General features: G+C 37.4%; 1 protein-coding gene across 1 annotated transcript; it reads right to left on the reverse strand.

Moving 5' to 3' along the window:
* Window positions 1–15,229: 15,229 nt before the first annotated feature.
* HCN1 (hyperpolarization activated cyclic nucleotide gated potassium channel 1) lies at window positions 15,230–210,195 on the reverse strand. The gene is made up of 8 exons (XM_055699520.1): window positions 209,675–210,195; window positions 185,369–185,792; window positions 104,732–104,893; window positions 82,675–82,893; window positions 58,039–58,185; window positions 35,322–35,562; window positions 18,151–18,315; window positions 15,230–16,190 (listed from the first exon to the last, which is right to left on the reverse strand). The coding sequence occupies exons 1-8, from the start codon at window positions 210,058–210,060 to the stop codon at window positions 15,379–15,381; spliced, it is 2,556 nt and encodes an 851-aa protein (XP_055555495.1). The 5' UTR covers window positions 210,061–210,195; the 3' UTR covers window positions 15,230–15,378.
* Window positions 210,196–288,358: the final 78,163 nt, after the last annotated feature.

Genomic DNA, 288,358 nt, shown 5'->3' on the forward strand with positions numbered 1-288,358 from the left:
GTTACATGAACCTCAGTTTGATTAGGGGTGTGCAGCCACATCCATGAAGATAATTCTGGCTGTGTTTAAGCAGATGAGCTCCAACAGGCACTAGAAATTTATTTCTTCACTGGTGTTCATAATGCACGCACATTCAGTGAGTTATTCTTCCTTGTAGTGAGTTATATTGGAGCCTGATAACTTCAAATTCAAGTGGTTCACAAAGTCTTTTATTTGCTCCTTGAATTAATTCTTTGTGAGAGACTCCAAATTTATTCTTATTTTGCATCTCTGGGGCTTATTATATCACCCTCACAATAGGTAGAACAATATTCAGAATTTACACCACTTAGACTAGACTTTGTTTTGCATAACAGCCTGAGTCCTGGGAAGGTATGTGATAGGGTTTAGAAAGAATTACAGTAAAAGCTGCATGTACTGTCTGAGGCAGAGTGAACTTGAGGCTCTTCTGAAAGCAAAGATACGGTTCGACTCCTGACTGGCAGTAATTTCTAGACCTGTTATTCTGTTCCCCATCTATAAACTGAGGATAACGGCAATTACTTGTCTCACAGATTATCCTGAGAACTGGTTAGAAATTGTTAATAGCTTTCTTATGTTTACAAGTTAGGAAAATACTAAATGTTAACTGGAGGTCAAAGAGGACATTTACAAAATGCAAACGAGTGGGGTTTTGATCATCAGATATGTGATGCTGTACAATGTCCTTTCAACAGGATGAATTAAAGAAAAAATTCCCCTAATTTGTAAAGAGATCCAGCAAAAAATAGATCTGATGGGTAAGGAAGATCCCTTTCAACTCCTTCTTAGTATGTAAAAAATGCAAGTATCTCATCAGCGCTCTTCCCCTCAAATTTCTACGGCTGTGTAATGCATACCTTACACTTCACTGTGCTATGCATTTTTTTTAAATTGTATTTCAAGACAGCTGACTGTATATCCCTGAAAAGAGCCCTGATTAATTTTAGTCTAATTAGCTAACAAAATACTTTCTCAATGTAAAGAAATTTCTTATAGAAACCACAGTGCACGGTGCATGGCTTTGGCACTGTTATAATCTCCCTAAAGCAGCAGTTACATATGTTGTGAAAAAGAAGTGACTTTAATTTGAATAAAAGAAAATTTCTACCATTTCCTGGAGTTTTCTTGGGTGAGGCAAACTGGAAATTATATCAGAATATATGTGTTTTAGTCATACAGTGTTCTTAATCAACTTCATTCTATTGTTTATTTTACAAAGAAAAGTAATTACTAAGGACTGAAAATAATTCAAGAGTTTCATTTTATCTCAGTCCTTTTTAGTTTTAGAAACGCCAAATCTAAATTCTGTCTGCCATATCACTAAAGGCAGTGCCCATGCATGCTCCTGTAACAAGACTTCAACACTGAACTATTCTGTCACTGATATGCCATTAATTCATTACTTGACTTCTATTTTACCTAGAATGGAAACAACTATTATCAAAACCACTGTATTTTATTATATATCATTATTTTCCTTTCTTTACAAAGCTCTATACAAACATTACAACAAAGATTTCCAGGCCAAAGAAAAAATAAAGCTTGACTCTTTTTTAGAAACAGACTATGCAAACCTTCAGATCACAGATTAGCTCAGGAAATATTTTCTGCTGAAAAGTTAGTTAAGATAGTTGACTGTGAATTCAAATGAAGTCATTGAAGTTGCATATAACATTTATTTCTTGAGCTTGCACTACAGGACTCTGCTGACATAGCTGCATGGAGTCCCTAAGCTGCAGGATCCCTCCTGGACAAAAACTTCATCAGCAAAACTTTACTGTTAGGAGAGTTGCTCATTTCATTGATAGGATAAACACTTTGCAGACTCTATAGACTGAAACTGCATCTTTCCCACTTAAAGCACTTCTCTGGGGAACCACATTTATATTTCAGTCAACAGTCTTCGTCTCTACATCAGTATAATACACAGGACTTTCCTTCATCACATTGCATGTGATAGAAAATAGGGAAACAAATGTTGCAAGGCAGCTCTCACACTGCAGGACAAATTGTTTCCTGCACATCATCAGTTAATGCAATTGGCTTTTCTTGAACTTGGGTGCAGGCTTTGACTGTCTGCACATGGGCCAGCAGAGCTATTAAGATGTCTGTTTCAGCATCAGTGCCCTGGCAATGTATTTAAGGCTAAGCAGAATCAGTAAATCTGATGGCAATGAACAAAATTGTCAGATGGACTTTACAATTCAATTAATTACAAGGGCTTGCAAAATATCTTTACAGATGTAAAGTCTATCCTTAAATAAAGTAAATCATAATTAACTGTTATGAAAAAGAGAACTTAATAGCCAAAAGCACAGGTTTACAAAAAAATAAAGCAATTAAAAGCAATAAAAGAGGACATTATTACTAACTTATAAAATGGAGAAAGAAATTAATGTAAGAATGACTGGCCAAGGCAGCAAGGAAAAAGATATCTTAAATAAGACAGTGGCAAGTGGCAGACATATATCTGTTAGTGTTTTAATTTTCAGATTTTCTTAGATTTTTATTGCTCGGAATAAAGGAAGCTGACCACTGTAGATTATATGAAATGAAGAATTCCTACCTGGGGCCAGATAGTGTAGTGCAGCACTTTGCAATTTTTTATGTCCTGTGTTAAATATCGGTTCCACATGGTCCAAGATGTAACTAACCGGGGAAAATCATCATTCTGGGAAAAGTGGTTCCACTCTAAAAGTGTGACTATAAAAACTCAGCTGTTTAAGTCTTTACATTTTATGTGCCTCAATGGCTGTAAATCACATTTGTTCAAAGCACAAGTTGTATTTCTCTCTTCCAAAAACGTGGCCAGAAGGCTTCCCTTGGGATCAGAAACTTCTGCTGTGTTCCTTTTGGCTTATGCATCATCCTCAGAAAGACGATACATTTGAATCCATATTTCTGAGTAGGGTACGCGAGCCAAAAGGAAAGTATCAGAAGTTTCTTGTAATACTAGCTCCTTGTAGAAATCTTTAGATATGGTGAAATGACTCAGAGCTGCCTCTGAATAGTAATGGAGCACCTCAACTGCCTATCTAGGTTTGCTGGAGGCTAGCGTTAAAATGGTCATATAGTTACCATGGTTATATGCTCAGTAACAGAGTATACAGCCTTGAATTTTGTGGCATGTACCTAAAAGTGATTAAAGCCTCCTTTGATGTAGAAAGTCTACCACCAAACCCGAGATAGATAACAAACTTGCAGCAGTATGAAGTATACCACTGCTTCATGTTAATATTTAATCTCCTAATTAAATAAGATACTACCAAGAGCAATCTGCAACTGCAGTGGGCAGCAGTTGCTTTCTGGGATTCTTCTTAGCTAGCTCAGATACTCTTAACTATCACATGCTTCTGGCTGCAGGCTCTGAGGACTGTAAGGAAATGTTTCAAAATGCCTTAAGTCTGTCCTCTGAAATGAGAAAACAATCTTAATTACTAAGACTACTTTGGCCTGTAGAAACCTTTACAATTCCACCCAGCCAGTAAAGCCAGAGAGGCCTGTCTGCTGCTCAGATTTCAAACAGAAGGCACCTTTTATCCTCAGAAATGAAACAAATAGCCAGCTTTTTGAAACCTAATTGAAGTCACTGCCTAAATGAAGAGGCTGTAACCCAATCCAGGCATGTCCAGAAGAAGAAAAACACAACCAGCTGAAGACTTCTCTCCTCATATAACAGCATTTACAGGGATTGGGATTAGCTCTCCTTCTTAACTTTAATTTTTAAGTATTACTGGTCCATGAACAATCATTGCACACACATAAAATCCATTTGATTTGTAGTTGAACAAAATAGTTATTTCCCGTCAACAGAGTGAACATGTCACCAAAATCTCGGAATGAAGAACTTATCAACACCAATGTGATGTAGATAAAGCAGACACTTCTTTATTAACGGTCGGGTGCGTGAGTGAGTCCTCTCACAATCAACACACACCAAGTTTCAAAATCATGCACCTTATATAGGACTTGCTCACACATATTCATTAAATATTCATGCATAATCATAATATTTCTCAAAAATCATTAACATACCCTCCTCCCATATCCAATTCTGTGCAGTAAAGGTTGGAAAAGTCTAGAAATGGGTCTGGGGTATTATTCGGGTAGGTGGTACATGAGTCGGTGGCCGCGATACCCCTTGCCAGAATTACCTTTTACTAAAGTTCACAGTTTCTTGGCAGGTAACTACAAGTTGTTTCAGTCGACTCTCCCCAGTTCACATTAATTCTATATTCTCACACTTCAATACACTTTCTACATACAGAAGACTAGTCAAATACAAAGAAATCTGTAAAAACCCCACATCTTTTACCGAAGTTTTAAACAATGATTCTAGCCTATTCTTCTGGCCTTGGTACAGGACTGTACAAAGGATTTCATAGCAGCTTTTACTGTGCAACTACAAGTTTCATTAAAATATATTTCTTATCCCTCTATATTTCTATTAAAAATGATTTTATAAAATCAAATAAAGTCAATTAATTCTAACTAATTAGCAAATCTGTTACAAACATGCGCACCCTTGTTTCTGTATTACAGATGAGGAGGTTGGGTGATAATCCATGCAGAAGCATAAGAAAGATGCTTCTATCAGCTTTAATTTTGCCTGTTGCACTGTTGCCATAAATGAAGACTGAGTTTTGGCTGTATAACCACAAGTCTGCTGACAGTTTTTGTTCTGGTTTATAGCAGCAGACAGAAGGGAGTGTTTCAGCCTGCTGGCACCAAAGTGTTAAGTGTGAGAGATAGTAAAGATACTTGTCAACTGGGAGAACAGAAGAGGCTTGAGTGCATGCAGAAATAATAGTGCCTGAGGAAAGAACTGGCAATTTTACTTAAGCATTTTCCAGCAGGAAGGACACTGTATTACCTGAGGTATTTTATTGCCTTTTCCTTTTCTCCACTGCTTTGCATCCTTTTCTTTATCTTTTGTGCCAAGGGGGCAGGAGTGGTGGGCACAGATGGTGACATTGCAATAATACAATCATAGAATAATTTAGGTTGGAAGTGATCTCTGGGGTCTATTCAGTATAACACCCTGCTCATAAGAGGTCTAATTAGATCAGGTTGCTAAAGGCCATGCTCAACTGAGTCTTGAATACCTCCAAGGACGGAGATCCTAAAGCATCACTCAGCTCCTGTTCCAGTGTTTGTCTATGCTACCAGTAAAAAACATTTTTCCTTTCTATCTAACTGGAAATTCCTATGTTCCAACTTATGTTCATCACCTTTCAACCTATTGCTGTGCACCAGCAAGAAGAGTCTGACTTTACCTTATCTGTATCCTCCAAATGGACAGGTATTCACAGACAGCAATAAAACCTCCCCAAGCCCCTCCTCCCCTTCATCTTAAGGCTAAACAAGCCCAGGTTACTCAGCCTTTCCTTGTGCCTCACTTGCTCCAGTCCCCTGGGTATCTTGCTGATCCTTTGCTGGGCTTGCTCCAGCTGGTCAATGCTTTTCTTGCATTAGCAAGCCCAAGGCTGGATACAATACTCCTGACCCAGTCCTACAAGTGTTGAATTGAAGGGAAAGATCGTTTCCCTCAGCCTGCTGGATGATGCCTTGCTAATGCAGCCCAGCTTGCCAATTGCCGCCTTTGCTGCCACAGTGCAACCTTGGCTTAAATTCATCTTGTATTCCACAGGACCCCCAGGTGCCCCAGCTTTTCTGCAAAGTTGGTTCCTCTCATTACAGCCATTCCCCAGCTTCTAATACTGAATAGGGTTTTTCCACGCCCGATGCAAGACTTTGCACTTGCTTTTTTTGACCTACATGAGATCAATGTCAGCCCGTTTCTTCCAGCATATTAATTGCTCCCACCTGCCCCATCCTCCTCTGTCAATCGAGGGTGTTGGCAAGCTTGCTGAGAGTGCACTTTGTCCTACCATCGGTGTTAAGGAAGCCATTAAACAATATTGGCCTGAACAGTGATCCCAGAGGGATGTTGCTAGTTACTGCCAGCAGAACTGTGCACCAGCCTCACAACCCATGCAATGGGTATACACACCATTTAAACAGCCTTAAAAGGAACATAATCTCTGTAAATGTTTGTACTTCTCCTGGAGAAGAGAGTGAAAATTCAAGCTGGACTTTGGAAGACTAGAAAAAAGTCTGGTAGATGAACTACTAGATCAATAATCCTGTGCAGAACAGATGTACCAAAGCTGAAGGGTTGGTACTGCAGTGAGACTGTGGGAGAAGAACTGAAGAATTTTTGTTCATAGTACTTGGTAGAGTGTGAGATTTCTTAACTCTGGCCCTTAACGCTATTCACTAGCGCCCATGCCTAAACAGAATTTTAATCTTAGTTTATGATATAATCTAAATGGTTCTAGATCATATTTGCTGAAAAAATTATCTAAAATAAAATGTCTAAAGTATTATATTTAATATTTAATATTTTCTTAACTGGTTAACAGTTTAAGATGGCTAAAACATTTATCTGCACCTAGAGTTTGAAATCAGTAGTTTTGACTCCCAGCATTCTTCTGTTGGCTGAAAAACTGTCCCACCAACCACTGAGAATGGTACTGCACCCACATAGCAATGGCTGGAGATCACAGGTGATTGCTGTAAGGCCCTGTCTTCAAAGTCCTAGTACCAATAAACTTTTAACCAATTCACATGATGTGTATTGGGATAACATGTTCCATCATAAAATGCAATTTTTATGAGTGTTCTTAGGTGTTAATGGTTAAATGACTCACACCTCTTTCCCTCCCAATGCTCATTTATTGTAGGCTGGTAATTATAGTCACCAAGTAGTATATTTATTTATCCTAGACTTGCTGTTACCATCTACAACGAGCTTGCCTTCCCCCAGTTCTAGTGTTAAAATAAAACTTTATAATCAAACAGAATTGAGTCATATTCTGGATACTTTTTTCTAGGTGGATTTAAAAATAATGCATGCCTCTGTTTAGTATTTGCAGGACATGAAGCAAACAGGTAACCTTTTCTGATTATAGTCTCTGGCTGCCAAAGACAGTTTTATCATAGTTTTGTGGGGTACTGTCATGATGTGTTGCCTTTCACCACCAGTGCAGTGATGTTATGGCTTCTAGGAGTGAACAAATGACTTACAGGATATTAAAAAAAAAAAAAAAAAAAAAAAAAAAGAAATGGGAGATAAGCCACAACAAATAAGGACAATAGGGGAATGTGTGGGAGGGTAAGATCTGGTCTAAGTTAGAACGAATCTTTGGAAGAAACATCTTTGGAAATCTTATATGCTAGTTATGCTGTGTTGTAGCCTTCAACAAGTCCTAATCAGTAGTAATTTTTGTGGTTTTCATCTAAGTTATTTGGACTGCCTCATAGTAAGTTTGCTTCAGCCTATTATGAAGTTTAATTATCAATGTTGACGAATCTTGTGCATACTTCCCAGTGTTCATAAAAGTAACTGTTAGACAGTGCAATGCTATTACAACAAGACAAAAAAAAATGCTACAGCATTTTTCAATATACAAAAAGTGCTAAAAGGGTGCACGGTATCAGTGACAAAAACTGCCCAGAATACCTACCAGTTTCGTGATTTTCCAGATGCTTTCTCTTAAACTCTTCTATCAGTCCCAGTTCTGATATTAACAGAAGCAATCAATAAAGTGGATCTATTGGCTTCCAGTTTGCAAAATAAATGAAATAAATAATCTGTAAGAAGTCCTGTATTTGTGACAGAAACAAGATAGATAGATTTATCTCCCAACTTGATTGCTATCCTCATGACAGATCTGCTTGGCAGCCTTAAATAGGACATGACATGTTGTCATCTTTCCTCTCCTCTCCCTCTCATGTCCTTCAGGAAATCCTAATACAAATGCCTTATTTCAAGGAAATTATTTTTTCCTGTCTGCCTCTGGCACTTCTCTTAGCCTTGCCTCTACTCGTTGTTACTTTTGCTCTTTTCTCTGCTTTTAGGCAATGACACCACCGTATTCCATTACTACTGAGAAGTGCCTTCAAACATCTGAGAAAAAAAGAAAAACACCCAGAGAACACTCATAACTCAACACAATGTATTTTTATCACCTGTCACAGCTCAAATTACAAAAAAGCTGTTCTCAAAGAGAGAAAAATTTCTGCGTGTTCCAGATATTCAGTATCTCTCTCTTGCACGGGACTATTATAGACATGATAAGAGAGCAAAAAGTGACCCAGAAGAGTACAGCAATAAACAATACGTGACCTCATTGACAATCGTGGACTTGAAATAGCCAGAGTAACTGGGGCCATGACATATGGTGCTCTACGCTCAGTGCTATCTTCTGTAATAGCACTGCCTACACCATGGAAGTTTGTCCCAGATACGTCAGGTTTTGCCAGCTATTAGCAATGCCAGCTCACTTTTTCTCAGTAAGCTATAATATAAATGGCAAAAGGCCAGTTAAAACCATGTCTTCTCTTTCACAGAACACTTGATCATCACAGACTCAAGCAAGAAAATAAAGCCTACAAAGTGTTCATTTTTTTTAGATGCCAAATCCGAGAGATGTCTTATTTCATTCAAATTAATTCGGCTCTCATAGAAACCAGAAACTCAGCTTTAATACTTACCTATAGAGGATCAAAACCTGAGGGACTTGTAAAGTCACAAATAGTTGTTTGGTTGGTTGTTTTTTGGTTTTTTTTTCTATTTGGATTTGTTATTCTGGGAGATTTAAATGTGTACAAATAAAACAGGAGATTGAAAGCTCAAAGACACAGTTTCTCACTTTCTGGCTCAGAGGTTATCTTTGATCTAATGCACACAGCAGATTACACAGTGTTTAGGGACACATACCGTCTTCAGTCACGTACACAGTGGTGAAGAATTCCACCATTTAAAATCTTGTTTTCTGATGATGTCTGCCAGCTGACGTAAGATTATCATATGCTCTACAAAGGAAGTTTCTTTCTCTAAGTGCATTAGTTCAGGCAAGATTTTGACTAGGATTTCTGAATTGCGTCCATATCTTCTTTTCTTGGAAAGCAAACATGGACAAAAGCAAAAGCCTTGAGCTGTCCCATCTAGAATCTCATTTGTTTGGTGGGTCTAATGAACAACTTCTTGCTAGTAGAGAAACGAAAGGAGACCTCCAAACGATTCTCTTGAATTCACACAGCATTCAATATTTCTGCCCACTTTATCTGTGATATAAAATCAAAGAGTTGAACAGTATAAAATTACTTGAGCTCTTCTGAGGGAGGCATTAGCATAATACCAGTTGGTAAAATGCACACAATGCACTTCAGTTTATATTTTTTTTTTCACAAAAGGTATTTCTTAATATTTATTTTTATATCCACATGCAAGTATCAACTGAACAGAAATTAAGCTGAGATAGAGCACTGCCTCCAAATATTGGTACACACTTCTGTTGCCAAGATGACAGCACAGAATGAAGATAAATCATAGTGTATTGATTGGCAGATTAGAATAAAAGCAAAGTTTGCAATGACAATATAATCTACTTTATCACAGAACATTCAGATGTGAATTGATCTGTCCAGGTCATATTTAAGAATATTTACGGTTCTTTGTAAATCACTTCTAATATTGTTTTCAATCTTCTCTCCTTACCCAGATTTCCTGCTGCAGTGGACAATGACCTGGCATCAGTTATTGCTAACACTGCCTCTTGGCTGGACTAGAGGAACCAGTATAACTGGATGTAAATCCTCCAACACAGAAAAAACTAATTAATGTAAAACACTGCAGGCATCTCCTCAAAAATGTAGACTACACCTGTGGTGTAGCAAGCACAGTGAAGCAATTTTTTATGTTGACTTTGCAGAAAAATAAAAAATCTGATTCAAAAAGACCTGGTCTAGAACCCAAAGTGCCTAACTGTCCACAGTGAAGACTTACATCTGCAGTTATTGCTCTCTGGTACAAGAACTTTTCTTTCTTTTCAACCAGATCTCTCCATTTAAAACCTCTACACTGCAGTGACAAAACAGAACAGAGACTGCACACATCTTGCTCCCTGAAGGAAAGGTATAAATAAACCCATGAGCACTGGTCACTCAGTGTACCACCTTTCAGATTTTGTGATGTCAAGTGCAATAGAGAACCTATAAAGAGTAGAGTAGTCATTAAATAGAAGACAGATAAGATGCTTTGCTAATGCTGTAGGAACTGTTGCCTGTAAACCTTTCAGTAACTGGAGTCCAGGAGTAGCTGACATTGGAGATGCATTTTCAGGTTGGACCCTTCGTGTGTTAAGACCCATGGTTCAGTATCAGAATCCCTGCAGATGCCTGCTCATGTGCCAGAGAAATGATTCAACTACCTGCTTCCCTTTCATGCACAGGCTAGTTTGGACTGGTTGTAGACACAACATTTGGTATCTTCTTTTTTGTTCTGCGGTTCTACTCGATCTAAATTTGTAAATGACCTTTCTGCAAGAACTAACTCAGCACTGTGTGCTGTGTTTAAAGCAGAGCATGCACGGAATCATACTGCGAATCTGATATGTAAAACTGGAAAGTGGTGAAAAATATGGTCTATTCTGCAAGCAACTGGAACAGTTTCAAGGATGGGGCAAAGTTTAGTTTCAATTCAAATATGTGCTTGAGTCTGTCAGTTCATAGGCCAAGGATCACCTGAGCCATGATGTACATCTTAAATAATATAAAGGAGTTGGTAAATGTGGTTTTCATTCTCACAAATATATCTTTTTCAACTGTGTGCACATACATGTACCAGTATTTTAAAATATATGTGGAAGTTACACAAGTATATTTAAAATCAATTAATTTAGTGGGATATTCTGCTTGTCTGCTATCATTGACTTTCTCTTTCTGTTGTTTCCATATCTTGACCTGAAAAATTCAGTGCTACCAAAAGTTAAGATATTGCATGTTAAGATATTGCGTATCTTCACAGAGGTGAGGGGAAGGTAACTACGGAGCAGTAATTACACCATCTGCCTGTATGACCCACTACACCAATCTAGAAGGTGATTCATATTGCTAAATATGCAAAGAAGCACCGGGTACTGACTTGGTAAAAATGTGTAGATTCAAGATTCACAATGTATGTCTCAGAGGGTATGTTCTAGGACAACTTTAATGCTCTTATTCTTCCCTGAAAAAAAAACCCAACCAAACAACAAACCCCAACCCCCCCCCAAAAAAACAAAACAGAGGGCAAAAGGCCAAATCCACTAAACAAATACATTTACACACCCAATTCTTACACCATATAGTGTTTGTAGCTCAAAGCCATGATTTCTAAAGAACCACTTTTCTGTTCCTATCTTATGACTTCTTTTGTGTGAACAAAGCACTTGGGAACAGCAGAAATTACTAACATTGTTGCATATTCCCAGAGCAGTTGAATTGCAGGTTTGTTTAAGAATTGAATATCTTATTTTAAAAAACCAACCAAACAAACATTTTTCTTCACTAAACAATGTCACCTATAGAGTAGTAAAGTACTCATATGGTTAGAAATACTGAAGTCAGTGTAAGAACTCATGAGTAAATTTTGAATATACAAAATATTAACCTTAACTACTAAAGACACGCATCAAGACATTAAAGTTTGCTGTTTAAAATAAAATTTACTTTGGTTCCAGTTCTGCTGCCACTTTTTAAATTAAAATTAAGGTAAGATAGGAAGTAAGATGAGGTAGATATAGGTATTAGAAACTGGCAGATTTCAAAAAGATATACATTGGTGTGTAGGTACATATCAGTATCATATATAGTGATATATTGCTTAAAAATGACCCTGTTTTTCTTTTGGTTCTGTACACAAACATCTATGAAATAATAAGACTGGACCAAGCAGCAGAGTATAGTCTCTGCAGTGGTTGAATGTAGACAGAACTAAATTTTCCTGCTAAACAAAAATTTTCTAGTGCAATGCTGGTCGTTTTAAAAATCATTTCATTGACTAGAATTGGACTGGATCTATATCTTAGTAATGCAAAAAAAAAAAGTTAAAAAATATTTAATAACGCGGAAAAGAATTCACAATACACTTCAGGGTACAATTTGTAAATACAACTACTCATGCTTGCTTAAAATCAGTTTATCAATCTAGGATTATAGTGATGCTACTGAAGTTAATAAAAAAAAAAGTGCTATTGGTTATTAGTTTGAATGGACTATGCTTTTTCATTTACAACAAGCTAAAGTGCAATTAATGAAAACTACATCCAAATGAATGTTCCCTTGAAATCTCATCTATTATACACAAATTCAGAGGTACGTCATCTAGGATTGGCACATAAAGTAAAGAGAAAGTGAAAATACGATAGAATACAGTTTCCTTAAGTTACACTAACAACTGCTTGGGATTCTCTCCCAGGATACTTAAAATTTTATATATAAGTATACTTCAGTTTCAAATATTTGTACTCAAGAAATATTACAGGTTAGAGGTAATGGCTTAAATGAGAGTTTTGTGGGGAAAATGTTTTTAGGACAATTAATTCCTCTAATCTACAGAAGAAATACAGTTTAGCAATTGCTTGAGTAAATCAGTTAGTACCCTTGAATTTCTAAGCCCTCTTTTTCCTACAGTTCACTTAATTACTCAGGCAGTTTTTTCCCCACCTTCCCATACTTAGTGCATACCAATTCTGGGCTCAGAACAAAGAAAAGAGAAAATGAAACAGTTCTTTCATGTTAACGCAAAACTTGCTTAAAGATATTGAAACAAAAAAAAATCATGGTTTTATTTTTTATATATTTTCTTCAATTTATTAATAATCTTTTATATATATTTATTTATGGCTTTGAGCAAAGACAAAAGAAAAAATCTAACTCATCCCTGATCATACAGTTATTGTAAGAATCAGATCTATAGTCTTCCCAGCAGCAGTAAGATCCAACCTTTTTCATTAATACATTTCGTCCTGTACAGATGCGAGATTTCATATTTATGGGCTTACTTATGTACAGAGAAAATAGGTCAGTTCTGAAACTAGCAATGGACCTTTATATTACAGGAATGTGAGTCATTTGTTTCTTAATCTAAGTATATATACATTCATACATACATATATATATACGTATATAATTTTATACCCTGTACCATATTTTTTAATTAACATACAAATCCTAGATATTGTCCACTCTATTACAAAGTCATTAAAAATTATTTATGGTTTCACTGAAAGACCACGTGAATTAATATTTCTTCATAGTGTTTAAAATAAAATAAAAATATATATAAAAATATTTTGCTACTAACCCCATTTCTCCTATTAAATGTAAACCTTAAGCAGTTTGAAAGATCAGTATATGATCTTAATTAACTGACAGAATTTGTTAGTATTAAAATAATGTAAGGGCTATTGTACTGATAAATAAATGGTCTTGCAGCGTATCCATAATGCAAACACTTTTGAACAATTACATCCCCATATATTACTCTGGGCCACTTAAATTAATGGCAGCAGCATGTTAATGGTTTAATTACATTGATTTTTACCGGTGAGTGGGAGTCAGCAAAAACTGGAATATTTTTAAAAATTTTTATTTGATGTACCACTTTAGTAAATGGCATAACAGGCAGCATGGGTTCAAGCTCTGTTAGCTTTAGAATATTTACTTGGCTCTCAAGTACATCTGGATTCACTGCATTATGTAGTTTGTGATGTTATTTAAATTTTCTATGCATCATTTAAACTCAGCATTAATGGGAAAAGAACTTCTTTGCACTCACTTCCTTAACGTGAGTCAGCTAGGTTTTAAGGAACAGAATATATGCTTGTATCATATCCATAATGCTGATTTTTCAATGAGTTAAATTATGACACATTTAATTTCCATCTCTATTTAATGTGACAAATCAGGCACAAATGATTATGAAAGAACATTTTTTTTTTTTGGTGAATAAGATAATGTGAAGGTTTGAGCAAACAAAACAAAACATTCACAAAACAGTATGCTTTAACCCTGCTTTCTGTCACCATTTCCTTTCTGTTTTGAAGACATAAAAATAATAAACCTCGTACCTATGGGCTATGTTTGACACTACATGCCTTAGGATATACTAACCATTTAATTACAATATACACAGAGCAAATCGTGCATTTCCAGACAGACTTGATGCTATATTATATTTATTTTTGTAAATTAACACCACAGTCAACTACAAAACTACAGTGAAGACACAGAAAGCACCTGAAAGCCTAAATCAAGCTGTGGTTTACAAATAATCCTTTAAATGAAAAACCTCACTTCTAGACTTAAACCAGAGATTCAAAGTCAGCATTATAGGAATTTTAAGGTAGACACAATTAATGAATGGTTATTATTTTCTAAGATACCATAAAGCCTTTTCCTACTGACTGAAACTATTTTTATTGTCTTTTTGTCTTTTTTTTCTTTTTTTTTTTTTCCCCAAAGCATGCATGGAATACTCTCAGATGCTATTGAGGGCAAGGAGAAGAAAAGTGATGGTATTGGTGAAGTACAAGCGGTTTGCAGGATCAAGCGTACAATTTTGCATAAAACATTGCATGTAAAAGTAACATTGTAGGTTTTAAGCCATTGCATTACAATTTAACAGTTGTGTTGCACTTAGCTTTAACAAATTTTAAAACTGTAAATTTTGAAGTGAAGAGCGGAACCTAAATTCCTAAACAAAGATCTTGCAATGGTACACCACACAGCAGCTATTTTTGTTTGGGTCTAAAAAGTTATTTACAATGGCAATATTTATAGTCTTTGTAAAAGTCTTTAGCAATGTAAAGATCAAAGTCCACCCAGATTTCTGAAACGACAGAAGGGCTGACATACCATGAGGTTACAACCTTATCCAGAGGAGTACTAGTGCCAGCCATTTGGCTGCAGGTGTTTCAATTTATTTCTTTTCCAATCTAATTCCCAACGCAAAGTGCGAACATATGAAATGCAATGGGAAATAACAACTGATTTCTTCACGAGAATTTAACGTGTATGCAGTAAATGAAATAGAAAAAAGTTTCAGAATATCACTAGATCAGTGCTATGTGTTAGACTGTTTGGTTTTTTTTAATGTACTTGTTTGAAGTTTGTTATTGTGTTGACAATTTCCCCATCAAAATAGCAAACCTTATAAACAGATAAAACTGTTAGACTGATTTTTAAGTCAACACGTTAAAAATAAGTAATATTACAGCTGAATTTAGACTTTAATGGTTGTGAGAAAGGAAGACATGAATTCAAACAAGTTTTTTAATTCCTTTATATATATATATATATATATATATATATATATATATATATAAATTTTACATTCTTTATGTAGGGCAAAGCTGTCTAGAGTGTTTTCTAATAGTAGACTGCTGGGGTACATTAGGAAACAGGCTAAAACAGTTCTGGGGGCGGTGCTCGGTTCGTTACAAGTCTGTTGCTCACAGTTACCAGGGATCATAAGTTTGACGCGAACCGCGGTTTGTCTCCCTCAGGCTCTGTGCTTAAGACTGTGGAAGAATCCCTTTGCAGGGGGGCTGGGGGTGGCGCAGCACCCCGGTTTGGGGGGATGGCTCCCGAGGACATTTGTCGGAAGAGCGAGACCCTCTGGGGGACAGTGGCCCGGCTAGCCGGCGGCACGCCTGGGGCAGGGGTGGGCTGTGGGAGGGAGGCGAGGGACTCCCCCACAGTGGGGTGAGGCCTGGCGATCAGTGTGGAGATCTCGTGGGGCAGGGAAGGCTGTGAGGCAGAGAGGGGCCGCACCTCTCGGGTCAGGTTGGTGTTGTGGAGGGCCTGGGTGCTCTTGTGGACCTCGTTCTTCTGCGCAGCCCCAGGGGGCTGCTGGGGTGCCTGCGGCTGCTGCTGCATGAGGGAGAGCTGTGAGGCAGTCGGTGAGGCGTACTGGAAAGTTCGGCCAGCCAGAGGGCTCTGTACAGGCGGGCTGCAGATGGCGGTGGTGTAGGAGCAGGGCGAGAGGATGACAGCCTGCTGGGGCGTCTGCGTGCTGGGCGAGGGGGAGTGCAGGTTTCCGTGGGACAGGCTGCTGGTGGTGTACACAGGAGGGGACTGTGTCCTGATGCGTGATGACGATGAGGCAGAGGTGCTGGAGTTCAGGGCGGGCATCTGCTGCAAGCTTACTGGGGCGATGGTCTGCACCATCTCCCTGTCGTGCTTCACAATCTGCTTCAAAATCTCATTCTCCTGGTTGTTGAAAACCCCCGTGTTGAGGTCCTTCTGGAACTTCTGCAGGAGGATCGAGTTCTTCTTCCCTTCACAGAGAGGCAGAAGAGTTAGCGAGTCTGACATGCAGGGGCGGACACCCACTCTGACTTTGCATTTGAACACCCATCACCATGGACTATAGATCGTAAAAACCTCAGCAAACACCAGGCTGAGTGAGGGCTACGTCTTGGTGGCAAGCCCACTGCAGTAGGCTGTGCCAGGCCAGGCACCGCCACAGTGACTCATGCTGGCAGGCAGCTTCGATGGCTGACCTCCACGCACACCCAGGCTGCCCCTCCCACTGCACCAGCACAGTGGGCTTTCATAACACCAATGGCAAAAAAAAAAAAAAGAGAAAAAAAAAAAAAAAAAAAGACACCTGGATGTTCCGTGCCTCTTCACGTGTAATGTATTGCTATTACTACAATTATTTTGAAAATGTAACCATGGTAATACACGGAAGAACAGGGTAGAAAAAGCCATCAGTCTCTGCATGCATACTGTCTTTCTCCTTGCAAAACTATCCTATTTTCCACTAAACTGTGACATAAGTTATACATACACCTAGCATTTAGCATATCCCTGGGAACTAATTATTAGATACTAGTAACTAGTGACAACTAGCTTGCAAGAAATCATCATTTTAAACGTTTGTGAGCCAACATGAACTCATGGGTAATGTGACACCTGCTTGCATAATAAAGACTGCTGTACACAGCGTCCTGGTGTCTGCTTGATGGCTCTTAGTGTCTGCAAGATGTAGACACTAGTTTGTGTCATCAGATGCACAGGAACATACTGCACTCAGTTGCTGCTTTTTTTGATAAAACACAGCACTTCAGACAGGATAGCTACTCCAAGAGCAGACTGGACTTTAACACTAATATTATTTAAGCATATATTACTTAGAGTCAGACTACATTTCCAGGGAGTCTTGAGAAACAAATTGTAAGTTTGAAAAATGTTGATGTGATAAATCAATGCACTCAGTGCTTACAACCTGCAAAATACTAAAACAGGTCTGTAAAATATTAGAAACTTATATACCTGTATTTCAGTTCTTTATTTTTGCTGTATTAAAGAAAACATGCTTTCTTCAAATCATATCTTCAGCTTAGAATAGACAGCACAACGACACTGCCCTGCAATTTTTCCTGTATTCACTTTGAGGAAACTGCAGACATAACTGTATCGAGAAAGAGTGATGTGGGGAAATCCTCATACCAGAGTTTTCTTATGAAGTTGAGGAAACACCACCAAACAGGATAAATTATTTTTTATGCATAGCTGCATTTTAAAATTTGTGTCAATAATGATGATTACAGTGCAATTCTCCTCACCAAAGACCATATATTTTATTTAGTATGCCCTATCAGCAAAGTTCAGAATGTCTGGATGCACAACAGAAGACTTTGCACACCCTGTTTTGATAGTCTGCCATATCCTTCTGTTTTTCACTTTGATATCACTGGCCTGCTTTTCTGGCTGCAAGCAGATCTGAGTAATACCACTGTGCAGCCATCAATACTAGCAGTTCCCATGTTGTGAGGAAAATGAGAGCCCTGCTGCAAAGATTAATTCACTTCAACAAATACAGGTTTTGTGAGTGCTGAGAGGCTTCAGGTCTTCCCAGCATTATAGATGTCATCTGTAAACAATTTGTGTAAGAAAATGTCATCTACTGCTCATGTAAGAGCATAAACCCTATGAAGTGCTGATGGCAGCAAAAGAAATCCATAGTATTAATAAATAATACTAATGATAATGAAAGCATACAAAATAATCCTCAAAGGAGTATGAGAGCTTTCTAAAACTCAATGTTTTTTATTATTTAAAAGTGAGGTTGCAGAATTCCTTGTCTGGACACATCGTATTCACAGATCAACAGAACACTGTACTGTAACACGAACAATTTTAAGAAGGGTTTAATCTGGGCATTTTATCCTGAAACTCAAGGAAAAGGTAGAAAGGTTTTAAGAATTCCCAATATGGGAAAAAAAATAATACCTATCCTGTCAAGTCTATCAATTGCCACCGTTTCAAAGGCCCTTCTCATCATGGGGTACTCTTCCAGAACCTCATTGAAGTTGTCCACTGAGAGGGAATACAGGCGACAGTATGTATCTGCTCGTACACTGGCAGTTCGACGGCCCTTGGTCAAAAGACAAATCTCTGGAGAGAGAAAAATTCAGCACACACAGGAAAAAAAGGTTAGTGAACTATGTGAGACTTAAAAGCTAGGAAGTGACTCAGTGCTAACAAGGAATAATTTAGTACTCAGCAGCAATCTTTCTATGGCTGTTCACACAAGTTTGTAGGGACAATTCTGAGTGTGTTTAATTTTATTTCTGCTACTTTGAAAAAATAGCTAATGTCTTTTAAGAGCCTTGATTCTAGGTTTTCTCTGTTCGGTCTGAACTCTGATTTTATCAAGCCTTATAAAAAAAATTATATCTTCAAGTTATAAGAAATGATCAAGCTGTCAAACACAGCTTGCTGACTCAATTAACCCAACTGATTCTACTGATTTTTTAAAATTATCCAGGTGACATAGAGGACTGATTCCTTTAAGCATTCAACAGATTTACTAAACTAATTTAATACTTGATACTATGATATTTGAATATAAATCTGTTCTAAGAAAAAAATGCTTCCAGCATGAAAATGCCTTCAGTTTCCCTGGGTTTTATGTCCTAAGTATTTTGGGAGAGTAAACTTACGATACTAGTAGAAAAAATACTAGTTATTTTTTCCTCATTGCGTTAAAAACTAGAACCCTTTTAACCACTGCTTACTCAATTTGATTAGTCTAGTAGCCTTTGTCTGCAAGTGCCTCCAACAGGAATTCATCACTTTGTCAGAGGAGACCAAATCCATATGCAGAGTTCCAAGAAACAGCCCCAAACTTGCAACTGTTGATTCCCAGACCCACAAGAAGAGCATTACTGGATAAAAGCCAAAGTCAATGTCTAAAGCTTGTAGCAACAAAACATATGGGGTACAATATTTATCTATTTTCATTAAAATGCAAAAATTAAAAAGTCAGTCACAAAAAGATGTGTCTCAGCAGTTGATCCCATTTTCAGGCTGGGGGAATAAGCACACACTTAGAAATACCAACAATGCTTGTGCTCAGGCAGGGTGAGAGTTTCCCTGCCTAGTTCTAGTAGTCAAGATCAGTGAGTTCATATTTGTTCATATTTAAATATTAGCTAGGAAACTGTCCCCTACCCCACTTGTGTGTCTATCACAAATGGTCAGTCTCAATCCCAATCAAACTATCATTCTCAAGTGTGGAAAACCAAATAAGCTTCATTAACAATAATAAAGAATTCTGCAGGTTTTGCTTCATTCAGATCTATCAAATTCTAGCATAGGGGGTTTTGGGTTTTTTTTTTGTTTTTTGGAGGGTTTTTTTGTTTGTTTGTTTTTTTTTGTATGTCTTTAAGAAAAAATATTTTCTATTAATCTAGACTGTAAAGAAGCTTGATGGGTTTTTTTCCTCATACTTCTTGTTGAAGAATTTCTACAAGGCACCTAACCCTGAAGTCTTAGGAGCAAGATGCTTAAATAACAGTGGATAAATCAAAGTAAATTAATGTGGTACCAGTACTAGCACAAAATGTACTTAAACCTCAACAGCTTTGGGAAGAATTTATAGAAACTACTGGGTATTGTAAAAGTCTTGACTTAATGTACCTCACAAAACCTGATGCCCATGACATAATGACAGTTTACTGTAAAGAGCCAGCCAGGTCAAAAAGAAGTCAGTCCTTTCCTCTTCTACTCCTCAGCTCACCCTGACCCCTTCTGCTTTGATTGAACCCACTGCATTTTAGTTACAAGAGTGAGAAGGACATTTTGCCCAAAGGGAGCAGTTAAATGCAGTGAATGCCTGCTCCATTTCCTAAGATATTATTTAGGTCTCACATAGAGTAAAGTTTTACAACACACAGTTGAATTTAGAGATAACTTAACCAGCTGGGCAAACTGTGTGACTAATGGATACCTCTTGATTTTCATCTTTCTTCACTTAAAATTGCTGCAAACAATACTACAGATATAAGGAGGTGTCTTCAGCTACAGTCAACAAATAAAAGTACTTGAATTTAAAAAAAATATCACATGCTCAAAACAAAACAAACATTGATTATGGATCCCAAACATTCTGAAGAGTGTAAAAAAACCAGAGAAAGTACTGTTTTCATCATTATTAACCTAGACCAATGTATCTGAGATCACTTCAACAAGAATGATGGGAAGAAACCATAAGAGATGTTACATTTTATCACAGAAAATGGGAATACGGAATTCACAGACATTGCTGCCATAAATATAATGATTTTTACCCTTCTTTCATCTTCTACTATTCTTGTCAAGTAAAGGGAATTGAAAGATCACTGAACATTATACATTTGATTCTGAAAACTCTGTCAGTCCACAACTGGCTGAAGAACATCTGTTTGGATAGCTGTCAATAACCATAACAGTCCTCAAGTTATATAATACAGGATGGGCCAGAAAAGATATGACAAATGTCTTAATGCCTAGAAACTGATCCACCATGGAGCCTGTCATGTAATGCATTTACAGGAATGTTTCTTGAGTGGTTAGAGTTGTATTATAGTCACTGATAAATCATCTATATTGCTTTGTTATATGTATCAATAGCATCATTTGCACTCTGGCCACAAGGCTAATGCACTCGTTAATTGTATGTGTTCTGCATTTAAGTTCATTTCACCTAATAGCTATTTGTTTGGAACAAACTCCCAAGCACAGTTAAGACATAATATATGAAATCTCATGTACTTGGACCAGAGAGGAAAAACACAGTATGACAAAATATGTTCCCATAAAAAACTTATATTCTTTTAAACAAATCTCTTTTTTTGGTGGTGGTGGTTTTTGGGGTTTTTTTTGTTTGGTTTTTTTTTTTTTTTTTTCCAAATAAACAACAGATTTTATGAAGAGAGCAAAGTAACAAAATATCTAGGATATATTTAAAATTAGTCTTACTGGCATCAAGTATACCAGGTGCCCTCAACAATTGTGCTTTCCTTGACATTCAGTTGATTTAAACAGACTGAAATACAAACAATAGCACAGGACTCTGCAGTAAAACACAAAGGGCAGAGACTATTTTCAAACAGCTTAGGCAAACAAAGTTCTGTGTTAGCATCAAAAGAAAGCAGCAGCAGCATATTACTCACTAATATTCCCATCTGCAGTTGGCATGGTGCATTGCCTTCATGCTAACACTTTCAGAGTATAAAATGCTTCTATTTTTCCTTTCCAAACAAAAGAATGTCTTCAATTCCAATTAATAATTATGTGTTAGCCCACAACAAACCTGTAATTCAACTCTTAAGGCAAGTTTTATTTTAATTTTTTAAACTTTTTGGACAAATGTTCCTTAGAACATTCTGAAACAAATGTCAATCACTGCACTAATGACAAATGACTCTTTGAAAGCACTAAAAAATGCTAAAAATATTGATTTGTTCTTACAGTCCATATTTAAGAAAAATGTAGTTAATTTGTCTGTAAAAATCACAATATGTGTTCTGTTACCATCAGATCTTTCCCACAGAACCATGCAGCTCTCAAAAGAACACAGGAAAGGGCTCAAATACAACGCTTTTTGCTGTCAAGACATTGACTAAAAAAGCACAATAATAAACATTTAAAGCTACGCTTGTTCTGAAAGTTATGGTGATTTAAACTGATCAACAAAATGTCAGTTGCACACATACATGGGACATGGTTTAGCAGTAGACTTGGCAGTGTTAGGTTAACAGTTGGACTCAATGATCTCAAAGGTCTTTTCCAACCTAAAATATTCTGATTCTATGGCAGTATTCAGCAAGAGCATCAGGTTCAGTTTTTGGAACACCATGAATTTGTAATGAAACTTGCCTGTATCTGTGTCTTGTAAAACAAGGGACATGTAGATCATATTTTATTATTTCATTAGGAGATTCTACATACCTGAAAGACACCACTAAGGAAGGCTGATTTGAGGAAAACCTGAATGAGTTAAGGTGAATGACACAACCCACAGGATGACCTTTGAAGAACTAGGATTAGTAGGCCTTTTGTAAGGCCACAGTTTTGTTTCCAACTGAAAATTATTTTTTTGTAGTAATGAATAAGTGAGTTAACTAGTATTATAACCATATAGTGCTCTCCGTATTAAAATCAAGTAAAAAATAATTATCAAGGTTTATGCATTTCTGAACTACAGCAGTACTGCTCTGTCCCCTTCCAAAGCTGTAACATGCTTCTCATCATCTGTGAGATTTAACATTATAGGATCTAACGAAGTGTCCTTCCAGCTGAGGATAGCTGACTATTGCTTCAGTTCCTCAGCAGGAAACTTGTTTAATCTCATAGCAGGCATATACATTGCTGTGCAAATGGGCAAGCAGCTTAGTAGACCATCTGGTTACTTTCAGCAGCAGAAAACAAATTGAAAAATCAAAGCAATTTGAAGGCTTGGGTGAGTCAGTCTGATGTATTTGAGAATGTATTTGGGAATGTTTTATGAGAATGGGACAGTTGATTAGAAGATTGTTTATTTTACAGAGAAAAATGACTTACTAAACTGTTATAGACAGAACTTGGATGTACAAAAGCTCTTTCCATCAACCCGTCTCGTAAGTCCTCAAAACAAGTTTCCCAGAACGACCAGGTTGAAGTTATTCTTCTTTTCTAATGCAACTCTTCATAAACAGAAACTCTTTGGCATAGTGCAAAGATCAACAGCTCTTGATTTCCTTCAAGCTACTTCTCCACTGACCAGAAACTAGCTAATGGGCACTTCCTTGGTGTGTCAGTCACAGGAAGGGACCTTCAGTTTGGGGCACTCTGCTCCCAGTTTTACAGACACAGGTAATATAAGACATGTTTTTTTCTTAAGGAAAGGACTATATAAACTTCAAGCAATGAGAAAAAAAAAAAAAAAAGAAAAAAAAAAGAGCCAGGAAGCTTCTAGACATCCCATTCTTTCAGAAATGGAGCAATTTCCCAGCTCCATGTTAATTTAACCATCTCTGATAGGAAAACAGGGAGAAGCTGTTTCACATGATAAAAATGTGATTGCTTTAACACATACTTCTGCATTTCTGTATCCTTTTTCTTTATTAAAATCTGGAAAGCATCAAATACCTCTATCTATTTTTTGTAACTTTTTAATGTATTCTTATTATCTTCTATGTTATCACTAGTGCACAAAATGGAAAACTCAAGGATATGCTCCTTTTTTGTTATAGATATTAAAATGATTAGCACCAAGTCTTATGATTAGTCAGAATGTAGCTTACACAAATTAAATGAGTTTCAGTAATCTATTTTCTAAAAAAAGAATAAAAAAAAATTTAAATGCTTTGTCACATTGTCACATAGCCATGGAGATTTTATTTTGCAATTATTTTGCAAAACAGTACTTACATTCACTTTAGTCATGTCTGTGGAGGAAAAAATGAAAGGAAGTAATATGCCACGAATCCAGATCTACAGCGTGGATGGAAATGAAAAGGCTCAGGTAACATTTAGTTCTAAATTCAGTCCTATATTTAAGAAACCTTAAAATATAGTCACTGTTCAACAGGAACATTCCTGCAGCAAAGTAGAGAACTTCAAGAGGAAGGAAAATTAAGACCATTACTGCCTTTTACAGCCAGGTTCATAATCTGGAGTTTCCAAAAGAAAGCTGTGCAAAATCTACACCTTTTACCACTATCTACACTAAACATGGAATTGCAGACAGGATAGTTTTAGTTTGTCAGAGTGAGCAGTAGCAGACACTGTGTGATCTCTTCACTTTAAAAAATGCCAAAAATTGTCTGTAAAGTTGCTTTCAGATATCTGAGCTTAGCAATTGGAGAGAGGGTTCATCAAGGAGGCCTGGATACACTGTTGAGTAGTTACTATTTTGAAGAGGGACTGAAAATGACAAATAACAATTAAGTGTCCAAAACAATTTCCTTAATGCCTCAGTTTCAGTCTCCTGTCACTTTTTAAACTATTTACCTAAACCTAACTTAAATTTATCTATCTGTGATAGCTGTTGCCTTTACATAGTCATCTTGGTTAAAAAAAAAAACAAAACAAAACCAAAAACAAAACAAAACATCAAAAAAACAAGTTAGTTTTTTTCACATTTTTATTGCCTGTTTGTAGTCATTTGAAAGTGCTGGCTCTGAAGATCCTGACACAGGAGCGTTCAGCATATTCATGGTTTAATTTATTTTATTTTGTTTAATTTAACAGAACAAATAAAAGAAAAAGAAAATGTGCCCTAACCAACAAGGTTGAAATTGTCAATGTTTTAAACAGAAAAAAAGATTAGAAAAAGATGAATTACAGCTGTATTAATATAGAAATTAAAAATGCAAAAATGTTTGTCATTCAGTAAGCTAGAGACTTATGGACTTGTGGAATTATGTGGGAGAGGAGGGTAAAGAATGTCTGAAGGGAGATGTATGAGAGGAGGATGGAGAATGTCTGACCATTATTGATGGGAGATAGGAGAGAAGAGGATAGAGAATGTTTGAAGAGAGGTGTATGAGAGGAAGATGGAGAATGTCTGATCTGACAGGAGATAAGAGAACAACTGGGTATTGTAAAGGAAAGTAAGAAAGATAAACATGGTTATCTAGTAGTCAAAAGGTGTTTGCATGCTTGTAGTGATATATAGTTATGTAACTGCATGAATGGTTTCTGCCCTGAGCCTGGTCGTACGTACAGCTGGAATTTGTGTCCAGGCTCAGAGATATAGATATGAGCTTCTCTGTACAATAAGGTGTCTCTGGTTGAACCACAGCTGGAGTCCGTGCCTTCATAGCCACAAAATTATGCTTATGGACTTGTAGAATTGTTCCCGCATTGCAAGTTAGGAGCACCGTTATTGTTTGCAAACATCTGTCCCTGCTTGCCAGCACTATTAATGGCTGAGACAATTTCTCTCTCATGAAGATGTCACTTAAGTATCATGTCATATATCTGAAGAGATTAAGAGAATGTAAAGGGGACTGAAAACAATATTTGCTTCTATGTTTGAGGATAACATGATGCTATGGTGTAATAGCCAATAGAAATAACAGGGGTTTTAGTCTTCTTGAGGCACAAAATGCTTAGTAGGAAAAAGAAGTAGGTGATAAGGGATATTAGCACCCTCCACAAACAGTATTCTACTAGTCCTTTTCATCCAGAATGTTATCCCTGGGACACAGTCCTGACATTTGGAAAAAGGTTTGTCTCCAAAGCCACTCCAAGACAAGAAGGCACCTTCAAAATAGATGTTAGAAGCAGCTGGAGACAGGTATCCATGACAGGCATTTGATAAACATTTTCCTGATCTAAAACACAGGTGAAAGATGATTAGTTCTTTTGCTATATTCCTTTCCATTAATCTCTTCCCTAAAGCTCTCCCTCCCAAGCTTTCATTTGCTTAACCTTTGTATATAAACATCAGATGCTTGGTACAAGTGGTCTAATTAAAGATCTTCTATACTAATTTTTTTTCCTAGCAGTATTTCTAATTAGTAGAAAGGTACATTTATTTCATTGGAGATAACACAAATTTCCTGGGTGAAAAAATATTATTTTGAAAATAATTGCCTAACTTTCACTGACCCAAATTTTGACAGGATTTATAGAGGAATACTTATTTTAAAAAATGTTTCCTATTTATTTTGGGTTTGTCAAGAAGTGTGAAAGTATGCTCCTTCCTTTACTTTTGCCCCAAATTTGTTTTTTATGCCACCTACCCATGAGAAACCTGCTGCTTGAAACAACTCTTCTCAGTCCATTTCCTTGAATAAAGCTTGATATACTACTCCACAGCAGCTTGGAGAAAAGCAGTGTGATAGCATGCTACAGATTTGGATGTTTCGAGACACTCAGAACAGGCCTCATGATCTCCATGTGAAATTCATTAAAACAACTTGTCAGAGCCATTAAAAGATTATCTACTATGATACAAGTAAATGCTGATATAGAAAAAAATATTTTCAGGCATATATTGATTTTCAAGGCATATTTGGATGCAATGGCTACTCCATTTTAGCCATTCCTTAATGACTATTGTAAGTTTTGACAGATACATAAATGTATGTTTTTAAGTCCTCATTGTCACAGTTTAACTCATATTTTCTGTAAAGTTATTGCCGATACACTGTTATGCATATTTCGATGTTATGTGCTTAATATAAGTTGACAGCATTTTTTATTTTTTTTCAGAAAGGTTGTTAGTCATAATTACTTTTACAAAGACAGCCAAATATACATGGTTAGGATACAATGGCCTTTTTAAAAAGTGGCATGTTATCCGACCAAAGATATTTTATGTTCCAGCTTGACCTGTCTTTCCCCCCCCACCCCCCATCTGAAGATACTGAAAATAGCTGTGGCCAAGTTTTCATGACTACAGCAAACATAAGCCAGTAAAATTTCTTACGTTATGCCTATTTTCTATTGTTAACTCAAATTCTTCTGAGGAAGTTCTGTTTGCTACACAGATGCTTAGGATCATTAAAATAGAAAGGCAAGTGCTTATTTTATGTTCAAAGCTATTTATATCAGAGCATCCATACTTTTTTATTCTACTTTAATGAAGTGTTCTTTGTACCAGGGAGACTAAGATATCTATTTATTATCTTGTAAAATATCATAATTTGACTGATACAAATTTTATTTTCTTAAAATAAATAACAATTAAATTAAAATTTTAAGATAATATGCCTAAGTACAGATTTAGCTTTCATACTGGTTGTGTTAAAGGCTAAAAATGATTTTGTGTAATTCATTTATGCCTTCTTTTGTTCAGATGGATGCCCATTCCCTGTTGAAAAAAGCCACTTAGTTCCTTATGTATTCAGTGTTAAGGTCTTGTCATCTTGACTTTGGCAAACAATAACAGTTACAAATTAAACTATCCAACTTAAATTTAAGTGTACTGTAAAAATATTGCACTTCATTTCTTTTCCATTAAATTATTAAACAAATGATCAGAAACTGACAGTTCTGAATTAAATATTTAAATTAAATATTTAATCTAAACTCAAATATTTAGTTTAAATTCTACTGTGTAAAATTGAAGGTACTGGCAAAATCACCTTCTGGTTTATCTTTGTGGGCCACCTCAGATTTCCAGGCTCTGCTGACATGATGTTTTTCTTGTGTCTATGTCTAGTTATTTCATGTATAAAGCCTAAATTAAAAATTTATACTGTTCATGAATTCACAGAATTAGAATTCTAATTTAGTTTGAAGACTATTTTATTTGGTTATTGAGAATTATCATTAACATTATAATTGTTAATATTATTAAATGTATATTTACATTTGCTAATTAATAAAATTCCTGAAACTAAACCCACTTCTACCTTTTAGCATCACAGAGTAAGTTATTTTGCATTTTACCTTCTTAAAAATTCTCTTAGACTAATTTTAAAAATAATATTGTCTGAATAGCAAGAGCTCTTTATTGCATAGTGTTTATCAAATATTGTCAAACAAACAACACAATGCAGAACAAGAAATGATGCTGTATAATGGGAAATGTATCCTCAAAATGGCATACTAGTCTGTGTCAAAAGACATTTCATTTTTAGGACCTCTTGCAGACAATACTTTTACAAAAATGTTCTTTGAAAATACTGTTCACCTAAAAAGTATTTTACAAATGAGTTGGTATAGAGATCTGCTCCCTTAAAGCATTTAATTGTGTACTTGCCATTAAGAATGTGAATAATCACATTTCAGGGAGGCTACTTGTAATTAGTTTGTGAATTGGAGTATGAATCTGAGAGACTTAATTCACCACTACCTTGAATAAGGAGTAGCCATTTGCAGTATTTTTGCAAAATGCAAAACTGTGTGTCGTATCATATTGTCCAGCTGTAAAGCACTGAGCAGTCAGGCACTTTAACAGCATTTTCTCTATTTATAATTAGTGTTACACTGCAAATCTTTAAAAGTAGTTTATCAAAAGGAAGTACATAGAATGTACCCAGAAAAAAAAAAAAAGTGGCAAAATATAATCTAAAGTGACTCAACATTTCCCATGGTATTATTTTCCACTGCACTGGTCTAAAATATACTGACAGTCGGTGTTCTGAAAGGGGGAAAAGCTCCATAAATAATAGGTAGGTCAAAGAAGTTCTGTCTAATTGGCCTTCTACAGGCTGAAGCAAAAGACACAATTTATTAGAATTTCAAGTGTGGAAGCATAACTGTTAAAACAGTATTAAATAATTTAAGTGAAATAAATAATTTAAAAATCTAAAGTATTCCATGAACTATATGTTATAAAAAATAAACCAAAGAAAGAAAAGATGCCATAATATGTCTCTAAGATATATTCTAGGAAGATGGGGATGAGAATCTGATTTATATATGATTTTGCCAGATGAATTAAGGTATGCAGCACAGTGATATCTGCCTTTGAATAAGTAAAATAAACCAAGTAGTTGTCTCTTAGTACAAAGCGAGATGTAGACCATTACATTTTCATATTCATATTTACACACTACAACTCTCACATATGCATCATAAAAAGACTTAAAAAATCACATGCCCTTCTTTATGTTCAACATACCTGAAGCTCATAGAAAAATTATTTTTAAGCAATTTGAGTTTTAATTAGTCTACAAATTGGTATATTAAATGACTGAGGGGCATGATACTGTTGGGATTCTCAACAGGGGAAAAAAAGAGAAAAAAACTATAGATAGGGGGAACTGCAGTGGACACATCACAGATTAAGTACCATGAATTATTACACACTTACCTACTGGAACCAGGAAATTCTCTCCAACTGCAAACACAATGAAATGTCCACTGGGGCCCCAGACCTAATCCATAAAAATATACCTACACTTCCTAATCACTCAGTTTGGGTTTCCCTAGCAGTATCAGATTCCTTCAGCTTTAACACAGTATCTGTTCAAAACAGAAAAAAGGGGTTAAATTTCATGGAACATACGTCTAGGTTGCTGAGTGAAGGAAAGCCTGTGTAAACACAGGTGGGAAAACAGATGGAGAAAGGAAAAGATAGCACAGAGATAAGTCTTATCCTATGCCCTTTTAGATGGAGAGGAATTTTGCCAGAGACTATAGCACGAGTAGGATGAGACCACAGTGCACATGAAACTGCATATTCCTGAGGATATTCCCAGAAACCCTTATTTTAGTAAGTTTAGTAATATTGGTTGGGTAGTGCTGGATTTATTCCTTTCTTTTTCTCTTTGTAGGCACGTCAACCTCACTCTCTAACGCACCAGTTAAGCACAAACACAGTTCAGCACGTGCTTTGCCGGATCAGGACTAGATGCCCTCTGACTCCACAGGGCTGGCAGCTGGAGGGGAACAGGAGATCATGGAACCACTCCCACTCATTAACATGCTCTGCAGTAGCTTTGGGACAGCTTTAACTTTTATGTTTGTAGGGGTAACTATCTGAGGCAAGTTATAAAATGGCAAAAAGCTGCTTTTCTCCTTCATTCGCCAAGCAGGAGCTTGCAATCCGTCCTGAAGCGCATGTGAATGCCAGCAGACTGGGGCTGGGATTAGGGGTATGTGAGGAACTGGAGCATCACAAGGCATCAGGGAGGAAAAAGCCTTTCCAGAATGGAAGGAGAAATTGCAGAGCTTACTGTGATGAGGATAAAAAGGAGCCCTTAGAACCAGACCTGCAGCCAACTGAGTAAGAAGGAGGAACTTGTTGGAAAAGAAGTCTTTTACTAAATCAAACTTCTCTTTAATTTATTACAGTCCTGCATGTTTGTGTTGTAATTAATCATGAGACATATTGAATCAACATATATAATATTATTATGGAGTGATTCTGATGACATTTACCCCAGCAAAAATCAGAATTCTCTCATAGCAGTGGTGTTATACCAGTTTACCTGAATATATATTGGTATAATATAAATTGGATTAGTATTAGGCTCATTAGACATGTTATTTCTGCTCTCTAAAGCCTCAGTAAATGATGAACTATGCCTCTCTATAAGCAAAATACATGCTTGTGCTTCAGCTGTAAAGCCTTCAAAATCTTTGCATTTTACCAATTTTATGTGTCTAGTAAAGAATTAATACACAATCTGTTCAGTAACTCCTCCTATCACAAGAAGCCTTTGAGTAATTTCTAATACAATCACCTGGTACTCCAGATTTTGTACAATTGAAACGTGGCAATTTCCTCCCTACCATTTACTACTGGCAGTATAGCAACATATTAAAGAAAAGAAAGTGAAATATTCACTGAGACAGACAATAGAGCTGCAGAGCTTTCATTCTCCACTGCTGTGTACTTAACAAAGACTTTACATTTTCAGTATCGTAAACTGCAGATACTCAAAATCATGAACAAGATGACAAAAAATAAATAACTTAGCCTCCTTAACATCCTCAAAATACAATTGCTTACATTTTTCACCTGCCTCCTGATTCTTATTCTCCATCCCAAGAAGGCTGAATTGAAGTGTGTTCATCTCAAGCTTGCAGTTCACCTTAGCGGCAAACACACATGTAGTCAGGTTTTCCTTGGTGCTGTTCAAAAGGGATAGGTTTAAGTACCTTCTCACTCCTTTCCATCTTCTGAAGGCTTCTTCAGATGTTCTTTTGCCCCTTGCATTTACTTCCCTTTCCCATCAATCCCATGCCTGTGACATTCCCTTACACTTGCAGTTCCTCTGTCTTGTATTTCTTTGCACCACTCACAACCTGACTCCTACCCACACAGTCCTCTTTCTGTCAGCCTCCATCATGCTCCCCATATTCTTCTGCTCTCCCCTATGGTTTTGTCCTACGTGTTAACCTAGCCCTGACCATCCATTCTCTCCTGACTGTCTTCATTCACATTTTAGTCTCCCTACAGAAGCAGCTAGGGGGAGAAGGTTGTAATTTCCATCAAAAGCAACTTTGTTTCCTCTTATATGAAAACTGTGCAGTCTCAGTGGGAAAAGTCTCTCTTTTATTTGTAAACAGAAAAGACACATTTACTGCTTTGCTGAAAGTAGCAGCAATCCCATTCCTAATAATAGGGAACTGGGAGACATTTTAGAAAACAGAGGGAACAAGTGAAGGAAGACATAAAAAATTCCATAGGTGTTTAGGAAAAATGAGTATTTCTGTATTTCCTCAAAACCAGCAAGATACTGCTCTGGAGAATCCAATTAAAGCATGTATAGAGTATTAAAATCCTGAAATTCTCCACTAGTATCTGTGGCTTACATCATTTCACTGATGTAGAAATGACCATATAACTGCACAATATAGTGAAAATTAGCTTCATGTATTCTTCATTGCCCACTTCCTGTCCCTTTTATAAAAAGTCACAGAAGCACATCATGTGAGGACAGGTATTCTAAGGTAAGGCAACAAAAGGTTAACTGCTTTCTTTAAATACCAGTAATAAGCAAAGGAAAAGGGATTGTCCTGAATCTTTATGAAACCATGCTTCCCTAGTCCACATCTGTTCAAGACATAATTTATGGCACTATCATTAAAACATTTCCTCTGTGGTCATTACTGAAAGGTTTGAAAGAATTTAACCTCAAATCACACTTTTTTTCTGAACATATTTATCATCTGATAATTAGGGGATGCTGGGTTTTGGCATATTGACTGCAGATCTGAGGGAATGTTGACTAGACAGCATTTTTCACGCACTCCCTTACACATTTTTGTATTCCAAGTTGAAGGGGGTGTGTGGGCTAGGGTAGGGGGTACATGGCCTAGCAAAAAGGATAGTACCAGAAATTATTTTCAAGCTCCTACTAGCATTTGGAATAAATATGTAGGATGATAACATTCTTCAATCAGCAGTCTGAAAAAAAACTTATTGGGATGAAAATTAGCATTCTACACACTGCTGGGCTAAGTAATGCTCCTGCACAGTAAATTCAAGATTAGGTTTATGAGCATACATGAAGGTTAAGGGATAGGATGCTCTTCCCACAGCAGTACCAATGAACAAGCCACAAGACATCTGTGGTTACTGTTCTGTACTCATTCCTTCCCTTCAGAAAGGAGAAACCAGTGAGCACAGATGAGGAAAGAGGGAAACCGTAATCAAGCCCAGACCTATGGAGAGCTCTCTAAATTCACCACTATGCACCTCCTTCAAAAATCAACACAGAACATGAAGCAGAGGTGACGTGTGAGTCTGACTAATCTATTCTATTAACGGCTATCCATCCAGGCACATTCTTTTCGAAAAGTATTTGCAAGCAATTGCAAGGTTTATGTAGTTTAATGTGAGACTTACAACACCCAGATCCACAGGTAAGCCTGGTTTTTAATTAAGAACAAAATCAGATAAGAGAATTTAAATGCCCAACAGCATCTCAGTCTTCAAACCTTCAGATATTTCCTCTTTTTATTACTACAACTTTTGGTTTTCCAAGCTCTCACTCTCCCAACAGTCTTCATTCAAGACTCTCCCAACTGCTGGTGACTCTGGTTTTGTTCTTCTTAAATCTTGGGTTTCACATTAACCTCCAGTACCCCAACAGCTCCACAGTGTCCTAAGTTTTCTACTAATAAAATGTTGTCAATAACCAAATATTTTACATATTTTAAGTTTGATAAACATTTTCCAACTCTAAGGCAGGATGTTTGTGAAACCCTCCATGAATTCTGGAGGTGAGCCTGCCTTTCCAGGGACGACTCCCAAATCTCACCAGAGCCAGAGACCCTGGGAAACTCATCTCAGGGACATACCTGACATCCAACAGTTAGGCTCTCTGAGCTGGGACTCGGAACTTCCAACTCATAAAACATTAAACAATTAAAAAAGGATCTGATTAGGTGTGGCACACCCCTCCCACTTGTGTGTCCTTCCCCTGCTTGTGAAAGCATGGTGTTGATACTGATTTACTGTGTCAGACCTGGGAGCTACACACTTGAAGTTATAAATTACAGCTTCTGAAATAGTATCTCCATCTCAGATTTTCCATGTTTCCATTAGGAAAAACAGAGGGGGTTTTAACCATTGGTTTTAGGATTTGAACACAGCTTTATTATTCCAGCTTGTTAGTTTATCACTGTGCAACATTTCTTGTGTCTGCTTTGGTCAGGAAGCTTTACTCAGATCCTGATACACATTTCAGGGAAAAAGTGTCTCTCCAGACAGATGAGAATATTAAATATTTTTTTTTCTCCTTTGACAAACCAAACCTTTCAATTCACAGTTACCTGATGTGCAGCTTGTTTACTCTCTTCTCAGCTGCGCTAAAATAAGTCTTTCTTCTCCAGGGTCTGAAACCCACTTCTGGGAATTCACAATGTTAAATTGTATTTTGTTAAAACAGATCTCAATCACACCACTTTGTATCTTAGGGCACTTCGTTTCTCAGGTTCCCTCTCCCTGTGCACTTGTCCTTTCTCCCCTCTCCCTCTCCCTCTCCCTCTCCCTCTCCCTCTCCCTCTCCCTCTCTCCTCCCCTCCCCTCCCCTCCCCTCCCCTCCCCTCCCCTCCCCTCCTCTCCTCTCCTCTCCCAGGCCACATCCCCAGCAGCTGTCAGGCCTTGGATGCATTTGTCCCCACTTTTGCACACCTTGTCTCATCCCAGCTGCAGTTTGGATGAGCAAAACTGCTTTGGTATGCAGTGTAATAAGTTCTTGTGGTGTCTGGTTATTGCAAATAGCTTATTTTTTCTCTGCATTCCCACTAAGAAGGGTAGTGGAGACACAGGATGAGCTAAGTAGTCATTTGCACTGCAACAGGCTGACAGTTATGTAAAATACTTTCATGCACAATCTCCTCTGATCCTCTGCTGGTTCAGAGGAGTATTATGGTCAGATTCTGCACGCAGACTCTTGCAAACTCATTTTCATAAACTGGGGCATTGCTAAGCATAGAGAAGACCAAGACCAAGGTTGCTCTGTTTCTTCAGCCTCAGCATTTATCTTTTCTTTCTTCTTAATCTCCTGTCTTCAGCATCTATGGTTTTAAGCCCATGGGATAAGCACAAGACCTCTTTACTGAAGTGTTTCTACAAATACTGGTACAAATCACCTTGCAGAGGCTACTGCAGAGCGACAAGGTCTGCTGACCAGATTAGTAGGAGTTACTTTGGTGTAGTATTCCACAATGGGATTAGTTAAATTACTCTATAGCCCAGACCAAACAGTGAGACCGATTCACTTTTCTGAGTTTCCCACTTCTGTATACCAGCTAAACGGCACTGATTAGGCTTTCAATTGAACGTTTTCTGAAAGGCTTTTGACCCAGTTCTGGGATGATTCATGGGATTCAACAGAATATGAATACAATGACCAACTAACTGTAACTGTCACGGACAGCAGTGGTACACACAAATGTTCAGTCAGCTTCTGGAAACCAGCCTTGCTACTACTCACAGAAGCAGACACTGATTCTATTGCACAGAGACAATTTACAGTCACAAGGAACAACGTTTTCATACCGATCAATTATTATATGCAAAACAAAGAGACGGCTTTCACCCAAACATAAATATGCAGATGCCTGCATCTAAATGGAAACCTATATTTCATTAGGATTACTGGATGAATTTAAGTTGGATCAAAATTAATGTCTGGTTTTTATTAATGTACATCTCTTAGAGAGGTATCTAGTCAGATAGGGAGTCAGTTTCTCATAGTATATACTGGAAGGATAAACATGTTTTCTGCTAAAATTCAGTGAAAAAGCACTAACAAGAGATTGAAATATTCATGAATACCAAAATATCCTATATAAATAATGGTCTTTCATCCATTGCCTAATTTTGTAATTCTTACAGTGATTTTTACCTTTTGAGAACTACTTTACATTTATAACTCAAAAATTGTATCCCTTTTCAAAGAACATGAATCCTGTTTATTTCACCTTTAAAGAAGTATAAAATGACTATGTAAATTGTTATATTTTTATTTAAACATCCTCTGTTAAATAGCAGTGCCTTTAATTCAAAATAACTTCAAAATCCAGGAAGGTCATTCTGCATCTTTAATAGCTATCATCAGAATAGTAAGCAGACGCTGAATGTCTCACTCAGAAAGATTTTATGCATTCTTCACTGCAGTTGGAACTGTCTAGACTCTCAGTAGACTTAGTCTGATGCCTCTATGTGTCTGATACCTGAACATACTTTGTTCTAGTGCATTCACTCCATGTTATCATTCATTTTTCCTACTCACCTCCAAAGTAAGAGCCATCTGTCAGCTTCAGCTCCTTGTTGGATTTGGTGATGACACCAGCAACACCATGCTGAATGAAATACATCTTTTTACCCACAGCCCCTTCTCGGATAATATAATCTCCAGGCTGGAACACCTCAAATCGCAATTTGCTTAGCATGGCAGTCACAAAATTTGGGTCTGCATTAGCAAAAAGAGGCATTGTAGCAACCAGCTTCCGACAGTTGAAGTTGACAATCTCCTAAATGGGAAGGAAACATAATGGTAAGAATGGTCAGCAAATATACAATATGACAGGCATTGGAAAAAAGACTTTCTACTTTCTTCACGAAGATCTTTATGCTCATATTGGACTTTTTTTGTGTTTCTGTCTGTGATTAATCTTTTAATTACATTTTCCTCTGTTTCTAGTGAAGTGATTGAAACAACAGTGCCATCTGATTTGTATTTCTGACATGAAAGGATGTCCTATTCTGGCAATTTTTCACACATTATTTGTTATTTCCCTAGGATTTTAAGGGGGAAAATATGACAGAAAGAAAAAAAATTAAATAGGAATTACACTTCCTGACAACAAGATTAGCTGTTGCAGCAACTGTATTAAGTGATAAAGTAAACAAGCACTGTGTTACACCAGTAACAACTTTTTGACCAGAGCATCTCCAGTGGTAATATAAATGTACATCACAGTTAGCTGCAGGGCTAGCTGAAACCAACAAGAAAATTTCCTTCCCAGAATTTAATTCATTTTATAAAAACAGAGGCATAAATTCCTGCCCTTCAAATAAATGCATATATAGTAGACCCTTATATACAGAAATCACTGCTATTTTCCTAAGACTGCTACAGACTTAAGGGTGTGTCCCACCAAGAATATTTCTATTTACAAAGCCAATCATTAGCACATCTACATGAAAGTATTAGTACCAAAAAACTATAAATGTCCTACTTGCTTTAAATAAAAAAAAAAAAGAAGGAATTCTGAAAGAGTTTCAAGCTCAATCTTGCAAACCTTACCTTGTTTTAGGAAAATTAACATGGTCAGTTGTCATACAGTTTTAACAGTGTATTAAAGAGCTGAGACTAAATAGTATTACACATGGAGAGGGGCTCAGGCAGATAGTAAATATCTATTGAGTTACCAACCTGAACATGACACGAAGAGCATATATAATCATCTGTATATAAATGCACAAAGAGCAAATAAAAAGAAAAATACAATCAGCAGTCACCTAACTGCTTTGTAAAACTAAATATAATTTGTCAGTGGAGTATCCCTAGCATTTCTTACACTAATCCAAGGCTTTGTGATCGATGTAAAGGAGACATCCCACCTACCAGTGCTCTCACCCCCTTGACTAAGGCCCATTCAAGGGTCTTCCCGCTGGAAGATGCTTTTTCAACCTCCCATGCATCTGCTGTCTCATACATCTCATATATCCCATGCATCCAGTTCTCTGAGTAGCAAGCTCAGATATACTTGTCCACAGTTCAGACAAATTCCTTCCTTCTCCCACCCTCACCATGTATTCTGCTTGCAGACATGATGGGGAAGTTCAGCTAATTCCATGGTATAAAAAACAAAATCATAGTGAGTTCTTCAAATCAGTCTCCTTGCTTCTGTGAAGGAGGAGGGAATTTCCCTTTTAAGAGAAGCCATTGGCTATGGAGGCAATTAAGAAACATGGGCAAGGTCAAAGAGCAAAGAAACAACTGCCCTTCCCCAAGAAATTATACTCTTTCAAAACAAAGACAGTAGAACTTGGAAAAATAATGTGAAACAAAATGTCTCACCAGGCACCTGGGAAGATGAAACCTCTCCAGCAATATCTTATTTTCCAATAAAGAAAGAAAAAACAGGTCAAAATTACTTCTAGTGTTACTCCTAGGATGGACTTATGATACCTTCTGACAATATTGCAGGAAAGTGTCATTATAGAATGGCCAGGTGAAAATAGAATAATGTCCCTAAGCAATAATGAACACTGATTCTTAACAAAGGGCAGTACAGTGATTCTCTTTAATCCTGGTCTCAATAGCATCACATCTATATACTTATAAAAACACTATATAAGCCTTTTTACCCTTTGGAAAGGGCCAATGAGATACCAATATATATATATAATTTTATATAATTATAATTTAATGAAGATTTAATACCAGAATTATTGGGTTAAAGATAAGAATGAATGAATAGTAAGATGCTACATCTTTGAAGTCAATCACTGAACTCAGTTGAATTCAGTGGGGATATGATTCCACCAAGAACAACTTATCTGAGAACTGTTTTAAGTAATGGAAGCAGAACAACAATCCTCTTTCAGCACAGCACTTTTCACTGCACTGCCTCACCCTCTCTGATTGCCATAACTTCCTCTTCTTATGAGTGTTTTGGTATGCCTCAAACACTGCATTATGTATGGACTACATGGCTAAGCATGAATGGGCCAGATTAACACAGGAAGAGACAGATCTGAGATCAAGAGCAGACTTCTTAATGGTTGTATGAAACTGGAAAGGTACAGGAATGCATGGCAGGAATGGAACCAAAAAAGATGTGAGGAAAAGAGCACCAAGATTTGTAATGACTAGGAAATTCCTACTTACAGAAAGGACGAGCAGTCTGCTGACTGCTATGACTCCCACCCAGTGCAGGCAAAGACATGGATGCTACCAGTGTGACACTATGGGATGATACTATCTACACACATGACATCAGAATCAGAGCTTTAAAAAAACCCCACAAACTAGTCTTGCTTGTAAAAAGCACATTAAAAAAATGATGCAAGATGTGTGCTGTTTGCCTGAAGCCAAAAATTATCTCAAGCAATATCACTGCAAGGTGTGAACTACCTGGTAGGTGTCATTGGGACTCAAGATCAGTGAATGCTGCTGAGTCATTAAATCAAGAGGAGTAATCCCAGGGTACCCCTTCAAGTATATTTTGTATGAAGGAATAAATATCATAAAGAGATTCCAGTTGACTGTCTTTCTGAAGGATGAGGAAAAGTCTGTTTTCTTCTTGTCTAAACACTCCATTTCTCAGTAAAGTTTCAGCCTCCACCTGCCTCCCAAGGGAAAGTTACTCTCTGCTCACAGTGCTCATAGTACGGTGACACTATGTGAGCAGTTCCAGACTGCATCCTGTATGAAACCACTTTACTGTGGTCTCGGCTAATGTGGGAAAGATGGCAATAACTGTTACTTGTCTTGCCTTGCTCAGGGACTTTTCACTAGACTAGCTGCTTGTTTTCCATTTCTGAAAGTGAATAGCTTGTCTTGCATGCCTAGGAGGCAGAGAAGGAAAATTAGTAAAGAAAGCAAAAATTGACTGGAAATTATATAGAAGCTGGTGGGGAAGCACAAAAAAGGCTGTGAGAGTGGAAAGTTCAACTCCAGTCATGATGAGGAAGAAAGTAAAACAGACTTAGGTGGAATACTATTAAGAAAGAGAGAATGGGAGGAAAACAAAAAGAAGGAACACAAAGACCTAGAAGAGAGGGGGAAAAGGCAGGAAGATTGACTTTAAAAAACAGATTGAGAAACTGAAGTTCCTGAAAAAGTGAGAGCACAGGAGCACAAAACCTGGAGAAAAGGTGTCTCAAGTGAAAGCTGAGAAGTAGAGCTGATGAAGTAAACAAAAGGGAAGCTAGATAAAAAACAGAGAAGTGATCAGTAATGTATCTTAATAGCATCATAGGACAGCATGTTATAGACAGAAGGGAGAACTCGGACCTGCATGACCCCTCTGTGCAGAGCCAGTCCAGCCCAACAAGAAAGGAATTCACATTCTCTTGGGAATCCCAAGAAACCATACCCTTGTCACAGGATTTTCACCCTTGGAACCTCATGTCCTCTTACAGCTCCATCTTCTGCCCACCTTTCTACATCAATATGTAATCTATATCTGGATATACCTGTGTAAACGCACATTACCTGCTCAGCCTAAGTTGCCTACTGAAGGTACCAACATAGCTACAAAACCACACTGCTGTGGAAATTTCAGCCATTATATCCTAATAATGGATTAATTTTGCTGATTATTTTCTGTGAAAGTTTATGATAAAGTACAAACCTTTCTTATTTAAGACGTTAAAAGGTTGAAAATTAATGAGGGAGAAAGAAATGTGTCATTTTTAAGTGCTTTTTCTTTAAAGTGTTCTTTTATATAAACATGAGATCATTCAGAGCAAGTAAACCACATTTCCCTAAGTCTTTATCACAGGCAGTGCTGAAATTTCATTCTTGTATATTACTTCAAATATCATCTTGGAGAGAAAGAAACAGTAAACATTATGAACCTGTTTTATGTAACTCAGAAAGCTCTAGAGGAAATAGTTCCATTTTTAAAAAGAAAGGTAACAAACAAACTGCCAAATTAAAAGTTGACATTTTTTGCAGATAAAAAAGAGTTAATTCTTTAGAGCCAGACTGGAGCCAGATTATGCTGCCCAATATGATATCTTAATTAAATGAAATAATAATTATTTTGTCTCACCTCTAAATGAAGAGAATACCAGTGAAGCCTGAGGAAAGGATTCTATAGGAGTCTATTGTATAGCTGAAATGGTTAAAAGCAAGAGTGATTCAGACCTATACAGAGCAAGCACTGATCTAGTTCAAATATTGGTCTCTGTTACACAAGTACTAAGTCAGAGGTGCAATGGTCTGCTTTATATGAGATTGGTTAGGTAATTACACTGGCTTATGGTCATTTATAGTGTACTGGTTTTATTACTCATCTTGGCGTTCCTGGCTTTTTTTCAAACTGATGTTAAAGCATCAGATATCATTTTGCGGAGGTTCAATATTTCTGGATGACTGCTCCAATGCATCTCAAGATGTCACAATTACAGAGGCAGCTGCAAGGCTGTCCTAGCTGTGCCCAGGGCATGGTGGTGGCCAACTTCTCTGATGGCATCTGTAAGAGTTTTCAGGACCTTTTCTCAAGGAGATTTTTAGATAGAAGCAGTGCTATTAGACTGATAGGAAAAAAGCTGGTGCTACAAAAAAAAGCAGACAAAATTCTTGAAATATCTGTATGCCTGAAAGGTTCTTTTCTTTTTCTCACTAAACTGACTGAGCTAATAAAAGGTATTACTTCCACCTGCAGACTATGTCCTTCTTACATGTAGGCCACCCGAGTCTGTTTATGACTACATCAAAAAGCAGCTTAGTTTCATTAGATCACTTCTACTTTCTACTGTAAAAATCTAGTGCATTACTTTGACAATGCGCATTGTTTTTAAATGAGTGTCCCTCCTTTACACTCTGCTTTCAAGGATGAGAAACTTAATCAGCCTTAATTTCCTGGCCACTGAAAGGAATAAAGCTCTTTATTGAGAAAGCTATTTTTCCTCTTAGAAATAACTCATAGAAGAAGAAGTACGGAGCAAGTGATTAAGACAGAACTGTAGGGAAAAGCAGCATATTTAGGGACTTGGGGCTGTATGAGCAGTCTAAATATATTTAAACCAGGTTTTAAGGAGAATATTATGTATGTGTTCATGATTTCCTGTAATTTTTTAACCAACTGGTCAATTACAGTCAACTTTGGCAGGAAGGAGACATCTCACTGATATTAAGTTCTCACAGGTTTTATGACAGCAGGCAATCAGGAGGACTAGGATTAGTACCCTACTGAGAGAATGACTACATCATTAGCTCACAACTTGTTAAAAGCCAGAAAATCTACATGTGGCAACAGGATGCATTATTCTTCATTTCTGGTGCACCTGAAATTGTTCAAATTGCTTTGACACAATCTGTTTAATCATCTATACAGAGTGTATGCCTAAAAAAAAAAAAAAAAACCCAAACAACAAAACTGCTCAGAGGTTTTCATGTAAGTAATAACAATTATGCACATTTTTCTACTTGAATGGGATGTCTATGATTTCCCATATTTCAATTGCATTGATCAAATTTAGCATAGACACTCTGCTTAAGTTTTATTTACAAACAGGGTAATTCTTGGACACCATCATTTCTGTCTAGAGCTGCATTGAGAAACAATTCTTCTTTTCTTCAGGACTCTGATATTTTGCCATTCTCTTAACATAGCTAGATATTGCATATGTGTGTGTTTTACAAAACCTCACTGCCTAGCCCCTTCAGCTATGTATTTTAAAGCCCAAGAATGCTCTGTCTGAGGTAGCTTATGTGTTTGACTACAGACAAAGCACAGAACGTGAAAAAACCTCTGATCTCTAAGGCAAAGATAATCTACATGCTTTCAGTTGCCTTGAAAACCAGTGGCCAGCCTGTGTATTTACATTTTCAAAGCCCTCTGGTCCCCAAGACCTCCAGCATACCAGGTTGCCCAGATGCACAAATTTTTCCAACCAGCTACGAGATAAGCTTAAGCAAGCAAAAGGAAGGCAGGCATAAAAAAGTTTTCCAGCCAAATGATGGATGAAATCCCCTGGTTGGATTCTATCAGGACTGAGTTGAAGCAGGTTTGGGTTTTATTTTTATTTTCCTGCCTAGCTCTGTTCAACTCAGTTCAAGGCAAGTCAGCCTTAAAGAGAGCTTATGGTAGCTAATATTGCTGTGTCCTAAGAGAAAGAAATCTTTTATGCATTTGAAAGCTAAAGGGATATAGATTTGACCAATTATATTTTCTTGGCTTCATTGATTAAGTGTTGGCTGGCCTTCTGCATACTTTTCTATCATTCTCTACTTGATTAGAATTTTCTATTCAACTCCTTATATGCATTTTTTATGCTTCAGAATTATTATTGCATTAAATTCAAATGCAGACAGGATAATCCTTTTGAGGATAGATGGTTCAACCAAACTTCCAATAAAGTCAGTCTGATGAAGGAGATCCATCTTTTTCCCAGCTTGTTAATTGATTTAATGGAGCTTAAGGGAGAGCAGTTCTGTGCATCTCATGCTTCTCTTCTCTTCTCTTCTCTGGATATTCCATTATATTTAGAAGATTATAAAAGAGCAAAAGAATACAGTAAAGAAAGAAAAAAGACATTAACTATCCACCCTTTCATTCACTCAACTGTCCATTCATTCCTTAACTGGGCAATTTTAAAAAGGAATTTAGCTTTTATCTTCTTTAATGTTCTGAATATTCTGCGCCTCTTAAGTTTCGTTTCCAGCTGGGAAGAGGATGAGAGGCATCGAAATGAGAACAGTGATACAGGCAATGTTTTTAGGCAGTCTCTGATTGTGAGATACACACTATAATTTCAAAATCCTGAGAAGTCCTAATAATCCAGATAAGTACATAAAGTTTGGGCCAGTTGACGAATCTCCACTTCCTGCAGGTTTTACCTTCTGAACAGCGCTGCTGCACAATATTCCTGAATGCTTTTAGAAAACACACCAAGTTTATTATAGAAGGTGATATGGAATTAGTGCTGCACAAAACAGCAACTGCTGTAGCGACTGTTCACTTCCATGAACTGAATAAAAAAACTGCAATTTGAAAATGTATTTAAGAATCACTGTTTCAATTTTCTGTCCCTGAATAACCAAATATCTTCATTCCCATTTGTGTGTGTGCATCTGTTTGTGTGTTACATTCACTAATACTGTAGTATTTACTAAAATATCTTGGGTAGGAGACACTTAAGGCTGAAATCTTCATTTAGAAAGACATTTTAAATATTGAAGTTATCCCATTATGCCAATAAGACTACAGATTTAACACATGTATTGTCAAATTGTGGCAGAAAGGTGAATCCTGGGACATGTGAAGTTTATAAAATCCTACTGGTATCCATACCTTAACCTTTTGCTAATACATGGAAGCATGGCATGAATTTGTCATCAGGTTTGTTACACAAATAAATGAAGCACAATTCATGTTTTTCTAAAGTAGTGATTAAGAAACAGAAAAAAAGTTGGTTTTTGCTAATAATTACAAAACTGCCTAGTCTGCTTGCTCACAGGTTAGTATGTACTGTAGCATTGCTTTTCCACTGTCTTTGGAGCTTCCAGTCACCTCCTTTATCTGGTAATCTGATGATTCTGGAAACTGTATTCATTCTTGTGCATTTGTACTGAAACACTGGTGATACCACTTGCTAACACCAATCAGTCTGTGGTTGACCTTGTATGTGATCTGTGTGGCAGCTACTATTTTTTTCTACTATATTATTAAAAATAAAAAAAGCTCAAATGCTACTTACAGCTTTTCTGAATGAAGTGTGTTTCTTACATTCACCAAAGTCAGTGAGATTGCATCTCACTGCCAGAAAAAAAAATGTTTTTGTTTCAGGGCGGTGCTGAAATGAGCGCTCCTGTTCTCAGAACAGTGCTTAATTCACCTGATTGCAAGGAAGAGTACTTGTGCATGACAGAAAGAAAAAAAGGAAGAGACAGTGGAGTTTCACAAAGGCAGCCTGAGTTATACTTACATTTGTGTGACTTATTAGGTAAAATTTATTGATTTGGGTCCTTTTTTGAGTAAAATATGTCAGCCAGAATCCAGAACAGCATGTGATGCCTGAACAATAGTTTCTCTCACTGAAGAAAGGGAAGGCCATGAAAAGAATATCATGTGGATGAAAGCAGGGAGGAAAAAATCTGTGTTTGAAGCTAGTAGGGGGATGTCTGGGGGTTAAAAAATGTACTGAAGCAAAGAACTAGCTGGCAGGGGGGAAAAAAACCCAAACACACCTTAGGAGAAATAAGCTAAGGCTTGGATAAAAATTTTTGTGTTTACTTACTTCTGACTTGTAGTTTGATCAAGATCAGAAACTCAAGCTAGGAATGGTTCCATGGAGATTTTATTGTGAGCTCTGCAACAGGCAATAAATTTCTTCTGCCATCCCACCCCACCCTCTTTGTTGCCTCCTTCCCACTCCCGTTCCCTGTGGGCTTCAACCCAAATGGCCAAAACAACTGAGTCAGTGAGGAGGTAGTTCTCAAGAGAATGTGCTTTACCTACACCCTGTGTGTACGTTTAGCTGACACAGTCACAACAACCAGGAAAACAGCTATTTACAAATCAGTGGTGATTTGTTCAGAGTTATTTTAAAGCTCTCCAAGAGCTCTGTATCAGAAATACTTTTATCTTGTTAACTGCTAGGTCAACACTTACTTCCTATTATGAATTACAAGCCTGGTTCAAAGCCTCTCTCTATAAAATTATTAAGTAGCTTAAATTAAATCTTACTGATTATACTGGATAAATCCCAGTTAGCTAAGCTTGAAATATCCACACTGAAATTATATTTACAGTTTTTAAGTACATTTTAGTTTGCATCTAATTTGACTTGTAACTATTCAATGAAGGCCTACTCTATATTATGGTATGGGAGAAACAGTAAATTCCTAACTACCTAGCACACAAAATCTAAACAATGCTGCACTATGTATAATATGCATCTTAGAGTGGAGAAAAAGAGTTTTTGTAAACAATTACAAGTTTTATTTCTTATAACAATGACTAGATTTCTTAGAAGAATGTGCAACAGGACCCTAAATGCCTCTGTATGTATGTACTAAAATATTTACAATGTCAGCTATAGATCTACACATCTATATATAGCAGAAGTATATAAAAGGAAAGATAAGGAGGATGCACAATCCCTTTCTAATTCTGAATCAGCCTGTGTCACTGCTTTACTGTGTGAACTGGGACAAGCTAATTATGAGAGCATTTGAATTTGCCTTCTAAAGGAGGCTACTGAAAAGGGTGCTGCAGTGGGATCAGGTGCAAGGGCTCAATGATGTTATGTTGTGAGTAGCTACTTGCAACATGAGTGCAGGGAGCTTGTGACCCACATTCAGGCCGCTGTGCCAGAGTGCAAGCATGCAGAAGTAGAAAAATACTGAAAGTGCTGATTCTAGAGCCCAGTTTTACAGTGAAACATGAGGATAATGTTCAGTTTTAAGGATGAGAAATGGAGAGCTGGCTCCAGAACAGATATCATCTGGTGGTGAAAACAAAGATGAAGTCTCTGGAAATAACTTTGTAGAGCAACAGCCAGACAGCCCTGAAAATAGCATTTACTTGAGAATGCCATTTTGGCTAATATTGGTAGCTGCAGGGGAAAGACATGCATAAATGGCATGGAGGTGTAGACTGGAAGAAATTCTGATTAGTGCAAGTAGGCATGGTGACAGCAAGAACAGCCCCGACAGCAGATCATGTGGAGGATGAAGAGAAGGCAAACTGGCAAACTGGCAGGTATAGACTAGTGAACATGGATTAGCAATAACAGCTAGAGTAAATGTATCAGGCTCTTTAAATATCCAGTAGGCAGACACACTTAACAATGGCATGGTATCAGAGTAACAAAGAGTCACATAACAACTAGGAACTAGATCATGCTCAACGCTTGACAGATCAAGGATGCATAGGCCACCCACAGCATCTGTACTTTCTGAAAATCTTTTGTTCTAGGGAGCATGGAGTGGAAATGGCTGTGTAAATAATACATAAGAGGCCAGGGAAGATACCTGTAGCCTTCCATCATCTACATTTAGTAATTATGCTGTGCTTGCCCAATGCATTCAGTCACTAAGTAAGGCCTTAAATATTTGTGCTTATGCTTTCCCTCCAGGAACAGATATGCACTAAAAGCAAGGGGACCTGATGACACAAGGCACACAGGAACTGCCATTAGCATCTGTGCATGAGACCTGGCAGCCACAGGATGCAGGTGCATAGGCAGTGCCACGTTGCTTACATCAGTTAAATATTCCTTTTCACAACAATTTCAGTTCATCTGCTTGCCCAAAGTTTTAAATTTATTTAGCCATTAATAGGATTTAAGTATAATTATATTAATCCCTTCTGGAATTAAATACAGACTGAGATTCTTTTCCGTAAGAAATATGTTCCTATAATTTATTCAAAAATATTTTCAAATTATCTTAATCTCTACGTTTACGAATAAATATATCTATATTGATTTTATATCATAGGAGAGCCCTTAAAACCCTTCTCATTATAGTTAATTTTAAGGTAATATATTGTAAACATAGACTGGTGGCATAGGAAGTATGTGTTGAGATATACAGTGAGAAACATAAAGTCCATACTGGAGTACATAATGGAATGCATGTACTTAGTATTGTGCAAAGATATCAACAGAGTATTCTCACACGTATATCCTGGATACATGTCGTTGCATGTGTATGCCTGAAAGCATGTGTATATATGCATATATATGCTCTCCCACACATATATTGACATGTTTACATGGACATATCTATACATTCCCAAATGTACATATTTGTATACATAATGTAAAAAAATCAAAGTTTAACTAATTAATGTGTCCCATTAAGAGCATGTGCTTGTGAAGTTATAATCTACAAGCAAAAAGGTGAGAGGTAAGAAGATTCTGCTCCCAGTCCCAATTATATTCTTTGGAAATGAAATGTCCTCATGTTCTATATTTTGCAAGGACACATGATCTGTATCTATTTCCAGTGAACATCTCACATGGGGGCCTAAAAACAGGCCAGTCATGAACTTCAAATAATGTCTCAGGCAGGGTATTAACCTTTTTCTCACATTCTAAGTTTGTCCCATTGCTGTATCAACATTATGAAGAATATATATGGTGTTAAGAGAATGACAGAGCAAGCTACAGACACCTCCAGTTCTGCTTCTCTACATATGTCATTGCCTCTTATTTCCTTTCAAGGTACGTTATATATTACGCTGCCCACATATAACATTGACAGCATCTGTCTTCCTCTCAGTAGTAAATCTATTTTGTGCCAGATGCTAAAAAGCATGAACTGTTTAATTTTCAACCTCAACTGATGGGAGACTTTCTACACTTGGTGTAATGTGGATGATTACAAGATCTCTTATACTCATTAATACATAAGTGCTTATACAATGTGTGGCAATAAGTGGTACAATGATTGGCTAGATTTTTGTCTTGGGGACCGTGGATGTCTGTACTAGCCACTGTATTTCCCAGATAACCTGTTATGACTCCCATAGCATAATGTTTTCATGAGGTATATTTTTTCAAATTATTCTCAGTAGTTCTATTACTTTCTTACATTTTTAAAAGACACAGACCCATCTTCATTTCCTGATTTTCAATTTAGTAGAAGAAAAAATGCCTCAGTATGAAATAAACTTATTTTTAATACATGTAAGTGACTTTTATGAAATCACAGAGATAAAATATAGTTTTCAGTTGCACAGTTAACTAATGACTGTAATCCAGGCTAAAATGAAAACTGTTAATTACAAAGAATGTGGCTTTTCTTTAAAATATATATAAGCACACAGGTATTTATTTTATCCACAAAAATATTTAGCCTTCTAGTAAGGCACCATAAAACTTACAGCTGTATGTGCTTTAGGGCACATTGTTAGTATTCTCTTAACCAGCTACAGAGTTTTCACTTTTCACAAATGAAGGGAAAGAAAAATTCATTTATTCAGAAGGAAATTAACAAACAAAGACTCCACAGATCAAGCTGGGAGATTAAAATCCTCTTAGGGGAACTCCTTGCCAGTCAGTGCTCAATTCCTACCAAGGCTGGCTTAGTTAGGATCCAGTGCTACCACTGAGTGGGACTGTGTAAGGTATCATGAAAGAGATGGAAAGAACAGATAAAAACCATTGCCTTGAACTCATCCCAGGCACTACCAGGAAGTCTGCACCTGTACCCACAGTGTCAAACTCCACATTTTGCACCAGCTTTTAAATCCACTCATGTCTAACAATCTTGTATGGCAGTAATTTAGGCCCAAGGGGAGGAAGACTTTTTGTTAAGCACTAAAAATATCAGACACTAAGTTCCTTCAGTGTTAAACAGTTACCTTTAAATTAAACAAGTGTAATTCAACACCACCTGCATCTGCATCTATGCTAAATTTCATTATCTGTCCATTTATAAATAGTCTCAATTATTTTTTTTTTTCAGTTCTCCTTTCCATTTAATCTCTTACATACAGACTCTTCATCAAAAGAGATTACACTTTCAAAAGATTATTTTGCAACTAAGGAGCACAGCTCTTATTTTTCAGGTACTAAGACTTTAGAAAAACAGTATTTCACCTTTGGCTTACCTGCAAGACAATTTTTGGGGAAAAGATTGTAAGTATTTCCTTACTGTGTTTGCTAGGTAACAGCAGTCTAAAACTACAGATTAGACAGAATTTTGTGCAGTTTTCAAAATTATGTACAATTTTTTTGTAGAAGTGGCAGTAGGGAAAAAGCAAAACAATGATATAGCATTGCCATGATGTGCAGAGCTTAACTGTGATATCTCCAACAGCTTTAACAATATTTACCTTCTTAAATCACCAGTGTAACAACTGGAAATTGAGTTCATAAATGGGCATTCATAACAGATTTTGTGCTTTGTTGTTTTTGTTCTCATAGAGTCATAGAAAGGCTGGAAAAGACCTTTGAGATTAAGTCCAACCGTTAACACAGGATTGCCAAGTTCATCACTAAACCATGTCCCTAAGTGCCACATCTATGTGTTTTTTATACAACTCCAGGGATGCTGATTCCAACACCTCCCTGGGCAGCCTGTTTCAATGCTTGACCACACTTTCAGGGATAAAATTTTTCCTAATATCCAATCTAAACCACCTCTGGTGTAACTTGAGACCGTTTCCTCTTGTCCTGTTTCTAGCTACCTTGGAGAAAAGACCAAACCCCACCTGCCTAAAACCTCCTGTCACGTAGCTGTAGAGAGGAAGAAGATTCCCCCTGAGTCTCCTCTTCTCCAAACACCCCAGTTCCCGGAGCTGCTCATCAGAAGACTTGTGCTCCAGACCTTTCACCACCTTTGTTGCCCGTCTCTGGACATGCTCCAGCACCTCAATGTCCCCCTTTCAGTGAGGGGCCCAACCCAAACAAAGGATTCGAGGGGCGGCCTCACCAGTCTCCAGTGCAGGGGACCAGCACTGCCCTGGCCCTGCTGGCCATGCTGTTCCTGGTACAAGCCAGGGTGCTGTTGACCTTCTTGGCCACCTGGGCACACTGCTGGCTCACGCTCAGACAGCCACCAACCAGCCCCCCCAGGCCCTTTCCCCGCAGGCAGTTCCCAGCCCCCTGCCCCCAGCCCGCAGCGCTGCGGGGGCTGGTGTGACCCACGGGCAGGACTCGGTATTTCTCCTTGTTGAACCTCATACAACTGGCCTTGGCCCATCAGTCCAGCCTGTCTCCTTGTCTTTGGCTTTGAGATCACATCCTTTTAAAAGGCTGGAGTTGCCTTAATTTTTGTGTTGGAAATTCTCTGTACCCTTCTGTATGCTGTTACTACCATAATCATAACAGGCAACAGTGCATAAAAATAGGCACATGCATTTGCTTCTGCATCAGGCAGGTCATGGGATATTTATCTCGTCTTGGTGGTTGTGGGTCACAAATCTAATATATTATTTGTGTTGACTTTCATGGACACTGGCATGTTTAAATGCTGCCCACTCAACACAGAAACTTTTGTATCACATGACTCCCACAGCAGTTTTAAGATTCCAGAAAAATATGCTTCAAAAGACCTTAGCTGGCTTCTGGATCTAGACTTTAAATTCAACAGTGAAAACTGAAGGAAAAGATGTTCCCTTTCACCAGCTCTAAGAATGAAATTTACATGAAAGGGACATGGGCATGCCCATACTGTGCATCCCTGTCTTGTTTGTACCACGTTTTCTACTAGGATCAGGGCTGTATCCTGTCTTCTGCTTTCCTCCTTCCCTTTCCCACACTTCTCTTCTTCAAGTGCCATGACTTTTTACTGCAGAAGCCCATGAGGGGAAAACGGAGAACTTTGGTAGGTACCAGATTTCTTTCCTGTAGCCATGACCTGAATCTCCTAATTTTGAATAAAATGAGTCATGCAATTTCCAATCCTGCATCATAAATTTTCATTTATTTATTTTTTTCATTTATCTTGAATTATTCTTTAAAGGGTTCAAAGGAACATGTGTGAACTGCTATTTTAACATAATGGATTTGCAGTCACAATTCAGGGATTAGGGCAAAAGATCATTTGGTTTTAGCTAAATAACCCAAAACTTTCCAAATCCTACTAGAGAGGACACTAACCAAGCCAAAGTAAGCACAGTGTCAAAAGAACAGGTTTACAGAAGGGGAACTAACTAATAAGTCATCTGAAATACTTTATTATTTTTAACCTCCTTAAAATCAGCAATGCCATCTATAATTGCAATAACATATTCAGACCTAGTAGGAATGAACATGCTGTGGTAAGCATTGTCTAATATGTAATAACCTTTCCTGGCTTTCAGCAGAAACTGCATAAAGGAAAAAAGAAAAAAAGTGCTTGACTCTTTCCATCCACTGCCCCTAGCACCACCTGGGTTTCAACTAGCTGAACAAATTCTTCAGTTCATTAAGAACTGAGACATGAAAGACACTTGGAAGCATGATCTTGGACTGAATAAGGCAATGGTGTGAAATTTTCCTCTGCGGGAAAGCATTCATTGCATTGGCTGCTGTTCTCTCAGTGCACTGGACCTGGCCCTCATAAACCTTTCTGATTCTGCTCTTCAGATGCCTGAATAGCAGTTCAGACTGGAACTGCAGTTCCTGCGGTAGCAGGCACAGAGTGGATTTACTTTTCTGTAAGGGAATTTGACATCTCTCACAGCATCTAGTTTCCATCTAAATAGTCTGGTACTTTTCTCAAACAACTTATCTTTCTGTGAAAGACAACTTCTGCAGGAAGATATGGGAATTTGATTTGGATGAGTATATTTGAAGAGCTCATGAAAGAACTGTCATGCCTGAAATATTTATTGAACAATTATGACAAAGGAATCTCGTAGGTGCAGTAACAAAACTTCGAAACCGTAACTACTGAGAACTGTTGGTGTATTATTATCTGTAATATTGAAAGCTGTTAGAACTTGGACTTGCCAAAGCATGTCTCAGCTGAGGATGGATTTGCTAACAAAGCATGTGAAACAGAAGGGACTGCGATCAAAGTTTCTTGAATATGTGTAACAGCAACAAAAGTTGTTGACAATTCAAAAGCTGTGCCTCAGCGGCAGCATGTACACTTGTGTATATGCATACATCCAGGAGCAACACACTCCCCACAGTTCAGGAAATCAACCTACATTGTCTTAGGTCCCCAGAAAACGGATCTGAGGATGCACACAGCTTGTTACCATGTCATACCAGCCAGAGAAAAACATCTTGAAACATAATAATCCAATCACCTGGTGATTGTTCATTTCCAACATGTAGTATTGGTTACTATTTTTAATTTTAAAAACTTAACTATAATCCTTTCTAAGAGGTTTTCAGGGTTGTTTTTTTTTTAAGCCTTGTATGCTTAGATTTAGGCACATCCTACACAGATCACTGAAAAATACAAATACTTCTGTTTTTCAGCATTTGTCAAATAAATAATGCTGTGGTATATAAGGATTTATTCTGCAACACCAACATGCTGCATAATTCATTTATGACTTCAGTACTCCAAAGTATGAACTAAAGTTACATCAAATCTGTGTCTATCTGAAAAAACTAATGCACTAAAGAGGTATTCACTCTCTCCATACAGCTGTATAATGACATACTTAAATGAGTTCCAGTATGACTACATTTATAACTCTGCCACATTTTTCCTAGTTTTCTTCTTTAAGCTTCATACCAAGGTTCACTGCATATAAAAATTAATAAAAATACAGTGGTTTATGATGGAAAAATTACCTCTCTGTCTATGAGCTACAGATATAAGTTGCTATGGAAGCAAAATATTTGGAATCTCCAATAATTAAATATTGACTCTGATACTTTATTTTTTTAATAAGCTCATTTGATTTTCTACCATTATTTTAATATTTGGTGGCCTGAATCCAAAAAACATAATGACTACACTATCAAAGAGGACTGAAGCATACTATGATCTAATCACACCATATTTTGGGCTCATACAATTAACTCTGGAGATGTATCATCCTTTGTGCATAGGATTATATTACAGTCTAAATGAGAATATAATGTTTTGTGATTTATGAAGATAAATAGAAGGGAAGAAATTACAAAAGTAAGTAAATTTTAATGGAGAAAAAGAGCAGGTTAACAACTGGGGGGAAAAATGGTGACGTTACCAAATCGATGATTTGAAAATTGATTTTGAAAAGACCAAATACTTTCTCTAAAAATATAATTAATTTTCTATATGTATCAAATTAATCTGCTTTTAGTCCTGTTTTGACATAGTTACAATTACTATTATCAATTATAAATCCATGGAAGCTTGGAGAGTACCTTTCTTACAAGAACTCTCACAAAATGCCACCCTGGATGTTACACTGAGCAGTGTGCAGGATCTTTTCCAGAATCTTACACCTGACTCATTAGGCTGTAATAGGTACCATAACTTACTTACATTTGCTGTCCTTGCCAAGCACTTCACACAGTTATGTTCAATTTTGGAAATAGCACCATGTAAAGATGAAGAAGCTTGTTAAAAAGAAACTAAAAGCAGCTTATTACAGGCTGATTGAAAATTATGAAAGGAAAGCAATGTTAACTGATACACCTAGACAAAAACATATAATAATGTATCCATTACCTCTTAAGAATTAGCTCCTACAGTTATGATTTTAAAACTCAGTAATTGACAGTGATTAAAAAAGCAAATTAATATTAGAAATTATTAGGAAAGGAATTATTCACATTATTATAACATCAGTATGCTGGCTGCAGAACTGGTGCTCTCATCTCTATAGTAGAGAAGGGAAAAATTGAGAATGGCGAAAAGGATTACCATGGGGATGAGCTATCTTCCATGCAAGGAAGAAGTAGAATAGGTCTCTTTACCTTCAAAAAAATACAGTTTACAGATATCATATAAGTCTAAAAAATCATAACTGGCATGCAAAGGGTGGGTAGGACTGACTGTACTATCACTTTTTCTACAAGAATTAATGGCCACCAAACCCAAAAAAAGAGTGGGAGCTAGGTTCAATCCCAAACCGAGGTTGTTTCTCATGCAACAGGGTACAAGTCTGTGCTCCTTGCCAAGGGATGGTGTGGGTGCAGAGTACATGGATTCAAGAGGAGTGTAAATAAGTAATTGGAAGAGATATGTATTAAAGATTACCCAGTATACAAGTCATATCAGTCTCAGAGAATCCCTTGAACTAGAATATTGGTAGTCTAGGAAGGTCATTAAGGGAAATACCATACTTGCCCTGTTCTTATAGGTAGGCTTCCACCTACAGCCACTGCTGGCGAAGCTGGTAGCTTAGACAAATACCAGAGCTGAGTCACTTAAACATTTCTTACACTCTTTTCTTAGATGAAACTGCTTATGTATGTCTTTAAACTTTTGAAGTTCAGGTGTCCTTCTGGAATAGCTTTCCCTCAGTTGTGGGTTTTTTTGAGCTGTTGCTTTTTTTTTTTTTTTCTTTCTTGTTGTCTGTACCATCACCATTTCATGTCATGACAGCCATAAAGACAACTTTTAGGATTAGGGGCTTTCTGATGCCAAATGATGTTCAAGGATGTAGGTGACAAGAACTCCAAGTTAAAAGATAGGAACCTTAGAAACTTCACAAGTATCTATGTCTGCTGAAGAACCAGAGATGATATTTATATAAGGCAAACATGCTAATTGCTACCAATTGCTAATTACTACCTCAAGAAATGAGGTAGGTAGGTAGTTAATTGCAAATATTATTAAAGGTAGCATTTATTTCATACATCAACTGCTATTTGAAGATGTAGCCTGTTTTCTAAGCTAGTCAGCTAGATTTTTACCACTAGAGTGTATGGGGAGAGGTATGTGCAGAGAAAGCCTGACGATTAGCTCAGACTTTTTGCAGAGCTTGTATGGAGCTACAGATAGGTTTGACAAATCCAACCTTGCATGGCCTGGCAGAAGCAATTTAAAATCTTCTATATCTACTGAAATTTTAACTGCTAGAAGACCTCTGACTAACTGATTCTCAACAAGGCTGGACAGTTATTATCAGAGAAATGTAACTGTGAAAAAGGGGATATGCTTTCAAGTAAGAGTGAAATTTCTGAATTTAATGAAAAGAAACCTTTAATTCTTTATTTTCATCAGAGAGCACCTTCCCTTAAGAGCAGGGTGCAGCACACCGCATATGGCAATGCATAGTTATTACCGTTTGAGTGCGTAGAGCTGAGGATATCCAATTAACTACATTACCATGGGACTAATATACCCAAACTGTGCAACCAATTTAACTGGGGAGAAGATAAAGTTTTTAAGTCCCATTTTCTAATAAGTGTCTACCTTAGTTCCCAGTCATTGAAGGGAATCTCTTCATTAATGCAAGTTTACCCTTGAATGATACAGGTCAACTACCAGCTTAACACAGCTATGAAGCACCTAAAGAAAGCCTTGTAAAATTTGAAAATGTTCAGTATTCTTTTCTTCGTATTTTATGAAGCTGTAGTTAATTCCCCACAATAAACATGACTCTGTTGCTGTTACCCAATGTTAGCCACTCACACATGTGCACCAGACCTTTTCTTAGCTTTTCCTTATTTTCATCATACAATCAAGTATGAATGTTTCATACATAATTTTCAGAAGCTCAGTAAAATGAACATCCATCCTTTTTTACCAGAAGATCTTTTACCTCTACTATAAGCATATACAGCTTTATTAGGAGTATTGATCACATAAGAATTAATTTTACACCAGATTTTTACTGCTAATTCTATGTCCTTTAGGTATTTTTAATGATTGAATGATCGTATTTATAGCATGCATAATTACTTCTCTGCTAAAAAAGAGTGAGACAACTTTTTTTCCAACATGGGCCAAAAAAGGGTCATAATCAGTAAAGAGAGCCTAGCCATGGAAAATTTCAGTCCATACAATAAACTTGAACGGTTGAGAACAAGGAGAACTAGAAGACACTGCAACCTTTTTTATAACATTTTATAATATCCATGTTATAATTATGCAGTAGTTTGTGTGGTTTCTTTTGTTCTACTTACTGTGAGGAAATAATGATTTCCGTGCAAAGTCTTAACCAGAAGATACTTTGATCAAGGTAAGTATACCCTGTGGAGACTGAATGTTTAATTCTTACCCAATGCTAAACTCAAAGTACCACAAAATGCAGGATTCATTAAAAACTTAAGAAATGCAGTAAATACTTATTCTTGAATGATGCAGCTACACTACCTGTGTTGTCACCTCAACATTATAGCCTTGTGCAGATACTGGTACAGAAGATGGTATATCCTGTCCAATATGTGAACAATTGTGTTCTGCCTTTAAAAGGCTCTACTTTATTATTCATTAGTAACATCAAAAAACCTCTACCTGCACTACCAAACTGCACATACTGAATTGGTAGCTAAAACAGAATTTCAAACTGTTAATTTCAGCAAGTAAAAAAGTGGTGTTTTTAAAGCACTGTGCGTAAGCTGCTGCCACAATTTGGACAGATTCATTGGCAAAAGTCTTCTGGCATTGCCACTGTCCAGTTCTTACTTATTTTTTTTTTCTTTATTTTTTTTTTATCTTCTTCTGAACAACTACTATGTTGTCATCAGAGCAGTGTGCAACCTGATTGTAGATGAGTAAATGTATTTTTCGTATATAATACAGGGAACAAAGAAGACATCCTAAGTGCAGCACGACCACAGCAAAAACAGAAGCCACCTTTTCTGTGAAATTCTATTCTTACTCCATGTTTTTAGTGGCTCATTAATTTTTGAAAGTTTCCATACTTCATCTCTCCTCTGAAGTGCTTTTTGGGTTTTATGCTTGACCAAATTTTCCATGCTGCTCTTAGGCGATAAGAAAAAAGGAAGGTAAGGTGACAGGACTAAGGCAGGGAGGAATGAAGGGAGGAAAAGACAGGTAATTAGAGTGCCATAACAGCAAACTGTTTGTTAATAAAAGAAGATTTTGCAATGGAAGTGTATTAGACTTGATTTATGGAGAAAAACTTTCCGTAAAAGTGGAAACAGATGAAACTGTTTCTGATGTCAGTGATTGATGCATCTGTACATGCTTCTGTTCTTTTAACAAAAAAAAGGTTCCATACTGGCCAAGATTCATGTTTTGACTGTCACTGTACTCTAGGGATAATTCCCATATTTTCCTGTCTTACATGATAGATTTTTACAGTACATTCTCATCCTAACATTTCAAAAGCTACCAAGGGAAGCCAAAGGGTAAACTGGCACAGGCAGTGCAAAAGCCAGAGATCTCCCTTTGCCCTCCAAAACACTTAGAAATTCACAATATAACAAAAGGACTCAGGCTACATCTGTCTTAGGGAATCTAATGGGCCCAGGCACTGGAATTCTGTCATCTATAGTGTTAATTTTTTAGAACAATCACGGTTTGGCCTGATTTTGACTTGAACCATCTAGCAATGACCCAGCAATTTTGGGCAGCATTCACCATTCCCAGTCGGCACTTTGTGAGGAGGGAGGCCACTACTGGAGTTTCATAACACGGATGTGGCAAAACTGTGCCAGCTGCCCTCAGAGCCCATGAACAGGCAGGGCAGTTAGTTTCTTATAACTATTTTAACTATAGAACTTGATTGATCTTGGCAATGGATTGCCATGTTTCCCCTTCATAACAAAGAGAAATATTCAATGGTACAGACAATCCATCACAGACCTATCCTCTTCTTATGCCACAGAACTTATTAAAAAAAAATCCAAACAACCTTCATGTATATTTCTAAAACTACAGGTGTCATCCTGCGCTCTGTTTGGTAATATGTATACGTTATTTTTATATATATATATATACACATGCAAATATACATTCAGCACCTCTCACCCCATGGCAGAAGATACTAAAAAGCTTTACTTGCTATCACTGAAAAAATGTACAGGTTTCATCACATATCAGATTGCTCCTCCTTTATTCTCGCTTTTTCTTGCTTCTTTTCTCTTTTCCCTGTTTATGCTTTCTTCTCCCTGAATTTTTCAACTTCGTTATTCTCTGAGGTTTTTTTCCTCCTTTCAGTAGAGGGTATCAGCCAACTGGTAACACAAACATCCTTGAGTAGGTCAGACATGAGCACTACCCAACAAAAGACAGTCAGATTTATATTCCCATTAAGCAGCTATTTCTGTTACAGCAAGATGAATGCTGCTTTCCCCCCACACAAGCACCTTGCCAAAGAATATTCCAGCTGTTTCCACACAACAAATGTAACATAGCGTTACATAACAACACAACACAGCACAGCACAGCACAGCACAACACAATATTATAAACCCCCTGAAATGGGAATACAGACTGGAGTTTTAAGAAAAGAGATTTTGTAGTGGCTTGTGTATCATACTCCAGCTTCCTCATCTCCAGTAGAGACCACCCTAACCAAGGATGCTACTTCACACAGTGAAAAACAGCAACTCTCTCTTCACTGGTGACTTCCAGTGGTTTCATCAGCACGGGTGCATGGTCAGCAGTCAGGGAGAGCAGAAAAAACCTTTCACCCAGGACCATTCTAGTACAGCCCCTCTCTATTTTAAAGAATTGCAGAAACCCATGAGTTTCACTCAACAATTAAGAACAGGATTTTACTCTTTGACATCCTTGTGTGGCCATGATTCTGACAGACTGGTTCAGACTAGATGTAAATCTGCTTATGTCTTTGTGTCAAACTAATATTAAATTCATTATCCTGGTCATTCATTGACAAGGTCAAATGAGATGAAATGTTACAGAATAGAATCAGAAAGAGCATTTCAACACAGAAACAGCAAAGGCATGAAAAATTTCCATAGCATGAAAAACTCCTCAAATGCTTTAATCTTACCTCCCTGAGGGGATCGTTGAGCTCATTCAAAATGTTTTCTTCATCAAAGATCTTGCCTTGGTAGCGGTGCTCATAGTAATCATGGATTTTCTGGCGCATTTCAGCAGGTAACTTGTGGAATGACATGTACTGTTCCACTTGTTTGTACTGTCAAGACAATTAAAGGAAGAATCAGAAAAAAACCACTTTTTTACTACCTAAAGAAGGCACCAGCAAAATGAAAATTCATTCACGTAGCAAATTAAGCTTTACATATGTTATAAAGATCGCATTTTATTTATGTCAGAGAACCTTCACAGAAATATTAATTTAGTATTACTTACGTGACATCACAACTATCAATTGCAGAAACTGCCTTTAGTCGTGATGCATGCTGATATCCACATGAATATATAAGTTTTAGAAGCCAAACCTTCACACATGTCATGTGTTCCCTAAATTCCCAGCTATACATAAGTTGCGAAAGTACACCAACACCATTTTTAGCTCATTCCATGCAACAGACAGGGAAACTGTACACAGTGTTTCTCTATGTCTCTAGTGCTACATCCACAGAGAGTTTAAGGTCTGAAATTTCAGAAACTGGATATGTTGTATCAATATGTAACATTAATGTTGTGTATGCTTACAAAGTAGTTGAAGAACAAAGGTAAAAGCTGTGGAGATAATGAACTAGAAAGAATTCCTCAGGAGCAATGATGAAAAGAGAGAAGTGAACTGGGAAAATAGGTATGGTATCAGGAAATAGAAAGTGGGAGAAGAGAAATTCCATGACCCAGGAGACTCAGAGGACCTCACTTCATTTACCATGTGCATTTGGTTTCCTTGTTTCTACTAATCCTCTGTCATGTCTTCTGCTTTGTTTGCTTCTCTTCTTCAGAAGCCTTTTTGGGTAGGGTTTTCAGAAAAGAAAGTCTAGAACTAACATACTCGGAGTTCTACTGTACTACACTGCATGATATATCTGAGACCCACAAAATGGAGAAGATGCCCAAACTGCAAATGGACAACTAGTGCCTGAGCAAGACTTTTGCCCCTCAGACCCTCCATCCTTGTCTCTAAGGCAAGGATAAGGCACTAAGACACAGAGGATAAAACTCATCCCAGGCTTATAGGTGAGTTAAAACTTGGCAGAAATTTGGTTTACATATGTACAACATCTTAATTTAAATTTTTTTCATTAATTTTTTCATGCTTAATTAGGCACTTTTAACTCTTTTCCACGAAAAAGCCAATGAAGTCTTAATTAGGATCAGAATTTCTGTAAAGCAATTAAATGAATTTATAATACACATTACACTCCCTACAAAATGCAGCACATATTCTTTAACTTATATAATTGAAGACTGCTCCATCCTCTGGAATTGAAATTAGGTTCTGCTTTGCAAAGTGGCAAAATATTAGATGAGACCACATGTACAATACACATTCCACAAATATGAGGTAATTTTGCACAGGACTATTCAAAAATGTACCATGAATATGTAGGCGTGATTTAACCTTTGTATAGCTATTTTGCATCTCCAAAGCAAGACCTCTTCACTCCCATCCTTCAGAAGTAAGATTTATATTTGCATGCTCATCATTTGTTTCTGATATGGAGAAATTTATCCATATATTGTAGGATTGAATCAGAGTTCTAGGTCACCAGAAGACAGATATGCTCTAGCATAAACAAAGTGTTGCTTCTAAAATTAGCCTACTAATCAGTTACAGCTAATCTAGGCACCCATTTACTTAGAGGGAAGGGACGCGAGACCACCCAGTGCTCTATATATCTCACCAAGGTGGTCACATAGTCCCAGCTGCTGTGCAGTGCTTCAGCTTCCCTGCAGCAAAGCCAAGGAGAAGATGCTGCACTGTGCAATGTCCTCTTCATGTCTGTGTCCAGCCCTTCACTGCTGTGGCTTCATGTAAAGATGTGTAGCAGGTGTGTGTCATAGCACACATAGGCAGGGAAAAGACTTTACTATGCTCCCTAGCGTAGGGGCTGCACCACTTTGCTCGATCTTACTTGCATACAAATATGCCTGAGCAACACAAATATAGAGTAATCCTTGGTAATAAAAAATATACTACATTCATTGAGATAGATAATGCTAGTGAGCTGCAAAGCACTTGTATACCAGAATGACCATGAAGAAGTGTATTCATGCTAAAAGCAATTTGCTTTGCCAGCAGTTTACACTGCTCCCTTTCATTAGTGCTATTACTAGGTGCTTTCTCCCACACAAGTGAGTTCTCTTATCTACCAGGGTTTATGCTTACACATAAGAAATTTTAGGGAAACAGAAAAAATAAAACTAGTAGGAATGTAGTGCTTATTACTGGTTTGTCTCAAAATGTTTCCAAATTAATAACACATAGAATAATAGGGACAGCTGCATATCAGCAACATTTTGTAAAAAAATTCAGCAAGGAAGTTAAAGTCTCCCACAATTCCCAGAAATATTTAACCATCTGAAATGTTGTCAAGGTCTCTTTCCATTTCATAATATCTGACTCTGTGAGTGGTCGCTATCCCGTTAATATACCCTGTAACAAAGCTTCTCCTAACCTTTCTCAGTGTGATTTTGACTCATATTCTGTATCATTTATGTTACTGCTCCCTTCTTGACATTCTGTCAGAACATTCATGTGAAATACTTCCTCAAAACTTCTTATTATTGTTTCACCAACTAATGTGTTTCACTAACTCAGTCAAAGTAATAATTGGGTTTTTTGTTTCTCAGAAAAGTGACTTCATTTTTCAACCTGCTATGTGTTACTGGGAATTTTGAGGGTTTCCCAGATTAGTTGTCACTGTGGTGTGTCACATGCCAGTGAAGAATATGAAGTATTCTTCATGTCACGTAAAGAATATTTTCTCTGTGGGTACCACAGATATCAATAAAGGCTGGAAACTGATAAATTTTTCACTTTTAAATAACCATACTGATTTTTGTTATTGGTTGTTGGTTGGTTTTGTTTTCTTTACTCATAAAAAAGAAGGCTAATAAAAAGAACTGAAATATTTTCTGGGAAAAGATTACATGTCAAAAAGGTTTAAAGATTCTCATTAGCACTGTGAATCCCTTGAATAAATATGAAAATTGAATGGCTTCTTCCTCTGATTTTTCTAAGTGTCATTTTACATATGAAGTTGATCAAACTGTCAGTGAAGTTAAGTTTTCTCAAAACTGTATTTTAACAATATTTAAAAGAGCTGTAACTGATCCTAAGTTATTCATCAGACCTGACACTTGAACCTGCATTTTCGTATGTGAGTAGAATAATTTCTTTCTAATGACTGTTCTCGCCACACTGTATCCTGTGTCTTTTCCATTCTAGACTGAAAATTTTGGTTTGCTTTAGAGGTTTTATGTGGTTTTGTTTGGTTTGTTTGTCTTTTGTATTGGTTATTCAGAAAAGAGATGTCTTAATTCCACATTCACAAAAGCTCCTCTGGTGCTTTTCTTACATCTGTGTGAAATAACTTTCAGAGATAGCAAGTTCCCTCAAACCTGACTTTTCTTTTTTTTTTTTTTTAGCTTTCTTATGCCACATGAGTAGCATCAGACTACATTCAAAACATAAATTACTGTATTAAAACTTTCTTTTTTGGTTTCAAATTGCCTTTCCATCCTTGCTTCTGAATGACACCAAGGAGCACTTGATTTTCCAGGGAGGACTACTTAATAAAGGACTCCATGTGTGCACATCTAAAGGGATGTCAGAAGCCTCTAAAGGCAACAGCAAACTAAATCAAATTCCAGGGTTCTGAGGAGAGAAATAAGAGGAATACAGGCTATTCAGCAAAGCCTGCACTGGATGAAGACACAGCAAGACAAAGGAAAGCTAAGATAAACTTTTTAAAATGAGAACATCATTGTTTTGTCTAATGTTATTACTCCCAAGTATGAGTTTGTTTCCATAAAACCCTAAATACGTACCAATTAACCTCAATATGTTTTCTGGTAATCAAATGGTTTCAGACTGCTTAAAAAAAAAACTTCTTAATGCATAATGATGTAACTGACTGCAAATAATTAAAAAGATTGTCATCTTTTCCTGGATCAGCTGGCTTATACTCTGAAATATGGGCATCACAAGCCTTCTGATCCTACTTGATGGTATTTTAAATGCTTTTATTATCCATACAAATAGCTATTTTTGTGTCCCACTGTGCTTCTATATAATCTACACTGGTTTTGGCCTGTACAAAGATTATTTTATTTTTCCACTTTAATTTTTCTGTCTCTCAAAATCATCATAAGTTGTGTTATGTTTTCATAGAAGTAAACAGTATTTTTGAATGCTGATGCTGTTTTTCAAACCTGTTACAGCTGTGTGTTCCTGGCCTTTTCAGAATCTCCCTGAATGGAAGAAATACTGTGCTGCTGACAATTCCTCACCTCTTTTTTAAGGTAAATATTGAATTGTTTATCCTAAAATGAGTATGTATACTAATGTGATTTATATATGGCATTACCATAATGTCAGTAATTTCTATCCTAGTGTGTTATATTCATTACTGATATGAAAATGCCTGTAAATGCTACACAAATAAACAAAATTGCTGAAATAGGCAAGAGCTAAGTGAATTTCAAAGTAATATTTCACAGATTTTTACTGCAAAGCACCATCAAGTAATGACTTTTTCCTATTGTTTCAACCATAATCTTATTCATGGGCTCCTTATATGTAGCAAAATTTTCCTACTGTGCCCCTCCAGCAAAACGTGAGTAGTATGACATGGATCATATGAGGTCCTTAGTAGAGTTGGTTAGGAAAACTGCAGTCATCCTTTAAAAAATAAGTATGGCAAAAGGCAAAGGAGAGGAGTCAGGTCTTTCTCATAATGATTTGTAACTGAATCAGGGAACTTATTTTAAAGTATCCCAATACAGGCAATATCCCAACGAAACCAGCTATATGGAAACCTGAACAGTGAACAAGATATTTTGGTACATGTGTTGAGCCTACCAGGTCCTTTCCTTATAGTGTTTCATAACTAGTAAGTTGCCCCTTTTAACTTAAAAATTTCTGATAGTCCTAATAATCTTTACAGGTCAACATTTAATCCTTGACCCAATAAAACATGCAAACATATGAAATACATTAATAATATCAGTTAAAAAACACGAAACCAATGACATTAACATACAGTACCTGAACCTGGTCACACCCAAATTACCTGAACACCTTTCAGCAAAAAATGCCAGTCAGATTTTTCCAAATTACCAACACTCAAGAACTTCAATAACTGACTAGTTTTTCAAAGAACCCTGGTCCCTGAACCTTCTTTTGAAAATCCATTTCAAATGATATGCCTTTTGCACTTTGGACAATGATTTTGTCCTTGGCAGTAGAGCCTCACTTCTAGGAAATTTCCTCCCAAAAACCTATAATAAATAGCAAATATTTTTATGTTCAGGTTCTCTTTTGTTTTATCACAAATGTAATCCTGACCCTTAAAGTACATTAATAAAGTATTTTATGTTATTTTTTAAATACTGTATAAGATATTAATATAAAATTAATCACATATAGATAGGCTAGAGAAAAAAAAAAACAAAAAAAAAAAAAAGAGGAAAGAGCACTTTACTGGATGTTTATATCCAGTCAAGAGCACAGCCTCACAAATACAAACTTTTCAATGAGGTGTGTCAAAAAAAAAAAATCCTATATACTAATGACAAACGTAAAAAGAAAACAGAGATCATTTGTAAAATTCTTCTGTAAATTGTGTCCCAGAATTTAGATACAATAAACTCCTCAGTATTCTTAAAATGGTTTGAAAATGCTTGCCTGCCATGTATAAAAGAAGAATCTGAGCAGTATTATAATTTGTAGGACATTTAACTCACTGAGAAGGAGCAGAAAGGTGAGAGGAAGCAATCTGATCAAGGTGAAGCCTTTCTAAGTAATGAAGAAATTTAAAAACTTTGGTTATCAGAATAAGAAAATGAATGCTACAGGGAGGCACTGACAACTCTTAGTTATCAAATGCCAGGTAAGGATTTTATAATTGTGTTTCAGATTCCTTATGGAAAAAAGTAGATGGGAACTCTGCATTGGAAGGGCAATACATGATGCTCTCGTTGAATCAAGGTAAGGGAAAGTAGTTAGTATGCCAACACATCATAGAATGCCAACTGGAAAAATGCACTATAAAGTAACAGAACTGTCTGACGTATAAAATTCTAATAAGGCAATATAATTAGAAAATTTCTCCTCTGTCTAACTTTTTAATATTGACTAGACCCATGATTGAGGTGACTGTCAGTTATCTTACCTGGAAGAGCATATGACATTTCAAAAACCAGCTCATCTTAGGTTTTCAAGTAAGTGTTGAATAAAAAGGCACATCCCAAATATTTTCATATTACTCAAATAGCTTTTTCTTAGTAGAATGTTTCTATAAACACACAGTTTACAACGTAACAAAACAATTTTCCAGTATTTTCTAATCCCTGTGAAAGTTCAGTGGTTTTACACATCCAAAGTTCAAATGTAATTCCTGCACTTTCCACAAAATATAAGCAGGCAGCATTGATTTCAAAATCCCTTTTCTCTGTGCTATTGTGCTGTAAAGCCTTCAAATGAGCTGAAGGAATCAAGTAGCTTTGCCTCTTCTCTTGTCCTTTACCTTGCTGGGAACATGATTTTATTTACTGTTTACAGATTATTTTTTTTTCTTTCCAGTGAAGAAAAGGGTGAAAAACCTTCTGAAGTGGTTTGTGGTGAGAGCGGGGTGGAGAGGGTGAGGGTGGGGATGGTGAGGGGAGAGGGAAACGTTTCAAACCTTCTGAACACTTAACGTTGTCTCAGTCTGACATGAATTTTCTTATTCATGGAATTTTAGGCACCTCACCTCTCCACAGGTGGTACCAGGCAGACCACCTTTCAGGAAAAGAGGGAAGATTCAACAGAGATCACAAGATAAAGAACAGGAGGGGTGGCATTTGCAATTTTTTTTTAAAAGCAAACACAGTTTAATACAGAAGTTATCCAAAACAAAATGTAAAATATTTTAAGCTAAAGCAAAATTATGCATTTTGGTTGTTTGGGTGGGGGTTTTTTTGTGGAAAATGGATATAATTTTCTTGGATTGTGGAAAGGTTAATGGCTTTGGTGGAAAATTTTGCTTTGTGGAAAGTGTGTTTTGTATTAAAAATATCCACATCCCGCTCAAGCAGCACTAACACATAGCTCTGGAGATAATGAGAGCTGTATGGACACAGACAGAACTGAACAATGAGCATGCATTTGGAAAGAATCGCAGCTGGGGAGGGGCTTTGCCATATTAACTACCTGAGTGGTTTTATTGCCTCTTTCTCAAAATTACTCAAATGCATAAGTGGACTTGGAAAACCGATAATAATGGAATTACACAAATTATTAAATATGCCAGAAACTTCAATTCCTAGTTAAAAATGAAACATATCAAAATAACATTCTGGTTTACAATTCACGAAATATCTGTAATGTCTACTATGCTTAAATGTGGTATTCAACAGAATGTTCACTTGTAACTCATATTACATTGACAAAGGAATTTAAAAAATGCAAACTGAAGTTTCATCTGAGCAAAAATTCACAGGCATTTCATTTTTAAGCAATATATTTCATTTGTTCAGATTCCATTCTGCAGCATCTGCAGGGTAACCCCATGTGCAATGAATAAGTGCTGAAAGAATATAAAGGGGAACAGTTTTTCTTCTTATGAAAAAAGAATAACATCACTTTTTAAAAATACTCTTTCAGCAAAATAAACTGTTGAAGTTAAAGAGATAAGATTTGCAAAATTCTGTGCAAAGACCACATAATGAAAATTCCTAACTTCCATTTAAAGATACTATTTTGAATGAAAACATTGTGTATTTTAAAGAAGCCACTTTTCTAAAACACTTTACTAGCTGTTTCAATTAAATTCCATATAATCTATTATGCAATGCTATGAAAATGGTATGTACAAATGGCATGTTGTGTCCACCCCCCAAAAAAAGAATGTGTAATTTTGTATGGCACATTTACTCCTTTTTTGTGATATCTATTTTTCTCTCATAGGAAATAAATTATTCAGCTTTTTTCACTCAATCACTTGAGAAATTGGATAATAGATTCTTTACAAGTTTTTAAAATTATCTCTTAAGCCAGTATTCCATAGTTCTAACTCACTAGCTGAGCTGAATGGTTGTATGTCTAAACACAACATTATATTTCTTCTGCTTGTGGAATGAATAATCTAATCTGTATAAATAAAAATCATGCCTGAAAAAAATCCCTGAGGCTTGATCCTCCCAGGAAGAATTTTAATAACATGAGACACAGAAAGCAACAGCAGGCTATACTTTTTTCCCTTGGCAAGAACTTCCAGCCTAACTTTGTCAGTGGGTTATTTGTTAAAATAATAATAAAAGACATTAAGTTACAGATTAATGGGAAAGGAATGAGAAGAATTGTATAGCTTATATTTATTAATGGCTATTTAACAGATTTTCGATTCAATTTTCTCTTGTCACATTTATTCTGAGAACCTGGTATTTTTCTCTTCTTTAACTCCTTAACATGTCACCAGCTGCAAGCATTACTCCTGACACACAGTGGTTTAAATGAGGTAAAACCAGAATTTCTGCTCACAATAGATGGGGAACCCCTATTTTTGGCCCAGCCATTGTTTGACTGTGAGAGTCTGGACAGGGCACATCGATTTGCAGGATGCTGTTACACATATCTTTCCCATCTCAGACTACAAATGGTGCTACAGAATGAATCTGTCAGCTGGGTGATAAAAGGTCTCCCGTTATTATCTCTTCTCTGCAGTCGTTGTCAGTCATAAAATCCATTCACCAACTGTTTCTTTGCCTTGATTCACAGTTAGAGAACCCAACAATAATATACTGGGTTTGCTGCTCTGTATGAGCCATGCTGATACCTCTAGCCTGGAGCTGCAGCTACCAGCTGCCAGAATACAGAGGAGAACATGATCGCTGGCCAGCTGTCTTCCACAGGAAGGCAACCCTACCTCCCTAACAAGGATTCCTCATTAATGCAAAGCCCTCATATTATGCAAAGACAGCACAGGCCTAAGCTCTTGCCTACTACCCTTGGCTAAACACCTGAATGGTTCTTAGATTACTGAAGGACAGAAAGGAAAGAAAGGTCAAAACCACCCTCCCAAGCTATAAAGAATTCGGGATAAATATTCCTAATGTGTTTAAGCTCAAGTTCTATTCAGTTTCACTGAACATTTAAAAGGATTATCTTCAGTAGCTGCCACTGCTATTTGCAGTGCTTGTTCTCTTCCATATGAAAACAGCTTTTTCTTCTATGTAAGAGTGGACTCACTGATTCTGTCCTAATATTAAAAATAATCTCTCTAGGCTCCTGCTTTATACTCAGTAGAGGGATGCAGCTGGTTTCCATGCACTTGGCCAAAGGCGACTCTCGTTCTTCACTGGGAATTCAGCCAGGGATCAAGAAACATTGCTGTATCCCTTGTAAGAGTTACTGTACATCTGGTATTTGTACAGTTCATCCTTTTAAAATCCTTCTCATCCTAGCCTTAACTGGGACTATTAGGAAAAGAAAGGTTTTGCATGTTGAAATACTTCCATCTTTCAAATGGGGACAAGACTCAAATCCCTGTCACCCTCTTTTATGTATTCCCTCAACCACACTGAAGAAAGGAACAACTTCCATTCCAAAAAACACCTCTCTTTTATGTGCAGTCCTCTGGCCTACGTCGGCAGGTTATTTCATGAGCCAGCTGAACTTTTGATATGACTGTTGAGGCACCGAAGGACAGTCTTTAACCGAGTATTTGGTCAAACTTGAAGTTAGCACTAACGTTAACATTTACTCATAGGATGATTATCCATAGCTGTATATACCAAAACTGAGTAAGCACAGGTGGTTCTGAAATGACCAGAGATCTGATTGTATTCCAAATAGACACCAAACAGTGAACTTGCAATCAACCATCTGGCTATCTTATTTCAGTAGTGGCAAAGTAATAAGCTCACCTGTTCATCCCACAGTCACTGAATGGCTGAATACACTATGAATCCAGAGACATTTCTACAATCTGCTTTCTACACTGCTACTCTGCTTAGCATACAGGTATTTTCACAGAAAGAAAAAAAGTCTATAATCAAACACAGATCAAAGTAAAAAGTAAGGTTCATGCTGAATGTTATAATATGTTCACTTTTATAGGTCTTCATCATCAGATGGACTTGAAGTGATTTGTTTAGCCTAAAAGCTATCATCTGTTTATCTATTTTTCACTAATTACCCCCCAAAGAGTATTGTTGCATGCAAGAATGCTTTAAGCTGTCATTTTACTTACATGCAGTAATTAAACATTTCCTTTCAATTGCCACATTATTGTTCTTTTCAATTAGTGTAATTAAGAAATTAATTAAGTTATAGTGAATTTTCTGAATAGGATTTGTTTTCTTAGTCTGTTATTCATCTTGCACAAATTTACTTTTTATTGTGTTAAAAGGGGAAGGAGAGAGAACGATCATGAAAACCATGCTCAGTTCTTCTCTTCATAGAGGTTATGACAGAATTCTGATTTAATTAAATGACTATCAAAGCCCCAAGGCTTGAAAAGTGTATCTTCATGCTACTATAGGTGAAACTGTATTGAGTCTATAGCAGGTTGATTTTTTTCTCTTAATGAGAAAAATACTGTATAGATGACAGTTTATTTAAAAATATCAGATATGCTGTAATGGTCTTCTTAAAGTTTCCAGTTTCAAGGTGAAATTTAGTACCTATCCAATCATTTTGTACAATTTTCCTTATCGTTTGAATGCTTTGGATTCCATTTTTTTCCTTTCAATTTACCTGTGCCAGTAAAAGAGAATATACATTAAAAGAAGTGCCTGGAGTGAAGAGAAAGGAGGCAGAAGGAGTTATTCCCCACATGCACTCTGGGGGAAGCGGAGAGTGAGGAAGATCAGCTCATCTGTGCTCAGACACTTCTTCAGTTCATTTCTGAGCAGGAGCAGCAGTCTGCACAGCTCAAGGCCCTGTGGCAGGGACGATTGTCCCTAGGCATTGAATACATGCTGCAGCTACATTTGATACTGACTCTGAACACAGGGTGACAATTGTCAATTCCTTGTTTTCATTTGAATGAATATTTTTGAGAGATGCATTTTGGGAGTGCCTATCAGAAGCAGTGGTTTCCTGTGGCACGAGCTTCACCTCTCCCCATTGATCCTGCAATACAGAAACACAGCATAATGCTAATTTTGGTATGTGCTACAATGCCTTTAGCTAAATGGGTATGCTTAGTTGTTAGCGTCTCACCCACAGGAAATCCAGTTATTTCAAGAAGCAATTTGAAGTAACAATTTAGAAACAATATTTAGAAAAGGAATATAGAAAAAGGTATAATTAGGTTGAATTCATGTAACTTTGTATCTATTGCTTAATAGCTGTAATGAAAATAAGTAATGTTATTAGCAGCATAGTTGTTACATCAGCTTGGTGTTGTGCCAACAGCTACGCTACTAGCAGCATCAGCACAAGCAAGACAGAAACACTGGCACAATACAACTGCTGATCCTGGAAAGTCTGGCTCTAATAAGACCTAATAAGACCAAAAATCTGTCTTGAGTTCAAAAAACAGTTCTTTTTGTATTAACTAGTGGAAAATGCCAATTCATCAAAAATAATTTCCTTTTAAATGGACTTGCATGTAATTAAGTTTATTGTGCATAGGAAGGTCTGTCCAAAACTACAGGGAGAGACAGAGTTTCTTCAGTAAACAAAGATGGTCCAGTTGCTCAGTTATAGGATGTATTACTTTTCTTGACCTCTGATCAGAGAACTGGCCTGCCCTCATTTCACAGCAGTGTCCTAATGATGAAGAAATGGTTCTTCTAGGCTGGGCATATCTCAGCGTCTTTTTTTGCTTTGCCTAATAAGCATGTATCAAGACAGAAAGTTCTCTTATTCTTCATAGGGGTAGAAACAGCAATGCAGATGATCACATTTCACCTTGTTTTTCCAATAAAGAATAACCTCTTACACAGAAGCAAGGTGGTGTGAAACACTGACAAAGTCTCATCCCACGCAGATGCCATCGTGGGGAATAAAAGTCAATTAATCAGCCTCCTTGCAGGCATTTCATGTGAAAACACCTGAGTCAGTGTCAGACAGCTGCAGTACAAAGACTTTTTTAAAGAACCATGGAAGCTTAGAGGAGACCAGAAAACCTCTGCTTTGAGCAGTTAACCTCATAAATACTATTATTACTTTATGATTTCTTGTTTAACATATACAGTCTGAAACCTTCTTTCATATTTTATTTGAGCATACACCTTGTTACTGCATGATGATCTCAAGGAGATCTAGATATTATAATTTATTTTTTAGATAATGTATAATTGTTTGTCAGACTGTTAAATCTGCAGCTTCACCTGAATCACTGAGGTTAACACACAACATCACACAATATTCACGAGTCTCAACCTTCTGCCACAAACTGCTCTTCTTCTTCATGTTCCCAGGTGCTGTGTTTCATTCATTCTTAGAAAATATCTGTAATCTTCTTATCTTCTCCTTACCTAATCTTTACCTAGTCTTGAAGTGTAAACACTTCAGAGACATCCTCAGGGAACTGAATTTATGGCAGCTGGAGGCTTCTCTGATAAATGACAGCCATGGCAGTAAAGAATACTCCAACCAGCCTTTTGTACTACCTTGAAAAGCATTATAGACCTGATGGTTTTGGAGGAATACCTTTGAGTGACAGGATCTATCCTCTTCTATTCCAGAATTGTGGAACTTACTAGGTACAGAAAAAAATTACTAAGTTTTAACAAGACTTGAAGTTAATCCTTTAATTACAATAAAAATGAGGAATAAGAGAGCTAGAGAGCCTGTCAAGGATAGAAAAGCTAATGAAGCACATTCTGCAAAGAACAAATTTTAAGACAATTTCTGACTTTCTTAAAACAGACTAACAATTTTTGTGATATTACTGGTTGTGAAGGAATAGTTTAATTCATCAACCATTCAATCATCCAAATGCACCAAATCTTACATAAAGGGTAAGTCTTATTTATTATTCTCCAATAAGACAGACAAAAAGATGTTAGTAATAGTGGATTACTTCCCACATCTCTATGGAGATTTAACTCTCAAGCAAATGATGATACTGTATTTCCTTGCTGATCACTTCTGCAGAAACACTCAGGGAAAGTGTTTTATTCAATATAGCCAGGTTCATCTAAAGGTGAAGTCATAAAGCTTTAAATGCTACAGTAATAATGGAAGTTCTGTCAAATAATGCCCTTACTTTCTTTGTTTCCTTCTTCCATAATGAGAAGGAGAAATATAGAAAACAGAGAGAGCTTTGGAGAAGCAGACAAAACATCTAAAAAAGGTTATGAAAAAATATGAAAGTAGTAAAAGGCAAGCAAATAAAAAATTCTACAAACAATCCTAAATGAGAGACCTAAGGCTTACTTATACTTCCTTTGACTTAAGAGAAATCAGATGTACAAAATACATATCTATTTCTTCCCATCTTAAGTATTTTTAGGAGCAATCTGCTCAGCATCTGAAATCTTAGCAAAATTTACCTTCGTTTTAGAGGACAATAAAGAGCCTTTGTTTCCACTGCAAGAGAAGCAATTTGCACTAGTACCACTGGCTGTGGGTTTGATAGACTCCAACAGCTATTGTTTCACATGTGCAACTGATAATCTAAGTCCACTTTTATTCTGAACTAGTACTGCAAACATCATTACAGGCACTGACAGTGGCATCCCATTGAAAGGCTTCAGTGCAGGACCCCTGGTGAAGCCAACCTGACACCTGTGCAGCCCTGTTGAGAAGGGTCTTTCCAGGTGGGCAATGCAAAGTGTTCAGTTTTGTTTAAAAGAGATTTTGTTTTGTTTTGAGAAGGGCTTTTTTTTTTTTTTTTTTTTAATAAGCATGCAATAAATACATAAAAGTTCACCAGGGCCCTTTTCAGTCTCCTAGAGACATCAAAAGGCAAATTTTGTGCAATGACCATGAAACTGTATGGCAACCTTCCCAAGAAGACAGTAGTGCATGCCCTATAGAGAAAGCAACACAGGCTATGTGAAAAACACAGATAACAAGCTGCTAAGGCAAGGAAATGCTTTTTGTTTGTATTTTGTTTCTCAACTGACTGTGAAAACAGAGCTAGAAGAATTTTTAATTGTCTTCACAACAAATATATTTTAAAGCTGCATAGATAGCGAAATACCATTTTGAGTAGTCGTAATCAAATCTAGCACATGAGCATTATGATGCCAAATGCTTCAGTTAAAGCTTCAGTATTATGTAATAACCTTGCTATAAATGCTGCCTGTGGTAACCTAATGATCTTAAGGGCTAAAGCAACAGCCGTGTCAAGTATAAGGTGGCATTTCCTTCTGGTTTTCACATCTGATACTGTCATTTTCTCAAACTGATAGTCAACACAGAAGCCCTCTCTGCCACCCAGGGAAAGTATAAGTTACATGCTATGTAAGTTATGAAGTTAAACTCTGTTTTGAGCAATTCTGTGCCTTTAGCCCTGGTATGACATAGAAACCCAGGCCAACCCACTGAGGAACTGTCTTCAGCCACTGCAGATAAGAGACAGCTCATTTTCTTTGCCTGCCACGGGATTGTTCCTTACTCTGTTCACAACTGTACTGCAGATTTAAATGTCATATGCAATGGGGCATACACCTAATATTAATGGATATGCCACAGTACAATGCTTTCATTATCCACTTTTTTCTCCTTTTCCCTGCTTTGTCACATTGTTCTATGTAATTACACTGCTGCACCCTCCCTCAGGAAGCTCTCACTTCATTGGCATAAGTGGCACAGCATCCTTCAGAAAATGAAAGCTTTCTTTTCCTGCCATGGCAAGAGTGGTGGAAGGTTTAGATGGTCTTCTCTAAATCCAACAAAACAGATGGTTTCTGAGAAGGGTTTTGAGGAAAAAGAGAACAAATATTCTCTGTCAGACGCAGATACTGCCTTGGACACAGGCATAGGGATAGGGGGGAAGACTGGTAGACTGAGAAGCTGTGAAAGAAAATAAAGCTGAGGTAAAAACAAGAGAGTTAAGTTTTATAGCAGTCCCAAATAATTTCTGGGGTTGGCACTGTTTGGCAAGGTTACGTTCTTGTTTGCTACCTTCCCCAAATCACGCACTCTTACAGAGTAAGAGCCAGCTTCTAAAATATTTTGCAAACAGGAATTTAAAACACAATCTTTCAGCAGCAAAGACTTATGTTTTAATTTACTGAGTTACATATACCAGTGGTTTTATCGTGCCATTGCTTTTTAGTCACTCACTGATTTTTACAGTTTTGCTTTAAAATCAATGGCCCAATATAGTCCACTAGCATTTTTAATCTCTTTTCCCCTTTCTATAGTAGTTCATTTACTTCCTTTCAGTATTTTTTAATAGAGAAACTGTTTGAACACTAAATACTGTTTGACTTGCAGGTGCACCTGATAGAGCAGGGATTATTAACTGATCTGGTCTCTGCCCATGAAACCCAAAGTCATGCAACCAGCTGACCAGGTGATGTGAGATTGTGTCCAGGTAATTATTACCACTGATTATTTTCACTTTGAGTCTCTTCTGTTACTTTATTTGCACTGTCCACTTACAAAAGCTACTCATGCTCCAAGTAAGTGGGGGAAATGCATGTGGAAATAAAAGGCTCGACTGTATCCCTTTGCCCCAAAATCAGAGGGCATGATAAATCGCTTCCAAATTTCTTCCAGACAAGGTCATGTACTGTGCAATGGCAGGCTCTTCTCAGCAGATTAATTCAAGGGCCATCAACAAATCCCTCATTATGAGGTCTTATGCCGATCCCAGTTCTTCTATAAAATAAGACAACAGTCTCTCCACCTGATGCAGCCCCAGTTCTTTCCTCTCCTTCATGCCTCCCTGCTTCAAACTTCACATATCCTTTGGCTCCTGCTACTTCCAGCTGCTTTTTTCCTCATAGGCACTGCATAGGAAAAAGTCACAGATGCCTTTCCACTACCTCTGTTACCCTGATCAGTCATCTTTTGGGGGTCTCCATCTCAATTTTCTCTTATGTTAGCCTTTTGAGCTGCCTCTGATGGTGTTCCTGGCTGAGGTGAGGCCATGTCCATCCTCTGATGCTGCCTGATGCTGCCCAAACAAGGACTGAAAAACTTCTGAGGCTGTGCAGCAGTGAAGCAGCAACAAAGAGATCTAAACTCTTCTGCCAGGTGATTGCCTGCTCCTTTCACTTGCTTACCTTCTCAGCAATGTCAGGGAAAACAGAAAGTCCTATGCCAAAAAAAAAAATAATAAACAAATATAGGCAGGTGTCTTAATCAGGGGAATTAACTCATTAACTCCATTAAACTCTGGTTATCAGCTCCTATCAAATGTCTAATAATAAACATCCAAAGACTTGCCTTCACTTATCTTTTTAAAATCGCTCAGTGTTTTCTTAAAAACTTCATAAAATTATTTTTACGTTTACATTACATTCTGCAGTGAAAAAATATGTTCGGCCAGCTCTGCCTGAATATAAAGAGGCATCAAGCACTACCCATAATAAAAGACAACTGATGAGCAAATAATTTTTCTGGAAGGAGATCATATGAAAATGACATTTCCCTAAACTCAAACTGTACAATGTGAAGCTATAGCATTGTGCATTTTCATGAAAAGATCTGCTTTCATTATACTTTTAGCAAATATTTAGTGTTTAGAAACATGTTCTAAAGGTTTTGAATATTTTTTTGAGTTTATTGCAGAAATCTTCTGGAAAAGGCAAATCTAGTGCATTTTATAAAAACACGTGGAGATTAAAATATTTTACTTCTATATTCATTACTGAGTCTTTACCAGAGTTTTCTTGAATTAGTGTTACAATATATTTGTGAGGTTAGTAACCACTTGTACAAAACCGTTAATTTAGCATACAATAGAATACGAAGGACTGTTTAAAACATTCTTTCCAGAGAAAAGGTTTCAGTTCTACTCTTATCCTCTGCATTCCAAAGCATTTATAAATATTGCATGTCTTAGCTATTGAAATTATTATGTTTTCAAAGCAGACATGCTTTAATTACTCACGCTTCAAGAAACAGGGTGAGGTCAGGAGATAATTATTATTTAAAAGTCAAGATAAAAATAATTAATCCTTCTTTCTTCCCTTCCTCCCTAACAAGGCAAAGGAAAAAAAAGAATTTGCACAGCATTGATTACTTTCTCACTTACAATATTATATTAGATAATATTGAGTGCCATTTCCTTCTACACATACAGGACACAAGCATAGTCATTCTAGTGTAGCTGGGATAATTACTACCAGTTATATCTATGGGGTGTGAATCACACAGTTTTCTCTTGTTAAACAAGATTTTTTCTTGTTTAACTCTCTTTAAACAAGAGTTTTCTCTTGCTAAAAAGTAACTTGTGTTCTATTTGAACAAAGACTTTGAAAAACAAAAATTAATTATTTGTTGTTTCCCTTTTTTTTTTTTTTAAATATCTATTTAACGTGTAACCCTTTGATAATTATGTGAAAAGACAGCAGATTGTGTGAAAAAAATTGGCTTTGGTATAACTTCATGCCTTCACAGCTAATTTTAAAAAGACATCATGAACATGGCTGAAATTGTAATGAGCTTGCTCTACAATTTCATATAGAAAACTGTTAGAAACCTAATCCATAATGCAAGACAGCAGCACATTTTGTAAGTAAATTACCCACAACACAGCAATAAATCAAAGTATCTGTCATTTTAGAAGCAGTGGGAGTCTATTACAGTTTGGCACAGGTATGATGCAGCTGGGTGGATAGCAGCTGTCTTGCACAGTACCTGCTACTGGGAGAAACCAATTGCCTTTTTAGAAATGCAAGGCAAAAATAACGAGCCCAAGTACCCCAGTAAGACTGACCATAATGAGAAGCTGCAGTACAGTAACGAAGTAGCAGGACAAAAGAGGACAGCAGTCAAGTGAGAATGTTCTGACTGATTCATATTCCTCTCCTAAAGTCTTACCCTAAACCCAAGTGTACTATTCAGTTTCACTTGAAAAGAAACATGTTTATTTTTTTATTGCTGTATTATTAAAAGTGAATAACTTCTGATTTTTGATTAAGAGGAGAGGGGGAACAGTAACTGTATTTACTTGTTGCAGTAGCATCTGTTCTTTCCCATTTCAAAACTTGGGAAGATGAAGGTCAAATTAAACATCACAATTATGTGCAGCAAAAAATCAGGTAATTATAATAAATTCAAACTGATAAAGATGACCCTACATAAAGAGAAAGCAAGTAATGCCAGTAAAGGCCCTAACCTGACAAAAAATTATTTTCTTGTTCAATGGATAAATCTGTCTGTGCAAACCATACTGGTTCTTGTGGCTGTATTTACATACTAATTTATATGTCAGAGGGTTGAGTTCATGATAGTCTTAATTACACATCAAAATATTTTTTTTAAATGCACACAAACAACAGAATTAATACATCTACAAGTTCTTTGATGTGCATTTTCTTCTAAATCACAGTATGCACCCTTTTAAACAGAGTATTGGAAAGTTTTTTTCTAAGTGCAGCCATGTGCTTTTTCTGTTTCAGAATGTTTTATAATTCTGCTATACCAAATATCTTTTAATAACTTGCACTATTCTAAGAAATTTCGGTGCTTTCTACAAAGATCAATGTGGCTTACAGAAGACAGGAATAGCACATCTACCCATTTAGCAGCTTGTCACCTGATATTTGCCAAAACAGCATAAAATGATGATTCAGAAATAATCCGAAAGCCAAGCCTTACAGATTTACAGAGAAACTATAAGACACTCTGGACTTCCAAATAAAATCACAAAACCAAGAATTAAACCTACCAAAAACAATCTACAGATACCGTCTAAGGGCAAAGACTTTCAGTTATGCCTAAATATTTAGAGAATAATGAATTTTCTACTTTGCAATGCTACAATGACTATAATGCTTTTGGCACAGTCAATACCCAGTCTTGAAGGTCCAAGACCATACAAAACTTTTAGCAGCTCTTATACCTGATCATTTGTAATACACTTCAATTTTTTTTTTATTATTTGAAATACTGAGCTGTGGCAAAGCTAAATAGGATATATACCTCTGCAGGCTGATGAAATTTTTATAAAATCTTGCAAAACTACAGGCTGATAGTCAGTGACAAGATTTTGCTTTATTTTCCTTTTCTTTTTCCCTTGCAAGTGGATATAGCTACAGAATAAGGCAAACCATCCCTCATTCTCCAAAAGAAGTCATTCCTTTGGTGTGTCATGTATAAGGTAGCACAACTGCACAGAAAAGAAAAGATTTATCTGCCAAGTGGCTCACCTTCTCCAGCAATCTGAACATGACATGACCTATTGCTAAAATTATGCCGTATAAATGAAAGTGGACTATTAAGTAAAGAGAAGGAGTTGAGATCAGTCACAGAAAAGCTTTGTGTTACTCTGTCTTCAGGCTTTTCAACACCCACTAGCAGCATCAGAAAAGCAGGAGATCCATTTAAAAAAAAAAATGTGAACACCATGAAAAGCTACTGAATTTAGAAATCAGCATTTCATGAGAAACTTTGCTGCTCAGATCAGACCAGATCCAGAAATTACATGCTATTCCAGTATTGCAAGTTCAGCTGGGTGTGTAAAATACAAGTTCTGCAATTTGTATTTTTAATATCTGTCCAGTTTAAGAATAAAAGCCAGAACAAATAAGATTTTCAAAGATTCTTGTGAATGTTACATGTAATATGTAGTCAATGGAAAATGTTTCATTTTCTTTCATCTGACTGTATTCCAGCAAGGGCTAGCTGACAAAAAATTGTGTTTATATTTACATGTATATGGATATTTATATTTAGTTTAATACAAAAAATACCAAAAGCTGGCACAAGCCTAGTTAAACAGTGATGTGGTCCTGAGTTTGCCGCTTCCTTTCCTACACATTTGCATCATGACCAGAATAGCTATTTCCTAGAATCCTGCAGAAATATGCAAATCCCTAAATACTGATGAGATACTTACAAATATTTACTACTTTCCAGAAAAGTCCCCTAGGCATCAAAGCAGTACTAACAAGCATGCCGATAACTTTGTATCCACCTTCAGTTTAACCATGAAGTGCTTGAAACCTAGGAAAACTTAGGAGAGCTCTCTCCTATTCTTCTTAAGAAAAATGCAGAGGTTGAATTAAATATATTTTATGACTCTCTACTACTTGCGATGGGTAAAATCACTTTGATATTTTTTTCTATTTTTGAAACCTTGTGTAGTTGGTTGAGTTGCTTACCAACAGAGAAAAAGCAAAGTATCCAAATGATAACATAATGAAGACGTATCTAATAGGTGTCATTTTAACAAACCGATTCAAAAATCTTTATGCTATGAGACAATCTGTATGCTGCTACAAATCTTGCCTCTATTAGCTTGTTGTGACTTTGTTTCTGGATATTTTATGCCCACAACAGATGGGAACAGAAAAAATACTAACCTGTCTTCAATTGAGATGAATCAATGACATCCACAGCATTAGGTGAACATCTTCCTATTACAAACTGCCAGCATATAAAGGAATAAATATTTAACTAATGGTCTTTACCTCCTTGTCAAGTGACTGTTCATTTGGCTGCTTTGTTTCACACTAGTTTGTTAACAAGTTCTGCATACACATTTCTGGTTCTTTCAAATAAATATTGCCTTTGCAAAAGCAAATGTCTTTGCAATGTCGTGACTTCCTAAATATTAGAAAATGTCGAAGGCGTTATTACTTAAAATATTACTTTAATTTACTACTTTATTCATCTTTGACTTATACCAAAGATGGGAAGGAGAGTGCCAAGATGCTATTGATCTGTTGATTTTTTCTGTCCTTTCGTAAGGGGGAGTGTCTGTCAAGTTTTTTTACTGAAAAGGGAATATTGATCGAGTTTACCTGGCTTGGACACATCTTTCTCCTTTTTCAGGTATTGGCCCTTCAGTCTTTGCTACCAAGATCTGATATATGTATGTTCAATCTGTATGTATTCAATCTGAGAGCTATTATTTCTCTGAGAACAATTCAGTCACTGCAGCAGAAAAACATCTGAACTTCCTCAAAGTGACCAGAATGTAGCAATATGTCCTTTTTCTGTACCATTTCTTGATATGTGATTTTATTGTCTACCTTCTACATTTTATATCTTATAATTGCTGTTAATTTCCTCTGATAAGTTATGTCTTTGGCCCGTAACAGTAAACACACGAGGCAATATTTGCTTTCTTACCATACTTTGATTTCTCTCAGCATGCAATGCTTTGCACAGGTCAAACTTTTAGCTGGTGCACTTAGATAGTGTTTGACATATTTGGCTTAATGAAAGCTCTCTCTTGTCTTCCTGTGTTTATTTCCTCCATTTTGAATTATGCCTGTTCCAGTTTTGTATATACTGAGCTTTGGGAGGATCTGAATGAGGAAGATACTGTGACTTCAGCAAATATGTCATTTCTAGCTGCTTTCAATGTAAGAAGGACCAGAACTCTTTCCATTAGTTGCATTCCACAGATATATGCATGAAATACCGTTGTAACTACAGCAGGAAAAAAAACCAGTTGAAAGTAAAAGAGGGATAAGATTTTTGCATGGTGCTAATCAGAGGAGAACCAAAAAACAACCACTTTCTTCATGTCCATTATCATTCTATGTTGCCTAGCAATTCATGTTAATTACACTATTTTCTGTACTCTTACAAAGAAAACAACAGAGCCAAAAAATGCATAATCCTATATATATAAGACTAAAAATGTAGTTGAGCCTAGCATTTAAGCCCAACAAATCAAAACAAGTCACAATCTCCTGATTTTTCAATTTTTTTTAATTCCAGGAGAACAAACAAAAAGCAATGCACTAGGCAAAAATAGATATTGCAGTATATACATTAAAACGCTGAAACCTGTGGTTTGAGATTCAATTTGCCTTTTTTTCAAGTCTCAGTTAAGTGAAATATAAGCTATTTTTATCTGCAATAATCTAGAAAATATGCTGACAAAATGTGTAGCACAAACTAGTCTTTGAAATATCCATTTATCTAATTTGCAGAGTAATGAAAAATATACAGTATTCATTAGCATTATATAGAATGGCTTATAATTATTAGGCTATAATCAAATACTTATTTCAAATTATATGATTAAACTATGATAAAGCAATGAGCAAGACTATACAAAAAATTCAGTACAGTTTTTATAGCTAATGATATACATAAGATTTCGGGGTCTCAGAAACCAGAAGAAAAAAAATATTTAATTAAGACATACTTTAGCTCTAGTTCATAATAACGGGCACACAAATGGCTGCCAGAAAAAGAGAAACATTTTTCTAAAGCATAGAAACATGCAATTTCTAGCTTATTTCTTTCATTCCTGATTGTCTCTGATGTCGGGAAACAGATAAGAACCAAAACCAAAAAGAAGAATGAAAATGTTGAGCACTGCAGGAACTGAAAAATGCCAGACATTTCTATGCTAATGTTTAATAAAGTGTGTGCATAAAAAACAGAGGGGAAAACAAACAAAGAAACAAAAAAAAACCCCAACACTTTGCTGTTATGTGAAAACATGAGAAATGCAATACCACTTGACTGCTGCTGGGTATTACTTTACACCAAAATCACCATGAAACTGGCTTTACTCAACACAGTTTAAAATATATTAATATCTTTACACATGTATTATATTTCTGATGCTCAAAACATTCTAATATGCTGCAGCCAGCAAGGTTTGAGGATAATGATTAAGATGATTCAGGTGGATGGTGACTTTTCTGCTGATTTCATACACCTGTGTATGTTGAGCCTAACCTCTAATGAAACTGCAGTTACACTAGTTTTAGGGTATCCTTCTCCATGGTTAAAGATGTTTCTGCCCCACAGCTCCCTACTAATGTCCCATTTTGATACAATTATTTCCCTTTCAGGTGGCAGAACGGACCCAGCAAGCCAGTTAGTCTGGGTTACACAACCTACCAGGATTAGCCCCATGACTTTATACAGAGATGGATTAGGGGGTTTCACATAGTCACTGTCAGAGCTCAGATTTTTAGAGGTTTTAATGCTCACTCATCCTCTCCTTCTAAACCTCTCATTCTCACTTATGTTTCTTGATAACACTGTGTGGGCTTTCTTGATTGCAAATTTCTGTTTTAAACAACTGTGAGATTAATGCGTCAGCCACTGGCTAATTTTTGTGTTATTGGATTTATAGCTCATCCCTTACTGCTCCCTGTCTCTGATATATTGACCCCATGGTCTTGTTGCAACTCAGGCTTAACAAAACTGAATGTAAACTCTTTTTCTCCCACACACTCTCATTTCCTCCCTCATTGTCTACTTGTAAAGGAAAAGCTCCAATCCTTCCTACTCAAATGTTTTCTGGACTTTTTTCTTGCTCAACAAACTCAGGCCAGTCCTCTTCATCTACAGTAGATGCCAGGGTCATCCTCTCCTCTGCTTACTCTCTGCCAGGTTTCTCCCCCAGGGCTTGTGTTACCTCATACTAGGATTTCTGCCCAGTTTGCCTTCCTGGACTTTCTTATGGACATATGCCAAATACTGTTGCTCTGGCTGTTTCTGTTTTGCTGACATGAACTGATTTCACTACTTTGCTCAGCCGACCTGTCTCCTGGCATGTCCCCTCTGGTTGCCCATTTACTATAATAACCTATTTTGGCTTCTTTTAAGCACCTCAGTAACTCTGCACATCCTTACTGTCCCTTGCTGGTGTTCATTCTGATCCTTTTTCCTTATGCCACCATACATAACCTCATCTCTTGGTTTTGTGGCTTCACCCAAAATTGCCTCCAACTTGTATTACACAACTGACAGTGTTAATTAGCACTCATTCCAGAAAGTTATCACCCTGTACACATGTATTTCTTTTTAATTCAAATAATACCTACAAGGGATCCAACAACCTTTTTCTTTCGTTTTATAAAGGACTCTTTCTTCCACAAAACTCTTTTCTTCTACCCTTTGGTCACCATTCTTTTTGTCCTTTGAAAGGACCTAACAAGTCATGGATCAGCATGTAAACAGTTCCATTATAAAGCAAACAAAGACTTCTTCTGAGCACTTCTCTGAGGTAGTTAAGAAAAAAAAAAAAAAACAAACAAAAAACCCAAAAACAACCCAAACTAATTGATTTAGTCTGGTCCTCATTTAAAGGCCATTCTTTTGACACGTTTCAGGTTATCTCTAAACTGCAATCCAAAGGAATGATGGGAAATTGTACAGACATGCCTAGGCTACTGAGATCAAGGCCCTTGTTGAAGCTACCTAGATCAAGTACCTACAGAATGTAGCACAGGGGTACAAAGCACGGTCTGAATGAGGGGATGAAGTTTTCATAGAAGAGTTTAAAGTATATTTCACAACCAAGATTTCATTCAATGCATGTGACATGAAGAACCATCAGCTCCTTAAGGAAAGTGGGTTCATGCAGGAATACGTTGAGCTCATGGAGCATGATTCAGATGCTGCTAGCTTATATCATGTAAGCTCATACAGCCTTTTGCACGGTTAAAACATCTGTTTTAAAAGTTAAGGAGTTACATTAAAATGAGTTACCTTCTCTTGATATTGTCGCCGTGATGAATCCAGAGACTGAATGAGGGCAGTGGCATGACCAACAAACATCGCATAACAAGTTGCCCCCACAATCATACTCAACATGGTTATCCAGAGGTCAGACATGCTGACGGGGGCGCGGGCTCCATAACCAATGCAGAGCATATGGCTCATGGCTTTGAAGAGTGCGTATGAGTACTGCTTTCCCCAGGAATCGTTCTGCAAGAAAAAAGACAAGTGACTGAGCCAGCAAGCAACTGAAGGGAAAAAATGTATTCGTACCTGTGTAATGGGATCATTACTGGCTCTGACAGAGCACTCTGGTAACTCTGTGCATAAGGAGATATTCCTTCTAAATTGATTGTTAGATAAAGCATCGGAGATTCTGCCAGATAATACTTAGCACAGTGAGATGAAATAAAATTGACTATTTTTAATACATGATTGTATTCTTAAACGTGAGTGTTAACCTAATTACAAGGAGACTAAAGGTCAATTTTATTTCACAGTCCATGGCAGATGGATTAGAAAGAGCTGACCAAGCAGACTTATCAAGAGCAAGAAAGTAATATTTTAACAGGCATGAACATACTTCTATGGCCTGATTTCTTTCTTTTCAGCATTGTCCATAGTGATACACAACCACATTTCATTTTATCAGCTGTTTCACTTTCTAAGGACAGGGGGGAAGAGTGTTCTTTTTAATGTCTGCTTATCCTGTTTTTTTCTTGTAATATATGGTTCATACCAGAAGCATCTCAACTCAAAAGTCTGTTATGGCCACGGTCTATGAAACACAGCTCAAAAGAAAAGGTGAATACCATGGTCCTGCATTTCTAACTTGTAGCTATCCCTTCACATTCTCTCTAGGAGATTAGAAGGACCGGACAGCTCACTAACAAGCTTTTAGAATTGCAAAGGTGGTGTCAGCATCCTCCCTTTAGCTTTACATAGTGACAGTCAAAGGGGCTGTTCCCAGAGAAAAGCAGACATTTTAAGACATTCCAACAAGCTCTGGGACTCCTTGTCAGATTTTTCTATTTTCCTTGCCAAAGGAATGAGACCAGAACAGGAAAACAAATTGTGCTTGGAGGCACACAGCATACATGGGAAAACACAGTATTTACCACAAAGAACTGAGAACAATTTCAGAAATGAGGGAATGAAGACAGAACTGGGATGACATTAGTAAGATTAGGCAGCTATCCAGTATAGTGTCTAATAAACAGGATCAAAAATAATAAACGTTAACATAAACAAATCTTGAAACCAGCAGTAGCATTTATATATAAAATTTACATATGAAATATCAATATTTTTGTCTCTTTTCCACCCATATAAGGATTGCTCAAATGCTCTTTTTTCTCAAATAGCTTCAGGCTTGCTTTGTTGCCATTTAAATACCAAGGTTACTAACTACTCTTGTGCTTTTCATCTATTAAAATGCTTTTTCCAGAACCCTTATTAGCTAAAGTAACTGGTAATTCATCCAATTCTTGGATTGCAGATGACAAAGTTACTATTTATTCATTAATATAATAATTTAGACATTGATTTTTCCTCTATATTTAAACTTGTTTCATTTTATAAGTTAAAGCTTTTCAGATTTGTGCGCTGTTTCTGTCTTCACAAGTGAAAATTTTGTGTTGTAAATACTGCTAAGGAACAAGTTTTCAATGTTTTTACTTAAAAAGATAATTAGACTGCTGGGAATTAGGTTGGTTTCACTGTTGTAATGAGGAAATACACTTCCTTTTGTTTGGGGGCTTTAAAATAACTCAAAAACTGAAAGAACTAAAGAAGTTTCCCTGAAAAATCTCTGGTTCAGAATTCAAATACTCAGCCCCAGTACAGAAACTCCTCGATGATTGGGTCAGTGCAGTTATTTTAATGCAAGTTCCCTGTCTCTCAGGAAAGCAACTTACAGCAATCAGTTTTGAAAGACATTCCTTCCAACTAGTATCAATCTCCTTTGGGTAGAAATAATTTATAAGGGAATTTTTAGAAACCCACACTAAATTCTTTAGCAGTTGCAGCTTTATATAGGCTGTATTAGGCAAACAGTAAATCGCTTGCTTAAAAAATATATCTGTTTTTTACAGCTACAAGTAGCACTATTAAAGCCACAGTATTCAAGGGATTGCAATATCAAAACATCAGTTCTTGCAGGGCTCCATACCATGGATCTTACTCCTAAACTGTATTTTTTAGCACAACTATTAAAAATATTAAAGAAAAATATATTGCCTATGGATTATTTTTTTTTTATCATAGCCTTGGTGTGATGAATCTCAATTAAAATTCTTTCAGTAAAATGGTATTTTTACATCAAAGTCTTTGAGTCAATCCAAATGCTGGTTGATTTTATTTCCTGACTGAGATAATTTCCAAGTCTGTGAATTACAGTGTTAAGTAAAATACCATTGTCTATAAGAAAGAACAAGAAAATGGAAGTGAGGAGAAGCAAGAAGAAAGATACAGGGAGGTCTTTCTACTAAGTATGTAATAGGGTGAGTGAAAAATAAATTAAATACTGCTTGAGAAGTAGTACCATGATGGAATAAGTGAGCTGTAATGACAATAAAGAAATAACTCAAAATGTACAACAAAGTAAACAAATGTATGTTTAACCACGTATCTACATTTATATGTAAGCCAAAGTAGGATTCAACACCTCAGTCAGAACTGCATCTGAATCCAAACTGGAGGTCAAGGCCATCTCAAATGGCCTTTTTGTTACACAAATTGCATAAGATACTACCACATAGCTTGTGGCAGACCCTGTTACAGGCTAGACACATTTCAGACATTTGTGAAGGGATGGTCCTGAGCAGCAGGACCTCAGATGGGTAGAAAGGGTTTAGCAGAATGAGAAAAAGACCTGGTGAAGAAGCCTGACAAAACATTTTAATTCAAATTGGATTTGCCTGAGAATTTTGTTGCTGAAAATACTTGCCAATGCTTTTTGATTTGTTTCTTCTCCTTAATAATCAACCAGGTTTCATACCATCAGTTGCAAACATTGGTCTTTTCAGTTTCTATGGGGATTTTTTGTAAGATGATACTGAGCAAATACCATTATGAAGGGTACAAATTTCAGTACAGTTACTGGTTTTGTCCAATGATATATCCCATATATAAACACCTTAGAAATAACATTGGTTCTAATGTCAAATCCTTTAAATCATATATGCTACTACCAATGTTGCTATATAAAAGAATAATAATTATTATTATTTAATGATTTTTCTACTTGTGTTGTATAACCTAAGGTTTGACAGAAGCAACTCTAACTTTGTTTCAATGTGACAGATAGAAAATTTCCACAACTCCATTACGACGTGCTGCTCTTCACTGTACAAGTGAGGAGTGGCCATTGTCCTGCTAGTAGCCTACAGAGATTTTTCTTTAATGTGAAGCTTTATTGCACTTGCATCATAAAAAGATTTTTATATAACACATTCACAGATAATATCCCTGAGATAAAAAGCCTTATTCTATGAAGTAAAGAATCCTGTGTTTACATAGTCAGCTTTTCTTTTAACACAATTTTAAAATATTAATACTTCTATAAATACATTTTGAATTTTTCACTAAACAGTCATATCCTGTTTTTAATATATAGATTTTTAAAAAACTTAAAAACACAAACCAATATGAGCTGCAAAAATCTCCTACCAATCAGTAAAAAAGGGCATTTAATTTCTTATTTGACAGTGGGTTGACCAATGTTTCCAGATTAGCAGTAATCGGTTTAAAACATTTTAAATGAATTTGGAAACACTATTAAAGACTGTAATTGTGAGAAATACTGAAGCTGTTTATCCAAGGATTGATTACATAATCCATCTTGATGACATTAGGAAATCCTCACATTTGTGGAAGGAATGATACACTGATCACTTGCAGTTAGTTCTGTAAGTATATACATTAACTTAGTAGTTATTCTAAAGAATACATTAATCACAAAGCACTTCTGATTTTTAGAAGTCTCTTTCCAAGCCTCTAACTACACCACAGGATGGTCTCATCATTTCACAAACCTGCTACAAATATCTTTTTGTAATATTAGCTTTTCAGCTCATAAGAAATAAATCAAAGAAAAGTCACAGGGCACCTTCTAAGAGACCACAATAAAAGGCAAATTATTTTTCTCAGTGGATTAAGAAAGGGTTTCTATTGAACTATGGATTTACTATGGAATCTATGGAGGTTTTCACCAGGAGTTTTTGTAGTCATCAGACAAATCAATTCCACCCCCATATTCCACTCATTTCCTCAGGCACAGCTTATCTTCCCTCAGCCATATCCTTGCATTGAGATATAAATTGATTTAGAAATCTCTAACAAGCAGACCATTGCACAGACAGTAGTGGTTTCCACATTTTTGACTCAGTTCCTTTTTCCTTTCACATCAGTCGCTGTATGTGTCACATAAATGGTCCTCTCCGTTTATAAGGGCATGCTTTACAATCACAGAGCTTGACTTAGGAATTGAGATGATTTCTACAAGGATCTTCAACTCACTCTCATGATTCTCCATTTCAAAGAAAAGAGTGGGAAAGTAGCCTGTCCCTACCCCAAACAGCTTGCCTTGTAATCACTCACACACATGCATTCATGCTCACCACTGCCTATGGGTTCTTCTGAAAGTTGTCAATATCTGAAGGAGGTAAGATGGATGCAAACCTTGACAGGATATAGATGGTTTGTGTCTATCCTAGCAAATTAAAAAGTATCAGAAAGCCTTCCCAAGTTCTGGAACTTGGTTCACATGGGTATACTGTTACAAACGCCCCTGGTGTGGCACTGGCTGCGTAGCACTCTCCCAAGTAATAGCAGGTCTGCTTTGGAGCAGGTGTGGGTGAGGAACCATTACTTCTAGGCAGCTGGCATGAGCTTGTCCTGTGCTGAAACCCAGACAAGATTAATACTATGGATACAGTAGGCAGCTCCCATCTTACTCCTAACTAGGTGCCCATTAAAAGTGGGCACCTTTAATTTATGAGCATGGAGGAAGCTAGACAGTCCATAAGTAAGCCCTCTGGTTTTAGCATTGTCACAGGAAGTTATTGCATTAAAAAAATGTAAAGTTCAGGATGGGGCTTCAAAGGCTGAAGAAAGCACAAAGAAGCATCCTTGCTCGCATGGCAGCACATACTGTAATGCAGTAGTGGCCCCAAGGAAACATCTGGCTAAAATCTGGAGGACATGACCACTGCTGGCCAAAGGTACTGTAAAAAATACAGTCTTTTCCAATGGAATTCAATTAAACTGCATTTGTGTCTTATATAGCCATACTATGAGTTATTTGCATATAATTGCAAGCCATTATTTCCAATAGTTTCTTAAAGACTTCTTAAATTTAAGAATTATTTAAAATACTATTTAAGAAATGAGAAAGGCATGCTAAGAAAAGTCTATACCTGTGTGTTAATGACATTTCTAATTGGTATGTCTCTCAGAACTAGAAAAAAAAATGTGTTTCTTACCAAATATTGCACCGAGTTGTGACTATTTTTTTATACATCTGTTTTTAAACTTAATAGGTGGCATCATCTTTAGTAACAACTACTACCACTGGAGAGCATTTCTTCTCTTCTTTGAAATCAATTTCATTATAGAAATATATATATAAAAATATTTTTTAAAAAAATTATATCACTGAAAGTGCAGATGTTACCATGCCATTCCTTACTGAACTTTGTTCTTTGAGATCCTTTTACTGAAATTTATCAAATAATATAAGTCTGATGAAGACATTCAGCTTTTTGTTCTCCTCTCTCACAGCACACACAGTTTCATGAAGTTCAAATCACACTGGTTTTTGATCCTAAAATAAACTTAAGTACCATTGTTTACAAGGGACTGACTGGAACAGATACACATTGCCTGCCAAAGGGAAAGCACGTTGTAATCACAATAAGTATCGTGTGGTCACAATAACTGTGTACAACAAGTTCATCTACAGGTTTTTAGTAAACGTAATTTCACTGGACAAACAATGCATTCCAGGGAAAACCACTTTCTTACAAAAGAAGAAAAAAAAATTAAAACAATGCCCTGTGTAATAAAAAATTACATAAACCCTGCAAGAAAGCATTTTTAATGAAAAACTGAAGGTCATGAAATAGCACTGCTCAGGAGAGGTAAAAAATCAGAGTGCATTAAAGATACCCTATCTTTTTTCTTCTCTTTTCAGTTGGTGAAATGAGCTGGGTATGATGCAAAACAGTGTAACAAGCCTCAAGCATTGAAACAAACCATTTATGAAATGCTTTTATAATGCAATCACTAAGAAAAGCTTTGAATTTTCAACAGTAGCTATCCGATAGTCAAGAACAGGCAGATGATAATATGGGCTTAATATAGCACAGTTCTGGGAGGTGGCTGAAGGAGTGAAGTGACATAAACCTGATTCTTGACTCCAGAGCGTACTGCTTTACTGCAAACTGTTATGACAAATCTCCACCATCATAGACAATATTTGCAACCAATTTAGAAAAGGGAACTCAACAGAAGGAACTGCATCTCTCTATTCTGTGAACAATTCAGTCTAGACAGCAAATTACATGAAGCATCTGACATAAAATCCCACATAAAATGACAAATGGAAAGTATATGGTTTTGGCACTGGACGTTTAGCTTTCTGAGTGCTATCAACATTCTCTTTGAATCAAAGTGATTTTGAAGCTATATAAAAAAACAGAAGGGGAAAAACTAACTTAGCAAGTGGCAGAAAAGGCTATTATTAGGAAAAGGCTAGGGAAACAATACATAACTTGAAAGGTACATAGACATGCACTAAATCATAGTATCGCAATAGTTTCTCACTAAGAACATCTCAAAACGTTCAAAGCCTGATTTTCCAAGACATATTTTCATCCTTGTTCTATATACTTACATACTCTACCAAAATATTTTTTTAAGTATTTGTTTCAACATGTACTTAGGAAAAACAAAATAAATTATGGATCACAGTAGATTATAGCATTTTAATATAATCCACTCATGAAGACAAATGCGTGTACATAGGGTCTGAGTATGTTTTAATCTGCTTTAAAATGAATAAAGGGGAAACAATGCTACTTTCACACAGATAATAATTGTAAGAATTGGGACTAGGATTCAGGAGTTCCAGTGCTTTAAAAAAGAGCATCCTAGTAAGGTGATGCTTAGTGCTACACAGGCAAATTCAAATATATTTCTTATTAGTCTAAAGATATTATTTTTACTGTGTTTTATTTTCTCTTCAAGTAGTGTAGTTTTAAAGGCAGAGGTTCAGTGCTGGTGTTAAGCATTCTTCACTTAGCTGGTAATGAAGGCAAGTTTTTTGATCTAATTCCTAACCTGATGCCTTTGAGACTTCAGGCTACATCTGGTTTGTTTACAGTTCTTCAAGAAATTAACTTACTAAATACTTAAGCCCTCAGGAGGCTGGTCTGTTTTTTTGGTAAATCCCAGTCCTTCACCAAATACTATACCCTACAAAAAGTTGTGCATTATTTTATTAGGCAGTGACAGCAGGTAAAAAAAAAAGTTTTGCAGGTGAAATTCTGTTCTGGCTGTACAAACAGAACAAACCTCTGTGTCAAAGCAAGTAGGCTGGATCTAGGTCAGAGGCTTTTCTTTTTCTGATAACTCATCTGAATTTTGCTGATGACTTTTTCTTAAATCCAGATGCCCTAAAACTGCAGGTACTTACCAGAATCTGCAAGACTTTCAAGGTAATAAAATAACATTAAGAAAAAAAAAGATTCAGCAGCCTAAATGCTGCCCACAAAATGATGTCTAGGCATTAAGAAAAAATAAATAATCATTTCCTTCCTCTACCAGAGGAACATTAACCTAAATCATAGAAGAATGCCCTAACTTTTGGGGTACCAAGTTCATGTTTTGAGGGGAAAGAAGGGGAACATGGGGCTTTTCTCTTTGAGCACCCTTGAGGGAGCTGGCAGACCACCCAAGCGACCCTGTAGCATTCAGCTAAGAGGCGAGGAGCACCCAGGTCCCAGTCCCAGCTCTAAACACAGGGACAACCCTGTACAACCAGCAGCCCATGCCCACTCAGTCACTCTGGGCCCTCTCTGGTAAAGTCACCCCAGCATGGGGTGCAGCGCCAAGGACAGCCTGCAAGGCCAGCTCGAGACCATGACAGTACAGCAAAGTTACAACACTGTGACACCGTGCCCATGCCTCTGGCCCAATAGCAAAATTCACATGCACTCAAAAAGTGATTGGACAAACTACCGGAAGAAACACACAGCGATGGTTATTAAGCACATGGATACCAGCTCTGGATCCAGAAGTCCCTCAGCTGCAAATTTCTGAAAGTTTATAAGATATGCTAAAGCAAACCTTACTCCATGCTTGCTGTGGTTTGATCTGCCCTGGGCACCTGCTCTTCGCCACCCTTGGAAAAGGCTAGACACAGAATGGGGCAGGCCTCACACAGCCACTTCATCACTTCTGTGGTCCCACCTGAATGAACTCCCAACAGCCAAGACACTAACCTGGATGTGGCCGTACACTCAATTTGTCTTTAGTTTATTCTTCTCTTTTCTCTACCCACTTTCCTATCAGTCCAAAAAATCTCTTGTATTCCTCACCTGAAAGTGACATGCACTAAAGCCATTGACACATAATTCACATTTCATTTTCAGTCTTCCATATAGACTGTTTTATTGCATTATTTTTACCTGATTAGTGATCATGTGGGATATAACCTCTCTTACTGTCACGTGTACTTTTAAAATAGATTATTTTTTGCTTACTAGAGAAAAAGCAGTTCAAAGATATTCATTCCTTGTTCTAAACTATCTACCTCCGCTCAGATTTGTATTATCTAAAGAAGAGATGGGAAATCATACTTTGGATAAAGAAATTTGGAAACAGCTGTGACCAAGTCATAAATAGGCTTCATTGTTATATACTTTGTCCCCACAGATCAGTGAATACAGAAAAGGACTAAGTCACAAATTATCTACTTTTCATGGGTCTAACTTTTCTTGAACCACCTTGCCTTCTCACAGCTTCACAGTAAGTATTTATGAGACACAAATTCCATCGACACAGCAATGATAATACCATTTAACTGTACAGAAATGCTTGGAAAACATATGGGATACCTTCATAGCTGCAACATAAAACATAAGAAAGCCTCTCGCTGCAATTAAAAATTAAACTGCATGCTTTGATCCACAAAATTATCCTGCAGAGCAACTATAACATCCACCTGCTGAGTAGTTTAAAGGAATTCTGGTTTCTGGTTCTAGATACCAAGGATGAAAATGCTCTTACTGAAATAGGTAAGCCTGAAGCAGATGGCCCAGACAAGAGGACAAACCCTGGGGAAGAGGCCAGTCATGGGAGGTCTAGGATGGGCATCTGAGGGAGAGAGGAACAGGAAGAAGACCACGATCCTGAACAAGAGAGGATGGGAATAGTAACTGCACATTGCATTTTGTATTGTTTGCGCATGAGTGTCTACGATGACCAGTGGTCCAAATTGTCCTAGGTTTTGTTTGCAAGAATGGGCGATAAGGGAGGAAGGCATAATAAAATTTCACATCAGCTGACTTCAGGTACTTCATTTTGATGGCTAAGTAAGTTGGTGTGTCTCCTTAGGCTCCCTACAAGGAAGATTAGTGCAGGTCTGTGTATCACCTCCAGGGGAGAGTTTCTCTCTTCATCAGATGCAGCAGGATCCTATTTAGCTACAGCTGCCCCCATTAGCTTCCTGAGGTCCCCTGCTGATGGTGTCTCTGTTTTCATGGATGGACACTCCTCCCCATTTCTTCCTTGCTCCAATGCAGTGGAGAAAACAAATTTCTAAGAACAGTCTCTTTTCTTAAGCTATAGTTTTATTTTATGAGCCATGGGTTTACTCTCGCAATTGAATTTGACCTTCAGATCAGGAAATGGGTTTGCCCTTGCAAAGGTTGAGAGAGGTCAGTGGGGCTCTGTAAGAGGTGCTGAACTAGGTGCTGGCTAGGTAAATAGAGTTCCACTACAGTGGCTTTTATGTAAGCATACTACAGTGAGATGGTATCATAAACCACAGGTAGGAGAACAGAGACACGGAAAAAGATACCTAATGAGAACAGAGAAATGCTTAGAATGCAAACTTCATAATTACTGACTTATATGGATGATGTTATACAGCAGAGAGCACGCAATGACAGTAAGAGTTCTTGGATTCAGGGCATATATTTGAATAGAAGGATGCTAAATTGCAAGCATCTTAAAGGACACAGATTCTAATGAAAATAGCATATAGTTACCCCAAAAACTTGTTATCTATCTTGCAAATGGTTGGAAATCTTCCTCAACTGGAAGCTTCGTATTTACTGGACACTTGCTAAATGACAAAACTGATCTTAAAAATCTGATAATCCACTGCATATCTATTATATGTTAAGTACAATCAAAAGAATAGTCTTTTTTTACTATTAGCTGGTCCATTGAAACAAAGTCATCAAACCCAGTCAAGGCAAACTAGTACCATGTCAGCGTTTGATTATGTGAATAAATATAGCCACCCACAGCATTACGTAAAGCATAAAGTAAGTACGAATAGTGATAAACAACAATCGTTTATTTTATTGCAACCATGTTTTGCATCCTCACAGGAACAGATAAGTTTTAGCTGTCTTACAAACAAAAAAATTATCATAATTCCCACCAAAAAGTTAGAGACCAAAGTTCCCACCACTGAAATTAGGTTTAAAGTGGTCTTGAATCAAATCTAATTTCATGGGTATTTTGTCCTTCTGATGTTTTCATTCAAAATCCCACAATTCTTGTTTATATTTATATATATATAAGCATTTTTTAGAATCAAACCTGTGAAAAGGAACAAAATGGGCAAAAATTCATCAGAGGACATATCAAAGCAGCTTTCATTCTTCAAAACAGAAAAATGACATATTTTTCATAATGAAATTGAGAGTCATTATTGGCTAGAAACACAGGTTATATTTAGGCATTTAGGTGATTTTTTAATTAATACCATATATATATAGTTGTTAACTCAGATTATGCCTTCAGTGTCACCACCGTAAGTGAATAATTTAAGAGTTATTTTTTCTGTCTTAAAAATTATTATTCATGAGTAGATTTTGAAGAATATCTTCTGGATAGTCTGTGTATAAAGATCTATATATTATTGGTATAACCAAGCAGTGAGCACTTTCTTATATCAAGTCCGAATGATTTTAAAAGCAAAACAATAAAACCAACAAGTTTTGTTAACCCTAGAAAACCTTTATCTTTTATTCATTTGTAGACATGCCAACTTCATGTTTCCTCAGATCATGTTGAGATGGATGACTGCACTGGCTCATACTGTTTTTTGAAAAAAGAGACATCTGCTCCAGATGTTACAGATGTTACATTTCTATGTAAACTACCTCATTCCTTCTTTCTCTTCCCTGCCTTGGTTTTGGGGTTTTTTTGTGCATGTATTTTGCCTTCACAATTCACCTCAGCTGGTTTAGAGTTAATACATTTATCGACCTGCAAAACACACTTGGTTAGGAGCCGTGCAGTTATACCATTATTTCTGAGGGCGTGTGGCATTTCTTGGTTGCGCTTCCTGTCAGCATTTATATGTTATGCTTTCTATAAACAGCTGCTTTGTAAAGATACTGCAGAAGCCTAAGGGAACATCATCCTTGCATATTCATACAACTCACAAATAAACACATTTATTTTAGCATGTTTTTTATAATGCATGAGTTTTATAATTTTTTAATATTTTTACATATAATATATAAATATAAAAATAATTTTTATTTATATTTATATATATATTTATAATACTCTGTTTAGGCACAAGAGTATGTAACAGCAGGAAGGTCTTGCTGCAAGAGTAAAGCCATGAGAAACAGTGTTAGAGAATAAGGAAGTAAAGGCACATTTTAGATACTCTATATTGTATTTGCATTTAACATACAGAGATGAAGGTAAGGGACAGGCAGCCTTTAGGTGAGTTATGGGTTATGACAGCTTATAAAGAGACATCTACATAGGTCAAAAAATTCCAGAGCCAAATCTGCCCTCATCTACTGGAAACGCAGCATGCCTACCCACTGCCCTTCAGTGTAACTTTCCAGGTCGAGCTCTTGCATTTAAAAAAAAACCCTGAGTTAAATTTGTATTTGCTCCCACCAAAGTTTTTTTCTATGCTTCATAAACTATTTCTGAACATCTGAAAGTTATTCAAAATAAATAGAAAACTCCCTCAAATATTTTTCTGTCAGTGTTGTTTCAACAACATTTAACTTAGTTTAGGTTTGGCATAACTTTTCTAGTGGTATTTACCATAATTTTCAAAGTTTTTTTTACCATTAGAGATTAGCGTAGGAATATTGCATATTATTGCAAAGAGTGACAAATGATTGTTGCTATACCTTTATCCCTGACCACTGTTTAGTTACTCTCTGTAAAACTGAACTAACAGTCTAGGTAGATTCTGCTTGAAAATATCACTTCTAAGCAGAATGATGTTCAAAAAGTCATGTAAATCCCTCCCTATCTGTATCAATGCAGATAATCTGCTTTTTGATTATATGAACTATTGCCAAAGTGCTAGGCTACCCTCAGATGCAAGCTAGCTCCATCCTCTTCCAAACATAAAAGCTCAAATACAGTGACTACATTCTAATGAACTGTTGACGGAAAAAAAAAAAAAAAAAAAAAACCAAAAACCAGAAAAGGACAAAAATATTTTATGGAAATCCAAAAGAAACTACATTATCATATTTTATTACAGATTAAGCCACCTTGGGAGGACTAAAATGATACATGAGATGGACTGGGAAAAGTACAAGTCATCTGGGAACTATTTTCTTGTTTCATTCAAAATGCCAATTGGTGATTTTCAAAGAGATTGTTTCAAAGCAGACCTCTCATTGTATTAGCAGTAGTGCAAAATACAGGTAAAATTGTGTTATTGAACTAGACCTGAGAGTGTACATCTCTCTCTGATCCAATCCTATTCATATGCGATTGTCATGAACCCCAGCCATTCAAAACAAAGAGGAAAAAATATATTAAGGTAATGTCAATAATGTTTTTTTGACATTTAGGGAAAACTATTTTTGTTTTTACAGGTATATTAAATTGATTAGTAAATGATTTATAGCAGGTTTCTTTCTGCTAAGATTGTGATTCTTCCCACACGGGGGAAAAAAAAAAAATAAACCAAAACAAAACAAAACCCCACCACAAATTAGTAACAGAGATGTATGGATCAGAGTCTCACCACAGGCCTTTCTTCTTGTATTATCAATAGAATCTTCTAAACAGTAAATGAAACAGACACAGAAATACAGATAGCAGAAAGAAAACAAAATTTAAGAGGCATTTAATATTTAAAGTAATTGATACAAGAAAGTGCTCACTGCTTGCTCATACAAGTAATATGCAAGCATCGGTATACAGACCATCTAGAAGATATTCTTCAAAGTTTACTCATGAATAATAATATTAAATAAGATGCTGCACATTTTAGATATTGTAAAATTTGTGGAATATTACTCTATTTCTCCTACATCCTTTCCATCATTTCTATTAAATCACATTATTTTCTGGAAGTTTTATACCTCTATTTGAATTATTTCAGTTTGAGTCTGCTTAAATGAGTGTATGTGCAGAAAGTAGTGACAGCAGAAAAGAGAAGGGAGTAATGTTAAAGAAAATTATCTTGGTTTTTTAAAACAGGGAAAATATATGTAGCATAAATCTGAATATGTTGTGAATATCCCTGGCTTATATGTAAAACCAGTTCAGACATTAGGGAAAATCAGTAGAATAAAACAAATGAAAGAAAATGATAATGCCAAATATTTCCTGCTTTTCTTGTATTTTGGTAACCAGAACTTGATGCAAACCAAGACTTCCAGTTCAACAGGGACTTACTCTTGTTTAGCTTTAGCCTCACTCTGAATTAAAGTGAAAATATGAACTATTAAGATTTTCATGGATTGAGAAGTTCATAAATAACCACATTTAAAAACACTGTTGCAATACCCTCTTGCCTCCCTATGGGATTTTGGGAATCCATATTATGGATCCTGTAGACTACTGATGCAGGTCTGGTGGACACAGGTCAGTGGAAACAAAAATATCTCGAGTATCTATGAAAGCGCCTCGGTTCAGAATTACATAGCTCACAACGAAGTATCTTTCTTTGATTTTTTCTACTGTGAAATGTAAGCATTCTAAATGCACAATTTCAGGTGGATATTTTTTACATCTAACTGCACTGCAACAGAGACTTCTCTCCAGACATGGTTTGGGATGAGTCAGGTGCTGAATAGCCATGTGTATAAATATCAAATTTGATATGTCAGAACCCCTCAGCTAAAAGCAGTAAAATCAGTGTTCTTGAGAAAACCTGATTGTGATACAACTGATAATGATCCCTTAGCAATAATATGCAGTTTGTGCAAAGCAACTTTATATAGTCTTAGAGCAAACACAACATGAATTAGACTGTGCATATTAATACAGGTTTGCAATTATAAAGAGAAAGATTTGCTGAAGAACAGCTGTATATGAATGGTATTCTTCTGGATCTATTTACATCTGGATTCATTCTGGGAAACCTGTCCTCACATAAAATTTCCAAGGGTTCTGTTTTTGGATATTCCAGTCACAGCAGAAAAGGTCACCCATGCAAAGCTGCTTCAGAATAACTGTTCCAGGTTGATATCCCAGTTCAACCTGGAATACCAACACATGCAGATAAACCTTACTGTCAGATTTATAGAGACAGAGCAAAGTAGACTGATCCAGCTCCCCCGGAACAAAGGGAACACCCTCTTCTACAACAGAGAAGCTGCGTTTGGCCATGAGGTGCTTACAGCTCCTCCTGAATATTCATTTTCAGGCAAATGAAGGATACAAACTTCTAAAATATGACAGTTCCAACTTACATTTGTGCTTTAGTTCACATTTTTTAATTAAAGAAATGCTTGAAGGCATGCTTTGTGATGTCTATTATTTTTCCCCAGAATGTCTATCAAACACAACATTAGACTTAACCATATTATGTTTAGTTTCTTATATTCTTTCAAGTTTAAGGCTTACAAAAAATACTTAGTACAATTCCCAGAAATCCTTTCAAAATACTGCAGTATAAGCATTTATGAGTTGGGTTGGTTTTTGAGGGGGAAACATGGAAATTAAATTTTGGTGATAATCAGGCAATTCCCACCTTGCATCCACATTTTGGTAACTTCCTACTAGCTCTTATGATAACAAAGAAAAAGTGTGGCAATGTTAGTATTTACTAAGTACATCAATTTGCTTTTGCATGCTTCCTTTAATTGTTTCATTACTCTTACCCCATATAAGGAAGACCAGCTTTCTATCTGAAAGAGACAGAAGCATGCAAGGCAGCCAACTAATTCATTACAGAAGTCATCCTCTTTACCACCTATTATCACACCAGTAACAAAGTGCTACAATCAACACTTACAGACACGTGTCCTAATTTAGATCCTTTCTCTGTAGACCTGAGCACCAATATCTGCTAAAACAACTATCACCATCAGCATTAAATAATTGTATCAATACTACAACACTGAGTTTAAAGTATTTTAGTGAGTGTAAAGGCAGCAGGGCTTATGATAATAGTTAAGTTCATAACACTAAACAATTTCCAGAGTTGGTGCAGTTGTGGGATTACAACTGGGAATAGCTTCTTTGAAACGTTGTTTTCACCTTTGTCTCAGTTGTCATCCAGATATTCATGGATAATGTATTTATACTAATGTTAAACTTTTTTGAAGTTTTAAACCTCCCTGTAAATGATTTTGCACCTTTATTTTTCAGCTTTGAAGGTTCTAATACTCAATTAGTTCATGGTATTAGCACAATGAGCTCAAAATCATAACCCAGGAACACATCAATGGTGGTAAGTCATGAAGAAGAATGCATTTGTCATAATTCTAGGTTAGGTAACCAGTGAGGTCTGCCTTTCACAGGATCTAAAACTGTTTATGCTGTATGTCAGATTTTTAAAAAGAAGACAAAACCCACTACTTTGCACCAGTGTTTCATGGCTTGAAAAAGAAAAATACAATCTCAACCAGAAAACATAAAAAACCAGTAAGAAAATAGTATGGAACAAATGGATACACTTTCTAGGACAAGAGCAAGCAGCCATGATGGACATAACTTTTAAAGCACACTGTATAGATGCTGGGCTTGATCAGAGGAACTTCCTTAGTATTTAGAATCAGTTTCCTGTTGGCAGAAATCAATACACAGAAAAAAATATAAATAATGACATTTTCAAAAAATATGAGGCACAGGAAATCTAATAACTGTTTTTACTTAGGAACATTAGAAATCTACTGTGAAATACACATTTCAAAAGTACAGGAGACATCAGCAAAATTATATAAAATACTATATCAAAGACAAGAAAGTAGGAAGGCAAAGTTATCGTTACTTCCTTTTTTATCCTTGCAAAAGCAGATGACCTGCTAACCTGTCAGAGAACAGAAAAAAGCGTGAGCCAAAATCTATGGGGTCTTCCTAAAGCCTCAGCAATTGTTGTAGAAATGAGAACTTGACTTGTTTCCTTTTTCATTGACCATGACAAGCTAAGTTAAATCAACAGTGTCCTCAGCTACCCCATTTCTCTGCTCCTTGCTAGCTTGGCATAAAACTTCGGTATTGCAGTTAACACATGCCCTCAGTCTGCATTAAACTACCTTGTCATTTAGCACTGCACATCTACAAAAATTTCCTCTACAGTTTCCTACAGTGTCAAATCACATGAACTAATGTATTCGCCTGAACTAATATACTTTTAGGCTTAACACTTGATCCCAACCCAGTGAAACAGGTCATTCCTTCATCATCTTGATGCAGGGAGAAATGGACAGACGCAGTGACCAGGTCAGTGAATTGTGCAATACAGAGCAATAACTGAATTCAGAACAGCTGCACACACTAGAATGGATATTATTATTTGCTGTAGATTCCCAAAATATGGGTACCTTAGTCCTAAGGATGTTAGTTACATATTCTTGTTATTAGTATGATCATATTTTCAAATTGTGTTGTAAATACAGCACATCTTAGTTGGGCAATTCCCCTGATTTTCGTCATAGTCCATCTCTGACAGCTCATTTCAATCTTTTATCTGTTCATAGAAGCATTCTATAACTACATAGACATACGTAAATATAAATACATGAGTGTAAAATACATTACAGTAGTAGAATACCTCATGAGATCCTCAGTGTCTCTAGTAATCAGATGATTCCCGTATGTTCCATATTTTCTAAGCACCCAATTTAAGACTGTGGGATTTGATTTCCATAAGCATTTATTGCTCAGCACTGCAAATGAAGTCAGAGGAATCTAATGCTTTAAATGTGGCTCTACAGTATCTTGCAATATAATAAGAAGGTACTCAAAAACACTTGTGAAGCTCTAAATGATGATTATCACATAATGATTAAATGCAAATGATCCCTAATGGCCGGCTCTAGGGAAGAAGGTGCTAAGCAGAAGCATTATCAAAAAGCAGAAAATCCAATGCTGAATGATACATCAAATGACTAAAATGTATTCTTTGAGCTCCTTTAAGTAAAGCAGAGATCTTATTAAAAAAAAAAGTGATTGTGTAATTGAAAATGGTGTTCATTACTAAGAAATGTTGAGAATTAAAGTTCTGTGTGATATTACTAAATAGGTTTTGTGCATATTATACATATGTTAGCATAGTTCTTAGACCATTAAAAATCCTCCCATCTTCTGCATTTCTAAATTTCTAAATATCAGGTATTCATTGAAGTCATTTGTTTTACAAGGAGAGAACTTTCAGGCTCTACAGCAGAACTTCCCAAATTCTTTTCCTAGCAATGCTGATGCTGCCAGACATGAAGATCTGAAGTCTAACATCTGATTTCCTTTGCCACTGAGGAAACGATACAACACGACAGGGAGTTAATATAATGCAAAATTCCACTTCACCAAATCCAAACCATAAAATCCCCCAAGAACTGCAAACAATCCATCCACAAGGGCAGTAAGGAAAAGCCAAAACAAAGAAACCAGAGTACCTGAAGGGCTCTTGCTGAACAAATGTCGGTTGACTGCCATGAGAAATACCAGCAAAGCAAGCCCTCTCCAAAAGCTTTACATTCCCTTTTGACTTCTAAAACGCTCACCCTTCTAGTTAAATTCTGTACTCCTCTGCTACATTTTGATCCCACTAATGGAACATTATATGAGAATAATCTGGAAATACCAAGCATATATGCTCCTTAAAGGACTATATGTTTTTTTAAACATACATCAATTATTGCAAATATAGACAGGAAAATATAGGTTGGAGAGCCTCAGGTACTGTTACTTCAAGGACTAACATGCCTTTGAGTCTTCGCCATAGGTGATACAAAAAGCTAGAGCAAACTTCCAATACGACAAAAACTAATCATCTACTGCAAAGGGTATTTCATTGCAGGCAGTCGTGCTTAGATGGCCATATGGCATCAGTGGCAAAAATGTCATCTCTCATCATTACTTGACTCAAAACTCTGTCCCATATAAGACCTGGCTATAACTGTTCATCAGCTGGGACTTACATGCTGTGTTTTTGTAATTCACTGCACGTGAAAGCAAATGCAAAATGCAGAATCTCAGTTTGCACAGACCGACTGTAGGAGAGGAGCACTGTGCTTTTCTGTTCTTGTGCCTAACCTGGTTTCAGCTGCAAGTTTTGCTCCTAATTTTTATAAGAACTATTGGCTCAAACACTGAGGTATGATAAAGATGTTTGGTCTATGAGTCATTATGGAAGCACAGTCTGAAGCAATATAGATCAGAAAGCTGAGGATAAATCATCAAGGAGCTGTGGATAACAGCCTTTCTGAGCCAAGGAGTAATTAGGCAGACTCATTAGGAAAGTCTGTGAAACTTGTTCATAAAAGACTTTTTTGAGGAATGAAACTCAGAATCCTAGTGTTAAAAAGAACCACCCTAGGAATGGCATCAGAGAGCCATATACCCTTGCAGAAGTAATTGACTGAACTTTGTAATGGATTGGTTGGAACATGACTAAAAGTGAGCAGGGAAAAAACTGCTGCTTACTTTTATATTGTATTTACTGGTTTTCTTATTTTTGAAGAGAAGTGCCTCAATATTCTGGAAAAGCACAAGATCTTGCCTGTCAACAGAAACTCAGCATTAATAAAGTTGGTTCAATCAAATGGCAGTAAAGATACTGGGCAAGTGTGATCACATTTAGAAAACTTAAAGGAAGATGCCATCTCTGGTTTTCATTTCATGGGAATATGAAGGCCAATGTTCAGAACCAGTCAAGAAGGCCGGTCTGAGATTACAGACACAATATGGGTTCATCATCATTATTAGTATTATTATTGAAGATAGGCTCCAAATGTCATCTGAACACTTCTGTTGAACTACTTAGGCTGTAGGTTGGTGCAGTATTAACCAGTGGTGTTCTCACTCCTTTCCACAGAGAAGGCTTTCTATTTCATTTCATAGTCTACTTCATGATGCACTATGACATTTTAATCATCCTTTCAAAGATGAAGATCCAACCAATTTGTTTTGCTTTAATTGCATTCAGTTGCATTGTTTAGAGAGACAGTAAGCAAAAATGCAGCTTGGTTTAATTATCCTATTCCTTTGTGACATTAAATTTAAGCTGTTACTTTTCTTAACTGTATTTATAATTTAAAATTATGATCATGCCTGTGGAATTTGATTACTTTCACATATCAGCTTGACAGAAGAAACAGCTTTCACTAGAAAGCTTTTAGAAGTTCTTGTACTCTGCAACCTGACGCAACTAATGTACAAGGCAGAAGGGAACTATGGGCTGGAAGGGTATGCTGGGCTGTCAGTTGAGGAGACAGCATGTCATCCTCATGGCATCCTAATTCCTTTAGCATCAGGTTATCTGCAAATGCTTTGGCTTGCAACTGCCTTGCATATTGGAAAACTAACTTTTTGTCGTTGAGCATACATTGGCTTAAGTAAGTCTTCAAGCAAATGATCACAATGAATAAGTGTTAAAATTCTGCTTCAGAGAAAAATTGGTGTATTAGCCTGAGGTTAGTCCTTGTAACAATGTCATTTTGAGGTTTGTACATTAGAGCCACCATCCGCAACACGGGAAATGCTCATACAACACACACACACACACACACCCCTTACTCAAAAAAAGACTGAAATTCAGGAGGGACAATTTTGCCTTTGGGTAGAGGTATTTCAGAATTATTTGACTCAAATCTGAACAAAACTCCAAATGTATGGAGGTGCAAGGACTTATCTTTACCTACTAATTTACTAAAGTCACTAACTAAAATCTGAGTAGAAGGGAATACTTTGACGGAGAGGTGCATGAGCTGGGGCTAGGGCAAGATCTCTTCCTGACAATACTGGCCTTTGGCTATGGCCATCACTATCAGTTCACAGACAAAGAACTCAAGGGCAGAAGAAATAAGATTCTTATCTGACCTTCTGTCTCAACAGCATTTGAGTCCAAATCCTAGTATTAGGTACAGTCATTTCAGTAACAAATGTTTTAAAATTCAGAGTAGATTAAATTGTTGCATGGTACAGTATACCAGGGGAGTAAGGCACCCCTCTTCCCAAAGCTCTTGCAATATCATGAACATGAAGCCCCCACAGATTCCAAAGTCAGCTGTTGGTTAGACTTTGAATACACCAGCAAAGTATATAACCATCATCACCATCATGCTTCTATTCCTTCCATCATTTCAGAGGACTGATACTCCATGACAGCTTCTCTGTCTGTATTCAGTGCTAAAGAATTAGAATTCAATTTCAGAGCCTGAAAAGCAATCAGGAAATGTCTTGTAACATCAGGATGGGGGCAGAAAATGATCTAGCTGTTTCCCCCAGCAGTAGCCTGAGATATCCTCCTGATTCCAGGCTGGCAGTCCACAAACCTTTCTCTTGCCATAGGACTAAAATACTGCCTATCTGCCGATGCTGTGAACATAATCTTGCTCAGTTTTGATATCTCCCTACAGTCTTGATTAAACAGTAACAGATTCAGTTGCTAGAAAAAAGAAAAAAAGAAAAAAAAAAATGGTGCAACTTTTGGAAAGGATCTTTCCAAGCCTATGTGGCCATTAAGGATAAAGTACTGTTTCCATAAGAAAACCTCACTGTGGGCAGGCAGAAAGAAAAGAAGGGTGTCCCTGAGCATGTTCACAGCCTTCTAGATTAGATGTAGCTCTTCTTATGAAAGAGAGAATTTCCTAGTTCAGTGCTCTTTAAAAGTGAAATACTTCAATTAAGTGTAATCCAAGGTTTCCTTTCACTTGTTAGCATGGTTTTCATTCAGATCTTTAACATGGTGGTAGCAAAATACCCTTTGTAAATGTAAATGGAAGATGTTACAAAGCAGAACCCAGAATGCAGCAGAATGCAAAGATGTGCCAGTCAGCATCCTGGTGACCTACTTTTTATTGTAGCAATCCCATTTTTGAAGAGATGTCACTATTTTTTTAGGAAAGCTGCACAATGAGGTGTCAGCAAACATGCTGCTTGTCATTAAAGTTGTTGCTTGATGACTGCAAATACTTGTCTGTATGACTGACAACCTCAGTCAATGAGCTTCCACAGTAATGTGTATTATCATGTTCTTAAAGGAATAAATAGTTATGTTTCTACAATAGAAATATGTGGGACTTAGCAAGATGCTAATCTGCAGTAAAGGTGCTGTCTTATGGATACTAAAATGGCAAAAACTGGAGAGACACATGTTTTCAGATGCCCAATGACAGGGTTACCTTAAAACTGAAAGTATTTTCTGGCTCGTTTGCTGCCAATGAGTCAATATCACTGTATCAGTGATGAGGCTACAAAACAAACTAAGTCATTAGCAAGCCGGCCAACAAAACATAAAAGTAACCTTGAATAAATTGCAGGGCAGTGTATTAATTTGCATGTATTTTTACTCTTAATTCTGAAGCTAACTGTTTAGAAAAATAATGTTTAGAAAGCACAATGAAAAATGAACAATACTTACAACCATACCGTTTAGGGACACCCAGCAATCTGGTGGGAAATCCTGGAGTAATGGTACTAAAAACTGCAGACAGCCATCCCAGTGGCACAGCAGCAGCATCATTCCAATCAGATTAAAGATTCTCACCACAGCACTGGCCAGATCGTACGTCATGTGGAAAATCTGTGGGAACAAATTACAGGTGATGTACAAGATGCAAATAATTTAATTCTCATTCGGCAGTTTAAAGGGGAAGAAGTATCATCCTGAACTTCTAAAAAAGCTGAGATTTCTCAGCAAGGACCATTAATTTGGGCACATTAATTTGGGCTGTGCTGACACACCTGACACTTTGCTGCATACCAGTGCTATATAAGCTACTGAAAAAAAGCATATTTTGGATACAAATTCACCAACTGAAAAGTTTTCTTAAAGCCTAAAACTCCTTTCAGTTGAAGAAATTCTCAGAAATTAAAAATGCTTATAAAGGTAGTGATAACTTTACTTGTCTGTGATCTTAGTGTCTAAACACTCAGAAAGCTGTGGGAGATGCAAATTCAATGACCTGTTCAGAAAAGATTTACCTTTGCATTTCTTACCTCCTTAAAAGCACAAAAATCTGCATGAAGAAGCAATATAAGTAGATTTACATATTTCTGGACTGCTACACTATCCAATTTGCATGTACCAGTTCACCAAGCAAAATGACAAAAAAGTAGTTCATCACTCTTAATCATTACCAGTTTTCTTAACATACTGAGAATCCTGTGGCTACTACACATGTAGTAGTTAAGGTTATATCAAATTAATATAATCATTTGGATTTCAATATATTCCCCTTTTGTTAGACGAATAATCACAGAATCATGGAATCATTTAGGTTGGAAATGACCTTTGAGATCATCGAGTCCAACTGTTAAGCCAGGAGCACCAAGTCCAATACTTAAACCCATGTCCCTATGCACTGCATCAATGCATTTTTTAAACACCTCCAGGGATGCTGACTCCACCACCTCCCTGGGCAGCCTCTTCTAATGTTTGACAACCCTTTCAGTGAATAAATTTTTCCTAATATCTAATCTAAATCTCCCCTGGCACAACTTGAGGCCATTTCCTCTTGTCCTGCTGCTTGTTATGTGGAAGAAGAGCCCTGCCCCCAAATTCTTGTCCGGCAGTTGTAGAGAGCGGTAAGATCCCCCTGAGCCTCCTCCTCTCCAGGCCAAACACCCCTGGTTCCCTCAGCCGCTCCTCATAAGAGTTGTGCTCCAGACCCTTCACCAGCTGCACTGCCCTTCTCTGGACACGCTCCAGCACCTCTGCGTCCCTCTTAAAGTGAGTGGCCCAAAACTGTATCTGAAAAGTGTCTTACAGCAGATTATACAGATATGCTTAGAAACAGCACAGACATTTTCAGGTTTGTCGTGGGCTAATTTGTAGCATGGACAGCAGCAGTCAGCTTCCAAATAGTCTGGGGTAAAACACTGTATTTAGCATTTTTCTCCTATAGTGGTTTTAAAGAACTTCCAAACTACTAATACAGGCATATCCTTTAGTTACTACTCAACTCCGTGAACTCAAGACAAATATGTTATGTTCTAATATGCATAATTATCTCTCAGCAGGAGTTCCATTTAGAAAATTAAGAATGTCCAGTTGGTATTTCATGGAATTTTAAGTAGAAAATATTTAATTTTACAGACAGACATAGAAATCAGAGGCTTTAGTGCTGAAACCATCAGATTGCTAGAGGTATACAGGCATATTGGCACATCACATTTTGCATTTGTAAATATAAGAATTCACGTATGACAGAGACAATGTTTGTATCCTAATGTTTAAACACCTAAACTAAAAGCAAAGATTAAGTACCCATACTGTAAATGAGTGCAAGTGCAAATATAGAGAGCATGTTATAGTACCTTTCAACATCATTTTCTGTTAGTGGGAGTTCATCCTTGTTTGAAAATGATGGTGTATGTTTTGAGTTCCAAAATGCAAAGCCTGCACAGTGGTAACATACCTTAGACATTAACTTCATGTTCAAAAATTTTTTTCAGTCTAGGGCATTTTAAGAGAATATATTCCAAATCCCAGTTTGAGAAGACATTGGAAACAGATGTTTGTAACATTATTCAAAATGTCATGTCTTATACAAATATCATATAGCTCCTGTCAAAATTGAAAACATGACATTGATATTTAGGAGATACTGTAAATGGAAACAAACAGAAAAGTGTTACCATTACACATTTGTCTTGTTAAGAAATGTATTTACACTCAGCTATTTCAATAGCTACAGTTTTAGCAGCATGATATGAACTGAGACAATAGATGTCTGAACTGAAATAATTTTACTTTTAAGAACTGGAAAAAATAGTAAGGACAACTACTCTTTTGGAACACTATCACTTATTCAGATTACACCTTCTCTACATGGTTATTATACCACAACTGCAAAGTGCAGATATATTCCTGATCACATGAAAAGTTGCAGAAGTTCTGTCAGAGAAAGCAGGATTTGCCCCAGAATATTTGTTTGAAAAAGTGCAGCATGTCAGACAGAAACAACACATATTTTACACAGAGATCACAACTTCCCCAGGAATCTTCTATTGCTCCAGAAAAGCAAGTTATCATACCTCTACACTATGGCTGGACAAAAATCAAAGTTCCCACCCACATTGTTTTCATACTGCCTCCAGCTTCCCATTAGGCTTTACCATAAGACCAGATGTGAAGAATAATTCATGTATTGGATCCTGTGTGTTTTTTAAAAAATGGGTCACAAACATCAGAGCCAAACCGAGCACAAACGTCTTCATTTCTACAGGGAATGTTTCTGAAATCATGCACCTAGGTGTATGTGATAAACAGGGGAAGATCTGGTTCTCTAAAACCCGCCAGAGTTCAAAAAGCAGCACTTGCACATACCCAAGGCTCCTGAATCTTTATCTTGCCTCTGTAATTACAGGCTTAGGCACCACAACAGACTGTGCATCTATCCTGTGATCGCAGCTGCATAAAAATGATGATCTACAGTTTTTTCACTTGCATGGAGCCCACTTTTGGGCATCAGTTCACACTGCAGAGATAGTCTGCAAAGCTTGTATCTTGATATAGAGTTTCCAAGATTTATTTTTTTTGTGCTGGTACATTTTAATTTAACATTTTAAAGTTGTACAGTAGGGTAATGTGCACTGGGGGAAAAAAAAAGAGGGGAGGGAGGGAAAGAAAAAGAAAAAGCAGGTGGATAGATTTGCCAAGGTATTTACTTCAGGATTTCCAAGCTCTGCCTGGCTTTTACGGATGTATCGCTCCCTGCCTACCCCATAAGACTGCAATAGCTCAGTAAGCCTTCCCAAATGAGCCAGTAGAACCAGGACACAGAAAGAGATATTACAAAGGGGGACTAAAATTCAAACCAAATATCTGGAGCAATGAGTTCAGACTAAAGGGCCTTGCTGAACTGAAGAGGTCTGCCACTGGGTTTGGGCTCTGCAAGAACTATTCTATCTTGCCACAGTGGCATGACTGTGTAATGTATGTTTTTATTCAAAGCCTTTTCATTAGTAGTGTACCTCTGCAGAAACGTTCATTTGCTGCAAGAACAATAACATACTAAAAATTTTATGTGAAACCAAATCCAGCAAAGGAAATTACTGCAACAGTCTGCATACAACACTGGAACCTTCCATCATTTCTGAAACTTTTCACTCTAGAAATAGCTCCTGTGAAGCTTAGCGTTCAGGGTCAGTATTATTAAATGCATGAACATACTCTGGATATTATCTGGATTGCTTAACATGGGAATATTCTATCAGCATTTCAACTATAATATATTTTTATTGCTCATCTTTTGTTTATATAGTCTATTTGTGTAGCCTGTTCTAATAAATGTGATCACTCTGTATTAAATAAAATAACTTCATAAGAAAAATCTTAAGCAAATGTTTAAAAAACCTTTAAAACATCTCTGCATATTCTCTCTCCAGCAGAGAAAAACTGAGTTACTTTTTCCTAAAAGTAACGTCTTATGGAAATGTGTGCTTGGTTGAAAAAAAATATTTAAATACCCAAAGCATGCATTGTAAGTGAACAGTAATATTGAGTCATGGTAATGTATTGACATAATTTCATTTGGGTGGGGGTGCATGTGTTGTTTTTTAAAACAATAATAGCCACACTATTTTGTGGATTTAAGTCATATATTGCATGTTTAATATTTCATCTTATTCAGAAACTGATTGTGATTCATTTAAATAAGAGTAGTGAGAGAAGTCCTATTTTTATAACATTTTCTTTTTGTAATCACAAAGCACAGTTCCTGTATTAATGAAATAAACCTTATTAAAACTCCTGGGAGATGTTTGAAGTGTAGTTTGTTAAGGAGGAACCAGAGGACAGAAAGCTAATGCTACTCATTTTAGCAGATGGTGGCTGGCTCATCAGCTGGTCCTCTAGTGGGATAGAAAGAAATCTAGGAAGACCACAAATTGATTTACCCTGATTTTGCAGTACAGATGTGTGGTTAAATCTCTCTGTTTGAATAGATGTCCTATCAAGATAGTATTCATAACAAAAAAAACCTCAAACACATGCAACTAAAGTTAGGCTCCTAAACCCCATTACTCAGGTAGTTAAATATAAATAGCCTGATTATCATTGAACACTCACCACTCACAAATGCCATTCAAATAAGCAGGAATTGCAGCTATAAAACACTTCTGAAAATCTGGCCACTTTATATTATATAGACTTCTAATTTCATACCTAAATATTCAGCTTAACCAGGACTAGGTGCAAATTTTCGACAACACATTTCAAAAAAATACTGGAGTGACATGAGATTACTGCAACTCAGAAAAAGTTAAAGTTCCCTTGAGAACTAGTTCTTTCCATATTTTTATTTCACATAATAGGAAAGATTTAATAGATAGCTCTCCTTTTTGCTTACTACTTAGTTTCATTCCAATTATGCATGATACTTTTTATTATTATCATGTTTGGTGGGGTGGGGTTGCTATAATACTGTAATTTTTCATAGTTTCCCTAAACTACAAAATCATGATTAATAATAAATTTAATTTATGAACTTCTGAGAACTCATTTCTTCCCATATTATTTTCGTATTTTTTCTCAATACCCTGGAAACCTTAAATGTTTGCCTAGAGTTGGCAATGCCTCTGACAGTGGCTGAAACATAACCACAGATTAACAGTTCTAATATTTTGGCAAAACATTGGTCACAGAGGAGTGAGAAATTGTTCAAGAAATCCAGAGTTCACATGTTTTATTTCAGTTTTTATTCACACTTTATTGATGACTTTTTATTCCCACATGTGAAACAGGAAGCAGACTATTCCTTCCTCACATTTACAGTGGAGCATATACTTTGAATTGGTCCTCCTAACTCTGATTTCTGAGCCTGAGACAGAAAAACTGAGTCTTATCAACCCACTTGCTTAAAAGTGTTTAAGGGCTGTCATATTAAGTTAATGGTACACATTTAGTTTAACTAAAGGAACACAAAATATGTTGAACTGCTGTCATGGAACGCACAGGTTACCTCTTCTGCCTTCTGATAATTGGCATGTAATATTTTTAGTGTGGTTTTTAGTTCAGTTTGATTTTTAGGTTCAGTTTATTATCAAAATTGATGCATTTAAATTATCCGAATTCTGATTAAAAAAAAGAAAGAAAGACAAAGTAAGTCTTAGGACTTCCTAGAAAATTTATTCAAATCTCACAATACTGAGTTCATCCAGACACCTCTTCCACCCCTCAGAAATACTAAAGGCTAGCTTGGATTTAATCTTCAAATTAGGATTTACATCATGCCGTGAGCAATAGGAAATGACACTCATATTAAGTGAGCTGTGTGGAGCCTGGAATATTAAATAGCCACAGCAGAGAGCCAGAAAGAGCTGCACACATGCATGGAGGCTCTGGAAAGAATGCTGAAAGCTGTATGTACCAAGGGCAGTGCTGGAACCTCAGGATAGACTGCAGGGCAAAATAAGAGTTAGAAAAATGATGGGGTTTTTGGTTTGATCTCTGGGTTAGTCCAGTATTATTAGGTTTATCCCTCAGAGCACCAACTAGACTGAGATTATAAACCACAGGATCCAAATTTTCCTACCTGAGCTAAATGATCACTTCTAAGCTACTGGTTGTAACAAAGCTCACCAGGAAATAAAAGAATACAAGGGAGAGTACAACGCCTCTTTTTAAGTATCCATCTCTCAATCCGCTTTAAACAATGAAAGGCAATCATCACTTTTTATTTAGCCATTTCATATTCCACCAATTGATTTCAAAAGACGTTCTTTGTAAATACCACTTGGCATACTACGGGTCTGATCCAACTCCTATCAAAGCCAGTTTCTTTGGGAGTTGCAGGTTGCTACATTCCACACTGGAAACACATTTGTGTAAGCAGATGTAAACATGCACTGATTGAAATGCCTGGCCATGCCCTCAGAGTAACATTTCATACTCAGTGACTCCTGATGTGTGTGTGCCTAATTTTATGACATATAATTCATAATTGATAATTCAGTAGTAGAAAATATATACAACACTATTTAATCTATATTTATTTGTGACCTTAAGCTGATGACAAACACAAAGATCTGCTTCTGCTTTAGTTCACCCTGAAGGGAAAACACCAGTGATTTAATAAACAGAACAAACTATTTTTAATCAAACATATCTGGAAAAAAGCCTATTTTATGTGACCTTTAAAAATTGTTATTTTCTAGATGGAGCCAATCTGACATTGGATTTTATAACAGAAGTTCCATTTATTCCAATTCAAGGCATGTACAAATGGAAGCCAGTTTCTGTACAGGGAGCAAAAAGTACAGCACAACAACATATAAATGTGACAGTGTGCCATATCCAGGTTAAACCTGAAAGCATTAATGAAACTGCTTTGCTGAAGAAAGACTTAGGCAAGTCTTGGAAAGGTCACATATAACCAGGAAGCAAAATCTATTTATAAATACAAATTCTGCAATATATATTTTCTACTGTGAATTGGCCAATGCCATACTATTATATTACCTCTCAGACAGAGGGCATGACTTCACTGCTAAAACGTGTGGGTTTATTATCCTGTTATATGTGTGTGACCTGTCTTTACATCCAAATAGAGAGGAACAGTCACTTTAGTTCTACAATGAAGAAAACAGGCCAGGAATGACAAAACTCAGGATCCTGAAATAAAAGATACAGTGCTAATTTTTGCTGTGTTTTTACAGAGTGGAGTTCTCTCTCATTCATCACTTATATTGATGACAGAAAGAATTTATGTCCATTAACTGAAGCAAAGTAAAAATAAACAAACAAAACCCAGTTCACAGCTATCAGAAAGACACAAACATGCAATATTAACAGCCTGCCTCTGGGACAAAATTTAGTTGAAGCTCTTCTCAAGTCATAGTACTAAACTGAGAGTGATCATATGGCAAAAAATACTTGAACTACACACATAAGCACAGAGATTGAGAGTTTTGTCATCCGGAAGTATAGCTCTGTTCCTTTTTCAGCATTATTTCAAGCAACATCACCTGACCTTCAGCTCAAGCTTCTTGACGGGCCAAGTATCTCAAGTGATAGCATCACTGAACTCAAGCTGGAGACCTCTGTGAACGGAGCTGAGCTAGAGAGAGCATTTCATTTATTATAATTTATATTTTTTTTTATATCCTACAAAGGAGGCAGCTTGGAGATACAGTTAGTACCTAAATGGCCTGAAATATTATTTATGATTTTATTATTTTTTTTACTAGCTGAGCAAGAGTTTCTCATATTCATGTGCTGATGTACTTTGGCAGCAACAAGAGAAAAAAAACAAGTTATTCATCATCACTCATCTGCCCACAGAAAGGCCAAGGCAGGGATTCCCACAGTGCTGAAAGGGGCAGCAGGGCAAGCAGTGTGAATCCTAAAAAATTATCACTGACTACAACATATAAAATATAAGGGCATGAAGTTAACAGCTGGATTTGATGATCTCAAAGGCCTTTTTCAATCTAGATGATTCTATGGTTCTGTCATTCTATATGTTTCTAAGTCAGGTACCTAATAGCAGCTTTAGGGATCAGTATCAGCTTCTGAAGCCTATGTTCCCCAGTTGTAATTACTTACACAAGCAGTTTTCATCCTTAATGAATGTGAAATAAAATGATAAATACCATATATGTGTTTATAAAGCAATCTACTATAAATTGTGCCAAAAATGCTGAGACAATTTAGGGAGAACCTTAGGAATTACCAAAGTTTTCAGAAAAAGTGCCATGACTAATAAAATTGGTTTACGACATTATTGATCACTCAGGTCTCACAAACCCTGTGAACCCTTTTGATTTCCATTTTTAAAGCACAACTCTGGAGATAATTACAGTCTACCCCCAGCAGGCTAGGTCTTTTCCTCTGAGCCACACATTTTAAAGAGAGGAACAGGGCACTGCCCTGCCTGAACCTGCCATCAAAACCAGCAGGACACAATTCAGATTCCCATACTCCCAAATCCAACAGTAAGATTCAATAAAAATGGATAAACACAAAGTGAATACACTGCAGGCAGTATTTATAAATACATAGAAAGACACGGCATTTCCCAGAACAACATATTTTTATAAACAACATTGTAAAAATGGCACACAGGTAACCAACCTCTTTCAACCTCAGTATTTTCCTAAGCATCATTCGTTGTTGTTTATTTTTTTAAAAGGTAGTTGTGTTTTAACTTCCTAACTCTGAATATGAAATGAAATCAGATACTTTCTGATAGTAGGAAAAGCACCAGAAGATTAGATGTACACAGAAACTTCAAAGTCTGCGTGTTTAAAGAAATTGTATCTGAAACTATTGTTTCTATAAAACAACTCTCTATGTTTTTTCTTTTCACTAAATCTGTATGTCATGACACGCTGCAAGTACTTCAAGGAGCTTCCCTTGTCTCAGCCAGAACCAGGCTTGGGAAGTCAATGAAAGTGTGTGAATAAAAGGAAAATAAAGTTTTCTTTTACATCATCCTAACCCCGCCCCGCCCCCCCCAAAAAAGAAAAACCCAAACAGCTTGAGATTTAAGGGGATGGTTCATTAACATTATTCAATTACCAGTTCTTTTTACAGGATGCCTACCCCCAAAGTCATGCTGCCACATATCTGAACTTCAAAATAATTATAATTTTGAAGTTCAAAATATAATTTTGAATTATATATAATAATAAGTCCTAATTATAATACAGTGACATAATGATCTAATAGCAAAGCACTGAAATAATGCGGAATATTTCACCTGAGGAGTTTAAGTTGGTGTCTTACTGAAGCTGTTGAGGATACTCTTCCAAACATGGAAATAATGGGCAAGGAATTTAAAATTAAAGTTGCTATGTTAAATTTCCTGTGGACTGGGAGATGTGAATCAATGTGGTCCTGAGACCACATTGATTCACAAGGCTTTCTTTTAATAGCAAGTAATAACTTCATTTTAAAAAGCCCCAAAATGCTGGGTTTTGAGGCAATTGTTACACTTTAATGCTTATATATTTGAGTTAAGATTAAATAAGTGGTGAATAAAATATGTAAAATTCCATAGTATATTAGAATCTAAATTTGCTTTCTATAGTAATCAAAAAGAAGAGTTCATAGGCCAATCCTTATCAAAAAAAAAAAAAAAAAAAAAAAGACTATCAATAGAAGTCAAGGTGGTTGATTAGTGCATAGTACTATGCAAAAGTCAGAAGTCTTTATCAGCTGGATCCTTAAAGCCCAAAATGCACAAAATCCACTTATTCCTTTGAAAATCTTGGTATAGCAAATATGATCACATCACTCATATATCATAATCACACACACACATAAAAATCAAATAATTTCTAGAAGTATATATGTAAATAAATTATTGTGCTAATTGCTTATCAATCATTTGAGGCCTAAGTGAATGCTTCACAATATGGACATATTATTTTAAAAATTACAAGGCTAATTGAACTGCACTATAGAAAACCTTTTTTCTGAGAAGTGCAAACAAAGCTTACAGTTAAAAATCTTACTGTCACTCAAAATTACATAGGGGATCTTTTTGGGGGTTTTAAAAGTTAAATACCAAAAAAGAACTGATACCTGTCCAGGTAGGAAGAACACACCAGAATCATAGTCTTAATAATTTGCCTCAAAATTGCGAGCAGAAATTAAAAATTCAGTTGCCTGATAAAAACTTCATGTAGTCTGAAAAATATTACCAGTTTAAAGAAATTATTACGGAAATTTGCACATAGCACTCTTTTATAAAATATTGTGTTTACTTGGTTTAGTACACAAAACTGTCTTGAGCAGACATTTCATATGCTGAATTATTCTATTTTTGCAACCAAGTTCAACATTTGGTAAATACATGGCTATCATTATTATGAAAAGCGAGTTCATGCATGCACACAGTTCTGAATACTCAAAAGCTCTCATAAGGATAGCCTATGAAAAAGTGAGAGATTGAAAACAAAAAACCTACAGAAAAGACATACAAGTTGTATCAGAAAAGAGGAACTACAGGAAGAAGCATTCTTTTACAGTCCTATTTGGGTTCTTTGATTTTTGCCTATTTCCAAAATATTATTTAAAATAACACTTGCTTCTGATGAGTAAAATTTTTCCGGAATAAATGCATGATCAACTTAGATTTTGTGTTTTAGTGCTATAACAATGACATGCTGATAAGGGGATATTGTGCCTGGACTGATTTTTTCACTTTTTTTTTTTTTAAATAAATTATCTAAATAATTAATTCTGGTTTTTTAACATAGTTAATTCTGTTTTAGCATTTTATTCACTACATTAAATCACTCCCACAGTGCTGAAAGGGGCAGCAGAGCAAGCAATGTGAATCCTAAAAAAATATCACAAAATAAAATACACAAAATATCAAAGGTATTTTGAAAAAGAAAACTGTTAGTACACAGCAAGCCTAATATGTAAAACCATTGTACCTCTCATGGTACTTACTATTACATAGTCTCTCCAGGAAGAGTTTACATTTTGTAATTTTTTAATATTTTTTTTTTAGTACCTCGATAAACACAATGTCTAGCTGTAGTTCACCATATGAATAATGCAACAAGACTGTTTACTTTATAAATGACACAACATGTCAGCCTATGAATTTGAAACGTGCACAAAAATGTCATACATTATTATTTACTAAATTATTATTTACTAAAACTAATCAACAACAAATCATGAACTACACAAAGAAGTGATAAGTCTAGTCAGAAGGCTCCACTGAAAAATAACAATACCATGTAATTTCTTTTTACTCTAAATTAAGGTTCCTATACCCCCACCCCCTATTTCTTGACTTTCTTTTCTATCATTCTTGCACTGTTTCTGGGACTCCAGTAGGAGAACTGCAGGATATGCACCAAGACCCTGGCCACCCCAACATGACTCCCTTTCCCTCGCCTTGCACCCTCCTGCACGTTCATTTTGTCACCGCTTTCTGCGCTGCTTAACGGCTGAGCACAGTGGTGCCCCTGCGTGCTCTTCTCCCAGCCCATTTGCAGGGCAAGCTGCCCCACGCCAGCCTTGCCCAGTGCCTCTGCTGTCACAGCACGCTGTCTCCCTGGGAAGGCTGCCCCTAGCTCAGCAGTCACCACGTCAGATTTATTCCTGTTGAGGGCGTAATGCGAGGACTCAGCCTTTCCAGACACAGATATGTGTTATCTCCCTTTACTTCCTTGGCTGTCTTAGCAGTGGCTTTCTATTGTTTTCTAGTGGATATGCTCAACATGCCTTGTTTTCAAATTGTCCTTTGGCTATAAATTGTTTAAACTTTGCTGCAGAATATTTTGCCCCATTTTCCAAGTACAAAATACTCACTAGGTTGCACTTTGCAAAGGCTGGCTCTGTTTCCCTATTGCAGCTCTTGCCGAAGCAATACCATGTAAATTTTTTAACAAAAAGAGTATCCATACTTTCTCTTTGTGTATTATAAGCAATACCAAATTGGTGTTGAGATTTTGACACACTTGCATTTTTAAAGGCAAGCTTTTCTGTTACCAAACATCTGGAGGACAAGGATTTACTTTCAGTAAGTAGACCAGAATTTCCCTCTGGTTTCTGTGCTTTCTCTTATTCTTGCTCCCCAGAGCATCCCTGCAGTACATTTTCAGTCCATCCATTCCAAATGTTCTAATTTGTCTATACCGTGTGCCTGTGCAGTATTTTCTTTTGATTTCCTTCTTTTTTTCATACACTCCCACAGAGAAGATGAACATTACATCCAAAAAACATCCAGAAAAGGTTCTCCAATTTAGAGCAAGTAACTCTATCCATCCTTTCTCAGAGTGTTTGTATCCAATGGTGGCCATCAAAAGACTAACATTTCAACTACCGCACTGAGACAATATTTCCAAATCCAAGCCAATATTACTGTGATTTAGGTGACCCACAAAACTTGAGATTAATTTTACAGTATGCTTTGGCAGCAACAGCCAAGCACTAGGTGCTTCAGGTGTCTCAGAAGACCTGGTCTGCACATGGTAGAGCTAATAACTCAGGAAGAGAACGATAAAAAATGCAGAGGTGGCAGGAGAGAGGAGGTCAATTGTAACCAGTATATGCAAAAAACAACTCAGTATGTGTGAAATGGGCTCAGTAAGACTGCACAGTGTTCAGGTAGTACCACCAGGAGCACTGAGTGACAGTGTCTCATACATGGTCAGCAAGATCCATGCTGAAGCGCGTTCCTGAACAACAAAGGTGGTGAGTGCTGGGAGGAGCACTGGACCACCACCATTGGGACTGCAGGCTGGCCCTTCCCCACTAACCTCTTATGACATCGTCTACTATGGTAACAGTGCCAGGACATTAGGGTTTTGTCATTTTTTCCATTTGTCAGCTTTGCCCGCGTGTCATGATTGGGGCAGGTAAACTGAGCCCTTTACACAGAGCTGAGGTGTCTTGAAACATTTCTGTGGGGAAGGTGATGGGCCCTCTTATTTCTAATGAGGTGGTGAAAATATGAACGTAAAATACAAGGAGCTCCCAGGCAAACTCATCCTGCAAGCCAGATACTGTTTTATCTCTGAATACTTTTCCAGCTGCATGTGTTCCAGCTGTTGTGTGCCTGTGGGGTGTGTGTGGTGGGGTGTGTGTGTGTGTGGCAACACTCAAGGAAGGGAAAAGGGCAGGACAGAAGGAAGGAGAAGCCATGGTTTTACAGAGCTGTGAAAACTATTTGTCTGCCCCAGTCCTTGCCCTGCAGTCCGGCTGTAAGCAATGAAAACAGGCTGCGGGCAGTTTTCTAAAAGACTGCTGAATGTGGAGCAGCACTTACTCAATTCTCTACGAGGCAGTATTCCCTGAAGTACAATTTTGAAATTACTCTGGACAATTTATCACCTGCCCAAATGACCCTGTGACTTGGCTAGTCCATCTGCCTCGAACGTGCTCTAATATTCCCAGCCCCAGAAGCAGCAATAAACAACTGCCATTTTTTATAAATCAACCTGCCAAATATAGTTTTTTCTTCCCTGTCTGATAGCCAGAACAAATAATAGTAATTCCTGGGTCACCCACATGTTTTCCAGACATTAAAATGCCATGATTTTCATCATTAAATAGAAGAAGAGAAAAAAAAAACAAACACAACCCACAAGCACGATCATTCTGCGAAATCCTTTACAGTTTGACCGGCAACCATCTGACTTCTATTTCTGGAATAAACACATTAAAAATAAATAAAGCGGTTGTCTTACTGTTTCAACATGCCTCGTGTTACATATTCAGACTGTGCTTTCTGCACAAGACCACACTTACTCTGTGCACTTATGCGTCTTTACAATACTAACTGCAGGATGGCTTATTGTTGAGAAGCAGCAGACACAGACACCACAGCTCGTCCCTGGCTCCCTACCAGCTGTCTGGACAAAGAGCGTCTGCACAGCAGACAGAGGATGCCTCTGGGGTTGCTACACCCTTTCTTGTGCACCCAGCACAAGGAGGTCACATATATTTCCCACATACAGTTTTCCACATGCAATGCTCATTCCCTTTACTCCCCTAAGATTATGAAGTAAGGATGCTCAGTGTCTTTACATGAGGAGAAACAGTGATAAATATTATTTATATTTTAAAAATCTAAATAATCTAAAATAAAAATCTAAAATAATTAATTACGCTCTTTTTTTCAAGAACCAAGTTCATTGCATCATGGCAACAATGAAGTGAATGTTAGCTCTGAAAGTGAAAACAAAACAACTAATCAAGTTTATCATTATTTTTTAAAAATGGAAAAGATTTCGTAATCACAGACTAAATCGTCTTTAAATCACAGTCAGGTATCTCCAACATCTTCCTTTCAAACTTTTCAGTTTTCCTCTCAATTGATTTGTCTTCCCTTTGCACTTCAGTAATTACTGATTCTTCCTTTCTGAAGGAGCACAATTATAAAACAATTATCTGCTTTCTCAGTATTTCCCTTTCAGCAACAAGCAGAACATTATTCTATTAGTGTACTGTTAGATCTTTCCTCTTCATTCAAGTACAACTGTTAAAATGGAAAAAGCATGAACAATTTGTTTTGTGATGCTGGATATAATGTACTAACATATATGTGATAACATCTGTGTAAGCGTGTGTATATTTATGCATACATAAATATATGTACAGATGACATATGACACTGTTGTATGTGTAAGTATCACCGGGGTTTTGATATGTGCCTGGAGCTCTTATGCAGTCAAACCCCGTCTTCTAACCTTAGGCACACACTCCTCAACAGTGTTTCACCACCAAATGCACTGTTTCTGGTTATAAACACAGCACCAAACACCACTCTCAACACACAATTCTTTTCCACCTGGCCCGTTTCTTCTTTACTTTCATAAAGCTCTTTACTTAGAGAATATACAGAGCTCCTTTGGAGGATACCTACAGGTATCCTAGGGAAATCCTTGTCTTGCAGAAGTAGGAGTTTGGTATTGCCTTCTCTGGTTTGAGAATTTCACTTAATTTTCCCTGTCCTTTTGTGGCTGAATTAAATTCAGTGGCAGTTACTGTGTCCCAGCTGTAAGAAGAGAAAAGATTTGGGAGGCCTGAATCCAACAGACAGCCAAGAGGGAGAGATAACTGTGTGGTAAAGATAGCAGAAACAGGAAAGCCTTGGTTCATATGGAATTTAGTTAATTTCAAATATTATTCCCTGGTTTATTGCACACTTTGGTTTTATGTCTGAAACAGCAAAAGGATCCATTAACAGTTCCTTACATATCTTATACATCAAAATAAATGTTAGTTCAAGTTTTATTTGTGTGTCTGTACTCCTGGCATTGAGAACATACATGTCTCTGCTACCAGCAAACAGCAACATTATGCCAGTCTGTATTTCATGTTCTGGCATTTATCTGTAGCAGTAAAATTAATCATGATGATGAACATACCCTTTTCTGAAAAGAGAGCTAGAGACAAATTAGTAGATTTTGCATCTTTTGTAGTTTACACAGGATTCACATGGAGATTGGATCTATCTAACCAACTGAAAACTACTGTCATGTGGCTATTTACTACTCTTCTATCTTTGCCTGATGACCTAAGAGAAAATACATGGATACACTTTTATATGTGCTGTGAACTTGAACACTATTTAGTAGGAAACTGAGAGGAAAAGGACATCACTGTCTGTTAAATTTGTGTATAGAAATACAGTTAAACAACAGCCCAAATCACCAAGCACTGAAAACCAGCATAAAGAGCATGCACAACCCCATTACAAGGTTTCCTTGCTATTCCTGTTAATTTTATTCTTACTTATTGAACACCAACTTTAAAAAAAGTACAAAAAATTCCCTACTAAGCAACTTGCAACATCACCTAGACCTGGCTAATTAAGGATTCAGAAAAATAACCTTGCAGATTAATGCATAAAATGAACACCCAGGATGTCTGAATATTTTGCTCTTGTCCAACACATAGCCTATTTCATTTTAATCCAGTAGGCTTTTGGGTGCCTCCCCCCAACCCCCATCACTTCAGCTTTCAGCCTTATTTTTCCATTACAGCATTTGGTGTGACAAAGGTGCCACAAACACCATTTTGAAACACTGCATTAATAGTAGAAGTGTCTTCTGACGATTATTAACCATTTTAGAACACAGTTAAAGATTTTTGTGGTTTTCATCTTTGCTTACTTCAGTTCTTCTGCACCACCAGATGTCGCAGAAACAATTATGCCCAAGCCAACAGGACTGAAGCCACCTTCCCCAGTGCTACTCCAGCAATGGTCCAGGTGTGACCACTAGCAATGACTACTAAGAAATGCTATCACAGATTCCTCTTGGCTATCACTAGCAGCTCAGCTGTCATCCTTTACCTTTTGAAACTGAAGCTTATTAACACTGTTGATACTTGTGATCACACTGAAATGCCTACACATAAATATACATAGACTTATACCTGGATATATAGCATACCAACTGGAGCACAACAGTAACAGTAATTCATATGGCAGACGCTTCTGTATAAAAAGCCAACAAAAAGAACCAGAGAAGACTTCTCTCACCTGTTTCTTCTCTAATAGCACAAACACAGACCAGCCCTAAGACTTCTGCCTTTCTCACTAAATGAGTCAGCTGGGCACCCTCAATGGAAAAATCCTCCTGCTGGAGCAGGAAACCTGCGTGATGGATACTGCCCTCTGCAAGAATCTTTTTGTTCCACTGAATTTAAAAGACACCTGGGAAGACTCACATTCTTGTTTTAGCACCTAAAAACCCTTACAGAGGTTTTTCTCTGTTATGTTACTGCAATAGTTGGGTTTACTGCCCTCTCTAAGGGCCAGCAAGATCTTTGTTCCTTCCAGAAAGAAACCTGAGAGAGTGCTGCACAAATGTGCAAGGGCATTTTTCCCTGGTTTGGGGGGATGGAGAGGGTAGGAAACAAAAAACGTAGCTCCTCTGCTCTCTTGACAGACTCTTTTGGCACCTAGACCCCATGGAGCAAGGATGTGAATGATGAGCCAGCCTGGGTACTCACACAGAGATGCCCTGGTGCTGCACTGCCCTGTGTTTGCACTGCGTGAAAAGCTGATGCAGGCTCGTGGAGGTCATCTATCCCCACACAAACCTATGGGGTAGTCTTGCCCAGATTTTGTATTCTAGGGTAGTTCCTCAATAAAAGTAATCAACAGGTGAAAAAGAGGAACATAATAACATACTGCAAACCTAACTGGTCACCAGGAAGGATTAATCCACACATGGAAAGAAATATATAAGCAAATAAAACCCAAACTAGGATAATTTATTCTAGGTTAATAGTCTATTGGTTTGCCAGTTTCCTATTAATTTCAATATAGTATGATTAACCTTGTCTTACGTAACGCCTGTTACCTACCTTTAAAAAGTCTACTCTTTAAATTCTGCTGAATGTGTTAACTCACTACCTTAAGAAACATGGCTGTCACCTGATGTAGGAGAAACCCCATTATTTCTTCATAATGGTTTTGATTCATTATACCTAAATTTTATTGTAAAAGCCTTTACTGTTAACAAACAAGTCAACCACTCAGACCCAGTCCACTCCTGTTTGTCCCTTCTCTCACTGTTGGCATGGCTTTACTAGGGAAGTTTTAAAACATGTTACAATCTAAATAAAAAATGCAAACATACTTTAGTGAAATATTTATACTTTTTAAAAGAAAAATTGTATTCAAGTACTTCCTTGTATAAATTTTTCACAACAAAATTCAAAAAAAACTCTGGTATAATATCAGACAATCCTCACACAAGAATGTTATAAAAAAACTCGTTAGACACCTTTATTAGAGAAAATATGGAATCTATTATATAACTGACATTTTAGAGACCATCATTAGATGTTATGATATTGTTTTTATTTACATATTTTATTTTTGAACAAATAAAGCATGTAGTGCCATCTAGGGGTATTCATAAACTTATGAATTTGAATTTTTGACAGCTCAAATATTCTGAATTATGGTGGGTTTTTTTCATAACTGCATTCCTAGGAATAAAAATATGTATTTAAGGAGGTCTATGTGATTTAGGTTTGCTACCCTGACAGTAGAGCATATGCTAATTTCAGAAACACTGTGAAACTAAGTTTTTTCTCTCTTTCAGCCAGTATCTCTAAATTAACTGGCTCTCACAGAAAATTACAAAATAAGTAATCTGTATAGTAGAAGGAAATAAATAATTGGGGAAAAAACCCCTTCTTCTCCTGCCACAAAACTCCAACCTTACCAAAACAGTGGAAAACTAAGAATCACATTAACTGGCTATATTGGATGTGTGAAATTCCATTTCACATGCCTGAGTTTGCATTTTATTTCCTCCAGTGCATCAAAAGATGGACCAGATGGGAGGATTCCTCAGCAGTGGCGTGAAGCTGAAGGGGAAGTCAGGCACAGCATCTACTTACTCACTTCAGTTTTTATTTCTTGGAACATTTTGGTTTTCCCCTTGCTTGTTAGCTTTTTTTAATGAGGGATATACTGTTATTATTCTGGAAAGACTGTAGATAGAAAAGTGGATTAACCTACTATAGACCAGTTTCAGACATACTTAATTGATCAAAAATGCACTACTAGCAAAAGGAGCCTTGAATGTACCATACTTATTACAGATAAGGATTGCTTCATCTTTTCAAGCAGATTTTGTACAGAAAATTCTACAGCAAATATAATATATGCACAAGACTAATCCTTGCTATTGTTTTTCACAGAAAAGTCAGAATGACCAAACTGACCACACTCATGAAAACTCTTAACTTGGTCTGCCTTAGCAATGGAAATGCCTCGCCACCTTCCGTGAATACCCAGTCCACAACAGTACCCTAGCTCTCCACCAAGCCAGAACTTTGTAAATTAACTTGTTCAGTAACAAAATAGGCATTTGCAGCGTGAGCTTTTTCTGCCTAACCCAGTAGAGCACTTAGCAAGTAACATTTTAAGCACATAACCAGGTGTCTTGAATCAGTGGGGGAAAAAAGAAACAAACAAACAAGCAAACAGGTCTGTCCACCATTTTAATGTATTAATTAATAACAATGCAGTTATTGGTGTCTCTTGACCCTGCCTCTTACGTCAGACACCAAACAGAGCAGTGCCACTGCTGGTCCAATCTGGCACTGCCCCTATGAAATACTCTGTCACTTTCATAGATACCACAGGAGCCAGAAAGTCTAGTTTTATATTCTGAATTAATTTATCTTCGACTTTCAGTCTGCCTGATTTTTCCATCATATCGGATCATCGTGTCATAGTAAGCATTCAGTTTTACTGGATATAGCCTAAAAAAAACCCCACACTTAAGTGCAGAAGTGAGAGAGCCTATTCAGTACAAATTAAAACAAACAAAAAAAAAACACAAAAAAAAACAAAGCCAGACAAATTTAACACACGATCTCTGTTTCACATAGCATGGTTATTTTCATGGTTTCCTCCTCTCTATCGAGTACACCCACTCATCTCCACACTCGAGTAATTCAAAGATGTTACCAGAACGTCTGCGAGGTTTGAAGAATCTGTGAAATTGTATAGATTATTTAGAAAGCACTGTTCAGAAACACTGTATTGTAAAGGATTTTTCAAAAAAAGTTGTTCCACATTTCCCTTAGAAATCTACAAGAACTAGAAACATAAGCACAACAGAGAGGATTTATTTCTTAAAGAACCGATGTCAGTGCAAATGTGGACTGTGGAATCTTCATATTGTCTTATTAAGCATTCAGATCATACAACAACATTAGCACAATAAAATTCTATTAATTATGACAGTTTTTAAAAGGTTAAAAAAAAAAAGGGGGGGGGGGGGGGTCTACTCAACTGATAGTCCCTGGCTATATCAGGTTTTTCATAGGCTATATGGGAGATGAATCCTGAAAAATGCTGGGTGCATTCCCTGGTCCCAATCCAGGAAAGCACTTAGCAAGTAGTTTATTCTAAACATATTAGCAGTTGTCTTGACTCAACAGGAAAAAACCCAAAGCCAACCAAATAGGGGTCTGTCAGTCATTTTAGCTTTGTGTAGTTGGGTTGGCATCACTGGAAAGTTATCTTGTCACCTGTCAAAACATAGATCCATTCTGATTTTAGCTCACTCTGTTACATTCTAGTGGAGGACACCCTGCTTCAAATCATCTACCAGACCCAAGAGCCTCCTCAATTACATTATTTCTTTTCCCTGAAGTTGGTACTTCTGCATCTAGATTTTGCAAACCTTATTACACCCTTCTGTAAGGGTCGTTGCATATAACTCACCAAAGTAATAGCATTTCCATGGCTGCAATTCATTCCAGTCTAATGTAATTTTCTAGTGGAATGGTTTAATCGTCTGTTTGGAAATAACCCCTCCCTACTGCATTGTCTTAGGCTACTTTTGCCCTGCATGGAAAGAGAACAGTTATGGACAATTAAAAATAGTCTAAGTGATAAAGGAAAAACTACACCTGAAATTATGCTCAATAACTAAAAGTCTGTTGAGCTGACCCTCTGAGTAACAGAAAGGCCTAAAAATACAAAACAAGTACCTCTGATACACTCCTTACTGACTCTCTTGTTCTTACAAAAAGTGTTTAGAGGTTGTTGGGTGTTTTCCCTTACTAGACCATCTAGGCTAGTCTATCTCCACCACATTCCCAACCTGTCAAATTTTTGTTTTCCCAGAAAGTTATACAACGGTCCCAGTTAAATCCCATGTTCTGTGGTAGTGGTAGTGTGGTAGTAGACTGTTTGCCCCTTCTGCTCTGTACAGGCAACATGCATGCGGAATAATGGTTTCTGAAGGGGTGCTTTTAGCCACCTCTCCTTCCCTTTTGACTATTATTTTTACTATTATTTGAGACATTTTATGCACTGATATGTTTAGTAAGACCATATGGCACTGTTCACACCAGAAATTCAAACTGGAATTTCTCTTTCTGCATAAAAACAGAAAGCAAGGAAAAACAAACCACCCAACCCTTGCTATATGCTTTGTGGGCTTTCTTATATATGAACACTTATCTCTCTCAAGTGGATCCATACTCAGACCAAACTGAGAACTAACAGAAGGAAATGCAAATTAGCACATGAATCTTATAAATCATCAGGAACTAAACAACAAATGCCTATAAATAACTGTGGGGAGCCTAGTAAAAACATCAGTAAACATCAGTACAGTAAGACAGGATGGGTTAAAACATGTGAGGAGTCAAAATAAGACCCTCCAAATAAGATTTTGAAGGATTTTTGGTAGTAGTTAGGGGTATTTAGCAATATCAGTCCACTTTCTGATTGGGAAAGGGAGTATTGGAGGACAGAAATAAACACAGGTTTTCTGAGTTCTTCCTGCAGAGCACATGAGAGTTAGTGAGCGAGTTGTCCTGCCTGAGCACCAGCCAGCATCCCAGATCTGGATTCACTGCTTTGGAGGTACCTAGTAATCTGCTGAGACATAACGGCAGAACAAGACCCTTGATGTTTCATATGTGACTAAAGGCCTATTTTGCTATTTCATGAAGCCAGCTTTAACAATTTTAGGAATGTCTGTCCAAGATGACAGCTCTAGCACCAAGTTTCAGCCAAATGTTGCTTTTCTACATCTCATCTAGAGATCCAGGCTGTCCTTGACCAGCCACAACACAGAATAAGGACTTCGTACACTCTTGGCAAGGTACAAAGATTCCCATCCTTTTGCACAGTCCCAGGCTCCTGAAGCCAGCTCCCCTTTTCCCACCACCGGTTCATCCATGAGCAGATGGAGAGGACTGCACACCAGCACTTCACCTCCATGCTACTGTGCAGAAGACCCTTGCACATCTGAAATACACAGTGAACTGCAATTCTTGGTTTCATTTTCAAAGCCGGGGCAAATGCATTAGCATCAGTTATAGTTCAAATAAAGTATTTAACACAGCTTTGACACTTGAACTTGGACACAAAGGTCACCTGAGGGTTTTAATGGACCAGTCTTGCACACACTTACGTGAACATGCAGAGATGAACTTACCCTGTGCAGACTTTGGCAGGTTTTCACATGAAAGTACAAAACAGCTAAATGCATATAGAATTTATATAGTGGAAGATGGTATCGAATCCATCCTCCTATCAAGGTCTAAGAAAATTAACAAAGTACAAATCTCAGAATAAATGGGAAAGGAAAAATAATTTACTTCTTTTGGTTTTGAGCTCATTACTGCCACTGTTAAATTGGCCTGTCAATGCTTATGAAACGTTCCTCACTGATTCATACTGCCTATGTCCAAAAATTACTCAGAAATCTAATCCGTACGTTTCCTGTGCTTCGCCTGGATGACTGCAATGCTTTCTCAGCAGGTCTACCAGTAAAGCCGATTAGTAGACTCCAAGCAATTCAAAACCCAGCTGCAAGACACATAGCTAAAAAGAAAAGGGTATTTCTCAACTGTGACCCCAGCATAAATCTTTCAAACAGACTTTTAGTTTGCACTTGGAAACGTATCAGTTTTACACAGAATGCAATAAGACTCTAAATTACCTTACTAAGTTGGTTGTCACATACTTCATTCACCCCTCAATTTCCCTTTGGTAATATGGAAAAAAAAAGATATCAGCAGCCTGTTTCACTGAAACATGATGCTATTGAAATATGTATTCTCACAGAACCCCACGGTGGTACACTAATCAGAATAAATTCCTGATCCAGAAGGTTTACCCTCTGACAGGACAAATAATATCTTTAGAGCGGAGAACAGAGACAAATATAGGACTTTTCTTATCATGCAAGGAAATAGGCAACAGCAAGAGAATCCTTCAAATTATCCTCAGCCAACTCATGCAGGCAGTAGTGCTGTTCACTGCTCTCTTGCGAGCAAACAAAACCAAGGGGAGGAGAGAAGAGCAAGCTGGGGGAGGCAGCAGAGAGACCTACAGGAAATGTTAGGTCACTCCTGCTCACAGTGTATGCTCAGCTACAGGAGCACAACACACACCCTGAAAGACTGCAGAGCTCATAACGGAGGGTGTGCATGCCTGTGTCTTCCCACACAATGTACTACAACTGCGAGACACTAGCAAATGGTTTTCAGGCAGGGAAAAGCACAAAATGACCTTTAGACCTATTTCTTACCTTTCCTAACTGTGGTGCTATAAAATAGCTTAATGGCTTTTAAGCAAATTCATGTCTGACAGCACAGCAAACTGATTTGAGACGGGATTGGAATAAAACATGCCTTCACATCTGCTGATACTTCTTAGACTTTTTATATTTTTCACATTAGAAGTTGTAGTTACAGGGTAAAGCACATTCTAGGATAGGAGAAGATGCCTTCCAATCTACAGCAATTAAGACTGCAGGAAAATGGAATCTAGATTTTTAAAAGATTTGTAAAATATACTAAATTTTGCTAATGTTTATATGGCATTCAAAACCAATATACCATTAATTTCACTTGAACAACCATTGCCTGACATTTTATGTTCTGCTGTTCTCTAAATCTCCTCCAGAACTTGAAAATGACACTTTTTATGATGTCTCATTATTCTGAACTCACAGTCAGCTCAAGGTACTGAAATGGTTACATCACTATCATCTTTCTGTGATAGAGAGATAATTTTTCTTGACTGAAGAAAAAAGACTAAAACTTGACTGTAAGTTATTCATGCCTGATGTTAAGGTATTAACTAATGGAGTCCAATTTCTCAGGAACAACCATATGAATAATATTGCAATCATTCATCTTAAGTATTATTTACTAAAATCCAGTTTTGAATATATTTACATTATCATTAATTGAGTATTCCAAGGTGGTTTTTTTCCATGTGGCTATTTGGCATTTTTCAGTTCAATAACACAACCTCCTGCTTCCTCTGTTCAGTCATCAGAGCAGAGGATAAGAGGATTCCTCTTGACACCCCATTCATTGCCATCCTTGGGAAAGCTGCAGAGGACACAATGACAATGAGGACACATGCAGGCACATTTCATTTGGATTTGAGTATTTGTAGAAAACTTAACTGTGAGAGTAAAGTGAGAGAAAGGAAGCAGCATCCTCACAGCTTAGTGACTATTAGGGTAAGTGAACAGGGTAAGGAAAGCCGCTTCACTCTTGCAATTTCCCAGTGTCTTCTCTTCCCAACAGACCAACACAGAAAGCAGGTAAAGATTCTCCCACTACCGTTGGGAATGCCAAATAATTTTTTAGAGAGCAGTGGCAGTGTTATGAAAGAATAAATCTTCCACTATAGCTAACTAGCTACTAATTTCTTTAAACTACACGTCTAACATTTTGTGCCTTCAGAGACGCGTGCCTGTGTCTGCATGCAGGTCTAACTGCCAGGAACTGGAGTGGGAGCACAGGTACACGGTACTGGCAATAGGAGAACCAGCATGTATGTATAGCACATGAGTGTGTAAGTCAGTGTAAAATTGCTAGCAAACACCAAGGTGGAACAGCTGGTAAGCAGGATAAGAGGCCAGGGAGCCAAGTATCGTCAAATCATAGAATCATTCAGGTTGGAAAAGACCCTTAAGAATGGGGCTGTAAGTCTAGGCTGGATACTGGGGAGACCAAAGGGTCTGTGAGTTGGGTCCTGGAGGTGCCAGGGGTCCAAGCCTGGACAGCATATGAGGTCTGGGTTTTGGCTAGTGCTAAGGTGGATCAGGTACTGGGCAAACGTATGCCTGTGTATGTGTGTTTGTGTACAAGGTAACCAGAAGACAGAAATCGAAGGGCAGCTACTGGGCAGACTGAGTTTCTAAACCCAGTTCTTGGAGGGAACCATTGTGGGTGCATGCATGTGTTTTGTCTGTGTGTGGGTGTGTAGGGCTGTGGGACCCAGGGTTTGCATGTCTAGGTGTCAGTGAGTGGGGAGACCAAGGACCCAGGGGCAGCTACTGGGCATACTGAGTGTCTGAGCCCAGCTGCTGGTGGGATCCACATTGTGTATGTGTATACTTTTGCAATGTATGTTTTGTAAGAGATGGGAATGGGCTGTTTGCGTGAATACAATGGTTTTGCCTGTTTGGCTGGCTGTATGTGTATGTATCTGTATATCTACTGTGTGCATGTGTAACCTACTGGGAATACATATTCAGTCTTGCTACTGGCTGGACCTGGGCATATGGAGCTGCAATAGCCTTGACTTTTTTGGGCTACCAGATTTGGCATCTTCTAAGAAACACCACTGACAGAAATACAGACTCTCAAAACAGTATTCGGCACTACTCCAATTGAGCTTATTTTGTCTGTTGCTGTAGCTGTGCAAGAATATATGATGATACAAGCTGATGCAGCTGGGAAGGTGACAACCTTTTGGACACGCAGTTCTGTCATTATGTATTTTTGTAATTCCTAAAAGAACAATATTATCTGTGCAAAGAAACTTATTCTCCAGGTAATACATACCATAAATGTGTAAAGCTGACAATGTGACACAGAAACTAATTGCGTTTGGAGGCCACTATCACAGCTGAAGACAACAGCAGCAATAAAGAGGCTTAGGAAGGCTAAGAACAGAGAACAGATTTTCTGAAAGCCAGAGGAACAAAGTATCTGTGTGGTCTGGAAGGATTTTATGGAATGACAATAAATCCCCATTAAATATCTCTAAATCTAAAAATGGTTACCCATGTCCTAAGATTAATCTACACTGCTAAGGCCTCTCAACTGTGCAGATACTCCCCTTTCAGTTAACCACACAAAAAAAGGATTTGGGATGCCAGTACTTTAACTTTGCTTTTACATGACTAACATCCCAAGGTGTATCACAGCAGATAAGTGAGATTAAAGTACCGATGTCTCTATCCCGATTCCAGTTTTTGTTATGCCAGTGGGTCTCCTGCTTGACCTTAGTGCATAAAAGGTAAATCCGAACAGATAAGTAAAATCACCAACCAAAGGATCTTATTATGGAAGCGGTGCGGCTGACAGTTCTTGAATCAATTGCATTTCTAAGCTCCACCTGGCCTCTCCAAAGGCAATTGCTCCATTTTCCAGGCTGCCTGCTGTCACCTTCCCGAGGTAGCATCCCCCAGGCTGCTCCCTCCAAGTGGAGCTTAAGCAGCAACATCCTGCCACCCACCCAGATCTGCTTAGTGGGTCTGTACCGAGATCAGCACCTCTTGTCACAGAAGGGACAAGGTTACTTACTGCTCTGGATAAGCAAGGGAGCATTTGCTCCGAACAAGATCTGGGGAGGAGGACGGGAATATATGTCTCACACCAGTTTAGATACCTACTCCGTTTATTGCATAACGACACATCACCTTACATGAAGGGGCCTCAGGTAGTGGGAATAACAAAGTCTTCAGAGGTGCTGAGGTCTTTGAATACAGTCTAGGTAGGTTATGTGAAATTTATTGCCTAATTTTTTCATTATTCATAATTTAAATTAAGTATCCCTTTTGGCTTTACTTTCTCCAGAAAGTATTCTGTATTTTACCCATTAAAACATGCAACCCATTAAAAATATCTAAAATAGTGTCTGAATATTCCCAGTCCCCTAAGTATACTGAAGGACAACAAACCATGTCTCTACTTCTAAACTATAGAATTTCATTTACTTCATTAATACATATAATTCATAAATACATACCAGTCAAAGAAGAGATGCCATAGTTAAAATGCATTTACATTATTGAACATGACACAACTGCTGACAGCATATTTGTCATCTTAAACCATGGTGATCCTCATTGTTGTCTTTTAGACCCTACTGCAAAGGGCTGCTTAAATTGAGAAGAAGTTTTGTTTCAAATCTGAGTGCACTTCAGAGGCAATAATTAAATGATCCAACAAGTTACAATTAAGCCCATAGTAACCTCACCTACAGATAGGGTCAGCTTTAAATAAGTAGTACTGATTCTACCCAGAAAGAATTTGCTATTCAGTTTCAAAATTGGCTTCATGCCAAAAAGGGGCAAAGAAAAATTACTTCTGCCTTTGAAGGAACATTCTCTGTCCTTGTTCAAAACTTCATCCACTTGTAACATTTTTTCTCAAAACATCAACTCTAGGACTGTGTGATAATCAAATTACACTTTAGCTTGGTCTCTTAAGGGAAAAAAAAGAAGCATTTTTTTCTGTGAATCTCATAGTGCCCCTTTGTCACTGCACTTTTAAACGAAATCCAGCAGGAGGGAACAAAAGGGCAGGCTTTAGTACACCCCTTTTCTACAACTTTCAGGAAAACAGCTAGCTGGAAAGAGAAAAGCATTCACCTTTTCTCTCCTGTTTCTCTTCCTTATCCAAGAGGAAGGCCACAAGTCAGCTTAAACATTATTAGATCCTAGCAAATCCATAAAGGCGAAGTCCTCGCCCCAAAAGACATTCAGAGGTTACACCTTATTACATGTAGGAGGGTCCACATGGAACAAAGCCAGAGGAAAAGCGGTTGATAAATACTACCATTTCCCAATCTACAACCTGAAAAATACAAGTCAGTCACTCTCATGATTGGCCTGAAAAGCTCAGAAATGAAGCTTCTGGGAGCTCATAAAACTGAAGAAAAAAGAAAAAAACACAACACACAGTTGGTTTCTTTTTGTAATCTTATGACCACAACATGAAAAATAATTGTTTCTAATGCTTATGCTTGTACTCAGTTTCTTGAATCAGTTATACACGCCTTCATCCAGTTGTGTAACCATGAGTAAAATCTATCCTGAAGGCTCTGAATGCTTTCCTTGGGAGGATGCTAATGGCATGGCAGAAATTAGTTCCTCAGAATTCTGTGAGCATTACTAAAGCCTCCAACCATATTATCTGGCAAAGCTTTAGTTGTGATAACAGATCATAATTCTTTTCTCTTTTGCAGCATATTAAGTGAAAAATGTAAGAATGTTATACATTCTGTAAAAAATGGTGGAAAATTGAACTATTTTTAAATAAAATAGTTGCTTTTAATAAAAGTTGCTTTTATGACATTATGGGAAGTGGGTGGGTCAGCGAGTGTTTGTACACCAATGCATTTCACCATTTTTTTTTAGTTTGGAAATAAGAAAGATAAAAAAATAGATCTGTACAGAGGGATTGTAGAGGGATTGTTCTGGCATCAGTTTTTTTTTTTTGTGTCTGTATCTTCCATCTAAGATTTATTTTCTTACAAACATAATAAACATAAATTATGCTCAGAAGTAGCCATTCACTTTGCTTTGTCTTCTCAATACAAAACAGAAGAAATATATGAGAGGAAATTTTACCCCAGTGGAAACTTGCTTTTAGTGATTTTAAAAAAATATTTTTATAGTCACAGGGTATCAACTACACGGGAATATTCCTGGGTGCTCTGGCAAGTCTCTTCATTACAGTTGTTTCTTCATTACCCTTCTTACCCTTTCTTGCAGCAGGGACCCAGATATCAAAAGCAGGAAGATGGTATATGATCTTAAAGCCAAGCTCTTCAAAATTGGGTGCCATATTTAGGCAACTATATATAAATGGCCTGGTTTTCAAAAGAATTGAGCACTCATCAGTTCCCATTGATTTCAATAGGACCTAGAACTGATCACACCTCTGCAAATCAGGCCATTTCTATTTAGGCACGGGCTTGTGAATATACCAGAACCACTTTGAGCACTTGTGTTTAAAAGCAATAGCCAAAAGTTCTGCTACAGAGTTTTTAGATAAAGATTGTAATCTGCAAATGAACTCACAGCAGCATGAGTTTAAACAGAGACACCTGAGCTGTGACTTGTGACACCTATTGCCCAAAGGGAGCTGGTGAGACTTTTGCTGCCAAGAAAAACTTCTCCAGAGCTCTTTAAAATATGGAATTTTTCTATTTGTAAATAAAGCGGATCTGAATAATCTCATATATTCATGTTCTTCCTAACTAAAATAACCCAGTTCTCAGTTGCATTTCACTAGCTGCCTGCTGTGACACTAAAAATTTTATTAGTTATGTAACAACATGTTCTTTGTAGCTGCAAAATAAGAGAAGAGTGACAGGGACCAGGACAACAAAGTCCCCATCATGATTCAGCTTTAGCTGTTTAATAACAGCAGGTTGCAAATGCACTTTGCTGAACTGCAAGGAATTTGCCCCTTTATTCAACAAAACTAGACAGTTTCAAGAAAAAAAATAAAAGTATAAGTTGCATGGACAAGAGGCATGAAATTCATTTTTAAGCATCGTAATCGTTGGGAATTAAGAGACCACACAAAAATTTTATGTGCATGGGACAGAGGAAGAACATCATTGTTTCACAGAAAATGACAAGTTTTTCTTTAGAAACCACAAAGTTTATATACTGTGATGCAAACTGCTCTCCTTAAAGTTTCTGTTTCTTAAAGGGTACCAGTTTACAGACCTTAATAAATGCACAATGGCAAAGATTTCCACAGTAGCATTGACTCAAGCCAGTGAATTCATACAGTGCTGAGCTGTGTTATGCAAATACAGACGTTTGCATTTGGAAGTAACACAGGTTGGTGGGATGCTGCACCCAACCTCATACCATACATTCCTGTAAGGATTATTTGTTAAGTTACATAAAAGCTGCACAACTTCAAGGAGCACAGCCACTTAAGGACTTAAGGGTAGGGAGAGGCGGGGTGGGGGTGGCGGGGAGTGGGGAAGTCCAGATAATAGTTTGCCAGGCTGCTCCCAAGGACTGCAGGCATGAAACCCATCAAGCCAAGTCAACTCTACCACAGCTTTTGACTGAGGGAGGTGGCTGCCTAGGGGACATGGGATACTTGATGGAATGCAGGGGAAAAGCTAGCTCAGGCACCTCTGTGTCACTGTTCTCAGCAAATCTAATTCTAGCATGGCTCTGTGCTATCTGATAGCCTTGCAATCAGGATAGGTAAGACAGGTATGAAAATAGCTGCCCAGCGAGGAGCTCACAGCAAGAACTTTCATGTTTAAGTTTGTACATGCAAACTTTCTCAGCACAGAAATTACCAACTCCCTTTAGTTCCTAAAGAACCACTCCTAAACCACAGCAACAGGGGCACTGCAGCACTCTGCATATGCCTTTGCTCTTCAGGAGCTTTGATGAGTATCCCTCATCACTCCTCTCCCTCCTTCAGGGAGATGCTGGTACCAAAATTGTTTCTTTCTCCCTGACCATAAGTCATGAATATTGTGGGGCCTTCTTTTTTTCACAGTATATATTTATATGTTGAAGCAAGTTTGTTGTAACATTTGTTTTCCCTATCACAAGCTCACTCAATGCCTTTGCAATAAACAAGACTTGTAAACTAAGAAAAAGGAAAAGGTTCAGGAGTGAAGCCATTTTGTTTTAAGCTGGTAACTAGCATGGACACTGCTGCTCTTGTATGGAGGTGTTTTGGGATGAATGTCACTTAGGTGACAGCAGCAGAAAAAAGCTGTGTTGTGACCTTGTAACCCTGATTTGGCGGTTTGCATTAAGAACTCAGAAAAGTATTATACCTCAAAGACACATTAAAGGAATGGTTAAAAGTTGGATGCAACTGCATTGTGAATGAATGAATGGGGGAGAAAACCAGGCATCTGTGGCAGCAAATAAATCTGCTCCTGTTCACTGGATTCATGCTGTAATGGTCAGCTCCATAAAGGGCAAGGGACCTTCTGCAACCTCAGATCCTACTGCTCCTTGAAACACTCTGATTTCTTATTCTGAGTTCAAGTGTGCCAGGGATACTTTCCCCCTGCTGTAAGGAAAGAAGTATTACTGAGATGCAGGACATGCTTTATGTAAGCACAAAAAGCTGAAGTGTAAAAAATTTAAACAGCAAGAGTGTGGGGAAGCTGTAGCCTGGTTCCACTTTGAGGCTAGACTGAAATACAAACTGCTGAGACAGCTTGCTGACTTGCACTCAAGCAGAACTAAGTGTCCACGCACATACAGAAATCTCTCCAGAAGAATACAAAACATATATAGCCTTCCATTATGCCAGGAAAAAAAGTGCATTAACAGACGGGGGGGGGGGCGGGGGGGGGGGCAGTTGTGCTTTTTCCCTTTTTGTGCACAATGTATAACTTGTGTAAATTTCATTCATAATTTTTCCATACTGATAATTACAAATATTCCCTTGTTAGACTAATTGGCAGCAGTTTCACATACTACTAGAAAACGGCTGTGGCATCATGTTTCTGTTCTGAGGTTTGCTTGTACTTTTGACTCACACAAATTGCTTCCATTGTGATTGTTCTACTTATAAATAATTTCTGTGTTATTGTATAGATATACACAAAGAAACTCATGATCACACTGTACTAAACTCCCAAATGTGAGGCAAAATAATAATAATAAAATGAGAAACTGATCCTAGAGTCCTGAAATAAATGTGGTTCATAAATAATGGGATAAGACAAAAATTACAGATGATTCAACTATCTACAAATAAGGTTGATATCACAAAAATACCCATCTACAATATCTAACTTGATTTCTTTAGACCTTCTTATCAGTTCCCAGCTATTTGACTTGACATTTCTTATCATTAATATACATGTATCACTGATTTCATATCTCCTTTTGACTCAGCTGTTTTCTGCCCAGGGTCAGAAAAAAATATGGCAGAAAGACATCCTAGAGACCCATGTACTTTTTTATTCACTTTTTATTTAAGTAAAAACACTATCAACCAAAGACTTCCCAACAGCTCAAGGAGTCTTCCCATACTTTCCTGTCCTGGGTTGTACTTACTGTTCACAGTAAGTGGTGTTCTTTTTAAAGAACTCAGATGTTGCTGTTGTTTTTGGTTTTTTTTTCAAGAGAACTGGTAGGCATTGCCATAAAATGAATTGGGGAAAAGATTGGTTTAGAAAGAATAATAAAAAGTCTATTTTGGTTTTGAGCTTAGATCTTCTCCCTGATCTGCTTTACACAGTGACCTGACAAACGCCCACACTCATGCAACCAAAGGGGTAAATTCAGGTAAAAGAGGTCAAGGCAGGCACTTCAAACTAGATTTTCTAACAAAGCATATTCTCTGATCTACACTGTCAGCTACAACTTTTGAGAAAGAGCTCTTCCATAATGCAGAGGTGTAGCCTGTGCTCTTTGTCCCCGGGTCTGTTGTGTTTCTTACTGCTGGATTAAAATGACTGATCAGTATTGTTTCAAGATCAAGTTTTATTAAGTAAAAGTTTTACATTTTTATTCATGTTGCTAATCAACATGCACTGGACAATGAGCAGTTTCTTGGAATAGCCTGATAATTTTCTGAGTTATATTGGTTTTTTCAGTGTGTTTTCAATACATTTAACTCTATAACCCTTGGTTTCTTTAGCCCTTCTTATCAGTTGTCAGCTACCTGCCTTGACATATTTATTCAATGCCTTCTCGTTTTCCTTTCATTTACATACCTATTAGAAATATACATGTATCACTGATTTCATATCTCCTTTTGACCTGGATAGTTTCTGACCAATCCAGATATGAATAAATGTGGATCCATGGTTTTCTAGGCATTCAAGAGGATGTCCTTCAACAGGTTTTTGGTGTTTTCTTAAGAGCCTAACTTAAACACATAGTTCTGCTCAGTAGAGTGACTGATTGTTTTTGAAGACTATTCTCATACAGGCCTAAATTCTGATCATCTCATTTGAATATGGAAAATACAGCTAAATGATAACCACTGCAATCTGCACAGTGACTGTTTTTCAGCTTCCATAATTCACTGTTCAAAACAATGTCCAGTATTGGGTTTGGCCTGTTTTTTTTACACAGGACTTTGTGGTCTGAGACAGTTATTCTGACTTCTGAGAAGCTTTTCTTGGGTTATGTATTAATCAGAGAATCACTGAGGTGGGATGGCACTTCTGGAGATCACCTAGTTCAACCCCTGGCTTGAAGTAGGGTCACCTACAGCAGGTTGCTCAGGACTGTGTCCAGTCGGGTTTTTAATATCTTCAATGACGAGATGTCATTGCCTCTCTGGGCAACCTGTATAGTGATTACAGATTAACATCATTGACTAATTACAGACTAATATATTCTATTTACTCTGGAGTAACATGCTCTATTTGGATTATTTAGTTACTGCAGTATGAATCTCTGCAGCACTCACCTGTGCATGGAGCCTTCCTTTTCTATTGCTAAGACTGAGATAGAAGAAATTTATTTTCTGATAGATTTTAATTTGGTATCTTGAAGAGAGTAGTGTAAGGCAGATCTTTAGAAACAAAAATCCAACCAAAAAAAATTTAACAGTTTGAAGCCTAAGAGGATGTGGAACTTCAGTCCAGCCAACACCAACCCACATGAGGTGGGTCTGATAAATCCAAATGAAAATTTGGCTGAGAACACAAAGTCAAGCTGCTTTTCCTCTGAGTTTATAAACGGCTATCAGAACCACAGTTCTGAAAAATAACTCAACCCTACCTACTCAGTTTAACAATAATGCTTGGTACGTAAACTGGAATTGCAATTGCCTGTAAAAATCAAGTTCTAGACTTCGGTGTTGAAATTGTTTCATCAGGGTGTTCAGGTTTAAGGCTTTGTACCCTCAACCATCCAGAACAGGCAGTAGTGAAGTATGTCTTTCCTACAAGGCTTCAGAAACCACTGTTGTTTTTTTTTCCATTAGAACAAGAAACTAAAACCTCCTTCCTTAAAAGTGTAACTAGGCCTCCTAACTCTTCTTCGTTAAAAGAATATTAATATTATTTGTATTCTCAAAATGAGGAAACATTTGGTCTGATTGCTAAAGAACAGTCCTATTTCTCTGATGACATATTTCTCTCCCATAATATACACTATTGACAATTATATTTTCTTTTGGTACCATTCAGTAACTCAAAGACGATTAGGAAAGCTGGCTACTACAGATTTAAGCTGTAACAAAAGTCTCTTCAGGCTTTCTCTGAAAAGCTTGTGAACAGATGTTTGTCTTTCAGATTTCAAATGGAAAACAAATCATAAAGCAGCCAATATTTAATGTGGAGACTTGCTAAATTTATCTTTTCCCCAAGCTTTTTCCCAAATTTGACACTATTAAAAGGACAGCATTTAAACATAAAGCAGGTGACGTTGCTAGAAGGGAAAACCAATTACCAAATCAAATAAGAAGACACTCATTATGAGTTTAATTCCCTTTCTTTGACATTTTTCCTAAATGTAGTTTGTCTTTCTTGAGGCTCACAGTCTTAGCAGTCTTCCTATGCAAAAGAAAACTTGCTTGCTGAGGAAAATATGTTTGCAACTCTCCCAACTCTGCATCAGTGACACTGGATTCTATAAATAACCTCCACAAATCTATCACATTCTCAGCCTGAAAAGTCAAATTATTAAACCTGACACCCCCATTATATCCAGCTGTGGCACAATACCTCTCTTCTGTCTGAGATCTGCTACTTTACCTTGCAGGCAACACAATGCTGCAGCTGTGGATGGCTGGTGTTCCCTATGAGATACTTAAAGGAATACTCTTAAGCTAGATTCAACAGCTATAACAGATTGTATATGAGTATCCTGGGCTTCACAAACCCTAGATCTCCAGCACAATAGGCTTTGTTTTAAGAAAAGGATGATTTTTTTTTTCAAATAAAGTTTAAATTTGATTATATTATTAATGCTAACATGCTACTTCATCAGTTTACTGCTCTTCAGTAGATGAAGATGCATTGTAAAACAAGAGAAGACTCGTGAAGCTTATAAAGCTTGTTTAGGGCCTGATTCTGCAGACCTTCTCCTGAGGAACCTTCGCATTGCAATGAGTCACAAAGTCATTTTGAGTTGACTGGTTCCTGACCTTTTAAACCTCATATCCTAACCGCAAATCCTGGAAGTGTCTTATTTTTAGTGTCTAAATTTCTATAGGGATCAGGAAAACCTTGGAAAAGACTGGTCCCAGAGGCTCAAAATCTAAACAGAACCATTTTTTCTCCAGTACAATATCATGATCTCTGAGGGACATAACTTCTGAATTTTGAACTCCTGGCAATACTTCTGTATGTTAAGCCGTGCAGTCATTCTGGCTTCCATGAGGTATTTTCATGGGATATAGATGGATTTGTAAACTAAGCCCCCCATGACAAGTATATAAGACAGAAAAAGTGAAATATAGACCAGTTATTACTGCCCCAAATATTCTCCGTTTCAGGCAAGGTAACCAGCTGTAAAATTTTGTTGCTGTTTCTAAAATCAGAATGCTGCTTTGCTCACATTAAGGTAGCCAGCTGTCCTGTGTGCTTTAGGGCCAGTTTATCTGCAGTAATTTTTTAAATATATATTTTACTTCTGTTCACCAGTTTATAAATTTAGCTATGTTACCAGTCTTTATTGTCCTACATTCTTCTGTGCTGCACACTTCAAATATGGTGTTGCTTACTTTATTTCTTACTTTCCCTCCATGAAGAATGTATAACAGTGCTAAGCAGAAGCAGAAATTAATAAGGACTTCTTCTAAAATGGAATATTATTGTCTCTTTAAGTCTACTTCAAAGAAATGGAAAAGGAATACTCTATTTTTATTTTATGTCTGCAAAAGAACAGACTACTATACATGACATCAAACCAGTAATAAAAATAGTCTGCATCAGTAAATTATCTTTCCACTTTACTTCCACATACGGCTATGTCCTGAGCATCAGAAAGCATCAGAAAGTACTTTGTACCAAGTGCTCCATTGAACACTGTTAGTTTTTCAAGCAGCCAAAAAAAATCAGCAAATTCTCCCCTGTTCCAGTCTTTCCAAAGTGCACAAAATACTTGCAGTTACAATTACTCAGCCCTCTCAAATTTGTCTTCCATGGATCCTAAAGCTGTAGGCATTACTACAGTTTACCAAGAAGATGGCCCATCACTTCAGGCATTGCCCTAAAAGTCCATTAGATTATGACTCAGTTACCGATTCCTCTCTGTATCGGCTCTTAAATTTTTCACAGAACTTTCCTTTTTCCTTGAGCTCTCACTCATCAAGCTCATTTGTGTCTCTGCAGATGTCTATTAGCTCTAGTAAGAATAATGAACACGGCCTCATGTTTCACAACAGAGCTATATATTTAGAGACCACTTGCAACATTACCATAAACAGGGGTCTCCAAATCACAACCCATGCTGCATTATTTGGATTCATGACAGATTTCAGAAGAGGAATGCTGCCCACAGGATTTCCCTTCTCCAGTCTCAAGGCAGAAGTTATTTAGCGGTATGGGAGGAAATGTGTATTCTCACCCCACAAACACCATGCTCTTCAGGAAAGGAACAGAGGATCAAGGTGTTTTTTTTCACTGCTCTTATGCTACCCAGACAGAAGCAGAAGCAGAAAGCATCCATCTTGTCACATGCCTCTGTTCATAACTATGATGTGCAATCTTTATATTTTGAGACCAGAATTCAATGCTAACAGCTCTCCATAGCATTGTTCTTATTGATTTGCATTTTAACAGTCTACAACTGTCAGCAGAAAGGACAAAGCACAGGTATAGAAAACCCATCTACTTTCTTGGCATCATCATTAAAGTAGCTAAGCTGGTCCAAGTATTTGTAAACAAACATATTTCTCTATATACACAAGATATATAAAGCACAGTTCCATTATTTACCACTTCAGAGTCTGATTTTAGGAGGGATTTATTCATCAGCATGTACTGACAAATTCCTCTGCATTTCCATATTATTCAGCAAAATACATATTCATATATATATATATATATATATTTAGCCATATTGTTACCAATATGTACAGAAAAAATAGTGGTTTCAAATACATAGGCCTGCATTGAAGGAACAGTGATTTGCTTTCTAAACTGACCTTGACTTACTGCCTGTCTTTCTGTGAACAAAGCAGAGAAAAAAAGATGTTTATATAATTATGCTGGCATTACACACACAGAAGTAATTGTTTGTCCTGTTCTGTAGCATAAAAAAAGAAACTACAGACTTCTTAAGTAGTCAGATCCTCTTGCAGTGAACAGATGCTTTGGACTGAAATTAAAGTTTAAAACTTCCATCCTCCTTTAATCTTTCATGGTTTTATTATCTGTGTTGGTCAGTTTCTCCAGGAGACTTGGGCTGACCTAGAATCCCAAGTTGATAAAAGCTTTACTACAATGTATAGATCAGCACACAGCTTAGCCAGAGATAGAACCTGACATTTGGCCCCTGTGTCAGCAAAAAGGTTTGGGTTTTTTTTTTCAGTTTTACTGACTGCATCTCTTCTGTTACTCGCTGTTGTACAGACACTGGGCTAAAATTATAATCTTCACTTCTTTTCTTCTCTGTGCTTTATCCCTTCCTACAGAAGTTGCCTACGGTATCTCACATTGGCAAGGAGCAGCACAGTCAGGCCACATATCCTTTAGGCGACAAAATCTAGTTAACAGCCAATTGTCTGAATTTTTATTTTATGAGTAGTGCTTTCAGCAACATTTAAGATGCTGCTTAGTGTACAGAAACATTTTAGTCTCTCTCCTCTATTTTTCATTTTTAATTTGTAGACTGCAAAGTCAGTAGTGTTAGACAGTCTTCCCCACTATTTGTCAACCAGTGGCATATCTCTTAGACTGGCATGGTTATGCACTGCTGTTATGATGACAAAATTTATCAACAGTAATACAAAACACTGGAAAAGTTGTCATTGATACGCAAGTTCACAATCTCAAAAACTCAAGATATTAACATAGAACAGAGCCCAGAGATGTGATCTTATGTTGCTCTTACTACCCTTTTTAATACTTCTTTTTAATAACCATTTTGTACATTCAGTTTTGGCACAAACTTGTTTCATTCTCACTTTTCAACTTCTGTCAGTGACAGTCCCATTTGGCTAACTTCTCTGTACTATACTACGTTTGTTTCAAAGTTACCCAAATTTACTCTTGGAGTGATGCAGAGTACTTTGCATGTTTTAAACTTTTGGTTTGAAACATTCTACATTTTTGTACAATGTTTCAAACCAAGGAGTGGTACATTTTTGGAGATTCTACCTTTCAAAAAAAGGAGTGGTACATTTTTGGAGATTTAACCAGTGTGGTTCAGTCCAGAGTAAAGTGGTGAGAAAATTCCTAGTCTCGAGGTATTTGTATTTGAAAAACACAAAAAAGTTTAAACCACTGAAAAATTGTTTGTTTGAGGCTGGATAAAGACAGCATACAAGAAATCAGAATTCAATAGCTGGGGATATACATATTAAACAATATGCAACTTAAAAAAACCCAAACAAATAAGCAAACAAAAATAAACAAACAAGAAAACAAACACAAACCCCTTCCCCTAAATTCTCAGCCAAAAGATACCTATCATGATAGCTCATCAGCACAGCTACAGCATTTTCTAAAAGATTTTGAATCTGTATTGGAATGCATTCCAACAGTAATTGAAATTATGTATAATTCTGTCGTGGAACATTTTTTATCATTGAAATACTGAATCATTTTATCTTCACCACTATACTCAAGTCATGACAATGGCACACTAGTAATTATTGACACCTACAAATCCTCTTTAAACGTTATTAATTCCATATCAATTACATTTTGGAAATGCTCCTCAGCTACCTTCCTGTAAATCATGAAACCAATAGCTTATTGCCACATATAAACTGCACTCACAACAAATTCTAGCTATGACAATCTCAAAGCTTGAGAAACTTGAATGCTAACTTCAGACTTGATTTAAATTGGTCAGCTGGGTGAAAAAAATCCACCTTAACTCCTGTTGTTCCAAATCTTCATGTTTTTAGGGAGTCTAAAGTAAGGATTTGAAGCTGACTAACAAGGATTATTCCATTTTCTTTCTTCAAGGCATGCATAATTTCTAATTCTTGCATAATTCATCTTTGGATAAGCAAACCATGAAAGAATGAGAATGACAAGAACTGCATGACACCATGCCACTGCTCTTCTAATGCAGAGCAGGACAAAGTGCTGGTTTTGCTTTTCCTCTTCTGATATGAATCACAAGATGGCTCCTACACTTTTCTACTGTCTAGTAGAGACAGTACTCTAGAAGAGAAAGTTAGTGACTATAGATGATTCATGCACGAAAAAAATGAGCAGATATGTAAGGTGATGACACCGTTTCTCAGTCTGAAAATATTTTAGATACTTCAGCATTTTTTGTATGCTGACTTCTTAACTTTGAGCTTCTGAGGAATATAGGCTATAAACTTTCCTTACTCTCGCCTAAGCACGTTTTCACTCTGCAAATCTGTTGTCAAATGGTGCTTATTTCACTTGCATTTTCAATCTTGAATTATATTCTGACCTCACTGAAATCATTAGCAAAGTTGCTAGCAACATCTGTAGAGCTGTGATTTTATTCTTCATGTTTAGTTGTCAGTGCTAAATTGTTAAGTTTGTTTGCATGTTAAGCTCCATTAAATCCACTAGGAGACATACGTTTCATTTGTGGAAGAGTTTGGGACAATTTCTTACCTTCAGCACTAAGCTGCCGCTCTTATTTTCTCTATTAGAAATGAAAAGCATGGACCTGAAAGAAGACAAATGCATACTCAAGCGGTACCTGTCCCAGTCTGACAGGATCAATGGGCCTTAGACCTGGCAGTTGTAACTATGCAACATATTCCCCTGTCAAAATTTCTTTGTATTAACTAATTTTGACAGCTATCATAAAGTAAATCCAAACAAATACTTGGCATTAGGAAGGAGTGTAAATATATTTTTAAAGATCATTAACAGAATTGCTAGACTACAGTGTTTGATGTCAAACTAGCATTTGATGCAAGCACTGACTGTTGAAGATATTTCCATAAATATTCCTTAAAATGAAAATGCATATGTCAGTTGAGAATTGTTTTTTTCAACTAATAATTAGTTATAAAAATCTTTATACAGTTGCATGCTTAGAAACTGGATTTATGTTGACATTGTGTAAGGGAATGTAAAAGTAATTAACGCTAGGTCACTTTATAGCTTCAGGGGCTTGAGAGGGGATGGAATACTGGTCCAGGAGAAAACACGCTCTATCATGGCTCTATCAAAGCCATTAGCAGAAAACCTACTGAGTCCAGCAGGACCAGAATTTCACCACAAGAACACAGATTTAAAACTGAGGTGAGAAGTGTAACAAGGGCATTCAAGTGAGGAGGAAAACAGTGGCATTCTTCGGTTTAGGATGTAAATATCTCACACTAAAAAAAAAAAACCAACAAATAAGCCAAGTGATTCACACAGCTTGAACTTCAGGTACCTGATGATATTCTGTCAGCACAGGGTAAGAAATGGTCAGGAATTCATTAATCCCACTATGAAGCCTTTATAAAGTAGAGCTTTTTAAACAGAATGAGTTTCAAACAAACAGTTGTTACTAGAAAATGTTATTTTTACTTTATGTGCATGCGTATGCCTAAATCCAGAACTACTGGACAAAAAAAGCCCAAATCTAAAACAATCACCGCAATTTACACAAAGACAAATAAATATTTTAAATTAAAAGAAAACCCAAAAATTTATTATCAGATTACAGTGATATGCTTTGTATGTGTCATAAAACGACAGTCTGCAAGACTGAGTGACCATCTCAAAATGAATCAAAATCGATTGATCTTTTTTTGTTCTCATAAAATCAGTATATGTATGGTACGCTGCACAAAGAATAAGGAAAACTGATGTGCATTCTCAAAATCCTGAAAAGTACTAAGAGCACAAAAGCCAGCCTGCTTTTAAAATGAGACACACGGGACATGTTATTTAATCTAAGGCAAGAAACACAAGAGAAGAAATAAAGGATGATCTGGTGTTGAATAAACTTGGGACAGATGGAAGGTTCACTTAAAGCTGCTATTAGGCTGTCTTGAAAAATCAAAGGACAATGGAGAAACTTGTATGGGTTTGGGAGGACTAGAGGACTTTTAAAACTACCTTTATAACTACTTTTGTTTTTTCTCCTACGTAAAAGAAACTGTTAAATACCTCCTACAATATGGCCCTGAGTAATTTTTCTGTCAGTATGCTTTCCTGCCTGGCCCAGATATTGATCAAAAAGCAGTCCAGTTTGTCCCTTGAAGACACTACTGACATTACAAGGGATGGAAATAGCATATCAAAAGGCAGCTGAATATTAGATAGTGGAGTTCCCTGTGCAGATGGAGTGACCACATCAAGTAAGATATAATGCATAGTAAAAACTTCCTTCTTTTAGGGGTGATCCTATCACAAAATTAGCTTATGTAGTATCAGACTCTGTCCTAGTTGTGAAGTCTCATTTTCCAGCAATACCTGAGGGTCAGTCTAAATGCAGGCTGGGGATGTGTTGCATTTTTTCCGATCAGGATTCTCATACAAAGCTAAATTTCATTAAAGCTTATATCAGTTCAATTTCCAATCCAAGTTATATTACATTTTCTTTCATCTCAACTAATTATGAAATACTATCACTGCTGCAATACCGTTCATTTCCACTGACACTTTTGAATGATCTCTGGTTTATGCTAGACTGCTTGCTAAAATATCTTCAGTTATGTCTTCCAGATTTGCATCTTTGGCGTTGAAAGAGTTTTGAATTACAAAGCAGTCATTTGAACCCTTTCCATCATACTATTAAAATAAAAAATCTAAACCCCCAAAAAACCCAACAACTTATTTTTGTTTTAAGAATATGGAAGAACTGTAGAATTTCTTCAAAGAGCTGAAAGCTGCAGGGGGATTTGTATCATTTCATCTGCAAACTGCTCTCCTCAGTCTTCCGGTAGAACTACATTTCAATACAATTATGTATAATACTTTGTCCAATGTATACATACAATACCATAACTATCCTAATTCTTGTGATTTTGAACAAGTATTCTGTTGTAACTGAGAGACCAGTGGGGACTTTCTGAGACCATTTTCTGTTTTGGGTTCAGCAAGTCATTTATTCTGTCTGCTCCTGCTTTCACTCTCTCAGATGCAGTGATTGACACTTTAATGTTATATGCAATAGTAGTCATCTTCAAGTTTAATCTTCATTGCAAGGCAGTATATAAAAACAAATACATTAACTGACTGCAACAAGTCTAAAGGAGTTATGTTCTATTGCAATCTTACCTCCATTCTATTGCATTTAGATAAGCAGTACAGGTTAAAAAGTAATAACCTTGAATATTTTCTTCTCATTTTGAAATGATTTTTTATGCGATGGCAGAAAGGAGGAAAATTACCTTTGTTTTTAAGACATTAGTTTCTAAAACCAAAATATATTTAGTGATTTCTATTTTAAACAGCATGTTACAATCCAGCTAGAAAAACTGACCGAAAATAAAAGAAAACTCTGTTAGGCAAGTTATTAGGTGAAGGGGTTTCACCTCTTCTGTGCCATGCACATGCATATGCATACTCTGACAAATTATTGAGAAATGACATTATATTAAAAAAAAGCTCTTGTATCACCATTGTAAATATGAATATATGAAAAAAAATAATTTCTCAACACATTTAAAAATTGTCACTGATGAGGTCAACCCTATCAGATCACCTAGCACATAAAGTTTTCACAAATCAGAGGACGGTTGTGGGTTTTTTTTAATGGACTTCTACAAAACAGTAACCAGACCTCAAGTTCAGGTGGGGGGAAGCATTCCCAGTATTCAAGGACATTTTGTAGTTGCGGAATTTTTAAGTTTTTATATTTTTCCCTTGACAGCTGAAAAAAATGAAGACATAACTACAGGATGCTTCTATTTAAAAGAAGGCTCTACTAGTGGAAAAAGTAGCATTCAAACTACAAAGAACCAGGCATTGGCATATGGCTGATATGCATTTAAGAGCACAGCTGTGCTTGCTGATCAAAGAAACTGAAGTTGTGTGCTCCTTTATATGATCGAAGTCTGTTGCACCAGTCAGAGGGAACAGTACCAGAAAGAATGACTGAGGACAAGGTTTTCCAGGTTGCTAGGGAGAAGCTGTCTCTGTGCAGACAAGGGTGGCAGTTCAGATGCTGAATAGCAAAAAAACATCTATCTTGCAACAAGATCAACTTCAGAAAAATTAATACCAATGACAAATTACTATTTTTAGCAGCTCCTGTGAATATTTGTGCCAAGGAAGCTCTAACAGTGCAGAGCAGAAGATAAAAATGGGAGAAAGATTACAGAGGGCAGCCTAGCAAGGATGCAACTAACAAATTAGTTCACATTTTATAACAAATAGTGTTTTAAGTCAGCTCTACTTTCACGTATTTCAGCATCTGTATCGGATCAGCAAGGATCAGCTACTCTTTCAATCCCATCTTATTTATGATGTATTTTCAAAAGAGGATGCTTTTTAAAGCTTTTTATAAGAAGAGCTTAAAATAATACTGTACACCGGAAAAAAGTAAGTAATTACCAATGGGCTTTGAGGTATCTGGGGGCAATATGGGAACGGAAGCTGGTAAAAGGTATTATCCCGACCAGAATCATCTCTACTTTACAAAGATATTTGATCTGCCAATTAGCACAAATGTTAGATCCTGTGGAAATACCAAGGCAGAGATAAAAAGGCACTTTAACAGTTATTCTACTGTTTGCTAATTATTTCCTAATAACTTTTCCTATCCCTAGTTCAGAACCATTTTGCTTATCACTTTTACCCTTCATTTCAAATCATGTTTATATACTGCATCTAGAAGTTTTTAAGTACTCAAATATCCTAAATACGTACCTTTTTATACTGCCTAACCAAAGAACTGAGCAATCAAAGGATAAATTTTGCAGCACCGCTGAGGATTTCAATAGCACAATATGTTGCTGTTACTCATGGCTGGAAAACAGTGTACAAGCAGCAAGAAAATTGAAATTTTAGTGCTTTGCAATTCTGGATCAGCTCCAACTGCAAGAGTGATACTCAGAGGATGGAGAACTTCTTCATAGCATTTTGACATACGCTCACTCCTAATATAAGTGTTCACAAAATGAAAAGTTAATTAACTTGAATTACTTTATTTAAAAGAGAAATAGTGATGGAAGGGATTAATTGATTCTTGGGGAGGAAAAAGACCAACCCAAATCAGCCCCATCTATGTATATGAAGACACAGCTCTTAAATACTTTGGTAATGAGGATGATATAAAAATCCAGATGCAGTCTCAGACAACTTAACAAATTTTTTGTAATTAAAACTTACAGTTTTCCTGTACTATCCAGCAGAGAGCGACAGGCACAGAAATTGTGATGGTCATTATTTTCAGATTTGAATTGCAAAAGCTAACCACCTAACAAAAAATAAATCAAATGTAGCATTAGGCAGAATTGATACCTCCTCCATACTTCATGCCCAAGTCATCAATAGGTCATGAGAATACTGTTTGGAGAAGTGATACCCATAAACATTAATCTCTTCAGACCTCAAGTTACATCTTCTTGATCCCAGGTGAGATCTCCAACCACCAGGCGATTGCTCAAAAATACTGGCACTGCAGTCTCCTCTGGCCTCAGATTAAAAGAACATAGTGAGTCCTATTCTTATTTTGAAGGAAACAGCTTCCATCCTGAACTCTGGAAGAATACTAAAATCCTTTTACTACATTCATTAGGAAATTTCAAACCAACAGCATTCATTGTTAAAATACAGTATTAACAAAAATACAATTTCTTTTAACATTTTACATTCACAATACAGGCACTTACTATTTACAGTACACAGATTTTGGACACACATTGTCTGCTAATTGTTGCTGTATGGAAATATAGCTTGCTTTCTAATTTACATCTATTTTTCATCAGAATATGCCATTCAGTCCACTAATTTGATTCATGTCTTATGTCTTCTCTGTGGTTTCACATACCAAGGAGGGATTATTCCATACCCCAATTAGTCTAATTTATTCAAATTTGTTTATTCTGTAACTGATCTAGACAGAAAATGTTTAAGTACAAACAAAGCAGCAGGTGCCCTACTGTCAGACTAACCAATAATCTTCTGCTCTGACTAACCTTCACTCAACAATACAGTTTGCTTCTGGGTCCATTAAAATCAACCATCCAGCTTTTGTTAACTTCAATGTGCACTGCAGTTAAGAGGTATTTTACACACAATTTTACTTGAAATGCAAATTTAGAAGTCATAAAATCATAATAAAAATAAGAAAAATGCTTAATATTCTTTATACTGTATGTGTGCTATTTTCTCTTCTTTCTTGAATAAATTACTTTGGTTATTTTGTTTTGAGAGTTCAGGTAAAGAACATAGTCTAGTGAAGTTCATCAGCAGTAAGTCTGAATCATGGAATCATAGCACGGTTTGGGTTGGCAGGGACCTTAAAGATCATCTACTTCCAACCCCCTGCCATGGGCCCCTAGGGACACCTTCCACCAGCCCAGGTTGCTCAAAGCCCCATCCAGCCTGGCCTTGAACACTGCCAGGGATGGGGCATCCACAGCTGCTCTGGGCAGCCTGTGCCAGTGTCTCACCACCTTCACTGCATAGAATTTTTTCCTAATATATAATTTAAATCTACCCCTTATTTATGCAAATCTTTAATTAATTACATTTTTTTAAATGCACCAATACATAGATTAATATTTTAAGATAAGTATTTGAAATTTAAATGGTGATTAGGCATTACTAAGATTGTGAAACTATGCTTTGGCATCTTAATGGCAGTATCATAACACAGCCAGGAGCTTCAGGCATTAGTTCACATGCACAGCATCCCTCCTTCCCTTAAGCAACATTTTACATTGAAGAAAGCTGAATGTGTAAAAATGGTGTGTAGAAAAGTGAAATGCAAGTTACAAGAGTCATGAAGGACAAAAAATGCCCCTAATTCATTGATGTTTTCTTCAAGCTTAATAAAATCTGAAAGGACATATAGATCCATGACTGTTATGACAATATGAGAGCCCATCTGGGAACACCCCTGAAAATTCAAAGGGAAATTTTGAGCTCATATAAATTAATTTCTAAGCTGTACAAGCTGGCTCTTCGTGGATGACTTCCTGTCTCTGCTACCCCTCAAATGCAGAGGGAAGTAATGGGGAGAAAGGCATCCTGAATTAGAAATCTCTGAACTACTCATAAGAGGCAAGGGAACTACTTGCGGATTGCCTTGCCATTCCCTCTGCTCTTTCTTTCCTAGAACAGCAGATGAGGGAAGAGGAATTTTATAGGTCTGAAAAATCCTGCTGAAGGCAGATATTTCTATTTGATACTTCGTTTGGCACTGGTCCTCCACCAAACATACAATGCCTGTACCTAAGTAAGGCTGGGCACTCTTGTTTAACAACAGCATGGATTTTACGAGAAGTGCTATCTCATCCTGATACTCAAAGCTAAAGTTCACATGTTGAGAAGGCAGTTGTTCTTCTTTCCAGAAGCAAATACAACATTCTGCTCACCTGTTTTTTAAGTCAGTTACTTGTGGCAGCAACATAGAAAAGCCCTAAAATTATTCTCCAAGCTTAGCTCAGGTAGGCTAACACATTGTCTTTTCTCATAGCATCAAAACTGAAAGAATAACTGTCAAGTAATTATTCTTCATGAACACTGAGACCATCATCATCCTCCATTTCCCAGCACATTTGTTCTATATATTTATGTGTTTTTTATGACACAGACAGAGCTTTTCAGACTCAGGAAACCTTCTTATTAGGGAGGAAAATACTGAATTGATTTTAGTGATTCTACTATATGCAGTCATCTATTACAGTATGAAAAGCTGATTCTATAATTGCAGTCCCATCTCAAAACTCCAGTGCTTAGATGTTTCCCTCCACTGTCAACTTAAAGTGTTATTTCAGATTTTGAAATATATTTAAATATATTTAATTTAAAATGGTCAAAGTAGTGTCAGAAGACTTCATGAACTTTTTATATGATAACTGAAAAAAAGGGAATCCATTTTAGAAAAACGTGCAATGGCTGTTTTTCTAAAGAAACTAAAACTCTGAAATGGTGAAATAAAATAAAAAATAAAAATCATGAAAGAATGCAGCTGAACATTAACAGAGAGAAAGTAAACATAGTGTCTCTGAAACAAATAATGCTTATATGCACTCAAAACATTACACTGTGAAGAACTGCAATGAAATAACACTCAAAAACATTTTTTTTAAATCATAGTATTTGTATCAATCCATTATTAGAACAATATTATCTTGACTGCAGTTTATTTTCCATTCTTATATTCTCCAGTTTACATCTGGACCCAGTATTTTATATTTGTTATCATAATTAAGTTAAAATTCTATCTTGTTTAGTTAAAGTGGTGGAAAATGGCCTTAAAGAACAAACACTGTTTAGAGTGTAATGAAATAGCTTTAACAGGTCTGTATTTTGCTGTAGAAAACCTAAATTCAGCAGATTGTTACTTTGCTGAAGCCCTGTGTCACCATACTTAAGAAATGCAGAGCCACAGGCTGATCAAATGAGGCATTGAAGGCATTGATGGCATAAGGGTCCCTTACAGTATCTTGCTATAGAAAGGACATGGAGTGGGTGGGCACTTAGACGTACTCGATGAATGCAAGGTAATTCTTAACTGCTATGACTTGAGTAAGGTAACACAGTGGAGAAATATAGAACAGGGAATGAGACAAAGGGCAGAAAAACTGTTAATATGGGTGAAAACTGCACATCTATTTCAACAGTGGAAATTAACAACAAACATGCAATATGGAATTATTTTAGAAAAGCATCAGTTCAAAATGCACTGAATGAGCACAAATTAAAAAGCAAAGAAAAACACAGACTGGTTTCTTTTTTTGTGCCACCAACCTTTATAAAGAACTTGTCACATCAAATATCAAGATTTGTGGCAGCTGAAATTCAAGAAATACATTGCTCAGTGGTCATAAAATATGAATAGGTAATATAATGCAGTCTAACCAGTTCTGCTTTTAGTCAAAAACAATGCTGTGGCATCACTACAGTAACAAAGTCCCACTTGTATGAAAGGTTGAATTCAGGGAGTTCATACCAGTGCTAAATTACTGTTGTGGAAATATCTTAGGTATCACTTTACAATGGTTCTCTTTTGCCACAACTTAAAATGAAACATAATGAAGGTATCCAAACACTGGAAATGTGCAAAAGTGACATATCATCTACCATACACTCTTTTCTTTGCTACACATGTTCTCGTCTCAAGTTACTAGTTATTTATAGTTGTATACCCTTTATCGCAACATGAATCTGACATATATAAATTTTTTATCATTGAAAGGGGGAAAAAATCTTATCTTTAATTCACTTTACTGCATATTAATAACTTTCATCCAAGTTTCAAGCTTCCTTTCTGTCATGATGTTAACACCTTCAAATAGAAGCATGAAGTCTGGAAAGAGAAAATGCACCCAGGTGCTAAAGACCTTTTGTTTCCCAATGGATGTTTATTGACTTGATGTATTTTGAGAAGGTTTTGTAGCCTACTGTGAAATAACATCAACAATGTCACAACTATCATTTCTATGAATGGACACTACTCCATAACGTAACAGAACTGAACTTAACAGAACTAAAATTTGTAAGCTATGTCAGACTACTGAACTCAACGTTTCTACAATGAAATCTCTACAAGAAGTGGGAAAAGCGTGCAAAAAAAAGTTTATTATTCACTGGACATGAACCTGTACATGAACTCAGACCTTGTATGATCCTCTCAGAAATAGGAAGTCTGAAGAAAATGTATTATTGTTAAAGTGATTCATTTTTGAATACAAGGAATACAATGGGACTAGTAAAGGTCTGGTCTGGCCAGAAACAATGACCAAGAATATTAGATTTAATGAAATATATTAAGATTTGAAAAAATACTTTCATTTAATATTGAAAGAAAAATTATACCCTGTGTAGAAAAAAAAATGAAACCAAAATGAACATGGAATGGAAAATAAAACCAGAGAGAGTAGCTGAGGCTGGAATATTAACAGCCCAGTATCAGGCTACTCAATTGGCATATGAAAGATCGGTTTTGAACTGAAGCTTGCAAACCAAAATAAGTTTTCATCATCTTTCTTTTACAGTTATATTTAAGTATACTTTACTTTTACTATACTGTTCTTCATTGTCTCATGTTTCTGCATATTGAGGAAATGTTTAATTACCCTAGTATTGCCCTTCTTGTATCTGTTGTGTGATGACAAATAATTGAGTCCACACAGCTCAAGAAACCTACACGCAAGTAGATACTGTGATGTGAGTTAGCCATTTCGAGCTGCATCCATCTTCAATACTGACTTCAGCGAATTATTTAAATAATTTTTCTTTAAAAGTACAGCTAACCACGACAGATACCAGAAGAAGGTAACACATGCTTAAACGTATTTCTCAGAAGCCATTTCTGAGTATGATAATGCTTTTTAAGTTAACTCAGGAAGAAAAGACCAATACAAAGCTGTACAGGAGACATTTCAGATACGCTGCACTCAGCTTAAAAATGAAATGTGATCTATATACTTCTTTAAAAGAGAATGCAAAAAAAGAATGTGAACATAAAGGAGTTTATGAATGGTTAATTCCTGAAGAAGTCCAGCATATTTTTGAAGGAGTGGGGGAGAAGAGATTTATGATGTGTGGGCAGTGTTCTGACATAAATAGGTATTTTAAAGAATCCAAAAATATAAGAGAAAGTCCTCTGGAATCCAGAATGGAAACCTACACGAAACAACACAGTTGTGGCAACCAATGCAGTATGAAAACATGATGCTTATCTTCACAGGAAAAGAGGCAAGAAACAGAATAAATAATATTGCTTGGTGAATTTGCAAGCAGGGACAAGAAGTCCAAATTACATCATCTGCTATAATGTCTCCTGTTGCATTAGTGAAGATAAATTGCTATCAGCCTGACAGCACAAAACATTTTTTTCTTTTAAATCGGACAAAGATGCATAAGCAAATACCTTGCCGCGACAGATTTAACTGGATATTAAGAGAGTAAATAAGTGAAACTGTGGGAATGTATTAATGGCATATAAATGAAAAATAAAATAGAAAAATAAAACAACTAAAATCACACCAGTTGGAAGGTATCTTTAGAAGCCATTTGGTCCAAGTCGTTGCTCAAAGAAGGTCACCTTCCATCAAGTTGCTCAGGTCCATGTCCAGTGAATTTCTGAATGCCTCCAGGGATGGAGATGTCACAAGTTCCCTGGGCCCCTGTTCCGGTATTTCACCAGTCTTATGGTAATAAATCAGATACATCAAGCATGTCACCTCTGAGAAGTACCTCCATTCTGTTGTGGATCTTCTTGCTATGAGTCTCTCTACAGTGTAAATATTAGTATTTTGTTACCTTGGGAATCAGATACAGGAGATCAAAGCACCTAGATATCCTTCTTTGTTTTAATGTCAGGATATCATGCTTTGTGTAAGCATCTGTTTTGTACCTTTGAAAGCAATGTCTTTTTCCTCCATGGAGGAATCTGTAAGGTTTATGTAATCCTGCACTTAAAGCAATGTTTATGGTTTGTGGCTGGACTTGATGATCTTAAGGGTCTCTTCCAACCTAAATGACTCAATCCAAGTTTGTTATCATAATATGTGTCCACTAAATCTCCTCTTATTTGGCACCTCTGAGAAAGGTCTAGCTCCATCCTACCAAAGACCACCTAAAGTCAGGCAGTTGTATACAGTAATAAGTTCCCTCAAATGCTTAAATAAGCCCTGGTCTTGTCAACTGCTTCTTTTACATCTTGTGTTCCAGATCCTCAAGCACCTTGACGGCCATCCTCTGCCGTTGCTCCAGCTATGTCAATGTCTGTCTGGGACTGGGGAGCCTAAAACTGGATGCAGCACCCCAGATTCATTTTTACAGCTGTCAAAGAGAGGAGAAGGACTGCTTCCCTCCATGTTCTAGTTGTGCCCCTGCTCCTAGAGTGCCAGATGCTGCTGGCTTTCACTACTGCCACCCCCAGGGTGGCTCCTGGGCAGCTTGCAGTCCCTCAAGGTCATTTCTGCAGAACTGCTACCCAGGCAGGCAGTGCCCAGCATCAACTTTTCCTAGCAATACCAGAGAAAAATTAGATACCATTGCACTAACCTGTGTCTTGTAAATGGCAAGACTGAACAGCTGAGGGAGACATTTAAGTACATCTCAAAATGCATAAAGACTCTGCCAACAGAGAAGCACCACATTTCAAAATTAACAGATTCAGCAGTTGAAAGATAAGAACTGTATCAACACTGGCAACTAAAAAGATTAGAGGTGAAACCATAGCTTATGAACAGACCCAACTGAAAAGGAAGGTATTTTTGGAAAGAAGTGAAGCAAAGTTCAATAAATGGGAAGAGCAAATATTTACTCTTACAAGCTGACAAAGCAAGAGCCAGGAGTAAAACAGAGCAAACATTTGTGCTCAATTAACCCCCTTTGTAGAGAACACTCTTCTTGAAGCTATGATTGCCAGTGGAGGTCCTCAGCTGTGAGTTGGGAGAAAAACCTGACCAGCAAGAGACTCAGCAGAATGGCTGAGGGCTTATAGCTTTCCAGGTTTGTTTGGTGCAATGAACACTTCGAGGGAGTACATCCTTTATTCCTGGCATTCTTTACTTTTACATTTGTAAAACACTTGCATGTTAACTATTCAGAATGTACCAGCTGTTATGAGACCCAGCAGGCAAATGACCCTCTGGAGCTTGCTGTGTGTCTCCAAGATCATGTTCAGAGGCAAACTGCCAGACAGCTAGAGAGGAATGGTTTGCCATACATTTACAGTGACTCCTTGAATTGGACTGGGGACAAAATTTGTCTTAATTTTAAGTTTGAACTAGAAGTAGAAAAGCCTTCCTCTTGCCCATGCCCAAGAAACACTCCAGTCACATCCTCCCTTTACTCAGATAAAAAGTTCTAGAAATATTTTTGAGCCAAAGGATGGCAAAATGACTTCCAAATATGCCTGAAGTAATGTTTACTTTTTGCATTTCATTTCTCCATGGTAATGTAGACAGAACAGAGTCTACTACATGTAAGGTCAAAAGCCTTAAATATTTTCCTGTCAAGCCTGAGTCTAATATCAACTCATTGCCAAAAAGGAATCAGCTGTAATCACCACCTGGAATGTGCTTTAAGTTTAACTGTGACATCCTTAGCACATTGCTGAGAAACATATGAGCTCATATGTAGGATCTTTCTCATGTTTGTTATTACTGTATTTTAAGTCATGTAGCCAAAACTGAAATAATTTCAATTAAATTCTTGCATCATTTCCATTTGAATTAAATTCTTGAAGTCATTTGCAAATGAAGGCATTCATTTGACAGATTCAGAGTAAGGATGATTAAAATCTTCATTCATCTTTTTCAATATATTTGCATATGAAAAATAAAATATGAAAAAAGTCTCTAGCCATATGATTTAGGAAGGAAGAGTTACCATTTTTTATTTATCTATTCCTTTTGAGTCTATTTTCCACTTAAATCTGAGGTAAGGAAAGAGACTGTGTATACCCTGGGTGACTTTCAGTTTCATGATGACACGTTTTATCAGGTGCTTCCAAGACCAAAAACCCCCAGAATATCACACCAAGTATTAGCAATTTTAGCAATTAATATTCATGCATTTCAAAAAGTACCTAGCTGCCTTGCTGTGCTGACAGCTTATTAAAAGTTCTTTTAGCTTATCAATATTATATTTCAAATATATCAAAATTATATTTCACCTCTATAAAATCTACAGCAGCTCCTCAAGCTTAGAATGTCATATTATTCTTCATCTTAAAAAAATCACCAAACAACCCTCCAAAACTGAATTAATAAACATGAATTTAATATATTCTTTTTTCTTTTGAAAAAATGCCTATCATTCCATCATATGCAACCTCATGCTGAGCTCTTCTTTTACTTTTCACTGGGTTATTTCCCACTCAGCTCGGTTTTGCAGGCACTGTTTCAACAGAAGAGTGGCACTCACACTCAGACAAGCAGCAGTGTGGTCACATTAGCAAGTTTCAACTTCAGTTTTCCTCAGAAGTTCACTTAGCCTTCATGTAGATGCACATTAATAAGACGCTAAAGCTGGAAAATCTCTGCAGCCACTAAGCAACTTTCTAAGGAACTGGAGAGTTTGCTGAGCATACTTTAACCTCTCTCTGACTAGTACCTCTGCATTAAAATACAGTAGGGTCAAAAAATCACAGGAAAATGCTTCAGTCTAGTTATTGAAATACTTGTTACAGAGCCACATTCCAAATAAAACACATTTGTATGCAGAAGAATAATTATTCTTTTGATGTGCATCTAGAACATTGCTTCAAATCATTTGCTTTGGGGAAAGGTGACACTGGAACAATTATAAAAGCAGCAAGAGAGCTTTAAGTATTTTCAGTCTTAGAAAAAGGGGAAATGAATGAAGGGATAGAGTAAATGGGTAAAGAAAAGCAAGTAATTTTAAATATTTTGCAGTTGTATGTCAACATACTAAAACAAGACTTCAGCTAGTTTGTCAGTATGATGATGTTGAAAAAGTTTTGACCAGGAAGCCATTTGAAAACGTCAATATATGTCATGGTATTTTTGAGTCAGAAAAGCTGTACAGAGCTATACTATTATGTTAAATAACAAAGCAGAAATGTCACATGTGCAATATCACAACTTAAACAACTGCACAATGTTCTCCTATTGCTAATTGTTTTGAGACTGAATTCTGATGCTTAGGTATATGCACCTTATTGTTTCATAATGGAAGCCAATAAAAAGTACAGGAAAAAATGTTCCAAATTCAGTCCTGGTGTAAACAGACTGACGCAGATTCCTTGATTTCATTTTATTTCAATTCACTTGCCTCCAAATGAAATCAGTCCAACATTCTTAAAAGAAATGATAATGAGATCATTAGTCTTTACCCAGCAGATGTTGATAATTCAACAGTGACTATTTTTCAGAACAGTATGTTTAAGTTTCAGAAGCTCCCTCTTTCCAGGAAGGTTAATTACTCTAATGTGTTTATCTAGTTCTCTTAACACTAATACCCCATGTCACATGGCAATATCACTTTAAAAATAGGGCAGATTAAACAAATCTCTTTACTTGGCCTGTAAAAATACTGGTTATGGTTTAAAGTGCACATTTGTAAGTATGCCATTAATGGTTTGTCTCCTAAAACATTAAGACATATGTAACTACAGTATTATGTTCTTCATAAATCCTGAGGCAATGTTAAAAGATAAACAAGGACTTAATCTAACTGCTATTGGCTAAATCTAAATGTGCACTGAACAGATAAGATCAAAATTAAGCAACACTGAAGATCTGCTTATGCAAAGCAACATGTACTTGCTAAATTCTAGTGCAGATTATTTCTGCAGTTTATGTGTTTAACGTCTTTCAATAGGAAAAAAGCATACTGGTATGAAAACCAAGATGACGATTTACACCATGCTTTTAACATTTAGCTCTGTTCTGCAAAGTGCCATATAGTCAACAATACACAAGTTTTTGCATGATCAAACTCAAACCTAAGTAACCCAATACTTAACATGCATGCCCAGCTTTTGCTTCAGTGCCTTGAAGATGAATGGAACTAATACATGTACTTAATTTTAAATACAGTCCTGAGTCAGGAGCGGGCTGCCCACCCCACCAACCCCTTCTAGTGAGAAATGCTCAGTCCTCAAGAAGGGCCACTGCCTCTGCTGGGATTGAGCTCATCCCCATACTCATGAACAGCCTGGGAAAGGGGTTAGGAATGCTTGCTGATAATAATTAGTTAGAGTAATGAGGGAAAGGACCAGTTGAGAAGAACTGCAGAAAGACATTATAGAAATGAGCAGTAATATGACATAAAATTTTCTATTTCACCATAAAGTCACACACACACAGAGTTAAAAAAAAAAAACCAAACCTTAACTTCATATCCAAGTATCCAAGATGAGAAGCACTGAGCTAACTATTATATCAGGAGCAAGGTCTTGGGTGATGATAGTCTCCTTAAAAAGACAGCTTAATGCTCAGTTCAGGTCAAAAACGTAATTCATACATTGGAAGTTACTGAGAAAGAAATAGAGACCAAAATAAAGATTACCGTGCTGTGGCATAACCTACCGTTTTCTTGCATCTCTAACTGGTATTTTTGCCTAAATTGGAGACAGAGTACCCAGCACTCAGCAAGAGTTACTTTCTAACATCTGTCGTCTGCTATTATTCATAATCAGAAGTCAGACTTGCTAAACAAAACACTGCATTACTAATAAAAAAATAGTATCTCAATGAAAAATTGCTTTGAAACAGAGTATCTTTACCTTGAAAATTCAGTGATTACACTACTCACATTTCCATTTCAAATAGCAACTGCATTAGTTTTCTTACAGAAATAACTAAATTAAAGCAAATGATCTTGTGAAAACCAGACAGCAGTTACACTTTAAAACAAACAAACAAAAAAAAAGACCTGTAGATGAACAGTATGAAAAGGGTCAAATGGCAAATTCTCAATCATTTTACTATGATAATTTTGTAGAAGGCTGAAGGTTTCTCAGTAGCCATCCACATTTCATCAGATGAGTTTTATCCCATGTGTCCATACAGCTTTGATCTTGGCTTGAATCTCTAAGCGCTAAGAGGTACAGGAAAAAAAATAATAACAATTATTAACCTTGGAGGTTACAGTGGTATCTCAGTGAGTGAGCTATTGGAATGCAGATCAAGTTTTTAATAGCAGTTATTAATTACATTGAGGTAGTCCCTGCAAATCTGAGCTGAAAACCAGTACACAGCTATGCTGTTTTTTTACAGACAGCACAAGAAAACAGTCTCTGCTCCATAGAATGCAAGATCCAAAACTTAGATAAGGCAGGATAAATAGCCAAACTAGACTTGCTGGATCAAAGGTGAGCCAGAATGGTAAGTCAGCAATAAAACACAAAGTTTAGAAGAGACGAGAACTTGGGTTTCCACTTGCATAAGCTAATTAGAAATAAAAGAAAAACTTTCAGGGAAATGGAGTCAAAAAAGGACAAAAGACAGGAATTACCCTGTTCCTTAAAATCTGGGCACCCACCAGTAGTGCCAGTAGTCTTTGATGCACTTTTTTTTTTTCCCCAACTGCCTCATGACATCCTTGCAATATCCTTCTCAGCACCACAGCCTGCATGCTTTCAGGGTATGATGCTTCAGCAAGAGCATAGCATCCCTCTAAGTATCCTCCTAAAAGAATGCCTTGGGAAGGAGGCATCAGAGTAGGAATATTGGAAGCAGTTTTTAAGGTTTTTTTATTCATGATTTCAAAAACTGAAGTGGTTCTGAAAAGGATAGTGAAGTGACTACATCAACGTGGTGTCAAAGGGATTAAAAAGTACAAATGAATGGCTGTAGGAATAACATTATGTCTATAAGTAGGTGAATATTAACGAATAATTTCAGGGAACATTAACATTGCTTTTCCATCAAATACATTTCACTTCTATTCACAGCCATCTCTTTACATTCCTGTATTGATTTGCCAAAGCAGGGCATTTTATACTCGTACTAGAGAACACCAGAAAACAGAATTGTTATTTATAGCTGGGAATACTTGTACCAGAAATATGACTGATTTTTCTTCTGGCCAGGGAACACAAGAGCACGTGACCCATTTGTTCAGTCAAAATCAGCTGAAATTTGAAGACCAGATTCACTTTCCATTCCAGCAGATGAATAATTGCTTTCAGAAATAATCCAGCAAACAGTTTCTACTCAATAAATCTGGAAAAATGCCACATAAATACTGAACAGGGGAAATTAGTTCTGACTGCTTAATATTAATCTAGAGGAAAAATTGACTAATCTCTGTGTCACAATCATTAAGCAGATATGCTTACACTGTAACAAGACTGTTCTTCAAATAGCAGCAGGTCCTATCTTGTCTACTAGATGTGATTTTCTGTAATTCCAAATTTGCACTGTAGTGTAACTAAGCACAGTCAGGCATTAAATAAGGAAACTAGCACTTCTGGAATCATTTATAGATGAGAAAATTAGCATTTCTAAAATTGGCTACATTTACTTGAGGAGCAAGTAAACGTAGCAATAAAGCAATAATGAACTGATAAATTATTCCCTATGACAAAAGAGTTTTTAATAAAATGTATCTGAGGTAGCAACAGACTATGATATAACAACACAACGGTAGGGATGAAAAGGAATTTATAGGTCTGTAACCTGGAAGCCTACACTGCTGCTACTAAGGTACTGTGAAAGCCACAGGTATGGCTGGAAGACGAGTTCTGGCTTGTCTCAGGCAGAAGAAAGCAGATGGACACCCCACAAGCCTCATTCTACATCTTGCACAGCTTTTTTCTATGAGACATATAAGCATATTCCTTTTCTTTTTTAATTATAAACTCGGCATTGCTTAGGAAATTAACTATGGCTGCTTTCAAAATCATAAAAATTTCTTTCTCAGAACAAAATAGTGTACATTTTAGAGTCAAGTATTTTGTTCATAAACTTTGCAAGTAATAAGTATAAAAGAAACATCAATAGTATAAGTTCCCATGTGATCTGAAATATTAATAAAAGCAAAGTCAGCACACACACTAAAAAGAATGGGAGAGTTCAGCAAAAATCTGAGATAAAATTTATGCATTTATGCATTCCAAATTGAGCCTATATTATCTGAATAGTTACAAAAATAAAAGCAGCTCAATTTTGTAAATTCCAGTGTGCCATAGAATACGTATGTGTTAGAAAGACCGATCTAACAAAATTCTTTTGCCTACAGAATGATACCCCCCTCTCTCCTAAGAAAACCTCAATAGTTCCTGGCTTGAAAATAAGTGAACAGTTGTAGTCATTCTCCTTATGTTTCTTTTGTTGTTAGCCTAGAAAAACAAGTCTACAATTTTGTGACATGCTGGTGGAGCAGAATATTAGTGGAAAAAAATAGCTGACACAGAGTAAATGACTGGCACTGTTCCTTCATAGCTGTTGCCGGAACCTGACCTTGTGTTTCTTATTCCTTATTAAATATGTGCATGCCATTAGTACATAATTTCTCTATTTCCACTGAGGCAGTAAGCCTTATCTGTGCCATTCCAATGACTCTACAAGTAAAATTACCAGGAAGCATATATTTCAGCTGCTGGCACACCGGGATATGTTTTCTGTTAATTGTTCTGTACTGCTTTATAATTATACTTGGTTTATTTAGTTTTGCTTGTAATTAGTAATTTTTATTAGACCCAATACATTCAGTCTAGCTTGCAATACTGTATATAAATAGAAATATCATAAGTATCTTAGAGGAAGCATTTGGATGTATTGAAAAACTCCTTTACAGTGACCTAAATAGGCCAATAGGATACCCTCCATCTGCCTCTCTAGAAGCTAACAACCTTGGGCAGACTCCTGCTGCATCTGAAACAATGTGACTTAGAACATCAAATACAGTATTTCAGGTAGCACTATAGTGCAATTAATGAACAAATATAGAACACCATTTGATGCAAGATTTCTTAACAACTTGTCAATGGATTGTATAAGATGCGAATGTCATTGTCCTACTTAGCTGAGACAAGGGCATAATTGCATTATCTGTTATAATACTGAACTGAAGCAAGGCTTTGTTCCCTGCTCTTGCAGTTTAACTGTACTGCTTGTGATATTAGCTTTTTTTCATCTTGCAGTCTTGTGATACTGTATTTAAATCCATTATTAGACTAGAATATCACCATTTGGGGGCTTAGAATTTGTTTAACAATTTGAATCAGACATTACGAAAATTATATACTATTCTCTCCAATGTCTCTTAATGAGCTAATGTAACTTTTTTAGCTACTTCTATGAAAATACTGATGAGTATGTTCAGTTTATTCCTCACCATTTCACTTGCTCCTCCACAAGATCAAAACACCAGATTTTATGTCATTTATTGGAAAACTGATGAATGATGAAACTCCCAACTTGAGTAATGGATGAGAGAAAAATTGGCCTTATACGTTAAATAACTAACAATACCAAATTGCTTACTGTGGAGAAATCAGGACATTTTCCCCCAAAGCTTTCATGTTGCTATCTTCATGATCAGCTTCCATTTTAATAATTAGAAAATATCAATTTTTAATACTGCATTTCAAGATTAGTTTAGCAGCTTAATAAGGAACACAATGTTAAATAAATATTGAACTACTAAAAAAATATATCTTACAGCCAGTAACTGGTACATTTTGGAAAAACTCTTTACAGATGCAGTCAAATAGGCTTACCCTCTCTCACTGCCTCTTGTCTGTTGTAAGCCAAAGTTCATATGCTTCCACCCCGTCCCAAAGCCTCACAGCAAAGAGAGATGTCACATTAGTGGAACTTGTGCAAAATGTAGCCAAAAGGTGAGCCAACGGTAGCTTCTACCTTCCACTGCAATGGACATCCCAGTGAACATGAATGAGGGAGTAAAGAAAGAAAAATGGGGGGAAAAAACAGCATGGCATAACAACATAAAATACTTATTCCTGCTATAATAATGAAACAATAAAATACAAAACAGTAAAAGCACGATGATTCAAAACCGATCTCATATTAACAGCAAAAAGAGAATAAGAGAGAACATGAAAGCACAGGCTGAGGTCACCATTTTCATTATGCCCCTGGAAGCATGGGCTGGAAGCATTCCAAGAGGTCACACTGTCTGCAGGTAGGATTACCTCCACCTACAGCATTTACCTGACCTGGATAGACCCAGGACAGGATCCTGTGGAATCCTCTGGTTATGTATGTACATCTCTGAAGTACTATTTGTTTCCTGAGGGTTTTTTTTTTCCAAGCAATGTATGTTTTTCCAATGCAACCACACTGCTCACACAATAGTGTGACCTCCTGTTCCATGCAGATTATGTGTATGCAAATGCAATTAAATGCAATTTAAAGGACGATCTAAAAGAATACCTAAATTATAATATGTAATGCCAAACAGAATACAGGGAAGTAGAAACTGACTGAATTTAAAGCACGGTGAGATAGTAAGTCCATCATTTAACCTTAACTAAACGTATAATTTTCCAACTTTACACCATTTTCAGTATTATTTGCAATCAAGTCAAAATGAACAACAGGGCAGAGAACACGATCTAGCATGCTTCAGAAATACCACACAGTCATGTGATGGCAGGGTTGTTGTCACTTTACATGAAGTAAAATTCAATGTGGTTATGGACATCATATAAAACCTAAACTGCTGTATAAATCTATGACGGATAGTCCCCCTGAAGCTGCTGCCTATTTCTTTAGGTTCTTTGAAGGTGATAATAGAATGTCAAGATATGTAAGGTTTTGCGATACTACATACAGCTTAATGCTGACTTTCAACACGAAACAGTTTGAGTATCTTAAATAAAAGCTATCTATTTCTTCTAATTCTTTGAAAGCCACATTGGTAGATCTTCTCAAAGAAGCTTAATACAAACCATCAAGAGTTGGCATCTCACCAAATTAATAAGGGACTATTAGTGGAACTAGTTTTTATAACAACATGATTAGCTTTTATATCAAAGTTTAGTAAATTGACTGCTTCATGATGATAGAACGGGACCCGTTTTCAGGCTGAAAGAGCTGCCTCTGACCCATGGATGCCTGAACCACCACGGTACAGACTGTATTGAATGGCAGAATCCTACACTACTCTGGCCTCTGTGTTTTATATTATTTACCCAGCCACATCTGGGTCAAGGTCAATGCAGGCATTTGAACACACAGCTTTTAGGATGGTTTTCAATCCTCTTCTGAACAAACTCTTTGGCCCAGTTAATGGCAAAATACCAGGTATTACGATTTCTCCCTAAATATAATTTCCATGGTAATTTTTGTTCTTTCTGTATTATTAGCTTTTTACTGTTGCAAAGAGAAGTTATATGGACCTTAAGATGAGAAAAGTATTAAATAATGTATGCTGTAATTGAAAAGTAAATCCAGTCAAGCATCAAAAGTGTTCCAGGCAGTGTAATGGTTTTATATGTTCCTGAAAATGAGTTGTATTTCAGCAGACACATGGTCACCAATATTAGTCTGAATAAAAATCCGTTATAGGTTTATGTGACTCAGTAGTAGATCTGATAAAAAAATTTAAAACTATTTCATACTGGGAAACACATTTCTTTGGAAATAAGAAAATACCATTTCTTCCAATGTTTTCAGGAGAAGAATCAAGGAGGAAGTTAAGGAGTTGACCATGTTGAAATACCCTGTCTCTCAATTAAAACTAAAATTGTAACAACTGTATATGTAATGACGCTAATGAAAAATAAAGGTGAAATCAAATGTTTTGATTTTGTCAAGCTAAAATATTCTAGCTTAAGTGAAGAATATTCTTGATTTTTCCTATTAGTAAACTTGACAATACCATATTTTGTTCTTTAGTGAAGGAAAGATGTCAAAATCATAAACTCCTTCACAAAACAGAATTGCTGAACAAGAGATCGTCATGCAACTGTAGCTGCTCTCTCTTAAAGTCACATCCTGAAATAAAAAATTGTGGTCCTACATTCACTGATGTTTCTTTATCATTACCCTCTAAATAAAAAAACCAAACATGGCTTTGAAAAGTGGAAGTAAGTAACTTCATTCAGAGTGTACTGAACTAAAAAATAATCACAAATCCACATTGGGAAATCAATCAATATTAAAGAGTCATAATTAAATTGTTCCTATATTGTCTTTCCTTATGGTTAAATTGCACTCTAGTTCTACATGAACACACACACACAACATATGTGTAAGCCTCTTACCTGTAGATAAATAAAGACAAAAAAAATTCCACTATTTTTTTTCCAAGTTAACAACATTACCTTTGAGCTCATAAATTATACAAATGAGCACTGAGATAGCAAAATAACATTTCCTCCTATTCGGGGCTGCGGGTCGGGGGGGAAGTAGGGAGGAAGGCAATAAATGGGAAGTTGAGCAGTGGGGAGATAAAGTGAAACAGAACAGTCAAAGCTGCTGAGCTGCTGTAAAGGTAGTGGTTCTGTGTCCTGTTATTTTTATGACAAAAGACATATTTCCCAGTAACAGCAGTTCAAGCAAGTCTATTCTTTTTTTCTAGCTGAAGGCTTAAGAAAGCAGATGGACTCTTTCCTGACTTTGTTCAAAGTTACAAATATACTTATACTCTATTTCTTTTTTTTTTTACCAGCAATCAAACAGTATCAAGCTTAACGGGACTGAGAACATTACTGAAAATACAATGACTAAATTTATCTGGACATCAATTTGTTTAGATATGAAGGGTTAAAATAAGCAAACGTTCCATTACAACATATACCAAAAAGCCTGGTAACTTTACAGAATTCACTAATAGAGAGGAACAGAATTATTACAGTGCATTGGCACCGACCATTTTCTCAGCAATGAGCAGCTGGTTTTTAGCACTGCTAACATTATCTTTTCATGAGCTGCCATCACTGACACTTTAAAAGCAACTGCATCTACCCCTCCTGTCACAGGTGGTTATAAACACTCTACAGTAACGTGACAACTGGCAAGGCTTAGGAAGGAAAATGGAGAAAAGTTAATTGTCGATGTAAATAAGATGGAAACACTACTGCAGAAAAATTATTAAACATACTAGTTTCAATCTGATACTGAAATTTTGGAATAAGATGCAGACATAACATCTGCTTATCTTTGGGAATGAGCAAGAAAGGATCTCCTCATCTCAGAAGCCTCTACAACTTCAAACAAAACACAGTCATTTCTATGTGCGCTGTAACAGGTCCAAGACATTTTTACAATGTAAAAAAAAACAAACAGGAAGGCATTTCTCACTGCTCAGGCTGGAGGCCAGAGTGCTTATCTGAGATAAGGAATAGATGAGTTATTTCCTAAGTAGTAACAGATCAAAAAGGGAGTAGATAGTGATCTGATAATTGGGACCACTCACTAGGGAGTACAGAAGCATAGCCAGGCAGGGACTTTATCTGATTCTCCTGCACTATAAATGACTTATCTCATTTACTGAACATTATTCTTTTGGGCTTCTCTCTCTCTCTTCCCTCTTCCTGCTTGGATGAAAAATATTTAGATCTAAGGTTTTATCCTCGCTAAAGAGCTGTCATCAGTAGCATCACACTTTCTTTTTTTTTTTTTTTTTTTGGCAAACTTGAATTGCCATCCTCTGTTGAAAGCTCATATTTGCAGAAAATGGCAGCTCTAATTACCCTAGAGCCTTAACTCATCACTACCAAAATTAAGTCAAGACTGGCATACCACTTGGGTATGTTACAACACCAGGTCAGACATTGCTACTGCTGTTACTGGAATTTTCTGCAGTATGTAAAAATAGCAAAACAAGAAAAGAAAATCCTTACTAATGGATAAGGAATATATAATAGTCTAACATTGGAATTTTCCTTTCATTGATTACAGTAACCTCGCTACTGCCTTCTCCCAAAGGATATAAAAAAGGTAGACAAAATAACGTCCAGGCCTAAACTATATACTTGTTACATAATTCCAAGTTATATACTTGGAATATGTCATTCATAACAAACTAAAAATATTATTAATTTAACTATACTTTCCAAGAATCAGAAGCTCACTGGCCTTACAGCTACCCAACACAATTGCATTTTTCATTATTTTTGTATCACTCATGGAATTGAAAATAAAAATTCCTATCATGAAGCATCTTCAAGGAAGTCCTGGAGTTCAGCCACTTTAGTAGGAGTTGTTACAGCAGATAGACCCCCTGGGAGTTTTCCAGTATCCTCTCCCGCCCCATGCATTATTCACGGGATTCTCTCATAATTGTGTCTTGAGCATAGAGAATCACTGGATTTAAGACATTATGAAGAAAAAAAGAACTCAGACTCAACAAAACTTTACTTTTGCTGGAAAACTCTCAAACAGCTCTTTTTTAAATAGTACATGGCAGGTGATATGTTCCTCAGAGATACAGGTTATTAAAAGCACATGAAGCCTACCTTCTCTTTAGACTATGCTATATTCAAATTCAAGCCTTCAAAGTGTCTTCAGAGTTTAAGCCCTGAAAAGCTGTCTGTCAAATGCTCCAAAATGCAAACTGTAGAACAACAATGCTCCCCAGCAGAACTGAATATTTCACAACATCAATAAAGTTGCATTTCTTTCAAAGGTCTTTAACAAATAATAAGAAACCATACTAAAATAAGATAATTAATGGTACATACTAGTTCTGGAGGAAAAAAAAACAATCAATGAAATCAGTTCTGCATAGCTTGGGAAATAAGAAACAATATTGAATTGACTGGCATTAGACAGTGCTCACAGAAATAATAGAAAGGAATAAGTGATCTGCAAGGCATAGAGCAGTTCCCTATCACCTACACTCAAATGCAACAGGGTATAAATATACTTGCCTAAGAACTGCAGCAGCTTTAAATACATAGTAGATGCAGGGTACATTTAACACGGGGCTTCGCATGGGCACAAGGGAGAAAGACCAGCAAAGCGTCAAAAAGGGCTTGTTTCCAGAAGCCTATTGAAGTTATTAAAGACCTGCTCCCTGTTAGGTATAGAGATTGTTTAACCCCATTGATCTTACAGGAATAAACATCATAAAAGTATACAGCTGTGTGAATACTGATGGATCAAGGATCTGTGATAGTTAATTTGCACTACAAAGAACATTTTAGTGATCCTTTTTGGCAACTGCTGAGTCTCACAACCTCTTATCGATGGCATACCTAAAAGACATAGAACAAAGTGAATTTGCAATAATTGGTTGAAGGATGGTGCTATAGCACCAGGGAAATCACTGACAACAATTAAAAGTAAGCATTAGTATATATTAAATATCATTATGGATTGTTGTCAACTATGTCAAGGTTATAAGCCAATTTGCATTCCACAAGAATTCCAGACTCCACTGGTTCCCAATTTTAAAAGTGCTGACTGTCTAGGAATTGGCTAAGACAAGACGATATAACCTTGTACCTTACAATGCCTTTTATATGACAAGGACACCATAGTAAACAAGCAACTGTGAAGGAAGGGGAACCTTCAGTTGCATACTGATTTTAGGAATCTCAGATTTGGAAGATAACTTCAAGATAATTCATACTTTACTCCTTCAAGGAATGAAGGAAAGATGTGGCAAATCAGGAAGCCTTAACAGATGTCATCTTTGGGAAAAGAAAAACCTTAAAAGTTGCTGACAGTGTATGGTACAGGCAAAATCACCCAAGGTCACAGAAGTGCAAAATCACAATGCAATAGAAACTGCATTTGAAACTGAAAGAAACTGTAAAGAGTGAAAGAAACTATCCCAACAGATAGAAGAGCAGCCTTTACTGTTGCTGGTGCACTTAGCGTGATGAAAAAAGGCAGAGTACAATATTTTTACATGCTAGCAAAAACACTACTATGTATTACTAAGCTGTTATTTAGGGTAGAAATATATACTGAATAACAGTATAAAATAAAAGACACCATGTCAGGCATTGCTCTGAAGGTATGCAGATTTTTACCTTAAGCCTTTTTAATATAATACTCCATTTTTCTGAGCCATTGTGGCTTACTGTTTCATCTTATACTGAATAGTTATCAGGGCAGCAGATCTATGTCAATGTTAGACCACTTTTTATCATTTTTCAATTACCAACAGTTTCTCTCATCACACTTTCAACCAGGAGGTAGATTAAGTCACCAAGCTCCTACAGAGACATGCTTTTTTGTATTGTCATAAAACTTCACACTGAGCCCTTAAGAATAAAAGGCTTATTAAAATGCTTTTCACTAGGAGAAAAAAAATCTTTTTTCTAAAATAGACACAGTAAGCAGAAAATTGATTGGGCCAAATAATTTTGGAATGTCTCTATCCATTTAAGAGTTATTATAATTGATTTTATTCTACCTACATAGTAGTGTTCATCAACTAACATGAGTGAGCTGATGAACTCTTCTCCCCACAGCCAAGAAACCTATGATAATTCTTTCAAAGTGCATAACACAGAATGCATAACTCTGTTTTTCAAGTACAAATACTTGATCTGCCATGGAACACATTGTGAAAAGGTAGAATCTTATTTAATCACTCTTTGCCTGATACTTTAGAAATAATCTGAGAACATCATCTAAAGTAACTGAATGCTAGCAATATCCCTGCATAGTTCTGGCAGTCTTGAGAACTGAAAGAGACTATGCCAATTACAGGCTTTAATCTTAAACTGAAGAGCAATTTAAAAAGAAAAATTCAAAAATCATAGGATCATAACATCATTTAGGTTTGGAGAAGACATTTAAGCTCATCAAGTCCAACCGTTAACCCAGGACAGCCAAGACCAATACTAAACTATGCCTCTAAGTACCACATCTATACATTTTTTAAACACTTCCAGGGATGGTGATCTAACAAACATTAGATTTTTTCCTCTTTTTTTTATGTTCCACATTTAAAAGAGCTTTTCAGCAGACGTGATAGAGTCATAGAATCATTTTGGTTTCCCTTCAGATCTAGTGCAAAGTTCTCTCTAACTCCTGACCTAGAGTCTATTTTCCCTCTTGCAAACGAATGAGACAGGTCAGCAAGGTAAGTCTTGAGGACGCTCCAGTTTCTACACAGTAAAATGGAAAATTCTCCAGTGTTCACCAGTTCCACTAAATTCAGTTGATGAACAGACTGGATCACTGTATTCAAAACATTACATGGTAAAATTAAACAAGCTTCACCTTTTCATTCTCTCCAGTCATACATCTTATTTCTTCTGTACACATGTAAATTCTTGATGCTGTCACTGGGTAGGAGCTTGAGAGTAGTGCTAATAACCAAGGCTAAGACGACCTCTATTTTGAAGTGTTTGCTCTCCAATGCTTAATGTGTGTCTGGGCTCACTGCCCAATTTTTTGAGAGAGATGGACACTTCTGATGGTGCTGCTAAGAGTCATAACAAGGAGCACAGATCTGCTGACAGCTAGTCGATGGGAAATGTCAGGGCTGAGACGTTGCCCTTTCTGTGTGTGTGTTGTGAGACAGTCATTCCACAAAACCTGCATATACCCCTGCTGCCTGTTGGTATGAGTGCTCTCACAGCCACGTGCTCCATTAGGCACTCAGTCCAGCACAAGGAATCGTGTCAGGTCAGGTAGGGCAGTGTACCAGTGCAGACATTGTCCCATGCCAAGCCTGCCTGAAACCCTTTCAGACCAAGGAGGGAAGCAATTCCTGATCTCCTGCTTCCTTTCTTCAAAACATTTGTGGACAGACAATATGGGTTTGTTTCCTTTTATAAAATAAAGCACTGCTACTACAGGGCAAAATTTTTAACACAGAATAAACCTGTATATTTTAACAGAGAATATTCTGTAGCTATCATCTGGGATGGCTTACAAAAATACTCTGTTTAACCCAGCAAATATGACAAGTTTAGAAAACTGGTTTTCTCTCTTTTGTTTCCAACTGCAAGAAAAGAAACTGAAGCATATGTCTTCTTGGTATGCTTATTTGCACTCCTCTAAGAAAAAACTGGCACTAAAACCTCTCATGTTTTGCATCTTCAGCTATGGAAACAGACCAGGGACTCAGAGCTACAAATTCAGTAACAAGCTCTGACCTGCCACTGCCACTGCCACTGCCTGTGAGCACCAAGCACAGAGCACCTGCTTTCTGTCTTACTTAGATACTTACATGACATAAAGAAAGAGGTGGGGGACTGAAAGGATGTTGGAGGACAAATGTCTGGGGGCGTATTTCTCAGTGTGAAAAAACAGCTGGAAGTCACTCGAGTACATTTGTAGGTCAACTTAAAAATAAACTAGTTTGATAAACTATCCGTGTAAAACATCAGAAATTTGAAAATACTATGAAATATTTAACAGATTTATATCTCTGTATTCCTAAATCAGATTTCCAAGCATTAACCACTCAGTGAAAAGAACATCAGGCCCCAAAATAGTATCTACCTACTCTGCCAGCCAACTGGAATACTGAACATGCAAAATATTACATGCATGCAAAGAGAGGGGGGGAATCGTGCAAATACTGCATTTGCAACACTTCAGTCCCAACTATAGCGATCGCAACAGTCCAGCTCCGCTGCTGCCTACCCCAACAGGGTCTGTGTGTATCTGACCCTACTTAAGTCCTCTAGGTAGCTAGAAACCTGCTTCTATACCTTCCCCAAGCTGTCTGAAGCATCCCAGACAAAGAAAGATTCATAGACACCCAAGAATTAGAACAGAGCAATTGACCTCACTTGACAACCAACAAGAATTTTCCTTTCTAATTTACTAACGAATTCAATTATTACATGATCATTATATAACTGCAAACCTGGTGATGCCAGTCAAAACTGGAGTCCCAAAACATAAAGACAGATTAAAGGATGATGGCTGTTAAGGAAAGTGGAATAAAAACAAAACTATGGGTAGCTTAAGTCTAGTGAGTCTTCAACAAGTCTTGACAGAAAATACCAGATACCATAATTTCCAGTGTAAGTTCCCTCAGTGTTCTAAACTGACCATAGTTAAGTTTTCAGTGAAGATCAGCCATTTCTTCCATAATAACAAATATGAAAATATTATTATATTATATAAACACAAAAAATTAATAAAAGCACTAATTAGCAGATTAAGTAAAAGTTATAACAAATATACCTTCTCTCTTATGAATTCAGAGAAACATTTTCTTGTGAGGTGCCACCAGTCTTGTTTCTTTTTCATTGGAGTGATTCTGATGAGTATTTGCAATGACAAGAACACAGTGAGGAGAGAAACAAACTGAGTTTTCAGCTTCCAGCCACAAACTGGACTTCAGAGTAGTGGGTGCGATTCAAACCGGACTGTGTTACCAACAGCCATACGGCTTGTATAATTTTCACATAGCTTAAATAAAAGATGGAAGTCAAGGAAAATATCACAGACAAATTTTTTGATACTGATTTTCTAGACAGCCACAGCTAAGAAGAAGCACCAGTTATAAAGAAAAAAGTAATTATTTGGTAATATATGGGCATGAGGTTGCTTGCCCCTTCTATTGCCAGATTTTTTTTTCCCTCCTCTCCTCTTCCATAGGTTTATTATGCTTAATAATTAACATAGTATCACAATTTTTTAGTATATTTAGCACTAGAACATAGAGCTAGAGGTGCACTGCTGCTCCAAAAAGCTTACTGTCAAAAAATAAAAAAAAAAAAAGAGAAATAAAGGAAAATGAGACTCCTCAAGCATGTATAATAATCCTTAAATCCAAGCTTTAAATAGCCCAAGCTATACCTCTTTCCTGACCTAGCAGAAACATACAGTTTTTTATTGGTGGGGAATTATTTTGCCCTGCTCAGATGGCAGTCCCCTATTGGGCTAAATTTTGTAATCCTGCATGAGGTAGTCATTGCTTCTAAAGAGCATCATTATATTCTTCACCTCAGAGAAAAACTTTTAAAGAAGGTAGAAGGAAACCCATGGGAGCATGGTCATGATTCATGTGAGACTAAATTTCAAAATTGTTTAAATGAGGGAAGAAACAATATTCTGTACTCATAACTAACAAAGAACTAAATAATTTAAATTTACACTCTTCCTTTTGCATTTCAGTGCACAATTCATAAACCAAAGATTTAACTGACGAATTTTTTTTCATTGTTTGTTCAAAGATACAAGAAATAAACTGATTCCCTAGATGAAGCATCTTAAAATAGCTGAGGTGTCAAACAAATAGGCAAGTTCACCTAATTCTATAACAAATAATGCCCAAAATTTATGCTAGTGTAATGTAATGATTTTCAATTCTTAGCTTTAAGTTGTTCAACACAGACACATGTGGTTTTAAAATTATGATGTAGGTGAAGAATCATGTCTTCAGCTAGTTTACAGAACATGTTCACTTTACACAAAGGCTCTATATACATCTAAAAAGGAGGAGAAGGAGTTTCCCAAAGGCAAAATCCAGTTGTCAAAATTACTTTTTGATTCTAAAGAGTACTAGTAATTGGCTGAAGCAGACACCATAGGAATTGCTGTGTCACAAGGACAGCATCCAGCATAGCTGCTGTCAGATGCTACCACTTCTAAACACCCTACTGAGGTAAAAAAAAAAAAAAAAAAAAAAAAGTGCTTCTACCTCAAATATAAACTAACTTAACTGTTAAGCAAGAGTTGACAATAGCTAGTGAGTCAATCAATGATGTCAAAAACCAGATAAACAGTATATGTAAAAATTTTGGTGTTGATTAATTTTATTTTCTCTAGCTTCCATGGGAATAACAGTAAGTAGGTTAAATGAAAAAGATGATAGCATGTAAAGTTCTACTGGTATTTGTTTTATAATTTTTTTAACATAAGCTACCTTTATGGATTTGCTTTGACAAAAATGTTACAGTGTTGACAGCAGTTCTATACAATTGACACTCATTTCCAATGCCTGGCAGTTACTATGCCAATTAAGAGTCCCAATAAACAGACTGATTTTTTTAAAAATTATTTTTAGAAGATCAATAAACATAAATATTTGTGATATGCAAACTTTAACAAAAATATAAATAAAAATCCACATAGAACTAAGCTGTGTATTGTTACCAAAATTGTCACATAATAAAAAGGACAAAGAGAAAAACACATTTATGGTAAGGTTGGTTTTGCCATGGCAAACTAAATAAGTGATGGGAAAAAAGAGGTTCATATGAATGATGCTGAAGAAAAAACAGTGTTTCACCTAGTTCATCAGAAAATCTCTGCGAGAAAAAGGCAAGTAACTTGTTTGGATTTAATATCTTAAAGCTTCTTGGAGATTAAAACAATGCGGCAGTTCCAGAATTACGCCTTGCCTACTAAAATTACATTTTAGTTGGTTGTTGGGTTGGTTTTTTTGGTTTTTTTTTTCATTTCCTTGTTAAAACTTATCTGACATTAAATCTTCCCAGCTGGAACACAGTTCTCCTGTGGGATGCCCGGTCATTTTTGTGACAGATGAAGACGTAATTCATGTCTTTGGTTGAGGGATGAATTGATCATCCTGAAGAGAACTACCACACCTTTTTCAATCATGTGCTTTGGAAATCCCACAGGAAGGTACTCTTAAAAAACAGGTTCATTTTAAGTTACACACAGCAATTTCATTCTCTAGGTTCAGGTTTTGGCCGTAAATCTTGTATGCTATTATCTTAAAAGTATGAACAGAAGCATCAACTCAGCAGCAAAACTTACAGTTTTTAGTGGAGATAAAAGATAGTTTGTCATGAGCCTTTGAATATTGCCAGTCACTTAAGGTAAACTGAGCATATGATGCAAGGAGAATTAATCTGGAGAGATAAAAATTGTATATAGGACCATTTCCTTTGGTTTCTATTCAGTGGTATAGAGATGTTGTTAGGAACCTTCACACTTGGAGATATATTCGCATAAATATGTGCGTGTATATTTCTTTGAATTAGCATTATTTTCTCACTTTTTTTTTTTTTTATGTCAATCACATCTTTCCTCTCCTCTACAGGCAGCCCAGCTTTACAAGGTGCATGGCTCTGACAAAGATTATGGCAGTTACATCATAAAAAGCCATGCAGCCACTTTGTTTTCTTACAGGTGGCTTCTCCCATGCATATTTTGGGAGAATATACATGTCCTATAGAGGTCTCTACTGTCACAGCTCCTCACCTACGAATGCCCACTTGGATGCAAAGCAGATCTCCAATGTTGCATAGCATTTTGTCAACAAAACCATGACAACAAATACATTGAATGGCAGCAGTTCCTGCCAGATCAATAAATGGCAACATTTACTGGAAAGGTGGTGCAACTACAAGGCACCCTAACAAGGTAAGCGGATAAATGGTTAAGCTTATTGCTATTGGTTCTGGAAGCAGAGAGGATGGGAAAAAAGAGCAGTTTTAAGAAGATGGTAAGTAACTAAAAGGAAAATACTGTGAGCCTAGACACATGGAAAGGCTATAGCAAAGTCTTTGTTGAGAGAGGTGAAAATAGTGAGAAATAAAAGCATGTTCCAGTGCAGTACGGCGAGGAGAGCCTAATAGTTCAATCACAGCCTTCATTTCTGCTTGGAGTCAAGGAGCACAGCTCTGACAGTCTCTGAATTAGGTTATTTTCCTGTTCTTTCCAGGTCACAACTATATTTAAATCACACATTACACATGTGGGATAATGTCATGGTTATTTGGAATAAACTCATATAATAATAAAATAAATTACATTCAGGTTAGAAATAACTCATTAAATATAAATTGCAGCTGAAAAAGCCATTTCCACACTGCATCTCAGTTCCTCAGCCCTCTCTAAAAAGGTATATACAATTGCATCTTTTTCCCTAAGTGGTTAATTCAGACCATTTTATCCTTACAAAGCACAACCTTGTTCCTAATTAACTATTAAACCACTATTCCATTGTCTTCAATGGGAGCCATAACAGAAACCTACTTAAACAAGCAGTGTCCCAGGTATTTTATTGTATTAGAAGGTAGTCAAATTTTATCAAAATCAGAACATGATCCTCAACCCTTTGACATGCAGTGAATTCTGTATCATTTCAGTCCTGGTCTTGTTCAATGAAATGCCCAGGTAAGCTAAGGAACATGGCAGACTGAGAGAATGAATAAAGGCAACAAACAATACACAGATGGTCTACCTAGCACAGCTCAGCACAAGTTCTTCAGATATCTCCCTTTTCTACCTCTCTGACCTTTCTGACACAACCAAGGCAATACTCTCCCACAAAATCCTATAAAATTAACCATTACACTGGTCTCCAAATAAAAGAATGAGAGAATAGAGTGCTGGCATTGTTTGGGGTTTTTTTTTATTTATTTAAAAAGCTGTTCAGAGCAACTGACAACTTTCTCTTTAAAGTAGAACAGAATTACCTCAACTTGAAATCTAATTAATCATCTTTCCACCCTTTAATACCTGATTACTTAATTAAAAAAACTAAATGTCCATTGTAGCCAAATGTTAAGAAAAGGTTAAAAACGTTCATACCTAGCTTCTACTCATACAATTTTCTGATTTATTTTTCCTGTGTAACTTGCTCCTCAGCTCTCAATTAGTAATGACGCCGGTTAAGAAAATCTTGCTGCTTTCTTTAATAAATAAATTAATTAATTAACAATGTGTTTAATATTATTACAATGAATTATAAGTCTTCCATTTCAACTGATAACTGGGCATATTTTACCATGTAGGCTGGCAAACCACCTTCAAATCTGTCTTCTAAAAATTTATTTTAGAAGTCTACTTGAGACATCATAAAATGGCAAGAATGTAAACCTAACAATCGCTAAAGATTGCTTACCCTAGCAGCTACACAAAAAGAATACCAAGACAAATTAAAATCTGTGCACAAATCTAAGGTATTTATTCTAATTATTTCTTTACACACAAAGATCCATCAGTATTATGAAAACAAACACAGAGGGGAAGGATCTTACAAGGCATTAGTGACAAGCTGAGAATACCTTTTGGCTATATTACTCTTGCTGAGTAATTTGGAAGTGTAAACAGCCATTCTGAACTGGTCACTATTAATACAAAGCTGAAAATGCTGAGATACCAGAATGGATTGTTTAGCCTGTAAAGAACAAACCCTAAGTTTGTCATTCCTGTTAAAATACATTGGGGAAAAAGTGAAAATCCAAATCCTATTCACAGCTTCCCTGTTTCATCACTGCAAGAACCAAAGACAGCTCGTAACACGTGTGCTCACCATGGGAAGGACTGTGCAGTACCGCAGTGCCCAAATGGTGAACCACAATCCAAACCAGGGGCTGCTCAAACAGCTCTTTGGCTGTCACCACGTTCTCTGATGGCTCTGCAGCCCCAGGGAGGGAGCAGGGTGACATGCTGAGCTGATCAGGCAGCAGCTCTGGCTAACAAGGGGACTGAACATCACCACCCTCACCGCTTGCCTGCATGGGGTGTATCCATCAGGCTATTACCCTGTGAAAGCTAAGCAGGCTTTCTGCTTGTGTTAAAAGCTTAGGATGGAAGAACAAGAGGCTTTTTTCCAAATCTGCAGCCAGAAGTAATGCGTGCAAGCTCTAGCAAGTGCAAAGCAATGAATTATCTCCAGAATAGCTCAAAAAATAATGAACAGCAAATAAAACTTTTTAAAAAATCTTCTAATGAAACTGTGTTACATTTCAGTGTTGAAGTCAGGCTGAAGCCGTTCTGATCATTTTCAAAACTGACTGACTGGCATCACCTAGGCATGCAACTGCAGGGATGAACCCACCTTTTCTTGGGTCTACTGCCAAGACCCCCAGCAACAGGCCCATTATACAGAAGCCAGATTAAACTCCTATGAAGAATAAAACATTATCTTCCAACATTTGAGTTCAGGAAAATTTATCTCAAGGTATGTTTTATGTGGTTTATCTCCCAGGGAAAAAATCATTGCTACACAATCACTCTCTTGGTGTAGGCACACAAGAAAGGCAGCTCAGTTTAAAGAGTCTTAAAAAGGGGGTAAAAAGATGAAGCAAGAAACTTTACACTTGTAACACTTCCTATTTACTCTGTAGGTGGATGGATTATTCTTTCCGTGAAAGTGATTACATGCAGCCCATAAAGTGGGAAATTAGAAAACTGAATACTTGTTTTTTTTTTTAATAATAAGAATGTCTTGCTTCTACTTAATAACTGCCTGCTCTACAAATGTGCTGTTCTTTTTCAGCAGTTAGTATTCTCTTATTCGGAGACCATGGATCATAATGTCTTCTAATTGTTTCTATCAGTTATGTGCATTTTCCTACTGTTGTACAGAATTTAAAAGAACGAAGATTAAAAACTTGAGGGTATGCTCCATTATCTATGTCAGTGATATTTCATGGATGTATGCTTTAGCTGCAATGAAAGATACCTTTCTCAAATAAATCATTTGCATTGAAATAAATGAAAAAGCACTGGCACAAGCAAGCACAATTTACCCATCTAATGTTAAAACATGGATGGTTCCATGTAAACAAGAAGGTTTACGTGAAATTAGATAAATTATAATTCCTCATTTGGAACACTACAGTTTGGTAAAGATTGTGTCAGGTTCTCTGTTTAGCAAAACACAGACAATAGGCTTGTAAGTTACCTGACAGAGAAGAAAAAATTAACAGCACTGCAGTTTACCTATCTATATATTATGAGACTGATTTTTGCTATTATAAAAACGTTTTGATTCACATGTTCTTTCATATTCTATAATGCTTTATTTTGGAATTTAGGTATTATTTAGGTACTTTATCTATTGTTTCAGTTCTAGCCATGTAAGCAAATTATATTAATAAACTAGAACTACACTATCAAGACAGAATACTGACAGCCTCAACAGTACCAAAGAAACCGTCTCTACACTTTGGGTCCTAGCTCTACAGGATCAGAGCCTGCAGATAAAATACATTGCACTCAACTGCTGTCATAGAGACATACTATCCGTTAGCCAACATCCCAACTGAATTAGGGAGGAATACCAGCACTCCAAGTCCTACCCAGTAAAGAACTGACAGCCAGCACAACTCCCAGGTGCAAAAGGAACACATCTCTGGGGAACTGGGCTGAGCATCTCTCTGCTTTGCTGAAACTAGAGAGTTGACCTCCTGCTATAGCTATGTTGAGCAAAGAGCACTCTTAGCTTCTGTAATTCAAACCGCAAGCAGACAGCATGGGGGTTTTTCCCTTTAGATTACATAAGAGGTGGAGCTGGTCAGCAAATGTCAAGCACACCTGACAACAGCTTCATCTGGTAGGGGAGACTGCAGAACAAGGAGGAAGCCACAGATACTCACAGGTATCTGAGATACAGCCCAGCACAAAATGGAAGTCAGCTGTGTAAGATGTACATATGCCAACAAGTATCTGCACACTAAACAACAATGAATAATTCATCACTGTTTGCGTATTTACTTAGTCCTGTTAGGGAACATTGGGGGTGGGGGGGCTGGCATGGAAGAGACAAACAGCTTGGTCTTTTGATATTTTTCGTTGATCCACAACCCGACCGCAGGCACAGGCTTTATATGGGAGGACACAAGTTCACTAATTTATACATACAAGGCATTTCCCAAGCATGACTTTCCAAAAGAATGCAAAACTTGCTTTTCTTTTTCCCTCCTATAAAAATTGGCAGGAAATCGGGATTTTTTCTGCCTCCATCTTCTTAATGGTAGAAAGGTAGAAGACATCAATACAGAGGTTTTGTTGCAGCATTCAAAGATTCTGTGGCAGTAACAGAAGGTACACTCTCCTACATCTTCTTTCCCCCAAAGTTATTTAACAAATTTCCTCCACTCACTCTCTATGAGCTCGACAACTCGTATTTGATTGATGTATCTGTAATAGGCAATAAAAAAGTGTGTCCTAGTTAAAGCTAATTTACTTCAAAATTGCCATGCAACCTGTACTGATATGGTCATTTGCAGTACCTCACTAATGGATACAACTTTATAGGGCCGAGAAAATATATTTGAAATTATCTCCTTGGAGGACAGGAATTAAAACTGGATGATAAGAAAGAAAAAAATATTAAGCCACCTCCCATTTCCATGAGACCATTAATTAAAAAGTAAGTTAAACCATGTAACACCCTCATTAACTGGAAAACCCTATGCCTTGTAGACATAGTCCTGTTAAAATAAAATAAAATTATTAATCCAATCAGTATGGATATGTGTTTTCATCCAACACTACCAAGTACCCACCTAACTCATCATCTCCCCCTTCTCACACAATTCCCCATTCAGTGATCAAAAGGAGACAACTTCTCACCTGGCTGTAGAGGAAAGAAAAAGTGGTTTGGTTTTCTGTAGGGGACAAAAGTCACCTCTATGCTTACCATAGAAACAGCAGGCTACTGATGTAAGAGTTGTCTTCTGTTGTCTGGATAACACATGCTCTTTTACAACTTTTTTATTTAGTCAACAATAATGACTCAACATCACATAGACATAGTATGTATTCCTGTACTGTTGGCAGCAAGCAGCACAAGGAGAGGACACCTAGTGGCGATCTGTGATAATTAGGGTTGGTAGCGTGAAAGCAACATGAACTTGCTAATGCAGGACATGATTTGGCAAAGCTTAGACACTTTAATTTTTCAGCACTTCAGTAAGACTTAGCTTTCAAGCAAGCTTGTATTTATGAGCTTTTATCGATCGGCATTACTGTGATTGTTAGAAATGACACAGTAAAAAGTAGAATGTCTGTGTGGTATGCTCAGAAATATGTTTCATTAAATGCCTGAGCTTTAGCAACTGCTAGAATGGGTATCAACACTTACGTAGGTGCCTGAACCTTGAAAAGGCTTGGCAAGTTGAAAACTACATTTCAGTACAAGTCAAACCAAAATAAGACATGGCTACAATTCAAAATTAGCACATATTTTACTAGATGATTTTTTGCAAACATAGCCTTTATTGCACAACTTGCAATAAGCATTCAGTCACTTTATAAATTGGTTCTAATTCCACATATTCAGGCATCTCAGAACAAGTAAGACTTAGGGTACAGTTTCAGAAGTACCACTTCTGTTTCCTTATACATCTACTAGGTCCTTTCTTGTGATTAGAACAGCTGTAAGCAAAGTTATTAGTCTGGTTTTTAAGCAGCTTTTGAAAAATACTGTTATTTGAAAGAATCAGTAAATTTATATCAGAGAAAAATGTAAAGCAAAGTGGCATATCATTTGACACATAACAATGTATCTTTCCCTAATTGTTCATATCTTTCAATTTTAATTGTAGTTATCTATGAGCCCATTTAACTAAGAATAACTTATTAGTTACTTACTAGTTGCACGCAAACCTATGTAAAACATTCAGGGGACAGCAGCTTAGGCAGTCCCATAAAATAAGCTTAAGCAAATAAGTTAGGTCCAGTATGTCCTGTTTGGTATTTTTAGGAACCTAAGCTAAAAAAAATTAAAATAAAATCCAAAACAAACCCACTGTCAGAAATTACCCTGAAAGTATAATTTCTACAATCATCAATTTAAATAAAAAAACTATTTGTCAACATCTGATTTGTAAATGACTGTAATATTTGATATTATAAATAAAAAGCAGTTTTACAAAAGTGTAAATTTGAAAATTCAGTAGATTAACTCCTGCCCCTTTGTTTCCTCCCATTTCCACTGTGTCATTCATTTGGATAAGCTATTAATATCAGACTGATATATGAAATTATCAACCAAATTTCATCTATATTGCACCACAGGCTATAGCACTGTTCTGCCATACCAGTTAAGCAGAAAGTGTCTGCAATGCATGTATTTATTTCACTCTGTATTACTCTTTGTGGCTGTTAGCAGCTTGATCTTGATGTAAATTATTTAAATGTTGTGGAAATAAAGAACTGTGTTTCACCAGTATGATACAAAAATATTTTAAATTTTTGCCTACTCATCTTAAAGTTCAGGATACTGAGCAACTGCAATCCAGGTATGTGATAGGAAAAAAGGAAAAGCTCAAACAATTTCAACCTGTCTTTTCTGTTAAAGGACGTATAAATACTGCAATGGGGTAACAACAGTATTATACAACCTGGTTTGTTCATCAATCAGTTTTCCATGAAGTATCCTCTTAACAGGTTATGAAGAATGAATTTTCTGTCTGTCCTATCAATATGTTTGACATAGTGCTCATTATTCTAGACTCAAATACACAGTATTTCAGATTTGTCAGCACCACATTTAAAACCAACATGTCAGCCAATAGGCAAAAATTATTAAATTATTTTAAGCACACACAAACAGGCTCCAGTTCTGTGTCGTAAAAATTATTTAACAGTTACTCCCTGCTGTCCATGTACAAACACACACAATACAGAAAAGATTAGTATCAGCAGCAAAGGTCTCACTGACTACCCCTATGGGGTCATCCCACTATTGTTTCCTAGTTCAGCAAAGTTAAACCTTACCCAGTTGGGGGGGTTTTGTTTGTTTGTTAAAACATTACAGTGCTATAACACACAATTTCTCCAAAGTAGTGTTGGATCACTGTGTAGAACAGTTTCACAAGCTACATCCAAAGTGGTAATCAACTACTGTGATAACACAAGCCAAATAAAAAAATCCATGACCACCTTCATTTCTCAAATCTGTAAAATTCTAAACAAATAAAAAAGAACATTTTTTTTCTTGCAAATATTTCATTTTGGGACTTATCAGAACCTGATTTAGTCTACATATTTATCACTGTTCCTGCATGTTCTCACAGTCATCAGAAATCTTTAAAAAGCTGCCAATGAACTTCTTGCTGCTTTATGGCAGGCTAAAAAATCCCAACAACAAAAAAAACCCACCTTCAGACCCACTTTCACCTTACCAAGAACATGCAGGGAGCACTACAATGTGTTATCAAACACATAGATTCCATTTATTTTCCAATACTTGTCAAATAAAGTATTATACAAAAAATATTTCACAAATGTTACTAGTGGAATCAATGGTGAAGTTGCAATCAGCCAGCCATTAGCTAAAAATTAAATGGACCAAACACCAGCTATTGCTGGTTTGGACCACATCCTCAGGTCACTTCTAGTCCCATTTAGTGGACTACTCAACTATTTCTGATTTAGAATACCTGATTTATCTTTGACAACAGATGGAAAGGGCAGGGGGGCAAAAAGGTATTAATTTCTCTGCTTAGTAGGCCTTTATAGTGGCAAGCTATTAACTCAGGCTGCCAGAAAATAATGTCATTGAACACATTTCAGAAGGTTGTCTCTATAAAACACAGAGGAGACAAAAGCACAGCTTTATGGTAGAACTGCAAAATAGCTTAATCATTTGCCTTAGTTAAATTGCATATAAAATCACAGTGCTCTATTTCTGTGTCAAAAACATAGTTACACTGCATTAGAGGGAGGTAAATAGAAGTACAATCTACAACATACAATAATAAAATTAATGTCCTATTTCAGGAGCTTTTTTGAGAAACAACTATAAATTTATTAGACTTTTGATACTTACTATCATGCAACATCATGCCACTTTTAAATACAACCTGACTTTACTTGTGAGATGGCTTTGCATTTAGGTTTCTGCTAAACCAGAAAGTGAATATAATACTGGAGATAACCAGCAGAAAAAGCATAAGAAATGGTACCAAATCATCCTTTAATATTCATTTAGTTAAATAAATCTTTATTAAAATAGCTAAATAAATATATGCAAATCTATTTTAATAGTGCTTCTACAAAAATGTTTTACAAAATAATTATCATTATACTTGCTGCAAGAAAGGTTTAGAAAGCAGCAATTATTTTTCTCACATTTTTAGTATCTCCTTTTAAAATACATTATCATATTTAGAACTACAGGAATGGGGACAGGCAAGAAATGAAATGACTGAATCATGGTGCTACGTGCCAAAGTATTAAACACTTCCTAACCATGAGCATGCCAAACTATGGAAAGTTGTAATTTCCTGGAAATGCCATCATGCCAAATTGACGTCTGGAAATAGTGGAGTTGACAGTTTAGATGGAAATGACTCAAAATTTGAACTACCCATTTTTTATAAAGATCAGTATTTGATATATTCAGCCCACATACAGTCTTCAAACAATGAGCATTCTAAGAAATCTACTGAATTACAAAGAGTTTCAATTTCTCCTGAAATAGAAAAATATGAACATGTATTTCAAGTTCTTTGTGATGACAAGAGTATTAACTTCATAAATTTAAGTGCTAGTCACTAAAGTGATATGTAGATTTAGGTTGTTGCTAAAATTTCTAATATTCTCAACAGGAGCCCATCCATGCTTATTGTACTGATAGCCCCAAACAAATTTCTGGTCTTTGTTGTTAGTAGAGAGAAGATGGTTATTTTGTGCCTTTTTTTTTTTCCTAAAAAAAAAAAAAGTCTCTTCTACTACCACCTGTATCTAATTATACTAATTAGTGAGTAAAAACTCTTTATTGCTTTCTGGTTCTTGTGTAGCTCTTCAGAGAGACCTGTCTAGCTCTTTGTAGGAATAAGTTCTCAGCCAATTATGTTATAACCACGTAAATCTTACCTCTTCCCACTGGTGTATGTATCTAATCAGTCTTGAAAGGCGTAATAAACGTAACAGGCTGAGGATTTTTGTAAATCTCACAATACGAAGTGCTCTTGCTGTCTTGTAAACCTCTGAATCCATTCCTTTTTCTACAATGAGAAAGATATAATCCACTGGTATTGACGAGATGAAGTCAACTACAAACCAGCTTTTTAAGTAATTCATCTTAATGATTTTAGGGTCCAGTATTATTTCAGAGCTGTCTTCATTTACAGTCCCCGTTCTAAAATTCATGATCAAGTCCAATAGAAAAACAGTGTCTGATGCCACATTGAAAATAATCCATGGTGTTGTTGTTTGCTCTGTGAAGAATGTGATTCCAACTGGTATAATGACAAGATTTCCAACCATCATTATGAGCATGATTAAGTCCCAGTAAAACCTAAAAAGAAAGGAAGAAACAAAATGGTTGATGTATGTGGTAAAACACACTTAGAAAAATGGCCTCTATCATGCCATCAACTTCACCTCAAGATACTGATAACATTTTGTTAATGCTACAAAAACTCTCATTGCTTTAAGTCATTCAATATATTCATGGTCAGTAGAGCAGACAAGGTAATTAATACATTTTATTATGTACCTTCCTTCTCAAGAATGCATATCTAGGATAAAGACAGTACTATGGCTTATCACTCCATGGCATACCTGAAAGGTGTGCGTGTGCAGCACTGAGTATACTTACTCAGACTCCTGTCAAAACCTGTTAGTGAGTTTAGATAATGAAAAGGGGTGTCTGGTGCCAGTCAGGAGTGCTTTAGCAATGCGGTATTTTTTAAGGCTTATACCTAAATGAAAACCCAAATAACTAAACAGATAACATATCAAATATAAGTACCTCTTTGCAAAGGTACTCATACCATTACAGTGCTGGAAAAAAAATTACAGGAAAAGAAAAAAAAGTACTAAAGCAACCAATAGAAACAAAAGCTAGGTAACACCAAAACCTTCACCCACTTTTACAACCTGAATTGAACTTTCATGCATTTTTACAACCTCTTAGTCTATCTTCCTTCAGAGCTAGCTAAGAAGTCTGGACAATAATAGCTGCAACTTGCATAGTATAAAATGAGTATTGCGTTTCACCATTTTGCTCTGGAAGTATCTAAAGGCTCCTCTCTAACACTGTTAGAATGCTGCTAAGAGTGCTTGATACAGATGGTAGAGAGACAGACTCATAATTTTAGTATCAATTACAGAAATGGTGAGTAAATCCACCTGTTACATAGACTATACATCTATCCTGATGGAAGATTTCCAGGAGATGGGAGTATATACCTTGCAGATTTTAAGAAAACTATGATAACACCTAAATGTTAAATCATCAAAGAAAGTTATTCTTGGTCAATAGAAGAACAGAAACTGAATTTGAGAAAGCCTGAATCCAACACCTGACCTCTAGTTCTGCTTGAGAACATGATCTGTTCAACTACACTTGATTTAGAGAGGCACAGAAACGAGTCGCAAACAGTTCCCCCACAGACTCTTTAGACTGCCTTGAAGACTAGAAACAGCAATAGCTCCACAACTCTCTCCCTGCTCCAGCCCTCCATTGCAGTGGGGCCCTGCACGGTGGACACATGATGGATGTACCACCAGTACATCACTCCAGCACTGACCTCCAGGCCACTTCCATCATACTAGCACCGGCCTCCTGGCAAGTAACAAACACCTTCATCTTGGTAAAGGTACATGGCCATCAACAATAACAATAGTTTAACTGACCACAAAACATTTCAGAACCACAAGTTCAGTTTTTGCTAGACTTGCATAGAGCATATGGATTACAATAGATTTCAGAGATTGCTTCTTGTATTCGCCAAATGATCCAGGTTTATGAATTCCCTTTGTTTCAGGTTTATCCATGAAAATACTTCTGAGACTACAAATTGCTGAACTGAGAATATAAATAATTAACTGTAACTAAAACACACTAAAGAAAGAATAGCATAGGATTGAATGGCATGAGAATTCCCCTTTAAAATTCTTTATTCCAAGATAAACCTGCAGAGATGAGGTTTGACTATAATTTGAGAGATTACATGGCAAAGCACCTTTAACTGGTACTCAGAAATTACATGAAATAGACTTTACAAGTAATTCCCTGTGTACTACAATATGATTTGTCTTACACATTTTCAATCTTACAATAAATGTGAATACCAAGTGCTATAAATATACAGATTTATCCAGGCTGTATGTATTTTTGCTCAGCACATGATGGGTTTCACCATTTCTGTACCATATCTAGAAAAAATTTCCTGATTTCTCTTATCTTTTAAATTTCATGTAATTGGTGTCTTGCTGTGCTATTCTTTTCAATAATCTACAAATCCCATACAGAAGGAACAGTGATTCATATATCACTGCTACTATGATCTACAGGTACAATTACCACAAACACTTCTACAGCGCCATCAACCAAAATATTTCACAAAACTGTTCTGGGAAAATAAATGTCTCCAAGGAATCCTGAAAATGAGTGGAAAAAACCTAGAAAGTAACCCGTAACCTTGAGAGGCATACTTGCATCTGTGGCTCACTCCTAAGCAAAGCATTGCTGGATTTCAGATTGACCTTTTCATTTCACCAGCACAGGGAGCAGTTATGCAACGAAGGCTAACCAAAGTCACACAACCAGCCACCCAGCCAACATAAAATGTAATACAGAAACATGTGTTTTTATCCCACAGTAATCTGCGGTTTAAAAGATTGTTACGTACTGTGATTATGCAAAACACACTGGAGTTCCTAATGTTGAATGTCAGTAAAAGTGGTAGTATTAGGGCTTCAGCAATAAAATAAGATTGAACGCAAATGACTATGAGATTGTACCAGTTTTGTATTTTGATTTTAGCCCACAACATAGTAAGCTGATCAGTTAGTAAGAAAAACTCCTATAATTATGATCTATTTTTAATTTAGAAATTAATCAAACATTTATTTTAGGAAAATGTTTGCAAATGCCAATATGTTGGCCATGTTACACGATATTTTTCTTTCAGGTGAGAAAAACTAGATGCAACTCCCTGTATTGCCCTTCCGTGACCTCTGCAGAGAAAGTAATACAATGCGTTCCTTGCCTACTGGTTCAGAACATCCTACTATTCATGTAACCAAGAGTGAGCTGAAAAGCTTCACAAGACGGTGCAAGGACCTGCTATTGAGACACAGAGCTAGCCCTTTATTTCAGAGTATTTCTAGCTTTTCTTTTTTTTTTCTTTTTTTTTTTTTTGTGCTACTCTCCCCAACAGCGATGATGGTTATAAATTTAAAACTTACAATCTCAGAGTTCCAGATCTAGGTAAGGTATTATAAAATGTTGACAAAAGGCAAGAAAGAGATAGGCCTATGACACAATTTTTGAGAATAAAGGAAAAGAAATAAGAGCCTGGGGCTAATGAGATCTTTCAGAGCTCGTAATAAGAAACAAAAACTGACCTTAGCCCCATAGCAAACATCTGTAGAGCTTACTGTTCCCCTGAAGCTAACTCAGTACAGCTACTACTAGTTGCCATTAACTAAAGGTACAGAGGTCAGCACTGCACTGCACTGAACTATTCCTGAAACTTTTGAAATGCTTCTAAATCACTCAGAGGTTTAATATCTCTAGGTGAAAAAAGTCTTCAAGTACTAAAAAAAATATTAAAAAACAGGTTTAAGGCATATTTTTCTAAATTGAAAAGAAATATTTTATAAAGAAATAAAAAAAAAATCATTCTGATTATTACTTTTATATTCCTAAATAAAACTAACTGGATTCATAGCCCTCTTTCAGTGATACAACTTATCTATATAACTCATAACTTATCTACTATACTTTCAAAACTTATGGTAATAACACGCTGTTTTTTACAGCTCTGGAACATGGTGCTGAAGCTTTGCTGGTTTATTTATTGCCACAGGCTAACCTGGATAGGATGAATAGTCTGTTCAAAATGAGTGCCTACCCAAGCAGAGATAAAGAACTACTTAGTATTAATTACTCAATGTTTGTACTAAGCTTAATAATGTAAGGCACTATGAATTCTAACAGGCATTCTATTTTCCACTTTATATATCCACCCAGAAAAAACCTGAGTCTTGAAGAAGGAAATTTCAGCTCTAAATTAGTTAATTTGCTGTATATACAACGGTGTAGAAAGTCATTCGGATTTTCTTGCTTTATTATTTCCTCATTGCTGTCCATTGATTCAAGTCTCAAATCGGTCCAGTCTTATATATGATTGTCCTTATGATACACCCAAACTGACCCAGTAGAAGTTGACAGTGGTCTCACAAACCATACAGCAGACTGAACAGCATCTCTAAGGCACTGAGCATTGAGCAGTCAGATGCTACGGAGCAGACAGAGCTTGGTTTAAGATTAAGTTTTCCAAGTTGCCAGAAAAATCATAAAAGTGTGATTATCTAATTAAAAAAAAGCAAAATGTATCAGTAAAACTTCATAAAATTCAGTCACAAATACTTAACCACATATAAAGTGGAAAGTCTTTAAAAAAGAAACTCATTCAAATTGCTTGTAAAATAACATTCAAACTAAACCTGATCCATATGAGACATGATTTCACTCTACACATTCAGAGAATGAAGAACTGTAAAAAATTTTCACAAGCTTTCCATGGAAAACTTGCCTCCTCTTTAGTTAAATATTTTGATTGACTAGCAGATGCTCAGTGAAATGAGCACCAACTTTTTTTCATCTCACCTTCAAACACAGATTTGTTTCTTTTGCTTTTGTGGATCATCAGTTCACCTAGCAGAAAAATCAATGTCCTATACAGAAAAAAAACAATCTTAGTAGAAGTAACAGTAATTTAAAACTTTATGTACTGTAACAAGCAATAAACATGGTATTATCCATCAGAATTCGATTCTCATAGGACATGCCATCTTTCTCTTGCTCTGCAACTATATTATTCTTTTAGTAACAGAAAGCAATGGCAGAAATGCCTGAAAACATCTGCAACTTGCAGATAATTAATTACTAGGATGTGTTGGAACAGACAGGAGAATAAAAAAGGAAGAGTTTTCTTGAGGGAACCCAAATTCTTTTCATGATTGCACAGGTGACTGTGCTTGAATATTTTCTGAAAAATCATCACCTTTTTTTTTTTCCCCACAACCTGAAAGTGAGGATATCCCCTTCTGCCCAGCTATCGATTTTCATACTGCCCATCTGTGTGTCTTTTACACATACACACACCTAGAGGAAAACATGCTACTTCTGGGAAAAAACACATAAAATTAGATATGAAATTTCTTATATTTTAACAAGAAATATTGCATTCAACATCCTCCATGGAACAGATTCTGTTTAAATATTGCAAACCTCTTGTGGAGTTCTTCTGTTATTTTGGCTCAGCAGCAATTTTCTTATTTTAAGATTTCCAAACTTAGAATTTACTGTAACCTATCTGTGATTACATAAATACAAATGCATTAAAATGACTAGTGATATGGCACTTCTTTACATTGGCTAGTCTTGCACTAGCGAACAGGTTATGATCATAGAATCATAAAATCATTTAGGTTGGAAAAGACCTTTGAGATTATCAAGTCCAACCATTAACCCAGGACTGCCAAGTCCACCACTAAACCCTGTCCGTAAGTACCACATCTATTTGGTTTTTATACACCTCCAGGGACGGTGACTCCACTACTTCCCTGGGCAGCCTGTTCCACTGCTTGACAAGCCTTTCCGTGAAAAAATGTTTCCTAATATCCAATCTAAACCTCCCCTGGTGTAACTTGAGGCCATTTCCAATTGTCCTGTTGCCAGTTTTCTGGGAGAAGAGACCTACCGCCACTTGCCTACAACCTCCTGTCAGGCAGTTGTAAGCAATAATGTGCCCCCTGAGCCTCCTTTTTTCCAGGCAAAAGAACCCCCGTTCCCTCAGCCGCTCCTCGTAAGACTTGTGCTCTGGACCCTTCACCAGCTGCACTGCCCTTCTCTGGACACGCTCCAGCACCTCAATGTCTTTCTTGCAGTGAGGGCCCGAGGCTGAACACAGGAGTCGAGGTGCGGCCTCACCAGCACCCAGTGCAGGGGGACAATCGCTTCCCTAGTCCTGCTGGCCATGCTATTTCCATACAAGCCAGGATGCTGTCACCTTTCTTCTGCAATTTTGTTGTCCTGTATGGATAAAACACTCCTCATCTGAATGTACTTAATTTTGCAAAGGAAGACAAAAGGTTGGTTTGGGATTTTTGCTTTGTTTTTAAAAGATAAACTATTCTCCTGAAATTTATTTCTTTTATATTTCTTTTTTGAAATTGAAATTGAAAAAAAAAAATTATATTCTTTATTGTCCTCTATTTTCACTCTGAAAAATTTTAGCTTATGTTAAGTAAATACAAAGTGAGGAATCTTGCAAGGCTGAAATGGAGTCCCTTTCACACATGCTATAGTAGAGTACTAATAGCATCTCCTACACCTCAAGCACTAAGATTGAAGGGCAGAAATATTAAGTAGAAGCCTGTGACACTTTCTCAGGTGAATATTTCATCAATATTTGCTATTCTTTTTCAATTTAAAACATACTAAGCTTGAAGAACTTTCATTGATTTAGCTAGGTAACCTGCTGAAGCAGCAGAAAGGTTTTCTCTACCTGCCTAAGACTGGTCTGTGGGATGAGGCAGAGCCTGATGTTCTGAAAACTCATTTTCCCTGCCTGAATTATGAGCAGTGCCGCACCTGTGGATTTTCTGTGTTAATGGTTTCATTCTGATTCAGACTAAAAGCTTTTAAAAAAATAAAATATTAATGAATTTTTAAGACCACCAGAAATCTTCATTTGATTTCAAACAAATAGTGAGGTTCTTCAAGTTTAGCCATTTATACTTAGACATACAATTTATGTGCCCTGCTGTTATTTTTTAGATACTGATGCAGCTTCCTATCGGGTAGCAGAAAAGGAATTCAAAGAGAGATTCACAAAATTCAGCAATATTGAGTCTTTTATATAGCCACAGAACATATCTAAAAATTACAAACTTGCACAATTTCAAGCAGATTTCATGAGTTTTATCTGACAACTAAACACACTTAGCAATGGAGATTTGCAATTTGTTGCTCAGTTGTGATTCTATGCACAAGGCAGATGATTAGATAAATGCAGCTCTCAGGGGACCTGAGCAGAGCCCAGTGAAGCCAATAAACAGCAAAACTACTTTCAAAAGGCTTTGGTTACAGCATTTGGTTAGGTTTTAAGCTGGAATGCTTCAAACACTCAATTACTAGAAAAGAAAATCACACTACTGATCATGGAAAGTGACTATAAAATTAATTAATTGACAAAATACTAATATATATGTATATTTTCAGTAAATCCAACTAATATTTAAGCAGTGGACATTTCATCAAAACATTTTAATTCTTGGTATGCATGCAATAGCCTCTGTCTACATTTTTTATAGTATTTTACATGCATTGACAAATAAGTTTCAGATTTCTGAGGAATAAAGGTACAGGACCAATGTCACCCTCATTGTATATGGAAAAGAGAGGGAGAGGACAAAGAGAAATTTATGTAATATGGCAATATTATTTAATAATGAGTCTTTTTGGTTTTAGCCAATAAACCCCTATCACAAAGTGCTTGAATGCATCTGATATTTGCAGTTGGTTTTCCTCCAGATAAATTTATTAGACTACAGTGGAAAGAATTAAAGCCTGACTTCCACTTAACCTTGGGCAGGAACAGTGCACCACTGTCAGTGGAGCACTGATACTGCTTTTGCACTCCCCCGTCTTTACCCAGTTTCTCCCTTATTCGGCCCCATTCCTCAATGAAAAAGCACAGTAGTGCTCCTGTCCAGATAGCTTCCAGCTAGGAAAAAGTGCTGATTAAGAGTCAGGACTCACAAATTAGTTTTCTCCTGGAAAAAGTTGAATCTGTCTGTGCTAACCTGTACACTGATCAAAACAAATGTATTTCAGATCATCAAGATTGCTTCTGCATCAACACATGTCACAGTACCAAATCTTCCTCAGATTTACCCTCCTTGTTCAAACAGTTAGACCATAGCCTTTTGGTACCAGGCAACATTTTGTGTAGGGACTCCAACTGACTTGATTCACTTTCATATTATGAACCCTGAAACCAAATGCAAATTGCCAAATACTGGTTCTTTTAAGTGTCAGCAAATTTCTATAGAGAATCACTGTAAAATACATGTTCACATTCTCAAATTAGAAATGACCACTTTACAGGTGTGAAAAAAGCTTAGAGACAGATCTAAAAATATTTCAGCTGCAAAATAATCTCATATTTCATGTTGGAACACTTGCATTGATTAGAAATTTTTTAGTGACAGTAATTTTAAAAGTGTCATTTAGAGATGTGACATTTAGGATGCCTCCATCCTAAGTAAAAATTCAGAGGCTTAAATTGGGAAAAGCCTTCTGTAATTCTTAAAATCATAGAACCATAGAATCATTTAGGTTGGAAAAGACCTTTAAGTTCAAGTCCAACCATTAACCCAGGACTGCCAAGTCCAACACTAAACCATGCCTCTTTACAAATCATCATGTGAAAAGGAAGGTAACAACCCATACCGCCACACAGAACCAAGAAAGCCTGACAGTATCACCTAATAGTCTTCTTTAACAGATTCCTTTTTAACCAAATAAATCTCTCAATTATGTGTAATCTTTTACATTTCTGCTAATGTGAAAAAGTCTATTTTCTCTACTTATCTTCAGAGAAGGCGATGATGGGGAAGACATTACTCAGTAGCTATTGATACACCTCCGTCATGAGATTTTGGGAGGAGACCAGCCCGTGACCACTGAGTTAGGACAATTAATTTTTGAGGTGAATACCTCTGACAAAAAAAAAAATTCAACAAAACAAAACCAGGACCATCAACTTGGTTCATGTAAGACACCAACATTTATGGTATTTGACATACATACTACTGCTACTGATTTCATTCTGATAAAGGTAAAACTGACTTTATGCATATAACTGTACACACGGTACATTCAGACAAGCAGCTTCAAACACAAATTTCCATTTATGAGGAACTGGTGGATCATTTCTTGAAAAAGTTCACTGAAGGCAAGACTAGGCACTATGTTAAAATTAGAAAAAAAGGAGATTAGTCTTCAAATTCATTAAGCAAAAAATCAGAGATGTGAAAAAGCATAGAAGAACTATAGGTAGGTATGAAACCGGTTGATTGATTATACATGCAGACTTTGTACTCCTACACCATCATGAAAACAAATACACATGACTGAATATTTATACACCTCATATCTACACAGATGTATGAAATTCTAATGCAAGAACAAGTAATCAAGATAGCATAAATATATCAAGCTGAATTAATATTCCTTTTTACAACTGTTTATGGCTGATCTTTAGCTCCAAAACCAATTTTTCTTCAAAAATAAAAATAAGTACTGATATTTCAATGCTTTAAAGTAAATATAAGTACCTTTTTAAGAATCAGTAAGTAGTTTTATTTTAATCTATGAAAATCACTTGTTGCAATAAATCATTTGCTTCACAAGGTAATTAAAATACATATGCATTTTAAAAATATATTATTAACTTGTGTTTGTTCCAAAAGTAAAATGAGAAACTGAGGAATAGGAGGAATAGGTTTTCAAATCAAAATTATAATTGTCTTCATTTTTACTTATACTTTGATGTAAAAGGATTAAAATGTATTTCAGGCACTTTTTAGAAAAGCAAAAAAAAAAAGGAAGATCAAATTCACAACTGAGCAACATGACAAGTAGTTAGGGTCATGTAACACACAAACGCCTTTTGCAAAACAGCTACACCCAGAGCTCTCACCAACACCTAGGAAAATCCATTCGGTTTCCCCCATCTATCTGTGGGCAGCTGAGACCAGGATCTCATACGTCTCAGGAAGATTCATCACTTCCAAGCCATACTGCGTTTCCTGAAGCGAGGTGCCCTGCTGACATGTTCTCTTTCTCTAAACAAATGTAAACTAAACCAGGAACAAAAACCTTCTTCCCACAGAAGGCAACCATTAGTGTGGAGAGACATCCTCACTGTTTTGCTCTGTGAAAGCACAATTCTGAGAGGCGATACTGTTATTGAAAGTATCCATGCCAGAGGTGCTATACAAAGTAAATGTACAGATTCCAATCCTCTCCAGCAGAGGGTGGAAATTACTCTGCACTTTCAACATAAGGGCTGAACCAGTTTGACTGGCGAGGAGATACAGAAGACATTCAAGTATGCATTCAAATATACACAATTTTCAGTGTATTATCATGGTTATTGAATTGTTTTGAATTGTTATTCAATGAAGTTAATTTTATTAACTGAATTCATCATCTCAATTTACCTAAAATATCAACTCGTTGAAAACAAAATGCACACAACACAAAATATTGTAAGAAATGAAAGAAGTAACCTTCCACAAGCTTGCTTATACCTTTCCCAATGTGTAGTTAATATAAGCCCCTTTTTACAGAGTGATAGACCTTAGAAGCTCTGCACTAATGAGCTGGTAGGAAAAGGAATGCTTAGCTAGGAAGTTCAATATTCAGTTTTACCATTATCTTTCAAAACATAATTTTATACTTCATAAACTAAAACACCTGTCCCTACCAGAAATAAAACGCAGCTCTTGTGGGTTTCTTGCTCCACCAACTACATTCAGAAATCTACATTTTTTTCACTATTCAACTTCTATCCAAATCTCTCTGCTAGCCATTTGACTTCCAGAGTACTTAAGCAGATGCAAAGTAATTTAAACATTTCTTTAAAATTTCCCAATTTACATACTGCACATTCCAGTCTTACCATCCTTCTAACAGCATAGCACTCTGCCTGCACTGCCAAAACAAATCAGCTAATTATGCCACCAGACAGAGCAGTGATCAGCTAGACCTGATATTCACTTGTTTAAAACAAAAAGGAAAACCCAGAAAAGCAAACAAAGCAAACAAGAAAGACAGTATATGATGTTAAAAGATGTTCTAGTTACTGGCCCAAGGAACCATGATCTTGTTAGTTTCACCTCTGCTCCTCTCACTGTCTTTTTATGCTATTTACCCTTTAATGCTCCAGCAAGCCCCGCACAAGCAGGCCGGAGCAAAACCTCATGTACTGCCGTCATGAGCAGCTCAGCGAAGCATGGTGGTTTGGAATACAAAACAATTTTCTGGGGATGTAAACTCTGCCTTTTTTTTTTAATGAAAGTTGGTCAGTGTAATGGAATGTGATTGCTGAATGGCCCTTCTGCAAATTAATTCAATATAAGGAAACAAGTTTTTTTCAGTGAAATGGTTTTGATTATTCTTAAAAAAGTAAACAATCAAATGCCTTACAAAAAAAGAAAAGAAAAAAAAAACCACCACCACAAAACAACCTATGTATACTTCTTTATTAAATGGGTTTTTGATCTCAAAAACAGGAGATAACCTGCAATATCAAGCACTCCAAGAAATTGCCCTTACATGCAATGAGATCTTTTCTCCTTCCAGTACACCTCTGCCAGAAGCAGTACCACAGGTCATATCCATAGCCTGGGTGTAATTAAAAAATGAGGTTCCATTACATTTTGTCACACATATATACAACATTAAAATAGATGGTCAAGATCCATTTCTAAAACCAGTATGTATTCAGTTTACAAACTATGTGTTGTAAGTATTTATTAATTGTAACAGATTATGGGCTTGAAATACATTTCTTAATTTGGTTTAATGTAGTCATATGCAATGGTCGTTGAGCCACTGGAAGATTATTTCTTACCATTACAGATCAATTTTAAATTCTATTCTATCTGCATTGAGACAGGACCATCTAAAGCAGAGGAGTTATGCGAAATATGTAGATTACATTAACTTTTTTTTTCTCCACAGTTGGTTTTTTGGTTGGTTGTTTTTGTTGGGGTTTTTTTTTTTTTTTGGGGGGGGGGGGGCGTGCAGTGAAGGGGAAGAAAGGAAGTCATTTTAAGTTTCAGAAAAACATGTCACTTTTCAGCCTGAAAAAAAAAATAAAGACACTAAGATCTGAAAATTTATTCCAACTTAACCACAGGCTTTGTTACATGCTTTACTTATAAAAATTTATCAGAAAAAATATAAAAGGGAATTATTTAATAATCTACTTCACTTTATATTTTGGTAGAGTGTTCTGGTTGTCACAGTTGACTTTGAAGTCTCTTGGTACAAAAATTCTCTGATCTTTGGGCATTCAAATGAAGTAGTCCATATTCCTTAGCGACAGCACAGCCCCTGTGCTGCTCTCAAGATTAGCCACACTGTACAGGTTAAGGGTGACAGAGGGAAGTGTTTGCTTGCAAGTAAAGTCGCCTATAATAGCCACTGATAAGCAGCTCTAAAATAAGCACTCAAAAAAATTTTGATCAGGGACCTATGACCTGAACTATAAACAACAGCAAAAGTTACAAGAAAGCCGTTTACTCCCATACAGACAGATAGATGACTTTTGCTTTGATACAGCAAAACAAAAAAGCTTCCCCTTACCATGGTGAATAAAACATCAGATACCCATCTTTGCCTTCCATCCAAATTCACTCAAAATGAAGTTGTCTAAATATAACAAAGAGGTTTCTGGTTTTCAGCAAATGAAAACATTTTACTTTGGAGATCTCAGAAGAGCTTTTAGCCACAAGCCAATAATCTTCAGAAAGAAAAAAATTAATTTAGCCAAATATTTGTTTCATTTTTGGAGGACTATGAGTTATGAACTATTCAAACATGTTTAAGCTAACGATGTGTAATAATTAGAACAGCCAAATAGATGGTAATAATTCATAGGTAGAGAACAGCAAGAAATTGAGGGTGAAAAATGATTATAGAACTTTTCATTATAATCTTAGGAAAGAGATTGATGTGTAAACTACAAATCAAAATATATAGTATGACAGAAATGGAACGTGAAGCATATTCAAATTATTCTGATATACTTATTTTGCAAATGCACAGCACACACGGGTAACATTTTTTTCAAAATTTAAGTTTTACCATTTATGGCTCCTTATAGCCAGAATTCTGAAAGATGTTCAGGCACAGAGTCCAGATGCTTACAAGTATCTAGGTCCCTAACTTGTTCTGAAATCCAAAGATAGATAGGCTCCTGACTTCATCTCAGATCTTCATCTAACATCCAATAGACTTGCACACTCTGTGCAGAACACTGGGTAAAACTGACATTTTCAAACCCATTCCAGAAATGGAAAAGTTTGTACTGGAAACATGAAGCCAAGTTAAATATCATATTCCATTTGCTCATTTTGCCAATGGCATAAAAGCAGTATGTACATTCAATGTTAAGATGAGCTGCTATTCACTGACACTTCACGGAATTACAAGCCAGTAGCCCCAGCAGAAACATCTGCTACCATTTTATGCAGATTCATGGTACCTGCCTTCCTGGGCTATAAAGCTAGCTCTTCTTCCCCGAAGCAAGTCTGAATTCTTATCGCACTGTGAGGAACAAGTGTAGGAGTGGAAGTTCACTGCAGCTCTCCCATCCCTTCCACAGAAGGATATATTTGGTCTAGGCTGTAGAGAATGTAAAAGCTGGATGCAGGTTAGGAATCATAGAAACAACCATGGTCACATCAAGCAATGTTCATAACAGTCCTGGGGAATGAGGAGGGGGGGAGGGGGTGGAAATGAATAACACTGACAGGTTGCGTAATACTGAAGGACTATTCCTGAGATCTGTCTTCAAAAGAATCATCTCTAGCACACATGTGAATAACAGAGCTCAGCATACAGGAAAATCTACCTTTAGGAAACAAGAACACAGGACAGTTTAAAGCGAAGCAAGATATTTTAAACTCATAACTAATATCTTTAAATAGCAAACTAAAACCAAACACATTTAATTGGATTCAGTCATCATTTGTGTTGTATTTAGTTCACATCTAGCTAAGTAATATGCATATGAAATAATACATTTGTTAGCATTTAATTTTCAACATCAAAAACCTTGAAATTGTTTTAAAGACTTTTTCTTCCATTTCAGAGAGATCAGCCACCACAATAAATTCACTACTTCAATAAATAAACAATAAGAACATGTACAAGTCCTACTCAACATTTCAACACCCAGCAGTATATCACTGTATTTAATATTCTGTTCAAAATTTCAAAGAAACACCTTTAAGTTAGTAAAAACATGTATTTCAGATATTTACTGACAGAATGCATGTAATTAAAAGTCAATTTTGGTCATGGGAGCACCTAAACTAGGTTACTGATAGCTCATTTCTCCCACACACACCATGTCTATTGCTTAATAACCCATCAGACTTCAGACGTCTTTTATTTTGACCCATTTTAAAATGCTCTGTTAGATTGCCTAACATCTGACAGTGCTTACTTTTGATACCACACTCCCTTTGCATTACAGAAGTGTGTTTCTTATCATTTTATTTTTAATGTACTAGATGTATGCAACACTAGAATTCCCAAGCTGGCAATAAATGGGCTGAGGGGACAATTTGGGCAAAGTATCCTGTTACTAAGTCTATGGTAACAGCATGTTCAGTTGCATCAGGTTGCAATTGTCAACAGAAAGCTGCCAACCTGCCCAAGTCATGGGAAATAGAAAATGGGCATACAACTACATTTTTTTAAAATTATTAAGAGGGTTTTATTAACAAACTCCAAGACACTATGAAGACTAACTAGGCTAATTTCTCCTTGCTGTTTTGAACAAAAATCTCAGTATCCCCTAGCTAAGAGACTCAGTAACAATGGAAAACTATGTAGCAGAGCTAAGAAATTAAAAGAAAAAAAATCCATTCATCATTTCCATTTATACAAAGTAAACCATTATATTTTCAGGAAGAGATGTAGGAGAGAGAAAGAAAAACAGCGTGAGGGAAAAGGAAGTTTAAAAAAAAAATAAATCTGTTGGGGACTACATCACCATGCTTTTAGTAACTTTCAAAGGAGAACTACAAGTTGCCTATAGCAGGATTTCACTATCAGAAAATTAGACCATAAGAAATGCTATAAATAAAAGACAGGAAAAGGTTTCAGTATTTAGGGAGTCACCTAGATAACAGTTTCCATGAACGTTGGACACACAGCTTTGAAAAACAGAACATCTCTGAAGTATTTCAACTTGGTAAACTGAGGGACAAAAGCAAGGTACCCAATTATTAACTGAAGCTTGAGGTATACGCTTGATTTATTTTACTACTTATGTTTTGTTTCCAAGTTTGTGTCTAACAGACTAATCCCCAGTTGGAAAAGGAAATCTCTGTGTTAGTACTGAGCTTGTCTGCCACTAAAGACAAGGTGAACCAGAGCGACAGACAAGCTTGGCTCTTACCTTCACTGAGAAATCAAGTGGAAACAAGTCCATGTGCAGCCACCCCAAGAAAATTGTAGCCTAAAGATGTGTTTGGGGAACCCAGAGCCTTGCAAGTGTGCACTGTTCAACAGTAATAAAATGTTTTTGGGGGTAATATTATCTACTAGTAGTTTTACAGTAATTTCTCTACCAGACACAAATCATAAGTCCTCCTGGAATTAACAGATAGATGGAATCCAGTCAAAAGCCTGCTGGAAAACCTCTCCGTTGTCACATGAAAACTTGACTGCATTCCCATCATTTTCCAGCCATACATTTATCCCATCTCCCGGGTAGAGTTGTATAGATCTTACTCTGTGTAGCTTAATAGAATTCTGTACATTTTCCATAGCTTTGACCTAGAGCAAGTTAGAATAATCATCATTAGGATCCTATGATATATCACCCTAAATTTACTGCAATCTACAGATTTACATAATGTCAGATCAGATCAGAACCACACTGTCTGCATCATGCAGTCATGCCACAGAGGTGCTTCTGGGAGGATCTGGTAAGTTATTGTAAGATACAACAGGACCCACCAAGGAAACGTCAATACTTCCATAGTTTGCTGACAGGAAAGAAAAAAACTGGAGGCAACCAAACTACGCTACTTATAGAATTGGAAGATTTGATATCATGAGGGCACATTTTATTTCTGTGGGTCTCTATATACTGGAGCTTTAGCACAAGTGTAAGCTTCATTGAATTTCAGACTGAGAATTGGATGACAAAGAGTAACACTACCTAAAAAAAAAAACCCTACAGTCAAAACATTTTTATGATTTTATTATTTATTTTACATTTCTTTTATATTATTATCTTATTATATTTTAAATAACATCATTTATAAAATAAAAAAAAAACAAACCAAACCTAGCTTTGACTGTGAGCATAAAGCAACCTGTGCTTTTCCAGTTGAAAATAAAATATCTTAATAAGAATTTTTAATAAATATGACATATTTAGGGGTAGAAAACTTATTAATATCAGCAGCATGCTAAATTCCAGTAGTTTATCAAATTATTTGTAAATAACATGCTTCAGTAGATAAGATATCCTCATAAAAAACACAGAAGTTAATAAAATAGGAACAAAATCCTATTCTTAGCTACATGATGCAAATTCGCTTCTGGAAACTTCACTGGCATAAATAAAAAAGGGGCTTCTCTGGGTTTATATATATATATATATATATATATATATATATATATATATTGGAAAAAGACTGCATTTCCTTTGTAATCAAATGAACATTTTCCGAACACAAGTTTACTCCAGACTTACTCCAGTCACACTGCAACCCAAGGCAATAAGATTATTGCAAAATATCATGCAGTTTCCCTGAATCTGACTATCACCAGATTAAAAGATATTAGCAGAAATTTTATGAAAGCTAAATGACAGTGTCCTTGAGGTAGTACTGACATTGACTCGAGCTGATACAGTTTTTGGTCATTAACATACCTTGCTATGTGTCTAGAACGAGCCCTCCAATAATTAGAGCTGAATACACTATGATTTTTAAAATTAAATCATGCCTCTGGGAAAGAATCAGGGAATAGACAGCTAAAGGACTTTCAAGCAATTAACAAGAACTGTACTGTCAGGTTAAAAATTAAACATTGCAAAGTAGGTTAAAAGTTTCCTCTCTCTCAAAAATTGTATTTTGACATAGAAGACAGTTCTCCGGCATGCTGCTGAGTGAAGACAGAGGTGAGAATGGATACTTCCTATTTACAACCAATTGAAGTAAATTTCTCTATTAATTTTCATATTCTACCCTTCTAAAAACAGAATTTTGCTTTCTAGTACCTTCAAACCGAGCCTATCAAAAAAGCTGACAAAGATTAATTAAATGTCACAATGTCACTGAACTTAGACAGGTGGGCAGAAATGCAGAAGCAAAGATTCATACTTTTTCAGTGACCTCTGATTTCATATGTCCGTATTTCTGCTACTCCAGGCTGAGTGATCAGAAACTAAGCCACTTAAATTTTAACTTGATTATATAACCATAAAAAAGCCTAAGCAACTTAACAAACATTACACATTTTTTATTTAGCTTTGTAGCCACCAGAACCCCCAAACCAAATCCTAAATCTAGACCTTTATTTACTATTACATGCTTTTACATAGTATTTCAATTCACAGTTCCATCCATATACTCAAGCACAAGAAACCTAATATCAAGAAAAATCTTTTATGGACTCAATTACAAGCACTGGCTATTTTGATGAGCTAGCAAATAAATTGCCAGTAAACATTCAAAAATGTGTAGTCTTGCTAAAAATAATCAATGGGAATAACAGAATCAGAACTTTTCCCAATGGGCCTAAGCATGATGCTGATCTTATGAGTTTTGGTAAGTATATATGTAGATAATATTAATCAAGTGCTTTTTTCTCACTGCAGTCAAAACAAAAAAATCAGAAAACTGAAGAGGAAGCCTCATGATATTGAGCATCCCAGGTCAACATTTAAAAGACCCACATACAGCTTTTCTAAAACATCATCTTTTGGATTACTCACAGAAATTCTGTAACATTTTGGTCTGGGTTTTTTTTGCTTTTTCTTTAAACATCTCAAAGTTGTGATGAACGTATTTGTCTTTATTTAGATTATGAAGAAGGTGAATATTCTAAAATTAAGCATCTTGTGGGGAAAAAAAAAATAATGTACTTGTGTACTTCTTCACACATGCTGCCAGCGATCTTCAAAACATCCCAAGTTAAATGAAATGTACCTCAGAGAACTGAAAATCATTTCAGTTACCCTTACTGAGCTCTTTCTCTGCTGAAAACTGTATTCCATGTCCAAGTATGTAACGTCATTAAGTGTGAAAGAAAATGCAATGAATAGACTGTTATGGCAGGACTAGAATGGACATAATGAAAACTGGGAAATTTTCAAAATATACGTGAGCTCAAACTATCCATTAATATTCTACATTATGTAAAGACAGAAGGATGTCTTGTCAATAAAATGAACTGCTTTCCTTGAACAAACAAAAGCATAATCCTTCGCACAGGTTCTAGAAGTCCAGAAGGTGAGTGGCTGCTGCACTAACCTCAGGTGGACTCGGCTCAATTGCTTTTGTGGTTCTTGAAGTAAACCTCAAGGAGGACAAGAGCACATGCCCTCAAGAGCCCAAAAGCACAATGTACACCTTCACATATCCATTTTAACTCATGCATGCTTACAACTGGTATAAAAAGAAATGCCAGTAGCAAGCTTTAATCAACTAGATTTCATAGCAAATCAATCAGTGACAGGCAATGATGAGACATTATTCAATATTAAAAATACTAGGAACTGAAGATGAAAAACAACCTAATGCATTCCTGCCTCATATTCCACATCAAAGCACTTTCAATAGAATATTTTGTGGCTTATTTTTGGTCCTGCTTCCTAAAAGTTTAATTTAGATATTTGTTGCTTAAATTTCACCCTATTACTTCTATGTAATTTCTTTCCTCCTTGTGGCATCCATTTATGCATTTGAGGAGCATTATCGTTATTTCTCTTCAGCTTACGTTTATGGGAGTTGCATTTTACCCGGGGAACTATGATAAAGCTTAATATACAACTTACTGTCCAAAAGAATTTTCAGACATTATAAATGCATAATTTAGAGTAACGTTAAAAATTTGTCATTTTATCCTTTGGGGCATCTACAGAAGTGCAAAAATTGTGGGAATGCAGCAAATAAAAAGCCAAGCAATACTAATTGTCTTTTTAATACCAAATGTTTCTCTATGCTTGGTCACATACAAAGAGTGAATGTTCAAGAAATAGGAACAGTTTAACTGTACAAAGTTTTTCTTTAATAGAAATAAAAATTATCATTGCCACAACAGTATTTGAAAACCGTACATGAAAGCTAGTCCTAGCTAAAACTATCCTTCTCACAAAAATATAAATATTCTTTTAAAAAAAGCAGAGGGAAAAAAGAATCTGTTTGTGCAAGGATTGTATGAGGTATAATTATAAATCCCTGATTATCAGTTTATCAGGAAGTAATTCAAAAATCTCAATACTGTAAGAGAACCTTATGACAAATCCTGAGCAACAAGACTGAAATTACTACCTTTAGAATCCAAAACTACAGACATTTCATACTCCTACCCTATCAGTGACATAATGTATCCACTGAAACCCACACTCATTTGAATCTGATACTACTAAGTATGCTTTAACGCATTTTGTCTTCATCGCATATAGCAATACTTTCCAACTCTACTGCTCTATATTAACCTAAGTATGTAACAGCTAACAAAAAGGTAAATCTCATTAGCTTCCACTGAGACATTACAGACATGTGACAAAAAACAGGGACAAAGTACTCAACCTAAGCTTCCTACAATATAAATGATAGGTAGAACATGTAAAGACCAGTCCCAAAGACAAACAGGTTTCAAACCAATGCATGCACAAATTTTAGAAATATCTATGTGAGCTGCACATATAACGTGCACAGTCTACTGTGCTGGGGTGACTGCTGGTGGTCAAAGATAGGTCCGAAGAATAGGTGCAAATTAAAAAGAAAATTGATTAATAAGGCAAATAAAGGTTCAAAATGGAGGGAAGTATAATAAAAAACATGAGGCACACTAACATGTTGCAATTATGACTTAAAGTTTCGCACATACCTGATCGAAAAATTAAGCTGCACGTGTGCACAACAACATGGATGAGTTCCATGAAACTGCACGAAATAACAAATGTTGTTTTAATAGCAACAGACACAAAAATATTGTGGCTTAAGTTCCCAGATGTATACAAGCAAATGTTATCATCTTTCATACTGAATAAAATGCATCAAAACCTATATACACAGTAGCATCAATAGAGCTTTCTATGATTTATGAAGATTTAGACAGGCTGCATATGTTTACATGATAACCCTCAAATATGTATACAAAAAGGCTTTGAAACCGGAATGCCACATGTTAAAAAAAAATCTGGTATACCTTTACTATTTACTATGCTCTGAAATTTCTGTTCAAGTTTTAGAATTAACTCTGCTTTTCCTTTTCCGTTATCACTAAAATAAGGCTTTATGTTCCTTGAATAGTTGAGATTACCCAGAGAGATACTCTGGACATAAAATGTCAATAGTTTTTGCTATTGTTGCAAAGCAGTTCATACTTTGTATCATCTACACAGGAAAAAGACCTTCAGCACTGCCTGCACTGCTCCTCCTTACCCAGTACTCTGTCAGACAACTCCACATCAGTCTTACTTCACTTCATCTTGAAGCCAATTCAAATTTTTGTCCCCCACTTCCAGTCAAAGACTGCTCCCAAATATCAAACTGAGAAATGTAACCATTAGAGTGCGAAGGAAACATTTACTTATACGTGTATTATTCCTGCTCACTCTTTCTCATACATTGCTATTTGTGGTCAAAAGATGCCTCTCTGTGTGACTCTGGAGGTAGTAGCTGTTTTCTTTTTAGATTGCTGACTACTGATGCCCTAGCTGATGTGGTAAAACCAAGATTTCCACAACAGTGTGAGTTTCTCTGTGTGCCCATAGACAGGGAGAGGGGGAGATGCTACAGGGCCAGACCAACGGCCTGGGCACGTGCAAGCAAGACCTCTGAGCATTAAAGAAACTCTTGACATGCCAAAGGGCACTGAGTGATTAGTTGCCTGAAAAATCACCCACGTACATTTCCACTAACAGCAGAAGGCCATAACATGTAAGTCACCCAAAGCCCATGTCCACCACAGCTCTCCTATGAAATGAGCGAAACACGTATGGCAGCAGCCGAACCATGTGCAGTTGCTCTCATCTCCCATTGGCTTCATGCTGCTCTCATCTGGCAGCTGCAAAGCCATGGGGCCAGACTGGTGATGCTCTCCTGCAGGCTCATTCTTCCATACATGAGCAGGGACAGCCAGAGGTGCTCAGTATTTCACAGAAATCATGCTGGACTTCAATAAACTCTAACCAAAACACTCACGATAAATTCACTTCTGTGAGTCATGCAGCTACACAGAATCATCATCCAAGTTTAGAGATGCAGTAATCATAGCTGCAAAGAGATAAACAGAGGTCTTGTGCTGGCTTTGACGTGCATTAGGTGCTCAGTTTACATAACTTCCAAATTAGAAATTAACCTCAGAAGACTGGGAAAAGACAACCACGAACAAAATGGTCCCCTTGTGGAAAAATTATGTAATACTCATTGAATTTAATTCTCCAAGGGTGTATACGCCTGACGAAAAGTCAGTTTTTCCCTGAAACACAGGCAAGACAGCAAGCCATAAAACTAGAGACCAAGGCCCACAAGGATGCAAGTAACAGATTCAGAGACCACTGAGTTTACAGACAAAGCTTCCACACTCTGTTCATATCAAAATAGGGGGGCAGAAGGCCACAGGAACACTGCCCACCCCCAAAACAACACAGCAAAATATTGTTCACTATAGATAAACATACAATGTTGTATGAAAATCATGAGAATGTGGTCAAGAAATGTAATCAAATGCATCAAAGTATCTCAGCAAATGCATACAAGCATCCAGAGCTAGAAAAACAAAAATAAATCACAGTCCACAGGAACATGTACTAGAAATTTCCCATGTTTTACATGATTAACCCAATATTCTTCTAAATACTTTTAAAAATTACTGTAATGTCCATCTTTATATTAATAATAGCTACATTTATAAATTTACTCTAAAACTTCCCACTTGGATACTGCAAAATATTCAGCCTTTTATCTTTTTCTTGCTATTTTGGTAAAAAATTTAATTCTTTCCCTTGGTGGTATCAACATTAACACAGTGAAATTAGAATACCCCTGTATCTTTGGATGCTTTAAGGCTTGTCTATGTATAAGCGCTACATTGTTATAAAATCACATGCAAAAAAAAATCAAAACAACTCCATCCTTACAAACACATTTATTCTGGAACAGAGACACTGCTAGGAGGCACTTACTAGCATTGTTATGATTCCCATATAGGAAGATGAATTTACTATATAGTACAACTTCTTCACCCATTTACGTGAACACCGCCACCCAAGAAGAGTAGTACCATTACACAGTCACAATTATTTCAGGAGAAACAACACAAACATCCCATATTGCTCACCCAAACAGTCCTACTGGCTAAAAAATTGCATCCAGATCAGGCCACATCATCCCAAAACTAATGAAAGGCTATGGACTTTATTTAGAAAACAAACACCTCCATTCCAATAAAATAAAAACATAATAAAAGCCCCAGAAAAATACAGTTAATTTAAGAATAATCAGGCAACTGGTCCGAAAAGGATGCAGTGTTGTTTACTCCAAGCTTACAACAAAACAAGGGAATTTACTTGCAAGAATAATCTCATTCATTTTGATGGAATCCTCACGTGAATAAAGTTACTCATGCACACACACGGGTAAGTAAGAGACTATCAGAGCCCCCTATGCAGGGTACCACAGCACCACATGTGACCTGCTACATCCCTCTCCAGCTGGCAGAGAGGCAGTGCGTGGACTCTTGGCTCTTTCCCCCCTTAATGCACCTGCTAGTGCAGCTCAGCTGGCATGTGAGGGGGAAAAGGTACTCCAGGAAAAGAATCAGTGCAGCTTATTCCCTCCAGGGAGCCAGGAAAAAAGCAGGGATTGGAAGCCTGATTTTGAGTCCTAACTGAGTGCTGCCCTGTTCCACCACTCCTGTAGCTGTACCGCTCTTGGGCTCAGCTGCAAGGTACTAGCACAGCTCACTGCGTAACACCTCACTCTGAGTAGTCCCACAGAAACTTGGACATAGGAAGTATCTCCTCTTGTTCCCACTGGAAGTATGTTCTATGTAACCTACTTTTCCTTAGGAGATCATGTAACTATTGAACGTTCTGGATTTTCCTTTTTTAAACATGGTCTCAGGTGCAATCCATTTACTGTATAGATGCAGGCTGTTCAATTCAAGGCATTGATTAAATACGCTTAATGACACTGATAGTTCTTTGGCAAATATCATAGACAGCGTTAAATTTACAAAGGAATACAGCCAGCTGGCATGAGAATACAATGAAATAATCCTGCACTTAAAATGTAATTTTAAAGAGAAGTATCTCTTCCTGGCAATGCATTTGCACCGGGTTTTATAGGAATATTCCAGTTCGGCATACATTCAACTTACTGTGTAAGCAACACTAATTTAACATCACATTTCCCCGTCTACCTAGGAAAACCGTTCGCCACACGGCGTTAGCCTGGGTAAAGTTATTTTGCTGCAGCTCGGACCGCGACGTGCTCCCTTCTCGCCACCCCTTGAACAAGTGCTTACGCCGGGTGCTGAGGCAGGGGCCGGCGTGCGCCCAGCGCGGACCCCCGGGTTCTATTTGTGCTGCTGCCGCTGCCGGCGCCCCGCCGCGCTCTCCCACCCCGGCGCTGTGCCGTGCCGTGCCATGCCGTGCCGTGCCCCGCTCCGGAGGCGCATCCCGCCCGCGGCCAGTACGGCGGCCCCAGCGGAGCGGCCAGCCCGGGACGGCCCCGCAGGCCCCGCGTCGGCAGCGCCCGGCCGACGCGGGGCCTGCGGGGCCCGCCCGGGTGCAGCACGCTGGAGAGCGCCGGGCCGGGCCGAGCCCCGCGGCCGCACCAGCGGCGGCGCACGGACGGCGGACACAGGCAGAGCAGCCGCCCCGCGCCGGCTTTCCAGCCCCCTCCCCGCCGCCCGGGCGGGGGACGCGGAGGCTGAGCTTTAGGGGCCGAGCGGGGCGGTGAGGCTGCCCGCGGGAGGGAAGGGGCGCGCCCGTGCGCGCCCGCCGGGGCAGACCCGCATCTCCGCGGAGCGCGTCCGCCGGCCCGGGGCCGCAGCCCGCCGAAGTTGGCGCCGGGCGAGGTGCGAGGCGGCGGGAGCGCCACCCTGCCCCCCGCGGCGGAGCCACCCCCGAGCGGCGGCGGGAGCCCCGCGCTCACCTGAAGTCGCTGTAGGGGTGGATGATCCAGAACCCCGCAGTTTTAACCCTTTCCTGCTCCTTCTCCACCGCCTTCTGGCTGCCGAACATGCGGAGGGAGAATTTGTTGACCCCCGGCTGCAGCATGGAGGTGAACTGCCGCTGCATGAAGCCGTACTGCCGCCGGGGCCCCTCGGCATCCTCGAAGCCCACCACGGGCTCCTCGCCCCCGCCACCGTCCACTTTGAAGCACACCGAGTTGCCATGCTCCTTCACGCCGCCACCGCTGCCCCCGCCGCCGGGGCTGCTCTGGGCTTTCTCCACCGGAGCCGCCGGCTTGGCTGGGAAGGAGTTAGCGCTGCCATCGTCCCGGCTGCCGGCAGAGGAGCTGCGCTTCCCAGCCTCCATGCTGCGGGGCGGGCGCGCCCCAGCCGCGGGAGAGCGCGGGGAAGCCTCGCCGCCGCCGCCGCCGCCGGTGCCCTTCAGCGGCGCGGCTGGGCTCGGCCGCCCGGGGCGGGGCTGGGCAGGGCTGGGCTGGGCTGGGCTGGGCAGGGCTGGGCTCAGCTCCGCGCCGCCGCGCCGCCCGGCACAGCCAGCGCTGCCGACTCTGAGCCGCGCTCCGCGCAGGGCTGGCGCCGCTTCCCCTCGCCCGCCCCCTGCCGGCGGCCGCGCCGCCCGCCTGACATTGAGAGCCCCGGAGTCCTTGAGGGGCTGAGCGCCCGGGCCGAGGGGAGGGAGGGAGGGAGGGAGGGGAGGAGCGGGGGGTGGGCTCGGCTGCCCTCGGGGCGGAGACGCGCGTGGGCCCGACTGCGGCTCGACGCGTGGGCGCGAGTGCGGTGCCCCGGGGGCGGGGAGGCGGGGAGCCCGGCCCGGCCGCCACATGGCGGTGGCGGGTGCTGCGCGGGGCGGCCTGAGGCGGCCGCCGCGGTGCGAAGAGGAGAAGAGGGGCTCCCCAGCCGCCCTGCCGGCGCTTTCCACAAAAATACTGTAACACGAGTGGGTTCGCGTGACCCCTTGGCGAAGCGACGGGCGAGGCGTGGGGTGGGTAGGGTGGCTCCACACCCGGAGCGGGAAATGGTGGCTGCGGAGGAAGCTGTGGAGAGGGCCCGCAGGCCTGCCTGTCACCTGGGAACCTCTGTGGTGCTCCTCGGGGAGGAGGCTGACTGGAATCCAGACGGCGGGAGGCGGGGGTCTGCCAGGTGGTGGAGCCAAGTGATGGCACTGGGGGTAGTAGAGGCGTTTGGGGTTCATACTGCTGAAAATGAGGTCAGAACCTGCGCTTTGCTGGCACGGGGCAAGTGTGACAGCAAGGAAGGAGGAGGGTGTTGAGCAAGGAGGAAAGGCTGGGTTTTGGCTTTTCAGGGATGAGTTTTGTGGAAGGGGCAGCGGACAAGATGATCTTGGAAGGTCCCTTCCAACCCAAACCATTCTGTGATTCAGTGACATTCATTTTCACACACAAAACAGTTCACTCCGGTTAGATGGCACCTCACTGTCTCTGAGCAGCTGTTTCCTCGTTCCTGCACCTTATGCTGACCGAAAACACGGGCTGAGGCGCATGACATGGGCTGCCGTGCGCGTGCAGCTGTAGCATGCCGGGGCGCAATTCCCAGTAGAGGGCTGTGCCACCACAGGCGCCCGCCTGTCCCACTGTAAGGCATAAAATGGCAGGTGTGCCCAAGTGCAGAGACAAGCTTTTCACATATGCCAAGAGGTAGTTTTGTTTTTGTTTGTGTGTTAACAGGGGTCTGCAGCTCGCTCCACCTGGCACTGAAGTGCATCATTTATAGGTAAGAAGCCTCCACGAGACAGAGAAAAGGCAGCTGGACAGAAAGGAAGCAGGAGGTATTTCTAGCTCCCGATACTCATAAATACAGTCAAAGGAAATAGGATATGTATTGCCTTGGGGTATCTGTACACCCATTGCCCTAACAATTGTATATAGTGTTTGGGGAGGTGTGGGGTGAGATAGGATCTGAGAGAGCAGTTCTGCCAATGGTAAGCAGCTGTTTACAAGCCATGAGCAAGGAGAAGGGCCTCAGTCTCTGCTCTGAAAACTGAAGGATGCTGATGTTTCCCCTAAAGGGGGTGAGTTGGTTGGGTTACAGAATGATGGAGAATCAATACCTGCAGATTATATCACAGAACCTGTAGTATTATGCATACCTGCAAAAGCATAAAAGCACATTACAGCACATATGCATAGGTCCATTTGGCTTGACATAGGTTTGTTTCTCACACACTCTCAACACAGTTTTCATTTTGCGCATTTAAAATATAGTAAGAAAGAATTAGTAAGGTCTCCCCAGCTTGGCTTCAGTATTTTCAATGGTATTTGTCACTTCATTGTTACCCACTTTGTCCTTTACAAAACAGATGCTTAAAAAAAAAACTGATGAGAAACAGATGCGCAAATCTGCACAGCACAATTTGCACAGTGCAGATCAGGTGCATTGAGAAGCTGTGTTTCGAAGCTGTATCTGAGGGCATTTTTCAGCAATTCCAGCCCTAATAGAACTTCTATGCCTATTGCAATCAAACACACAAGGTTCGGATGACGTTAGTATGTTAAGTGTGGAAGATGTTAGCATTAACATGCTATTAGTGTGGAAGAGGATGCTAAGTGTAGATGCACTGGGATGGATTGCTGGAGGCTGGGCCGTGACCGGCATAGGAAGGAATATGCTCACAGTGTGATTGGTTGAGGGCTGACATACATAAACCTTCCCCATCTGGAGTGATACTTTTCTGTATGATTTTATCCTAAACCAATGAAGAGTGTGTGCCCAGCTGCACAGCTCATACACAGCTGCTGACAGACAAAACCCTATTACTGGTTTATCCCCAGATGATGTCCTTCTCCTTCCCTCAGCCAATGTCTGTCACCAAATAATAATTAAAAAGTAAGAAATTATTATTGTTTTGCAGCTTTGTAAAAGAATTAGCTCGCATCATATTTGACAGAAACCCACGAAGGCAAGGGATGAAAAGGCTGTCATGCTGTGCTGTTCCATGTACTCACACAGTTTACCACATCAGCATCAGTGGAACTCACAGTTTTCACACTTCAGTTGTGTATACGTTGCAACCTTAACTTTCCTTTCTGAGGGCAAGCAATTTTCCTGCCTCTTCACTCCTTAATTCAGAGGACTTTTCCATGCAGCCCTTGACCTGAATGGTGCCGTCCAGCATAAGCTAAACAACTAGTTATGTACAGGAGAAAATAGGCTTGTAATGGAGTAAATCAGAACAGTGAAATGGAGACATTTACAACTGCAGTAAGCAGATTCTTATGTACACTGTTTAATCGGAGAACCAGTGAAACATTGTATTAATGGTAACGATTCTTCATTTCTGGATGATTAGAAGTGTGGGCACACAAGAACATCCTATTTCTTATTTTATTAAACTGCTTTTGCTTGTATTTAACATCTCATTTGCCAATGTTTATCTATCCTTATCACTTAGCATGGACTACAGAACTACCAGAATGACTAGCCCTGCCTAGCTTCCCCCTTTTTCTCAAGTGCAAAAATCTAGAAATATTCAATTTCCTTTGGTGGCATTATATAGATCCAAAACTGGTTTATTACATCAAAATGTAATACGATATAAGAGAGCTTGTTAATGAGAGAAAATAACCTGCATTATATGTGATACATACTCAGCATGATTTTCAAACACAGTGTATGTATAAACTACACAGGTACAAATCTCCTTGTAAAATTGATATTTTGTGCTTCCTGTGATGAAATATTAGACATTTGTAATTTTTGTTTTGTGTAGAAGGGTATACTTATTTGTGCATGTGTGAGCACTGTTTGTCTTAAGTATTTGCACAGCCTAAATGGCCTTAACATCTCAGCATCTTGCCATTTTTAATAGTGATCCTGAGACTGTAAGGATGAGAAAGGATTTTCATGATCTGTAGTTTTTGTGTGGGAGAATGTATTCCTCTCCAGGTCAGAATAACTTAGGTTGTTTTCTGCCAGGAAATTGAACTCTCCTAAGGCCCAGACCAACATGTTAGTTTAGACAAAAGAGTTCTGGTTTCAACAAAAGGAAAAGTAATGGGGCGTGATGTGTGTGAATAGTTCTGCAGACCGCACCAGAGCTACATAGGATAGAAAGGTCACAGATGCGGTCTTGGTAAATTTATAGCTTATTTCCTGTCTAGTTTAATTTGGATTTTATGACTATGTCAGCAGAGACACTGGAAAAAGTAAAATGGATAAAGGAAATTTCCAAGAAATCAGTGTTAGTAGAACAAGGAGAAAAGAAAATATTTTCTTGTGATTCTGTTTGCTGTGTCCTAGGATAATGGATGACTACTAAGAATTTAGTAGTCTTTTTTATTTGTTTGTATTGAATTATTTTCATTAGTTACTGGACTCCATCAAACTATTATAACATCATTAATTCCAGTGCTTTATATGACTCTATAACTGTAATACTAATGTATACCTCAAAATTAAATTGCTTCTATTCTGCCAAACATAGTAGATTTTTATGCCGCTGGTAAATACAGTCCCATTTCTCTTTATTTTCTCGTATTTTCTCCTTTTGATAGAACCTGAACATATCCAGAACAGCTCAGCTGTAGAAAAGAAAAAAAAAAAAACGCAAACAAAAAACCCAACAACAAAAAAGCCACCACAAAACCAACAGTCTATATATTTAAGCAATATGTAGTTTGTTCAGTGAAGAAACTGGGGCATAGTGAAGTAACAGGACTTCTATGAGATGACCCAGTAAGATGTGCCTGGCTGCAGAACAAAGTTTTTGTCTCTCAACGGTTTTTTTCATGCCTTGTGAGGTTTTTGAAGATTACATCTCAACAGAAGATCACCATCAAGCCAAATGCTACGGACAATTAGCAAAGAATGAGTATAATATTTATAATTATAGGCCTATCTGTGCAAGTTAAATTGAGGATTAATCCAAATTCATAATGTGTCCTGTTTTCTGTGCCTGGTCACTTGAAGTTACAATAAAATAATTTTGATTTGGTCTCACCCTACTTACATTACTTTCCATGATTATTCAGTCATATATATTTACTGGTAACAAATATTTGCTGATAAATTTATATTAATATTGCATAGTGTTTATGAAGAGAGAAGGATCTTGCTTTTACAATCATTAATATCCCTTGAAGAAAACTATCACAAAGCAAGTCCACCTTCAAATTTAAATGTTAGGTGGTAACTGTCTGTGTATTTATGTGATTTTTACTATGTTGTACAGTTTGAATATCCACAGTGAACACTGATGTAAATATAATCTTGGTGATTTCTGTGAAGATCAACAAAAGCATATGTGCTCAGTCTGTGGAAGGTTTAAGTCCTAAATTTGCCTGAGCAGGTAATTGATAGCTAAATCTGCTGCAAACTGAAAAGCACCTTCTTCCCTGTTGCTTGTTCTCAAAAGCAATGATGTGATGTTTTCCAGAAACATGTTTTGTGGGGAATATATTTCTTGGAGAGAGAGTTAAAAGCATGATATAGAAGAAATCCTAGACAGTGGTATATGTTCTGTAGAACAAAAACTAGGATAAACACTACTGAGAACAGGAAATGGCTCTGAGGCATGACCTAGGGTGCAAGACATGCTCATGTGTACAGATAGGAACCCACCATGGTATGTGTGAACAGAAGCATAGTCTTCCTATGGATAATCTGCTGGGTCATAATGAAGTGCTGGTAGCTAAGGATAATTACAATGCACTGAGATCTGCTAAACTGTCTACTCAGTGATACTCACTCTACAGAAATATATGTTTGTTTGTTTATTTTTGACATGCCATAGCCATCTTTTACCTCTTGGAAAAACTTGTTGAGCTCTGGCCTGGTACTGAATACTGGGAGCCCTACTACAGTATCTGAGTATGGTGCTTCAGAACAACAACTGAAAGGTGGAACAGGAAGGTTTTATTGTTGCCTTTGTCCCAGGATGAAATTGAAGCACAGAAAATTCCAAATATGGCTGTGATATGCATGTATTATGCCAGATGCTACACTACCTTTTAAATTATTTTATTTCCATAGTCCTGATTTTCCAGAAATCAACAATCTTGCTCATCTTCTTAACCTAACTTTGCTCAGATTATCAGAACTTGTAGGGTGCTTTTAGGGATAGCTAGAAAGTGCCATCTTGTTGAATTTTAGGTTCATTAGTTCAGGTTTTAATAGTTGTCAACTTTAATCCTGCAAGCTACTCTTGTGTGTTGATTGACTTAGTTGAAGTACTTAAGATCCATCACTTCACCATCATATTTTAATGCATGTAGACATTAGAGGCAAGCAATATGCATAAGTTTTATCTTGTATCCATTTCCTCATAATAGAGCAATGTCTTGCAGGACTAATACCTGTCTTCAGTGTAATATTCAGTAAATTAAATATACTGCTTTTAAAAAGATTCTTGGAATATTTCTTAAAGGAGTAATCTTTAAAGCTGATGGTTGCTAAGTGCTTATAAAAAAGAAGGCCTCCTCCAGTTGTTTCTAAGTTGTAGGTAGATCTTCAAGTTACTAAAATCAAGGAATTTCAGCTATTAATCCAACAATGGCAAAAAAACTGCAAAACTGAAGACTTTCAAAACAATTCCTTAAACCTACACTGCTTTTTACAACTTTACAGAATTATTTTTCACAGTCAAAATGTGGAAAAGTGTTTGATTTTTAATGAGTACTTTGGGGAAAACAGTATGAATGCATAAATCTTTTCAACGTTGATTTAAAACTTCAGTTTTACCAGCAACTAAAAAGGAGTCCAGAAGAGTCCAGAGATGGTCCCAGCACTAATCCAGACCTGAATCTCACTTGTTTTCTTTGAGATATTTATGTAAGCATTTTTCAGTGGTACTTCGTTATCACTCCAAACTAGTTGTGCTGGTGGTAGATGCATTTCATTACTAGCATGTGTGATTAGAAGAACACACAGCACTATTCCCTGTTGATTGCACTGCCTCAGAGATGCAGTATAAATGGTGACATTGAACACAAAACTCCAGAAGGGTTGTCCCAGTTTTTGCTGTCAGACTTTCTATTCCCCAGTTCACAGCAACAACTTCCTTGCAGCTAAAGGCATCTGTGCCTCTGGGGAGGGGAATAAGCTATTGCAACTGGTAGAAGCAAACAGTACAATGAGCAGAGCTGAAAAAATTAACATCCTGAATTGCCATGAGTACTTGGAGGTAAGTACTGCTGCTAAACACACTGGCTGTTTATGTTTGAAAGCAGATTCCCATACTCTGACTTCTCCTACTTGGAAAGCAGATGAGTTAGTGAATGTAAAGAAGTTCCACTTCTAAGATGATTTTTCCGCTTTCCAGCTATGGTATCAATATATGAGTAAATGTTAACTACCATAATGGAGACTTGCCTGTTACAGGCATAGTGCCCATTCATTAAAGAGAAACATGAATAAAATAAGAATCTAAACATTAGCAGCAAGAACAAAAAATAAGAAGTAGTTGCTCTTTTCTTTCCCTAGGCCAGTGCTGGGAGAAAACAGGTATGACCTTAGATAATGCACTCTAAGATGATTTGATAGCTGACGGGAAGTTGACAAAAGTGGAACTACGACAGTTGGTAACAGATGGCTGTATAGACAGTAAATGTGAAGAGGGAACATGGGCAGCCTTTGTGCTGCTCTGTAAATGAACTATTGGATGTGAATTCCATGCCTGTGTGACTCTTACACGCAAGACAGAACTATAAGGGGCTATGTGTGTCTGTAGCAGGTTCAGATCTTCTGAAAAAGTAAGACTTGATAGAAAACCCAAACATTATGAACCAAATGATCTAAGTTAGTTGCTTCCTCAGGGCTGTCACAGTGAAAGGCTTAGGAACATGAAGTGTGAGGAGACTCTTAACCACTATAACATCCAAGCCAGTTCAGAGGAATTAAAAGTTTAATGCTAGCAATAATTATCAATGTACTTGAAACCAAACTATTGCTGAACTAGTGGTGGCAACTGTGGAAAATTAAGGGTAAGAGTATTACAAACATTCCCTCTAAGTGAAATATCAGAATATCAGAAAAAGGTATGAATAGTTTGCCATTTTCAAGGGAAAGTAAGTGGGAAACGTAAGTTCTATGAAAGGATATATGCAGTAGGTAACCTCAACAGTAAAGATAAGTATTCATAAAGCTTCTGTAAATGAAGGCACTTTCAATATTTATTTCCTCTAGCCTTGTCTATATATTTATTCTTTAATTTTAGAATTAATTTTTTTTTAATTACTGTATTCTCCCAAGTGACTTTCAGTCCAGTAAAAATTACTGCTAAAGACTGCTTTGCACAGAAGTTAGGGAGACACAAACACTTAAGGATGGAATTGCCAGACAACCATTCATGTTTGTGCCTGTGCATACATGGAAATATGAAAATGTGTTTATTTGATGCACAGAACAGTGGAGAACACTGTGCATGTACAAGTGTCTTTGTTCATCTGTGTGAGTGATAGAAGAACTGGACTCAGAGGTTAAGCAGGGGAAAAACAAAAACACTACATAGGCAATCTTTCTACAGTATTTAATTTATTTTAGCAAAACTCAGAGGACATTGTAATATAATTTATTTTTTTTTTTTGGTGGTGACATTGTTTAAGCCTGGCTGGCAACCAAGCACCATACTGCTGCTCACTCAGTCCCCCCACAGGGGGATGGGGGAGAGGATTGGAAGAGTAAACGGGAAAATTCATAGGGTGAGATAAAGACAGTAAAGTAAAGCAAAAGCTGCGTGTGTAAGCAAGCAAAACAAGGAATTCATTCGCTGCTTCCCATAGGCAGGCTGATGTTCAGCCATCTCCAGGAAAGCAGGGCTCTGTCACGCGTAGCAGTTATTTGGGAACAAAAAAGCTATAATGCCAAATGCCGCCCCCCCCTCCTTCTTCTTCCTCCAGCTTACTCCAGCTTACGTATACTCAGCATGATACCCCATGGTATGGAATAACCCTCCAGCTAGTTCAGATCAGCTGTCCTGGCTGTGTCCCCTCCCAGTTTCTTGTGCCCCTTCAGCCCTCTCACTGGCAGGGCCCGAGAAAATAAAAAGTCGTTGACTTAGTACAAAACTACCCAGCAACAACTAAAAACATCTGCACCTTATCAATATGGTTCTCACACCAAATACAAAACACAGCACTGCAGCAGCTACTAAGAAGAAAATCAACTCTATCCCAGCTGAAAACAGGACAGGTGGGCTGTGTTGATTTCTAGGGAAAGGAGAGGGCACATCTTCAACAATGAGCAATCTTGATTTGAAAATCAGATGAAGTAGCAGACAGAAAAGGGGAAGATAGGAAAGGATGTGTATTTGCCTTCAAACCTTAGCTGCAAAACTGTGGATCTTACTTAGAAACTGAAAAGAACTTTTTCAGATCTATCAGCTAAAGTTAAGCATCAGGGGAAACAAGATATTGTAGAACGGATACAAATAATGAAAATGTCTTCAGAGAAATTGGGATAGCAGTCTATGCAAGATGTGATCTTTCAAAGTAGTTGCGACAAGATACTACTCGACATAGAAGGAGCATAAATTGAAGGTGAAGAATAGCCTCAAAAACTTTCAAAGCTTGTGAGAAAATACATGCCATGTGCAGCAACCACAAACACAGGAAACAGGTTTCTGGCACTTTATTAATAGAGAGAGAGTTCTCCTATCTTTCTTGTTTGCAATGGCATTCAAAAGCACAACAGCCTTCTCTGACAGTAATGTACCACAGATGGTAGATGATGTAATCTTTGATGATACAATGTTATCTAAATTCCTTTTGTAAGAAACACGTCAAATTTCAGAGTATAATATTGCAAGCTGGAAAGTCATATCTGATAAGTAGAAGACTGTAATACAACCTGAAACTAGGTAGTGGTAGCAATAGAAAAAAGGTCTGGAAAGCTCTGTATCGAAAACTTGCTTCTGAAATGCTTTAGTAGCTGTCTTTATACATGAGGTGGCAAGCTGCAAAGGATATGAATGATTTTGCTGATGAGCTGTTCTGTCCTAAACTTGGGTTTGGTTTTTTGGTTCACCTTTTCTCTTGTCTTTAAAAAGTATAGCTTCCCTGGGCAGGGACTGTAATAGACTCTTCTTGTGCTCTTCTCATTTTGTGTCCACAAAAGAGCAAGGCTTTTACTCTAGTATGATTCAAAACCTAATGACGTTGAATATTTCTAATCAAATGAGAATCCTTGCACTTTTTATCATCTTGTAGGTGATCTAGTAGTACATTCTCTGAATGTTACTAGTGTGAACATTCACCTTCCTGTTGAAGTTCTCTTAGTATCTTTGTAGATTTTATTCTTGGATTCTATATTTTGAGCAACCTGGATAGATTTGTAATCTATATCTTCATTCATATTGGCTATTCACTAACCATGCTTTTACTTCACTGCTGCTGTTCAGTACTACTGTATCTGAGCACTTTCTTTTTAACGTGAATAAGAAAGTCCCAGAAGTGCCACACATGTCTGTCTGTCTTCATCCAAAAATTATTAGACCTTTTTGATGGATCCCTTCTATGCATTGAAACACTGCAGTGAAAACTTTATTGTGATTTATATTTTACATTCACAGTTTCATTCTTATAAGTATTATAAGCTAAATCAATTTTTTTAAATCCATGTATCATTGATATGCTTATCTATGCTTGCATGAGAGAAGCCTCGTAGAGCATCATGCAGTTTGCAAGAACTATGGCTTCTGAAAATCATAGTAAGCAGTCTGAATTCTTTAAAATGTCATCATTATAAGCAAAATCTAGGATTTTATCTAGGCTTTGTATGTTGCACATTGTGAGAGGTGTGTTTAGTGTAGACATGAGTTTATTCATATATATACAATTCAAAAATTGCCTGTGATCCAAGTACGCAAGTTAACATCTTAAAACAATATAAATTTACTACTAAAAATTAGTCAGCGAGGATTTCTTTGAGAATGATGGACTTGGGTACTCTGTACTCCTTTGTACTTTGAAAACTGTGGCAAACATCCCCCTAACAAAAACACAGGAGGATGAGAGACATTACTTTAGGCGCTCCCTCATTTTGAAAGATCACAATTGGCAATGCAAGCTCTTTTGCATTAGTATGTATTCCTTAGTTTTGGGGGTTTTTTTACCCCAGTCAAATACTTCACAGTTATGTTCATCTGTAACTCTGGGTCCATCACCAAACCTCTCCAGCTGAGAGAGGGCAGGTAACTCCTACATAGAGTTAGAATCATAGAATAATAGAATCATTTAGGTTGGAAAAGACCTTTAAGATCATCAAGTCCAACTGTTAAACCAACACGGCCAAGTCCATCACTAAACCATGTCCCTAAGTGCCACATCTACACATGTTTTAAATACCTCCGGGGATGGTGACTCCACCATTTCCCTGGGCAGCCTGTTCCACTGCCTGACAAGACTTTCCATGACCTAATCCCCAGTCTAAACCTCCCCTGACACAACCTGAGGCCGTTTCCTCTCGTCCTTTCTCTTGTTCCTTGGGAGAAGAGACAGACACTCGCCTCACTGCTGCGTCCTTTCAGGTAGCTGTGGAGAGCAATAAGGTCTTTCTCCCCTCAGCCTCCTTTTCTCCAGGCTAAACAACCCCCGTTCCCTCAGCCGCTCCTCATAAGACCTGTGCTCCAGACTCTTCACCAGCCCCCTGCCCGTCTCTGGACACGCTGCAGCCCCTCCGCGTCCCCCTGGCAGTGAGGGCCCGAGGCTGAACACAGGAGTCGAGGGGCGGCCTCGCCAGTGCCCAGTGCAGGGGGACAGCACTGCCCTGGCCCTGCTGGCCACGCTGTTCCCGGCACCAGCCAGGATGCTGCTGGCCTCCTTGGCCACCTGGGCACACGGGGGGCTCATGCCCAGCCGGCTGCCGACCAGCCCCCCCAGGCCCTTTCCCCCCAGGCACTTCCCAGCCCCCTGCCCCCAGCCCGCAGCGCTGCGGGGGCTGGTGTGACCCACGGGCAGGACCCGGCACTGAGCCTGGTTGAACCTCACACAACTGGCCTGGGCCCATCGCTCCAGCCTGCCCAGACCCCCTGCAGAGCCTTCCTGTCCACGAGCAGATGAACACTCCTACCCAGCTTGCTGTCATCTGTGGAGCTGGTGCTAGACAGGGAGGAGACACATTCTGCTGATGGATTTAATATATATTTGCTGGCAACAGGAGAACAGTAGCTTCAGTGGGTTCCATTCCTGACTCTGGACTCCAACTGGAAAAACCTGAATCCTATTTGGAAAAAAGACCAGGGCCTATTACCTGTACAAGAGACACTTCAGCAAATGTGTGATTTTTCTTAAAAACTTGGATATTCTGGAAATTCTGAAAAAAGGGTTACCACAACTGGATATAAGAGAAATATACTTTGTTTTGTCTAACCCTTTTTGGAAAAAAATATCTGAGCTGTTTTGTCCATCTGCTAAAATTCAGCCTAAGGCAAATTCCTGGCACAGGAAAAATACAAAATTTAGAATCTGTGAGTTTGTGCACTGGCAAAATTTCTGCCCCCTTTTTTTCAGTGATTCAAATGGATTTCACTGTTGGACGATCTTAGTAAAAGGAGGTATTAGCTCTGTCTACAGTGTGATTACCTTGTCACAATTGTTGTCTAATAAAATGTCTGCAGCAAGTTTGTGGTGAGAGAAAAAGTAAGAAAGAACATGGTAACACTGCTGAATTGGACCTTCACTTTTATTTGCTCAGCCACCTGCCGTTTCAATTCTATATAAGGAGTATGCCTGCCCTGCAGCCAACAGAAAAGTACAGAGATAGTCAAGCTATCTGCACAGTTGAGCTTGTTTATATGAAGCAATCTGGTAGCAGCAGCATGGAGTCCTATGTGAGTCAACATATTCAGGTGAGAAATGAGAGCTGATTAGCTTACGTGCTAACACTTTTAGACCTATTCATTGCCTCTGCTATCTTTTTTAAAGCTGTTTTGTGCATCCTTGCACTGAAACACAGGCGTATTTTAAAAGGAGATGTTATTATACTTAAAAGGAAATTAAATAAGTTATAACTTGCTAAATTTTCCAGATGTATTTATTTTAAAATATCGTATATTTCTTGCATTCTGTCTTCAGGTATTCAAGTACTACAAGCTTTACTGTATTTGGGTTTCATATACTATAAATATCTGAGCTGCTCAAGCAGAATAGGTAATATTTTTTTTACAGTGATCATGCCTTTTTTTCATGTTTCTTAGTCACTGAACAGTTTACCCTTATACGAATCAACTCTACTTTATCGAGATACTTTTTCATTAAAAGAGAGACAGATTGTCTTTTCCTCAGCACTGCTGCCCACTCCAAGCAGATGACTAAGGAACCATGGAGAGCATATGCTCAGCTATGCCAGCGAATGCTACACAAGCACTTTTTCTACTGTTGTGAAATGTGGCTGTTGCCATCCCTCCATTTTTCTCAGTACACTCAAAGGCTTATTCAGTTGCTAATGCTGTTTGAGTCACGGAATATCTTTGCCTACTAGATGGAAACAGGAGGAGGAAAAACATGGAACATACACTTTTAGAAGGAGACTGTAAGAGAAAATACAAATAGCAATGGTGGGATTCTAGCAACACCCATAGGGCTGTGGAGAAAATCTATCACAGGGAAAAAACATTAATTAAAATTCTCTTCTGACTTTTAGAGTTCAGATGTTAAATACACAGCCTGAATTTTAATCTAGAGAAGCAATCTAACAGGTCAGAACTTCTACTGTTAATCATACTAAAGGATTTTATATAATGCTGTCTTTAAAATAGTAGGACTTTAAACATGTGCATGAAGAGATTTGGATACTTGTGCTTACAGTGAATCATCTATGCTGCTTTTATTTTGAAATATGATACTGGTTTGAGACTACATATATAGAAATGCTGAGTGAATAGCTAGTATCTCAGAAAACAGTAGAAATTCATTATTTTAACTTGGATATATGGATAAATGGACTACTGATGATCCTTAAGGATGAATGTTATTAATACAGAAGTCATGCAGGCTCTGTTGTGTAAGCACTGAGTGCTGATACTGGACTGTATTACCTGTGGGATCCAGTTATCACTGGAAACTGGTTGACTGTAAAAGTTAGAGCTGGTCTGGCTGTCATCTTATGAAGGAAAACAACCTGGCAACACTTTCAACCATCTTTAAGAATTATCATAGCCATTCATATATATCTCTGTTGTTTAAGCGAGATTCCACTAGTTTCAGTTCTGTAGGACAGGCCGTGTCTAAATCCTACATGCATGCCACATGTGCTAATATTTCCTAAGCAAATCTGTGTGGTTCCCTGATGCTGAGGGTCCAACAGGACAAACACATCAGAAAGTAAATCACCTTTGTGAGGTGAGATGGGCATCAAATCAACTGTTTGACCACTGACCTGTTTAGTAGTGCTTTTTACACTGTAAACGTTCTTCAGCTTTTATCATATGATGCCTTGATCTGTGGTCATTGAGATAAGAAGTAGGGGGGAGGGGGGGCTTGCAAAACTCTGAAAGAGAATGCAGCCCTGCAGGTCACCTCGCTTTCAGTCATAAATCAAATAAAGCATTCTATGGCAAAAATAAAAAAAAAAATCTCATACTGCACAAGATTATTTATCTTGCTTATACAGGATAATCAATTCAAACCTCAGAGGGAGGTCACTGTGGTCATACTTTTAAGGATATTATACTGACGTCTAGCAGGAACATGTAACACTGCAGAGCTTGCAGGATTATTTCAGTAACTTTTAGAAATAAGCAATAAAGCCCTTTTTAGCCATGTTATTTCAAAATATATTTTTACAACCTAATAAATAATTAAAGCATAATCTATGTGCACCGGTAAGCAGTTCCCTGAAAATTTTAGGTGACTATCACGTACTTAATTTTGCCTACCTATAGTAATTTACAAATGATTAAGCAAATTGAGCAAAATGATAAAGCTTATGTATCTTGTTGATTTCATGGAGAGCATCCACTTCCTTGGGTTTCAATATACACCTCAATAACTTGGGAAACTGAGATCCAAATATTAATCTTCTAGTATTGCATCTATCCAGATATATCTTGGGTTTGGGTTAGGCTTCTGAGTACAGACACTTTGGCATGTTTTTACCCACAGAACTAATCTTAGAAAGATTATACAAAAAGGTGACAGTTTAAGAATTTTTGTTCAAGAAAGGAAGGAAAACCAAACCAAAACTTTTTTTCAGGAACTCTTTTTCAGTAAATCAGAGACACATCAGGACATGGTGAAATCTAAGCAGGTTATCCAATACCCGTCAGTCCTTTCCGATTGTTCAGAAGATTCATCAAGTCATCCCAGTTCCTCAGACTGTTTTTTCTGAAGACTCAGAGGTAGGATGATGAGCGGAAAAACATCCCGCTCTCTGTAGAACTAATTTCCAGTATAAGCGAGCTATAGTTTTCTGAGTTTAATTTCAGTGTTATTTCAGATCAACATCTCAGTGTTATTTCAGATCAGCATCTCAGTGTTAATTCAGATCAAGATACAGTCCTTTGCCTTTTCATCATAGTGACCATCTTTGTAGACCCTGATGCCCATTGTATGGACATCTCTTCAGTCTTCTAATTTTATATTCGCTCCAAACTTTTCTTTGAACTGTGCTAAGTTGCACTTTAACATAAATGAAAATTCCACCCGTCTTTTAAGAGGACTGATAGAAATATTTGAAAATCAGAATTGCATATTCCCTTTGCTGATTGGAGTTACCTATGTCACTTACATATCCTGTCTCATGTAACCTTATCAAAGGCAGCTAATAAGCTGCCAAAGCTGCTGATAACAATCAAATAATCAATTCAGTGTTCAGATTTAAAAATTTCACTTTCTCAGATAATCACAACATCCCACTGGCTAATCTGAAAGTTGCATACAATTATGTACTGTAAAGTGTAATTTTATGATTGTGCTAAATATTTAAAGTGCAAATACAGAGGTTTCTCCTTCACTAACTGTAATATAAAAACTGAAATTTTTTGTCTTAAATGTAAATATATGTATTAGAAATTACTGTACTGAAATCAATGGAATTAATGGCCTCATTTCTATACAAGTGGCAGGATAATCTAATTCTGATACACATTTTCATTGTGTCTCTGAGGCATGCATCTTAAATTTTACAAAGTAGAGAATCAAATTCAAACAGATAGTAAATTCTATGTGCTAAATTCTATAGATAAACTATGAGGATGAAAATCTGAGCTAATACTCTTGGATGCAGATTGAATTCTATCTAGGCAGAACAGTATTGCCAAAAGTTATCTACAGAAATATTAGTCTTTGAGTTTCAGTCTTTACTAATAAGATTCAAAGCTTTCCCCTCCCCCACTCCCTGCCCCGGGGAAATAATTTAAATGTCACTGAATTTTTTGAGTTAGGGGTAATGATAACATTGATAGGTCTTCATTTTAGGGTTGCCACATGGAAGTTTCCTGCTATAACAAAAAAGAGTATAACTTTCACTCCTACTCAAGTAAGACTATGCCAAAAGATGAAGAAATGCTCCTAAAATATTTCTTCTGTCCTATTTGGTAAACCTCCAATCACAGCTCTGTTTGTGTCTTGTCCTCACATTGGTGATAGCAGAATATGCATCATTGCTACAGGAACAGTAAATGGCTCATGGTACGGAGTTCATAGCCTTAAAGTACTTTTTGTATGTTCCACAAACTTTCTCTTTCTCATGCTAATAAAAATGGATGTAGCTGAGGACTTTGGCTTAAGAAGGAACTCTGAAAAGGACTGACACTCTCATAGACTGAATAAATCATTCAGTTTTTCCTGGGCCTCTTTTGCAAAGCATTTTCTTCAGTATAAATGAAAGTTGATGTGCCAGTTGGCACTGAGATTCTGAAATAAATAAAACACTACCTGGTATTTGTTACATCTTCAAGTCTGTTTTATCAACTGCTAGCAAATATTTCAAATTAGTGTGTCACATTCTATAAACAGCCAAGACAAAAATTCTTTCAAATACTGCATATTAGGCTAAATAATGTAACATACCATTTGAAAAATCAATCGATCAAAGTGAGTGGTTTTGGTGTCTCATAGATCCAAACAAAAATACATTACCAATCAAATTCAGCACTAGAACTTTGTAAGAAAAGTCCACCATTTAACAGTAATTATTCAATTACTTGCTTTGCTGTCTCTTGCTAGTATTTCCTATTTGAAGTTTATACTAATAAGAAATAATGCTGATGTTTGTTTTCAAAGCCTTTTTGCCGTAACTACTTTCTAAATCTTAAGCAAATCATAACATTGAGAGGAAGTGAATGTCAGCACCCTTATAAAATCTAAGTACAGAAAAAAAGTTATTTATAGACATACTATTTTCCGGTACAACATGCCCTCTCCTTATGGCACGAGGTTTTTAATATTGATCACATAATTACTAAAAATGTTTTTGAAACATAGTAAAATTGCAATGTCATATGCATTCCACCACAAATTCCTTTGCAGAAGGGGCTAAATTCACCATCATAGCCCTTCACTAGAAAAAGTAAGACTTACTTTTTCCCAAATCAAATAGTCTTTTCCTCTATCATTCCCCTAATTACGATTTTATCCTTAGAAGAACCTCACTGAAGGCAACTCCAACCTGTGATGAGATCTTCAACGATGAAGTGATTTCTGTGCAGATCTGGCACTGATGTCATGAAGGCTTTTTGGATTTCCTAGATATGAAATTAATTGAGTTGCAAAAATCAACAGGCAAGCTAGTAATAAAACAGTTGACAATATGGAGACTAAATGAAAAAAGAGAGGCTTGAGCTTCCACCCTTTACCTTCACTTCAACGGAAAACTGGCCAGGTTTTCTTGGAAGTATAATACTAGAAGGTCAATGAATGAAACAAAGCGGTAATTCTGTGAATGATAATAAAACACAACTTTTTTTTTTTCTCTCTTAGGAATGACAGTCCTAATCACTGACTCCAGATTCCTTCTTTGTGGCTTGATCCATCTTAAATAATTTTTAAAAAAATTATTTATTTATTTTTAAATACATGTTGATATCCTACTTTCCAGGCAGGTAGCAGAGCTTAAGGGGTTACAAACCTCATCACGCTGAAAAAATAATTTGACTCAGATCTCATTTTGTTATAAACATTCCAATGCAGCCATACTTAGAAAAAAAAAAAAAGGTTGATGAAAATTTGTTGTTTTTCAAGAATGAATATAGTCTGTTGAAGCTCTTGATTTGGAGTAAATTCTAAAAAAAATTATTTGACATTTCTGGACTTTTAGAATTTGACAGTATTGAGCAGTGTTCCCATTGACATTTCCACAGCCCTAAAATAAATAAATAAATAGGTAAAAATTTAGAAATATTATTAAAATAAATAAAGGGGTTTACTGTATTGCATAGCTGTGTGTTTTGGCTGATATAATAGCAGGACTGATTTTCACCAGGAATAGTGCACATCTTTGAGGTTTTACTTAGGTTCAAAACTTTAAAATAGAACATCAAGGGAAAATAATAGGTAAGGGAGAGCCAAATTACAGAAGTAGAAAGATTTTCCAGATCATTACCCAATGCTGGAATCCATTAAACAGCAAGACTTTGAATTTTTAATCTGATTAAACTAGAATTATGAGACTAAAAATAATGACCAAGCTTCTAAGCTAAAGCTCTTAAAGATTTTTCGTTTATTTGTGTCCCAGTTTCACCTAGAATTGAAAATGGAATTTGGAAGATTAAATCCATAAACTAATTTGGATCTATATTATGTTTTATTTCTCTGTGAACTCAGGAAGTTCTGAAATTATTCTGTAATTCTAGTTCTAGCTCATCACTAAAACATTTTAGATAAATTTAAATAAATTGTGCATAAGCATCTAGCTGATAAAAGTAATATTGTTCTAAAAACATTTGTTTATGTTGAACAATAATTTTATACCTTTTTGAGCAATAATAAAACATAAAATTTGTAAGCAGTAGTATCAGAAATCAAATTAAACTAGTCTAAAATGCAGACTAGGTATTTGGCTTTTTTTGCAGTCTTTATTACTGAATATGAGCATAAATGAAGGAGATTTTAACTTAAAATCATTAGTTTGTAGATAGGCAAAATTGCATACAATAAAAACATAGTTTCATAATAATGATAATACTTAAACCACTGACAGTGTGTAGTATCTCAAAGCGCAACATGAAGCACACCAAAGCCTTGGTAGAAGGAGGAAAACAATGTCAAAGTATTTTTTTGAAGAAAACTCCAGTTTGTTTTAAACTCAGTTTGATATTAAAGAATATATATTAAACAGAGTGGGAAGGAATGTCCTAAAATTTTTCTGTGATCTTTCACTTTACTCAGCTGTTTTCCAGACTTGTTTTGAATAGGAAGCAATATGTATTGTGGACAAGTTAGGGATAGTAACATATGCCATATTATTAACTGTAGATTTATTTAATAAATACATTGATTAGGGAAAATAATTACAGGTTTTCTTAAGGTAAAGGGGAAATACGAAGACAGGCTATGTTGCTGTTATAAGTTGATAAAAATTTGCATGTTGAAAGAGAATTGCACATTCTTATTTGTAATTTCCCCTTACTCCCATACATTATTATGTAATTCAAGTCTTGGGCATCACCAGCTCAGGGTGTAACCCTAAATTACTGTCTAGTTTTAGAATCTCGTCCATCTTGCCTTCCTTACTGAACAGAGTAAATTAAGTCAGTGAAGTTGCTCACATGACCTTATTCAAAGGATAACAAAATCCAGCTACATTTTTAGTATGATACATTTTTTCCATTCTCATCCATAATTCATGTGTGCAAGTGGGCTTTTTAACATTTTAATAAACAATATGAAAGAAAGAGCTATTCTCATGATATTTGCAGAACAAAGAAGTGTTTAAATGTTTACAGTAGGCCTTTCTTGTGATATGTTTAGATGAATTTCTCTGATTAAGGTGTTTAGTCACCCAGTAAACACTGATTATTTAATGTTACAGCAGTATTGAGGTTTTTATTCTCTAGAAAACTTAAATAGAAAGAAAAATATTTTAACAGGATAGAGTTTGATTTGGTGATTTTTTTTCTATTATTGTTTGTGTACATTTCATTAAGTAAAATGGCAAGATCTCTAGTGCCTAAAAAATTCTCTGTGATCTGAAGTGATATTCATACAAAACAAGAGAAAGAAAAGAGAACATCTACCATATTGTAGAGATAAGCCTATGTGGAATCCAAACCATTGAATTATTTTCCCAACAGATGTTGCAAATTTCAAAAAGCATTTTATTTGCTAACATTTTCAGTAGTACATGTTCAAAGCTTTCTTGCAGAAATGTTGGCTACCATATCTAAGGTTTTATATATGTAATATCTGAGGGTCTTTTTTAATTGTACTGCATCTAATCGACCTTTTTCAACACATCTAGGTAAACCCAAAGAAAACAGAAACATTCTTAGGCAGCATGGATACCAGGGTCATATATTGGGTGATGTACGAAGCACAATTCTAGAGCTCTAAATAATGAATGCAAAGTACATCTGCTACCTCCCAGTGGTTAGGGATGGGAATTGTCCCACTTACGAGCATTGACTTTAAGCTATACTTGAAAACAAAGGCTAACAAATTATTTGAACTTGATAATATTAAAAAAACACTGGTTTTATGTTTGCTGTAATAGACCAGACAAAGATATGGGGGTGGGAATTCTTCTTTATAACAAGATATTTCAGTACAAATTCAACATTTCTGTCTGTTAAAAAAGACCAGAAAGGCAACTAACTAAAGGCAACTTCTCTACTGCCATTTGGTTAATGAAGATTGCCTGAAAATTAAACACTAACATTTTGCAGTCTGGCTTAGATATTTGCATGCTTTTCAACCTCTGCTGAAATCACTGGGATTTCAATGCCTGAATGAGTCTGGGATCATTACAAGATCATGGCTCTTGTAATTGCTGGAAGGTACTTGAAGGTCCGTCTCTTCTAGGTTTCTCATAAATTATAGGAAGGTATTCAGAGTCATGGGTAGGATTGAGAAGTTTACCAAGGTGTGTTTGCCATTTACGTTGCCACAGTGGAAACTGCGTATCCAGATGCAGCAAGCAACAGTTGTAGTGATTTATAAATAAACAGAAATGCCCATGTTCAATGTGAATATGCTGTTGAAACTTAGATGTTCAGTAATATTGAAATGCAATTGCTAGATACCCAGAAAGATTTCCCAGCATCAAGTAAATTCCTAGTGATAGCATATAATATTGCATAAACAAGCCTGTCTCACATAGCTGATTATTTTAGCATAGGAATAATGCATCTATTGTTACTGTGGATAAACAAAATTCCACTTTGCTTTTGCTGTCAACTTCCTGAATACTAAACAGGCCGGATTTAGCTTAGTTGAAATGATTCTTTGAGATACAGTGACAAATTACTTCTGTTGTGCAATACTTCAGATGCCATACTTCCTTCTTAATGTCCCTTTATTTTCCACCTTTGGTTTGAGAAAGTTATTGCCCGACAAGGTTCAATGTGGCTTTGGGTTAAGGTTTGGGCCCCACTGCTTTTTTAATTTATTTTTGTCCTTTTTTTTGTCCAGGAGGCTACAAAACCATTTCAGATTAAGAGATACAATTTAGAACTGCCACAGACAACCTCAGTTTGGTACCATTATTACAGTAAGATAACAGCTTAGTTCTTCAGGTGAAATGAACTGCAAGACTACTTAATAATAACAATAATTAATAAAAATAACTTAATAATAAAAAGAAGTTATTCCTGCTTGTTCTGACCATTTTCTTCACAATACTTACACTAAATATTTCATGGTGCGTCTCTGCCTGATGTTCAAAAGGCTAAAAATAAGAAGTACAACATTACATAAATAAGCATAAAATAGTGTGTTCTGATTTTTTCAGGCCCATGCTGCAGTCCTGAAAACACCAGAGGGTGAATGTAGGTATGCTCACCTTCTATCACCTTTCTCTGTACTAAAGCTGCATGTGAGATATGTAAATTACATATGTAAATGTCTCCTTTAATTTAATGGTTATTCATCAAATACAACAGAATATTGTGAATTGTGATTGTATATTTCTGTTGTAATACTTCCTCCCTGTCTACCACCCAGACTTTTACAATTTCTGAACTTGCTTATCCAAATTTCCAGAGGGAAAGCCTAGTCAGCCTTCTGCGCTTCGAAAGTATTATGCATGACAATAGTATTCCTAACACATCATTAATAAATAGCAAATAATAGCACCTGACAAGTCAGCATTTCATAACTTGAGGATAAAACCATTCTCAAATCATAAAAACTATTAAGGTAGGCTACAATAATAAGCAAATTAAAGTATAGAGCATTGAACCTTAGAACTGATGCATGTGTTTAATTGTTTACGTAACAGCTGTCCAGAACTTCATTGATGCAAGCAAATCCTGTTAGTGAAATAACTCACAAAAAAAATCCAAATTAACTTAAGGGAAAACAAACCAACAGACATTTTTACTGCTTAAGCATAGAATGGTAATTTCACAGAAATGAATATTAATTAATTTATTAATGAGAAAGTGTTAGTAGGACGGTAACACCTCTACCAATTATTTGCTTTGATATCCTACTCTGCTAATATAGGCTTCATCCAGTCTTGCTATTCTTATCACTTGAATGCCCTCAAGTAATGCATTAAGCAAATTGATTACCATCTCTTACATTCTGTTTCTTTCATTTTTTGTCCCCTGAGAGGGAAGCACATGCAGTTAGAAAGTCTTCTGTATTTTTATGTACTGTTGATATGCACAAATAGATATATCAGTCTGACTGATGTGTATGTCAGTCTATCTGATATAAAGCCCGAGTGCGGAAACACATCTTGCAGTCAGAGCTGGAAATGGTGAGGTCTTTGACAGTCCATAGTTCCTATGGTTCTCTCCTCCATCATCATGGGCCAGTCTGTTGGGAGCACATTATCTTCTGAAAAAGCAAGCTTGGTCTTTATCTCTAGCACGCCACTGTGAAAGTTGTTGAACGTGGTCCTAATGAGGACCCAAAGATTAGTGTAAGTTGGTGAAATACTACAAAATCCAAAGTTGCAAATATGACTTAGAGGTGAATTTCGAAATGAGGACATCTGATAAATCTTAAGATTTATTTTTGGAATCTAGATTTTAAGGTTTAAAATTTCCATAAGTTGGTTTTTAAATCTGTAATTCTAAATCAGAGTAGAGACGTGCAGCTGGCATTAATGCATTTAAATATGGGATTAATTAATTTACCCTTAGTACTATATTTTGTCACTTATTTGGATTCTTAATTATGTAAAATCATTGTAAAATTTAAGGTTTTTTTAGTTTCTAAAACTATAGATTCTCTTAATTTGGTAGAGGAAGGTATTTGGATCTTCAGCATTTCTTTATCTTTGAAGTAACTTTTATTTCTCCAAGTACATCTCCCCATTTTTATTCTGCCTTGACACAAAGCTAGATATTCTTCTCTCATCCTCCAGTGTAATTGTCCCTGTCGTTATCCCTTAATGGAACAAGTTAAAATAAGTAAATTTAAAATACAATTCTTTTCTACTTTTTTTTTTTTGTTTGTGGGGTTTTTTTGCGGGGGGGGTGGAGCGGAGGTGAATACAGAGGAAACAGCTGCAAGTGATTGTCATCACTCTGCTCTTGCACTGGTAATGACATACAAATATTTATTTTATCCTTATTAGATCCTCCTCTCTATTTCAGTGTAGCTACAGAGCTGACTGTCACAACAATTTAAATGAAACAACATGAAACCATGAGTCATGCAAATGAACACAAATCACTTGAAGTAACTTGTTGTTTTAATTTTTGAGTTTTAAATCAGTGTTCACATTGCATTTGATGATAATGTTTTTAAAGAATTAGAATATTTTTTAGTTTGAGACTGATAGATATTGAAATGCTAAAAAGTGGAAGTAGTATCAAATAGCATACATCTGTTAAGAAATGCATTAACTTGTAGTTGGAAATAACCTTTCCCTGAAATACATCATACTAATAAAGAGGAAAGGTGTTAAGACTGATGGGATTCTTTTCTGCTGAGGCACAAATTGGAGAAAGGTGTAAATCATTTATAGCATGCCTTAGAAATACAGCCTGCAGGCAGTTTAGAACCCCAATACTAACCATCTTTTGTACCGTATTTCCTTTCCTTTGCTGACATGTTGATTTTCTACACTTAGATGACCACTCATTGGGATTCTTGTTCAAAGTCTCCAGTCAAGCACTGAGACAATGGTTGCGACACAAGATGACTGTCTATGCAGTGTCCCTGCTGAGTCAAGATTAATTCGCCTCCTCTTTTGCCAGTCATTATTTTATAGACTTCTCATGACATCTTTCTTCCCCTTCCCAATCTAGGCCGTGAAGACCTATTTTGTTTAGTCATTTCATTTACAGAAGATTGTCTTCAATCATCCTTTTTGCCTGTCTCTCTTCTTTTTTCCAGTTCTGCTGTAATCTTGAGACAGAACCACCAAATCACAGGTGCTGTTTGCACTATGGAGATTTATATGGCACCCTAATGGTGCTCTCTACTCTATTTTCTATTCCTTCCCCAATTATTCCTAACATTTTTTTTGCTTTTCAGTGTTGCACACTAAGCTGACATCTTTATCAACTTTTTCTTAAAATTACTTTCTCATGAACCTTTTATAGTTTAAAATTTCTGAGTGGTAGCAGCTAGCTTATAAATCAACCGAAGTGTCATACCCTAGCTTCCCAATCAATGCTATGGCTCACATTACTTTTTAGAAACTCTGTCACTGGCAGTAATACACTTATTTACTAGACTGACCATCTTAGCATGCTGCTAATAGGGAGACTGTTAGAACTCATCCCTGCAAAAGAGGGCTGGCAAGGGAAATGATAGAGTCAGAGTTGGATATCAATGGGGCAGTGAAGCTCAGGGCACTCCAACAGTACAGAGCACTTACAGCCAGTAAGCCCTTTCCTTAATCAGCGCTGCCCTTTGGTGAGACCTTTGCAAGTAACTGTCAGTCACAATTAAAGACAGCTAATTCCCTCACACCTCAGCTGAAAGCCCCACCTTGTATGTAACATATAATTTCAACAATCTGCAACTACAAATTTCAATGGGGAATACGTCATTCCAAATGTGAACACAAAACACAGGTACTGCAAGAAAGAGATTTACAAGCAGATGAACTAGAAATAATGAATCCTTCTTTTCAGAGAATAGCTCCCCTGAATCCTCTCCTATTGACTGCTATGTCCTATTTTTGAGGCCAAACTGTTCTTTGTTTATGCTGAAATGAAATCATTTGATAGACGACAGACATACTGTGTACTAGAAAAGCAGCTGTTTGCAATATCACAAAAAAATATGGAAAAAACAAGGATATTGAAAACAGCTGCTAGACAATTTCCAAAGTAATGTCATTATATTTCTATACTGATTCTTGAGAGCACAATTCTATTTCTTAATAGTAAGCCTTTGCTTTTATTTCATAGCAGCTGAATTAGGCTCCTACTTCTTAGCTGACTTGTAAAAGAATCTTCATTTTTCTGTGAATTTAGAAAATTGTACCAAGTCCTGAAAATTTATTGTGTCTCAAATATAATTTCCCAATGCTTTAAAAAAAAATAGCGTGAACTTTTGGGCTAATTTACTACTTTAGTGTCTGTTTGCTTGTTGCATGTGTTTCTCATTAATAGCTAAATGACTAGATTATTATTTTGAGTACTTACTTCCTTGAGATTCCTGTGTGATTCGCAGCAAAACATCTTTCCTGCTTTGTTAGAAAAGTAATTACATCCTCAAAACCTCACCAAAATATTTGAACCAAAATTTAATGAACAGATTGGAAATGCTCCAAAAGGAAAAATCCTTTAAATATCGCATGTGCATGATAGCTATGTATCACTAGAAGGATAAATACAAATGGGAAGCATAATTTGACAGATGTAGAATTCTCTTTGCACCTTTCTAGAAAAGTAAAAGCAGATGCTGAAATACACCTCATCCAGGTCCCACAGCCAAGGAGTCATTCAGAAAATCTAGGATGATTACCTCTAGACAATAACGGAGTTAATTCCTTGTGGCTGAAATTAATTTTTTTATTCATATTTTGTATGCCAGGGTCGGGTTAAGGCTTTTGCCTTTTAGTAAACATTACCCAACACGTAATGTCTCCAGTCTTCTAATGCTGCCAATAAGGTTACAAATTAGTACCACTGAAAATGATGATTTGTGTGTCCATTGAGAATGTCAGTGGTGCCATTCAGCTCAATTTACATATGCCACAGAGTACTGCTAAGTTCCTGACAACTTGTGATCATTTGCTGGAGGATGAATATTACATTTTCTAACATGGCAGAAAACCTGAGAAGACTTCTGCAGTGAGATTTCTTCCGAAGTTTCCTTCTGGACTCCTAACATGTATAATTCTGCAACAGCTGTTATTTGTGTAGATTTACTTATAAATAAAAATGTCAGAAATATGCTTGCAACTTTTGGCTTCTACCAAACTAATTTTATAGATGTAGTTTACATATCCATTGCTGGGGTATTAAACAATTTCATGTTTATTAAAATGTTTTAGGTGCGTGTATCCCCTGCCATATAAAAAGGCACATTACATAGTAAGCAACATAGTGAGCACACTCTAGACTGTCCCATAGACACTCAGCACTTATTGCTTAGCACCCTCTGCCCTGAGAACAATTCAGTTTTTCCCCTCAAAGGTTGCTCTGTAATGCAGACAGCAGGCAGGATGACTGGCAGATTGCTTCATTATACCTGACCTGAAATAAAATGCTAATGTATTTCATACACAGTCAGCTCCTTAAATCAACTTTCCCTCTGTCCTTTCCTTGAGAGGACAAGCAGAGTCCCAATCGCTCCCAAGGCTACCGTCAGGGAGCACCAAGGGCTGCTCGCTCCAGAAGGGACAGGGACCACCCCCAGCAATTCATCTGGCAGAGCCTCACCAGGCAGGGCCCAGTCCCCCAGTACCCAAACACAGCGAGCAGGACCTGTCTGGGAGCATCTGAGAGCCCAGACTGCTGGGCAAGTGATGGCGGATGTCCAAGGTCAGGTCACTGACTCACATGTTCAGTCAGGCTCTGTTCAGACCAATGCACACCAGGGGACAGCCCAGGCAAGGACTGAGGGGACATGCCTTAGCTTAAATGCAGCCCCTGAGCAAAGAGGCGTGTGGTGTGGGCAGTTTCTGACATGTCTCGCAGCAGTGTTATCCGCCGTTACACAGGTGCGTGGTACCACTGGCCCTGAGCACAAGCAGCAAAGCACCTGACAGCCTCTCCAATTTCCAGGGCCTTCTGTGGCTCAGGTGCAAGTAGAAGCGTGCTCAGGCACTACATATGTTTTGGGAACACTCAGACTGTTTGTGACCTTTCTTTTGGAAACAACAACATGTAGTGAATCCCTCTGTGCTGAGAGGAACAGAGAGGCTGACACACCAGCCAGACCCAACCCACGGGGAAGCCTGCTGGCTCCCTTGGACGAGGTAAGGGATGTTACTAGAATATTCCCTTGTCTGGTACGGCCCTCTGATAGCTGCCCATTACTGGGCTTCCAAGTGGGCAATGATGAAGTCCAAACGACAACAAGTCTGAGGGCAATCAAGAGAGATCTCAGAAACTGTGGTGTGACTGGTTGGGGCATCTGGTTTGTGAGTTGCCTGGGCTCTGTCAGTGGTCTGTTATGGTCCACATTCCAAAACAGGTGGCATTGGTCCCTGGAGGTACCTCTCCTAGGGACTGCAGGCAGGCGGGCGGTCTGGGTAACTAGCTTACACTACATCACTGCTGTGCAGACAGCAAAGATGAGGAGGGATGAGGCCTCACTTCACATTTATAGCTAAATGTACTTTCCAATGGATAAAGACTTTGATTTTGAACATGGGGATAAGCATTCAGAGTTAGATGAAACTGATGTGTTGGAGATTTTTCCCCTCTCCACCCCCTTTTTTTTTGATAAGGGTATGCACACTTTAAACCTGCAGATGTTTGGGAATGACGTAAACTGGCATTCACATGCTTTCCCAGCATGATCAACTATTTAAGTAGAATTTTCATCTCTCTCTGTTCACCATGTTACCCTGCTGGATTTTTGTGTCAAGGTGATAATGAGTGGTAAATGAGTCTGTTTTACATGGTGGTTACTCAGCATCCACATTAAAGCTTCTTTCCAAATCCAGCTATTTCTGAAGGCTTTTTCAAACAGATTCACAGGCCTTGTTGCAACGTGGGTGAGATAAATGACAGAGTTGAAGTACCCCAGTACAGTTTGACAGCTGTTGCTCACATGTGGAACTGTAATGGTTCATCTCAACTATGAAGATAAATCATATTATAAACCTGTTAGCAGGGGAATAAAAAGCCCTTAAATTAAAATCATGATAACTAGTTATGACATAATCCTATGCTTAGTTAATAGACCTCCAGAATGACCTGTGGTGGAGACCCACAGCTACTGTGGAACCGGGTAGCATGGCTCTATTATTGTTTTTCCTTTTTCCAAAATGCTGGAGTGCTTCAAAGTTGTATTTATGACTGCATCAAGATGCTGACATGTGTAAAGTACAAACTCTCTCTAAACTGTAAACTCATAAATCCATGGAAAGAAAAATTAAAATTCTTAATGGAGTTTGAAGTTCTTAGCATATTTTTTTAAAATAGAAAATGCTTTTAAAGAGAGGACCAGTAGATAAAGAACCACTCCACAGTAACAGTAAGTACTGTAATTCAGCTGCTATGGAAATGCTGTATAAATAAATCAAATTATTGGATTCCTGTATTGGATAACTTCTAAGCAGCACATAAGAAATGAGGGAAGGAATGTTTTATTCATGTGATGTATGCAGTGCTCAGCTCTGGATAACAAGAAGGGGGAAATAAAGGTAAAACCTTCCTTTGTTTCCAAAGTGAACATGTGGATGCAGACAATACTTGCTGTACTTCAGGAGTTTAGAAGCTACCCAGATAAATGCCATGCAAAAATTAATAAGAAAAATCTCCTTTTCACTCTTTTAGCATATGAGTTGTGTTTGAAGGATACTCTGGGATTAATATGTTACTAAACGAGCATCAACAACACTACAGGCAGGAGAAGGAAGTAATACTCTTGCAAATTTTGTTTCTTGATTCACTGGTTTAAAGTAACTGCTGCATAGCTTCTGGCAAAACACATCTTTGACTGAAGCTTCTTTTTTATTCTGTTTTCAGTGAGCAACAACATCAAACTGTTGGCGTAGAGTTGTCATACTATGACAAGAGTCTTTTTAAAGTAGTTTCAGGGTAGTCCATTCATATCTTACAGAACGCAAGAGAAGTCACTCTTGCTAGCATGCAGATAAATGCTGTTCATGGTCCAATGTAAAATCAGCAGAGAGATTTCTCCCATTGCCCAGTTTATCTAAGCAATGCAACTTCTGGTGATTTTGATTTCAGGAAGAGGAAATGTTGAAGTCCTGCTATGTAACCAATAAAGGTAATTTCTATAAAAACCAGCCTCCTGTAACCTTCCCTCACAACTTTCAACAGATTGTTTGCATTCCTGGCTGCAGAGCTACCTGCTCTTCATATTCTTCATATTTGAATTGCAAATATGGATGCTTTTTGCATGGTAACGGTAATGGCAAAGATATTATTTGCAGCTTTTTCATTCTTCTAGTCCATGTACTCAGAGGCATTAACAATTTAAATTAGTAAAGATTTGTTTGAAATGTATTAACCAGACCAGCATGCCTGTTTGACACTTGCTATTGAAAACAAGATGCAGCATTTCTGTTTATATATGGGTCCATAAGGTAACAGAAAAGTTGGTTGAAAAGGACATGTGGGGCTACTGGACCTTACTGCTCCAAAGAGGATTACTTTCAAAGTTGGATCAGGTTGCTCAAAGCCTTGCCTAGATGAAATCCGAAAATCTCCAAGGGATAGAAATTACAGAAATCTTTGAGTAGCTTTTCTAACTGCTAGGTTACCCTCCTAGTGAAGAACTTGCTTTTCTCATGTCCAGTTTGAGCCTTCCAGGCAACAGTTTGTGATCATTTTAACTCATCTGGCATTACCAAGAGAGAGGTTGGCTCTGACATCTTTGTAACTAGCTTTAAATTAGTTGCAGGGGCCTGTATGATTTACAATACCCTAGAATCCTGAAGGGTTCTGTATCATTTTACACATGCCCAAAGAGAATTTTAGAAAGAAACAAGAGAACTGATAAATGGGGAAAGGTGCACAATTACTTTTGAAGAGAATTAGTTTGATGGAATTTTTGTTGGAAGGGATATCTGCAACACCATATGGGGATTCCTTTGTCTCATGGAATTAAAAATAATTTGAGTTATATAACTACAGCTGAAAATAGTGACATTATTTCTTAAATTTTGGCTTTCATTAGAGGTTGATACTGAATTTACTTTATTCATTAGATGTTGATATTGAGTTAATTTTATTCATAGCAGTCATGTACTAAGTCAACATATGATAAGAAACATCTTCAGAGTGTAATGTAAGCTGATGGCATGTTCTGAGCAAAGAGGATTTAGGTGTAAAATTGAGGCCAAACTTAAAAGAGAGCGACTGTTCTGAATGCTGCTTAAAGTAATTTAAAGAAATGAAGACAACTCAAAATTTCAGATTGCTGGATGCTGAGATGTTATTTTTAGTTTGGTGAAACTCATGGCAGCTGATAGTAGTTGTAATTAAAATATACTAATAATATAAATTGTTCTGGGGTACCTCTGCGTATGCAATTCACTGAATGTATGGAGAAGAGCCATCTGAAAGGGAAGTATGAAGTACACGAACAGCAAAAATATTCAGCACTTGTAAGGCAGATGGATGACCTCTGTGAGGTCAATATATATAATCAATACAGAAATCAGGATTCAATAAAAATATAATCATCACTCTGTGCACACTACAAAACATAATGATGACAGCACAAAGTATTATGGCATTAAATAAATTGAATATACCTCTAAGTCTAAGATCTTAATTTGATTTTACTTCAATAGTTATCTTTTATACGTTTTGTTTGGATGGAATGAAGCGTTACAATTTAGACTTGTTGAAATCTAAAGTTTTATAATTTGTTTTATTAGCTTTTTTTGGCATATTGTCTTTAGCACAGATTTCAACAAAGTACTGGTTATAATGAACTGTTTCCATTAACAATTTTGAGCCAAACTTCCCTGTATTTGAAACACCCCAATGGAATTATTTATATTTAAATTAGGATTTAAATTGGTACTGTCTGCTGAAAAACTTAAACATGAAATGTGAGGTGCTACATTTTTCTAAAAGCCCTATAATCCTTTAACTTCTGCAGCTGCAATTATTAGAGTAATTATCAGCTATGATTACAGCTTTCTTTCATGGAGTAGGCTTGTCTTAAAATCAGAAGATGAAATCTTCATGTAGCATACAAAACTGGGTCTCATAAGATCCAAGAAAATTGTCATTCAAGCAAACAGTGCTTAAACAAAAGAAAACTTCAAAATGATGCAGCAGTTGCTTAAAGCTTACACTTCCAGTTTCAAGAAGGTGCAGATGAAAATCAGAGCAAGATTATATACTGAATTTTTTTATATTATTTTAATTTTGGGCTGCCTTTTCTTCAAGAGCCAAGTATTATGAGGAATAAAGGTGTCAGTGGAATATAGGATGAAAAAATGACTTCAAAGTAAAAAGCTAGCTGGCTAGAAATGAGGTCACATCTTTTAAGATCTGCCCAAACGTATGAAAACTACAACAGAGCTAATACTGCTAGCTTGCTGCCTTCTGCAACAGGCATTTAAGTTCAAAACCATACTAATGGGAAAGTGAATCTCAAACATATTAGTGAAATTTGCAATCACTCAGTCAGTGTAGTTAATGAAGATTTCAAACAATGTAAATTAAGATTAATTATACTTGGCCTAATGTAGTCTGTTAGATTTACCTAATATCTGTCACATGATTTATATTATATATAAGGACAACTAAGATTTTTTTAAGAAAAATCCATCACCAACCAGTATGTTGAAGTACAATAAATATAGTTACAGTTCAAACTTTCCATGTTTTAGTTAAATTTAAACGATTGTTACTTTACCTGTAGTATGTTCCACTTGCCATTAATTTTGTTAGTTTAGTAGTACACTTGAAATATTATTTAAAATAAATGCTAGCTGTGGCAGATTATGGTGTAAAATATGTTAAATATTGGATGGAGAATGCCTGTGTAGCTGCTGCATATTATTGCACGAGTGGAGTGCAAAATATTTTTCCTGTGCTAAGCAGTCTTTGAAAGGCAAAATAACATTCTGGTACTTGTAGTTATTAGAAAAAAAGATGGATGCTGGAGATCATACTGTGACTTCCTTCTTTTCATCTCCTGTCACCACCATGACCCCCTGCCAAAAAAAAAAAAAAAAACAAAACAAACTGCAAAAATAGTTTGCTGAATCTGCTCAACAAGTAACACACAGCCTCCCTGGTGAATGATTGTCACATCTGGGATTCTCTGGATGCATTTTTCTGTACTTAGAAATTTGGGCAGAATTTGAGATTTTTATGCACTTGTCCATGAGTGCTTGTATTTATGCTTATCTGGAGGTCCCTGCCAGCTGCAGATGCACAGAGTATCTTTGTGTGCATCAAAAGTCAATCTGATGCTTCTGGAAATTATTGACACTTAGTGCCTATACTACACAATGCATGAACACAAAACCCAAGACTAATGCCATGAAAACACTTCTGCAGCTGCTTAACATTGCACTCAAGATAATAAAAGCCTGTGAGAGGGTGAACCGTAACTTGGGGCTGGAGGAAATCTTTAGGGAAGTGGGAGCAGTCCTGAGTCCATCTCACACAGACCCAAGTTGGTTTGTTTTTTTAGGAGAGCCCTTGTTTGGTTATATATGACAAAAATTGTTAAACGGGAGATTTGGCATAGGGTGGGGGAAATCAAACTAGTCCTAGGTGGTTCAGAAGACTAAAACTAGCAAGAAATAAAATTTATAGAAAAATGGATCTGAATGGATGTTGTAAGTGCTAATGGCTTGGTGTTTTGAATATTTAGGGACTACTCAAAAAATTTTTTCTCTGATTTCTGACAGTCAACTTATGTCCTTGCTGCGCTGCTGCAGAGCATATATGCACTCTCTGGACCCAATTCAGTGAGAGTTTCCCCTCAATAGCAGGTTCTGTATATCTGGATCTGTTGCCTCCCATTCATGAATACAACAGTTTGGGGACCAGTTGTGAGCAGAATTGTGACTTAATACAAGTTGCTTCTGTTTTGGGAGAATTTAAGTGTGCTTGTTAACATTGAAAATGGCTGTATGTAAGGTTGGTTCTTAATGCATTTATAAAGAGTGACTGCTCCATGAGAGATACAGAAGAAAAAATTCAGAGTAAATTTCTACGGTACAGTAAAGCCTATTTTAATTTCCGTTTCCTTAGATCAGCATAGGGAAACATCTGCTCACATTATGGCAATGCATCAGATTTCAGCTATCTGCTGCAACAAAGTTGAGCTTGTTTTAACTCAGTCCTACCTCTTTGACCATTTCGTGTGTTCCAGGATAATCAACTCCAGGGCAGGAGTGTCATTTTTATTCATAGAACTCATAATCTCCTGACATTTACCTAAATGTGCCTTAATTTCTGTTGCTTAGTCTAAGCGTGTAATAGAACTTTGAGGGTCTCTATCAGAAAACACTGTTTTCTAGAACACGTAACCCTCAAATTTCCTCTAGTCTCCTACCCACAGTAGTGTATATACTCATAAAATGAAGCTGAAATACTGCTGCTGTCCAAACTGAAGCAGCATCATGTTCTTTCACAACCTAACTGTTGTTTTAGTGTGTCACTTGCACAGTTTACAATTACTTTAGCAGGTTTTGTGTTTTAGGAAAACTTACTTCAATGCAGGAAGGTGCAAGAACTTTTTAATTGTTGGTATTGCTCAGGAACAAATGAATCTGGCTGGGTAGCAAGTCTGACATAACCTGAATGCATTGGATTGGCTTGCATGTATGTTCATGCACATTTTTTGTTTAGTTTAATAGTATATCTTTTTTATTAGCCAGAAGACAACATTCTAATGTAAATCAGTAGTGACTAGAACTATAACTGCCACCCAAAATAATATCTATTCTACAATTGTTAGGGAAGGTGTTTTCCTGACAAAGTTTTAACAGGAGAGAAGTTGTTAAATCAAGTATAGTCATGCACTTCATGAATCAGCTGAGAAGAGTAAGACAGGTGGATTCCTGTGCAAATCCCAGAATGCTGTGGATGGGGAAACATAGTCCAGGTTCTTAGTCTCTGAGAAAGAACAACGAACTGCAAAGGAGGGATCAAAAGGTAAGCTTAAGAGCATGACTGTTATAGCTAAAATCTTAGCTTTATTTGATCTGTCTTCCTTGGGGGCTTATTTTAATAAATAGAAGCAGAAGCCATTGTCACACTGTTATACCTTTAGTCTGTTCTTTGATTTTTTGATAGAAGTGCTTTAGGTATTGGTAACTTGTGTTGTAAACGCACAAGGAGCTCTGAATCGCACTGGGACCCTCTTTGTTGGTACTCCTAACACAGTGAGAGTCCTGTCCTGTAAGGCTGCTAAAGATGAAGCAGCACCCCGCAGGTAGGCTTAAAGAACAGGAGGGTGAGAATGGACAGCCAAGCTGGGGAAGAATGTCTTGTGAATTCCCTCTGGATTATTGCAAGCATTGACCATAACTGACTGGAAAACTTCTGATAAAGGCATCTCACATTTGATTGCTTTAGAAACTTAATGCTCCCCAGTTCCTGTTCACACACAGCACCTGTGTCCCATAGGTGTTTGCATGGAACCAATTTGATTGCCCTCTGCAGAGAGGATTCTCTTCTTCAGAGAAGTGAGTTGCAGCCTTTTTAAACATTGCTGTATCTTATGTAGATTAGTAGCCCATTCTGTATGGCTTTTACAATGGTGAGAAATGCTGCTGGAAAATGTAGTGTTTCAGGATCTGTGTGTGTACTGTGTAACAAGATGGTTTCTACTACTTGTTATGTGTGATACAGACCACAAAGATGGGAAGCAGGAAGGACAGTAGAGCTGTGTTTCCTTCAGCAATGACTGTAACCAGCTATAATTCCTCTTCTGTGAAATGCTGGATATCCTCCTGTGTCTGACAACATCTCAGACTTGCTGATAGGGTCTGAACTTTTGACATTTGGCTGCTTCTGCAGCAGTAGGTCAGCCTGGGCTGTGACCCTAAAAACCTGGGGCATGAGGCATGTTGGATATGGTCAGGGTGCAAATGTGCCTGAAATGCAAAGGAAGGGTTTGCTAGAGCTAGTACTGGAACCATCAGTGAGTGCACTCCAGAGGGCGGCAATGACAGGTAGAAAAAAATGTATAAGCTTTGAAGATCCAGGGCAGTCTGGCTGTGTTCACTGAAGTTGACAGATGTCACCATGGCATGGGTTTTTGTTCCTTTTCTGTGAAAACTGCAGAATGGTCTTAAAAACACCAAACCACTGCAGTCCAGATTGGTGGCTCTAGAGCAAGACCCCAGAATGCCTAATCTTCATCCATTCCAATTTTATTAAAAATTACCAGGTTTTTGTATATTGAAGATTCAGTACAGCATGCTTCTGGATGGGTATATTCCCAGTTGACTGAGTATATCTCTCTAGGAGATCTCTGAGATCAGCTTTAGACTAGAAACTGTCAGCAGACTGTAAACTGTGGATATTGGGTTACAAGATTTTTCAGAAGGGAGATAACAGTGTTAGCTTCCATGGGGCTGTGGTCAAGGAAGTCCCCTGATGCTTGCAGGTATTTGTGCAGTGAAGTGCAGGCTCTCTGCCATGCCATCTGCAAGGAAGTAAGTTGTGAGATGGGGGAAATTTTTGTTGTGAAAAAAAGGAAAGTCCATTACCATGTGATAGGATTCTTAGAAGTTATAGCAATTGGATCAGCGTCACGGCTTCAGCCTGAGTTCTGGTGAATACTACTTGCCTGAAAGGACAGAGAGCTGTGAAGTCAACTTCAGTTGACACTCATTAAATTTTCCTTCACCACTCTTCAATGTTAACAGTTTAAATAAACCCTCCAAAACAGATTTTATTCCATGCAGAATTAAGTGTATAATATTCATTCTGACAAGACATGCTTTAAAAAGGAATAATTTAAAATCGTGGCTGTCAGTTATTTATAGAATTAAAAGATTTTTTTTTTTTCTAGTAGCTCAGATACTTTTTTGGTAATAGATTATTTGATTAATGTTTGAGATCCTTCATGTCCCACATGTCAGAGATACTTCCTTTCTCATGATGCAGAATATCCATGATTCCAGGTAGACAAAACTTTCTCCAAAAATTTCATTAAGTACATGACATATGAAATGGGAATTTAGATTTGATATTAAAGCCAGATAAATAAAATTATGTAGCATAAGTAGCAAGATTATGCAGTTCTCGGATGGATACTGGATCAATACTAGCCTATATCAGTAAAAAGAGGTTTTATCCCAAAGTATCTTCCTAAGGTAAATTTTAGAGGTTCTAACTTGTCTACAGTACTTGAGCACTAATGACTTTCAATGTGTGTTGGTTCCTAGTATTATAAGTTATATAACATAGTTATGTAAATGCAAAATATTGTAAGAGAATTGGGGCTTTGGATTTAAGCAGCTCCAGAATTAATCAGCCTCTGGTCATTCAGTGAATTTAGCTTATGGCATAGTCTCTAGTTACACAATTCAATACAGTCAAATGCTAAAAGCTAGACTATAGGAAGAGATGAATGATTTAGCACTGCTGTAACAATAATAGGCTCATATTCTGCCTAATCTAAAGCTTACATAGAATGATTGACTAATCAATATGTTGTGTTTTCTGAGGCCATACCTATGCGCTACTCATACTGTACTCTTGACTAAAAGTATTAACCTCTGTTTGTCAGACTCACTAACCATCAGTCTTGTGATCTAAGTTAGGAGTTTGAATTTTTAAATTGTTCAGCTCTTCTTCAACTTAATGTTCACCCTGATACTTTTGATCATCTTGACATTTCCTTCTTCATATACCTTCAGAAATATTACTTAATGTTTTAGTCTAGAAAACTTTAAGACCCTGACTCAAAACATACTTTCTAGCAGTTGTCAATGAAATTATTTTAGTCAGAACTGTCTGACAAATCCCAGTATACACAGACTTTATGGAAGGAATTAATCTGTTGAAATTGGGCTCCTGTAATTTAAGTGTAAATTGCAATTGAAGACTGTATTGAAAGTGAGGTCTGAAATTCACACTTGTCAATATGCTAACATCAATCAGTGTATGCTCTGATATACATGACATTGGCACATAAAAATGTACTTAGTTGCACAGGCCACCTAAATCATATTTTAAATTTTGAAAACCCAGATCTAGATAAGTAACTCTTTGAAGCCATTTTTTTCCATCCAATATTTTTTCCACATGTGCATCTTCTTGGTCTTTCTCATTCTTGTATTGATTGCTGTAGTAGCAGAAAACATTTGTAACAATAAAAATAGCAGAATTATCTGAATTGAACTTTGCTTCATTTTACACAGTGAAATCAGATAATGTAATGGCTTTTTAAGCTTCCTTCTCAGCTGTTTCCTGTCACAGTTAATTTTGCACTGGGTTCAGAGAAGACCACTTCGGTTTACTGGAAGTGTCCTACAAACTTGACCTGAGGCCATATTCTGTCACTTTTCAGAGTAAATCTGAGCTTGTTTCAATTTGCATGTGCTTCAAATGCTTGCTTCACATTTGCATGGGCTGAATGTTGTGAAATACCACTGAAGCTGGATGGCAAATATAGGCTTGAGTTTAAGGCCTCTGAAAGCCAGGTTTTGTCCATTAATTCCCTTCATAGCAAGTCTAGTCCTCTTTCTGCCTCTGTGCTGCAAGAGGCCACAGAAAAGACCTGAGAATAAAACTCACCAGTATTTAACATTTCTTAATACCTCTTACTTCTCATTTACTTCATATGCTCTATGAAAATACAACTAATATCACTGCAAGGATTTTGTCATACACACAGAAAACAGTATTTAGATGAAAAGTGGTTGACTCAATTGTAACTTGGACAAAACTAAGTAATAACCAAGCCACTAAGAAAGAAGTACATTGCATCCATGAGACTTCTGGTTTACTCATATATTGTGCTTTGAGACTACTGAAAAGAAACATTTTGATCCTCAAGGAAATAGACAAAATAAATAAAGATAGCCTCCTCCAAGTCTATAAACACTAAATGTCATGTTTCTCCCTATACTTTTGTAATATTTGGGCTCCAAACATTGTAAGCACTCTTGATTTCCCCATCCCAAACCAATTCAGACTACTCGTCACATAGCACTCCAGTTATGAGAATCCTTGGTTAGAAGAATATCCATAATACAATGGGTGGCAGACTTGCGGGCCAGCTGATCAGGTTTCTTGGTTTGAAATGGGAGTTGCTCTGTGTGGGTATAATAGAAGCATTATTCTAACTTTTTTACACTCTTGGGGAAAAAAAATATAGTACTTTTTGTTCTGAATTCTGGTAACTTCACTCTTTAGCTTGTTTTAAATAATTGTTTACTTCCAATACTTGTCAGTGAAAAACTTCATTCATACTACCTCACACAAAAAGGCTTTATATTGATCAAATGGTCACTTTTAATTTGTCACCTAGGATCAAAACAAATTATTCCTAGGAGTTACTGGCTTGAGAAACTATTTAGTTTAGTCTATTGCCTGTGATTTTTATTGGATTTGAGGTATGTTTAGTTTGATAAAATGGACTTAGTATTTTCCAGATGTATTTAATAGGCTATTCAAACAGGAAAACAAAGCAATACATTTTTATTTTATTAATCCATAAATCTAGTACTTCCTACTGTTAAATAATTTTCTTAAAATAGTTGCAAACCCTTTTTTGGCAATTTAACAATTTGCCAGAAAAAGTTTATCTCAAGAACTGCCCAACAGCCTCTACTACTATTGTCATGGAGCTGTTGAATGAACTACAAAATTACGTTCCTAATTTTGATTAGGATGGGTTTATGCCTTACGTTGTTTCTGTATTCAAATTGTATTTGTTCACTATGCATTTAAATATTATTTGTACTTTTATCTCAAACTAAATCTATATGCCTTTCTTTACTGTGACTTAGCATTCTTTACATTGTATGTATTTTTCCGGTATCTATTTAGCTATTTGGTAAAACTGTATATAATCACTTTTGAAGATAATGGGATATAAAAGTAAATATCTCTGGATTCACAGGATTCCTTCTTATGCTGGCAAAAATTGTATCAGAGAAAGATTTCCACAAACTATCATATATATATTTTTATATATATATATATATATATATCTTACTTCTGGGTAACAAACCCCAAAGGATGAAGCAGAGTTTCCTCTGACATAGTTTCATACAGTGCTGCTATTTGTGTTATAGTCCAGTTTTGCAAAAAGCTGAGTTGTTATCCTTGGTGAAATGAAGCTATGAAGATAATGCAAACACAAGGCTGAATACCTTTTCAAGCAAATCCAATTAAGTAGGATTGAGTCAGTTGTACTAGCCAAGCTATATTAACTAGTTTCATAACATAAAGCATGTGTGTGAAATAGAATCTTTCCGGGTGTTTTGGTCTCCTACATAAACAGTCTGGTGCTCTCCAGTTCTTCATGATTATATGGGACTTTAGCATTGCCCTTCTTGGTATCTTCTTATAAAGTGAACAGCCCTGGTCTCCCTTTGTATGGAAGGCAGTCTTTGTCCTTGAAGCCATTCTCTAAAGCTTTTCCACTTTTACTTCTTGTTTTATTTGGTGACAGGGAGGGTTGAAAGGATTACACCTGAAAATCTACTAAAAATATTTATTGTTATTAAAATATTTTCTTATTTGGTGAGGGCATTTTTTGTGTGTGTGTTGGGGTTTTTTTTAATTTGTTTTAAGTGACTCAGCGTCAAGGTGGTACTTGCATGGCAAGTCCAAGAAATCTTTAAGCAGCATCTTGAAGTCCGTAACTTATGCCCCATTCAAACTTATATATGCATTCTGGTGGCAAAATGTTTTTTTGTGGAAGTAATAGATGCTGGAAGGCCTGGCTTAATACACAGAATTTGAAACATGGGCATAATGCTATGAGTGACTTTACTCACAAACTACATGAACTATGGGCATAATTAGGACACTAGACTCAGTGACATTACCAATGCCATCTTGAAACATTTTTGCATGTTTCTGAGAAAAATCTTATTTTGCTAGCCCTAGTCTTTACAGAATATGCATATACTACATGCAATTAAATGTTTCTGTCTTGTTTCTTCTTTGTATAATTACTTTCCTTGCTGAATGTATCTGTAATAAAATATGATGCTCTGTGGGTAGACTTTATTGCTCTCTACAACTACCAGAAGGGAAGCTGTAGACAGGGGTGTGGATGGGTCTCTTCTCCCAGGTGAGGAAACAGTCTCAGGTTCCGCTAAAGGAGGTTTACATTTGAACACTGGGAAACATTTCTTCACTGAAAAGGTGTTCAAGCATTGGAACAGGCTGCCCGGGAAGGTGGCAGAATCAACATCTCTGGAAGTGTTAAAAAAACATGTAGATGTGGTGCTTCGGGACATGGTTTAGTGGTGGGCTTGGCAGTCCTGGGTTAACGGCTGGACTTGATGATCTCAAGGTCATAAATGATGCTATGATTTCCAGGTGTCTTTTATTATCTGAGCTTATTATTTTATTTTCCAAAATACTTCTCTTCTTAATTTCTTTCATTTTCTGTGCCCTTATTTTGTTCTGATTATAGATGATAGCCATTCACTTTTGAGTACAGCGTACAGAAGAGATAATTTAACTGTGATATTTCTAAGTCAGTATATTAAATACAGAACAAGTCCTGGCATGTTCAGAGCAAATTAAGTATCTTGCAGGTGAGTAATGTGAAATACTTTATATTTTTATTTATGTGTCAATCTATGTAGAACAACTATCATGACGATGACAAATACCTACAGCAGGACTACTGAACACATTAAAGCCTTTCAGAAGCAAGTCTTAACATTTTTCTGAACCTTAGCTGCTGAAGATGCCAACAGTCTCTGAAAGGGTGGGAGTTGAACCAGGATGCTTGTAAACCTGTATGTTGTGCTTCAACCCCAGCTTGGTGACTAAGCACCCCGCAACCACTGGCTCACTCCCCCCTCACCCAGAGGGGTGGGGAGGAGAATCAGAAAGGAATGTAACGTTCAAGGGTTGAGATAAGAACAATATAATGGTTGAAATAAAGTAAAAACTGAAAGAAAAATAATAAAGAAAAAGAGGGAGAGGGGCAGAGGGATGAAATCCAAAGGAAAGGGAGAAAACAAGTGATGTACAATGCAATTGCTCACCACCTGCTGACCAGTACCCAGCCAGTCCCCAAGCAACGACCAGCAAGCCCTGGAACCACCACCACCACCCCACCCCAGTTTATATACCCAGCATGATGCACCATGGTATAAAATACGTCTTTGGCTAGTTCAGGTCACCTGTCCTGGCTGTGTGCCCTCCCAATTTCTTGTGCCCCTCCAGCCCTCCTGCTGGCAGGGCCTGAGAAACCAAAAACTCCTTGACTTAGTATAAGCATTACCCAGCAGCACCTTAAACCATCAGTGTGTTACCAACATTGTTCTCACACCAGAGTCAAAACACAGCACTGCTGTAGCTACTAAGAAAATTAACTCTGTCCCAACTGAAACCAGGACACCATATGACTTAAACTGTAGTTTACTTTGGAAAATGTGTTTTATTTATGCTCAAGGTAAGGTTCTAGCCCACAACAGAGGTCTTGCATGGACTGGGGAAGCTTCCAAAAGTATTACATAATTATTTATCTGCTTATAAAATGTCAGCCTCATGTGGTTCTAAGGCTTTTGGTATGCATTTTACTTATGATCTCAAGAGGATTTGCTTTGTCTTTAGTTTTGATTTGGGGTTTTTTGTTTATTTTTTATTTTCTTTAATGGTATGTTGAAATGAGCAGATAATCCTGGCAGCGCATTTCTGACAGGGTATCAGCTGATAGGGCATTATTGTAGGTGGCGGGTAGAATGTAGTGAGATGCTGCCTTATGCCTGTGGCTGCCTTGATAGCAATAATCCTTTCAGAAAGACCCAAAAAGTGCATAGGAGAGACTGTTCCTGTCGTGACAGCCAAGCTTACTCATGTAGTAAAACAGCTTGGCAGGTAATTGCAGTACAGAAGCAGGAGACTGCAGGGAGCAATCAGCCAAGGTTCGGCGACAATGGGGGAGAACCCTCCAGGATCAAAGGAGACAGAGAAGAGTTTATTGCTACATAGTTACTGATTTAATGTTGAAAAAGCTTGAGAAGGAGGCTCTGCCTGCAAGGGCTTAACAGATAGGAAACAGACTTTGTATCCTGCAAAACTTGGTTTTAGCTCTGTGCAGGCAATGTACTCTCTGCAAGCAAAGCCTCTGGTCCTCCCAGGAGACTGACTAGCTACCTTCCTCAGTGTGGAAACAGCCGCTTCCCCAGCAGAGTGTTTCTTCATTCTGGTTGCTGGAGTCTGGTCCTCCCTTCCTTGGGCCTAGTGGTGGTTTCTCAGCTCAGCAAACAAGACTGATGCTTCCTGTAAAACTGCTTGTTGGAGAGCCACCTGGCTTTCTGAGCACTGGGTGTTTATGCAACCTCTTTGAAGTTCTCTTGCTGTTGTTTGTGTTTGGGGTGGTGGGGGGGGTGGTGGTGGTTGGTGGTTTTTTTACTATCTCCTCCTGCAGGTTATCAACATCAGCAGCGTGTACCTCAAATTGTACTGGTCTACTAGCCTTTTAGCAGCTAAGTTAATAGTGAGTCACACATATTGAGCAGTAGGTTGAGGCTCCAGGCTGAAATAATGGATTACTTATAAGGCTGAGAAGTTCTACCAGTTTCCTAGTACTGAACTGGAGTATTGTATCCTTTAAGCCATTAAGTGGTCATTGGATTGGCTTGTATCTGAACTCCCTCACTGAAAGATTCCTCTGGCTTACCAGATATCTTAGATTTCTTTTTTTTTCAGCCATAATAATAGCATAAATAATTTATGTGGTATAATAATAGTGTAATAATGATCACCAAATGCATATCTATCAAAAATGCTAGCATAAAACCAAGATGATTCTGTTGATTTGAGAATGCTCAGTGAAGCCAAGTCTTGGGGAAAAAAATACAAAATATTGTCCAGCATTTGGGAACATGCTGTATTTAAAATTAGAAACTGTAACGTTTTATTAAATTTTAGGAATAAGCTTAAAATTGAAATGAAATATTATAATCAAATCCAAAGTGTGATGCATTTTTATTCATTGACTTTATACTGTGTAGATATTTTGGCATGTCCTAATTCACACTGAGGCCTTTTTTCTGGAATAAATATGATGTAACCCAGATATATATGGGTCTTTTCCTAAGCTTATATTATACCTGTGCATTTTCTATATATAGATACATATGCTTAACATATGTTTAGATCTAGATATTTAATTATTTTATATAGATAAATGTATAGATATGTATTATATATATCTATATAGGTATATCTATATGTATATATTGATAGCTGTATAGAGATCTGATATATCCATTTGTATATGTATCTAATACATATATACATTTCTAATGATATCTATATTATATATCCATATTATGTATCTCTGCATCTATATATTAACTGTTTATATTTATCTGTAGTTAAATGTATTATCTATATACAGATATATAGATAATTTGCTGTGTATAAATATAGATCTTTTTCCCCATAAAACTGATGTTGCAGTTAGCAATGTTTCACATACTCTTATTTTCAGTTAACACAGAACCATATGACATAAAAGGAGACTGTGTGATAAGCTCATCAGTTTTTTATTGCTCTGAGATGCCTAAGCCAGCTGTAGATTTTGATTATTCACTAAAGAAGAAGATTTTGTAATAAAAACTGAAATTAATTTGCTCTTTAGCAGTAAACTCTTTACAGCTCAAGTGCCGTTAGCCAGGTACAGCGTCTGGCATCTTTTTTGACTTGAGAGCTGATGTTGTCCCCTAGACGGGTTACTGAGCACAGCCCAGATGTGCTGAGAAAGGGTCCTTCTTCAGAGGCACTTCTCACAGTGAAGACCACACCTGAAGCCACAGCTACAGTGGGAATGTAACTGAGAAGCAGTTGTAACCTGCATGTCACAGCGAGTCTGCCTCAGACCAGGACACTGCAGTGCAGCTAGAGGCTGGGATGATGACAGGTGTCGTGTTCTTACCTTAACTGCAGCACTGGGACTGAAACCCCTCCGCTGTCAAGACCCAGAAACACATTCTACCATACGAGTTACCCTTGTGAATGGAAGGCAGGAAGCAATGGGAGAAGTCATTGCCTAAACCTGTGTCAGCTCTCATCCGGACTTTCTACGGTGGGTCCAGTTTCTGCATGTTGTTAGCCATTAGTGCTACAAGCCCACTAGCTAGTACTGCCATGAGTTGTGTTGCTTGAAGTAATGTTGAAGTAATGTCAAATATACTTTTAAAAAAATAATAACCAGGCCAGGAATTTATAAAGGGTTAAAAGTGGAGAACTGTAGCTAGGAAAAACTTACTTTATTCACCTAAAACTCTGCTTCAAGAGAAATACAGCTTCCAATGAGGTGATGCCATAAATAGGATTGTTCTGTCACCTACTCAATAAGGCTGAGTTTAGATTTTCCAGCATGTAGGTCCCCCAAGTTGTGACGTACTGAAGAAGCAAGAAAATGTTTACTACTTTCTTTCCTTGGTTAGGGTGATCTACTCTTCATTTTTGGCCTTTCTGATGGGTTGGGTATAAATGAATAGCCGTTTTCTCTTCTAGGCCTGACAGAGCAGGCTCTTTCTTGTCTCTTAGAAGAATGCTGGAAGCATAAAACAATGTGAAAATCAATGAATCACAATCTATCATTTAAACAACATTCACTGTGACTCATTCATGAAATGCTTTTGCAGAGTTTCATGTGACAAAGCAATAACCATAAACGTAATCATCAGCACCTACTCAATCCCCTCTGTACAGCTATGTGATTCTGTGATTCAAATTGTTTTGGACAGTCTTAGCAGATATAAATCAGCACAGAAGTATCAGAGGCAAAATAATTCAATGTCTTAGAGCAGCTGCGGGTCACACTTTTTTATGGGTGTGGTAAGTTCTACTGGCACAAACATCTTCAGTTGTTAAAAAGAGGTGGGGGAAAATCAAAGACTTCTATGAGTTTTAAGTTGTATTTAAAGTGTGCTTTCACCCTTCACGTGATGACTGTGTTAATCACATCCCATTCCACTCCTGAAGCAAGAAGGTGGTGAGAGCAAGTGGTAGGACTTGTTCGGGCAAGGGCAGCTTAAGCCAGGTGACTCTCTCAAGACCTGCCAGGATGCTTCCAGAAGATAACAGATCTTTTATGGTATCACTCAGTATCGCATCCAGGACTTCCATTATTCCAGAGGCACGTTTCCCCTGGAATAATATCCATGGGACTGCCTGCTAACATATGTTGGTGTTGTGGCTTCAGTGATGCCCGCAGAATAGGTGGCAGTTGCACAGCTCTTCTGAGTGTGTTCTTTGTTTCAAGGCCTTGATTTTTGGTGCATCATGTTCTCAGTGCTTCTTGCATGAACTAGCTTAAAACACAAAAGCGAAACTGAAAAAAACCTGAATAAACAGCACTGTTGGAAGGGATGAAAATAAGAAGCCATACCATCTACATGAAAAAATTCTTCTATCAACATTTATGCTAAATTAGAGGAGCTATAGCAAATTATTAAACCAGAAACTTTCAAGTAAGAAGGGTTGTATGGAAGAAACATGGAATATAAATCAAAATCCAGTATTCCAAAAGAAACCAAGGTAAAAAAGGGCTTGTGCAGTTGTGAAGTGGCTTCTTTCGTTACTGTGGAGGGAAGACAAAGAATTTATCTTGCCATCTACCATAAATCCGAAATGCTAGACACTGTGCAGAGCCTTCTCAGTAGTTAGGAGTGCTGTCCTTGTAAGGGAAATTTGCATATTGTGGTTTAGATTAACAATCTGATATACTGAATCATTGATGCAAATACATTCCAATATATTAAATGGCATATACAATCAATCATGGTTCTTGGCCTCTGTCACATGAAAATCTTTGTCAATTATAGGAAGTAGCCTTCCCAGAAGGAGGATTTTGGATTGAGGCTGAATGATAAAATGCATCTGGCTTTAAAGTTGAGTGGGGGGTGGTGGGGTGGTTTGGTTTTGGTTTTGTTTGGGGTTTGGTGGGGTTTTTTTGTAACAGGTTTCATCTTTCAAACTTGTTCAGAAGGTTTTTCACAAGTTAAACAAAAGTTTGTATATCAAACTTACTCTGTACACCAAAGAACCTAACAGAAATGCGGCTCTCTACTTTTTCTGAATAAAATGTGTTGCTAAATATATAGTGAGGTCTGAAATTGGCGCCCTTGTTTGAGGGCTATCCCTTTGCTCTGGTGATATTGCATGAAGACATCAGGCAAACTCAGGACAATTTTGTAATAGGAATAAAAGCAGCAGAAGTAAAGATTTTGATGTGAACTCTCCTTTTACTTCACATCACCTGTAGAATTATGAAGAACATAACAGATGAAGAACAAATACTGAAGAGACATTCATGAGAGGCTCCATATCAACAAAAGTTTCAGAAATAATTCAGCAGGCTTCTAATGCATTTTGTCTGTTAAGGCGTGCAACCATTTTGAACGGCTATGGATTTTTTTGTGCTTCTCCTATTTTCCAATATGATCATGAGATGAGTGCCTGTCATTTTGTTTTGCTTTTAGAGAAAAGATAAGTGTGATTACATATCTAAGCATTTTCCTGCATATAGGAATTTACTTGCATTTCTGAGAGCTTTCTATTAATCTTACTTGTCTGCTTGAATCTGTTTAGGTTCTTGGTTTGGTTTTTTTTGTTTTGTTTTGTTGTTTGGAGATTTTTTTCCCCCAAAATAAACTCATCCATCTTTCTGTACCAGTTCATGACAACCTGAGCAATCACCCTTAGTTTGTGGCAGGCATACCTACAGCTAAACAAAATCAGTTTATTAAAACTGATATTTTTAATAAAATATCAAAAAAAAAAAACCTTCTGAGAAGTTACTGTGTATATGAGAAGCTGTTCATTCCAGAACTGTAACACCAGACTATGTGTGTTGTGCCCTAAAGACTAAACTATTAAAGAGCAGTAATCACATGTACTTCTTGTGGCTGTAACTCAAAGCTCTCTCCACCAGCCTCAAGCACCCTGTTATCCCTCTCTTTGGCACTTGCTGTTTGCGACGACTCTGCCCTACATTTCCAAAGTGAGATGCTCCATTTATAAACTGCTAACTGTAACAGTAAAAAAAGCAGGTGATTATCATTTTACTAGATACTACTTCTGTGTGTAGGGGCTTGCAGCTGATGCATCCCTGACATCATGTGATACTCAGTACCATGGGATGATGATGATGGCAGTTGAAAAATCTCAAGGTGCCTGAAACTTCATCGCTGCTCAAGCTGGTTGCTAAAATGCAAGTGAACATGAACCGCTAATATCTAAACTAGGGGGAAATATCCAAAATAGAACAGCACTGTAAAGACATATTCAGCCAGCTGTACTTTTATATTATAATGCAAAATTTGATGGGGAAAAGTATGTATTTCCACATCCTAACAAATTAAAAAAAAAAAAGTCAACAAGTAAGAAATCCATTTCTCTCCCTCTCAGACTGTTTGGATAACATTTAGCTCATGTGATTAGGTGACATGGAATCACTTGTGCCTTGGAGAAGGGAAGTCTATGAAGAACTTGAGGAGTGTGATGAAATTAGGTGCCTGGGAGGCAGAATGCCAAATTAAACTGATCATTGTCAGTGCAAGCTAATGCACAATAGAAGGGATAATTGTAATTGCAAACATACCTTCAGGGTGGTGGTTTCTAAATTAACTGTATCTTTAAGGGAAAAGGATTTGTGCGTAAGTCCATGACATTATTTGGCTAAAACATAACTGTGCACTAGGAAAACAAATAAGAAAATAAGACTGGAAGGACAGATAATAAGGATTGCTGTGACCATATTAACCCTTATATAATGAAGATCAGAATTAAATATTGAACACAGTATATTACCTAGAAGACTTGATTATTATCCTTTATGTCTGAACCTGGTTATCCTATTTAGAAAGAGAAAATATACATAGCATAGAAACATGGATTTTATTTAGGCTTAAATTTACATATATTAATTTATATGAATTAAGCAGGGCCTTCTGTAGCCAACCACCCACCATTTTTAAAACATCTGTCTTTTACTGATGAAACAGTACTTATTTATTTGCAGAGAGAAATGCAGTCCCTGGGGAAATATAACCAGCTGAGGTGAGGGTGAAATAAAGGGAAGCTGTAGGGAAGAAAACTGCTCCAATGTTACCTCATTTCTGTCATGTCATAGGAGAATTTGCATGAATTTGCTAGTTATGGAGCAGATCAGTTCCAAAGCCATCATGCAGAACATACAGGGTAACCAGGCAATCAGGCCCAGCCAGCATGATGGGTCTATGAAAGTCAGGTACTGCCTAGTGGATGAGGGAAAGGCTGTGGATGTTGCCTACCTGGGCCTTAGCAGAGCCTCTGACGCCATCTCCCACAGCATTCTCCTGGAGACACTGGCTGCTCGTGGCCTGGACAGGTGCACTCTGTGCCGGGTATAAAGCTGGCTGGCTGGCCGAGCCCCGAGCGTGGTGGGGGATGGAGTTACATCCAGCTGGCGAGGGGTCACCAGTGGTGTTCCGCAGGGCTCCGTGCTGGGGCTGGCTCTGTTTACCCGAAAGAAGGTTGTAGTGAGGTGGGTGTTGGTCTCTTTCTCCTCAAGTAGCAAGTGATAAGAGGAAATGGCCCCAAGTTGTGCTAGGGGAGGTTTAGATTGGAAATTAGGAAAAATTTCTTCACTGAAAGGGTTGTCATGATTGGAACAACCTGCCCATGGAGGTGGTGTAATCACCACGCCTGGAGGTATTTAAAAGCTGTGTAGACGTGGCACTTGGGGACATGGTTTAGTGGTAGACTCGGCAGTGCTGGGTTAATAGTTGGACTTGATGATCCTAAAGTATCTTTTCCAACCTAAATGATTCTGTGAATCTATGATTTGAAGGAAAATTCTGTCATTTCTTGGACTGTGACTGAATGATGTAATCAACAATATTAATAGACTCTAAAATAACTAGTACCGGAGTGCATCTGCATCTGCATGTCTCCTGGCCTTCTTACTCACAAAACATTCAATATTTTAACTTTTCAGACTTAGTAACCAGACGCTTTTGTGTGTCAGTTTATTCTCCAGAACTGGAACTACTTTACAATGTTCAGTTTAAGAAGACACTAGATTTTTATATACTACCGTGGAAAGAATTTGTGACTGCTTTATATTTTTGATATTTCACTTTGTTCAAAACATTCTCAAAAAAATTAGAAAAATCTTTAAAATAATGGTTGACTTTAAATGAGTATTCTTGGAGCCACAACTGTCATTGAAATTAATCATTTGGATGTCAATTTCATTTTGATCAAACATTACACCCTAATACTGCAATTTATTCTGTAACTCTGAAGCAATTGTGTCAGCATGATCACCATCTGTACTAGGCACAATTTCAAATCAATGCTATTCTTTTATATTTTTTCTTGAAAGGGAAGGCCTTTGTTAATCTTGTATCACATTGAAAATAAAATAATTACCCTGTGGAGCTCCCTTTACCCTAAAAGAAAAACAAAATATGAACTTCTTACAATATGGCCTTAACTTGTCTATTGGCACATTCATAAAGCAAATTGTTATGAGAGACAAAAATGCTTGGATTCTGTTTACACATTCAGCGAGTGCCTAGATAACTTACAAAAATACATCGTTTCAATTCAGACTAAAGAGCCCATCTTGAATAGTCAGTGAACTGTCACAATTTTTGTAGGACCAGTTCTGAATTAGCAGTGTGCTGGAGAGCTTTGCCCTCCTCTCTTACGTCGGAGAAATAAGCAGGTTTTCTAAGGCTATAGAGCTCTGGCACTCTGTATAAATTGCAGGGTTGGCATTTCAGAGTGACAGAGATGCACTTTTTGGTAATAATTTTGACGTGTTCCTACTCCAAGCAATTTCTGAAGTAAAACAAAAGTGCATGATATTAAGAGAAGTATTTGTGTAGTTTCCAAATTCTACACTAGAAAACCCATCTCCACATTTGAATTCAACCTTTATTTGAATACTTTGTTAGATTTAGTGAGCAAATATAAATTTTTCTCTTGATAACGGCCTTCATTTGTAGGGTTTGGACCCTATGTTAGTATTGAGGGAAATGTGTTTGACCCTGGCCTTTTGCAATACAACTACAGGAAGTATAAACAACTTTGCAGGCTGGAGTTCATCTGCTTCAATTTTGTACCAACAGCACAAAATCATGAAAACATAGGGGAGGCCATTAATAAACCAGGAGAAGCAATCATTCAGCACAGAACCTTATCTCTGACAGTGGCCAGTGCAAATTCCTAGGGCAGAATGAAAGAACAAGGAATTTTGTTATTACTTTGTCTCCCAGCACTGAAATAAAAGTAAAGAGGCTTTAGATAGTGTGTGTACTTTATAATTTTCTTTTCCAAACAGTTTCAGCATCCATGATGTCCTGCTGCAAAGCATTCCATCATTTACCTATCCTCTGTGACAACCACTTTCTTATGCCTTTTAAGGGGAAAAACTGAAACCCAGGAAAATATGTATACGCTGATAAGGTCAGTAGCTTCTCTGAGGGAAGCAGTCTCAAACTTAGAAGAAAAAAAAGTGCAGCTGTTCCCCTCAGTGATGCTTATAGCTTTATTTCATTTCCCATGTGAAAAGCTGTTCTGCAAGGGAGGGGAAGGAGTAGTAAAAAAAGACTTCTACTATGGTTCTAGTTTACTTTTGGATTATGTGGAGGGGAGATCTCTGATTCTGTTCCTCCTAAAGGAAAAAATCTTATTTTTCTTAATCTATAGGCTTACGTGAACTCAGGGAAATCCTTTTTGTCTGTTCATTGGTGGATGAAAGAAGCTTGAGCACTACCATATACATACATACATACATATATACATATATATATATATATGCTGGATGTTTTAATGGGCAATGGTTTCTCTTATCCCATCCTATGTTTCAATAAGCTGCACCTCACAGGTGCTCAGTCTGAGGTATGAAAGCACTGTACATAACCTGTGGTGACTTGGTGAACCTGTTATGAAGAATGGAGAAAAGAAAATTCTGTGATTCTTGAGGAGCAGGCAGGCACTCCTACTATAATGTAAACGTTCATTTCTCTGAACCAGGTGGCAGGCTTTTTAGTTTAGCCACCTCTAAACCCAGTGAATTTAGTCTTATATTAAGAAAAAGGCCACAGAGTTTAACCTTGGGACATGCATGAGGCTTAACAAAGATAAATGTAAAGTCATGTACCGGGATGGAATAATCCTGAGCAGCCACCTAGGCTGGGTACTGCCAGCCTGGCCAGCAGCTCTGCAGAAAAGTCCCTGAGGCCCTGGGGGACAGTGAGCTGCACAGGAGCCACCCTGGGGCTGGCTGCAGCAAGGGTCATCAGCATCTGGTGCTGTAGGAGCAGAGGCATAGCCAGGAGATGGAGGGACGTGATGATCCCCCTCCACTTGCCACTTCTTGGACTGCATCTGGAAACCTGTCCAGCTGTGGTGCCCTCCAGCTGAAGAGAAACACTGAACAACTGGAGAGAGTCTAGTGGAGAGCCACTGAGGTGGAACCTAATTGTAGTCTTCCAATACTACAAAGTAGTGATAGAAAAGATGAAGGTACTCTCTTCACAGGAGTACATGATGACAGGACAAGAAGCAACTGATGTTAGTTGTTTCAGGGGAAAGTATGTCTGGATATAAGAAAAACATTTTTCACTGTGAGAATAGTTAAACATTGGAGTAGACCACCCAAAGAAGTGGTAAAATCCGGGAAAGTCAAGACCTGGCTTAACAGAGCCCTGGAAAATCTAATACAGAGTTCTGTTTTCAGAAGAAGATTGAACCAGATGATGCCCAGAGGTCCCCTTCAGTCTAGACTTTTGTGCTTCTGAGAACAGTCAATGGGTGGTGGCCATGCTTATCTCATTGGTACTCAGTAACATACCCCCTAAATGACAGAAATCAGCGTGAGGTTCTGAATTTCATTTCTGCATATGGTCTTGTCTAATCATTGTGAAAATCCATGAGCAAAGGTGAGCTTTGAGTTGGAGCAGTAGGGAACCAGAATATAAATGTCATTACACAACTAAGCCCCAGTGTTTTAAATGGTACTCACGTTATCACCTGCAGTACACAGTGCGCATGTCTGTGCAAGGGAATTTTGTGTTTGTTTGTGGTTTGTATTTTAAAGTGCACTTACTTTACTTCATCCAAAACATAAAGGTGTGGACAATGAGTCACTGACTGAATACCTCTGTACATGACTCACTCTTTGCTACACTGCATTACTTCTGTTTATTCCCCATATGCTTCCTCTTCACCAACTTGCATTATCTTTGATCATTTACTCACTTCATTATACAAGCCCATGAAATCATAAATGATATGAGAAAAACAGGATAAACATTTGTGGATTTTGCACAATACAGTGTAAGGGAAAACAATTAAATAATCAGGCAACAGACTTAAATTGTCAACAAAGGTAAGACTTTTTCACACCACAGTTGTTAAAAAGGGAAGCTCCTAGACACAGGTTTATGGAGGTCAAAAATGGAAATACTCCTCTACTGAAATGTTCAAACCTCTTTTTGTGCATGCATGACTATTGAACATTCTGTGCAACCTTCTAGCTCAGAATATCTGTAAATCACTGGTTATTGGAAGCTTGGAGGGCACAGCAGGAAAGCCATTTCTTTTTTGCTTTCTGCACGCGTGTGCTACTGACTCCTGTCAGTGGTGGGATCCTTGTCAGGTCTCACCTGCTGTGATAATTCTGTTCTTTAGTTGCATTCAGGTATTTGGGACATCAGCTTTTGTTCATAAACCATTAGCAGAAGACAAAACCATAGCAATGTATAAATGAACAATTGTGGAAGAAACGGCCCTGGAATGCCTTTGGACTGTATATGAAGTTTTTTGTTTTATTCATGGATATATTAAGCAGATGCAAATATCTGCAAATAATACATTATTACAAAAAGGAAGTACGTTTCTTAGACTAATCAAGTTCACTAACTCAAACAGAAAAATACCATGTGGCTTCGGATTTGCTAATTGGCTCAAATAATCAACAATGGAACAGCAACTTCAATTTCCACTTGGTAAACAATCCGTGGCCTAAAATACTTGAACAAACCTTTCACTGTGGAACAAGAACAATGACTAAACTTTGGAGGGAAGGTAGGGAAGCACAGTGCACTTTGGCAAAATTCTCTGCCTGTGTAATTTTCTTTCTTGTAAGTCTCAATGAGTCCTGGATGGGTGTAAAACACTATTGCAGTAACTGTAACATTTCTTTCTTTGTGAAGCTACCCTGTCTTCTTGATCTCACAGTCTTTCATGTAGAATTGAATATAGGGAACACATGGAAAAATGTGGAGGTACTATTAGGGATCAAATCTGCTTAGGTGGGTTTAGGCAACATGAGAAGTAACCATGCAAGAAAAATTTCAGGTTTTGTTTGTTGCAAGCAAAGGGAGGAAATGAGATGAGGTATTAAACCTGAAATAGAGCCTAGGAGTTGCTTAAGGAAATTTGTGCTTTGTTCTTTAAAGTGCTCTTATAATATTTTCTTTCTGGAGGAAAGCAGCCAAACTTACAGCTTCTTCATCAGTTTATATAATGTGACAGTACAGTGTTAAAAGTGTTCACTATTACAGTTTTACTTTATATTTTTGGCTAAGTTTTTTAATATACTATTAAAAATACATTTGGTTTATTGTTTTGGTTTGGTCTTTTTAAAGGATTCCGCTTCTTGTGGCTTCTGTTCCTTGGATTCATTCTTTTTACCATCAAATCCCCAGATGAGCTATAGGTGACTATACTAATGCCTGCCTTGGTGTTACACTTATTGCCTGAGCAACACTTCTGTTACCTGGTGGCCTGTCATCCTCTGCTTTTTTGGATAATAGCAAGCTATGAACTTGCTATTTTATTTTATTTTAGTGCATTTATATACTTTCTCACATAGTTAGAGGAAGACCAGATTTGTATACAGTAGTTCAATTAAAAAATAAGGTGCTATGTATCTGTTCCCCTGAGCATCACTGATTCAGATTCAATTCACATGGACAGTAACAAACTGCCAGCTATGAAATAAGCAGATATTTTCAATCAGAACATTTTTAATATAAAATTTAGCACCACTACTTGACTCAGCAGACTGAGGCTAGAATGTGAGTTAAAGTGAATTTACATTTCCATCAGTGAGTTTGTCCCCTGGTACCAAGGCTGCATTACTATTTCATGGAGACACAATTACAGATTCTTGCAGTATTAATATCACTGAAATTCACTTTAATGTGAGTATTTTCAGATAAAAATTCATTGCTAAAATACCTCATGCCTATGGGCCTGCCACCTGCAAAATGTTTGCTGGATTACTGCCGAGGTACCATGGGCTGTTAAAGTTGAACAGATAAAGTAACTCATAATCAAGAAAGCACACACTTTTAAGAGGATCTCTTAGCACTGTGAATTACTCACAGACCTTTCCAGCTAGATGGCATGGTTCATGTTTTATGCTTGTAATCCCAAACAACAGCAGCTGCCTTAATTGTGAAGTGCTGTACCTTCTGACACCCAAGTACTGCTGAATTTAATAATTTTATTTGATGTTTCCAAACTTACTCTCTGTTCATTATTGTTATCCTCACTGTTCCAGCGGTTGTTAAAAAGTTGGCTTAGTTATTTTTATTTGTCCTTTTTCTGTGCAAATAGCTATCAGTATGACATTTGGTCAAGCTCAGTTAAGTAAGCCTTGTTGGGGGGCTGTCCAACTGTTAGAGCAGATACACCTACTTCATTCTGATGTATATGGAATAGGAAATGAGGCCAAGTTTGTGCTCTCTGAAAGGTATATGACTTCTTTAATTTAAAACATGAGCTAACAGGGTGAGTACAACCTGTTCCTGCCACCTGGAAACAGGGCACTAACAAAGACAACCAAGTGTAGCCAATGTCATGGTAGGGTGTTTTAATTTACTGCTGGGCTCTCTCTAGATGCAAATTTATACCTGGAACAGTAATTCCATTTGATGATGGTGTCTGACAAATCTTTTTTTCCCAGCTAGACTTATATCTGTGTTTCTCAGAGATTAGACTTAATTTTCCAGGTATCCAAACTTGATACCATTAACTCTGGTTTTGGTTAAGAATGCTTTCCAACCTCTCTGCCTCTCTCGGAAAGTCCTTATATTTCTCCTCAGGCTGTCTCTACCAGTCACATTTAACCTGTTCTGACACACAGCCTTGTCAAGTAGCCAGTGCTGTCTCCAAAAGTGTTCCCTGTATTAAAAGTTTTCTGAACACTTTCTTGAGCTGTTTCATTTGTGGGCATAATGGCATTTAAAACTGGCTATATTTTCACCTGGTTTTCTTGTCTCTTCTACACTGAGGGACTGATCCTTCTGTTCCAGTTTGTTGTCAGTTACATAAATTCATTACACAGGTTCCTGATTATGATTAATTTTTCCTTCCTAATGCCCAAATTACTTCTCCTGATCTTTTTTCAAGTAAATTAAGACTTTTTTAGTACCTACCATGGCTGTGAGTATTAATTGATCTGCTCTACAGGGTGTTAATAGCATTATTAGTATGGTGCAGGAATTCCTGCACTGTTTCAGTCTGTTAGCTGTATCTGGGGCGAGACCATAAAGCTGAAACCTTTTTAGGATGGGTTACAAGTCCTCTAAGAAAAGCAAACTCTTGTTGGAGTATTCATCTTCCTCCACCTATTGCTATCATCCCAAAGGTTTTAAGTAGTTTCATTTTCTGCTTTTAGATACTGTATCTTGTTTCCTACACAGAAGAATTGTGGATAACCTTGAGTGACATTCTTTAGAAAACACTGTGACATATTAAAGGTTGCTATTCCTCTCTAAGGCTGATTTATCTAAATGCCTGATTGCAAGTGTCACATTGGTCTGTGGAACAATTCAGGAGCTCAAAATACGTTTCACTTGTTAGTTCCTTTGGCTTTCATACAATGAAATATTGAAATACAAAATGTGGATCAAACAGCATTCTCATACTAACTGAAAGCTCAAGTTCTGCCCTCTTTTTTTTTTTTTTCTCTTCTCTATCTACTATAACTACAGATTTCTACCAAACAGATGGGCATATATCAACAGAAGAAATATAAAGGAGATCAACTTAGTCCTGAATCAAGCTGTTCTGACCATTAGAATTATCTAGATTTCCTGCTGTGTTAAAATGTGTTACATTCCAAATTTTATCTCAGCAGAACAGACTGCAGTACACTGAAACTATCTGTCTATGGCTTTCCCAAAAGAAGGACCCAGATTCTACTTCTGGAAATCTTAGAAACACCTATGGGAGTTGCTTCAGGAAGGAGTCACCTTTGGGGCTCTTGACTCTGTTGACACTCCTTGCTGTTTGTATAAAACCTCCTGGACAACCTCTGCAACTTGCTGACAAACTGCTGCTAATTCTGTCAGCTATTAATTGCAGCAAGGCAGGAATCTTTCTTTCCCCTCCTCTTTTATTGTAAATCCTAAACACTATATATGCAAATTGTTTCTAGGCTTCTTAGCAGCAGAGACAAGAATGAATCCCTCCTAACTTCCTAAGGAGTGGAATAGGGGTAGAAGGTGGAGGTGATGGGATGCTTGGCTCCCAGTTTTGTTTTTCTGGGAGCAGCAACTGTTGATGGGACAAGTTACTGTTTTCCTCATCACAGCAAGAGCAGTTTGCAGCAAGTCTGGTTGCCAGTTTTCTCACATAGTCACTGGAGCTGTTACTGTTTCGCTACACATTGCAGTGTAGACAGGCACCTTACTCTGGCTCTAGGCATGTGCTAACTTCAGAGGGAAGTAGCCATGTAAGTTTTTTACAATCCCTTTGTTAGGACAGCCTGCAAGTTGTTGGTGTCAACAGCAGCCCCAATCAACCATGTTTTCCATGGCTGCTGCCCTGAAGAACACAGTAGGTGATTTCTCTGCCTGCCCCAGGTTAAGCTAGTCATGCTCTTTAACTGTGATACAGCTGTACCCCTGAATATTCCCCCTTTCTTCCACAGAGTTGAACTTATTCCCATATGGGTTTGTTTTTCAGCTTTTAGAATATTAATGTGCATATGAGATTCATAAAACTTGCCTTTTATACCTAAACAGGACTTGATCCTTTTTCCTGAAGGCAGTTTACAACCAAAAGACTGAATCTTACATAGAACATATTGTGGACGGTATCACTTTGTGTTTGCCCTTTTTCTTACTTTTTTCATTAATCTTTCTGCTGTCAGACATAAAATACTGCGCTAGATGAACCTTCAGTGTGACCTTGCATTGCTGTACAAAATGTTAGTGAATGGAAAAAAAAACACCAGGTTTGATTATCAGCCATAAAACACGGAACTCATTGTAAAATGGATGGAATATAACTGATATTCTAAACACATCTATAGGGTAGGCAGTCAGATTAGATAATCTAGTTAAATCTCAGTTTCCAAACGGAAAATTATGGTAAAGAGTAATACATATTTATTACATGGAATTAATTATTATTATTTAATATTATTAATAATAATAATAATATTTTAATAATTTTCATTAATAATTAATGAATTAAACTGAATGAAAAGACAACTCCATGTAGAGCTTAATTCTAGCGTCCCAGTAGAGCGATCATTTAAACTATAGTCTGGCTTAGGTAACTGATTCCTCTGGAAGAACAGCAATCTTTAAACAGATTGCTGAAGTAGATTCTTAAACTCTCATGTCTTATTCTGTGGTTTGTTATGAAAGACTAGTATGTAGCCTGAAAGGACAGAGTCAGGTAAAGTAAACATAAGGCAGAGTTATGAAATATTAATTCCTATCATTATAGATGCATTTCCTGCCTCAATTCCAGATGTTGTACATATAACTGGCATTTACTATTACATATGCCTTAGATAGTATATATTATATAGTCTGTTAACCTGCATTCACACCAAGAAAAAATAAAAACTTTTAAAATAGATTATCTGTAACTATTGTTCATAAAGGTTATAGTTTGTTATAATAGTTAAAAAATAATGATTTTAAAGAGTACTAATGTGTATGCATTCAAACTATTCATAAATGCAATGTTGGCTGTGGCAGATTGTAAATTATTGAGCCTAACAGAGGCAGGTTCAAGCTGTATCTTTCAAGTTCTTGACTTCTTACAGAAAGTGTCTTGTTTGAAGTAATATCACTTTTCTGCTACTGATTTAATGTCTCCAATTAAATGACAAAAATACTGAAGTCTCCGAGAAATCTTGAATTACACTGTGAAATATCATCATCTGGACTTGTCTGATTTCTTACACCATCACGACAGCAGGACACATGGCAAGGCTGTCATCCCTATGTTATGAAATATATAAAATTAATAGCTGTAGGCGGAGGTGGCAATGCTTCCTACCAGCTCACCAAGTGGGTGCAACTTGCTGAAGACTGCACTTGAGCATGTAGCTTTCCTGTGTAGGTGGAAAGCACTAGTAACTGCTTTAGTAAATAATGTCTGTAAAGCATCTTTATAGATATTAATATCAAAGCAACCAGAGCCACTGTTTGCACAATAGGTTTTTGAACACAGGACTGTGAATAACATTTTTCTCTCCCTCTTCTTCCATGTAACTTAGTAAGTCTGTGAGTTTGTCTTTTGGAGGTTTTTTTCCACACTTTTGCTTAACTAGTATAAATAGTTTTAATATCCCTATGGAAAGGAGGATTTCAAACTGAGAAACTGACACACACCCTTCCTCAGTTTGCTATGAAGCATCCTGCTGTCTGTTGGCACACGCTAGTCAGTATCTTTTTTTCTACATGTGTCCAAACGGAATAATATGTAGGAGTACAATCTCATTTTACTATGCTGAGAATACCTTTAAGGGAAGGAAGATAGCTATTGAAAGAGCAACACCATTTTTTGTAGCTGAGTGTTGTTCCCATTTGATTTTTACTGCCTGAAATGAAACAGGATCCCAACAAAAAGATATACAGAGTCTAGACGACAAGTGGAAAAGGCTTGGTCATGTAGCCCAGAGTGCGGCTTCCGGCAGCAAAAGGGAATTTCATGCCAAAACAACAACTTTACTTGTCATGGACCTTTTTTCATAGGTACCAATGCCTTATTTCCCTGTTTCTAGTAAATATTAAATTCTGCTAGACACTGAAGGGCAAATACACATTCCTGTGAAAAGCAGCCATACTTCTTTGCAGCATTCACAACATTCACTTTTCTCCCTTAAGCCGGCAGTTATGCACTAGCTTGAGCTTTGTAGCTGGGAACAAACAAAGTATCTTGCCAATAACAGATGGTGGTGAATGGAATTATGGAATGTATTTCACTGAATCATTTGTTCATTAGTTACAGTTTGGATAGATAGAATTATTTTTGACTCTAGCATATCCCTTGTGAATCGAGTTTTTAATTTGCATATTTTCCACTAAATTCTCCTGGGTGCCTGTTAAAAACAAGATAAAGTACAGCAGAAAAGACAATACATTCAAGCTTATGTGACAGGCATTTTTAGACGGATCATGGGAATGCTTACCTTCTATTTCTCCACAGTATACACACACTGAATTCATTTTCCTGTATTAAAAGAAAGACTAGAGATACTGGTCATGGTTGATGACGTTAATGAAATCCCCAGGAGGTAAGTTACTTCATCAAAATACACAAGTGTCATATAGCCATTTTGCACAAACAGTATTTCAAACTCTGAAGTAATGAAGAAGCTTTATTCAGGTCTTCAGTGTATCATGAATAAAAGACACATTCTGTATCACTGCTTTGTAACTTAAAAAAAAAAATAAGAAGAAGAAAAAAAAACCCACCAATACCGTATGGTTGCCAAAAATAGCTGATTCCTCCCATTTGTTACAGATAGGCTGGTGTAGAGTTCTGTGAATCCTGCCAGCTCATCTGGGTTTTGAATAACAGCTCCTATAGTAACTGAGCAACTCCCAAAGTAGCAAATCTGTAAGTAGATAGAAAAATGCAATGGCAAGGTGGTAATTCCTCCAGCTATAGCCAAATGCTACAAATGCCCTAGTTTTCCCTCCCTATTTCAGCTGAATCAAAAGATTTTGAGAACTGTCATTTTTACCTCCTTCCTCTTCTTTATTTTTGCCTCATTTTGTCCATCTGTTCTGTTTTCTGCTGTTGTAAAATAGCAAACTCAGCACATAGGCTGTAAGATTACTGGGTTTTTTCAATTTTTCCAATTATATGTTACAATGCTTTCAGCTGATTTTTGGCATAAAGTGTCTCTTGCTTTCACAGGCAGTCCTTTAGGCTGAGAAACTTCTGGAGCAAATCACGCTGCTAATGGATGGCATGGCAATGGTTTGCTTTGGTGATGGACCATCTCCATGAAGAACCTTGAACATTTGAAAGGGATTTCTAAGGAACATTTTATATCATTTATATGAGGAAACAGGGTTGTGAGTCACTGAAGTGCTATCAGAAATTATGAGAATAGGCATTACCACGTTTTGTAGTATATGTACACAAACACCATGATGGAGCTAATCATAGTGTTTGTGGTTCAATGGGGATCCTGTGGGATGTGCACAGGTGGCAACCAGTGGGATTGTCCCGATCCACATTTAATTTGTCTGATGCTTGCTCTACTGTTATTTGCCATTCTGTGCCATTTCATGATGCAAGACAAATCATGTTTCTGGGATGAACGTTCTCACTGCCTCTTTAGGCACACAGAGGGGAGCACATTGTACTGGAGTGCAAACTTCAATCCTACAAACTCATGACTTTCACAATGCATTAAAATCGTCAACTGTTGCTTCAGATAATTTATCATAGAATCGTTTAGGTTAGAAAAGACCTTTAAGATCATTGAGTCCAACCATTAATCTAACACTACCAAGTCCACCACTGTCATGGTTTAACCCCGGCTAGCAACCAGGCACCACGCAGCCGCTTGCTTACTCCGCCACACCCAGAGGGGTGGGGAGGAGAATTGGAAAGGAATGTAAAACTCAAGAGCTGAGATAAGAACAATCTAATAATTTAAACAGAATAAAAAGGAAAGAACAGTAATAGTAACAACAACAACAATAATAGTAACAACAACAACAACAACAACAACAACAACAATAATAATAATAATAATAATAATAATAATAATAATAATAATAACTTATAATGGAAAGTTGGGGAAAAGGAAAAAATCCAAAGGAAAAGGGAGAAAGGGAACCAAGTGATGCACAATACAACTGCTCACCACCTGCTGACTGATGCCCAGCCAGTCCCTGAGCAGTGATCCCCAGGCCCCAGCTAACCCCCCAAGTTTATATACCAGGCATGGCATCCCGTGGTATGGAATACCCCTCTGGCTGGTTCAGGTCACCAGTCCTGGCTGTGTCCCCTCCCAGTCTCTTGATCCCCTCCAGCCCTCTGGGTGGCAGAACCCAAGAAACCACAAAGTCCTTGACTGAGTACAAACATCACCCAGCAACAACTAAAAACATCAGTGTGTAATCAACATTGTTCTCCGGTCAGAGCCAAAACACAGCACTGCACCAGCTACTAAGAAGAAAGTTAACTCCATCCCAGCTGAAACCAGGACAACCACTAAACCATGTCCCTAAACACCACATCTACACATCTTTTAAATACCTCTATGGGTGTTGACTCAGCCACTTCCCTACAGAATTGTACTGTATGTGATTCAGCATGAAACAGCAAATGAAGATGATTTTTAAGGGGAATGTGTATGTTAATTTCCTGTAATTAATCTTTTTCAGTAAACCTCCCATTCATGCTACAGTATCGCTTCATACTTTCCATGAGGAGCCCGTTTCCCCTCCATAAAAATGAATAGCGGGAGACCACTACATGGATTTAGAAAATGATCTAATAAAATTAGAATGCCTTAATTAAATCACAGTTTGTAAAAGCATGTTTTATGAAGACAAAATTTTAAATTTGGAACAATTGTTATGCATATCTGGAAATAAAAAGTGTTTGCTAACAGATAACTACACACTTAATATATTTAAGTGCCTCCTCCTTAGTCTCTGACTTCTAACAGTACACACTTGTCAGAACTGCGTGGGGAGTTTTGTTAGTATTTGCTTGGGGAAAATTGCTAATAGGTGATTACACCTCATATCTTTATTTGTAATATGTTATCCTTATGTGTTAGGCTGACTCAGAGGCTAAGCCATTTATTTGTAAATCCATTTTATTATTATGAAAAAGCTCTAGATCATCAAAACATAGTAAAATCAGGGTAGGCTTACAGTTAGGCTTCGTAGGAGAAAAAAACATGCAGAGAATGTTTGAACCTTATTACTAGCAATTTGATATAGCACTATTTCACTGTTGCTCAAAGGTGTAAAATGTATAGAGGAGGAAAAGGTATATTTAGGTAGATAAATACCATATAAGTTTGTGGGTTTTATCATACCTTTATCAGTACTTTCATCATAATACAGTTGATATAAAACCTCCAGTTCTCTTCAATATTGTCTGAATATTCACATGGCTGTTACTGGCACTTCCTTGTTATCAAGCCCTTCATCTGGACAGTGGTCTAGAACAATCTACAGTATATCCTGCACTACATAGTGTCTGATCTGTGTGAGTTTTCCTGAACTTGTTCCTCAGAAATGCTGCACATGGGTTTATAGTGGTTCCCTTGTTGTTTATCATCAGAATGTTATCCAATGAGAACAGAGAAGCAATAGCCAGAGTCTGGGCATCTCATTTGAATTGTTACATAGAACCACGTCTAAAAATAAAATCTGATTTAAAATAATGTGTAAGACTCAGTTTTTAATACTGGTGGGGGTGCAATATGTCTTTAAATTCCATGTTATCCCATGTAACCTGGCTTTTGGGTAGCAGTTCTAATTGGGGCTTGAACTGAAGTTCAAGATGCAGATCATAACTGCACTAAGAGTCACATTATGTCAAAAGACCAGCCTGCAGGCCATCTTCTGAATGACAAACTCAATCTTGTTACTCATTAATAGCTAAAAATTCTCAGGTTATAATTACAACCAAACGGTAGTTTGAGCCACTCACTAATGACAAGAGTGACTTTGTACTGAACTAATGGTGGATTCTCAATGATCGTTAACTGAATGACAAGGAAGAGAGTTTACTTAAGGTAACATTATCCTTAGACATCTTGTCTCATGTCTGAAGTAATATTTAACCTCTTGGTTGCCACACTAGGCTTCAGAAGTTGTGCTGATTGATCTTAATTACCATGTGTCCTTTTCCTATGATGTGCTGAAATGCATAATAATAAGCTGTTAAAATACAGTACTTAATCCGGTAAGATGCACTCAGCTGAAGTGTGTATTCCCTTGGGGGGTCTTCTTTTGTGACAAAAAGCTGCCTTTGTCTGAACAGTTCTGCTCAGATGACACAGGAAAAAGAACCTGGCTCATTAAAATGTTATTTTAGCATCTGTATGTAAATGTTGTATTTTCATGACCTGAATATACAAGGAATTATTTAGAGCTGTCAGTAGGGGGAATGACTGGATGATTTAATTGGTCTCTTCCATGTCTATTTCTTAAGATTTCATGAATACGGATGAAAATATAAATTAAGAAGTATGCAAAAATGTGTTTTGAACTCCTGTCTTTTGTTAGTTTGATACTTTTAAGTCAAGGGTATAGAAAATTTATAATTATGGCAACTGAAGAACAGATGTACTAATCAAGATCTTATGGGCTGAGTGAAGAAAAGACTAAATTTGTCCTTTACTTTTTCCCCACCCCTCTGCTTTTCTCTGCTCCAGAGTTTTAGTCTATGTTCACTCTGATTTCCAGATACCATTTTAAAGTGCAATAATATGAAAACCAGTGCAAAAAAATATTTTTAAACTCTAAGACACACGCTCAGGAAAGAATGTAATCACCATGCAGATAAGAATAATTTTCTTACTCTTAAGGGGATTGCTGACAAGTTTCAGAAGAACAGATACCCAGGTAATTCACTACCTCAGTAACCTGTCATTAGTTATCTGAATTAGTCATCTACCTTTACAATTTTTTTAATCTATTTATTCTGTAATTTATCCCAATGAACAAAGCAGACAGCTATAGACTTGTTATGAAAGTAGTCCCTTGTCCGTTTTTTGTCTTAAGGGTAGCTCCTCCATATAATTCACACAATGGCAGCTACTGGAGAGGCTTGCTCTTTGGTGCAAGGAGTTTGAAAGAACCTGTAATTCACTTTAAGGAAAATTATTAAGAAGATATGATTTCTTTATTTTTCTTGGTGGTTAGTACTGTATGCATTTATATTGGGTTTCTTCTCTTGTTTAGTTGCATATGTCTCTGTATGGATGACAAGTCAGGACTGATTATCTTTCTATAATCATTGTCCTTCACAGGGAAAAAAAAATCTTCCTGTTAATTTTGTGAGTTTGAGTATTACTTCTGAGTATTGTAAAACAGGCTCCATTAATCTAGTTTTCTACTTTCTTGGTACTTGCTTACAGTATAGATGGAATAATACATTTTATATTTGAAAATGGATGCATGTCCCTTACATGTATCTTTATCTTATTCAACTACTCTTGAACCTACCATATCTTATCCTTTGGTACTTGTATTACTTATATATGGAAGGTAGAGTCATCTTGGATAGCAGTGTCCTTTTCCTGACAACATTGCAGAGAACGCAGTCAACATACTTGCTACACAATTTACTTTTCATGGTGCTATCCCCAGCAGTATGATCTCTCTCTGCATCATGCTGGGAGTTAGACATTCTTTAAAATGGAAGCCATAGCACACTGTGTGTGACACTGTCGTTTCTATCCAAATGGGAATCATCACTGCAAATATGACTAAGGTTTTAATGTCCAGAGGCTGCATAAGGCACCACATAGAAAAAACGTATTCAGTTGGCAGATCCCTCAGTATATTTCCACATTAAATAGTTTCTTTAATCTTTTCATATAGAATTCCTTCAAGGTTAAGCTTAACTGTAATCCTGCTTTTAATTTTACTGATACTTGCACGTGTGGCTAAATTCTGCTTTTTATATTGTCTAAAATCAAGTAGTCTATTCCAGTTGTGGCTGTTCTTAAATCAAACAACTCAGTTTTTTATACCTGAAAGATATGATAGATATATTGAAATTACATTTGTTTAGATGTGAATTAATTATAGATCTCTATATATAAACAATCAAAATTTAAAGTAAAATTCCTGGCACTTACATAATAATTACTGTGCCAGCCTCAAAGTTTTAAGTTTAAAGCAGAGATAACTTTAAATATTGAGCCTCATCACTTCGATTTTAGAGCATAATTATTATGATCTTTCTTTGCTGTCAGAAGAGGGGGGAAAAGAACAAAGGATCTGTCTCAGTAAAGCAGAAGTTGACTGACTCAGAACTCCTGTCTGGTTAGGATCTTTTATGTGCCGGTACTTGCTGTGGCAATAACCACTCTTACTAATTTTTCTTTTCTTTTGCATGCCATCAGCATCTCAGAAAAGCTATCTAGCATTTGCTCTCTATATTAATATTACATTTCATAGGCTACTGCAGAACTCTATTCTCATATAACTGTGATTTAATATGCCATCAGCTCTTTCCACCAGCATAAATATATTTTTCCTTCTTCAATGCAACAAACTATTCCCTGACCATGAAACTGTGGGAGCACTAAGTGTTTGCATATCATTTGTCAAAAAGAGGAAAAGAAAAATAAGCAGTTGGAATCAACTGTCTTGTTAATCAGGAAAAAATGTAGCACTCATTTCCAAGACATGACATATGGTGAGAGACTCTAAAACTCCATCAGCATCTATATTGTCTTCTCATGATTTGTGAGACACAGGACAAAATATTCACTCTGGCCTAGCATAAATGTGCTCATCTCTTAAGATGGTGCTGTTCAAAGATCTAGTTCATTGAGTAATACTCAAACAATGGAATCTCAGCTTTTCCCCCTAAAACCAAGAGCAACACAATCCTCCTGGCGGTGCAGAAAATATTTATGTGTAAGTGTAATTAATTTATATAACCTGGATACTTCACTTGCAAAAGGGCAAGCATAATACTCCTTTTCTACCTCCTCAGGCACCAGAGTGGGACCATGAGCACCAGATCTGTACTGCTCTGTATGTCCCTTCAGCACCCCTTAGGAGAGGTGTTTGCATGTACATAGCTGCTCACACCTGTAAGCAGACAAAAATTAATAAATACCATAACACAGTGATGGGAACTGACAGCTTTCATAAATGCTTCTAGAGCAGAGTGGTTTTACTGCTTCTGAGAATGGAGGGGACAAAGAAAAGCTGTTCTCTTTAGGGACCTACAGACCCTACACCCTCTGATGGCCTTAAACAGAGTATGGAAAGTGAGAAGCCCAGACAGATTTATTCAGCACTACATTACCCCAGGTCTCTAGATTGCTGAAAAATAGCAGAGCAACCAGTACACAATGTTAGAGATGCGGTAGATTACCTGGGATGTTACCTTGCAAGGTACTAATCTGCAGGATGTTTGGCATTCCCATCCCCTGAGCAGTGTTTATATAACATCAAGATGTGAAGCCTTGTTAAAGATGTGAAGTTTATGCTAGGACTGGGACCCTACCAAGTTTGCCTAGAGGTTCCAGTTGTATCAGTTTTGGACTGGCTTGATACATTAACTGACTTGATGCTGTAATTCAGTTGAGCTAAATGGCTTATTTGCACGGCTTGGAATGTGCTGCAGTAGCATGATTATGAAGGCTTAAGCTATTCTCACACACAAAAAGCGCAAACAGGTACAAACAAGAATTAAAAGTATTTTACCATTATTTTCTGTAAATACTTCTAAAAACACTAATTCAAGAACTGTGTGAGTACAGATAGGCTTCCCATAAAACCTGCAGACTGCACTGGTGGTGAAGCTTTATATCACTAAAAATGCCTCGTCACCTTGTCTTTTTAAGAACTTAGAAACACTGCAGTGCATATATACAGAACTTTGAAAGAATTTTACTTAATCAGCACCTCATGGGATAACATGTAAGCAATTTTATATGCAATTAAAGTGCAGTTTCCTTTAGGAATTACGATGTACTCCTGATGAATACTGAAATTCTGAAAGAGCTTGTTAAACCTCCTTTCCTGTAGTTCTCAGATTCACTGAATGAGTTTCAGTTGCCTGTCTTGCTGAAAAGCCTATGCCTCAAAGGTAAAGCATACATGAAAGATGAGATCATTCCCTAGCCTTCATTTGAGTGTACCCATTCACACCTGAAACATAACAGTCTTGCCTCATCCAGGTTATTCCATAATGTGTTTTGGTATTCGCTAATCCTGTGTTACAAAAATTGGTGCATCAGCTCTTCTAAACAATTAACTCCAAATAAATCCAAATTGATCTTCCTATCTCATTTCTGTAGCTGGGGAGTGTAGTTCAGACAGCCTTCCTGAAATCAGAGCATTGTTTCTTAAATCATAAAAACAAAGCTTTCAGAGAAGCCCATACAAGACAGACACAGCAGGGATTTTCAAATGATAGCTTTAACATACTTGATCTGTTTCTGAAGCTCACATCTCAGCAGAAAACTGGCAGCTGCAGCAGCTGTGGGTGTCTTGCAGCACTGATGCTAAGGGAATACCTGCCAGCACATGTGTGGTCTTTGGCCTGCTTAGACCAAAACCAATTCTTTAGCCTTAGCAAAAGACTGAGGTGTAGTATTTACTCTCTGGCATGTAATAAGCATGTTTGGGGTCATTTTCTCAGATTCTTTCTGAACTAAATCAGACTAGTCCACCACAAACATCCCGACAATATTGTCAGTATACAGTATTTACAGATAATTATGAAGAATGCATAATGCTACTTTTTAATCTCATGATCTGTCAAGTAGTCAATAAAACTGAGTCTTTGGGGTTATCTCATGGTGTTGCCAGGTATAGTTATGTGGATCAGAGGCAAAAAGTCAGCACTCCTTTGTGAGGAGTCTCTGAGGTGAATATAGGAAAAGAAACATGGAGGATCAGATACAGCTGATGACCAGGAGCTTAGATTTCTTTCATCAGCTCTCTGTAGCTGCAATTACGATGACATTTCAGGTGTATGGAACATACTGGCAGAGGTATTTGGCAAAATCACATGAGCATCCTGAAGTTAAATACTTGGGATACGAAGAATAAACATTTGTTACACTCCCTTACAATGCTTGCTTTTTCCCTCTCCACCTAACAGTATCTAACAGGAAGAGACTTTATCTTGAGAGAAGTTAGGAAAAAAATCCAAAGGCAATCACGTGTCTAATTTGTTCACATAATTACTGCAAATATACATTCAAATTGTACTGCAAATGCAATAACTGTAATTGGCTGCTTGTGTGTCCCATAAGCAGCTACACCCATCTTCATGCAACCATAGTGAATCCATATACAAATTAAATTCAGAGCTAGAATCTATTATTCCAGCATGTGTGTTGTGTTGATCTCCCAGGTCTTCCTGAAAACAGATCTGGTCTGTTAGCAATATCCAATACCTCTGTCCAGCCAATGGAAGTATATCAGCCATGACCTCTTCAGTTTGAATAATTGTTAGGATTGTGCTCATACTAATAACATCAATATTGTCACACTCATTCTTAGTTTTATTTATTGGCTGCTTAAACTTGCATGAAAGAACCACCTATATTCTTTGGCAGCTTCTAGGATACATAAGAAAAAGCCTTAAGCTGGATGTAACCTTTTCAAGTTCTGCTTTCAAATAAATCCATCACAAGTTCATTTTCCTTTGCTTTTAAAAAAATCAAGGGGGGGCTGCTGGAGCTGAGCTGATTTCCCAACTACACAAACACACTGAGTCTAGAACAAAATGAGCTTTCAGGATCTTACTGAGCATGTATGATGAAGCTGCATGCACACAACATTCTTCAGAACAGACTTGGACAGCAACTACTAAGTCTCAGATCACAAAATGCCTTTGTTTCTATTGCAAAATGGATATAGAATAACTTGCAATTTTCTGTTGCAATTCTTTCAAGACTACACAAATTCTGCCAGTGTTAGAAGGCAGCTGGCAAAACTGTCTGCACTCTGAGGACTCTAAAGATTCCCCAAGCATCTGCATGTACTGCAGACAAAAATCTGTCTCTAGGTCCTGATGCATTTAAGTATGTGATCTGGAATTTGCCCTTCTTGTAAAGAAATACGTGGCTCAAACAACAGGGACTATTGCTTTTTGGAGGAGGAAGGACTGACACTGATGGAGAAAAGCGGTCTACTTTGCTCAGCCTAAATAATGGTCTTTGGTCTAAATAAACCTTATCCCTTTTTTAGCAATTAAAAATCTTTCAATACTATTTCTAAATATGTTAAGAGACTTTTTTGTCCTAAAAGGCCTAATTTTCAGTGCTGTGCAAGCTGCAAAGAGAATGAAACAAAATCTTACTTCCAAGTCCTTACAGCTACAAGGCTAGATACAAAAGGGAAAAATAAAACTGTCTGGTGATCTTTGTGAGCAGGTAGCAAGTCCAAGGAAGACTACTTCATCTGAAATTGTTAACTGGAAGTACAGGTGGAAAAGAAGTTTGAAACCTTCAAACTGCGCTGCCTTTGAGTAGCCCTTTTGCATGATGCTGGAAACTTTCAACAGTCCAAATTAGTTGAAACTATATTCTAAATGTTTATTATTTAATGGATATTCTTAAAATCAGAAGCTTGGGGGTTTTAACAGTGAATAATAGTTGTATGTGAGCAAATACATTTGTTTGCCATGATGTTACAGGATCACAGAACAGCTGAGACTGGAAGAGATGTCTGGAGGTCAGCAAGTCCAACTTCCGTGCTCAGAGCACAGTCAACTAGAGCAGGTCACTCAGGTTGCATCTCCATTTGTTTCGTTATTTCTGGTTTGTTTTTTTTTAAGAAAAAAGTAAAGATTTTAAATAATAGTACCTATTATTAAACCAGAGCCTTGTAAAAAGGATGTATGTATGCGAGGAGAATGAGCCCCTTATGAATTGAATTCTGTATCTCTTGCATTTTGTTATAGTTTATATTCACTAGATGGCTTTAAGTAACTTTGGAGTCATGCTATAATAAATTCTGTACTGTTGGTGTGAATAACAGTATCAATACTTACTGTGGTAAGTAATTCTATCTCATAGCCTCTGCTTTGGAATTGCTGAATACAGCCCAGCAGTCCAAGTGCCTGTTTGAGGTTAACTTGAAACGAATCTGAGGTTGTTAGGGCTCATATGTAAAGTAAGTAAAACTGGTCCTGGCCATCTGATATTACCTGTCATTTCCCTTGTACCTCCTAGCAAAAACAAGGGCACTTAGCTACATGATACCTTTTCTTTTCTATTTTCCCGAGGCTTCTCAGGTCACTGATACTGCTGTCTAGTACAATGCGATGAAATGTTAAGGGGATAAGGATTTTAAATGTCCTTGGTTGTACTCTTCCCATGTCAAATGTGAAGACATCTTAGCGATCAATTCCCTTACTTCTTTACAATTATATAGGTTCTCTTTGCTTGTGCACAGTATTACGGGGAGGGGGAGGGGGGGGGAGGGGAACAAAACAGCAATCGCCAGTATGAAATAGCAATGGCTACATTTTTATCTGCCTTAGTAAATCTTAGCACTAAGAAACAAATGCAGTTTAATCATCCAGGTCTCTGGGTTTGCCATAACCCTTGTGACAAATCTGAGAGACTATTTTTAATATTTTGCTATGTTACATTCTGATTTTTAAGCTTAGATAACATACAAAACAATAGAAATTTTCATACTGTTAATGAGGGTTGAAGCTTTTGTTGTTCTTTCAAAGTTGAACAGTATGTCACAAATAACAGACATGAAACATACAGTAAAGAAATTCTTTGTTTTTTAAAGTAATTCAAATACAGTGGCAGCATCCACAAGGTTATTTGCTCAGTAATGTGCCTTTCACAATTCTATTTATCTGTATAGGACTGTATTAGGTTAACTGTAGATAAAGTTTAGTTTCAGTAATTTTTTAAAATTTCTTCCTAAGTTTTATAACCCGGCTTTTCAACTCCTTGGTTACCTGCTCAGCTGATTAAAAAACCCAGTTGTTATACACAGCTCCAGTTCCAAACTTCTTTCACTTACATACTTTTCTTTTACCATCTATAATTTGCTGCTTTCTAAATTTTTGGGCAATCTTTTAACACTTACTGCTTGCATGATCCTTTGCCATACTTCAGTATGTTCAGCCAGTGAGGTATATATGGCTATATGGACAAGGCTCCTTCTGTGAGGGTATTTATGCATGTAATATCTATGCAACTGTACTGTATCTGTAGTTCAGTAATATCATGGATCATAGAATCACAAAATCACAGAATGTTTTAAGATCATCAAGTCCAACTGTTAACCCAGCACTGCCAAGTCCACCATTAAACCATGTCCCTAAGTGCCATGTCTATACATCTTTTAGATACCTCCAGGCATGGTGACTCAACCACCTCCCTTGGTAGCCTGTATCAATCATGACAACCCTTTCCACTGAAGAAATTTTTCCTTATTTCCAATCTAAACCTCCTCTGGCACAACTTGGGGCCATTTCATCTCATTCTTGTGTCGTGGTTTAACCCTGGACGGCAACCAAGCACCATGCAGCCGCTGAAAAGGAATGAGGCCTAAATAACCTAAAGATCCACCTGAGAAAAGTCTCAGCTCTGCAAAAGCCCCATTCTGCCTTGCAAAATTGCTCAACTTGGTTACCAAGGAACCATAGCATGTAGTGCTGAATCGCCCTGTTCTTGCTCACTGTACCCAAGCCTAAGCCATTGTTGGAAATTGCTGTACCAGGTACTAGAAATCATAAATTAGGTAAATAATAAATTAGACACATCAATAGAAGAAAATGGTGGAAAGCCAAGATTTATGTACAAGATCCTGGCAGGGTCACTTATGAAAGAAAGTTGAAAAGTTCAACTCTGAGGAAGACTACCTAAGCGAGGCCAAAGGCTGGAACAACCCTCTCAAAATGGATGCCAAGAGAAGACTCTGCCTAAACTCTCCCAGGCTCTGCCTAGACTCCACCCATCATTAATATGCAATGAGATGTTGTAATTACATGAATAATGTATGAAAGATGTTGCAATCATGTATGTCAAATGTATAAATTAGCCTGTTTCACACCTGTGCTCTGGAGCAAGTTTGGTGGTGTGAACTAACACCTCCCCTGTGCAGATAATAATTACCTTGCTGCTAACAGTAAAAAAAGCCTCTTAGCAGTTTTCTTCACTCCAAGGTTTTTCAGCATCACTGCTTTAAAGGCCAGCAGCTGCAAGAGAGCAAGCAGCTGCTTGTTCTTGCTGTCGTTAAACCACAACAACTTGCTACTTGGGAAAAACAGACAGACACCCAACTCAACACAACCTTCTTTCAGGTAGTTGTAGAGAAGGGATAAGGTCTCCCCTGAGCCTCCCTTTCTCCAGATTAAACAACCTCAGTTCCCTCAGCTGTCCTTCATATGGCTTGTGCTCCAGACCCTTCACCAGCTTCACTGCCCTTCTCTGAACATGCTCCCAAACCTCAGTGTCCCTCTTCCAGTGTGGGCCCCAAAACTGAACACAGCATTCAAGGTGTGGCCTCACCAGTGCCACATACAGGGCACAATCACCCTTTGTCCTGCTGGCCACAGTATTTGGGATACAAGCCAGGATGCTATTGGCCTTCACGGCCACCTGGGCATGCTGCTGGTTCACATTCAGCCAGATGTTGACCAACCAGCACCCCATGTCCTTTCCCACCAGGCAGCTTTCCAACCGCTCTTCCCCAAGCCTGGAGCGCTGCATAGGGTTGTTGTGATCCAAGCAGGGCTTAGCACTTCTCCTTGTTGACATACAGTTGGCCTCAGCCCATCAGTCCAGCCTGCGCAGATCCCTCAGCAGAGCCTCCTGGCCTCCAACAGATCAACAGCCCCATCCAACTTGTTATCGCCTGCAAACTTACCAATGGTGCACTCGATCCCCTTGTCCAGATCATCAATAAAGACATTAACAGAACTGGCTCCAGCACTGAACCCTGGGGAACACCACTGGTGAATGGACATAACTCCTTGCTGTGCAGCCAGTGTTCTACCCAGTAAAGCGTATGCCCTTCCAAGCCATGAGCAGTCAGTTTCTACAGCAGAATGTTGTGAGAAGTGGTGTCAATGGTTTACTAAAGTCCAGGAGGACAACATCCACAGCTTTTCCCTCATCCACCAGGCAGGTCATATTGTCTTAGAAGGAGATCAAGTTGGCTTGGGAGGACCCGACTTTCATAAACCCATGCTGGCTGGGCCTGATCACCTGGGTATCCTGTAAACACAACGTGATGGCACTCAAGATGATCTGTTCCATAATGTTCCCGTGCACCAGATCCTCCTTCTGACTCTTCTTTTAGATGGGCATCACACTTGCTAACCTGCAGTCAGCTGAGACCTCCCTGGTAAACCAGGACCACTGATAAATGATTGAAAGGGGCTCTGTGAACACTTCTACCAGCTCCCTCAGTAGCCTTGGGTAGATCCCATCTGGACCCATAGAATTCTGTGTGTCTAAGTAGTGTAGCATGCTAATCATTTCCCTTTGGGTTATGAGGGCTTAATTCTGCTCCCCATCTGTGTCTTCCAGCTCAGCAGGCTGAGTACCGTGAGAACAACTGGTCTTATTAAAGACTGAGGCACAGAAGGCTTTAAGTGCCTCAGACTTTTAGTCATCCTTTGTCACCAATTTTCCCCCTGTACCCAAGAAAGGATGGCAATTCCCCTTAGCCCTGCTTTTGTTGCTAATGCACTTATAGAAACCTTTTTATTGTCTTTATAGCAGTAGCCATATTGAGTTCTACTTGGGCTTTGGCCTTTCCAACAGCTTCCAGCTCCTCCTGTTTGTTGCCCATGCTGTGTATTGGTGTAGATACACTTCAATTAGGCTATGGATCCTGCCACCTTTTTGCGGGTAGAAGTCCTAATTCCTATGTGTCTGCTCTCAGGTGCTTCCATGGTTTCCAATGCATTGACAACACTTCTGTAGTTGCTGCTGCACAGATCTCCATCCCCTGCCTCCTCTGAGATGACTAAGGTGCTGCACGCTTGAGTACAGGGATATTTCAAATCTGCTCCACTGTACTCAACACATTGTGGAGCAGACTGAAGGACCTTGCTTAGCACGCTGTCCCTCAAGCACGGGTGTGCTGCCCCATGGCTTATCACTGGCAAGCCTGGTTTTATCACTGTCCCACTTCAAATCGCGTTTTCAGCTCTTTCAATGAGCCCTGCTAACTGTCCTGGAAGGATTCTTTCTCCCACTTTGAGGCAAGCGTACCCCGCCTGTCACCAGCAGGTCTGCTGTCCTGTAGACCCATCCGTGATCAAAAAAAAACCAGAATTCTGTTGGGTGACACCAGTCCCGGAGCCAGGTATCAACCACTTGGCTCTTCCCTCTTTCTTCCAACACGATCCCCTGCAACTGGAAGGATGGAGGAGAAAACCGCTTGTGCTCCTGATCCCTTAGCCTGTCATCCCAACACTCTGGAGTCTCTTTTGATCAACCTTGGGCTTCTTACTGCAACTTCATAGCTGCTTACGTGACAAAGCACTAATGGATCACAGCCTGAGTGCTCTGCCCGTGTAGGAACTTCTCTTGTAACATCTTCAACCCGGGCCCCAGGGAGGCAGCAGCCTTTCCCAGGCAGTGGGTCCAGCCTGCACACTGGGCCTTCCGTTCCCCACAGAAGAGAAGTCTCCTACGGCAACGGCCCGTCTCTCTTCCCTTTACGGAGCTGGTTTTGATGCAGGGTGCCGGCCGACTAAACCTTAGTGAGGCCTCGAGCATGGGGCGCCACCACCCTCCCGCTGCAGAGCCTGGTACCTGCTGCCCCAGGCACCGGGCCGGGCCGGCAGGCCCTGAGGGCTGGCGCCGGCTGCGCCTGGTGGGACTTGTCGCCATTGCCCCCAGCCCTCTGTCACCGCGTTCTGCCCCATGGCGAGCGGCCAGGGCACCCCTTGTCCTGCCCGCCCGACGGGCCTGTCCCAGGGGTGGCCGGCGCGGTTCCAGCGGCCAGGCTCCTCGGTCCCGCAGCGCTGCCGCCAAGCCGCGGAGTGCCCGGGCGCCCCGTCACCGCCGCGCCCGCTCCCGCCAGCTGCGCGCGCACAGCCGCGGCCCGGCAGCCGGGGAGCGGCCCGTTCCCCTCGGGGCGCGCCCCGAGCAGCTGCGGCGGCCGCAGAGCTCAGCCAGGGCGCGGCGCGGCGCCGGGCGGGGCCCACGGCCGCCAGGCAGAGCCGGCCCGGCGGCGGCGGCAGCGCCCGCCCGGCACAAACCGCCAGCTCTCCCGGCGGGCGCGGGCCGCCCGGCCGTCGTTGCTCCCGGCCCCGCCCAGGGCCCGTCAGCCGCTGCGGCGGGAGCGGCGGGTCACGGCACCGCGGAGGTTCCTCCGGCGGAGGGAGCCGTCCCGTGTCCCGCGCCGCAGCGCTCCGCCGCCCGCCCCACTGTCGGATTTAAATAGTAACAGTCCATGGTGTGGTAGCGTTCATTGCCGTAGCTGATACCCGCTCCTCAGCTGCGACGCCTGAGGCGGGGGGTTACAGACTGAGTATAACGAACTGAGAGTTTAGAAACCTCTGGAAGTTCCTAAATGGCTGCAGATCCTGGCGGGACAGGCCAAGCCTTGCATTACCGGGCCTCCTTGTCTGAGGGGAAAGACAGGCATAGCCAAGGCCTGCCCTGTGCAGAAGGCAGACTGAGGTGATTTTTGTCCCAATTACTGAGAACTTCTGTTTTCTGTGTAAAGGTCATTTCTGTGTATTTCTTAGAGGTACTGCATAGGTCACCCTCCTTTTAGTTTTTTGTGAAAGAAGGTGACAGCGCTTAACTCTTTGAACAAAAGCACCTTCATAAAAGTGAGTTTCCAGAGCTCGAGGAGGGTATCTCCAATTTTAAGAGAAGCTTGAATGTTTAATATTGATGTAATTACTCTGTTATAAAATCAAGAATAATAAAAAAAAAGTATTCAGAATTAAGGGGGGGTGGTGGGGACTCAAAGCACTGAATTTGTTCTCCACAGAGGATTTGTCTGGTAGAACCAGCCTGGGTTGGAACTACTACATTTTTAAAGCCTCCAAAGTACTGATGTGTAGGAAGAATCTCCACCTTGGAGAGTAAGGTTTACATAAACTAGGTTTAAGCACTGTGTAGTTTTAGATCTCTTGTTGAAGTTTACAGTAGTACTGTGAAATGAGGTATTTCCTGAGAAAATATAAAAATATTAATAGTTTGTTAGTCAAAGAAGAATGTGAACTTTCACCTTGTTGCACGGTGTGATTATTTGTTTTTCCTAGATGAGACAGATTTAAGTACAAATATATGATTTTTCAACTCATTTGTGATTGCAGGATAAATGAGGCCATCTGGGTGAAAAAGCCCAAAATTGCTGTAAAATACCAGTATGATAAATCTTATTAGACCTGATGAACAGTGCAGATGGGTGAATGTGGTGTACAGCACTTCTGAGGACTGACTGGTCTGTTTCTTTAAAAAAAAAAAAAAAACAACACCAAAATGCCTGATATTTTCTGTAGTATCAAGGCACCTCAGAAAATTATCTTTGGAAATCTTGAAAAGAAACTCCAGACAATGAATGAAAAATACTGAAGGTAGTGTTGAACCTTTTGACTGAAGTCTCTAATACCTTGACACTATAGCCAGCTGAGAAAACTTAGGGTAAAACTACGTAAGGAGGTACACAACTATTGTGTGCTTTTGGCAGATGTCATTCTCTGGTTCTTTTACCCTGACTTCCAAATCAGTAAATAAAACTTCCTCCTGGTATCGACAGAAGGGAAAAGAAAATTGTTCTATGAACACTGTTCTCAAGTAAGCCCTTTTTCTTATGGATTAAAGCTTAACAGGTCAAAGTATGAGGCCTGAACAAAGCTTTTTCAGCTAGGGCAGCACCTAAACTTTTACTCCCATTTAGGTTATCTGATATTAGGTGGACAATCAACTGAACAGTTTTACCTGTGTGGGAATACTGGAAGACTGGTTTTCACAGAATTTTTGTAAGTTCATTACTTTTTTTATCAGCTGTGGCTGAACTTGGCCAGAGTGTTCAAAGGTTCTTGGGCACACATTGCCCCAAAATTAATTTAATTAATTTAATTTTCCTAGCAAACCAGAACAGTAACTTCAAAGAGTAAATAGGATAAATAGCTGAGTGTACTAGCTGCAATACTCCTGGGTGATAAAAAAAAAAAAACAAGCTCTGTCTACACACTAGAGTTATTCCAGATGAATTTACATTGGTAGTGATACAGTTAACTTAAAACAGTTGTTAATTAACTTAGAACAGTTAACTTAAACTTAACTTAAACTTAAAGTTAAAATTAACTTAAATTAACAGTTAATTAACTTACAGTTAACTTAAAACAGCATGCTTATTTGGATTGATAAACTGGACTAACAGTGTTGGTTATAGAAGACTGCAATCAATTGACCATGACTCAGCCTACACAAAATGTTTTGTTAAAAGACAATCTGTTTGATAATTCACGGTCTGGGCTGTATTCAGAGTATGTGATTTTTGACATAGAAATGTTAGTGATAAATTCTTAATTCTTCAGATTCAAAAACCTTACATAGAGAAATAATAATATCCAAAAATTAAAATCTTATTAAATGTGCAAGTTTCCACAGAAGAGTTTAATATGAAGCAATTTTTAATGTTAGATTAACAATGAAAGCCCTCTGGATCTAAGCATAAAGGTGGTGAATGAAATAGCTCCAGAATTTTTTTAATTGTATTTACTGTTTTCCTTAAATTATTTTAGGGGTTTTGAGGAAATATATTTGATACTATATAGTAGTCTTGAGAAATCATCCAATAGAATATGGAATGAGATGTCAAAGGATGGATTTAAACAGTGCTTAGAAAAGTTGACATAGATTTGGGAGTCATCATTGTCAAAAGAAAAACTGAAGCCCTAATAATTATGCCAGCCATGAAGTAAGTGTTAGAGGAGCCTGGATCCTGAATGTCTGTATGCACTGAGATGAAAGAGTTCATATTAAAAATCCATGGCTATGTTTCTGTCTTGACAGCGTTTCAACAGTGCAAGTGTTAGAACCCAATCCTACAGCCAGGCAGGTCATGATTTAGTGTTTTACTTCTTGCTGGTCTTTTGGTTCTTTCCTTCTTCCTGGTTCCTTTTAAAAGGTTTTTTATTTGTTGAAGTAGGCTCTTATAAGTAAAGATTGCGAGTTCAGGTTATTCCTGAGGAAATGTGGGTGTCTCTGAACCTAGAAGTGGCAAGTGTTGTGGAATGAGAGAAAAGGCCAGATTCATCTCCTGCTTGACTGTGGCAGAGTAGCGTGTGTAGTGAGTTTTTCCAGTGTCCTCTTTCAACAGTAATTGCATGCTGCAAAGGAATGAATCTGGAACTGACTCGACGGACTTAACTTTCCACAAGTCCC

Source organism: Falco cherrug, chromosome Z (genome assembly GCF_023634085.1).
Source record: "Falco cherrug isolate bFalChe1 chromosome Z, bFalChe1.pri, whole genome shotgun sequence".
Lineage (NCBI taxonomy): Eukaryota > Metazoa > Chordata > Aves > Falconiformes > Falconidae > Falco > Falco cherrug.

What these genes read in the sequence shown, in the direction of transcription:
- HCN1 (XM_055699520.1), bottom strand. Translation starts at nt 210,060, where the DNA reads ATGGAGGCTGGGAAGCGCAGCTCCTCTGCCGGCAGCCGGGACGATGGC. An exon ending in TGTCCCTAAACGGTATGGTT is followed by an intron (nt 82,894 to 104,731) that starts GTAAGTATTGTT and finishes TTTTTCTTGCAG; the next exon opens with AACGATTCCTGGGGAAAGCA. An exon ending in TGATAGACTTGACAGGATAG is followed by an intron (nt 16,191 to 18,150) that starts GTATTATTTTTT and finishes CTCTCTGTGAAG; the next exon opens with GGAAGAAGAACTCGATCCTC.